At 38.4% G+C, this 226,443-nt stretch overlaps 14 protein-coding genes across 19 annotated transcripts; 9 read left to right on the top strand and 5 right to left on the bottom strand.

Moving 5' to 3' along the window:
- Nucleotides 1-16,395: 16,395 nt before the first annotated feature.
- Nucleotides 16,396-29,874, bottom strand: eftud2 (elongation factor Tu GTP binding domain containing 2). Its single transcript, XM_081371004.1, has 28 exons — nucleotides 29,686-29,874; nucleotides 28,434-28,546; nucleotides 28,157-28,322; nucleotides 27,995-28,073; nucleotides 27,839-27,914; nucleotides 27,671-27,736; nucleotides 27,205-27,240; nucleotides 27,015-27,105; nucleotides 25,917-25,999; nucleotides 25,535-25,701; nucleotides 25,205-25,329; nucleotides 25,051-25,114; nucleotides 24,873-24,963; nucleotides 24,612-24,747; nucleotides 24,388-24,515; nucleotides 23,274-23,467; nucleotides 22,438-22,549; nucleotides 22,206-22,346; nucleotides 21,885-21,986; nucleotides 21,706-21,788; nucleotides 21,472-21,558; nucleotides 20,491-20,617; nucleotides 20,015-20,102; nucleotides 19,418-19,536; nucleotides 19,099-19,193; nucleotides 18,774-18,927; nucleotides 17,465-17,572; nucleotides 16,396-17,363 (listed from the first exon to the last, which is right to left on the bottom strand). The coding sequence occupies exons 2-28, from the start codon at nucleotides 28,533-28,535 to the stop codon at nucleotides 17,268-17,270; spliced, it is 2,916 nt and encodes a 971-aa protein (XP_081227130.1). The 5' UTR covers nucleotides 28,536-28,546; nucleotides 29,686-29,874; the 3' UTR covers nucleotides 16,396-17,267.
- Nucleotides 29,875-38,364: 8,490 nt separating this feature from the next.
- kcnj12b (potassium inwardly rectifying channel subfamily J member 12b) lies at nucleotides 38,365-55,667 on the top strand. Of its 2 annotated transcripts, none has more exons than XM_081363402.1 (2): nucleotides 38,365-38,862; nucleotides 49,585-55,667. In XM_081363402.1, the coding sequence occupies exon 2, from the start codon at nucleotides 49,659-49,661 to the stop codon at nucleotides 50,925-50,927; it is 1,269 nt and encodes a 422-aa protein (XP_081219528.1). In that variant the 5' UTR covers nucleotides 38,365-38,862; nucleotides 49,585-49,658; the 3' UTR covers nucleotides 50,928-55,667. The 2 variants fall into 2 exon arrangements, with proteins under 2 accessions (XP_081219528.1, XP_081219529.1); XM_081363403.1 differs by lacking the exon at nucleotides 38,365-38,862 and adding an exon at nucleotides 40,562-41,188.
- A 1,795-nt stretch (nucleotides 55,668-57,462) lies between these two features.
- Nucleotides 57,463-74,270, bottom strand: LOC308686882 (uncharacterized protein). Its single transcript, XM_081358955.1, has 23 exons — nucleotides 73,744-74,270; nucleotides 73,500-73,574; nucleotides 73,321-73,386; nucleotides 70,387-70,544; nucleotides 69,696-69,780; nucleotides 67,936-68,353; nucleotides 67,300-67,393; nucleotides 66,323-66,443; nucleotides 65,755-65,859; nucleotides 65,537-65,593; nucleotides 65,360-65,428; nucleotides 65,179-65,268; nucleotides 64,989-65,098; nucleotides 64,168-64,675; nucleotides 61,023-63,449; nucleotides 60,793-60,940; nucleotides 59,523-59,628; nucleotides 59,198-59,357; nucleotides 59,009-59,116; nucleotides 58,647-58,733; nucleotides 58,271-58,376; nucleotides 58,101-58,174; nucleotides 57,463-58,019 (listed from the first exon to the last, which is right to left on the bottom strand). The coding sequence occupies exons 1-23, from the start codon at nucleotides 73,861-73,863 to the stop codon at nucleotides 57,948-57,950; spliced, it is 5,364 nt and encodes a 1,787-aa protein (XP_081215081.1). The 5' UTR covers nucleotides 73,864-74,270; the 3' UTR covers nucleotides 57,463-57,947.
- An 859-nt stretch (nucleotides 74,271-75,129) lies between these two features.
- eps8l1a (EPS8 signaling adaptor L1a) lies at nucleotides 75,130-86,337 on the bottom strand. Its single transcript, XM_081361639.1, has 16 exons — nucleotides 86,222-86,337; nucleotides 85,848-85,895; nucleotides 84,040-84,127; nucleotides 83,867-83,919; nucleotides 83,084-83,225; nucleotides 82,918-83,006; nucleotides 82,513-82,587; nucleotides 81,771-81,919; nucleotides 81,284-81,428; nucleotides 81,169-81,200; nucleotides 80,976-81,084; nucleotides 79,923-80,060; nucleotides 79,701-79,827; nucleotides 77,603-77,768; nucleotides 77,379-77,511; nucleotides 75,130-75,260 (listed from the first exon to the last, which is right to left on the bottom strand). Exons 3-16 carry the CDS (start codon nucleotides 84,125-84,127, stop codon nucleotides 75,174-75,176), a joined length of 1,533 nt encoding a protein of 510 aa, XP_081217765.1. The 5' UTR covers nucleotides 85,848-85,895; nucleotides 86,222-86,337; the 3' UTR covers nucleotides 75,130-75,173.
- A 3,098-nt stretch (nucleotides 86,338-89,435) lies between these two features.
- slc6a16a (solute carrier family 6 member 16a) lies at nucleotides 89,436-107,662 on the top strand. Of its 2 annotated transcripts, none has more exons than XM_081379267.1 (12): nucleotides 89,436-89,869; nucleotides 93,204-93,435; nucleotides 94,744-94,901; nucleotides 96,987-97,113; nucleotides 98,879-99,054; nucleotides 99,383-99,493; nucleotides 99,601-99,842; nucleotides 101,165-101,345; nucleotides 101,480-101,681; nucleotides 101,767-101,926; nucleotides 102,020-102,182; nucleotides 102,791-107,662. In XM_081379267.1, exons 2-12 carry the CDS (start codon nucleotides 93,204-93,206, stop codon nucleotides 103,118-103,120), a joined length of 2,082 nt encoding a protein of 693 aa, XP_081235393.1. In that variant the 5' UTR covers nucleotides 89,436-89,869; the 3' UTR covers nucleotides 103,121-107,662. The 2 variants fall into 2 exon arrangements, with proteins under 2 accessions (XP_081235393.1, XP_081235394.1); XM_081379268.1 differs by lacking the exon at nucleotides 89,436-89,869 and adding an exon at nucleotides 90,197-90,313.
- A 1,185-nt stretch (nucleotides 107,663-108,847) lies between these two features.
- On the top strand, nucleotides 108,848-128,810 carry slc17a7a (solute carrier family 17 member 7a; the record flags this gene model as incomplete). The annotated part of the gene is made up of 13 exons (XM_081381861.1): nucleotides 108,848-108,909; nucleotides 119,740-119,992; nucleotides 121,523-121,641; nucleotides 122,060-122,174; nucleotides 123,161-123,248; nucleotides 123,430-123,516; nucleotides 124,952-125,094; nucleotides 125,260-125,409; nucleotides 126,074-126,206; nucleotides 127,156-127,266; nucleotides 128,089-128,216; nucleotides 128,313-128,382; nucleotides 128,521-128,810. The coding sequence occupies 13 exons, from the start codon at nucleotides 108,848-108,850 to the stop codon at nucleotides 128,808-128,810; spliced, it is 1,749 nt and encodes a 582-aa protein (XP_081237987.1).
- Nucleotides 128,811-131,836: 3,026 nt separating this feature from the next.
- On the top strand, nucleotides 131,837-138,415 carry LOC308680995 (GTPase KRas). The gene is made up of 5 exons (XM_081349511.1): nucleotides 131,837-132,190; nucleotides 132,806-132,917; nucleotides 133,636-133,814; nucleotides 134,215-134,374; nucleotides 136,985-138,415. The coding sequence occupies exons 2-5, from the start codon at nucleotides 132,807-132,809 to the stop codon at nucleotides 137,096-137,098; spliced, it is 564 nt and encodes a 187-aa protein (XP_081205637.1). The 5' UTR covers nucleotides 131,837-132,190; nucleotide 132,806; the 3' UTR covers nucleotides 137,099-138,415.
- Nucleotides 138,416-138,630: 215 nt separating this feature from the next.
- pold1 (polymerase (DNA directed), delta 1, catalytic subunit) lies at nucleotides 138,631-152,524 on the bottom strand. 2 transcript variants are annotated; one of them, XM_081349306.1, is made up of 27 exons: nucleotides 152,427-152,524; nucleotides 151,295-151,492; nucleotides 150,284-150,397; nucleotides 150,051-150,191; nucleotides 149,833-149,958; nucleotides 149,127-149,295; nucleotides 148,276-148,390; nucleotides 148,077-148,206; nucleotides 147,502-147,668; nucleotides 146,662-146,766; nucleotides 146,354-146,494; nucleotides 146,161-146,271; nucleotides 145,859-146,050; nucleotides 145,680-145,768; nucleotides 144,739-144,855; nucleotides 144,492-144,605; nucleotides 143,131-143,278; nucleotides 142,955-143,050; nucleotides 142,731-142,868; nucleotides 140,984-141,159; nucleotides 140,631-140,783; nucleotides 140,164-140,266; nucleotides 139,953-140,085; nucleotides 139,653-139,766; nucleotides 139,508-139,560; nucleotides 139,302-139,399; nucleotides 138,631-139,188 (listed from the first exon to the last, which is right to left on the bottom strand). In XM_081349306.1, the coding sequence occupies exons 2-27, from the start codon at nucleotides 151,479-151,481 to the stop codon at nucleotides 139,101-139,103; spliced, it is 3,318 nt and encodes a 1,105-aa protein (XP_081205432.1). In that variant the 5' UTR covers nucleotides 151,482-151,492; nucleotides 152,427-152,524; the 3' UTR covers nucleotides 138,631-139,100. The 2 variants fall into 2 exon arrangements, with proteins under 2 accessions (XP_081205432.1, XP_081205433.1); XM_081349307.1 differs by lacking the exon at nucleotides 152,427-152,524 and adding an exon at nucleotides 151,632-151,828 and having other exon boundaries at nucleotides 138,635-139,188.
- Nucleotides 152,525-154,181: 1,657 nt separating this feature from the next.
- gys1 (glycogen synthase 1 (muscle)) lies at nucleotides 154,182-167,426 on the top strand. The gene is made up of 16 exons (XM_081387090.1): nucleotides 154,182-154,299; nucleotides 155,427-155,545; nucleotides 156,588-156,769; nucleotides 157,503-157,694; nucleotides 158,179-158,364; nucleotides 159,098-159,242; nucleotides 159,383-159,500; nucleotides 159,597-159,717; nucleotides 160,828-160,934; nucleotides 163,647-163,706; nucleotides 163,788-163,980; nucleotides 164,083-164,209; nucleotides 164,686-164,781; nucleotides 164,906-165,069; nucleotides 165,284-165,364; nucleotides 165,704-167,426. Exons 2-16 carry the CDS (start codon nucleotides 155,428-155,430, stop codon nucleotides 165,914-165,916), a joined length of 2,103 nt encoding a protein of 700 aa, XP_081243216.1. The 5' UTR covers nucleotides 154,182-154,299; nucleotide 155,427; the 3' UTR covers nucleotides 165,917-167,426.
- aspdh (aspartate dehydrogenase domain containing) lies at nucleotides 167,141-170,260 on the bottom strand. Of its 2 annotated transcripts, none has more exons than XM_081387097.1 (8): nucleotides 170,020-170,260; nucleotides 169,625-169,675; nucleotides 169,101-169,245; nucleotides 168,832-168,916; nucleotides 168,541-168,690; nucleotides 168,150-168,373; nucleotides 167,806-167,945; nucleotides 167,141-167,548 (listed from the first exon to the last, which is right to left on the bottom strand). In XM_081387097.1, the coding sequence occupies exons 2-8, from the start codon at nucleotides 169,671-169,673 to the stop codon at nucleotides 167,511-167,513; spliced, it is 831 nt and encodes a 276-aa protein (XP_081243223.1). In that variant the 5' UTR covers nucleotides 169,674-169,675; nucleotides 170,020-170,260; the 3' UTR covers nucleotides 167,141-167,510. The 2 variants fall into 2 exon arrangements, with proteins under 2 accessions (XP_081243223.1, XP_081243224.1); XM_081387098.1 differs by having other exon boundaries at nucleotides 167,146-167,548; nucleotides 170,005-170,144.
- A 1,099-nt stretch (nucleotides 170,261-171,359) lies between these two features.
- tmem86b (transmembrane protein 86B) lies at nucleotides 171,360-173,162 on the top strand (the record flags this gene model as incomplete). The annotated part of the gene is made up of 3 exons (XM_081367119.1): nucleotides 171,360-171,410; nucleotides 171,701-171,944; nucleotides 172,708-173,162. 3 exons carry the CDS (start codon nucleotides 171,360-171,362, stop codon nucleotides 173,160-173,162), a joined length of 750 nt encoding a protein of 249 aa, XP_081223245.1.
- Nucleotides 173,163-175,142: 1,980 nt separating this feature from the next.
- On the top strand, nucleotides 175,143-175,940 carry lrrc3cb (leucine rich repeat containing 3Cb; the record flags this gene model as incomplete). The annotated part of the gene is made up of 1 exon (XM_081374544.1): nucleotides 175,143-175,940. One exon carries the CDS (start codon nucleotides 175,143-175,145, stop codon nucleotides 175,938-175,940), a length of 798 nt encoding a protein of 265 aa, XP_081230670.1.
- Nucleotides 175,941-184,271: 8,331 nt separating this feature from the next.
- LOC308703715 (uncharacterized protein) lies at nucleotides 184,272-186,000 on the top strand. Its single transcript, XM_081387495.1, has 2 exons — nucleotides 184,272-184,336; nucleotides 184,876-186,000. The coding sequence occupies exon 2, from the start codon at nucleotides 184,923-184,925 to the stop codon at nucleotides 185,808-185,810; it is 888 nt and encodes a 295-aa protein (XP_081243621.1). The 5' UTR covers nucleotides 184,272-184,336; nucleotides 184,876-184,922; the 3' UTR covers nucleotides 185,811-186,000.
- Nucleotides 186,001-202,625: 16,625 nt separating this feature from the next.
- stk17al (serine/threonine kinase 17a like) lies at nucleotides 202,626-219,580 on the top strand. 2 transcript variants are annotated; one of them, XM_081387473.1, is made up of 8 exons: nucleotides 202,626-202,822; nucleotides 203,039-203,186; nucleotides 210,039-210,251; nucleotides 214,573-214,717; nucleotides 215,354-215,480; nucleotides 215,816-215,864; nucleotides 216,772-216,951; nucleotides 218,067-219,580. In XM_081387473.1, the coding sequence occupies exons 2-8, from the start codon at nucleotides 203,089-203,091 to the stop codon at nucleotides 218,317-218,319; spliced, it is 1,065 nt and encodes a 354-aa protein (XP_081243599.1). In that variant the 5' UTR covers nucleotides 202,626-202,822; nucleotides 203,039-203,088; the 3' UTR covers nucleotides 218,320-219,580. The 2 variants fall into 2 exon arrangements, with proteins under 2 accessions (XP_081243599.1, XP_081243600.1); XM_081387474.1 differs by having other exon boundaries at nucleotides 202,730-203,186.
- The last annotated feature ends 6,863 nt before the right edge of the window (nucleotides 219,581-226,443 follow it).

Below are 226,443 nucleotides of genomic sequence, written 5' to 3'. Positions count from 1 at the left end.
TGATTGAAATTCCATTTATCATCATGACATTACAGTCATCATAACTCATATTTCAACAGCATCACATTTTCTTATAATGCCTCAACATACAGTAGTGACACTATTACATATTTATTATATTTATACTTTATGAAATATTAAATAAATATTTTGTATGCATGTTGTACAGTTGTGCCTGGAGTGTAAAACTAATGTATGCATTCCAGGTTTCAATTTTATCATTTGTTATAATGCAATGAAACGTGCCAAATTACTAAACTTCTGGCGCTTTTAAAATGGACCAATACATGGGAATCCTGTTGAACACAATGTAACCAAGTGTGGAGGATCTGTTTTGAAATCAAATGTGTATTTTTCAACATAACGATCCAAAAAATACAGCGCATGCAACAAAGCTGTGCTCAATAAAAGTGTTCATGCTTTGCATTTTGAAGTCTTAAGTGGCCTCCTTAGTCCCCTGACCTTAGAGCCATTGAAAACCTTTGGGAAATTTTAAATAAGCCATGTGATAATCCATTTAGGTCTTTCAATGAAGTTTCAAATTTGAGAAGAGCTTAAGGAAGATTGGAAAGAAGTTAAGCATGAAACGTACTGTCACGGGATAGATGATCATGAGACGAGGATACAGATGCAGAGGAAATTTATTAGTAACATGCAGACAAGGTACAAAAACTCAAACTCAGGACTCCAGGAACGGAAAAACTCGGACAACGAACCAGCACAAGACTACAAACACAAGGAGGCTAAATAGGGGAACAAAAAAAGGAGGGTAACGAGATAGACAGGTGGGACAAATTAACCAATAATCAGATAACAAGATGGGAGGGGCTAGACAATAAACACGAGCACATGGCCCAAAATAACAAAACACCCATGTGCAGCACAAAACAGGCATGTGACATTACCCCCTCCCTACGGAGCGGCTACCAGACGCTCCATAAGACCAGGGCGGGACGGGAGGGACAGACCAGGGCGGGAAAAGGGGAATGGACAGTTCAGAAGGCCAGGGAGGCACACAAAGTTCGGGAGTCCAGGGCGGAGCAGACAGTCCATCGGGCGGCCAGGGCGGAGACGACAGTCCATCGGGCGGCCAGGGCGGAGACGACAGTCCATCGGGCGGCCAGGGTGGAGACGACAGTCCATCGGGCGGCCAGGGCGGAGACGACAGTCCATCGGGCGGCCAGGGCGGAGACGACAGTCCATCGGGCGGCCAGGGCGGAGACGACCCCTCGGGCGGCCACGGAACAGGCACCGGCTCAGGAACAGACGCCACCGGCTCAGGAAGAGACACCACCGGCTCAGGAACAGATATCAGCGACCCAGGAACAGACGCCACCGGCTCAGACACCACCGGTTCAGGAACAGATACCACCGGCTCAGGCACTGGCACCACCGGCTCGGGCACTGGAACTGGCACCACCGGCTCGGGCACTGGAACTGGCACCACCGGCTCGGGCACTGGAACCGGCACCACCGGCTCGGGCACTGGAACCGGCACCACCGGCTCGGGCACTGGAACTGGCACCACCGGCTCGGGCACTGGAACTGGCACCAACGGCTCGGGCACTGGAACTGGCACCAACGGCTCGGGCACTGGAACTGGCACCAACGGCTCGGGCACTGGAACTGGCACCACCGGCTCAGGCACTGGCACCACCGGCTCGGGCACTGGAACTGGCACCACCGGCTCGGGCACTGGAACTGGCACCACCGGCTCGGGCACTGGAACCGGCACCACCGGCTCGGGCACTGGAACTGGCACCACCGGCTCGGGCACTGGAACTGGCACCAACGGCTCGGGCACTGGAACTGGCACCAACGGCTCGGGCACTGGAACTGGCACCAACGGCTCGGGCACTGGAACTGGCACCACCGGCTCGGGCACTGGAACTGGCACCACCGGCTCGGGCACTGGAACTGGCACCAACGGCTCAGGCACTGGAACTGGCACCAACGGCTCAGGCACTGGAACTGGCACCACTGGCTCGGCAGACGTGACGTGAACAGGCTCGGCGGCAACCATCTTGTCCGCAGACACTGAATCCGGTTCGGCAGCGGCCATCTTGTCCGAAGACACAGGCTGAGTGGCGGCCATCCTGTCCGGAGACACAGGCCCGGCAGACGTGACGTGAACAGTTCTGGGAAACTCTAGGATCTTGTATAGTCTTTCAAAGTAATTCAACAGAGTCTCAGCTGCTCTGTCTACCTCAGACTGCACGGGGACCTCCGAGACTGGGACCACCGGAACTGGGACCACCGGACTCGGGATCACCGGAACTGGGACCACCGGACTCGGGACCACCGGAACTGGGACCACCGGAACAGGCATGGAGGAAGTCTTCCTTCTCCTCCTCCGTTTCGGGGTCACCGGAACTGGGACCACCAAACCTGGGTCCTCCGGAACTGGGTCCACCGGAATTGTCACGGAGGGGTTCTTCCCTCTCCTCCGTTTCGGAACCAGCGGTGAAGGCTTTCCTTTCCGCTGACTGCCATCTGCCGTGGTCCTCTCCTCCATAGTCCTTTGAGCGCACCTGGCGAAATACTCCAGCAAAGAAATAGAGGATCCTTTCTCCTCTCCTTGAGGAAAAAATCTCACTCCGCTGTATCCACATTTGGGCTGGTTCGTTCTGTCCCGGGATAGATGATCATGAGACGAGGATACAGATGCAGAGGAAATTTATTAGTAACATGCAGATAAGTTACAAAAACTCAAAAACTCAGGACTCCAGGAACAGGAAAACTCGGACAACGAACCAGCACAAGACTACAAACACAAGGAGGCTAAATAGGGGAACAAACAAAGGAGGGTAACGAGACAGACAGGTGGGACAAATTAACCAATAATCAGATAACAAGATGGGAGGGGCTAGACAATAGACACGAGCACATGGCCCAAAATAACAAAACACCCATGTGCAGCACAAGACAGGACAGGCATGTGACATGTACAAAGTTTAGTGATTCAATGTCCAGGAGAATGGCTGCTGTAATCAAAAACAAGGGAGAAACAACAAAATATTAATAACTGATTACATTGTAGTCAATGTATTCTTTATTTTGTAAGCTTTTTTTATGCTTTTTTTTTTTTGCATAATACAATAAAATCCAGATTTTTTGTCATTTTAAGGCGAGACACCCCAGGTAGGGGAAAAAAAAAACTAATAAATATCACCATACTTCACCAGTTGATTGATTACATTAATAATAGCAAAAAAAAAAAAAAAAAAAAGTGCAATTAAATATGCACTAATTTGCATACATTTCTAGAACAAAAATCAGAACATTGGACGAAGTCAGTTTAAAAATGATTGTTTCAGTTATTTGATATATTAGAGCCAAAGTTTTTACAGAGGAGATTTAGGATATCTCTATGTATCACTCCACAAATCAGAAAATACTGTCAACAGCCAAAAATAATAACATTTTCACCCTTTTTTAGGAATAAAATGTTGTACAGTATAAAATCAGGAAAATTATATATGAACAAACCCCTTTGTAAAAACCTTCATAATATTGATAAGAATAAAACAAAAGTTTGGTGTGTGTTAGCATTACTGAAGTGGAGATTTCTGGCTCAGTGTAGGAGGAAAAACTCATTTTGAGAAAACGGCATTTAAAGATATATACTGTAATTGAAATCTACAGATGCAAATGGATAAAGTGCTCTAAAAGATACAGTTAAAACTGTATTTTGGATGTTTTGTCCACTAGTCTGAAAAAAAAAAAAACTTTATGAGAAGCCAAAAAGCCCATAATCTCAAAATTGACATTTTGCCTGTAGTGTTTCCCCTTAATATCTTAACCAAGTTTAGTGTATTCTTCTTCTCAACATATTCCTCATATTCTGATTGTTTAATTGAACATGAAGTGTCCTTAATAGCAAGTATTGTGCAAATACCGGACATGACTTGTGTCCACTACTGTTCAACAGACCTGTTGCTAGCAATTCATAAATTTTAGCAATTTCTTTCCACTGTATTTAGGATTGACTTTTCCTTTCTTCATTATTTCTGTTAAACATTAATGTCACTAACATGGACTGTAACTATAAGATTTTATGCAAAATTTGACCAAAAATTGTATCCAAAGAAATATACCATTTTTATAAAAAACTGGATCAAAAATACAAAATTGTTATTCAGATGATGGGCACTACTTGCTGAATTAAACAATTAAACTAATGAGGTTTCATGAGTACTGTGAGCTACTATTTGAAGACTTTATTGTTGCACACTGGCTGCTGCATACCCCTTCAAGCTGTCTTGAAGGGGTGAGGTGTCTAAGTTGCAATATCTAGCTATTGGGGTGCCTCAGGACTCAGTGCTTGGACCACTTCTCTTCTCCATCTACATGTCATCATTAGGATCTGTAATTCAGAAACATGTTTTTTCGTATCACTGCTATGCTGATATCACACAACTCCACCTCTCATTCCAGCCAAATAATACGAAGGTAGCTCCTTGCATCTCAGCCTGACAGACATTTTCGGACTGGATGAAGGAACACCACCTTCAACTCAACCTTGCAAAGACAGAGCGGCTTGTGATCTCGGCCAACCCAACATTTAATCACAACTTCCATTCAGCTGATGGGTTTGTCAACCATAACTCCATCCAGGACAGCCAGGAACCTCAGAGTTGTGATTTATGATCAGTTGAACTTCACAGACCACATTGCTAGAACTGCCTGGTCCTGCAGATTTACCTTATACAACATTAGGAAGATCAGACCCTTCCCATCGGAGAATACACTACTTGTTGACAATCTCTTGTTCTATCCAGACTGTACTAGACTGTAATGCTCTCTTGGCAGGCCTTCCAGCATGTACTGTTAAACCTCTGCAACTGATTCAAAATGCAGCAGTAAGAGTGGTCTTAAATGAGTCGAAGAGAGCGCACGTCACACCTCTATTCATCAATTTACACTGGTAGCCAATAGCTGCTCGCATCAAATTCAAGGCACTGATGTCTGCCTACAGAACGACCACTGGCTCTGCATACCCATTCCTAGATTCACTACTTCAGACTTATGTGCCCTCCAGAAGCTTGCGTTCTGCAAGTGAACAACGCGTTGTGGTGCCATCTCAAAGAGGCACAAAATCACTTTCACAGACCTTCACCTGCACGGTTCCCTGCTGGTGGAATGACCTAATTAACTCAATCTGTGCTGCTGAGTCTGTAGCCATTTTCAAGAAATAGAATAGCATCTTTTTGTCAACACTTGACCCATTAATATTAACACTTTCTATACTATTTCTATTTGATCTATTTATGTATGCTGTTGATTTGATTGCTTCTGTTGTCCTTCTCAATTGGAAGTTGCTTTGGTTAAAAGCATCTGATAAATGATTAAATGTAAATGTTAAACCAGTAGGCATATGCATACAAATATGTTGCATTCCAAACAAAGCCCATGCGCTGTATATGTCTTTCATATTGCTGTAAGAAACGCTGCCCTCATGTGGTGTCATGACTGGGTTCTTTGCAGTTCTTATGACAGAGGGTCATGAAGAGGTTAAGGTGTGAGTGGAGAAGAGACATGAAAGAAATAGAGGAGAAAAAAGCAGTAGTAATTTAACTGGCCATGCAGGGAGGCATGACTTAAAAAGCCTAGTTCCCTCAAAAACAATAATTTACGTTGTTCCAAACCTGTATGATTTTCTTGACCATGAAAGGAGGAATTAGGCAGAAAGTTAATGTTTCTCTTTTCTAAATCATTCAAATTAAATGTTGACCAGTGTCTTTGAAGCTCCAAAAATGACAAAAAAATAAATAAATCACATAAAAAGTTCAATAACATTTAGGGGAGAGTGGGGTGAGATGTGCCAGTTTTTACTCAAAGTGACTTTAAAGGGTCATGAAACCCTAAACCAATTTTTCTGAGATTTTAACAGAGGTAGGTGTGTTGAACACCATAGAAGACAATGTTATAATCTGTCAAATTTAATAATAGGATATAAATGGTTAAATTTGAGTTTGTATCGGCTATTTTCGTCTTCCGGGTTTGAAATCTTCATCGAGTCCACGTCACAGGATGTGACGTTTTTCTGTACGGATCGTCCGGTGATGACTCATCGTTCTCTCATAATTATTAATGAGGCTGAGCCTTCATATCCAATGAGAAGACACTTCACTGAATTAATCATGATACCACGTGGATCTTTCCAAAGACAGACATGTCAAACTGTGATATCGCGTAGTAGATGAGAGAGGCAATGATGGGACGCGCGTTTGTTTTCATGGTGTAAAAGTTCCAGTGCATCTTTCCCCGCGATGCTGCCAGGGCTGGACTCTGACTGCGGGCGGTTGGTTGGCCATAAACCACGGACACATCTAAACTATGTGTGTGTAGCAACCATTCAACTGGAGAATGGTGGACTTCAGCCTTGTACACCAATGCAGGTTTCGTCTTGCTAGTGATGCGGTCCCGAGGACTTTTCTATCGCTTCAGAGGTGTGTGTGTGTGTGTGTGTGTTTGTGTCTAAATGTAACCCTGACCGTTTTTACTTGCCTTTTGTTAAATAATCACTCGTTATTAAAATGTAGATATTTCGAAAATACATCAACGCATGCTTAGTTTGTGCAAATTTATGTCACATTCATTGTCCATCTTTAGTGGGTTTAGGGGGCGCGTAGTCTAGGCTATTTACGGAACGTTTTTTTTTTTTTTTAAGCGGAAAATTTATTATTTTCAAATATATGCATTTATAGTGTTAGTGTATATAAACAAATATATATTTTATAATGGCCGATATGCATGTACATGTATATGTTTTAAATAGAATGATTACTGTAGTAGGCTAATATGTGTAGCAGGGCATTCAGTTACTTTTTAAGGACAAAAATAAGGTGTCAGTGTATTTCATTAGACTTTAACTTTGCCAGCTATAAAAAAATCTAGCATTTCCTCTCGTTTTACCACTGACAGTGACGGTCGATATGCATTGGCCACTGGCTTTGACCACACCAACTCCCCCTCCCTTCTTCTCACAGCCACCACGCCCATTTAAGTTGCATTTTTCAAAAAGATTATGAGCTAGACTTGAGCTGAAAGAGGGGGGTTTCATGACCCTTTAAAGTGAGGCCATGACAGTAATGCCTTCAACTTAAGGATGTACATGTATTTCAGGATGTGGTGCATCCCTGAGAACAATAACTTTGGATCTGAAATAAATTGTTTCAGAAATATAGCTCTTGGAAAAAAAGTGGTCTCATGGCACAACTTGCCCCTGGTGCGGGGGAAGTTGTGCCTTTGGGGGAATACATTGGGGGTAAATTGTGCCAGTGATTTCTGAAGTAAAACAGAACATTTCAATGTTATGAACCATACTGCGATATGAAAGCAAGATAAATTCAATACAAAATTACTAATTCAAGGTTTATTTAGATATTGTCACCCTGGAATACCATAGCATGTGTTTTTCCTATATGGTCAATTGCATAGGGATTTTGTATTGAACATAACTCTGGATCACAGTGTCATAGAGACAAGGGGGCGGGCTCATTTTACTCAGACGACCAATCAGTCTCTCAGGATCATTGTGAAGCTATCAAGCTACGCCCTAGCAACCATTTAGAGCACCATAGCAACACAATATATGATATTTGTGAATCATTTCAGGCAAAAAGGCTTTGGCAATAGATGCCTGTTGACATAGCGCTGTCTGTCAATTATGTAACATATAAGAATAAAGTGACTAGGCTAATTTCTAAACATCCTATTGTGACATAGGCCACTTAAAAACGGAATAAAACTTCTCTTTAATAGCATAGTGCAAACTCAAAACTGAAATCAGTGTTAGCTAAATTAAACAAATAACAGGCAGGCCCAAGTCAAACAATGATAAGGCATGCCCATCTCCTCACTTCTCAAGATTATCCCCTGTGAGAATGTAGGTCTAGGTGGTCTGGATCTGACACAACTTAACCCAGGCCCTTTGGCACAAATCACCCCAGACCCACAAGTTTGAAAAACTAGCATGATCCAGCAGTTAAGAGCTAACATCATGCTAACTGTATAGACTCATTGTGTAGCCTACTAAAGCACTAAAACGTGTGAAATGTTTTCAAACTTGTCTATAATTGTTCAGACACTACAATCAAAAAACCTTAATCATAGAAATTTTACTTTGAAAGGGAAAAAACAGTTTTTTGCACTAAAATATGCTTAACTCTCATGCCATGTGTCTCTCTTCTTTGGAGGATGAGTAAAACTGATTGCTTTTCAAAATTATGTGGTCACATGACCAATTTCTTCTATGGTTTTCCAGAAACAAGGGTGGAACTACTTCCCCCCCTGGCACAAATCACCCCACTCTCCCCTAGCCCATATAACTACTGCACTACAGGTCATACAGTATAATCATTCATGTTTTGATATTAAAGATATAAAAGTCTAATAAATAGAAACATTCATTCATGAACATTGAACCAAAGCCCTGTCAAAGCACTATGAAACGTTTCGGTTACTCACGTAACCTCTGTTCTCTCTAGAAGAGGGAACGAGTATTGCGTAGTTGCTTACGCTACGGGAAAGCCTTTCTTTCTCGAGATACTGAAGCCAAAAATTATCCTTAATTTTTATAATCTTGTCAACGCAGTGCGGCAGCCTGCAGACCTAGGGCAAGCTAACTAGCGTGCCCATTGGCTGCCCTGCGGCAACTGCAGCAGCCTACCGCTGAGCCCTTGGCGTGACGTCACGACCAATGAGCGCGCTTGGCGCGCTTAATGCGTCACAGCCCGCGAAAAAGGGGTGTGGCTTAGCGTATATAAACAGGGCTCGGAGGCTGCTTCTCTGGTTTCTGTCGCATGAAGCGAAATGAGCTCGTGGCGCGAGCACGGCGGGCTACGCAATACTCGTTCCCTCTTCTAGAGAGAACAGAGGTTACGTGAGTAACCGAAACGTTCTCTTACGAGAGGTTCTCTCGTATTGCGTAGTTGCTTACGCTACGGGAACGCCCTTGTCAACGCCGTGCGCGCCCAGCATCCACTGAATGAGTCCCAGGGAGAGCCCGGGGAACGTGATAGCGGAGAGCCGGGCAGCCCGAAGAGGGCTAGCGCCGTACATAGGCACACACTAGGGGGTTAGGAGCGGCACGGCCGGTCCTAACTGACAATTCCCTGCATAGTGCAGCTCAACCAGTAGAGCTAAATCACACAACGTAGCCCGCGCACAGATAGTGGGCTGGCATACGCGAGACTTAGACTGATAAGACTTTCGCCTGCAAGGCGGGAACATCCAGGTTGTAAAACCTAACAAACGTGGAGGGGGAGGCCCAGCCTGCCGCTGCACAAATGTCATGAATGGGAATCCCGCTGGACCATGCCCACGACGAGGCCATGCCTCTAGTGGAATGAGCTCGAACGCCCAATGGGCACTGCAGGTCTTTAGACGCATAAGCAGCAGCAATAGCGTCCACTATCCATCTGGACAGGCTGTGTTTCGAGGCGGCGAGACCCTTGGTGCGCCCACCAAACGAAACAAAGAGCTGATCCGAGCGCCTGAAAGCGGCGGACCGTGAAATGTAGTTTCTCAACGCCCTGACCGGGCAGAGGAGATTACTATCGGCCTCGCTGCCGTGCGTCGGCAGGGCTGAGAGGGAAATGACCTGTGCTCTGAAGGGAGTGCCCAAAATTTTTGGAACGTACCCATGCCTCGGTCTGAGAATGACTTTGGAGTCATTAGGTCCGAACTCGAGGCACGCGGCGTTAACAGATAACGCGTGAAGGTCTCCCACTCGTTTGACTGACGACAGAGCTATCAGAAAAACGGTTTTGAGCGTGAGGTATTTCATATCCACAGTTTCCAAGGGTTCGAAGGGATGCGCTCTCAGGGCCTCCAAGACCAGAGAGAGATCCCACATAGGAACCGAGGGGGGTCGCGGGGGGTTCATCCTCCTGGCTCCCCTAAGGAAGCGGATGACGAGCTCGTTCCTTCCTAATGCGCGGCCCTGCTCAGAAACCGAGAGCGCTGAAATGGCCGCAACATAGACTTTGAGCGTGGAGGGGGACCTGCCCGCGTCCAGTAGCTCTTGAAGGAAACACAGTACTCGCGATACCCCACATGTCTGTGGATCGAGCCCCTTAGCAGTGCACCATGTGTTAAACACTGACCATTTCGACATGTAGAGCCGCCTCGTAGAGGGGGCTCTAGATTGTATGATCGTGTTCATGACCCCGTCTGGCAGATTAGCGTGTAATCGTTGAGGCTCCACGCATGCAGAGACCAGCGCTCTGGATGGGGATGCCATATCGATCCGCGTGCTTGAGAGAGAAGGTCTCTCCTCACCGGTATCGGCCAGGGGGCTGAGTCTGCCAGCTGTATTAGATCCGGGAACCAAGCTTGGTTCTCCCAGCATGGGGCTATGAGGAGCACTGAGTGGCGCGCTTCCCTGATTCTCTCGATGACCTGAGGCAGCAGAGAGACCGGGGGAAAAGCGTACAACGGGCCGCTGGGCCAGATCTGGGCCAGCGCGTCCTCGTTCTTCGAGAAGAACTCTGGGCAGTGAGCGTTGTCTTTTGACGCAAAAAGGTCGACTTTCGCTTTGCCGAACCGTCGCCACAGTGACTGGACTGTTTGGGGGTGTAGAGACCACTCCCCAGGGGGAACGTTGTCCCTGGACAGTCTGTCGGGGCCCTCGTTCAGGTGGCCAGGCACATGCGCGGCTCTCAGCGAGCGCAGAGAGTGCTGAGCCCACACGAGGAGGCGTTCCGCCAGGGTGCAGAGCATCTTTGATCTGACACCGCCCTGGTGATTCACGTAGGCCACTACCGATGTATTGTCCGTGCGGACTAGAACATGGTGACCGTGGAGGAATGGGAGGAAGTGTTTGAGCGCTTTCTCGACCGCGAGCATCTCTAGACAGTTTATGTGTAGGAGATTCTCCTGGTCTGACCAGCGGCCATAGACCGGTCTGCCTTCGAAGAGCGCTCCCCAACCTAGGTTGGAAGCGTCTGTCGAGACAACTTTCCGGTGTGAAATCACTCCCATAGTCACTCCTGTGTGATACCATTCGGCTGCCAGCCAGGGCTGCAGGGCTGAAATGCATCCCTGATTCACTCTGACTCGCAAGCCGCCGGCCGCCCAGGCTCGGTGGGGCACGCGCATTTTCAGCCAGCGTTGGAGCGGGCGCATGCGCAGTAAACCCAGCTGGAGCACTGCTGCAGCTGAGGCCATATGCCCCAGGATACGCTGGAATGTCCTCAGCGGAACCCGGCTGCCTATTTGGAGGGATGCGGCGAGGAGGCGGATGCGGCGCGCGCGCTGCTCCGACAGTCTGGCCGTCATAGCCACCGAGTCCAGTTCTATTCCAAGAAAGGAAATTGACTGACGGGGTGATAGCGAGCTCTTGGTCCAGTTGACCGAGAGACCCAGCTCCTCCAGATGGCTGAGAAGCGCTGTTCTGTGAGACACAAGTTCCGTCTCTGACTGCGCTAGAATAAGCCAATCGTCCAGATAATTCAGTATTCGCATTCCCTGTTTCCTCAGGGGAGCGAGGGCCGTGTCCATGCATTTCGTAAATGTACGGGGTGCCAAAGACAGGCCGAACGGCAGGACTGTGTACTGATATACTCGACCCTCGAAGGCGAATCTCAAGAATGGCCTGTGACGGGGAGTTATCTGGATCTGAAAGTATGCGTCTTTTAGATCGAGAGAGATAAACCAGTCTCCTGGGCGAATCTGCGCGAGGATTTTTCTGGTTGTGATCATTTTGAACGGCCGTCTCATGAGGGCTTTGTTCAGATGTCTCAGATCTAAAATAGGTCTGAACGCTCCGTCCTTCTTGGGCACGAGGAAGTAGCGGCTGTAAAAGCCCGACTCGCTCAAAGAAGGATGAACCTGTTCTATAGCCCCTTTGCGCAGCAGCTTCGCTATTTCTGCTTGAAGCAAGTGCGCAGCTTCTGAACTCACTCTCGTCTCCGTCTGTGCTGTATAGCGCGGAGGGCGACGAGCGAATTGAAGCGAATAGCCGTGTTTTATAGTTTTCAGCACCCATTCTGACGCGCCCTGAATCGCTTCCCATGCTTCCGCATGCATAGCTAGGGGTCGAATGGTCTCTGGGCTCAGATCGCCGCGCTGCGCGGGATGGGGAGCCTGTATCAGAGAGAAAGGCGCGGCGCACGCGCCGCTGGTGCTCGAACACGGGGGCTGGTAAACAGTATTGGCCGACTGTACAGCGTTCAGTAGCTCGGTCCCATCGGATGGAGCGTGATTTGCTGTCAAACATCCCAGGCGCGAGAGTGGCGTGGGGATTATAATGTCTACAAGTGAGTGTGCGTGCTCGTGAGCGGGCGCAGGGTTTACACTTATGACACGGCCAGTGTTTGGGAGCTTTAGAGGGTCCGTGACCCAAGGTAACTGGCTGGCAGAGCGAGCAGCGGGTAGGTGTGAGCACAAGGTTGTGGGCACATTTCCTACATTTAATACTCGAGCGGCTTGCGACCGCTTCATGAGAGAGCGCTCTGTACGCGTTACCATGGGGACCCTGTTTGTGTGAAGCAGTGAGCACATGGGAGTGGGCACATTTTCTACACTTATAACACCCTCGGCTTGAGCCGCTGTTGCCCGGGGTAACCGAGTGGCAGAGCGAGTTACAGGTAGATGTGAGCACAGAGTTGTGGGCACATTTACTACACTTATTACTCGAGCGGCGTGTGACCGCTTTATGAGAGAGCGCTCTGAACGCGTTACCATGGGGACCGTGTTTGTGTGAAGCAGTGAGCACGTGGGAGTGGGCACATTTTCTACACTTACAACACCTTCGGCCGGAGCCGGAAAGCCCGAATTTACACTCTTTCTGAGATTTATTTGGGCCGCCGTAAAAACGGCGTTTGTGTGCAGGCGAGCGAGTGGTATTACTGGCTCGTTGGCTGCGGTGTAAGCTGCTGCAGTAGCCTGCACTGAGGGGACTGACAGAGCTGGGCGTTTTGATGGCGGTCCGGCCGCAGCGGGACTCAGCCATCTCTTCCTCCCTGCGGGTGCTTGGAGGACTTCGCGGGCTCAGACTTCAGCGTTATCTTGGGACGCGGACCCCGGGGGGGCGGCGGTCTGTGACGGCTGGTCGAGCGCGACCTAGGGCGGCCGCCCTGGCGTCGCTGCGAAGTGGTTGGTGGCCGAGACGAGCGCTGTGTGGAGCTGCGCGCAGGAGGCTGAGCTTGAGAGCGGCCTGCGGCTGGGCTCGAGCGGCGAGGCAGGAAGAGATTCATAGCCTGCGACGCCTTCTGCACTTCAGAGAAGCGGTCCACAATCCCGCTGACCGCAGGGCCGAAGAGGCCGGTGGGCGAGAGCGGGGCGTTGAGGAAAACAGCGCGTTCTGACTCACTCATATCCGCCAGCGTCAACCATAAGTGTCTGTCGATGACGGTGAGCGCGGCCATAGATCTGCCGATGGCTTGTGCAGCGGTCTTGGTAGCACGGAGCGAAAGGTCCATCGCGCTGCGCAGATCTGTTAAGGCTGTATGATCCGAGCCCTTCTCGTCCAATTCGCGGAGGAGGTCGGCTTGCAGGATCTGAAGAACAGCCATCGAGTGCAGGGCAGAAGCAGCTTGGCCGGAGGCGGCGAATGCGCGGCCGGCGAGAGCTGATGTGGTCCTGCAGGCTTTAGACGGCAGGGCAGACTTTGAGCGCCATCTAGCAGACGGCGGGCAAAGGTGCGTTGCCACCGCTTCCTCAACGGAAGGGATGCCGGTATAGCCTTTCTCGGCGGCCCCGTCAACCTGGGAGAGAGCCGAGGAGACAGACGAGCGGAGTCTAGCGGAGAAGGGCGCGTTCCACGACTTCGATAGCTCCTGGTGGAGCTCAGGCAGGAAGGGTGCTGACCTAGAGGCTGGCGCTTGGCGGCGGCTAGGCAGAAAACACCCGTCGAGTCGGTTAGGCGCGGGCTCCTTGGGTGGGGACCAGTCCAATCCCAGTCGGTCGACCGCTTTGGTGAGGAGGCGGATAAGCTCCGCGTCGACACTGGAGCGGGACCTGCCAGACTCAGGAGTCGAGGAGGCGGAGCGGTGAGAGCCCGACCACTCCTCGCTGTCCGAAGCAAGCAGAGAGCAGCTGTCAGCGGCGTCATCTGCTTCATCCCCTGAGGCGACGGCAGTGCGGGCAGTAGCCGGCCGCTGCGCGTCGGTGAAGGGCGGGGGAGAAGGAGAAAGCGAGGCTCGCGGGAGGGGCTCCGGCGAGCGCTCAGCTATAACCACCGGCTCGGGAGGCCTTTGAGAGCGGCGTTTCTTCTTACGCGGCCCTGAAGAGGCAGCCGGGGAAGGTGGAGGATCGTCAAACATGGCGAGTCGAGCCCGCAGGGTCGACATCGGCAAGTCCTCACACTGTTCGCAGCCGCCCGAGGAGAGGGCGCGGGCTGCGTGGTCGAAGCCCAGGCAGAGAGCGCAAACCACGTGGCGGTCTCCATCGCTGAGCGGGGCTCTGCACGAGCCACAGGATGAGCGAGGCATTTGCAACAACGCCTCGCGCTCTTTTAGATGCAAAAGTGTGTCGCGGGGCGAACACACAAACACATACAACACAGAGCAGTAAAGGATATGATCGCCGGATAGCGAAGCAGGCAGGGAAAGCTGAAGGCGGCGAAGGCGGCCGGCGTCCTCAGGCTGAGATCCTCGGCGTGCTGGTCGCTTGTTTCGACGGCGGCTTCCTCAGAGAGCAGCGATGCGAAGAGCTTCGCTGAAAAGACAGAAATCAGAGAAGCAGCCTCCGAGCCCTGTTTATATACGCTAAGCCACACCCCTTTTTCGCGGGCTGTGACGCATTAAGCGCGCCAAGCGCGCTCATTGGTTGTGACGTCACGCCAAGGGCTCAGCGGTAGGCTGCTGCAGTTGCCGCAGGGCAGCCAATGGGCACGCTAGTTAGCTTGCCCTAGGTCTGCAGGCTGCCGCACTGCGTTGACAAGATTATAAAAATTAAGGATAATTTTTGGCTTCAGTATCTCGAGAAAGAAAGGCTTTCCCGTAGCGTAAGCAACTACGCAATACGAGAGAACCTCTCGTAAGAGAACAATACCAGATTGACAACACCATCTTTTTTGATTGGCTGAGATAGAATGGAGGAAGTATGTCATTGGATGGAAGAAAACGTCTGGAGATACAAGGTAAGATGCCAGGGATAAAGGTAAACAAAAGCTTATAATGAAAGCAACGTGAATGTCTAAAGCAAATATTTTACTTAGAACTTAGAAATGAACCGTACATATTTCTGTGTTGTGTCAATCATTAAGTGTGTCTAACAAGTTTGTGAAAGTATTATGACAGTTTTCTGACTCGGGGTAGAATATGTGTGTGTACATGCAGTGTGACTGTGTGGAGCCCAGGGCATCTGCTCTGATGGCAGTGAATGTGAAACGTGCCAAAGCACACATTCACACAGAACCTTTGAGCACAATTTGAAAATCGCTTCTAAATATAGAAAAAGTACACCAGTAAGCCAAAACCTTAGGAGAAGACATTCAATCAGAATTTCATTTCACCATTCATCTTGTGAGAAAGTGATCCTGGTATTCAATCCTTCCTCCCTTTTCTCTCTTTATCTTTTCCCCTTGACATGCAAGTTAAATGTGTTAATGAAACCACCTCACTGCTGGCTGGAGTATCAAAACCTTAAACTTTCCACAGGAACATTGTGTATTTCTTTGTGGTGAGATCAAGAAACACTGTGTTCTCTGACATGTTTCTGGCAACTATAAGTGTTGACAGATATTTTATTATGCAAGTGGTATGTGCAGTGCATGAGAGAGCCTCTTATAAAGTCTGTCACTCATGCTGCCAGAACCATCTCACATATTTACATCACACACACAAACACACATCATTCATGAAGGCAGCAGCAACGTAGTCCGAACTGATTATTCATCACCATTTTACCCAATGACAGATGCATTGAAACTCGCCGTCTCTGAATTAAATCTATGATTCCCTCTGACATTCAGAAACTTCTCTTCAGCCAGACTGATTAGATGAATGTCCAAAAATATGGCAGTAAAGTTCAAAATATTAACATACTGTTTACTTACTTTTCATTAACTTTTCAATTGAACTCTATATACTTTTTATTTTTATAGGGATAACGATAACACTTTATAAGGTCCATTCATTATGGTTAATGCAATAACTAACAATGATTTGCAATACATTTGTTACAGTATTTATTAATCTTAGTTAATGTTAGTTTATAAAAATACAAATGTTAATTCATGTTGACTCAGGTCCATTAAATAATATTAATCGATACAAATTTTTATTTCAATAATGTACTAGCAAATATTGAAATTAACACTAAGATTAATAAATGAAAGTATTTTTTTCATTGTTAATGTAAACTAATGCTAACAAATGAGACATTATATTGTATACTAAAACATGTAAATTAAATCATTCACTCACTCTCATGCCATTCTTTATGATTTTCCTGTTTAAACTTTATTCATAGCTTTATTAGTTTCTGGTTTAGGTTAGTTTAAATGCAGAACTGAGCTGAGTTTCAATCAATATAAATGCAAATAACCAACTCTCGCAACTCAGAGTAATCAGGAAAAACAGAAAGACATCTGTGACATTCACTTAAATGCCAGACTTCTGTCTGTTGAATGGCCTTCACTCATGTCGACCTTCCTCAGTTCTGCTTCTGCATCTGGCAGACAGTGTGACAGACACAAACCAATCTGTTTTTACACGTATGTATGCAGATGTACATCTCCTGCCCTTTGTATGTACTTCACTTTTATTCTGTATTCACAGAATGATCCCCAAGTATCTCCAGTGTTGAATATTTTCCTGCAAAGTTTGAGCATGCTTTCATACTGCATATCAAAACCACCTTTCCTTCACATCAAAGTGTCTGCAAGCCTTGAGAAGTACAATGGCTATCACCTTCATGGATATCATACAGAATACATCCATAATGAACTCAAACACAGATCCACAGGCCAAATCCTTTTAATCACACTTACAAAAATGATGTAAGATTTTACAGAGATTTCAGACACATTCCAAAAAGACTTGCCTGTCCTCGCATCATCTTATACTACAAAAACACTTGTCAAATATAAAAATAAACAGGGCAAGACTGTAAGGATGCACATGGAGGTCACAGGTTAATTTAGGGGAGTCTGGGGTAACAGCAACAGAAATCAGTGTTGATGTTTCTAGCACTTTGCATATAAAAAAAACTGTTTTTATATTCCATCATACAGAACTGGTTTGATTCGTAATAGGGGCAAGTCCGGTGGAGCTGAAGGGGAATGATGGGATAAGTTAAGTTCATTTGTCTCATCACATCGGGTAGTTGAGCACCACATCCTGTTTGGCCAGCTCCAACAACATAGGGTCATCGAAGAACTTGCTGATACTAACGTCCTCACTCAAACCCTGGAGGAAGAAGAGAGATGATGTTGATATATGATGATATATGATGCATATTCAAACTAAACAAGTTGATTGAAACTTCAGAGACGTCAAACATTTCTTACTTTGCGCCTGCGGGTTTTGATCATAAACTCTCTGGCTAGATGAGGGGCCGGCTGAGGCTCTAGAGGACGAATCACAATGCTCTTATCCAGAGGATCACCGGGAACAATCTAGAGTGAGGGGCAGAGACAATAATTACTCAGGACAGTCGTGAAAATCTAATACCATGTGACAAACACACACACAGAAACAGTGTTAAAGGCAAAGGGAGTCTGAGATAAGCTGCTGCTGACTCGAACTTCTGCTACTCAACATCAAACACATCAGAGCACATCAACTCACACACACAGACCAGACCCACGCACACACAGGAGAATCCTATGCAAACATGTCCAAGTCACATTTTACCCCAAAATGAAAAGGAAAGAAATCGTATTTTGAATAAAGAAAATTAAGCCAATTTTTTAAATGACTACTTTTTGCATATTTTTCAAAAATTCTCAGTACTATATTTTTTGTCATTTCCAATATTATTAAAAGCGGTTCTAATTAAATTCTCTCGGTTCAAAGTACTGTGATACAATTTTTACATCAGCATACAAAAAAACAAACTACCGTTTCTTAAATATTTCAACATTTCCTTCCAAATTTTCATTACAGTAATGCATCAAAAAGTTTCTATTACTAATTTCAAATGGTAAATCTCATTAGGTTCTTGTAGTAAAAATACTGTAATACAATGTGTAATAAAAAAAATCAGCAGCTGTTAATTAATTTAATAACAGTACAATGAATCTATTAGCGCAAAAAAAAAATCAATTTATCAAAGATCAATTTAAATTTATTTCTCACATTACTGTGCTTAATTGCCATAAAAAAGGTAATACAATTTCTTTAACCAATTTATCTATTATTATTTTCCAATTGGTAAATCTCAGTTTCTCACCGTAAGAATACATTAATGTATTATTAATCAAAATAATTTAATAAAGGAATAATAATTTAGCAATTAATGAATGTATATTTTCCTATTACTGTGCTTGATTAATTGCCATAAAATTGTCATTATGGGAAAGAAAAATCAAAAGGATGCCCATGTCACATTTTTCCCTAATAAAAGTAATAATTGTAAATAAATAAATAAATAAAAATAAGAAATTAAAACTGAAAATCATATTTTGGTAAAGAAATGGAACACTTCAAAAAAAATAAAAAATTTAAACCAAAATTTAACCAGGATTTATTTTCATTGTTGGGTGAAATGGGTGTGTTTTTGACAGGATTTTTTTACATACACACAATCCCTCTTGTGCTCATTCAAACACACGCAAAAGAGAGAGAGAAGGAAAAAAAACGTTGGTGCGATTGTACCTGCCAGTGGTGGAACACACTGAGCGCAAATGCCTGGCCCTGCGTGTGCGTGCGGAGATCGGTTTCAAAACCAAACGAGTCAATAGCTGGTATGAAAGCCTTGATGGTGTAGAGAGGAGAGCCAGGGATTGGGGCATCCTGCGTCACATGACCTCTACGGGACACAGAGACAAGAGATCAGTCAGAGGCTCATTCTAAAAGGAGACCGTCTTTATTAGAGACTTGCTGACTTTTGCTGCCTTGAGCAACAATCTGCTTAATGCGAGTGTGTGTTTACTGACAAGTCAGCAATGTCCTCATTCTGTGTGTGTATTTGTGTGTATACCTCCTGCGTGCCAGCACCGTGTACACGGCAGAAACGCAGTCAGCAGGAGCCTGAACCTCCACAAAGTAATAAGGCTCCATCAGCCTGGGCGTGGCCTGCAGAAAACAACCAATCACAAAGTCAGGGAAAAAAAAGAGGGTGAGTGAGTGAGAAACCAATTACGATAATCAACTTAATCTACTGAACCGAGTTAATGGATCACGTAATTAAATGAAACATCCAATAAGACTAATGGAAACAATGATTAAGTAGAAAAGGAAACAGAGGAAGATGGGAAGAAAGAGAGGTTACTAAACAGACCTATTAAAGGATAGATTACCATGAGAAAGGCAGAGTAGACGACTCTGCGAGCTGTAGGGATGACCTGTCCTCCTCCTCTGTGCAGCGGTTCCTGTGCAATCACGGCATCTAGGATCTTAAACTTCACGTTGCGGATTGCTGAATGCAAGGATTGACAAAGAGACATATTTGTTATAGACTATTATATATATATAAACATTCTGATAAGTCTGAATAACATTTTTCCCCCTTCAAAAACACAATTTGACATGTGTAGCATTTTTTTTAAACATGCAGCAAACATTTTGAAAACACACTGAAAAAACACTTTAAATTTCCTTTTAAACCGTATTAATCAGACACAATTCTTACTATCAGTTAACAAGTTAATTATGAGCATCCCTAGTTTTTACATTGGTGTTTTTAAAGATTAAGTTTAATCTAAACGTTAAAGCAAGGAAAATGATCATGCGCAATGTCCAGTACTGACCGATATAAGTGAAAAATCAACCATTAATGAAATATAGTAGATATGCATTTAAATATTCATTTTATTGACAGCATGGTGTTTTTTTACACCTATTTTGCCTTCAAAATCACAGAGAACTCTCATATAAAGTGTTTTACAATGTCTTACGTTCATCACATAAAGGACCCTCACGTGTGCCCCACTGGAAGCCCTGTACAATGCTGTCCTTCACTGAGCCGAGGAGAGCTTTATCTACCTACAACACGCACAGAAAAAGAGAACAGATCATTTAGAGTCATTCAACGGTCAACAACTTGCATGACCTCTCATAAAAATAGATAGATGGTGTCACATGCAATCACACACGACAATATGTTTCACACCCTCTGCTTGCCTGACAAAACAAACACCAGATAATAACACCAACACATCCATGCCAAAAGACTTCAACAGATATACAAATTCAAATGGCCAAAGGCACTATTTCTAAGTATACATGTCAATACAGTCGTCGGCGATATGACGTTAAATCTATCCTAAATTTCATTCATCTGCAATCCAATTACAGTAGGATTGTATTAGATTCAATGAAAAATAAATGAACCTCGCCAAACACAATTAGTGTCAGCTGATGTGTAAATTACCTCAGAGGGCAAAGTATCGTCTACTAAGATGTTGGGCCCAGTCGTGTCAGGTCCAAAAGCCCAAATGGAACGAGCTGCTAGCAAATCCCAGTCATACTTGGTCTGGAAAAACTCTCCCAACTTTTTCCTATAGGGAGAAAGAGGGGTATGTTTTAAGTTGGTTAACAGATTGTAGGTGAAACAGCACCACATACACTACCATTCAAAAGTTTGGGATTGGTTATGTTTTTAACAAAATGTTTTTGAAAGAAGTCTCTTATGCTTACCAAGGCTGAATTTATTTGATCAAAAATACAGTATAAACAGTAATATTGTGAAACATTATTACAATTTAAAATACTTTAATATAATTTATGTTAAAAACAGTTGTGCTGCTCAATATTCTTGTGGAAACCGTGATTTTTCATGATTTTTTGATGAACAAAGTTCAGAAGAACAGCATTTGTCTGAAACCGAAATCTTACCGACCCCAACATTTTGAATGGCAGTTTATGTTGGAATTTTAAAGGGTTGGTTCACCCAAAAATTAACATTCTTTCATCATTTACTCAACATCATGTCATTTCAAACCTGTAAGCCTTTCGTTCATCTTCGAAACACAAATGAAGATCTTTTTGATGAAATCTGAGAGCTTTTTGTCCCTCCATTGATAGCTACACAACTGACACTTCAAAAAGGTTGATCGTAAAACTAATCCATATGATCCAGTTTAGTTCAAAATGTCTGAAGAGACACGACTGCTTTATACGATGAACAGACAGGAGGGTGAGTAATTAATGACAGAATTGTTTAATTTTTGGGTGAACTAACCCTTTAACCCTTAAGGGGTTCACACCAGAGCAATACAAAAATGACGTTTGTATGATAGGCAAATAAAAATTTTCAAATTAATTTCCAACTTTTTTTGTACTTGGCTAAGAGAGACACATTTGTGTTATATATAACCCATACGTTTTCTATAGTTCTGAGATGTTATTCTACCTGTTCCATGTGATCTGCACCACCTCGTTCTCAATGTCTTCGGCTAGACCCTTCTCCAACGGCTCGGCAATCATAGTGATCTTATTCCTGACAAACACACACACACAGAGAGAAACAAATGAGACAAACATATCTGAACTAATTTGTTATCCTGTCAAAACTTTTACAGGTCACATTTCAACAAAACTGGATTTCTAAAAGGTGGTGTTGAGATACAGAAAGTTTGTTCCTCACTTTTTATTGGGTGTTTCAGCAAAACACTTCAGGGAGGATGTCTCCACCACAGTCTCGCAGAAAGTCACCACAGGGTCAGCTACCTATTGAGAAGTCAAAGATAAATCACATGTAAATGAAGTGAAGAGGGCAAGAAGGGATGAGAGTAAAAGGAAAATTGTATGAGAGCAAAAAAGCACCTTGATATCAATCTCAGAGTACATCTTCCGCAGGTCGTGCATTACACAGTCCAGGTACAGCTCACCTGTGCCAAGAATCACGTGTTCACCTGACTCTTCCACCTGAACACACGAAGAAACCAGCACAGATTAATACGAAACAAGTCAGTAAAACGGTTGCACTACATCTCTGTACACTAAACAAAGAGCCGAAATGTTATCAAGTAACCCTGCTCATTGCCACTCAAGTATGCTATCTAGTTTGGTCTCAAGGTTTAACACATGAAAGAAATATGGCTTTAAAACAATATTGGTAGCGTGAGTTGTTCTAAAGTGTGTTACCTTTGTTGTAAGTGAAGGATAACTCTTGTTGACTTTTCTGAGTCCATCCAACATCTTGGGCAGTTCTGAGGGATTGACTGGTTCCACAGCTATTTTTATCACTGACGCAGTGTTAAACTTCAACGGCCTGAAGATCTGAGCCTATTCACAATGCAAAGCACATTCAACATCCAATCCCTCATAAATGATCACTGCTTAGTTTCAAATAGATATCCCTCTCTCTCTTTCCCACCTCTTCATTTCCACGGGGCTCTGTGATTGTGGCCGTTTTAACGATAGGCTGGTCGCAGCCCTCGATCAGCACCCAGTTACCAGCAGGAACACGATTCACTTCAATCTGGTACCTTGCATAAACACATTAAACATAACATTTACAAACATTACTTTTGGTGTAGGATTTACTTTGAGTCAAGTCAACAATATTCCCAAACTTTGAAACAACATTCACAAAGGAACGGCAGATAACACAATGAATTAAATGTGAAAGACTGATAGTATTTTCTTGTAAAACAAGAAACAGTTACAGTAATCTTTGTTTTAATCAGAACTTCGTAATTTTTTTTTTTTTTACAGTGTATATAACAGCGTTTCTCAACCGGGGGGCTCAGCAAATATCCAAGTGGGCCTCAAGATGACTTATTTATTTTAAATATTTAAAACAAGCCAAAACTAAAAATCAAGATATTTCCTAATTGAATTCACCTCTGTCAACAAAAAACTTGTCTTGAAAAACCTGAATATAAGGAGAAGCCTAATTTTTAAAGTGCGATTTCTAGACCTGGATATGTCATGTAAATTCATAAAATCATACAACCGCAAGGGCATTTTTTGAATGAATATACATTTTTAAACAATCTACATTTTTAAAATAATTTATGGGGTAGAAATTGAGTGCAAATATTTTTAAAAATCCTTATCCTTAATACTTATCCAGTAAATAATAAACAACTGGAAAGGTCATAGAGCCTTCAAATATTGTTGTGGAGATGGAGTCAAAAAGCATTGAGAATCACTGATTCTGAACAAAAAAAAACGCTTATTATCAGAATGTCCGAGTGTGACAGTCACCTAGCGACAGAAATCCAAAGGCGTCCAATAGTGCAGATCTGTGAGTCCTCCTCATCCTCCAGGCTGTAGTTTTCTCCCAGAACCTTCACCGGCTGGCCCGCCTGCAGGGTTCCACTCAGGACTCGACCAAACGCGTGGAACTGAACGCCGTCGTCTGTGCTGAACATCTTAGTGGTGTGGCACATCAGTGGACCCTTAGAAAAGAAAACAAGTTTGACTTAGTACTTAGTGATTTTTTTGTAGGCTTGCTTGAGGTGGATACATTTTAATTTTTTATTCAGTAAGATGATATGTGCGTTAAGTACATTTACTGGATAAAATTCAAGAAACGGCCATCAAATAAAGTCATGTGACTGAGTAATTGACTCAGAGAATACAACATTTTGGACTGGTCATTCTGAAATGCTGGAGCCTTAGCTTGTCATCAAAACGATTGGTTACTCCAGAACTGCCTGACAAGCTGTCGCTCCTAGACATAAAGCATCAGCCACAGCGTTTTGTCTGTGTGCTCTAAACCACAAGCTATTTATTATTTATCTAATAGAAGAGCTATAGTTGCTTCCCTAATAGCAATGACTTCCATTATATTTTGAGCTAATTCATATTCACATACACTACCAATCAAAAGTTAGGGGGCAGTATGAATGATTGTTACTTTTTTTAAAAGAAATGAGTACTTTTATTCAGCAAGGATGCAGTAAATTGTTAAAAATTAAAGTAAAGAAGTTTACAAAGTTACAAAAGATTTTCTATTTCTATTTCAAAATAAATTATGTTCTTTTGAACTTTCTATTAAAATAATCCTGAAAAAGGGGGGGGGGGGATTGACATCACAGGAATAAATTACACTTTAAAATATATTAAAACAGAAAACATTTAAAAGTTAATAATATTTTGCAATATTACTGTTCTTCCTGTATTTCTGATCAAATAAATGCAGCCTTGTTGAGCATAAGAGGCTTCTTTAAAAAACATTACAAAAATCTTACAACCCCAAACTTTTGAACAGTAGTGTATAACGTGATGATTTTGTTCTCTTAAACACAAGGGATGGAAACTCTTACAAGTTCAACATCAAAACACTGATAGCAACCTCTGTAGATCCCACACTCACATCAGGGTCACACTCAGACATTGTCTCTCCGAGGTCTGAATCCAGTCCCCCTGTGTAGCTGTGCTCTATCTTGGCTTTGGCTCCCCCCTGAGGAGAAGGTATGTGTTGCACACACATGTCCACAAAGCCTGTTGAATTTGCACACATTATTAGACCGAACACACCCCACATGGTCAAGAACTATAATTCAACGCAATAGCACAGCAGCACAAAATGACACTCACCTGTAAACTCTCCAAAGAAGCGGTTACAGACAAGACGTAGCAGAGGTCTAATGTTGAGCTTTAACTCCTCTTTGGTCAGATGAATGCCAAGCTCATCTAAGACACGAGGGAGAGACGTATCCACATCCCCCACCACCTACAGACACAACACAGTTGCAGAGCCTGGATATGTGTGCTTGTTTGACTGCCTACATCAGTCTGAATGTGTAGAAATATTGCCCAAGTTAAAGATGCATGAATAACTTTGAGTGTACATCTTACCTGAGAAAGAATCTTGTACAGCGGCTCCAGCACAAACTCAACAAAGCTGCGCTGAGAGTTGCTGTTGGGGGCTTTCTTTGTGAATTTCCTCCTGATAGGCACAGAACACAACCAGTTACAAAAAAAAAAAGAAACCAAAAAAAAGCTGCCATTACTCAAAATGTCTTTTTTGTCTCACGTTTTAGGGTTGAAGTAAATGTCTCCCCACAGCCTTTTAGAAAACTCCATGTAATTGATATCACCTGTAAAACAAAGAGTAAAAAATAAAAGCTTATGTTTTCAGACAAAATCATTAAGTATGCATTTGAACTATAGGTTTGTGTATGTCTCACCGTAGGTGTCTGAATAGATTTTGGCGAAGGAGCCAAGAGTGAAGCAGATGCTGTATTGTGAGGACGCGAAACACACGTTTCCCAACAGGGGAGACACAATCACAGATTCATCTGTGGAGTATGTGCTGCCAAAGAGAGAAACAGAGATTTAATCTCTAGTATTTCAGACAAAACTGCTCGCTAAAACAATTAAACTCATGAGGCTTAACAGCTATAAGCTAAAACATGAGCAGATGAAATACAAATAGTTCTAGGCTTCTAGCTCTAGGATTGGTCTCAAATAGCATGTTTCATCAACAAAAATGTTTTCTTTTAAGTATTGTAGAGTACCTCAGCAAGCCGTTGACCTCATCCACAATGTGGCGAAGTTTGTAGTAGGCATCAGTAGGGGGCAGCTTGAGCTCCACGATCAGACGATCTACTTTATTAATACAGATAGTGATGGCCAACCTCTCCTGCACTGCGTGCTTGATCAGTCGCTCAGTGTTCAGCATCACCTGAACACATGCAAACAGACTGTTAAAAACACACTAAAAAGTTTATATTTTTTATAACAGCTAGTTTCATTTGAAAAAACAATATAATATTAAGCCTAGAAAATGATTTATTTCTTGAATTTTAATAACAAAGACATACTAATGACAGTATTGAAGCGAAAATCTTGACATCAGCAGTAAACCAAATGTATGTGTGTATGTGAATGTGAACTCACCCCCTCGGCAGCATCGATAAAAAGCACAATGCCGTCGGACAGTCTGACTGCAGATGTCACTTCATCAGAGAAATTCACATGACCTGAAGAGGCGTATAAGATATAAGTCACTTGCTTTTGCACAGTAGTGTGCAAATATACTGTGTACTTAGTGTACTAAGTGTAATTTTAAACAGATAAGCAGTGGCGTAAAGAGATACATGTAATTAGTTACTGTCCTTTACGGTACATTGAGTATCAAAGACATTAACAACTTTTACTCCAATACATTTGTAATGAGTAATGCAACTATTCATTACATTTTGCAAGGCACCTAACTTTTTCTGCAGCACTTTGTTACAAAAGAAGCGATACCGTCTTCTACAGGGCAATGAAGGTACTATATCTTGTGCATTTCAAGGCTACTTTACACGAATGTGAGCACATTAGCAGGTAGTTGTGTATCACAGGCGTTTCATATATAAGATGAGGACGTGGCTGTAGCCAGTGATGAGGCTAAAACCAGCACTTCCAGCTATTTCTTGTTTTTCAATGGCATGTCTCTTAAGGTGGGCATACACGGTGTGATTTCTGTGCAATTTCAGCAAGGTTACCAACTCACAATGTACCAGTAGATCTCATGGGATGTAAAGCCAAAGCTCAAGATTTATGTGCTCACACTATACGGTCCGATCGTAGTTTTTAACGCGGCGCGTCAAACCAAAAAAACGAACCCGAGGCGTTTTTTTAAAAATGACGCTTTTACGCGTGGCGTTTTTCGCATCGGTGTGCACACTCACATTGGCGCCCTTTGTTTAGTCACGAGGCGTTAAACGTCGGCGAATATCGCGAGCGAAATTCGTCCCGGTGTGAACAGGCCTTTAGGTGTTGACTAGTGCATCTTTAAGCCTACATTCAGTACAAGTAAAATACTTAAGTATTGTAAAATCAGATACTCAAAAACTTTTATTAGTGGTATTGGTGATTTGTAGCTTGTAATGTAGTCATTTTCGCTGTGAGGTATCTCTACTTTTACTTAAGTATGGTTTTCGAGTACTCTTTACACCTCTGTGGATGTTAGCTACTTCACAGGGAAGAGGGAGAGAGGGCAGGAAGTACCTGGCGTGTCCATGATGTTGAAGAGGTAGGATTTGCCCCGTGAGTCAGGTAGCACCATGGTTACAGGAGCACTCTTGATGCCAACTCCCCTCTATGAGGAAACACAAAAAGATGATTGAATGAAACTATGAATACCATGAGAACGCAAGATAAATGCTTGCTTGTAATCTTATTACAAGTCATTTCTTACCTCTTGCTCTGTGAAGAGGATATCTGTGTATCGTAGCTGCAAAAAATAAAAGATAAATATTTCAGTATATCCTTTGCATGACTGTAGTGCTAAACAAATATGGCATGCCATCTTAAAAACAGTAGGCCTTGGTCTGCATGGGCAAAGAAACATTGGTAACACTTTACAATAAGGTTCATTAGTTAACTACATTAGTTAGCATGAACTAATAATGAAGTGCACTTATACAGCATTTAATAATCTTTGTTAATGTTAATTTCAACATTTACTAATACTTTATTAAAATCTTGTTAACATTAGTTTATGCACCGTGAACTAACATGAACAGCTGTATTTTTTTAACAACTAATGTTAACAAAGATTAACAAATGTATTGCTCATGGTTAGTTCATGTTAGTTAATACATTAACTAATGAACATTGTAAAGTGTTACCAAAACATTTATATTCATTATCTATATACTTACATCAGAGTCATCTCTCTTGCGGATTTCAGGATGAGTCTGTTCAATGAGGCAGTCCACAAAGCATGTCTGGGATGGGGAGATAAATGCATTTTGAAAAAATGAATAAAATCATCATAATGAATATTAGATTTGTCACTTTTGTCTAATAAGCATGATAATGTCTCTTACCTTGCCATGGTGTAAGTGTCCACACAAAGTGACATTTCGGATCAGTTCTGAGCTGTCCATTAAATCAGCAAGGAACCTGCGGACAGACATGCATGTAAGAATATGCAATTCAAACATATGGGGGGAGAGAGAGAATCAACACAATACTGAACTCACTCCATGTCATAGACTGTGGCTGGAAGCTCCTGCTCCATCAGAGTAAACTGCTTCAACTTTACAGGTTTTATGATGGGCTCTGAGGAGAAAATCAAATCAGAGAAATTGGATTTTGCACTGGGTGTGCATGTAGTGCATAAACTCCATCAGCATGTCTGTTACCTGTCAATGGTTGTGTATCTTCTTCTTGGACGATGGTCTCCACCTCAGGACCATAAACTTCCTCAGCTGTGGGATAATACTTTTTATCCTCATGCAAAACCACCTCCATACCACCACCCTCCTCATCAACCTCAGCCTGGTCTTCATCATCATCATCCTCATCTGCCTGTAATAAGAAAAACAATTCTTATATCCCACCATACTCTGTCTTGCAACTAACACATAAAACATAATTTTTGGAAGTTATTTTAGTGGATTTTTTGTAGTTTAGACACACCTCATCAGCCTCCCGGTCCTCTGCATCTAGTTCCTCATCTTCATCAGAGTCCAGCTCCGGTCCTATATAGTTTCCGAACTCATCATAAAGATCCGTCTCCATGCTGACGAGCGCTGATGGGACATAACAGATTGGAATGGCATTTTCCAACCACCCGTACTACAGTTGTGCAGAGAACTATTCGGCATGCATGGGAACTCAATGCTGCTCATGAAAAATGTACACAGATGTAATCTAGGAAACCTATGGCTACTTTCAAGATGCATAAATATAAAAGCAAAACAATTTTATTTCTATAATTCGATTTATGTTGTTTCATAGGCTTGAAGTTACTGTTACTCCTTTACTAATATTTTCCCCGTTTTTGGTCTTGTCCTTGACTAGACCTGACAAACTACATTCAAAGTAGTCTCATGCTAACTTATTCATGCTAAATTAAAGTAAAACTATTTTGTAGGCACTATATAACAGGATCTAAACAGTGTGCAGGATTGATTTACACACAATTGTAAACTTATCCGAAAGTTCCATAATCACAACACACTCTGCAGTAATTCCCACACACACATCTTAACCATACCACATGGGTGAAAGTATACCCCGATGTACAAATAATAAAACAATGATCAACTAAACAATTACACTTGCAACAATTATATTTGCAGAATTCACATACTTTCTGCTGAAAATGAGCCAAAAATTCAAAATGATAACCGTAATTAGGGATAGCAAAGATCAATTTCCTAAAGCACAAACATAAAATAACATTTGAATGGTTTATGAACTAACTAACGTAAACTTATGGTTTTTCATAATGTGATTTTTGGTGAATTGTATTAAAACCAGTTAGGGTTTTCTTACAGGTATCATAATAATAATTAATTAGAATAATAATTAGTAATAATTGTAAAAAAATGTATTGTCCCTGTTGTTAAATTCATAGATAATCACAAGTGAGATTTCAATGGGATTTTGAACACTGAACTAGGAAATGTCCCCTGTTTCCATTACAGAAATCTGGTCATATTAGTGTATATTAAACATGCATTATGCACGTGTAAGACAGTAAAACAATTTAGTAATTTACTGACAGTCACAATATATCAAAAAGTTGAGAAAAGACTTAAAAGAAGCTGTTAACGCAATTGAACGCGCAAAAAACCTAAGACAACAAATGAAGGGATTGCTCATTTAATTAATATTTCATTTCTGTCTATCGCATGTAAATGCACAATGTATAATAGTGTTTTACCTGTATACGAGTCTTTACGCCTGTGGTGATTTTATTGTTGTTTCAAAGAAATCCTCGTACTGTTTCCAAACCATGCACCGCGAGGTCCTCACACAGTCCAACGTACGTCGTACGTTGGTGACGTCATCATCAGTCGCCATACATATTGCCCGATTGAAAAACACGGCTTGCGTCGCACAAGTTAGTATTCTGAAACATTTATTTTATCATTAAATTCACTCTTTTTACATGTTGAAATCCTGGGTTGAAATACAGAAATTAATTAGAATAGTCAGCGTTCAATACCCACCTTAATTTTGTGCAAAAAGAATATACTTCGAAAAATTATCTTAAGGAATATGATTAACTAATTTAATTTACATCATAATTTGGATTAAATTTCGTTTGCATATTTGCAAATTAACTAATACAAATCCAAACTTAAGTTATTGTATTAGAGACGTTTTAAAATGTCAACAGTATTTTAACAGTAAAGACAACTAAATAGCCTATTTGTCTTAAAAAAAAAACAAAGAACAAAAACAGCAAAAACAAAAAACAAAAACCCTTCACAATTATCTTCGCAATTAAGACAATATCCCCTCAAGACTATCAAACATGTCAAATAATAAAATGTAGCCTACTGACAGAAGATGGCACCATATCACAGGTATGCATCTGTGAACAGAATTTCTTAGTTCTTTTATGGGTTTCACTCATGGGTATCTCTAATATTTTCAGTCCCACATACTTTACGATGTCAAGTATGACAAAGTATTAGCAAAGTTCTATTTGCTAATGCAGGGATCTCAAATGGCACTTCAACATTGGCAGGACTGCAGAGGTCTGTGACTTTCCAATTGTAAAAAAAACACCAGACCAGACACAGGTAAACATTAATGTCCAATTTAATACAACTGAAATACACAATAGTGTCATAATCACACTGCTAACACTTTATATTCAAAGGTCTGACAAGACGATGGGGAAGTGCGCACACACACACACACACACTTGCCTGTGCTTTTGGAATGGTTGCCTCAAAAGCCCTTTGAGGAGAATATAATTTTATTTATCTGTCCAATAATAAAAATAATAATATATATCAACAGTCTCTCATGATAATCTTTCCTTGGAAGAACATTTAATGTGATCTTTCATGTGTGCAAGGGAAAAAACCAAAGAGAACATGGCGGAAGAAAGAAAAACAAAAGGGAAGTCAAACATGATCCTGCAAAGCAAACAATTAAACACTTGCTGAGAAGAACTTTATATCAATAGAGTTTAATTTATTTAGTTAAAAAAAATGAAGAAGAGGAATGAGAGGAGGATAATCAGATAAAAAGACATTAACATAGAAACATATCAAAATTGAAAAAGGTTATTTAAGATTGTAGTAATTGTATTTTGCATCAAATAAATGAGAGAGGGAGAGAGAGAGAGAGAGAGAGAGAGAGAGAGAGAGAGAGAAGCCTACACAGAAATGAGTTCTGCTCGTGTTTCATGAATGAGGCCCAAAGTGTTTCTAATGATAGCGGTTGGTCTCGTCTCAGTGAGGCATAAAGCACCTCACGGTCCATGTTGTTGTTTTCTATGAGATCAAACTGAACATCATCTCATCCAACTTGTTGCCTCACTTATAAAAAGCCACGAAGAAAAAAGGAATTAACTGAACTGATACTTCTGTATAGTGTCTTTATGAATCAGCAACATGTGCAGCAACTAATGCATCTATCTATAGACCTTGTAATCATGTATTGTGTAGTCATCAACATTATGCGACACAACATGTTAAATATGCATAAATGTTTTTACACTAGTCATCGCTATTCTCAGAATGCATTAAAAAAACTGCACATCAAAAGTGTATTTTAATAAAGCTATTGTTATGTGATGACATCATATATGCAATATAATATTGTGTCTACATGATTGCATGTAAATCCTCATATTATCACAAATAGATCCCTAGATGTAATAAATCATTCTGAGGGCACGGGTGAAATAACAGATGATGTTTTCCACCATCCCGATCTGTTCGTGCAGAGGTTCTGGAACGGGACGGTACAGGAACGTGTGTAAGAAAGGGAGCTTCCCTGTTTGTTTGCTGCAGGGCTTATGTGTACCATCTAAAATCTATCTGAGGAAATGGCAAGGAGACCTCAAGACCTCTTGGGTGTGAGAGATCTGTTTTCCAGGGGCTTGATGCCAAATGTCACAAACTCAAACAGGACGCTGCCAAATGCACACACCATGTAACACACCATGAGTGTAAATACTCTGGCATAAAGAAGAAAATGTTTTACACTGTAGAAATACTGTAGCGGACAAACGGGGTTACCATAGATCAACTTGTAGAGCATGGTGCTGCAACAGCATGGTTCAAATTATCTTGCATGTACTCTTGAATGCTCTTTCCTTCTGAGTAGAATGCTTGTATTTAGTTCCATAATTCTCTTTTTGTGAGTTTTGTGTTTGCATGTGCATGGCGTGTGAGTGTATTCTCTGAGGTGCTGCTCCACTAACTCTCTCATTACTCATTTTGATCAGCACACCTGGGCAGCGGTGAAAATAAATGACACACTTTCCCCCATGTACAATCCCTCTCTTCTTTTCTGTATCAAATAATGTCTGTTCCATTACAGCTACATGTTCATTTTCTGTTGCTTCTGTCTGTGTTGTTGATACAGTCTCATCTCTGACATTATGCATATAGGCTATAATTAGGTCTCACTACATCTGCTGTATCCTGATTGATTACTTGTGTCTGTGCTGTATCTTGACTCTACTCCATTACTGGACACGCACACACCTGTTAATCAGCAGTTGGTCCTTGTGATGTAGTTGATGAGACTCTTGATTGTCTACGGGGAAAATAGCAGAAGAGCTCATCAACCCCATTTACATAATGGAAACACAACAAGAGGCTCAATTAATGCTCGTAATTAAAATCTTTTGTGAAACTGAGGTGTTACGTAAAGCTATTTTGTGTATCTTGATATTTTAGCTTTTCTTTTCTTTGTTACTAGCGCAAAAAAATATTAAATATTACTATACAGGCCTATATAGTACATAGGCTATTAGAATACATATTAATTCACATTTTAGAATTCAGCATATTATAATTATTTCTGAAGTGACACTGCAGACTGGAGTAATGATGCTGAAAATTCAGCTTTGCCATCACAGGAATAAAATTACATTTTAAAATATATTAAAATTATTAAACATCGCAATAATATTTCACAATAAAAAATAAATGTAGCCTTGGTGAGCCCAAACTTTTTTAACACCAGTGTATAGCCTACATGTATTAAAACAGTAGCAATAAAACAATGACCTTCACTTTTAGTAGAGAAAAAGAGACAGAAACAAATACAGTTAGATACTTTGTTGCACTTAGTGTTTTGTGTTTATGTTGCACATTTTTGGTTGTTATTCCTGCAGGTGAATTTTTTTTTACTTCTGATTAGGCAGGATGAATGCAGGTCTGTCAGAAAGATGGAGAGAAAGATGAATGGCAAACAAGGTGAGAAACTAGTTTATAAGAAGGTAGAGAAACAGCACAGCACATTTGGGGTCACACACTTCTCTACTCTAAGTAGATCATGCTCAGTGTGCCACTGTGTGTGTGAGCATGTGTGTGTGTGTGTGTGTGTGTGTGTGTGATATTTATCAAACTCACATTGTATAAATGGGTCTGTGTGCTCTTTAAATTTGGTATCATCCCCTGTGTGATGCATGCCTACTGTACACCATTTATCTTTAAAAAGAAAGTGTGAGAACTTTTCAAACAGGGCTGCAGTGATTAAACACACAGCAAACAAAATTAGCCTAAGTGGCAACACATAAGAGAGCCTGTGGCCTAAATACCAAAACATTTTTTGTCCTATGTGAATTTGTATTGATGCATGTGGGAATCAGATGGAAAAATCAACATGTCTGTATCACTCTTGAAAACTATAGGTTCCAAAATGTTGTTTTTGCAGTGATGCCATAGAATAACCATTTTTGGTTTACCAAAAGAATCTTTCAGTGAAAAGTTCTTAAAATAACCATTTTTTCTTGAAGAACCTTTTAATAACTTAAAGAACCCTTATCTACAATAAAGAACCTTCCCCATCTGTCAGTCACTACAACGTTATGTTGGTCAAATGTGGTCAAAATTGGAAGCCCCAATTACCTCTGAGTTTTAGAAAAATGGCTAATGGAATTGGTGAGTGGAATTTGCATGCTGAGCCACTCCCCCGTACATACAGGTATATAAGTTGGCAGCAGGCATCTACTCATTCAGATTTTTGCTTCAGAGCTGAGTGGTTGCACACAGCAATCACTCTTTCCAATCACCTACTAAAAGAGTTGAAGAATGGATCTCTCTTAGCTGGAAGATCTAAGGTGCATTCAGTGGTGTTTCGCCAGCGGATAAGTGCAGCGATTCCCACTGGGCGCTTCAGTATAAAAGAGAATTTCCCTAAAAGAGCAAAACGGACGTCGAGCATCTTTTTAAAGTGTGTTTCTGGATGCCTTCGTTTCCTGTCTTCATCTGACGACCGCCATTGCTGTCTCACATTTCTTGGAGGCCCAGGAACTCCATCTCTGTCTAAACCTTGCTGAGATGTGGAATGTCGACAAAGTACACTTTCTCGACACCCCCATCTTGCAAGGTGGCCTCTTCAGTTCTCTGAAGTCCAGAAGCAGACGGAGGCCATTAAGCACATCCTGGCCCGGCGAGATACCTCCACCACCAGGCAACAACTCGGCTGCAAAGTCGAGCCCCCCACAGGAAGGCGACGCAGCCCGTCCCTCAGGCTGCCACTAAACCCTCCAAATGCCCATCAGAGTGGCCCTGATATGGCCCAGAGATGAAGAGAGCAGCTCTGCATCAGGAGGGGTTTAACGCACCGCTCCTCTCCAGGTGGAGAATCCTTTGTTTCCTTTAAAAGAGTTTATTTTTGTTCCACTGCTGGCTCAATGGTGGTACCCACTTTTTCAATAAGAGAGCAGTTTCCTCAATCTCTGGGCCATAAAGGGCACAGTCTGGCAGTGAGCGATGCTTTTCTTCCTCATTTCCATCCCCCCTTTCCACATTTGCCACGAGGTCGTGCTTCAAGGACACGTTGACTCCTCACGCATCTCTGGCCACCCCCTTTGCAGGATCCTTGGAGACAGGTAAGTGTCACGCTACACTCACTGCCTATACTTTGGGATGCTACACTTCCCGGGTTGGGCTCCAGCCAGCGCTCTTCCTCACTGCCCCCTCTGTGGGTACATCGGTTGTCCCCTTGGTGCAACTTGTACGGAGCCTGGATAGCGCTTCCCAGCACATCCTGCTGGCTCTTGCGGACAATCAGACTTGGCTACGAGATCCCCCCAGGTTAAACTGAGTCCTTTTGACCTCAATGGCAGGCAAAGAAGCCCCTGTACTGCACGCAGAGATTGCGGTCCTACTGGTGAAGGATGCAATGGAGCCTGTCCCTCAAGCTGAGATGAGTTCAGGGGTTTTACAGCTTTTACTTCATCGCTTTTACTACCTAAGAAAGGCGGAGGGTTAAGGCAGATCCTGGATCTGCGAATCTTGAATTGGGCCCTGCACAAGCTCCCATTCAAGAAGCTGACGCAGAAACGCATTTAAAAATTCAACAAGATCCTCCCCTTTAGGCTGTCCCCGTCTCCCTGTATCTTTACTAAAGTCACAGAAGCTGCCCTTGCCCCGCTAAGGGAAGTGGGCATTCACATTCTATATCGAAGACTGGCTCATTCTAGCTCTCTCTCTCGAGATCTGTTGTGGAGCACAGGGACCTGGTGCTCAGGCACCTCACCCAGCTGGGGCTTCAGGTCAACTGAAAAAAAGCAAGCTCTTCCGCATGCAGATCATCTCTTTTCTTGGTATGGAATTGGACTCGGTCAACATGACGTCTCACGAACGAGTGCACACAGTCAGTGCTGAACTGCCTGAATATGTTCAGGGGGAAGACAGCGGTTCCACTGAAACAATTTCAGAGGCCCCAGGGGCATATTGTATCGGCAGCTGCTGTCATGCTGCTCAGATTGATGCATAGGAGACTGCTACAGCACTGGCCACACAGCCAAGTCCCGAGATGGGCACGATTATATGTGAAAGAAAGCCTAAATTAAATCTGTTCATCATATAAAGCAATCGAATCTCTTCAGAACATTTGGACTAAACTGCTCAATTTATATAGATCAGTTTTACGATCTCTTTATGAACTTTTTGAAACGTCAAAGCGTTGTATAGCTGTCAATGGAGGGACAGAAATCTCTCCTATTTAATAAAAAAATATCTTAATTTGTGGTCCGAAGATGAACAAAAGTCTTACGGGGTTTGGAACGACATGAGTGAAATAATTTTTCATTTTTGGATGAACTATGCCTTTAAATTTTGTTCAAACTATCCAAACACAAAGAACTTATAGATTTACATTATAAAAGAGGCAGGGCTTAGTGCAATATCATTTGTATAGTTTTACTGAATCCATAAATGTACTTTTGTACTTACTGTCACTTTAGCTCATATCGCTCTACTCTTTCAAACAGCCTATTTTCCACTCATGTTATTTTCATGCTCCATATGGCGTGAAGTTAGAAAAAGGGACACACGTGCACGCACGTTCACACACACACACACACACACACACACACACACACACACTCACTTCGATTAATAATCTGTCAGTGTTTCGTTGCACAGAGCTTAAGGAGGACAGCATATAAAAGTGGAACTTCCTCCATATCTGCAGAGAGCCAAGATTGTCTTCAGTGGAGAAAACATTCACACTGTTACTTCATTGATAAAAAGGGAACAATGACATAATTGAGTCTAAGTGTGTGTGTGTGTGTGTGTGTGAGAGAGAGAGAGAGTCTCTACAGTAATAATTTAACTCTAGTCCATATGGACTCTTGAATTTCCACAACAGTCATCTGTTCCTCTGCCTCAGGGCCAACACAGACATATTTCCTAATAAATATTAAAACAAAATCACATGCACACAAACACTTGACACCCTGGAATGACAAAAGTCTTCATAGCTTTGTGCAGAATAAATGAGCAATTATGTAATGGCTGAATTAGTCCTAATTCGGTGTGCTGTAATACATTTGCATTTATAATTCATTCTCTATGAGAGCTTTTTCTTTGACAGCCATTTAAAAGTATAGTTTATATTTATAGTTGTATTAATAGTTATACATTTTAATGACTTCGATTATAGTGCACAGGGTGTTTGAACAATTTTTATAATACTTTTATGATGCTATTTTGAAGTGTGATATCTTCAGTCGTCATTCCCTTTTATTGTTTAGAAAAAGAGCAGCCTGGATATTCCTCTATTTAACTTTTGTGTTCCACAGAAGAAAGACAGTTTCATGGGTTAAGAACGACACAAGGATGGGTAAACAATGACACTATTTCTCATTAATCACACATGCTCTGAGCCAAAGTCTGATAAAAGATAAAAACTCTATTGTGAAAAAAAAAAAAAAAATTCTAGTGTGTTAATTGGTGCTTGGGGAACGGGAGGACCATTAGTTATGATTAAGGATTCAATTAAATGTACAGAAGTAATTAAGAGGCAAATACTCTAAACAAATGGTACTTAGACTCAATTAGACAGCATGCAAATAATACGGTCACAGAATCTTAGACCTGATTGGCTGGTTAAATCACAGTCAGATACATTTTTGTCAGAACCTTTGTGTTTGCAAAACTCTTGTTATAATATCAAATAATGTTCCAATAATATGCAAATAATAAGTTGAATAATACTACACAATATATAATATTCCTTTGGTATTTATTTCTAAAACAAACCCTTGGTGAGCAAGAGACTTCTTTCAAAAACATGTTAAAAAAAATCTAACCGACCCCAAACATTTGAACAGTAGTGTATAAAGCATGGCTTAAAATAGTTTCTTTACATTCCATTGATAACTCAACATGGATTCACTTGAACCGTTTGTTGTTTACAGTAAACTTCTCAGCCCTTCGTTCAATAGCAGATCAATAGCAGTCCTTGTAGATCAGTTCCAAACATAGCAAGCAATGCACAACATGAAACAGTATCAGGTCTTGCCACTGCAACCCAATCACAGCGAGCGCCTTAGTGTGTTTACAATGAGAGGTCTATCGGTCTATCTGTCTGTCTATCTATCTATCTAGAGAAACAGTCAAACAGACACTTCTACCACCACACACACACACACACACACACACACACACACACACACGGGTAGGAGTTAGATTAATTAGTCAGCATGACCATGCATGACAGATGAGCATATATGTGTTCATTTGTGCTTATTTGTTGAGGCAAATGTCCTGGTTCTGTCATCATCCTTGTGTGTGCAACCCAAACCAAAGAGTCAGCCTCTTTAAAACAATTATTCATCTGAGAACATGTTCTCACACTCACACGCACACACACTAACCTTATGCAAACACTATGAAAAACAGTGTCCACAAATCCCAGTTCACAACTAAGAGAAAACAGCACAAAACCATTCAAACAAAAAGATCTTTAGGATTTGCTCATTTCACAGACTCACGGGAACACATTTGTCAGTCTGTAATCTATTCAGCCAACGTAGAGGGCAGTAAAATGTTCTTATTTTGGTTTTGTGCATGACCACCAGGCTGCTTTTCAAGAGCATCGGTGAAACTGTGGTCCCTGCAAATGCCAACTTCAGAGAGAGAGGGAGCAAATGAGAGAGAGAGAGGGTGTGAAAAAATGCAGCAAAGATCAGATAGCAGACAAGGGTGAGAGAGAGGGGAAAAAAAGGAGAGAGAAAGAGAGAGCAGTTTTTTAAATGTTCAAAGAGACGAGGTGGCGCACTGGAACATTAGGGAATCTCTGGACACGTGAGGATGACCGCGGCAGTGCTGAAGATTACTGAAACGTCAGAACAACACTCGTTGATGGAACATTCTGAGGTTGTTAGCATATAATCTGCAGGCTTCAGATAAGAACCTCCTTCGAATACATGCGTACATGTGTGCGAGTTTCCTTCTGTGTAGGTGACGCTAAAGATGAGGACCTCGTTGAACAATCAGGATCCCTTTTTTTCTTTAAAAGGGTGTTTTTTCCTGTAGGGGAACTGTAAGAAATTCAATGGAATCATGCTTTAGCTCAACTTCAGATCTCTCTCTTTCATATTTCCATGCACACAAAGGGAAGAAAAAAGGTAAGCAGAATATGTTTTGTTGATATTTTAAGTGCCTGTTGACTGCACATATTCCTTCAGCTTCTATCGGCTCTGTCTCACTCACATGGACAGTCTACAGGTATTTTCTGCAACCTGTAGGCGGTTTGCGTTTTTGATGTCTGCGAGTGTTTTGGTGCCTTTAATGTGCCGCACATGAATAGAGTCATATAGAGTAGGTGATGGTCATCAACACTGCATGTCCTGTACCTTCACTGTGTGTTATCAAATCAATGAGGGGGCTGTCACACCCAATACAGCATTCCCACAATGACAGATGTCCCCTGAATGCTGGAATATGATGAGAATATCTTTGTTTTTAAAAATCTATGAGCATCATCTAAAACATCTCAAATGTAAATTCAAATGGAGTCTAAATTTAGATTCGGTCAGATGTAATCCAAATCGGGATTGTGTAAACGCTGTACGTTCAACACTCAGACACCTGTTTGGATGAATAGCCTATATCATGAAAAAATCATAAAAATGTTATGGTTTTTGAAAACCAGGCTGAATGTCATTGGCAAAAAGAAAAGTCATCAGATATGCAACTCTGCGGATCCTTTTCGGCACTGCACAAATGGCGAGGGTGATACGAGTCTAAGTTCATAAAGTTTGTTAAAGGAGACCGATGCAGCTCTGGGCTGTATTGGAAATGTTTGTTGGGAGGAGCAGTGTGGAGTAATATCTGAAGTCTGTCAACAGTCCTCACAAACTGCCATCACGTTAATTTCTCATCATATTTGCCATTTTGGGACTGGAGGAGCTGTTGGATGGGTAGAATGTTAATTACGTCTGAGAATTTAAAATGACAGCTGTCTGGTTTGATTCTAAGTGTGCATGAAAAGCAAAAAAGGACACAGAATGTTTCCATCGACCAACCACCATAGGGTGCAGGTATTTACGTCAGACTCTCATAACCGAGATTATCTTCTCCCACAATTCTTTCTTAATGCTACTAAGAACTGCCTCAGTGCAAAACCTTTTCCCAATCATGTTTTTTGGTTTAAAGAAACCTAATTTATAGTTTTATTTAATCTTATTTTAGTGCAAAACATGCAGTGGATATTTGTGAGATCAAAGCAGAGATCATTTTTGTAAAAAAAAAAAAATTTTTACTGCAAAACACATATCTTTTATCTTATATCACTTTATGTTTTATATTATATGTTATATAAATTCAGCTACCACAGAACATTGATTAGTTTATCTTTACTCATCATAGCGCCACTATCGAACCACTACATGATCAGAGGATCTGCTGACATTTAGAAAGGAATTATCTGACATCACATCAGGACGCAGTGAAGATACTGACCCCACTGTCTCCCCTCAACTGGAAATCTACTTTGCATTCTCACGGCTATCATTGAAAAACTTATTAAGTGCTCAACTGTCTCTCTCGTTTCATGTCTCTTCTCTCAGTTTTGAGTGATTGGCCACCTGGATGATGACTAAAATAACACCGCATGAAGCCGACAGTCGCCCCTCAAACAAACACACACACCTACACACACACACGCAAAATTTCTACCAGACAGGTTTCCATGGAAACCTCTATATCCCTCTAGTTTTTTTTGTGATTCTTTTATTTTTGAGAATTGTAAGAACTATGCTGCATTTCTTTGCTTTCATGGGTACACATGAAGGAAATTATATGTTTTTCTCATTATCACTCTCGCCGAATCTGAGGCTTCTTAGCTATTCGCACTCACCAATATAGCACCTGACACTACCCAGCCCCCAGTGTGTGAGTGTGTGCGTGTGCACACATGTGGAGTCTGTGTGTTTTTATGTCTCTCTGTCAGTACAGTATGTCTTGGAGCGCAGATTCTTGCAAGTGTGTGCGTGCATGCAGTAGCCTGACTGAGACAGGCATCTATTATTAGAAAGACAGATCACTTGACTCAGGCACTGGCTAGACGCCTAAATCTGGACCCCACCGGCAGCTCCCGGCTCAGAGCTCTGTCAAAAAAAAACAGTAGTGAGAAAATCTGAATAATGATAATGATGATAACGATAAGAATAAGGACCGCACTCCACCTCCTCTCAGGCTCTGAGGTGTGCGCACTTCAGCACTTCACTGTACGAATGTGCGGAGTTTCACAGGAAAAGTGCGAAATTACTTTAATTAGCTACATCTGCTGTGAAACAACCAGACGACAGTTCTGCTCATCTGCTCTCTCCTTACTCACACTCACAGAACAGCACTTTCACACACACTCTCACAGAGGAGTAACACACTTTTTTAGCTGCAATGAAGACTCATAAGATTCATTTTGGGACTACTTTGGCCTGCATCACACAGGTTTACCTTTCATTGACATTTTCAGTATTCTAATACTATATACAGTATTATATAATAATTATAATATTATTATTTAATAAATCCAGATATTTGTTAACATTTTATTCTTTTTTTATCATACTGCTGTTACCATTTTCTAAAAGTATTAAGCCAATAGAGGCTGTGTGTTACTGTGATTTTACCATGTTTAAGTGGCTTTGCGTCTAACTGCCTGTCATATTGCTTTAGTTTATTACATAATTTATTAAATAATTGCATGGTTATGCTCATACATACTGCAGTATGTAATTTTTTTAAATGTTTTTGAAAGAAGTTTCTTATGCTCACCAAGGGTGCATTTAACAGTAATATTGTAAAATAGTATTACAGTTCACAAAGGAAATCAGGGCCAAGTGCAAAGACAAAAACAAACCATGCCAACATGTCTGGGAGTCAGGGCTGGGACAAAAAATCGGCCTGGGCATTTTTGGCCAGACCGGCCCACTATATGATCATAAACACCACCCATCTTTGCACGCCCTTATGCATACCAACTCCTATTCATTAAAAACACTAATGCCATGCAATTAGCGAGTATAGGAACGAGTGAGAGTTAACAGATGAAATAAGTAAAAATGTGACATTTATTAATACAGTTGAACTATACTACACAGTGATGAATCCTGAAACAAGCTATAAGCTGCACTGGCACAGCAATACCAGTATTTCTGACAGGATTTGTGTTAAAACTATGGTGGTGGGACCTCTGTCCTTCTAGGGGGGTTTGGGGGCATGCCCCCCCGTGAGAAAATGTTGTGCATTTTAATGTTAAATTCATCAATCTGGTGCACTTTGAGAGTTCAAAATTAAAAGCTCCAACCCATATTCAGCAAATTAAACAAAGAAAAATTCAAACCTCTTTTAGTTACAGTGTCTATTTACATTACACCTACTACATAATAATAGTTAGAATATTAATCCAATGACAGTAATAGCCATATTTTGTAAAACAAATGCACTAAAAAATAAAGGACACTTTCATAATTAGTTTTGTACCAATTTCTATACTTGAAAGAGATAAGCACATGATCTTTTATTTTGACGCAAACTGCATCAAGCTTTTATTTTGGCAGAAAACATGGTTTACAAACGCCTCTCATTAAACTTCTAGTGAATTGCGGTAATCGTCAACTATGCAGATGTGGAAATAATCTGTAACTGGGTTATGGGTTCCTACACTCATGACATAGCCTAAGTGTTTTGAAAGTAGTTCTGCTTACCGCAGGCTCTACACTTTCTCATCTCTCTCCTGATCCTCCTCACTATCATCATCTGCCGCTGGAGCTGATGAAGGGCAGAAAACATATATTTTGACACAGTTTACAGTGTCTGCTTTAAGGGCCTGGTTCTATTTTTTCACGCTATTTCTCTGCACATTCCTTGCGTTTCTTCTCCATCTCGCTGACTATTTTGACAGATACACACTGAACACTGCTGCACGCTCGCTCACTCGTTTAAAGTTGTGATTGGGCCAGCCCAGTCAGTGTCAATCAAGAAAAGAGCCAATGGGCTGCTGATCTACGTGTTTCATGGGCCGGTCTGTCAGAAAAAAAAAAACTAACGCTGACTTTTTTTGACCAATGTATTACACCGGCACAAACCCAGCGCCGCCAATGAAGCAAAACAAAACAAAACGAATGGGCCGCCGATGTTTTTATGGGCCGTTAAAAATAAATAAAAATAATAATAAAAAGTATGTATGAGTATGAGATGTATCGGCCCAAAAAGCACGTCGGCCCACCGGGAAAATGCCCGGTATGCCCAATGGCCAGTCCAGCCATGCTGGGAGTATCAGACCAACTGCAACAAAGAGCAATTAAAGATAATTTAAGATGATTTTACACAAAATGGGTGAAAAAAATCATATATACAGTCATTAATAATATGATTGAATGGTTTGTCACTTTTGACTTGGCGCAGTTACGAAATTTATGTGGTTTGGTCAGAGTGAGGTGACAATGAAACATACAAAGTTAGGTGTCAATATGTCAAGGCATTGCAGAGATAAAGCCTGAATGTCATTTTGGCATCATGCCTCAACTTTGCTGCTGCGGTATATGAAATTCCATAACATTTTGTTGGTACGGTCTGGGGATGATACGATTAAATTTTGGTGAAAATCGGACTAACGATCTAGGAGAAGTTTGGAAAAAGTAGGTTTTAAAAGAAAATAAAGATGGCGGACAGGAAGTTTGGCTGACTATGGCAAAACTGGTATCTACAGTGAGGAAAATAAGTATTTGAAAGTAAAGTATTTGCAAGTTCTCCCACTTAGAAATCATGGAGGGGTCTGAAATTGTCATCGTAGGTGCATGTCCACTGTGAGAGACATAATCTAAAAAAAAAAATCCAGAAATCACAATGTATGATTTTTTAACTATTTATTTGTACGATACAGCTGCAAATAAGTATTTGAACACCTGTCTATTAGCTAGAATTCTGACCCTCAAAGACCTGTTAGTCTGCCTTTAAAATGTCCACCTCCACTCCATTTATTTTTCTAAATTAGATGCACCTGTTTGAGGTCGTTAGCTGCATAAAGACACCTGTCCACCCCATACAATCAGTAAGAATCCAACTACTAACATGGCCAAGACCAAAGAGCTGTCCAAAGACACTAGAGACAAAATTGTACACCTCCACAAGGCTGGAAAGGGCTACGGGGAAATTGCCAAGCAGCTTGGTGAAAAAAGGTCTACTGTTGGAGCAATCATTAGAAAATGGAAGAAGCTAAACATGACTGTCAATCTCCCTCGGACTGGGGCTCCATGCAAGATCTCACCTCGTGGGGTCTCAATGATCCTAAGAAAGGTGAGAAATCAGCCCAGAACTACACGGGAGGAGCTGGTCAATGACCTGAAAAGAGCTGGGACCACCGTTTCCAAGGTTACTGTTGGTAATACACTAAGACGTCATGGTTTGAAATCATGCATGGCACGGAAGGTTCCCCTGCTTAAACCAGCACATGTCAAGGCCCGTCTTAAGTTTGCCAATGACCATTTGGATGATCCAAGGGAGTCATGGGAGAAAGTCATGTGGTCAGATGAGACCAAAATAGAACTTTTTGGTCATAATTCCACTAAACGTGTTTGAAGGAAAAAGAATGATGAGTACTATCCCAAGAACACCATCCCTACTGTGAAGCATGGGGGTGGTAGCATCATGCTTTGGGGGTGTTTTTCTGCACATGGGACAGGGCGACTGCACTGTATTAAGGAGAGGATGACCGGGGCCATGTATTGCGAGATTTTGGGGAACAACCTCCTTCCCTCAGTTAGAGCATTGAAGATGGGTCGAGGCTGGGTCTTCCAACATGACAATGACCCGAAGCACACAGCCAGGATAACTAAGGAGTGGCTTTGTAAGAAGCATATCAAGGTTCTGGCGTGGCCTAGCCAGTCTCCAGACCTAAACCCAATAGAGAATCTTTGGAGGGAGCTCAAACTCCGTGTTTCTCAGCGACAGCCCAGAAACCTGACTGATCTAGAGAAGATCTGTGTGGAGGAGTGGGCCAGAATCCCTCCTGCAGTGTGTGCAAACCTGGTGAAAAACTACAGGAAACGTTTGACCTCTGTAATTGCAAACAAAGGCTACTGTACAAAATATTAACATAGATTTTCTCAGGTGTTCAAATACTTATTTGCAGCTGTATCATACAAATAAATAGTTAAAAAAATCATACATTGTGATTTCTGGATTTTTTTAATTTTATTATGTCTCTCACAGTGGACATGCACCTACGATGACAATTTCAGACCCCTCCATGATTTCTAAGTGGGAGATCTTGCAAATAGCAGGGTGTTCAAATACTTATTTTCCTCACTGTATGTTTTCGGCATAACCAGAGCCCGTCTACGGAGAGCCTGCCCACTCCCTATTAAGTCCTACTGTACCGAATTTTGGTTGTAGTTCCACCAGAGTTCCACTGGGGGCGATCGCCCATGAGTGCAAAATGAATGGGAGTCTATGGGGCTAGACGGCTAAATTTGTCTCTTTCACCCGATTGCAGTTGAGAAATCTCAGATTTGATTGTAGGTTTTGCAAGTTCAACATGGGTTATAGGTCGAAAGTTGAATGAACGAGTACTTATGTCCTTTCGATTTCTTACAGGTTGAGTTGTTGTTGCCCATAACACGCTAGCATTCTGCTAATGAGCGCTGATTGGTCAGTGAAGGACTGATTACGACCAGATACCGCTTGATGGCATCGTGGCATCCGAAGCGGGACCAGAAACAAACAAAACAAAAACTCTTCTAGCACGTGTATTTACCTGTGTCAGCTGTGTTGTCGATGCCTCGAGAGAAAAGAAAGTGCAGAGCGCGAAAGCACCAAAGTGACTGAAGGATTGCCGTAAAGCAGTATCTCTGGTCGTACGATGTGTATGACGTCATTAGCCGCGTTTCCATTACAGATTTGCGCAAATGTTTTGCGCTATTATCTAAATATCGATAAAAAACTATTGCGAAATGACGGCGTTTCCATTAACCGATGTTATGCGACTAAAACGTCTTTTTTTCTCTCGCGATAAGTCATTCCAAAAATCACGGCAATGGACGTTGGTTATGATATCACAGCCACCGCATTAGACATTATTATTATTATTAATGGAAGGAGACGTGGCGTGTTATCCAAGCATTAATGGCAGGGAAAGACCCCCGAACGACACATATAAGGAGTTTCTTCTGGGTGTTTCGCCCTCATTTCTGCTCCGATTGTGGCATTTCTTTGAGATTTAGAATCCAGTATTCCTATAGGCAAATTATTGTTTCTTTTATGAATTTAATAAAGAATTCTGTCTCGTATTCTGTCCAAACGATCCATGTAGGCTACTTTTGTGTCTATTTGTTTTTCCTTTTTTAACCCCTAATTGAAAATGAAAAATGAACGGTTGTTGTCCTTTTAAAACGCAAAGTTGAACACCAAAATTTTAATTTGAACTGGCTACACACAACTGCTGTGCTTTGTTTATGACTTTTTGCCCCTTTATTAAACATTTAAAATATTCACAAATTAATATGGAAAACATGTCGATTTTACTGGTTTTCTAAGGCCAAATTAGAAACTGGAATTGATGTCTTTCCCGCAGTGCTGAATGAGAAGAGCCATTAATATTATTAATAAACTATTTCTAAGTGTCGGCTAAAATCACATCTCCATCTCCGCTGTTAAGCAGATGCGCTTTTAGAGAGAAATGCAACTTTCATACGGATTAGCCTACATAATCAGAAGGTATTAGCTTTCGATTCGAATTTGTTCGTTTTAAAGTGGACATTTCAAGCTTTAGCCTACATAGGCTATATTTTGTTTCAGTTCTCGCGCTCCAGTTTACGGAGATCATGAAAGTGCGTCTGATTGTTTCTTTTATTTTACAAAAGCACAGCGTTTTCTTGTTATTGTGAGTTTACACAAATAAAAGTGGTTGAGAATAATGTATTATTATTTTCTGTCTGACCAGAAATGATAGAGTATTTTAAGTTGTTTCCACTGTTGATAGGAAAATGCAAGTGTTCGCGGCCGCGCCTCCGTGCCATGCAGTGCGCGCTCCACACTCAGCTTTGTTCCTTTTTTGCATAAAAGCGTATTCTAAATGTAGCCTATTACATGTTATAATAAAATAATATGAAATTATTATTATTTGCGTAGCTATACATGGACTTCAAACACACTGCGTCTTCTAAGTCAGGTGACTGTAAATGCGCAAAAACTGTTTCCATTGCAGTTTTGCGAAATATTCCTTTTTCGAATTGCCTGAAAAACCACCACATGAGAGCGTAAAAACTTTTTTGCGATAAATGGGAGTTTTTGCGAAATTGACGTGTTTCCATTAAGCGTATTTTCAATTCGCAATTTCAATTTGCGCAATTTGAAGGGTAATGGAAACGCAGCTATTGACATTTTAAAAGACTTTTTAAAGCAAATAAGTGACTCTAAAATATCTAACACCCAGCAATGTGTAATTTCTTTGCATCTCCTTTCGAATACAACATTCAAATTACTAGACAAAAAATGATATCCTGAGAAAAGTGGATTTTGATGGGTATAGCGCCATAGACCTCCATTCATTCTGCACTCGTCCTGTGAGCGCCCTCATATGGAACCAGAGTGGAACTGCAACCAGTTCAGAAGCCGGAAGTTTACTGAGAGTGAAACTTCTCCCCTTATTAGACATTATCTGGCATAACCCAATGAATCTATTAAGACCAGTGTTATTACAATAGGCAAATTTATTCAAAAGTTATTAGCATTTTTGGAAATCTTCTTATAACTTTTTACCACAAGGTGGCGCTGCCCCAAAACTTTTTGAGTATCTTCAAGGCATTGTGCCGGTGACTCATACCGAGTTTCGTAACGATACGCTAATATTTTCATAAAGTATAGCATTTTATATCACAATACTATATTGAAGTCAATGGCAATTTCATGTTTTGTTCTGTTATAGCTCCAACACGAGGCACGATCCCACTTTTTTTTTAATATGTCCTCAGAGTGAGCCCATACATGTGTCTGTCAAATTTGGTGAAAATATCTCATTTTGTTTTGGAGTTATATACATTTATACGTATAAACACATTTAAATGACCCAGACCTAAATTTGTTGGCATTTTCTTGCCACTTTCTATTAATATTTTGACATTTGGGCATAAGCATTTAGCCAACAGCCTATGTTTCCGAACTTCCCACGGTGGTTTCATCTCGACCAGTTTCGAAGATATTGGCAAATATCTTTTAAGTACTAAATTACACTACTGCTGACCCATACAGAGTTTCGTAACGATACGTTCATAAAATACAGCATTTAGGCCAACGTCTAAAATGGTCGACATGGAACAATTGGATATCAGTCGACTTGGCATGACGCCCTGAATCTAATGAGACTTTTATGATTTTTGGACAAACCGTTCAGAAGTTATAAACAAAATTAGCCATTTTTCATATCTCCGGACCAGTAGGTGGCGTTGCGCCGAAATGCAGCATGTAGCCTTAGGTCATGCTTGTGATGACATCTACCAAGTTTGGTCTGAATACATTTATACGTAAAAGATACAGCTTTACGTCTGTTTTCACAAGCGCTATGTAAAACTAGTTTGCGCGGTACTCGTGAACGTTTGTCGGCATGGTCTGAAGATGGTCTGGTTAAATTTCCGTGAAAATCAGAGCAACCGTCTAGGATGAGTTCGAAAAAGTAGGTTTTTCAGAGAATTCAAAATGGCGTACAAATTTGAAAATGCAATCGAATCGGCTTGAGCTAAGGAATCAGAGGAAAAATAATTTTGTTTTTTTGGCCCTTATGGTTCCAAAGTTATTATAGCATAAACGTGAGTGAAACTTTGGACAGTTGGTGGCACTAGAGGGATTGAGTAAGAGACTCCAAATTTGCTATGGTGACAGTTCAGACTGTCCTCTATCAGTGTGCCAAATTTCACAATTTTCCCGCAAGTGGTTCTATGGGCTTAAATAGACTCCCAGAGCAGATGAAGAATAAGAATAAGAAATTATTCTTCGCACCTTCGGTGCTTGGCCCCTAATAACGGTTTTCTATTTTAGTATATTTTAGCAGTCTTCAGTGTCACATGATCTTCAGAAATCAAGAAACATTTCTTATTATCAATGTTGAAAAAAGTTGATTGGGTAACATGTATAATGCATTATAAAAGTATTAATAATGTACGTTATAATTCCTTATATCTTTTAATAAATTATTGTAAAATGCATTATAATATTCGCAGATTCCCAGTTACGTCTGAAATTGGTTGTCTGTCATGTGTTTTAATGCATTATAGATTATAAAGGTGTAACAGTGAATAGATACAAATTATAATGTATTATAACTGTACAGTACTACAACAATATAGGCCTATTTACAAAACAAAATAACTCAATTTACACAAGTTATACTGTTTAAAAGTTTACATACCTTTGGTTCAATATTGCGTGTTACCTCCCTGAGAATCATTGACTGTTCACCATTGTGACTGTTCTTGACAAATTTCCTCCAGGTAAGTTCTTCAGAATACCAGCATGCCCTGCACATCTGAATACTTCTTCACAGTGGCTTTATGTTGCTGAGATACAGGTTTGTCACTATTACAAACACAAAAGGTTACAATCACACACAATATTGAGGACAAATGGGGTGTAAACTTTTGAACAGGATAATTTGTGAAAATATATTTGTGTACATTTATTTTATCTTTTGGGATATACTTTATTGTGTGTTATGCAGCCTTTTCAGGGCAATCTTTTTAAAAATGCTAAACATTTTACAAGGAGTTTGTTAATGTATGAGCACAACTGTATGACAATGTACAATGAACAAAGACTACATAACTGATATCATTTTTTTGCTTCATCTTCAGGCAACACAAACTAATCGAGAGCTGCTTTGGTACTCTCTCCCACTTACGGATTAGTTCTGGCCAGGCAGAGTGGCATGAGTGTGGGCAAGCCCCACCGCTACAACATCGTGTCATCGGAGGAGGAGGACGTGTTCCGCCACGGCAACATGCCCGCCCTCGGCAATGGCTTTGGTAATGGCAAGATCCAGACGCGCCGGAAGGTGCGAAGTCGCTTTGTAAACAAGACAGGCCAGTGCAACGTCAGTTTCTCTCATATGGACGAGCAATCCCAGCGCTACCTCGCCGACATCTTTACCACCTGTGTGGACATTCGCTGGCGGTGGATGTTCGTCCTTTTCTCCCTTGCATTTGTCCTGTCCTGGCTCGCATTCGGGTTCGCCTTCTGGCTTATTGCTCTTGTCCATGGTGACTTAGACCGGCCCTCTCAAGACGACTTCACACCGTGCGTCATGCAGGTGAACAGCTTTGTCGCAGCATTCTTGTTCTCGGTTGAGACGCAAACGACGATTGGCTACGGATTCCGCTGCGTGACTGAGGAGTGTCCTTTAGCGGTGTTCATGGTCGTCTTCCAGTCCATTGTGGGCTGCATCATTGACTCTTTCATGATCGGTGCCATCATGGCCAAAATGGCACGGCCTAAGAAACGGGCAGAAACGATACTGTTCTCGCAAAACGCTGTCATCGCTATGCGTGACGGGAAGCTGTGCCTCATGTGGCGGGTCGGGAACTTGAGGAAAAGTCACATTGTTGAGGCTCACGTACGGGCACAGCTAATTAAGCCCCGAATCACAGAGGAGGGGGAGTACATACCTCTCGATCAGATCGACATCAATGTGGGTTACGACCAAGGTCTTGACCGCATCTTCCTGGTTGCTCCCCTCACCATCCTACATGAGATAAGCGAGGAGAGTCCATTGTTTGGAATCAGCAAGCAGGAGCTGGAAACATCAGATTTTGAGATAGTGGTCATACTGGAAGGGATGGTCGAGGCGACTGCAATGACGGCTCAAGTGCGCAGCTCATACCTGGCCAGCGAGATCTTATGGGGCCATCGCTTTGAGCCTGTGGTGTTTGAGGAACGCAACCAGTATAAGGTGGACTACTCGCACTTTCATAAGACCTACGAGGTTCCCTCAACGCCTCGTTGCAGCGCCAAAGACATGGAGGAGAACAAATCCTTGGAATCTGGCGCCAACTTCTGCTATGAAAATGAGTTAGCCTTTATTAGTAGGGATGAAGAGGAGCAGGAGGAGGACAGGGGTGAGAGGGGGACTGAGCTAGAGACCCTTTCAGTCAATCTAAACTTCGATCAGAGGTCGTATCACAAAGAATCTGAAATCTGACCACTGATTGTCACCTTCAAAGACTTTGCTTTATTGTAGAATCAGCCTATTCTTTTAGTGTCGGTTGTAACGAACAGATACAGAGCAATGCAAGTGCCATATGAAACCTTGACCCACTGTCCTAGAGCCATGCTGTAGTCGAGGGCAGGTCAGGAAAAGAAAGTGCTTTTTGTAGCTGTCGGAAATGCGAGGCCTTCCTGTAGGAAAACTTGAAATCTGATTATCTGTTTCTATACTGTAGTTTGAAGTGATAGCTTTAAGTAGTATCATTATGCAATACTAAGCTAGCCTGGGTGCCATTTTGACTAAATCTTTCTCTTGTACACACAATTTGCACAAAATAGGATGTTAACCACTAGTGTGTTTGCTTGGATACTGAGTAGAACCTGATAAACTCTTGTTTGGTGTGATTTACAGCAATAAAGTGACTTGAAGACTTTATCCATGCTCTCCATATTCTACTGATTTTTTTTCCCCACTACGTCAGAGCAAAGACTGTATTGTCAGATAGCTTTATTTTTACCATGTAATGAGGTACTACTATAGAGGTGTGTGGAAGATAATTAACACCTAAATAGACACTGCTAACTGACAATGACTATAATGGCTCCCAGGCTAGCAAACAGCAAAGACACAAAACTATTTATTCAGTATTAGAAAGTGAGTAGATAAATATACAAGTATGTGAGCGGATGAGTGAAAGATGGGATACAGTTAAACGCTTTTTTTCCCACAACATACCACCATTTACATTCATGCTCAGGACAAACACCCTTGTATAAAACCACTTACTCACAATGACAGCCAGAGGAACAACAGGTTTAATGTTTAGTGATATATTAAACCCACAAGTCCTGGTTTTGTGTTGTAGCTTTTCACAAATGTTGAAGCTATAAAACAGGATATTTACAACGTTACATGTTTTGCTATAGCAACAGCTACATTTAGCTAGTGTGTGTTTTATGAGCTATGACCTTCAATATGACCTTTCTTTATTGAGTTTTTGTCCTCAGTATCAAAACAGCTGCCCACTTGCAAATGTGAAAGGAAATGATCAATACTAAAAGCTACTTCTATGGTAGATGCTAAAGAATAAAAAGTCAGTATCGGATTAAAGGCACACAGCAAAAAAACTTGCTTTCCAGAAAAAAACTTGTTGATTACCCTTAAAACAATACCAGAGTGTAATTTGCTTACCCAATTGGTGAATTGCTTTCTGTTGATTTAAATATAAGATAAATCATTTTTATATCTAAAAGACCTTATATCTTGTACAATTTTGCTTAAAAATAAATATAAATAAACAAAAAAACTGATTAATAAAATGATTTTTTTGCAGTGCAATTTAGGTTGCAATGCCATGCAATATTTCAGGGTGAAACTAAATTGTCAACATTCAGCATAATACAAGAAGTCCATTTAATTACTCAAGTAGATTTCAGCTCACAAACTAATCTAAGAGGTCAAAATGAATTTCAACAAAAAACTGACAACAGACGAACACTAACCACCCACCTTGGGTATATCTTACATGATAATTAGAGACCACGACATTCTCTCTCCTTTTCAAAATCAGAGCAAAGAGAATTGGAGAGGTGAGAACGAGAGCCGGAGACAAAAAAGGAACAAAAGAGAGAGCGTTCACCCACTCACCTCATCCATCACTTTGCTCTGTGGGGGCAAATAAGAGTACCTGATTAAATAAAGAAGGCATAAAATAAGATGATTTAAATAAATTAAACGTTTCATCAAGTTAGATTATAGCCAAAGTCATCCACTCTCCCAGAGGAAGAGAGGAAAAAGAGATGATCCCCTCAACATTATTCACTCTCCAAAAATACAGTATTACAGTATACTACGTCATGAAACCATCATATAACCCAAACCCTCAAAGTTGATTGTTTTTAAAATGCTGTCTGGTCATGAAAAGAAAATGGAGTCATTATTCACACTATGTTATGCAGCAGCTTGGCTGATTTCAGGTCACGTCCTCATAACCTCTTCAGTTGGCTTTCTGAGAGTGAAAGTGAGACAGCTCATGCTGATATCAGCTCTTCAGAAATGAAGGCAAGATAGATATAAAATAGTGATGTACTTAGCAAGGAAAAAACAGGTCATACTAGCTCAAGCTGATTTTTTTTTTGTCTGGAACAAAAATGTATACCAGCTCTAACTTCCTGCTTAACCAATTTGGTCTACAGGTCAAAACCAAGTCTACCAGCAGGTCTTCCAGCTGATCAACCAACCAGCTTAAAGACCATTAATGATCACCTTGGACCCACAACCATGTAAAACCATCCATATACCTGACCATATATGGATTTTACAACAGAGAGAGAGAAAATAAGCAGGGATACAACTAAAGACAACACAGAAATACAAAACAGTATCAACCTTTTTCTGAAATGCAATACAAATGTCTTCCCAGCAATAAGATCCAGAAGTGTACCTTAAAGGAACACGCCGACTTTTTGGGACTTTAGCTTATTCACCGTATCCCCCAGAGTTAGATAAATCCATACCCTTTTCATCTCCGTGCGTGATGTAACTCTGTCTGACGCACCCACCGCTAGCCTAGCTTAGCACAAAGACTGGCGGTAAACAGCTCCAGCTAGCATACTGCTCCCAATAAGTGACCAAATAACATAAATATGGTCACATGAGAGACAGCCATCTTCTGATCGTATACATACTGGGAACTATATACTCAGAAGGCGAAGCACTGCTACTTCTGCGGAGTGATTTACTCCAATCTGTGTGAACTCTCTGCTCCTCGCCATGGGGCTTCTCAGGTGCTGCGAGCAAATCACTCCGCAGAAGTAGCAGTGCTTCGCCTTCTGAGAATATAGTTCCCAGTATGTATACGGTTAGAAGATTGTGTCTCATGTGACCTTGTTATTTGTACCCGCTATGATTATACAAATCACAACATGTAAATAGGAAAATGTTGGCATTATTTTGTCACGTATTGGGAGCAGTATGCTAGCTGGAGCCGTTTACCTCCAGTCTTTGTGCTATGCTAGGCTAGCGGTGGGTGCGTCAGACAGAGTTACGGCACGCACGGAGATGAAAAGGGTATGTATGGACTTATCCAACTCTGGGGGATAAAGTGAATAAGCTTAAGTCCCAAAAAGTCAGCGTGTTCCTTTAATGAATCAGAACTGTAACCTGCATAAAATACAGGATTTGCATTCTAATGTTAAACAGGAATAAGTATAGCCTGAGTGATGATGTGTAACTTTGGGCAGCTGGAGGTGACATGAGATTGAAAGAAAGCAGAGGATATTTACACCAGTGAGTTCCTAAAAAGATGCATTTTATTCCCATTAAATCTGCATCAAATGTCAAAAGTTATTAAATGACATCATTCAAACAGATTCAACACTGCCATGACATGAGGATATAACTGATTAAACTGATTAAGCACATAACATATAGGTGAATCACTTTCTGTCAGAAGCAGTGCAATCTAGCATGAAACAAAAGTCATTGCAATACGAAGGGAGTGAATTGTGGGTTCACTGATTATTATCTATCCACACTCGGCACTCTAATGTAACTTATTTAAGCACAAAATAAAGAAAGAAATAAGACTGAAACTTAATTTGCGTAATAGGAGAAGTTCATCTATCACTTTGCAACTATTGTAAATTATTCATATGCTGTTATATAACAAATCTAAGAGCTATATGAGCATCCCGCTGTCTGTCATCAGAAGAGAATCATAACACACACAGCCATGGTGACAAATGTAACCATGGTAACAGTCTATCTATAATTATTGGATGTATAGGCCTATCTATAGATTTGTTTCTTTCTTGTTCCACTGTTGCACCACCACGCACCTTTCAAATCCACCGTTATAATGCAACGTTCAGATTACAGATTAAAAAACTTCCATTGCCACTTGACAATCAAAGTTTTTCAAATCTGTAATTATTCTAATTCTAAGCATAACAAAATAAGAATGGATTGTAACTTTAAAATCGGAGAATTAATTAAGCCAACATATGGGCTACATACTCTGTCTCTAAAGTCTCTAATTGCCATCTCTCATTCAGTAGCCTACATAATAACTATGGGAACTAGAAGCATGTGTGCCCTGTAGGTTCAAGCCTAAAAGCTTTGAGAATACTTGTCACATACAAAGGTCAAAGAGATCATGTACATTTGCCTTCTGAGAAGGCGGGTAATTAACGCCAAATATAACACAAAACCAGGAGAGAAACCGCACGTCTACGCAAGCACTCCTTACATAATTCATAAAAATGCCAACGATGCTAGGACTTAAAATATAGATCAGAGTACTAAAGGCTCAACATTAACATTTTAAAACAATTTAATGTGAACATTACGTTTTGATATTGAGCTCAAGACTTTTGGAAAGACAAAACAATCAATCAATGCTTATTACAGCAAAACAGCACGCCATGACATTGACAAGATTTCATGTCAGCAATAGGATCCAGAAGTGTACCTTAATGAATCGGAACTGCACAATCAGGGAGTTTATATTCTACAATTAAAGAGGCAAAAGTATTAAACTTGAGTATGATGTCACTTTGTGTAGCTGGATGTAAGAGAGTGCAAAAGATGAGGATACTAGGAAAACGGGTCCATTAAATCTGTATCAAATCTCACCTTCAACTGCATGAAGTATTAAATTGTGATTCCAGTACTCTCTCTTTCTGTGTGTACACGTGTCATGTGACGTTTACTGCAGTGTTACTGATAGATAAACCAAATTCTCCATTGTACAATTCTCCCTCCTATTTTTACATTTACATTAAAGACATGATTTAGTGGTTCTCAACCTTTTTGACATGAAGGCCCCCTAATGTCCAACACAATATTCAAAGGGCCCTCATAGAAGCAATAATATAATTCCTCTGAAATGTTTGGTTTTAACTATGATAAAGCTGTTAAATATTTGCTAATATTAATACTTGATAAACTATATAAATATAAACTAATATAGTTTATATTGATAAACTAAAATCAAATAGTTTTAAATAAAAAAAGTACACCTTGATTTTGTTTTCTTTAGCATTAGATTATTTTTATATAATTTAAACCAATTTAAATTAATTTAAGAGATTGCTGAGGCCATCTAGAGGGCCATGGGCCCCTGATTGAGAAACACCTGCTTTAGTATGTATATTAAGTGGTGTTCCCTGGCCTGTACTGTAGGCTGGTGGATATATTCTGATACTGCATTGTGATATTACATGACCAGATACACTAGTATTTTACTGCATATATTCATTCTCTACAAAGTTGAATGCATGTTATGTTTGTAATGGCCAACCGTATATTTTCTAATAGCCAGACAATAAGAAGATAATAATTCCCCACTAACTAGTGCTGGCCTCTCTGTGCTGAGAAGCTGTCAGTCAGTTTTAAACCTGTTTTCTTTCTTTAACCCAATATCTGGTCTAGACAAAAACTGAAGTGGTTTCACAAACAAAATGCACAGAATACAGGCTAAGCCTCAAAGGTAGGCTATGAGCTTTGCGTCCATAACATGAGCTTAAGAGACGATTTTGTCAGAGAGAAGTAGACCGTGTTTAAAATTAAAATGTCAATTTACCGGTTACAAAAACTGAACTTTACTTACCATTCCTGTAAAACTATAAAAATATGTTTCAGGTGGAGGTGCTGAGACAGAGAAACTTGAAGAGGCAGTCAGTGAGTGACATGCATTACCCAGGAAACACGAACGCTAAACGAACTGAATAGGATCATGGACGTTTTGTACACACTTTTGGTTAGAGAGAAAAGATAGAGAGATTTAAGGGATTGCCATTTTAAAATTAATCAGTGTTGTGAAAATGTAACATAATGAAGAGATCATCGTTTCAAAGCAACATGCATTATTCATAAGTAATTACTGACAAAGAGGCAGTCAGAAATTTAATTAGAAAGCGCACACACCTGCCGCGCTCCTCTCTCTGTACAGCTTTACACGGATCCCAGACATGAAAACACAGCTTTGCTGAGACTTATAAGCAAGCAAAAAATGAAGACCCATAAGTGATGTGAAACGATATCAAGCGTATTCGTATTAAATGAGGGAAATAGAGCTGCCCGATGCCCCGACCGCATGTTCAGATACTATCGGTTAATTAATTGGTTTTTGGCTAAACGCTTTCACGCTCGCACTCAGTAGCCCATTATGAAAAGCATCAAATACCTGGGTCACATGTGACTTTTGACATCTCCGACAACACACGCTAAAATACAAATAAAGGGATTTGACTATTAACATTCAGTTAGCAAGTAAAGGATCTTTGCACTGACTTGTGCTAAAGTTTTCCAAAATCCAGGCAAAGCACGACATCTAGTGGTTAAAAAAGATACTACCGAGAATCGTGACTGAAATTAAAGCAATCGCAAAGTAATAGTAGCACTTTTAAGTCAGACTGAGAAAAAAAAAACATCTGTATGAACTTATTAAAACCATATGCCATGAATAGTTAACCTTCACTTTAGCTTAAAACATCAACGCTTGGTAAAGGAAGACACCGTGACATGTACAGTTTGAGGACTGTTTATCAGAAGGCTTAAAGATTAACAACAATAATCTGAAATAAAAATAATGATAAAATAGCTTATCCTTTGCAGTATTTTCTACACAATATCTGCACCTATGGGCCGAAAAGTTGACAATACTTAACAAACAAGAAGTTCAAGACATTTGAACTTTATTTATAATTAGAGATAAAGAAAATCAAACCGATGCTCAATCAGGCATAAACATGTAAATATAAACAGTTTAAGATTTAGAGAGACATCCTCAACCTCAAAAATGTGATATATTGTCTAAAGTAGTAACAAAACAAAAATTAAAATGACTGATCTACACACACACACACCTGTGACTAAAGGTATAGTTATAATTCATTGTGTAATAAAGATATACAATTAATTTAATAATTTAACCCACATAATACACTAAAATGCCTCTCTCTCTCTCACACACACACACTTTCTAACACACACATTCTCTTTCACTCTCTCTCAGATCTTTTGCGTGCTAGTTAATTCAAAGAGCTTCATCCTCTCCAGAACAGTGAGTCCATCCTTAACACTCTGAGAAGAAAATAAGAGAGAATGTTTCATTTTTAGGGAACATCAGTATTTTGTACCATGTAAGTGCACAGATAATCCCACCTTGGATCTGGCCGGCTGTGTTAGTGTTGAACAGTCCTTCACGAAGTCTGGGTTGCTTCTGGATTTCATCAGATCTGCAACAAACATTTACAAATTGTGAATAAGTGCATATTTATGCCCTTATCTGTATGCCTTCACAGTAACATGTCCGTTATTGTAGATTTGCTTACCATATTTTAAACACTGCTGTTGAGCTGGCACCATCCTCAATTCAGTGAAGTCACTTTGAGTTTTGTCTTCTAAAAGGCTCAACTCAGAGTCTAGCTCTTTAAAATGCTTAAAAACATAAAATAGAAACACAGAGTAAATAAAAACAGAGAAAACACTATTTAAAATGTGCTTACCTATTTAAAAGTTATTAGGAAACTGTTATGGGTAAAAACTGCGAATAAAACAAAATAACTTTCACAAATGTGTCATAATCATGTTTGTGTTGCTCGCCTAAAAACTTACTCAATATTCTCATGCCCAGTATAATGTCCTAGTATAGTATAATATAGTATAATAACCCAAAACTATTTATGTTTTAAATTAAACAGATGTTACCATATTTCCTGCCAGCAGTTCCAATTTAAGTGAGTTGATCTCCTGTTTCAGACACTTAATCTCTGATTCCTTCACTCTGAGATTTACCTACAGCATCAAAGAACGAGACAGAGCACATCTGTTTTTACACATATAGACTTTATAGCACCTTTGATGGAATATTCTCTAACATAATCTCATCTGAGTGGTAATATAACCCATGAAGGATTATTTTATGGAAGCCGATTAAATGTAGTGAACTCAGAGTGCAGATCATTTTAATCTGTGTTCAGTCAACCATCCCCTGCTAATTTTAGTAGTACAAGTCACTGCAAATCTGTGAAATTTGTGCACTTCGCCACGTGAAGGGTGTCAAGTTGTACCTCCAACTGATACATGTCTATCTCCTGAGAAGACTGGGAGTGCTTCACCTCCCCATTCATGCGTGAATGCATTAGGGATAATTCAGCAGCCAAACACTCATTTAATTCCTTAAAAAAAACATATGTGAGGCAAGCAGCAAAGTAATGACTGTATAAATATACATATTTTTTGTGTGCATGAGCATTTACCTGGTTGTGAGTGCGAAGCTCCTGGTTCTCTCTGTGTGTTGAACTCAATGCCTCTCTTTCTGTTTCAATAGTCCGGGTCAAATGAGTATTTTCCAGACATTTCTGAGAATACTGCTCTGACAACACCTCCAGCTCCCTGTGCAACGTTTCTAGCTCCTCACTGCAGAAAAAGACACATGCACTTCTCAGTGGACAGAAAAAAATGCAATTATCCCAATAATGAGTGGATAAGGCACACAGTTATTATATAGTTCTGCAACCCTAAATTAACGTTTGATGGTGTGGCTGACACAGTTGTCAGATTAATAATAGACATCACACGCACTTATATTGTGCACGAAGCTGGCGGATGTCCACATTGGCTCCATTTTGCAGGGCTTTCTGAGTCTTGTCCAATTCCTCTTTATGAGCTTTCCTCATGGCCTCAATGGCTGAACAATAACAAATATTATAAAAAAAAAAAAAAGTCAGACAGAACAGAACAGAACAGAGACAAAGCAGCATAGATGCTAGATCACGCTTTGTATTTCTAAGCATGCAGAGCACAAATGTACATTCATTCATTTAACAGATGCTTTTGTCCATAGGTAAAGCTGCAGTCCGTAACTTTTTTTTGTGTTCAAAATTTACATAAGCGAGTACATCACAAATCCATTTTCCAAACCGTGTTTTTGTCTTATCCTGAATCACTACGGTACACCTATAATAAGTGTTTATATTTTGACTATTTTAGACTGGTATGGGTCGTAGAGTAGCCCAGTACCAGCGTGACTTGTCATGGCCATAAACAGAGAACAGAGAAGTAGCTCTAGCTACAATGTTCTTCCGCAAGATGCATACAGTTCTGTTTATTAACCGCTAGAGCACCAAAAGTTACGGACTGCAGCTTTAAATACAAGAGAGTAGTACAAATATAGAACAAACCCCATGTATTTAGCTCTGTAGTTTCCTTATGCATGTTTCTGCTCTTTTTTTTTTTTTGTATTGTGCATGAGTGTTAAAAGTGACAATTCACCCAAAAATGAAAATGGTCATTAACTCAAACTTATGATGTTTAAAATTTGTTTTGACTTACTGTCTTACAAGAAACACAAAATGAGTTATTTAGCAGAATGTCCAAGTTGCTCTTTTTCTCACAATAAAAGTCGATGGTGACACCAGCTGTCCCTGTTTCCCATCCAATTTCACAGTATTGCAAAAGAGCAGAGTGAACATTATGAAGGTTTGCAATGAAATGAGGAATAGTAAATGACAGACATTCAATTTTTATGTAAACTATACCTTTAACTCTGTTCAGCTTAGTGCATAGTACTATGTACTGTATTGTAGTCTTTGCTGTAAGCCAAAAGTACTTGTCTGGTCTGTTGTTATGACAGGGGAGTCCAAACCTGCTACTGGAGGGCCACGGATCCTGCAGAGTTTGGCTCCAACTTGCTTTAACACATCTGCCTTGAAGTTTCCAGTATGCCTTGTAAGACCTTTATTAGCTGATTCAGGTGTTTAATTGGGGTGGGGAGCTAAAATCTGCAGGACTGGACACCCCTATGTTACGTTATGTGAGCTGAATGAATAGGAGCTAATGCTGAGAGGAGCACCTGCAATGGTGGCGTTCGTCTCTTCCTGCAGCACTCTTTCTCTTTCCTCTGTCAGCCTTTCCACCTCTCTCTGATGCTGCCTCTGCATCTCCTCAATCACTCGCTGATGGCTATCCTCCATAATGCTGAAACCATGCTCATATGTGGCCTAAGACAAAAAATATAGTGTACCTTAATTTTAGATATAATTACATGTTAATCTCATGCTGTAACAAGAAGGCTGTGGGCACCTTGATGGTTTCCAGGTCAAGCTGGAAGGCTTTGACATCCTTGTTGCTGAGGTCTGCCCTTAAACAAGTGACCTCAGTCTCAAGCTCTCTGATTCGGTCTTGCAGAGAAGTCACAGAAACCTGATCAGTCTTGTCACTCTCGTCTAATTCGGAAGGGGTTGCAGCTCTTGGCTTTGACACGTTCTGAATGTAGTATTCATGAAGTCGGCTCATCTCCTCCTCATGGATTTTCTGGAGCACCTGCAGCTTCTCATCAAACTCCACCTGCAATCTTTCTGCTTCTTCTGTCTTCAATTGAGCATTGGTCTCAGCTGAAACACGTTCCTGTTCTGCCTTTTTGACAACAATGCGCTCCTCACGCAGCCTCTCTTCATAACACTCCGTCTGTTCCTGGAAAAGAGTCTCCATACTACGACACATGGCACGACACTCACACTGAGTCTGCTCTCTCTGCTTGCGTAGGGCACTCATCTCTTGCTGCAGGGCCGAACGCAGACGACAAGCCATGTATGCCAAAGTGGCCTGACACATTGCAGCCCTCAGGATGGCTGTAGGAGTTTCACCAGGAAGGTCAGTCTCTCTATACTCAGACTGTAGCTGTGTTGAGAGGTTGTGCAGTGACTTGGCCTGAGCTCGGAGCTCTACTACCAGACTCTTTCTGCAAGCAAGCTGTACCTCAGAGTCCTCAAGGAGTAGATCGGTCGCCAGCTCGTCCTCCATCTGTTCACTGTAAGGTGCAAGTTCTGGTGGGCTAATGTCAGCAAGTTTGGACCCCTGCTTGGAACCGTTTTCCATTTTGGTTCCAGACGAGGAACTGTCAGATACTGGCCAAGGCAACACATAAAAGGGCTTCAATTCCTGTTGTTCCTTTGAAGGATGAGTAGACAGACTATGTAGGAGGTATGCCATCTCTGCTCTTACACACAGTCTATGGATCACATTTTCACTCAGCGTATTGTCTAGCAGATCTTGCTCGAGAGGGTCCAAGAAGATCTGAGAGTAACTAGGTTTCACAGCCCCATTATGACTGCCTCCTTTAGCCATCTTAAGCACTTGGATATGCACCTCTGACAATCTATTAAGCAACTTTGTACTGGGATTCTCAAGTGCAGAAGCAATCCTTTGGACAACCAGAGCCTCCAGCGACAACACTCTGCTAGCCATGTCCAGTGCTTGACTTCTCCCTGGACTTCCATCATCAAAAAGGGAGATATTAGCTTTGTCCGAAGTTCTGTCTAAAGTGGTTCCCTGCAGGCTATGCAAAGTTCCAGTAAAACTCGGCAGAGCATCCATGGAGAGTCGACCTTCTGTATTATGGAGGGATCTGTGGGAGCACCAAGAATCACTGAGTGCGTGTGGTCCAGTGTTGAGTTGTTGTTGTTGTTGTTGTTGTTGTTGAAGATGCATGGTAAGCTCCCGGAGTCGCTCTTCGGTGTCACACAACTTGCGCTCTAGTGCCTGGATCACAGAGATCACTCTGTGTGACTCATCTGCCTGAGTAGTAGGTTGTGTTTCCAAATATTTTTTCCCTTTCTGTCTGTTTTGTTGCGGCTCAATCAGCGTCTCACATAAAACATTAGTTTCATAAGGATGGGTTTGGGCTTCCTTGAGCCTTAATTCAGTCTCCTCTAGACTACTGCCCAAGACTGCCATCTTAACAAGCACTTCCTGGAGTTCACGTTCCTTCCTGTGCAGCTCTTGCTGTTGCTCCACCAGCTGGGATTGGAAGCGCTCCTCACTTACTCTCTCACAGTCCAGCAGAGCACCTCGCAAACTCTGTATTTCCTCACAAGCTCTTTCATAATCATGCTCCATGTCGTAATAAAGAGTCTCTTCATTTTGGAGGCGTGCCTGCAGACGACTGACTTCACTGTCGGACTCCTCCAGCTGGTTTTGTAGCTCCTGGCACCTTCGTACAAGGTCATCATTAACTTCACCTGTTGGCTTCTTCTGCAGCTCAGCCTCTTTCTGCCTTAAATGCTCTTCTAGTTCCTTCGATCGCTGTTCCGATTGATCGAGGCTGTCACTGAAGCTCCTCCTTTCTCGTTCCTGGCTCTCTTGCAGGAGGCGCAGGTGCCTCTGTAGCCGGACCTCCTTTAAGGCTTGCGCTTCTTCGGTTGCTTTTAGACGGCCCGTTACCTCCTCTAACCGTCCATGCAGACTCTCCATCACCTCCTCACGTTCCTTCAGAAAAGTTTCTGCCTCTTGAATCTTTAATTCTGCCCTCTGAAGACATCCCTGGCTATCGTTAAGCTCAGCTTGTAGTCGGGCCTCAGTATGTCGTAACTCCCTTTCTTGAGTCTGATTCTTCTCATGCTCAGCCTTCAACTCTCTGCGCAGGCTTTGAAGCTCCACATCCCACTGCCATTCTGTCTGGGCTGAGGATGAAGAAAAGGTGACTGGCAATGGAGAAGTGGAGCGATTAACCTGTAATGAATTGCAAGACTTTATTTCAACTATGACAAATGATATGTAATGATACAACCAGGGTTTGAAATTAACCTTTTCACTCATCAGCCAATTTGGCTACTAAAAAAGTTAAAAGTTAAGTTCAGCCAACACTAAAATATCAGAAATAAACCAGATTATCAAAGTCACATCTTAGATTTAAATATAATTATTATTAAATCTGATTCTGAATTACTGTATTGGTTTCAGCTTTACGACATTCATCCATCCACTGTTTGCAGAAAGGCCTACCATTAAATAGAGACGCTTGGGCACTTTTTGCCCAAAAGTCTTAGACATGCAGCATTTATGAGAAGGGGTTGGAAAGAGTGGCCTCTTAATTGTACGTACATATATTTGTCCTAAATCTATGTATTTTTAATCTGAGTGACACTGTGGTGCAGCATGATTTTGAACAGCCGAAGTCGTAGTTGGGCGTCGCAGATGTGCGTACGGTCATAGAAAACAATCTCTCTCTTTACGTGTTGTTTTGCTAATGTTTGAGGCTCCTTTTAGGGGAGGGGCTCTGATAGCGATGCCATGCAAAGTGATAGAACATAATTTGTGAATCATAAACAGCCAAATTGGCTAGTGTTGATAAGCGTTACCCGCCACAGTGGATTTTCACCTGAATTTGCCGGGTTGGTGGGTGTTAATTTCAAACCCTGGATACAGTCATATTTGCTTGTTATGTTACCTGCTTTTCTTCTTTGGGTTTATCTTTGAGTAGTTCACCAGGGCTGTCACAGTGGACACGTACAGTCCCTGCATCAACCTCTAAGCTGTCTGGGCTGATTGATTCTGGGGAGGTGCGACGTGACACTGTCATCAGTGATAAGTGTGATGGTATATCAGCGGACATGATGTTCAAGCTTCGCCCCTGAAAGAGTCTAGTCTTCTGAAGATATTCGCTCTCTGATGCCTCAGAGACAGAACGTATGATCGCCTCTTCAGGGGATGATGCAGGGGCAGGAGGCACCGTGCGCTCACTGTTATAATTACATTGCCTTCCTGACAGATCATTTGACGACAACTCCTTGTGCGATTTACAACTTAATTCTGCCCAATCAAAGGTTCTGTAACGTCCCTCTCTACGGCGCTCACGGATGCGACTCCTTTTCTCCTCCTCCTGGGGAACTGTATTGTATTGGGAGGAGCCTGTACGAGCCTGTGCACCAGTCAATGGCACCTTTTGAGGAATAGAACTGAGGAAAGAAAAGATGTAGCAAACTATGATTTAGTTATTTCAATTAAAATATATTTAAGCGTTTATCATATATACACTTTATTTAAATAAAAAAACACTTATGGTTACAGCAAAAACACATTCAAACCTGGATTTTATAGTATGACTTTTCCTTGTATAGCATTGGAGAAAAAGAAAAATGGCTGATTGTAAAGTCAATCCCCTAACATGGGATTGTTTTGTGAGCAAAATAGAGCAGGGTTTTGACAAAATATTTGTAACAACTGGATTAATGCACTCCTGAGAAATGCAGCTAGCTTTCAAGCTGTTACCATGTGACATCAGGGGCAGTGCTGGGATGAACATTTTTCATTACTGCCTGGACCCAGTTCCGTCGTATCCCATAAGTCATTGCACAGAGGGTGAAGACCCCTTCCTTAGTCTGTATGAAAAGAGGGATGAAAAAAATTCAATGAAATAGACACAAACACATAAGCTTAAATATAGCTAATATACACTCACGTGAATCTGAAAGCCATAGTTTCTTTGTACAGGGAAATCTGTCACATCGTAACAAGTAGACAAATTGATCTCACCATCCACATCAGCTGCCTAGGTGACAAAACAGAGAAAGACCAGTTCATTTCTCTTAACTGCAAAAGGTAAATCAGTTATTATGATGACTCTTTATAAATCAATTTACCTCTTCTGCTACAGAGTCACGGTAGAATCTCAGAGTCTGGTTAGTAAGAACAAACCAATGTTTCTTCCACTAGAGAAAAGAGAACATCAGACCACTTTACATAGCAAAAAACATTAACAAATAGATTGACATCATTCAAATATATGTGCCCTGAGACACTAAAAACTTCAAAATCACCTTTCCGTCTTCTCCCAATCTAGACATCCATCCCTTTTTGAAATTAAGGAGGTCAGGCTAAGAGGAAAAGAGCATTAGCAATGTCATATGTGATAATGCATGGTTAATTATGATTAACTAGATAAATTAGTCGCTACATCCCGCAAGTCATTTGCTTAAATTTATTTACTGGCATAATAAAAATACACATTAGGGTCATTCTGATTGGTTGTACTTACTGTGGGCGTGGGATCAAGATGTCTGCTTTCCAGCGATTTGGAACGGAAGCCGCATGATGTGAAGGGTCGCGAGTGATCAGGAATATCATCATTAGGGGAAGAATCCTACTTAGAGCCAAAACAGAATGAGAAAAAAATTCACATTAAAGAGTATTACTATTCAATGTAATTTTACCTTATTTCAATAATGATCTATTTACACTACCATTCAAACGTTTGGGGACAGTAATTTTACTTTTATTCAACAAGGATGCATTAAATTGGTTGTCACAGTAAAGGCATGATGTTACAACATATTTCTATTTAATTATTATTTCTATTTAGGTATTTCTACTTAATTATTTTCAGGGTTCTTTGATGAATATAATCAAGGTTTTTCACAAAAATCTTAAGCAGCACAACTGTTTTCAACATTGATAACAATAAGAAATGTTTCTTGAGCTCCAAATCAGCATATTAAAAACCCACTAACTGCATTGAATGCAACAAGTGACTTAAAAATTCCTACAAACCTCAAACTTTTGATCTTTAGTGTACTTGGTTCAATTAATCCAGAATGAGTTTTCACCTGAGATGTACTGACAGTTGTCTTATGGTCATTTTGTGCAGAAGATGAGGAAGTGAAGGTTGATGGGGGAAGCTCGTTATCTAGAAATGAACCCTCCTGTTGATCAGCATCCTGATATCTCCTAGAAGCAAACATGCAAACATATAAAAGATATTCTAAAACAGTGGATATCAATTTCATATTCGACTTTAAACTATACAAATTCTCAAAAAAATCTAAAGTTCTGAGCCTAATATATAAAAAAAGAGACTGAGAAGACAAAACAGAGATGGATTGTAATTTGTAGTATAGACCAACTGGAATTCAATATGTACATATTATAATGGTAACATTAAAGTTAAGATATACATAGAAAATACAATGAACACCTAAAACTGAAATGACAACAATTTGAACAAACTGCAGACATTTGTTGAGGAAATTAAAAAGCAAAAGCAGAAAGTTTGAGGAACAACAATGCAGTGCTGCAAAGCGATTTAACATTTAAAACACACTGAGAATTGTGGCTTGTAGAATATGTTTATAGTAAAATGGCAAATGGGAAAGCAAGCAGGTCTGGTTTGGTTTGACTGATGGAGATGGGATGAGGTCTCCTGAAAGATAAACAGAAAAATGCTTTTGAAGGAATTGCAATAAAATGATGAACACTAGAGGGAGCCACAAACATTATACATGAAAACCAACTCAAGTCTTACCTCCTCCGATTTCCAAACAGCCGGTGAACTTTTCTTCTTGGTCTGGGTGCTTGATGTGCTTCATGTCTGAGTGTGTGTGTCGTGGATGTGTGTGATTGTCTCTTCCCATTGGACTCCAAACTTTTCTCCCAAGAGCTATCAACCACATCTTCAGGATCACCCTCACATGCCCCCTGTGAACTGTGATTGGTTGGTGGAGGAAAGGGGCAGGGGCTAAGGGGCTTTAAGGTAGGAAACATACAAGGATGTGAGGCAGGTGAACAAACAGGATCACAGTCACACCTGGAGTCAGTGTGTGCTTGTTCATCTGCAACACGAGGACTTGTCTTCTCCAGAGAGGAATAGCCGCTTTCAGTGCCCAATCGACTCTTAGTACCTGAGAGAGCAAATGAAAGCAAAGCAAACTCAGTCCAGAACTAATCTGTATTTCCGATTCTTACTTAGCCAGTGCACTGACATGAGTTTACAAGGAATAAAAACTTGAAGAGTAACATATTTGTATCATGGCAGATAAAAGTGCCATTAGTTTCATAGTTCACCCAAAAATTTTAATCTGGCATAAATCATTCACCCTCATGTCTTTCCAAACCTGTATGGCTTTCTTTCTTCCATGGAACACAAAAGGAGAGTTTCTAAAGAATATTCGATTCGGATAAGATGCAATTACAATGAATAATAAATACTGGAGCCTTCAAGTTTAAAAAAGGACAGAAAAGTACCACAAAATTATCATAAAAGTGGTCCAAACCAAAGTAACATTTTTGTGCAAACTATTCTAATTCTTTACTAGAAAAATTAACAATGGTTTTAGCTACTACCCACCTTTATTTCTTAAGCTGACAAATCAGTAAGCACTAAAACCATAAACAAGTACATCCAGTTAATGTCATAAGCCCACACACAAAAGACAGGTCATACCGTCTGCGCCGGAGCAGCTCGAGAGCTGATCGAGTGACGAGGTGAGACAGGAGCCAAGACTGGTATGGAGTGAAGAAGCATTGCCACTGCTGGAAGGAACCCCAACTCTACCATTGAGTGACTCCTCCTCCAGCTCTTTCTCCGATGAAAGCGACGAGACCTCCTCCACGGTGCTCAACATGCTAGTTGTTCTGTCTTTTTTGGTGGCCCCTTTAGTACTGCCATTTCTGCTGCTGCCATTAGTGGCACTGCTCGTACTCGTGCCAGCATTGTCACTGATGGACACTTTACCACCACTATTTTTACTAGAAGTGATGCTGCCTTGCCTATTAATGCTGCTGGTGAAACTACTTCCAGAAGTGCAAGTTTTTTTAGCACCACCACTGCAACTGCTAGAGGTTTGGTTTTCTGCTGTCTGCTGAGAGAGAAAGACAGAGACAAAGAATATAGTGGAGTAAATCAGAGACTGACGGGTTGCACACAAGCGCTCGGACAGCAAAATCCAATTGGCATGGATGGTGAAGGAAAAGCCTCTCTTTCTATATACAACCTACTTGATAAACAAGCACACACGTCTTTTGCTCTCTGCTCCCACTTTGCAAACTCTTTACCCTCCCCGGGCTGATGCTCAATAATCCTGTCCAGATCACTTAAGTTAATTCTATTAAACTTCCATCTGACTAGCGCTTCAAATTACACAAAAACAAAAAGCACACACACACACACACACACACACACAAAATACAGGAACACAGCATTTCAACTACATGCTGTTAATTGTTGCAGCACAGTGGAATGGCACTTTCACACACTAGATCAATTTGGTCTGCTGTCAGCAGAAAGAATATGCAGAAGGTAGAGAGGGATTAGTAAATCAACTGGACAGAAAGACGGGCACAGCACTTAGAAATGTAATTAAAGTAAAGAACAGAGGAGGAGGGCATTTAAAGGAGCAGTACTCCAAAACAGCATTATTCTATCAACATTACTGTGATCATCTAAAAACAAACCTGTTCCAGGAGCACTTGAATATCCCTTTTACATTTATTGAAGTGTACTTATCTGGTGTAACAAATAATGGTGCAAGTATCCATACACACTTATAATTTATATGAAATAGAGTGGACTTTACTGTACTGTAACAGAAAAACATTTACTCAAGATACCATTTTCCCACACAGAGCTTGGCACATCTGCCTTTTCCAATCATGCTCCGCATGCATGGAATGAGCTTCAAGGTATACAAAACATGGAATCTGTGTCATCTCTTGATCTGTTAAAAATATTTTAAAGTCCATTTTTATAGAACAATGTCAATTACAATGATTTAAAATGACTTTAAGTGTGATTTCAGATATTATAATCATCTGGATATCTAATCCACCTCTCGTTTAAGAAGAGTTTGGTTTGTAATTACTTTCTGAATATTTATAAAAACGCTGAACAATAGTACTAAATCCTGCTACATGTTTAGTGCAGCTACACCTTGTAGATCTCAAATGAAATGCTGACAAGGTATAGAAAACAACAACAACAACAAAATAACTGGAAATTTGTTGACAAAACTAAAACGTCTAAAAACAGTCAAATAAATTTCAGTGCAAATTTTTATTTTTTTAAATACCCGCCATTGAATGTTTCTAGTCATTTTCATATTTTACCAAAGCAAATAACTAGATGGTATATTGAAAAGATATTAGAGATGAAACATGCATTGCATTTCACATAACATGTTTTTATGAAATATGAACAAGACTCACTTGTGGTGGGTGGACTTTATCCTTCCCCTTCTTCCTCTGATTTGATTTAGCAGCTTTGGGGTAAACAAACAGATTCTCCTGCCACCTAAATAAAACAAATACTGTCAAATTCATATATAGGACAGACCCCAAAAAAGGACCCAGGCTGGAAATCACACTAATATGCAAACTCAAACAAGCATTCTTATTTCTCTTACTTCTGCTTTTTGGACATCACTCTTCTAGACTAAAAACCTTTGGTTGCAAAGAAGTAGAGAATTACGAGCAATAAAAGAACAAGCCTGAACAACCCCAAAAGAAACAGTTCTAAAGCTGGTGTTCTCAACACAGAAACACATGCACACACTCTAATCCGAGACTCCTTGACACCTTCTTTTACACTCTTAAGGGATTAGGTCAGCCTGGCTGAGATTTACTGACTTACAGCACTTAAGCAGAAACAGAGGGATCAGACAGAAAGAGAGAGATGCTTTCAATTGAACTAGTGAACAGAGCTGAGATTATGACACAAAAACAGGATATTTAACAGCCTGACTTCTTTAGCCTCTTTTGTTCCATTACATCACAACATATATGATTGCATACCATAAATGTTAATGGATGTATATATCAAGTGGGATCAAAATTAACTAATGACAAAGTAACTGTTATGTGCGGCTTAGTTCCCACTACAGGCCAGTGAGTGTATTACCTACTAATGCCCAAGCTGTCTGTGTTCTCTGTTCGGATGTAGTAGTCTGTGTCAGTGAAGCACAACCTCAGACAGTTCTGGAAGCCAGTTTGAGATGAAGCGTCAAGAATCTCACAACACTGGATCATATTCACACTTCCTTGAGGCAATGTACCTGGCTAGATAAAGCATTGCAGGAAACATTTTAAAGTCACCATGAAATTGGACAATTTGGGAAAAATGTGGACAATTCTTGCTTTTTATGGAATTTTACTTTATTTATTATAAATGATTTATCTGTGCACATCATTCTTTTTTTTTATTCATGCACCCTTTTTAATATTTACTCAAAATAACTTTCACTCCCTCTTGCAGAGACATCCCTTCTCTTCTCTTCTCTGATGACATGTTTACTGGCACGAGGGCGGGACAACCTGTCACTCACATGAGATCACAGCAATAGCAAACCACAACTATCCAATCAATTCCCAATGGGCAAAATCAAGTCCCACCCTGCCTTTTTTTCTTGTTCGAGAAACCGTTAGGGAAGAAAAGACTAGCGCTTCATCAGTTTCATACTAACTTTATTTTTTTATTTTTTTGGGACAATTGTAAGCCTTATCTTCTTGTTAAAGGACAAGTTCGGTATTTTACACTTAAAGCCCTGTTTACAGATCGTTTCTGATGAAATAGAACGGTTAAGATTAAATTTTGGACAAATGCTGCTGTCCCGAGAATTTTAGGTTTATTTCGCTTTCCCCAAAACCTCTAGAATGGGTGTATAGGTGCACTGGAACAATCTTTCATAAAACGCATTAAACTTTCGTTTACAAAGACGTGAAACTCACCGAGTGGTCAGGGGTGTTCACTGATATGCTCATACAAAAATCGCTACAAAATATGCTTTCCAACAGGTTTTATCGTAGTTTTTGTCCAACTCCATTGACTTGTATTGAATGTGCTGTGTGAGGTACGGTATTACTCCGCCGCTTCTTCTTCTGCTTCTTCTGTGTATTCAATGAAATGCCAGCGGTTTGCTTGCAATTGGCAAAGGTGCATTATCGCCACCAACTGGGCTGGAGTGTCTATTATTCAAGCGCTCAACGGAAGAATCTACGGGTGTGAGACGTTTGGAAAAATAGGTCCACAGTTTTAAAACGAATGGTAAAACACCTGTTGGAAAGCATCTTTTGCAGCGATTTTTGTATGAGCATATCAGTGAACACCCCTGACCACTCGGTGAGTTTCACGTCTTTGTAAACGAAAGTTTAATGCGTTTTATGAAGGATTGTTCCAGTGCACCTATTCACCCATTCTAGAGGTTTTGGGGAAAGCGAAAGAAACCTAAAATTCTCGGGACAGCAGCATGTGTCCAAATTTTAATCTTAACCGTTCTATTTCATCAGAAACGATCTGTAAACAGGGCTTTAAGTGTAAAATACCGAACTTGTCCTTTAAAGACAATGACTGTGTTATTTGCTAGAAGGTGATTTTCATAAATGTTGAGCTTTTATTTATAGAGCTGGTAAGTCCCGCCCCTTCCGCTAATCCCCCTGGACCTCTAGGTTGAAAAATCGTCAATGCAAGTGAATGGGAGAAAATAATTATTTTCTGGTCCCGTTTGAATTTTGCCATGAATGTGAACATATGTTGTCTGTGAATTTTTTATATAACTTTTCGTGTAAAGAATGCTACAATTTAGCGGGTAGAAGTTTGATACGGTTAGACTTTGTGTGAGAGCACTTTGTGGACTACAACTCTTCGCTGCTTTCGACGCCTTTGAAACGTCACCACCACTCGCACACGGACACTAGCTCACGGATCCCGCTAAACATGTCTGTGTCTTTGGTGCACTTCACCGCCTTCTTTCAGGGAGAGGGCAAAATCGTTGAGGTTGGCGAAAACCACGGGTAAGTCAACTTTATGGGGTGACGTCACATAGGCGACATGTAGTCTTTCTCATTATGTCTTTTCCACAACTGCTAGCCGAAGAATCATACCATATACTGTCAAACTCGTAACATGAAAAGTTATATAAAAAATTCACAGACAACATATGTTCACATTCATGGCACAATTAATAATTATTTTCTCCCATTCACTTGCATTGACGATTTTTCAACCTAGAGGTCCACTTGGGGTTTTACGGCTGGGCGGGACTTACCAGCTCTATACTAATGTGATAAATAGCTTTTTACTTTTGGTGATTGCATTTAGGCTTCGAAATTCATGAAAGTTAGGGGTGTAACGTTACCCTAAAGTCATGATTCGAGATATATATATATATATATATATATATAACGATACTGAACTCACAATATGATATTATTGCAATACTCCATCCAAGACATGGTAAAAGGTTAACAAAAAATTTATTTAAAATAATGTAGGCCACTTTTTACTTGTAACCTAAGACATTTGGCATTATCAGGACCCACAAACATTCCCCTATTGCATTATTATCCGTTATATTCAACATTATATATAGTAGTTTAATGTAGGCAACTGACACTAAAACTTTTTCTCACAGTTATTTTCATTTTGGGTGACCTATACACAATATATATTGTCACTATCCACGATACATATTGTTGCATTTTTATATTGCGATATATTGTGACACGATATATTGTTACACCACACCATTTGTTGGGGGCACAGAACCTATTCTCTGCAATAAGCCAAAAGCCAGTGGAAAAATGCCTATTGGGTTTTTGTCGAGGGAACCAGGGTGATGCTAACTTCCAGGTTGGCCTACAAAAATACATCATCACCACAGCTCTCTATTAAAGATAATGCTGGCATTCAGTAGGCTATGTATAACATCAGTATGTATAACATCAAAATGAACATTACTGGTCTGGTATCAGTGATGGGGTTTCATAAGCTTGATATAGTGGGGAAAATAAGATAAACAGTTTGAAAACACTGGATGAAAAACAAGTTAAACCTCACCATCTCATCCAGAGAGTAGCGTAGAAGCCCATGCTCGTAAAGCACAAAATATCTCCTCTGCCATTTCTATAACAGAAACGGGCAAGAAAGAGCAATGCTACACTTACAACATAACGATATATAAATATAAAGGGCCTGTATCTGATGGAAATAATCTCTAGAACTGCCAGTGCCATCACCTGATGTTTCCTGTGGCCAAAACTACTGAAGTCAGTGTCCTCTGGGGCCATGAGGAGCCACCCCACATGAACAGGCTTAGTATGAGAGAGAGAGAGAGAGAGAGAGAGAGAGAGAGAGAGAGAGAGAGAGAGAGAGAGAGAGAGAGAGAGAAATTGACTCTATCATTTATTCTTTTAATAAAATAACATAAAAAAGATAGTTTAATTTCTCCAGCATTTAAAAAAAAGTAAAGTATATCCTCACCTGATACAGATCTGCTTCGCTGAGTTTGTGCGAATCCACGGTTTTAAAGCAGTTTTGACATTTACTTTTATTAAAGATGTTGGCCTGAAAGCGATGACACCGATTCTCGCGTGAAAACATCGCGTTTCGCAGGTGACAACAAAATGTACTTTTTATAAAAGTAAAATCACAGGGGAAAAAACTAATGAGGCTACTAAACTAAAGTGACGACGGTGGATTTTATTTTATTTAAAGCAAGTAGCACTAAGGGGTTCACGCTGTGTTCATTAATGGTGTCGATCATGTTTTGTCTTCCTGCCCCGCGAGCAAAAGGCCTTTCAGTCACTTAACTTAACTGATAATTTAGTGATACACCGATGTAAACCCAATATAAACAATGGGTGGAGAGTTCAACTCTTCTAGAAACGTTTTTATCCACAGAACTTACATTAGAAACTCAAACAAACCACAACACAAGCGTGGTTGCTGATAATGTCGCTCGCGACCTAGATTCAGCTTTCACCGCCAAGCCACTGCCGACATGCAGCGATAAAGTCACAGCTGTTTTTCTTCAGATTCAGAGGCGGGGATATTGATTCATCCCAATGATTCGAATCTTTTGACTTCGTTCACCAGAAAGATTAATTTACATTCATTCACGGACCTATGGAAGCCCCATACTGACAATTTCTGCAGATTGTAAAAACTGTAGGTTAATTCAAAATTTTGTGTAGCCTATAAGTTTAAGAAACACATACTTTTATGTCAAAATAATATGTAGGTATATGCCTACTTATAGCCTAAGTGTACTTTTTTTCAGCTTGGACGTCCTATGGGGGTTCAAGCCAGATTTAGGGGAAGGTTTTTAATGGTTTAAATTTTTACAGTGTAGAATAGCCTACTGCTACATGTACATATGACGTCACTACATGCAATATTTAATACAACAAGTGACATCCAACTATCGGTTTCAAATTAAAACTTTAATTTTTTTTTTGAACTTTCAATTCATTAAACTAGCGATGGAAAGGTCAAGTTGGGTACGTTGCATTCTGGAATACAATACCCAGTGCAGTGTGCTCTGGTTGTATACTGCACATTGTTGTCAAAAATGAATATGATTTTAAAAAAAAAAGAAAAAAAAGAAAAGAAGAATACTTTCTTTTTTCATTCATTTTATTTATCATTAATATACAATATTTAAAGGAATATACAGGGTTGAATTTATATATGTTGAGTTAAGCAGTAATGGTGATATATATATATATATATATATATATATATATATATATATATATATATATATATATATATATATATATATATATATATATATATAAAACATAAAAATAACAGAGATCATTAGGGTTAAATAGCCTAGATCTTGATTCATGCCGCACTTGTCTGTGGCATAAATGCTTGTCTGAATGTGTGAGTGAAAGTGATATCCATTAAAATTCTCCATCCTCTGCTTTCAGATCAACTTTCATCTTCTGTTTCTTCATTATGGCCTCCAACTCAGTAGCCTTCCGCACATCCTGCAAACGAGTGATACAGATATGAAGATAATCATCTTTCAATTCTTATCATTTCTCTCTCTTTTTTGGTTTGTTCTGTTAATTTCCAGACACTTTAAACATTCACCGAGAGAAATCAAGATTGAGAATTTCTGACAAATGACTTTATAACTTTTATACTGTTAGTGAAAATGCTATTTCACTACATTTTGCTTTTGGTCGAATTACCTAGTTAAATATTTAATTTAAATTGAATATTTATTGACGTTGTTTAATGTTTCTTTGTTTAAAGTCAGCATGAAATGAAAGCTGTGATAGTCTATCTCCCCTACTGTGACATATATCCGAGTGAAACAGCTTCTCGAATGAGAGGAAATGTACACTCCTGTGCAAAAAAAATGGGCCAAGCCAAAAATGGCACAATATTTAGTGGTCTTTTAATGATCTTAACCATTTTAATCACAAATCACTGGTCAGGAAGTGACTGTAGATAAAGTAACTCAGCACGGAATAGCCTTCCCCTGCAGTCATCTTTTTACAGGAAGAAGAGTCAGTGTTGTTCCACTCAATGTTGATGGCTTCAAACAGTTCATAAGTAGTTGAAAAATGTCTCCCAGTTCGTTCGAGCATTGTCTTGTTGAAAAGTAACATCTGATCATTCCACTTTAGATAACAAGTCAAACTTTTTATTTGTGGGAAGCAAGCCAATATTCTCCTGTACTCCAAAGCATTAAAGGGTTAGTTCACCCAAAAATGAAAATTATGTCATATAATGACTCACCCTCATGTCGTTCCAAGCCCGTAAGACCTCCGTTCATCTTCGGAACACAGTTTAAGATATTTTAGATTTTGTTCGAGAGCTTTCTGTTCCTCCATTGAAAGTCAATGGACGGTATACTGTTCACGTCCAGAAAGGCAATACAGACATCATCAAAGTAGTCCATGTGACATCAGTGGCTCAATCTTAAGTTTATCAAGCGACGAGAATACTTTTTGTGCGCAAAAAGTAAACAAAAATAACGACTTTATGCCACTATTCATTTCCTTCTCTCTGTGCCTCGAGTGAGTTCGCGTAGTGTTTCAGCGTAGCGCGTCTGTGTTGTACGTCACACGTAGGCTCACTATTGGCCGACGCTGGTCATGTTGAAACACTACGCTGAAACACTACGCGAACTCACTCGAGGCACAGAGAGAAGGAAATGAATAGTGGCATAAAGTCGTTATTTTTGTTTACTTTTTGCGCACAAAAAGTATTCTCGTCGCTTGATAAATTTAAGATTGAGCCCCTGATGTCACATGGACTACTTTGATGATGTCTGTATTGCCTTTCTGGACGTGAACAGTATGCCGTCCATTGACTTTCAATGGAGGAACAGAAAGCTCTCGAACAAAATCTAAAATATCTTAAACTGTGATCCGAAGATGAACGGAGGTCTTACGGGCTTGGAACGACATGAGGGTGAGTCATTAATGACATAATTTTCATTTTTGGGTGAACTAACCCTTTAAATGACTTTTCACAGTGAAGTAGCTCACCAATACTAGCAGCTAAAAAGGCTCCCCACACAATGACATAGTCTCTTCCTCTATACTTCACCGAGGTCGAGATACATTTTTCATTATATTTCTCAGCAGATTTGTGAAGACACCGCTCTGGAACATCACCGTGCAACTGGTGTTTCATAGTGATTCATCACTCCCCACACAACTTCCCATATTCTGCCAAAAACTTCATTCTGTCTCTGATGTTTTTCTGAGACAGCAATGGCTTTTTAAGTAGTGCATTTGCTTAAATTTGGCTAATTTCCTGACCATTCATTTGTGGTTAAGTCAATTAAAAGCTTATAGTGTTAGGCCCCTTTTGGGCTTGGCCCATTTTATTTTGCCCAGGACTGTAGAGTGGGACTTGATTTTGTCCATCTGGAAATAATTGAATGGTTGTGATTTGCTATTGCTGTGATCTCATGTAGGTGACAAGTTGTCTTGATCTCGCACCAGTGAACAACACATCTTCAGAAAAGAGAAGTTGTTGCTAGAGGGAGGGGAAGTGTTTTTTTTTTTTTCTGAAACTGCCAAAGGGAAACATTACAAGGTATGAGAGGTATTCTGTGAGAATGCTTCTGGGAGTGAGCGATGTACCTCCAGCAGTGCTTTCTGCATCATGATCTGGCTGTAGACTCTGATGCCCTCATCTGGACAAACGTGACGCAGCTCCTCCTTATTCAGAGAGAAGAGCTGAGCTCCCGTTAGGACACCCAGACTCCGTACAGTGCTGAGATAGAGATCACAACATGAGAATTTCAGAGGTTTTAGACCAGTTTTAGCTCTAGATCATCATGTCCAGATGTGTGTGTTTTACTCACTAATCTTTGAAGCCTTTGGCCTTGAGCCACTCCTGAACCTCAGCTGTGGGAGAGTGATAGTCCAGCGGTGCCGTTGTGTCATTCGCTTTATTGATTACCACTGGCCGTACTGATGCTGCTCTACCATTGGCCAGTCGCTGCAAGAGCTCATCATTCATCAACATTGCTGTTAACACATATAAATATTACAGTAAGAAATAAAATTAAATAAAATATACATTTGTGATATTTGGAGATTTATGAAATTCTCTGATGAATATAACATAGGAGGCAATGTAAAGTCATCGGTCAATATAAAGAAATCGCAGAGAGTGTCATCAGGAGAAATCTTGTATCATTCAGTGTGCTGTTATTGTTAATTAAAACTAAAGCTATTAAAAATAAATTAATTGAGATAAAGCTGAAATAAAATAAACCATATATTAGATGAAACTTAAACTTGATTTTAAAAAGTTACCTAACTGAAATAAATAAGTTTATGGTGAAGTACTAAAATGACTCAAACTGGAATAAAAAATAATTAAAGATAGAAATAATATAAATAAAAAACTAATATAAATAACAGAAGCACATACAATTAAATATCAAATTAAATTCAACTAAAATTTAATAATATTATTAATTCTAACAATATTCAAATATAATATAAAACTAACAATTAATAATACAAAAAACCAAACAAACACTGTATTATTCTGAAAGGGGTTTATTACTGACCATTACGCTACTTATCTAGCTTGTTAAACAACTAACCAAATAAATGATTATAATACAATAATTAATATAATCAACATTGATTTGAATTGAATTATTATTTAATTATGTGAGGAAAAAAGAAACCCCAGAATGCTTCATGAAACACTGACCAATCATACAGTTTAGCGGCCATTATACAAACATTTTTGATTTGACTTATCGGATGTATTCCTGAGAGTTGTGTACTATTTTATGAATAAAATGAGTTTTGAATGACACAAAGCAGGTTTGTTCATTTTCTTGTATGCAATACTGAGAAATAATGACTTGACCATCCTCTATAACCTCAAAGTATTTCACTTTTTAATTATACTTTGAGAAAAAGGCATTCGTGAGACTGTAGTGACTGGTTAGAAGTGACTAATAATTTCCAAGTATAGCCTAGGGGAGCGCGGGGCACAACGTAACACGGGGCTAGTTGTAACACGCTTGTTTTAAATACTTTCGCACATGCTTGGATGACGAAACTTTGTGTATTTACTAGTTGCCATATCAACACTATATAGAGAAAAAATTGAGCCAAAATATTTTTTTTTTTTTGAAGATATCCATAGACATTTATTAAACCATAGCAAAAGTAAATTTCTTACTTAAGTTCATTTTTCATCTCTATTTTTTGTGTTTATTTAAAATAAGACAAATCTGATATTATTTTAATCTCTAAGATGTTATTTAACAGTTGAGATAGTTCTTTAATGCTTCGCTAACTAGCAGAAGACACTAGCAGGGTTTAAATCCCAGTTGTGCAGGCGGGGGCATGTTGTAACACTGCGTTACAATGTGCCCCTATTAGAAATATGCTATTATATTCTATACTTTTATTAATTTTATTGAGAAAACGTGAGAAAAAGGTGAATAAAGACTGAGAGTCAATGTTCAGAAATTACTAATTATTTATTTGTTTTGAACTATGTTGTATATCTGTGTTTTCCTGTGTTCGTAGTCAAAACTCAAAAATGAGTTTATATTTAATTATTAAAAATTGCCATTATTTATATGAAAAAGTTTTTTAATTAGTTGTTATTTTAGTTGGTTTTGTTATATCAGATAACATTTTAAGCTGTCATATGTTATGTTACAATGTGCCCCTCACATGTTACAATGTACCCCACCTATGGGGCATGTTGTCACATTTCACTTCCATTCTTTCGGGGTATATCAAGAAAAAAGTATATAGGCTACTGTATTAATAAAACAAAAACACATAATTGTAGTAGACATGTGGGAAATTAATGTGGGAAAAAATAAATACTCTGAACCATAAGTAGATTTACACAAACTGAGAAAGTCAAAAAGCGTTACTTTGTGCCCCGCTCTCCCCTACTGCGGTAAGAGACATTACCTTTCTCTCCGTCGCCTCCAATTGGTGGCATACTTTGGGGGCGTGGATCAGGGCGGACTGCTTTTTCGCCTGAGTAATTGGGTGCAGCATAAAAAGAGGGTGCTCTCGGTGGAGAGATAGGAGCTTTCTATAAAAATATGATAGGAATTAGTTTGTGACTGAGCATGTGAGTGTGTTATGTGTTGCTGATTGCATGTGTGCGTGTGTGCATGATTCCTTTACCATGGACTGGCTGCGCATTACTACGTTTGAAGTGTCAACTTCTGCATGATTGATCGGCTCAAGGATATTGTGTGGAACAAAGCCAATCTGACCGTAATCATTCTTACATTTCCACCATCGCTTTGATGACTCTAACACCTGAGACAGAGAAGAGAAGAGAGACAGAGAGACAAAGTGATTGGAAATGAGGGTAAACGGAGTGAACTGGGAGCATGTGTCAGTGGTGATTTTCAAGAGGAAGCACAGATTGCTATACAAGATCATCTAGGCTACAGTAAAATGTGTGCTAAGAACTCTTTTAAAATAATAATAATACAAATAATTTTGGTCCGCAATTACGGAAATAATTATCCAAACTCAGGACTATTTTAAATGCTAGTAGGCAAAAGATATGCAAGAGATAAATTTATATTTTATATAATTGATATTTTACATAATAGCCTAATACATAATTGTATATAATAAAATACATAAAAATGTAAGGTGGATAAAAACCCACCATCATGTTGTTTGAAACTTTTATTTTTAAATACGATATACTTTAGCTGTTATATTTTATATAATATATAATAAGAATTGTATATTATAAAATGTAATAAAAAAATACAGTTTTTACCCAAAGTTTGGGTAAGATTATTGAACATTATAATATTTACAATTATTATTATTAAAAAAAAAACATTACTCCAGTCTTCAGTGTCACATGATCCTTCAGAAATCATTCTAATATGATGATTTGCTGCTCAAAAAAACATTCCTTATCATTACCAATGTTGAAAATAGTTGTGCTGCTTAATATTTTTGTGGAAACCGTTACATGTTTTTTTTTACATTTACATGAATAGAAAGTTCGAAAGAACAGCTTTATTTGAAATAGACATTTTTACTTTTTGTAAAAATTTAAAAGTATTAATTTCTTTAAAACAAAATTGTACTGACCCCAAACTTTTGAACGCTAGTGCACTATAGTGTAGGAATATAAATTGTCAAAAAATATAAATGGAAATAGAAGTTGTAGGAAGCATTGCTGTTGTGTATGTCTATGCAAGGTACCTCCAGAGTATCTCCCTGTAAGACTGAGAGCTCACTACTGTTTCGTGCCACAAAGTCATAACTGCAGCGATACATCCTTTCTTCATTAGGAGGCAGAGAGTCTTCCATCCTAGACCATAATCACACACACAATAAGACAAAGTGCCACTACAAAGACACCACACACACACACAGCTGACTGGTCCATACTAACCCATCATGTTCCTGGTGTGCAGGTAGACGTGCCTGATTAAGTAAAGAGAAGGGAAGGTGATGAATGTGGTTCATATTGTGGTTGTGCTTATATCAGGGAGTGTAAGGTCTCGTACCTGCTGAGTCTGCATAAGAGCTTCATGTTTGTGCTGGGACTCTATGGGGTCCTCAATTGGTTGTCCATGCGCGTCTATGACCATAGGCTGCCAACCATCCAGAAAGACAGGTTTGTATGGAGACACAGTCTCACTGAGTTGAGAGCTGAGAAACACACATTGGAGATGGTCAACCAATCTTAACTAAGGGAGAATTTACCCTATTTTGTGCTTTTGTGCCTTTTTTGAAGCTCAAACACTACCATCCGCATTCATTAAATGCAAAATCATACATTCAATGTTGCAACTAGCACCTATTTGTTGTTCTTTTATGTTCCACAGAAGAAAGAAAGATATACAGGTAGTGGAACAACATGAGGGTGAGTAAATAATGAAAGAATGAACATTTTTGGGTGAACTATCCATTTAAGCGGGGTTCAAACTCAAAGCAGAAATTCTAGTAGTATTATTCCCATTCAAGTTTAAATTCTACAGTTTTGTTACAGACATTGGCAGGGTCCAGTTTGGCCCGAGTGACATCCACAGTTGTTTCTCTTGCTCATTTAGATTCTGCTGTAGGAGAGAGATCGCTCCACTGGTCAGAGCGGGGCTGGAGACCGTTGCTGCCACCTTAGGACCACCTGTGGTCTTCACCATCTGGTGAACATATAAAAACAAACCATATACTATATAATATATACCATATAATATGGTGATTACAAATCCTTTCCTTATTTTGTGGAAAAACTTCATATGTGACCCTGGACCACAAAACCAGTCACATGGGTAATTTAAAAAAAATTAAGATATGACTAAATAAGCTTTCCATCGATGTATGGTTTGTTAGGATAGGACAATATTTGTCCGAGATACAAGTATTTGAAAATCTGAAAACTGAGGGTGCAAAAAATCGAAACATTGAGAAAATCGCCTTTAAAGTTGTCCATTTATGTTCGCGATTGTGCTGCATTCACTCACAAAAATAAATGTGTTATATATTTATGGTAGGAAATTTACAAAATATCTTCATGGAACATGATCTTTACTTAATATCCTAATGATTTTGGGCATGAAAGAAAATAATTTTGACCCTGTATTGTTGGCTATTGCCACAAATATACCCGTGAGACTTGTGACTGGTTTTGTGATCCAGGGTCACATATGTTAGCTGTAGTTTTTGAATTAAGCATGTGAATTTTAGTGTTTGTGTGTCTCTGTATGTCTGCTGTGTGTGACCAAAATTCTATTACCAAGTGCAAAGGGATGAAGACGTGGTGCAAGAGTTCTTCTGAGGTTGGCTCTGAGATTTTTGTCTTTAGGCGGTCCTACAACAAACACACAGATATACACATTAGGCAAGCATAGCAGTTTTATGAAGTTCTTAAAGCTGTGATTTCTGCACAACTATAGCCAAACCACCCCACATTGCACGCACACACACACACACACACACACACACACACACACACACACACACACACACACACACACACACACACACACACACACACACACACACACACACACACACACACACACACACACACACACACACACACACAAACACACAAACACACAAACACACACACAAACACACAAACACAAACACACACACAAAGCAGGATTTAAAACGATTTATCAATATGTTATCTTACCAATAGACAGAAAGAATATTTAATCTTCTGAAAAATATCCACAAACTCCTGTTCTGATGGCGGGGTCGCTGTTTGCGTGAGAAGGACATCTAAAAACATAGATATTTATGATTTATGATGTTTCTGAAGGTCTTGGACAGGTTTGTGAATTATGGAGCTCTCTCACCATCCTGCTTTTTATTCTTCTTGCTGTTCTTTTTGCGACTCTTTTTCATGCTCTGTTGCTCCAGATCATTCTTAGCCACTGCTATCACCTGCAGACGGGCCATGAAACGCTCCACATCAGCAAAACAGTGATTCACCAACTCCTAACAGAAGGGAGATAAAAAGGAGTAAGCTGTAAGGTTTTAAGCGATAAATGCACTTACACAAATACAGTGGCTTTTCATGTTTTCCACTTTCATTACTCTTCCTTCTAAAACTAAAATCCAAGTAACATCATATTTTTCAGGTTGGGGCAACTTGTCACAATTTTTATTGAGGTAAGTTGTCATGTGTTTTACAGATTGTGATTTCATACAGTTTATTAACCATAATTTTGCTGTTCAAAATAGTATCACATTTTTGTATGATATCTTTTACATATTTTCCTGAATTGTCTTATCTTTTTATATGTGTTGTTTTGCTAAAAAAAAGACCTATAATAGGATGTTTAATGGTAGCATCCATAGTGACAGCTTATACCCCATAAATACCCCCAAAATAACAGGGTTTGCAACGTGCGTTAAATGAACTGTACTTTTTCTGGGCAGTGGTGAAAATAAGTTTATACAGAAACTCTTTTTTAAATAAATGACTGAATGAATAAATAAATAATCCTTAGAAATATTCAGTAAAAAGTCTGACAACTATGGTAAGGGTCTCTGCTAAACAAAACTAAAATACTGATGGATTTTTGGGGTCTACATTCTATCAAACAGGCAATGATTTATGCAACAGTCAAACTTACAACTTCTCTCTGTGCGTGGATCAGATGTATATCCGTTTTCACTCCTCCATTTACTAAAATGAGCAATGAAATATATATAAAATGTACATATATTGTCAAAAGTATTGCTGTATATTTTTTATCAAACAGAAATACATATATAAATGCATAAACATATACACTTGCATATATACCTGTGGGACCGGGGTTAGAAGCTGTGTCGTTTGGAGGTACTTTGATTGACTTTGACAATCTCCTGGGAATAATTTGAGGAGCAGCCATCTTAGAGATTGAAAGAATGGGAAACGTAAAAAAAAATCGAATAAAAAAGATAAACGAAGGTTATATAGAAAGTATTTAAAGTACTGTATCTGTCATCCAATTCAAAGCTTTGCCTAGTCACCTGCTAACACAAAGAGAACAAATCATTTTTTAAACTAATTAAATGATATCTCCAGTTCCTCATGGTCACCACTTTATGTGAGACAAAACATCAACCTTTTAGTTAATCAGCATTACACGGCCCATATCAAAGAGGATTATTAGGCAATGGACTATTGGAAAGAAAACATTCAGTTGAGCTGGCAAGTAGACACAAAGTGAGGAGAAGTGCCAAGAAGCTTGAGAGAATCTCTTTATATGGTTTAATAAAATAATCCTTAAGACTTGGACTCCCAACTCTTGAAGATACCGCAACTCCCTATAATTAAAACACGTCTGTTCAGATTTTTTTCTTTTTTTTGCTAAACAAACAGAATGAATGGCTTTTCTGTAAATCTGGTCTTGGCAAGATTGCTTGAGAGTTTCACTCATTCATTGTTTAATACTCTGGGATAAAGAGGGTTGACATTCCACACATAATCAACACATTAGTCCACATTAACTTCTCATTCAGTCACATCTGTGGCATCTGACTAACAGGAAGCCATAAAAGATTCTCAGATCTTTGTGATCAATGAGCTTTTTGGTCGTGGGCTTTTACAGAGTCACTGGACATTTCTTTTTAGGATACAATATCATGTTTAGTCCTGTAAGTAATGTAATAAAGTAAAGAAAACTGTTAAAAAATACATTATCACAGTTTACAAGGAACGATTTCCAAAACGTTTTTCATTATAACTTTTATAGCTGGATTCGAATGTCTGAGGGGACTCGTAAAAATGTTGTTGTCTTGTGTATTTTTCTGTTTCCTTCAGCATCCCTGCAGCCCCAGGACAAGCAAACAAAAATGTATGGATGATTGGGAAAAAATCGAATTAAATGATATAGCCACTAGACCACATAACAATTTGAGTCTTCACCAGTTTGTGCAAAAATAAATGATCCTGTTCTCCAGCATGATTTGAAATGATCTAATGAGCATCTTGTGCTTCAGTGGAAGCAAGAACATCTTACTGTCTGTACAAAAGAGTTCACTTGACCAATGTTACAAATGTACTTATTTGATTAGTGACCTAGAAATAGTGCTGAATCTAAAACAGTTGTTCTCCCTTTTAATGTTATAATTCTTTGTTTAAAACATCTCAAAATCATACACCTTCTTTTTTATTTCAAGGCTTAGTTTATATTTAAAATTTGAACCTCCACTGTATTCCTGAAACCTTCAAGAACTCTATTAAAAGCCTAACACAATCACTGTCAAAATCACTGCATTGACTGAGCACTCTTCTGCTGTTTAGGAGGTGTGGCAGCATCTATGCTCAGGATTTCTAACACAGCTGCTATTATTAGCAGAGATCTATTCAACAATTTGTTTGCATTCACACTTTCATGTCATTGTATCGCCAAATATTAGGAACCAGACACAAAATACGACAAGATAGGAGATTACAGCACACTGAACATTGCTGTAGTTCAGTGAATCGCTTTTTAGTGAAAGCATTGAATTATGACCAATGTGCATCACAACTAGCTAATATAATATAGTTAATATAGTTGCCTAATTGCTAATATTAATGTAAAATCTCAATTTCTTTAAATGTTTGGTTTAAAACAGTCTTACCGTGTGTTGGATGTGTACACCTCCTTCTGTCACATATTCTGTTTACACCTAATTGAGAAATGCAAGAACAAGAAAAACTAGTTGATCTGTTTAACTTGAAAAAAACCTGGACTTCGTCTCTCTCGCTTTCGCTCTTCCTCTCGCCTGAGTTTCAGGATATGAAGAACATAGAAATCTAGGTGGAAGTGTGTTAATACATTCCGGTGACTGCATTCCTCTGAGAGGCAGTAAACGCAATATCTTTAGATAGATTTTTATGAGAGTTTAATAAGAAACTTTGATGGGCCCAAAATAGATTATAAAATAGGAAAATATTAAAAGTAGCACATGTATTCACACATAAAGACAAGTGAAAAATATTAGTTAATACTCACAGTGCCACAAACTGTCTTTGGTGAAGAACTACGTTGTTGCTGCTTCAGTTCAGAGTGTTCAGGCTAGGCTTGTTTGTCTAGATCTGTCATTCTCCTCTCACCCTCCCTATCTCTTTATTTTTTTTCCTAGTCCACTGTTCCTCTGTCACATACAGCTGTTAAGAAATGAAAGCTTTAGTGTAAAGCTCTGCCAGGAAGACTCAATGTTACGTCACTCATTACTTTCTGGCCTATCCAATCACTATGTAACTTGGGATTATAAAAGATTGTTACTTACACATGTTTGAGTTCACAGATGATGTCGCAAACATTCACCTCCATCCTCCCCACCACCACCAGGATGGTCCCTGTCCATACCTCCCAGGGGGTCGGCTGCGCTGCCTTCATCTTCAGGATATGCAGAGTCCGTACCCTCCGAATGTAAACTTCGAACGGGGCCTGCGCCAAAGAACTTTACCATCCAATATTTTGGATTAATAAATGTCATTGTTATATCATCTCGCATTCCGAGTCTTTTTGGTAGAAATGCTGTTACCTCAGTGTTTGCCTTTTGTCTGTCTTTATCAGTTTATGCAGTGTGTGCTGTCATCACCCAATACAATTACCGATAATATCTTACAACAAAGTACTTGCTGCACAGTTTGTATTACTGATGTAATGGTGTTGTTGTTTTGCTTTTCAAAAAAAGAAACTTTCTTTGTTATGAAATATTTGTTATGCTTCTGAAATTCTGTAAATGTAGCTTGTTCAATTGTTGTAAATTGTACAAAACTAGCAATTTATTATTTCAGTTAAACATAATCAGCAAACAGCTATCATTAGTTGGGAAGAATTTCATACACTTCCCACACTTACGTAACCTCTCACTTGCAGTGATTGTGTTATTTTGATAAGGAGTCTATTGCCTTGTACACCTTGCCAAGAAGAGCACAAATGCTGTTCATCCTTCCAGGAACTGTGAATCAAATTTCACATGACACCTACAGTAATTGCATTTCTTTTTCCTCTCATTCACAAAGGTACACTATCTTAATATTTTAAGCGAAAGAATGATTAAAAAAACACATTTTTTTATTTAGACACGCAACCTTTAATAAAGTAAAATAAGATGTTTCGTTCGTGAACGACTTGTGTGTTTAGCAAACAGGTTAAGTAGATGATTCAATGATTCACTCTAAAAGACTCGCTTATCACCACCTACCACAGTCATATGCAAAATTCATGAGGCTGCTGACTGCCAAGCCAATGGGTGGAGTTTGACGTCTAGCTTTACTCATTACATCCAGCGAGAGGTCCAACCACACCCTGACCCTACCCATAACTCCACCCATTACGCCTAGAGAGCTGGACGCCATTTGGCTCTGAAGTGAGGATATAATGTTAAGCTCTATGCCTTTTGTTTTAATAATAAATAGATAGCAAATTGTAAAATAAATCCAGATTGTGGAAATATATTTAGTCTTCCATCTACCATTTTCAACAACACTGCAAACCTGCATCTTTGTTTGTGTTCTATAAATTCAGCTTTAAAGGTTGTATCAGTGATTTCAGGCCCAAAAATATTTTTATCACATTCATCTAATCTTTCCTAACGATCCGCTAGCTGCCCGCCCCATAAGCATGCCGTCAAAAAAACGCATCTCTGTAGGCAGCCTAGGCTCTGAGATCTGCACACAAAAACAAATGGTTTAGCCAAACACTCAAAACCAAAACAAATAGTGTTCCAACCAATCACCGACAGGGGGAGGGTGTTGTGAGGTTTTGTGCTCGTGCACGGCTGCATGCGAAGTCAAAGCTGAAGAAAAAGCTGGCTCAAAACCTCACAACACCCTCCCCCTGTCGGTGATTGGTTGGAACACTATTTGTTTTGGTTTTGAGTGTTTGGCTAAACCATTTGTTTTTGTGTGCAGATCTCAGAGCCTAGGCTGCCTACAGAGACGCGTTTTTTTGACGGCATGCTTATGGGGCGGGCAGCTAGTGGATCGTTAGGAAAGATTAGATGAATGTGATAAAAATATTTTTGGGCCTGAAATCACTGATACCACCTTTAAGTCAGTCAATCTGTGACATCGACGTCTTCTTTTCATATAAATTTGCAGGTCAGGATTCACCAAACGTTTTATTAACAAAAAAGTATAGAGTGACTAATTGTAATGACACTGCATAAACTAACCAAACGAGCTTGCATTTTTTGTCTCCCGGATCCTGTCGCACACTATTGCAAATGAATGGAAGTCAGTGCAAATGCAATGCCTGCAGAAAATGTTACTGAATGATTCAGTGAAGGGTTCAAAAGATTTGACTCTCTGGATTCAGTTAAAATCACCCTTCTCAATTGAATCCCATGTCTACATTTAAACCACTCTCTCCCATCTCCCATTTGTTTCATCAGTCTATAACAATGTCTTAGCAAGTGGCACACTAATGCTGTGTTCAAAATATGAAAATATGGGTTTCCCCCACCAGTTCTAGAGCAGCCTAGTTGTTTAATATTACTGAAGGTTGGCCAGTACGAAACATAAGTTGATATTTTCTGATCAATGTGTACATTGAGGTTAGTTTCAGCAAACTGCAAGACACATTCAAAAAGTACTTTAGTAAAGGACATTTTATTGTTTAGTGGAAGAAATACAGTGGAGAAGTGCACATTTATTATTCTTAAAAATATCACATTCAATTCCCTTAGACCTGAATAGGAACCCAAATGGATCCCATTCAAGTCCTGCAGAAGTGGTCCTACAGGATATGTCTTGTCATATAAGACAGTTTCGATAGGAATCCCATTGGCTCCAAAAAGTTTCTTATGGAAATGTTTCTTCTTATTTTCTGACAAAGGAATTTCTTCAGCACCAAATAACAATGCCTTTAGCAATATTATATGCTATTACTCTGATGGTCAAAATTACATTAGAGGTCCTCAGGCGATGGCGCCCTCGTGTGTTAAGAGAGTGCAATGGGTCTTCTTGGCAGAAATGAGTCATGTTATATAACTGTCTAAATGTCTAGAACCATTTGCCATTGCTCTTCTACTATTGTAGCAAATGCACTATCTTTACTTACCCACAGCCTTTTCTATAGGCCAGTGAGCTCTCAACGCACGTGAAGAGCAGTGCGCTTTCGCAAAATATAAACAGGAGGCGGGGCGCGAGGAGGTGCCTAGCAGAGTCATGCATTACCATAACTATAACTCTCGTTTTGCTGCCCAGATAAGCCCCCTACGTGATATAATAATAGTTTAGGAGGCTTTATACACATCAATAATTATTTTATAGACCAGATATTAAAGGGACGAGAGCAGAGACCCCAAAAGGAGAGCACCGCGTGTTCTGTAATGTGACAAAGAGCTGTCAAGAAGGGGGAGGGGCCTCGTTCACGCTTTGGTAAAACAGCTCGCGCGAGTTGGTCTCCAATGACAGCGCGCTTAACTGCAGGGTCTGGCGTTACATTTGCCTTTTTACCAAAGTTGTGCACTCGGAGCCCTCCAACGTGACGATCTTCTAACCACCCGAAGAGTGCGATACATATTGCAGTGGGTCTGAATGACTGGAATACTAGCAGAACCGATAACGCAGAGCCTGCCAGTTTAAGATTAACGGTTTAAACACAAAACTACAACAGGGCAACTCCCCCCTGAAACGGGCTGCCAAGGTAAGACTCGAAGAATTTGTTGCTGGCTGAAAGTTTTCTTCTCTCTTGAGCTGCAACCGAAAACTTTTCAACTGAGTTTCAGGAGTTACTTTTACATAATGCACGTGCTTTAGAGGTTCTGGTTTGTTTCTATCAGAAAACAACAACAATAAACTAGCAAATTGTGTCCTGTTGCAGTTTATACTTGCCTTGGCATAAAAGTTTTAAATTGGTCAATGCATTTTGTCCTTAATACAATAATACATTCAATTGGCCATATGTTTGTTTATCTGATCAATTTCCTTTAGTTTAATCAGGTTTTACTGTTTATTTACAGTTGGATCAATGAATGTAAATACATGTGGGGTGTGAAATATATTGGCATGGCATGTTCCTAAAATACCGTCAGCTGCCAAATTTACACCAAGCGGGTGATGTTGCATAAATTTCTGCCAAAAATATACGGTGGGTATTAGTTTACAATTAAAGCTTGTTACATTGTCAAACAATCAAGTGTCAAAACGTATTAAACGTAATCAAGTGTCAAAACCTATTTATATAGCACTATATATATATATATATATATATATATATATATATATATATATATATATATATATAATGAGCAACAGACATAATGCATTATATCTCAACATTTTGTTTTATCATAACATTGTAATTGTGTAGTTTGGGAATATGTAGTAAAGTGTTTCAGGGTAAGTTAGAGATATGAAACACAAGTAAACCTCTGCTTCTTTCAAGGTGACATGAATAGGCTATAGCTTAAGGGCCGGAGTGGGACCCATCTTCAGCCCGGGATTTTAATGGCCAAAACCAACTCCGGCACAATTTGCAGATTTTCAAGACAGACGTCATGTGATTATTCTGCAAATAATCTATCTCTATTATGCAAATATCAAGCGAATAACACGGTCGGCAGCCAATTGCTGTGAGCTACGGTATGTGACATCTGTCTTGAGAGTATGAAAATATGCCATTTGTGCCGGTTTATGCTGGATTTAATGCGTAAATCATTTTGTTTACAAATTAGATGCTTCGCAGTTGAAACTACCTTTATGTTGAGGTGGTAGGACTACTACCGGCCCAATTTATGAGCGGCTGGGCCAAGGAGAGTGAGAGCGATATTTCAATGAAACAATCAGTGGCTTTGACACTAGATTCTGTCTGCATGTAGGCCTATAGTCATGTGTTCTCATGCTTAGTGTGGCATAAGTGAAATCAAATGGGACTGGTATAGAGAAATAGCACAGCCAATCAAATAACGGGTTGAGTGGGAAGGTCACTGGTACTCGTAGAAAAGGCATTTGTAGAATAACAGAGGCAAAGAAAATCTGTTCACTCCTCCCACTACTTTCAGTTGGCTTTTTGTCTTTGTGTAATTTGACAGTACATTGCCGTTATAAACAACTTCCTAGACATGAGAGGGCACAGAGATGAGAGAGATAAGAAACATGTTTATTTTTCACTTGTCACAAGATCGTCATAAAGGCATCGGATACCTTGGAAACTTTCCACCTGACAATGTCCGCCTGTCAGGCAACTAAGAATGACTAGCCGCTCCAGCTCTGACGCAGTAACACACCTCTTTCTCCTTCTCTCACATGCTCTCTCACTCTCTTTTTTTGCTAGAGAGGGCTCCGGACTTCTGTACTTTTCCACTCTTACAGTGGAGAGCACATAGACCCCTGAGCTGGGCCCTTCCTCAGATGGTGGGCAAATACTGCTGGACCCAAATGTTTCAAGTCTGCATTTACCCACACGGCCTCTTTAGTAGTCCAGTCATTTTATGAAATTGACCCCCATTTTGGCTTAAAATGACTGAAACTAAATGCAGACGCATGACTTTATTTCATGCCACAATTCAGGGGTTTTCAACCTTTTAGCCTTTTAATACTTGCAAATAAGATTATCCCCTTTCATGAAATAAAGGCACCTATATATTTTCATGTATACAGACCCATTATACTTTTTGTGTAAAGCATTGAATTATAAAGACATGTCTGTTAATTTCCAGCAATGGCCTAAAGATTGTACAGGCCTGGTTGTGTTTCACAATCATAAGGAGCTCCTCTGTATGTTGAAAAAATGGAAATGACATTTTTTTTTTGGTCAAAATTAGTTTTGAACCAATGGGACTCTGGTGCTGTAGTTGTGGTTGCCCTCTGTTTGCTGTTAAATATTTGTCTTGAACTGTATGCAAATTTGCAAACATTTATTATTTGCTAAATTAACAAGACCGATTTTGAAATGCACACTTCCATGTTTGTCTTTTGTCTGTGTTCAGCTGAGCTTTTTATCTCCACTGGTGAATGTCTGGATTATTTCTAAGATAAAGAGATTTAGATTTACTGTACAGTTCAGTGACAAATAAGGAGTGAAAGTTTGCACAAAAAATTAAATAAAACACAAATTCTAAAATAACTTGTTTTATACTAATAAACGACAATAAGTTATTTAAAAAGTTTTTAAAAATGCAAAGAAAAATAAGTAAAACAGATTTAGATTTGTATTTTTACCTACTGTAACATCTTGATGTTGGATAAAACAAGTATGTGGACTTATACATGGTAATAATGTATGACAACTCATTTATTTATCTACATTCTCTTCACTTTTCTGCTCTGCGTGTTGTACATTCTACACCACAATCTTCTGTTTACATTGAAGTGAGAAGAAAGGTGATAGCTGGAATGAAGGAGGGAGATGGCAAGGTGGACTTGACTTATTGACTTTACTAGCTCCAACTTACATAAAGAACACAATGAAACTATTCACTTCTCTCCAGGGAAGACGGAGAGAGTTAGAGCGAAACGAGAGAAGTAAATACAGGGAAGCGAAGAGCTAGATAAGGGGTTAGTGGATCCCCGTGGTTTTCTGTGAAATGGGTGTACTTGTCCAAGAAAGTGTCTTCACACACTGTGCACGTCATGTTAACTCCGAAACATGTTGAACACAGGTACTTTTCTATTGTATGTCACTGTTTTAGATCTTATGTTGACATAATAATCGCTGAGAACCTGTAAAGAAAAGTTCTAAAAATGAATCGATTCACCATTTACCCATGATGGATAAAACAAGGCGCTATACTGGAAGCAGTGTTGTTAAATCTGAAATAAAATATAAATATCAGATTTAAACTTAAAAAAAAATTAAATGAGAAATGTTGCCTTGAAACCGAACTGAAATAAAATACATTTAAGTACTAAAATACTAAAACTGGAATAAAAATAAATAGAAAAATTAAAAAACAAAAAGAACAAAATCACAGTGCAAAATTACTATAACTTAAGCTAAAATTAAAATGAAAACTGGACAAATATTGTGCCCTTTCTAGATGGAGAAGCTACCATTGACCAATGAGAATGGGAGTGTGTTGGCCGAGAGCCGATCAGACATGGCTTTGGTGTCGGCAGATGATGAAGTCGGGTCTGCAGGTGCTGCTGGGCAGGAGGACGACAGGCCAGCGTGGGACAGTAAACTGCAGTATGTGCTCGCCCAGGTGGGCTTTAGCGTTGGCCTAGGAAATGTCTGGAGGTTTCCCTACCTCTGTCACCAAAATGGAGGAGGTGGGTACTTTTATTATTCATTTACAGTTTTTAAAAACTTTTTAAATGTAGACTCTTGCCTTCCACTCAATACCGTACATTTGAGTTGCAATTATTGACAATTCAACTATCCAGCCCAGTGACTTGTGCCCTTATTTGTAGACCACCAAAATATAATAAGAACTTTATTCATGAATTCGGGACTCTTCTGTCTAATATAGTCCCTACTGTGGATAAATTACTAATCCAGGGTGATTTTAATATCTATGTCTGTTGCCCTTCCCATCACTTGGTGAAGGAACTTGTACAACTCATTGACTCATTTGACCTCCTTCAACATATTAATGGTCCTATTAATCAGCAGAACACTGACACTGATCTTGTTCTATCTTCTGGCCTTTCAGTATGTAACATTGATATTAAAGGGGTGGTATAATGCCCCTTTTTACAAGATGTAAAATAAGTCTCTGATGTCCCCAGAGTGTGTATATGAAGATTTAGCTCAAAATACCACACACATAATTTTTTTTATATAGCATGATAAAATTGTTTGAGGGTGAGCATAAACGCATTTTGTGTGTGTCCCTTTAAATGCAAATGAGCTGCTGCTCCCGGCACAGAGGGCGGAGCTTCAAAAGCTTGTGTGTGTGTGTATATTAGCAGCTCAGATTACCTCACACAGACACACACTAAAATGCCTTTTATGTTTAAACCGGAGTCGGACAATGATGGAGAGACTCAAGAAGAAGTGACATGCAACAGGACGTTTCTGAATAGTTGATGAATTTATGTAGCTGACGTGGAGTTATCTATCTTCAAGTCATTGATTAGCATATTCTGTCATGATAACCAATAAAATCCCTTGTGTGGGAACTGTTGTAAGATGCCTACAGAGTGACATGCTATTGCCTTTTTGTTACGTAACCAACTGTATTGCAATAAATGTGAAAAGATGGATATGAGAGCTTGAGTAGACTCACATATGTGCTCTACTACAACAACCGTGCCATAGCCGGTCCTAGGTTATGGATTAATTTACCGCTTGCCATCCGCTCTGTCCCCATTTTGAGTGCTTTTAAAACGGCTTTGAAGAAGCACTTTTATATCTTGACATTTGACTCTGACCTAGGAGAGAACTAAATATTAATTTTATGTTGTTGTGTTTGTATTCTCTTTGTTTGGTTTCCTTGATTGCTTTGTACAGCACTTTAAGCTGCCCTTGAGGCAGTAGAAATGTGCTTTATAAAAAAAACTAAACTAAACATTGTATGTGTGTGTGTTTGTGAAACTAAATGATTTGTAATGTAATCACACACTCTCTTTCTTCAGGTGCCTTTATGTTATTGTACGTGATGCTGTTGCTCATTATCGGGGTTCCTCTGTTCTTTATGGAGCTGGCCGCTGGCCAGAGCATCCGTCAGGGCAGCATCGGGGTCTGGAAACACATCTCACCTCGCCTCGCAGGCATCGGCTACTCCAGCTGCATGGTACAACACATACACTCTCTATTTTTTATGTTTTTGAAAGTCTCTTATTATGCTCCCCAAGCCTGCATTTATTTGATAAAAAATACAGAAAAAAACAGTAACATTGTGGTAAAATATTATTACAATTAAAATGAATGATTTTCTATTTTAATATACTTTCAAATATCATTTATTTCTGTGATGCAAAGCTTATTTTCCAGCATCATTACTCCAGTCTTCAGTGTCACATGATCCTTCAGAAATCAGTCTAATATGCTGATTTATTATCAATGTTGGAAACAGCATATTTTTGCTGGAGCCTGTGATACTTTCTTTAGGATTCATTGATGAATAAAAACTTAATTGTTAAAAAACTTAAAGGATTAGTTCACTTTTAAAAGAACTTTTGCTGATAATTTACTCACCCCCATGTCATCCAAGATGTCCATGTCTTTCTTTCTTCAGTCGAAAAGAAATTAAGGTTTTTGATGAAAACATTCCAGGATTTTTCCCCATATTATGGACTTCAATGGGACCCAAACGGTTCAAGGTCCAAATGACAGTTTCAGTGCAGCTTCAAATGGCTTTAAACGATACCAGACGATGAATAAGGGTCTTATCTAGCGAAACGATCGGTCATTTCCAAAATAAATAAAAAAGTTTAAGTTTTATAAGGACAAATGCTCGCCTTGCTCTGTTCTGTGATGCGCGTTCGTGACGTCACGTAATACGCAATTACGTTGAAAAGGTCACGCTTGAAAAATTTCTGTCCTGAAGAAAATGTTCTTTTAGGCTTTTTAATATTAAAGCACCCAGGATACGCACACGAAATGGGCATTTAAAACGATAAACTGACACAAATACATTTGAATATGTGTATATGGTCCTCCACCCGCACATTTGTAAACACGTCAAACGTGACCTTTTCAACGTAATTACTAACTAATACTTTAACTGTTCTTGGAATAAGAACATCATTAATTCAAAATAGAAATATTTTCTAACAATATAAATCTTTACTATCACTTTTTATCAATTTAATACATTCTTGCTGAATAAAAGTATTAATTTCTTTCAAATAAATAAATAAAATTACTGACCCCAATCTTTTGAACGGTAGTGTATATTGTTTCAAAAGATTTTTATTTTAAATAAATGCTGCTCTTTTTTAAAAACTTTTTATTCATCATATTTCTAAAAAATATTAATGTTTCGAGTTTGTTAGTGAATAAAGTATATGTCAGTCTTCAAGGTAATTTAACTGAATTTATATAGTAAAAAAGAATAATTGATGACAGTTCAGTATATTTGTTTTACAATGAATAATTATTCAGCATATCAATTTAACATTATGAAGTAGCATTATGAGGTGTAAACCTGGCTCACATCGTTATTTTTATTGCCCGTTTGTTTTTTTCTCTGGTGCATACTAGACATTATAACAAAGATGGACAAAAATAGTGTGTTGACATTTTTTCAGAGATATTATTGGTGAGTTTATATTTAAAATGAGCTGAAAGGTATCATGTTTCGTCTGGTGGTTACATGGCACGGGATTTATGAGCTTCAGCTTCTGTAATGCCACAGGCAAAAAAGCCACAAATATTTTATGGCTGACTCGTAATAAAATTAGAAATTTTTGAGAAAATATTTGTATCATGCTGGTTAGAGTTGTCAAAACAGAAGCGTCAGTTTTATTCTGAGACTGCCTTAAAGAACACAGCCAGCTTTAACTCACTGTTGTGAGAAATGTTTGAAAAATGGCTACAATCCATACATACATGTTGACGTATATACTGTGTTTGTATGTAAGGAGGAGTAGTTCCTCTCTATATGAGTATAAGAGGATTTCCTGTGAGCATTCATATGTGTGTGCTTGTATGATAACATTATCAGCTCGTCAGTAAGATCAGATAGCAGAAGTTCTATAATGTTGGCATCTTACACAATATGAGAGGATTTATTTATATATTTATTGCTTTACACAGTAATGGAAAAATCAAAGATCTTAACAGTGTATTTTTAGGCTTTCCCTCTTTTTGTTTTTTAATCTTACACCTATAGTATACAGACATGAGATGTCATTGTACTCTTTTTCTCTCTCAGGTTTGTTTCTTTGTGGCCCTGTACTATAATGTGATCATCGCCTGGGCTCTGTTCTATATGGGGAATTCATTCCAGTATCCATTGCCATGGGAACATTGTCCTGTAGATATGATCTCAAACCGGACAGGTATGTTGTTTACATACACAAAATCACTTGGAATCAATTTGGTAAAGAAATTAATACTTTCATTCACCAAAGATCCTGAAAAAAAAGATGATTTGCACAAAAATATGAAGTAGCACAACTATCATCAACATTTATAATAATAAGAAATGTTTCTTGAGCAGCAAATCATCATATCAGAATGATTTCTGAAGGATCATGTGACACTGAAGATTAGAGTAATGATGCTGAAAATTCAGCTTTAATATCACAGGACTATATTACTTAAAAATATATTCAAATAAAAAACAATTATTTTAAATTGTAATAATATTTCACAGTATTACTGTTTTTACTTTGATCAAATAAATGTAGCCTTGGTAATGGTTATTTTAAAAACATAAAAAAAATCTTACCGACCCCAAACTTTTGAACGGTAGTGTAAGTAAAAAAAAAAAAAAAAAAAAGATTAAAGGAACAAAATACATTAATGAAAACATCAAGCTTTAAAATCCCAGTAAAAGGGATTCAATGGAAGAGAACATTTAGTTGTTGCTTAAAAGGGTCATATAATGCCATTTTTGTACAAGGTAATATTATTCTTTAGGGTCTAAATTAAAAGTTTGTACTATACTTTAATTAAAAATTCTCATTAGTATTGTAAGAAAACACTCATTTTACCAGGTCAAAAACAGCTCTGTTTTCAGCACGCTGTTTAAGTGCATACATCTTTAAATGATAATGAGCTGTGCTCACCCCGCCCCTCTGTTCTGTGCGTACACCGTTTGTAATAATAACACAATAACCATAATGCGTTGTTCATTATAAACGTGGGATTATGATTCATGAATTATATTGAGAACGTCGTACATAGAAAACATGCCGTAATGTACCCTGAATGTAAAAATAGCCGCATTCATCGTGAAGCGTGCAGCAAGCGATTTGCAAAGATTAATATAAATATTAATATAAAGGTTAATAAAGGTTACACTCACTTCAGTTCTTCTGGAGGTGCAGCAGGAACACGAGTAGTTGGTACCGATCCTTTTTTCAGGAGCAGCTTCTTAGCAAAACCAGCTTTATACTGACCCTTGTTTGTAAAGCAGTCTGGTGAGAAATGAGCATTGACGTTGATCGTGGGGAATATTCCCTTCGAAAACAAAACTCAGCCACTGAGTCTTCAGTGGTTCGGATTTAGGAACATCAAAATGACTGCTGTGTTCGTTATTACCATTACACCCAAGAACACCACAATCGCTTAGACGCCATTCTGCTCATAGACAGTGCTCCAGCGTATCATCAACAATGACCGCGCCGGTCCGCGCGGACTATGATTGACAGCTCGCTCACGAGCGAGGGCGGGTCTGTGTTGAAACGCTGCTGTCAATCAACCATCGTGGGAGGGGCGTCGATTTAGTGACATCACAAAATCGAACAGCTTGATTTGAGATGGGAGGAAACATATAAGAAGATAAAAAAAAAACACTGGATGGATTTTTATAATTTTATGATGGTTGTGTACAGGCACTGCCAACACACATTTCAGTACAATCAACTTGTAAAAGTGCATGTACCATTTTATGACCCCTTTAAGTCAGACAGATGCAGAAAGGAAAATTATCCTTCTTTTCAAATTGTTTTTTACTAGTGTCATATAATTAGTTCAGAATGAGCAGTCCACTAGTCAGCTACTCACGCACATCCCTAATTATTACACACTTTGCATATTTTGTGTCTTTGAGATTTACAGTATGTGTACAGTTGTTTTGATCTCATCTTCCTGTCTTAGTGAAGGAATGTGCCGCAAGCTCTCCTACCTCCTATTTCTGGTTCAGAAAGGCTCTGGATATCTCAGACTCCATAGATGAGTCAGGAGAGTTTAACCCTATCATGACCGGTTGCCTCCTTGCCGCCTGGGCTATAGTGTGTCTCGCAATGATCAAGGGCATCAAGTCTTCTGCCAAGGTACAAAATACAAACACGTTTGTTTTTCAATCATGGTAGAGATGTTTCTGGTACATCTATGTTTGTTACTAAGCTAATGATATTTTCCATCCCCTAACACTCACAAAACTTTTAGCATTTCTACATAGTCAAAAATAAATATTTTTATCGTTTATTAAGCCATTTTCCTCTAGTTTCACTATCCTTGTGAGGTTTTACAATTCTTGAAGGGACATAAAATTGTTTCCAAAATGTTATATAAAAAATGAATCAACAGATGTTCTTAGTGAAATCAATAAATTAAAAAAAAGTTCTTCCAATTTATGATTTGTCTATTCCTTTTCTCCAGGTGATGTATTTCTCCTCCGTGTTCCCTTACGTTGTGCTGATCTGTTTTCTCATCAGAGGGCTCATGTTGGACGGGGCTTTAGATGGCATCAAATATATGTTTTATCCTAAGGTGACAACAAGAGCTCACACGACTCCCATAAAGTGCAATTTAAAGGCATGTCAAATCATGCTATATTAAAATTTTGTAATCATACAGTATTTCTCTGTTTGGATTAGCTGGAGATTTGGGGGGAAGTGCAGGTGTGGCGTCAGGCTGCCACACAGGTGTTTTTTGCACTGGGTCTGGGTTACGGCTCTGTGATCGCTTATTCATCCTACAACCCTGTGCATAACAACTGCCACCGGGACGCCATCATGGTCTCTGCCATCAACTTCATGACCTCAGTATTGGCCTCTCTGGTTGTCTTTGTGGTCCTTGGTTTCAGAGCCAAGAACATTGCTCTGGAATGTGTTGCATCGTAAGTAAGAATCTGTGTTCGCTTTCTTTTGTTTCTGCTTGAAATACAATTGTATTGTATTTTCTCTTATGCTCACCAAGGCTGCCTTTATTTGATCAAAAATACAGTAAAAATGTGAAATATTACAATTTAAAATAATTTTCTAATTATGTTTGTATATGTTTTGAAATGTAACTTATTCCTATGATGTCAAAGCTGAATTTTCAGCATCATTACTCCAGTCTTCAGTTCTAAAATGATGATTAGTGCTCAAGAAACATTTATTATTATAATCAATGTTGAAAACAATTGTCCTCTCAAACTAAACTGCAGGGCTGCCAACTTTTGAGTTTAGCTTGGGGTGAGATTTTTTTTTTTTTTTTTTTATCACAATAAGTGTAAATGTCATTGTCAAGACATTTGGTAACTAAATAGAATTGTATGAAGTTTAGTGACAACATGTTACCATTTTTACATTGTACAATGACTGGTAGGATACAGTTTTTATTATTGCTTGACAAAAATTTCAAGATTTCAATTTAATTCTTGTGATTTGATTCCGATTTTGATTCAATATTGACTAATTTGGATACATGTTTATTTTAAATTTTATTTAAAAAAATAATCTCACCTAATGTTGTAAACATAGAGGGCCCAATCTGCTGGTATTTTTAAAGGTTAAAAATAACAAATTAAATGAAATATAATGCAGTTTTTGTTATAATAACAGTTATTTAATGACATAAGTAAAAATATAATAAATATGTAATATAGTGCTCAGCAAAATCTCCTCTCTAGCTATTTTTTCTATTCAGTTAACATGCTATGGTCATTAAATGGCTTTCCTGAGGTAAATGTAACGTTATGTGACATAATTGTTCTCCTGCTGTTATATATTGACCTCTTTCCGTGGTTGAAAAACACTAATTGGTCGATATTATGTATACGTTCGGTAAGTACTGCATCTTTAAATAAAAAAGTAACAGATGATCGGTTCACGTGCACTTGAACTGAGGCACTCAGCGATCTGTCGCGTCACATTTACAAGCGCCAAACTTATTTTTTGTCTGAATTTCGTAATAAAATTGACGGAATAAGAGCTGAGAATTAGTTTAATATTAAAAGTACCTCTTTGCTCCGCAATTTTTCTGTGCGTTAGAAAATGGATGTGTGGCGTGAGAGCGTGTGAAAAGTGTCAATTGCGTGAGTCTCACGCTCAATGCGTGAGAGTTGGCGGCCCTGAAACTGCATATAATAAATCCATCTAAATGTTACTATGAATTATTCTGTATCAAAATAACATATTTCTTTATATTTGTATTTCAATTAATGTCACTTTGCAGTAATGTGGCCAGGATGGCAGAAATGGCAACAACAGGATCATCGCAGCATTGGTGGCCATGGTTCAACATTTCTGACCCCAAATCAGTGTCTCTTCATGACTACAGAGAATGGTACAGCCACTATGGAAGCCTGCTAGGGTCAAATATCACTGACTGTGACCTGGAAAGAGAAATGAGCAAGGTAGGGTTAACATATATGTGTGCGCTTCAGTGTATATTCTATTACATTAGTTAAATGTATCTCACTGTCATAGTGAAATTATTTCTGGTTTTGACAGTCCATCCATCCATCTATGCTGTTTCTCTTTCTCTCAGGGAGTGGAGGGCACAGGTTTGGCATTTATAGCATTTACAGAAGCGATGTCGTTGTTTCCTGCAAGTCCATTTTGGTCAGCTTTGTTCTTTCTCATGCTGCTGAATTTGGGCCTCTCCACCATGTTTGGCACCATGCAGGGGATTCTTACCCCACTCATGGACAACTTCAAAGTGCTGGGGCGCCACAAGACCATATTGACGGGTACACTCAAATAGACGTGCTAATACTTAAGGATATTGTGCCCTAGCTGTCACGTAACTTGGCTGTATCATTGTATAACATGCAGTGTGTTGCTGTATCCTGGGCTTCCTCTTTGGCCTGCTCTTCACTCAAAGAAGTGGCAACTATTTTGTGACCATGTTTGACGATTATTCTGCAACATTGCCATTGATTGTCGTGGTCATCTTTGAAACTTTCAGCGTGGCATGGGTTTACGGTGCTGATCGGTGAGATGACGTGTGAAATCATTTATTTATATGCTGATTAAGTTGTGGGATCAGCTGTGTGTAGTTATCCTCATTGTATTTGCCGTTCTGCAGTTTCTTGGATGATGTGGAGGTGATGCTACACTGGCGCCCTCCGGTGGTTTATCGCTATTTGTGGAAGTACGTATGCCTGCTCGGCATGGTGGGACTGCTGGCTGCTAGTCTTCTCCGCATGGTCTTCAAACGGCCCACTTACACAGCCTGGAACCACACCACGGTATTATACAAACTGAGTGCAAAATAAGTTTGGATGCTATGAACTAACTTGTGTGTAAAAAAAAGAATGATGACTGTAGATAACTTAAAGGGATAGTAGGCACAAACATGCAACAAACGTTCTGTCATCATTTACTCACCCTCTTGTCGTTAAAAACCTGTATGACTATGACTACATATTTTTAAAAATGTCTTGGTGTTTTTTTCATGCTTTTTAAAGAAGTCTTGTCTCACATGCTCATCAATGCTGCATTTATTTAATCAATTATACAGCAGAAACAGTAATATTGTGAAATATTATTAAAATGTTTTTATTTTAATATATTCTAAAATGAATTTTCAGCATCATTACTCCAGTCTTCAGTGTCACATGATCCTTCAGAAATCATTCTAATATACTGATTTGCTGCTCAAGAAACATTTCTTATTAATGTTGAAAACCGTAACTACTGATCTTTTTTTTCAGGATTCTTTGATGAATAGAAAGTTCAAAAGAACAGCATTTTATTTAAAGAATTTTTTGGTAGCATTATAAATGTCTTTACTGCCACTTTTGATCAATGTAATGTGTCTTTACTGAAAAAAAAAAAAAGTATTTCTCTCTGTCAGGGTTCTGAAGCTAGCCTCGAGTATCCTGGATGGGCTCTGATCATGCTGTCCATGCTGATCATCACAGCATCTCTCCCGGTGCCCATTGGCTATCTGCTCTCCTTCCTCAGAGGGGGGCGGAGCCTACCAGTGGAGGAGGGTGAAGTTGAGCCTCCGAGAGAGCGATACTCCAAATGCAATTCTGATGAGCCAGAGCCAAATAACCATCACTCCTCAGTGGACGAAGACAGGAATCGGCCCCGGTCCACCTTCCTTCCACTGGGTGCTGAACACTACAGGCTACTCTCGCAACAGGAAGATGGAGAGGAAGAAGAAGACACTGAGGTGTAAGGGAAAAAATGGAGATAAACGGGTGTTTGAGCAGAAAACGACAAGACTATTTATTCATCAGTGTTGGAGTTCTTTAATGGAGTAGAGGGAGACCGACTCCATTTATTCTCATTATGGTAATGAACATTCAATGAAAAATATTTGTCAACTGCGGCACTATTTAAGAGGGATACTTTTTGCGAGTGTACCAATCATTGAATTACTTTGTTCTTGAATCCCTACATGTACTTAGCCTAAGTGAAGTGGCCTGTACCATAAGTGCCTGAATATAATGAATATCCACACTTAATTATATTAATTAATTATACTTAATTATAAGATCACAGCTTCTCCAAAGCACAGCAGTTACACTCGTCATCTAGAATAAAACATTTGTTTTTACTACAGTTTCTTAAGTAAAATAGGTTAGCACTTTACAATAAGGTCCGATTTGTTAACATTAGTGCCTCAGGTAACAATTAAAATGAGCAATATATTTTTACAGCATTTATTATCCTTTGTTAATGTTAGTTAATAAAACGTTTTAGGTTACGACTGTAACAATGGTTCTCTGAGAAGGGGAACGAGGCACTGTATCTTGGATTGACGCTATGGGGACACCGTCAGCATAACTGGTGAACACACATTAAATTTCTTTGGCCAACCAAAGTCCATTACATCATTAGTGGAGAGCCCGTGAATATAAGAAGGTGCCCTAATACAAGTCATCAACTTTTTTGTCTGAAGAAGAGATGTAGGCAAGCCCAAGGCATGACTATAGCCGCTTTCCGACCAAGTAGTTACAGCAACTTAGTTCTAGGAACTGTCCACTTCTAAACAGTTCTATAACCTACTCTCCCCCAAACTCGGTTTTGCTGTTTGCGTTCGCACTGGCCAAGTGGCCATAGGAACTGGTAGGAGGGGTAAGGGAGTGACGCAAGCACGGTGACTTTTATTTTGACGGCGCGACGGACCTTTATTTTGACGGCGCTGAGAACGCCAGAGCAAACAATGCTCGCATTCTCTGTGTTCATTAGTTAGCGATCTGTCTAACAGTGCTGTTTAATATGTTATTAGATAGAATTGTTATAGAAAGTACACAGTATATGAAAAAAAGGTTATTAGCCTATGCCGTGTGGTTGATGTCCAGTGTTGCTAGCTTGGCAGATAAACATAATCATGTTTGACTTGGTCCCCTCAAAGTTGCGTTGGATTTTCTCTTCAGCATAAAGGTTTAGAGGCCCATCTATCACTGTTTTCCATGTTTGTATCTAGTTTCTGGAGTAAATATATAGGCTATAATCTGTGTGTTTACATATAGCTGTTTTAAAAATGGCAGGTGCTGGTGTTTTGCGTGCGTTCGGTCATCAGCGTACACTAACGTAACGGGTAGTTCCTATAGTACTGGTTTAGACCCTACTCTGAAGTAGGAGCTAAATTAGTTCCTCCAAATGGAGTTCCTAGAACTAAATTCGTTCCTAGTCGGCGTGTTCGCACCGCAGGAACATACGGGTACTTTAGCCAATAGTTCTAGGAACTGTGAAAAGGTTCCTCCGGTCGGAAAGCGGCTAATGAGGCGCAGTGTCTCATTCCCTTTCTCAGGGAACCATGGTTACAGTTGTAACCTGAGACATTCGGTGCATCCCAATTCGCATACTATCTGTCCTAAATAGTATTCGAAAATATAATAAGTACACCGCAAATCGTAGTATGTTGAAATGAGTGTTCCAAAGATACCCGGATGGTCTACTATTTCCGGTCAGAATCCGAAGTGGAGATCGATGCACACTCTAACGGCTAATATTGCCCACAACCCATCGCGCGTTGGACGAGGATTCGGTTAGAACTACAAACACGAGTGAAAGTATTAAAAAACTACAGACATGGAGGACCCGCGAGTCCGGCGGTTATGTAGAGAGGTTTAGATAAAGGGGTTTGAGTCATTAATTATCAGTATCTGACCTGACGAAAATGTTTACATTATATGGCATCTGCAGCAGCATTGTGAACTTTTGTAAAGATACGTTTAGCCATTAACTTTTAAATGCATCATCATATTCAAATTGCAAACACATGAGTAGAGTCTCCGCATGAAAGACCCACGACTGGCAGATGAGCGTGCAACTACATTTCTTTCCGAAACGGTTGGAAATTAAATTAGATTGAATGGAGGATTTTAACTGTGACAAGATGATTGACAGGGCAGTTTACGTGACAGGATGCATGCGACAGATCTGTCCGTTAAGATGACGAAGTGATATGTCCCAAAGCTTGCCTACTCTTTTGCTACACACTCAAAAGTATGTACTTTTTCTTCACAAAAAGAGTACATAATTTTAGGGCGTAGTATAAGTTGGCGAATTGGGACGCAGCTATTCCCTTTCGAAATGGAACTTCAACACTGTGTCTTGGATGATGCTATGGGGAACAAATACCCACTCTGCCATTTTGAGGGAATGGGATGAGCCAGTTATAGCATCAATCAAGGGCGTGCTCACCAAAGACTCACATAGACTGTCTAGTGGTACCACTCCCTAACCCACTATCTTCTGCTTCTGTGCTTTTATAACAAGGGAAGTCCCGGCCTTTACAACCTTCCTCCCTCCCTCGCAGGCCAATTCAGCCCCAAAAATGTCTCAGCTATGACAGCCTCTATTTGCTTGCCACAGCCCATAGGGAGTATTCGCCAAGGGAGAATATTTTCCCAAATACTACCTTGGGTATTACCACGACTTCTGGGGGGAGAATGCAACCCTTATGTGGGACTGGCAGCGTAAGAGGGCTCAATACAAAAAACTTTCCTCACCCTCCTCAACCACATCTGTCTCTTTCTGGCTGGATGGTGCCAGCAACATGCTATCTGCTGGATCAGATGATGTTATAGATAGCACATCTTGATCTAACAGATTGCTCGAGCCCGTGACTGAAGAATGCGAAAGAGCCATACCTCAACCAGCTCGGCCTGCGATCCCCACGACTTAAGCTGAAAGCCAAGTATTACAGTCAGCCTCTTATATACTCACGGGCGCTCCGCTAATGACGTCATGGACGTGCTTCAGACGCAGGTTACGCTGATGCCGTCCCGATAGCGCCAATCCAAGATGCAGTGTTGAAGTTCCACTTCAAAAGTGAACTGTTTATATTTATGCTACCTCACAGTGCATTAACTAATGTTAACAGATACAACATTTGATCTTAGTAAATGTTGAGATTAACGTTAACTAAGATTAGTAAATGCTGTAGATGTATTGTTCATTGGTAGTTCATGTTAACTAAGGTAGTTACCTAATGTTAACAAATGAAACCTTATTGTAAAGTGTTACTAAAAATAAATGGTGGAAGACTGTTAGATGTTTAAAAAAATATCAGTATTATCCCTTTTACTAGAATACTAATATTTTTAAATAATTTTCTCCAAAGAAATGGTACATAGAGGTTAAAAATGTTTCTTTGAGTATGAAACTGTTAGCCATTAACCTTATTAATAAGTTACTTTTAGCCGGAAATTGGTTGTAATATCAAAAGAAAATCGTATTGTATATTGTTAATAGAGTTATGGTAAATGTCAAGTTATTTCTGACATGAATTAGGTAAATGAATGATTCTTGTAGTATTCAGTGACAGTAAAATGTCATATATATATATTTTTTTTTAGTAAATCCACGTCATAGCATAAACAAACTGACTATCAAATGCCGCAGATTGCACAAATATAGGTTAAAGCTACTTTGTCAAGGAGGAAGCACAATTCAGCATCACCCAACCATTGGCTCCAAATCTACGGTTTCATTTTTTTTAGGTTTTTACCCAGCAGGTAAACTAGTCCAACATCACAGAAATATTTAAAAAAGATTGTGTCATTGTGTCTTTAAGCTAAGGAATGAGACATTTGCTAAATTACTGCCACACATGCTGCAATTTAAAACATAACACTCAATATATGCAATTTTAGCCATGACTCTACAATGCCAAACTATGACTGCACAGGGGTTTGCATTCATATTCAATAACACTGAATTGTACTGTGATTATTAGAAGATCAATGTAGAACAGATAAAAATAAATGACTGTTATATGTAGCCTCAGGTTAAATCAGTAGTGTGAACACAAATATAGAAGGCAGCTTCATTTCATGTTCCTTTGAAATGTTTTTTTTTTTTTTTTTTTTTTTTTTGGTGGGAAAGCTCAGAATACATTTGGTCTGTTTCATGCTGACCAGAAAGATTTTAGTCTATATTTTAGACTGATCCACAAGAGAGGTTTTACTCATTAGACTACAGCTTTTTTTTTTTTAAATAAAAACAAACTGTTATGCTGTTGATGCTTCGATTTGTATATACAGCAAGGGATGTTTGCATGTTCACTTCCTTTGTGAGTATTCTCTGTGTTCACTTCTGTTGTGATAAGACAGTATATACAGTACAGTTTGGATTATGTGTGTGTGTGTGAGAGAGAGAGAGAGAGAGAAAGAGAGAGAACAAAGATTTTGTAATTACCATTGCAATTGTGCCATGCTGAAGAATCACTGTATATCTATTCTATGCCAAATAAAAAGTTCTTTGGTCATAGATGTGAAAGCACATTATTATATTGATTTAGTTTGACAGCATAATAATATGCTGTATAAAGAGTATAAAATTGAAGATAAAGTTTTAAGTTCAATTCAAATACTTTTCAACAGTTTTCACAGTAAACGTTGATCCAAAGGAACAATATACAGAGGACTGGTCTCAGATCAATGTTTATAAGAACAACCATAAACAATGTTAAGGGGAAAATGTATAAACTTCGACAGCTCTAACATTTTCCTTGGACTCAATAGCCAATGTGAAATATGTAATATATATATATATATATATATATATATATATATATATATATATATATATATATATATATATATATATATCACCTGTACAAAGTGAAACCATGCAGCTGAGCTATTTTTACCAGATATAATCCTTAATCTTATCCAAAAAATTACGTTTGTTGGTGTAACCTTACAGACCACATAGAAAGGCTGATTCAGTGTGTTAGTATGTTGTTATTATGAAAATAAGAATTCGACTTGAATAAAACTGGTTGATTTGGCTGGTAGGCTATATGAAGCTATCTGGTAAAACATTTACACTACTCTAACATCACGTAGTAAACGCAAGGTGGCGATAGACTGCTCATAAACTTTCATGCTGAGAAACTACTTTGATTTACAGGTGTAAAACATTAGTTACATGATCAATGCTATACTATAGGCTAAGCTATGAATATATTTTATTGATTATGTACAAATATGCCAATAGACCAGACTCATAGGCTATAGTTTGATTTATTTTACTTATTTTATGTAATGTGTAGTTGTGTGAAATTAATTGTGTAATGGTCTATTCACAATAAATTGTATTACAAAAACCATCAAAGTTATTAAATTTGAATGATTATATCCTATATATTCATCAGGACCACGGACAGAGAGAAAGAGAAAAGAGCAGGGAGGGGGGATGCTAGAGGGATAACCAGAGAGAGAGAGAGAGAGAGAGAGAGAGAGAGAGAGAGAGAGAGAGAGAGAGAGAGAGAGAGAGAGAGAGAGAGAGAGAGAGAGAGAGAGAGAGAGAGAGAGAGAGAGAGAGAGAGAGAGAGAGAGAGAGAGAGAGAGAGAGAGAGAGAGAGAGAGAGAGAGAGAGAGAGAGAGAGAGAGTCAGGCAGGCACACGGGACAGGAGCACACCGGTCGGACTCGGAAGTCGCGAGGATGGAGATCCGTCCGGACCGCTTTAAGGCTCAGGCAGGAAAAACTTTGGGGAAAATACACAGGTGAGGTACCATCTTATTATCCTCAAAGTAGCGTTTGTAAAAAGAACTTTTCCGTTACTTGTTTTACATTTCTCTCTTGGTTAATAAAGAATAAATATTGCCCAGAGGTGATTTTTGTAGAAGCTGAGGTGTTGAAAAACATGGGAATTAAAGTGCGTAAAGTTTATGTCTGTGATTGCATCTGACAGTACGTTTAGTGAGAAAAAAAATGCTAGTGGAAAGTATAGCCAAGAAGTGATTGTGTTCCCCTTCTCTGTGCGTGTGTAGCCTATCCTTCTTCAAGATGTCAGGTGCAAACCCTTGTCGTGACTGAATCTGAGTCAAATGTGTTCTTATGTAATCGGTTTGCACGTAATGCATCCACTCTGTACGATTGAGAAGATTGTCCAGATGGATCAGATTAGTTCGCGGCTAACCCGGTGCCACAGACGTCCGACGCGTGGCGTTGGTCGCTTTCTCTCTCACTTTAGTGTCTGTGCGCGTGAGCGAGTTCAGTCATTCTTCCACCTGAGCGTCAGGTAGTCGCGCGCATCACTGCACAGCTCGCGCGTCCCGGGACACACACAAGTTCTGATTCCACGCCCTAGTTGATAAAGCGGACCACGCTCAGAGAACAAGAAGTCGTTGACCAAATTTGGTCTTCATACGCCATGAGTACTACTTCTAAGCGTATTCGATACAAAAGTTCCATACAAAAAAAGAACAATATGCTATAGGCTATGGCAAGTCGGGATAAGATGACTTTTCAGATGTAGGATATAGGCTACATTTCAGACATCTTCGCTTTCATTAAAACCATGTTTGTTGAGTGAAATCATTTAATTTGCATTCATATCGTTTTCTAATATATTATGACATATCTTCAATTAACATATGGTCAATTATTCAACATGTAGCCTAAATATTCATATGCCAAGTCATAGAATAATTTTACCTTTCGGATAAATCTATTTTCTCTTTTACTGGATTCTGCTTTGTCTGTCATCGGTTATTGAATTATTCAACTAAATTGTCAAAATTAAATTTTAAATTGAATAGCCTACACTGTAAAAAAAATAAATTTAATTTAAACATAAAGTTGAATTTATTTAATAATAAAGTTGAATTTATTTTATTAACTGAAATATTTTAAACCTCATTAAGACCAGGAAGTATTTTGTCATGATTTGGTGTTGAACACATTTTGCTGGGGTGGAGCATTTTAAATACCTTGTTAAATCTTGTTAATTCGATATCTGTCTTAGGCCCAAATTCAGACAGGATGGACTCTCCCAAAGGTCAAAGTACATCCCTTTCAAACAAGTTTGTCTTCTTGGAAAAAATGTTTGGTAACCACTAACATCAGCGTTTACTAATAGCCTTCTGAGAATTTGGATTGGATGTATTTTTTAAAGGTTTTATATTCTATAAAATAAATAGCATATTTTGTAGCCTAGATCCTTTGCGATGTAAACACTGGTGAAATAAGTTGTAGTGTTAAAGTGTAATGTTTAGTTTAGTGTTAAAACGCATAGGCCTATTCTTTCATGAGATTTTAGGTTGCAACTAAACATTAAAACCCAGCTCCGAAATAGCCCATCAGAAACACACATATACACACACCCACACACAGCTGTCGGCCCAACAAATCCCTGACCGCCCCCTCCCATCACTTGCTCGTCTCTCGCGCTCACCAGTCAGCTCTGTCCGTCCTCAACGCGCGAGATCGCGGGATTAAATAAGTGCAGCACGCGACTCCCGACTTTTTTCGCGATGCTGCATGTGCGAGGTAATTTCCCTCTGGAGGTGAATTTATTGAAACTTTTTGAATACAACATGCTTTTTTATCTTAAAATAATCCATTCCTTTAAGTGTAGTGTGAGACTAAAGGTATGTTTTTTTGTGCAAAAGTTTGTGTTAAAAGTAAACTGCTGATTTGGATTTCTGACTCTCTGCTTTAGTTGTGAGACTCTGTGTCCCTGATAATATTTTAGAGAGAGCATCAGCAGCTGATTAATCATTTAAAGCTCAGCAATGCATCTACTTCTACTGTTTCAGCCTCACAGGCCAGCAAGCAATACACCTCACACCTGCAGTTTTCCCTCTGTCATCCCTACTCCATCTCTCCACCTCAACTATTCTCATTCTCCCATTCCTCACGGAAGAAAAGATGCTATTTCAGGCCTGTGGAATTTTTATTTTTTATAAAGTAAATTCTATTAAAACACACTTCTCACTGTTTATTTGCCCATGAACAATGTTCAACAGCCGGTAGGCTATATATATTCACTGTTGGACATTGTTAATATTTCGATTGGGATTTCTGGCTCATTCTGATTCCAAGAGAAACATTTAGGTAAAACTTAACAAAAATATGAAGTGTTCAGCTAATGGTGGTTAGGTCATTTCTCCTGTACCGTTTTTTCACTCACAGATTTTTATTCTTGTTTGTCGTTTGTATTTTGCATGTTCACTAGGCTGCTTATCTGAAATCATGTGAAGGTCAGGCTGCTAGGATGTATAAGTATATGTGTGTGTGTGTGTGTGTGTGTGTGTCAGGAGGGGGGAAGTATCTCCCCAGGTGACACGGTCCCACTGAGACCCAATCTGTTCAATAGACGCAGGGGAGGGTCAGAGGAATTTGGCATAAAAATCATAGAACAACACACTGATGGTAGAACAGAAACAAATGTGAAGAGGGGGAGGGGGGGAGATTTGTGGATCAGTTTTAATCTGTTACCTTTTGTACAATGTCATCAGAATTTTTCATAAAATTAACCAAAATCAGAGAGGCAACTAGATTCAGAACACCTCTCCACACATGAAACGACAGTAGAATAGTGAGCCAAGATGTTAAAAGGATGAACAGAACATAGTGATTGTCAAAGAGAGAGAAAGAGAGAGAGGGAGGTTGCTAGAGAGAACTGGGTAGGATTATGTAATTTTTTTTAACTGTTGTGCCTTTATCCTCTTACAGCAAGATTAAATGGGAAAAGTGCATGTATGTCAATGTATGTTTGATGTGTTTGTGTGCGTTTAGTGTCAGCAGAAATCCACACATCTCACCTCTGAACTTAAATACAAATTTGCAACTGTAATGAACATTTGGAATGTAAACTTGCATCATGGTACAAGATGCAGAAGTGCATGATTTTTTTTTATTTTTTTTTTGTCTGTGATTTATTGCTGTCCTGCGACATTGTTGAAAGGTGTACATTCTGCAAAAAAGTTAAATATGAAAGTCTGTTTTAAGTTAAAATAAAACTTTAATTTGATTTCTATTTTTTAAATAATTTTTAGTTTAATATTTTTTAAATATATAAAAAAATCATTAAAATATTTATTTAAATAATTATAATGATAGGTAACCCATTAAGATTATTACATGTGATATAATTTAGAATATTTAACAAAGAAATGTTTAAATCAGTATTCAGTGGCTAGTCTGAAATCGTTACTCATTTTGAATAAGCACTTTGTGGCCATTAAAACAGTATGCTCTATGTATGCGTGTAGTATGAATGTACTGTATAGTCTAGATGTTCTACATTCATCATGAATGTTGTCAAAACTCAAAACTTCTCTCCTGTGGCCTCATGGGATAGCAAAGTGTCCATCAGGACTTCAGAATCTCGTCGGAAGTAATAACTTTTCTTATCCGGGGACTTTTCGCCTACTGATTTATATGAATACATACTCTTTTCATATAGCCTACTGTTTTTCAACTACTTTCGCCAAGATTCTGAAGGTCATTTTAAGGAGGCCACAGGTGAGGAGTTGTTCTATTCAGCTTTTTTAAAAAATATTTTTTATTAGATTTTATCTTTATATTTTATATTTTCACTTTAATTTTAGTTAGATTAATTCTGTTAGTTTTTAGTTTTAGGAATTTTAGTACTTTAAGTTGAATGAGAAATGCTGACTTAATTGGCAACAAGCTGAAATAAAATAAGTTTAAGTTTTTTCATATTTAATTTGATTTTGGTTAAGGTTTATTTCAAGTGACAAAAATGCTAAATCAAAAATTTTAATTAATTATAAAATTATAAAAAAATTATAAAACCTCTGGATAGAATATACTTTATAAACGGTCAAAAAGTAAAATCAAATAAAAAAACGGGTAAGCGGCAGTGCTGAAAGTGAACGTGATGTGTGTATACTCAGAGAATCAGAGCATGATGACCTTGATAAAGTCATTTATGTGGAGAGGTTAGGTGTATAATATGCATATGAGATCAATAAAAACTATTAAACATTTGCTGAGATTGTGCTGTTATGATGGGTATGCAAATGTGTATGTTTTAGAGGTTATGATAAAACTTGGTAGTTGGCACCCATGTAAGATATTTATGCTGACATAGAAGTAAATTCTATTGGACAGGATTCTGTGTGTGTGTTTGTGTTTTACCCATATAAAGTGTTTAGCAAAGTCCTTGTACACCCCCTTCTGCGGTACACCTGTCTCTTAGATGGCCTAAACACACGCGCACACACACACACGCACGCACGCATGCACACACACACACACACACACACATACAGGTCAGCTGGTGTGTCATGAACCGTGGAACGAGATGCAGAAGAGTGCATGATCTGTAATCCTGTTTTTTTATGTGCAATGGTCACATGGTAAGATGCAGATAAAGAGAAAGAGCTCAAATACACCGTGAAATAAATATTAATTACAGCCAACAGTCATTCTCATTAGTAGGTAGCATATGTGCCGCTGTTGGCAGCAATCTGTTTTTAACTAGGTTTAACCTTAATTACACATCTTCCTGAGTGAATGTGTGTGCATTAAATGTGGACAAACACACTCCTCCCCTCTCTTTCTCTTTTTCCAACTCTCTTTCTCGTTCCACTCAGTCACTCTTTTTTTTCTTGCTCATATTTATCTCCGGAAGTCTATAATTTCTGTTATCCTAATCTGAGGGTGGGGCTACAGATTATCAGTGGCTAAGAGATGGAAGGGGGCAATTGAAGGGGAGGGACGTCCGTGAGTCACGGGTGTGAGAGGTTTTAGTTATAATTGAAACACATTGCTATTTTCCACGAGACACCCTTTTTAGTTTCACATTAAAAAACATTATATGGCTGCAGAATGAATCTGCTCCCTAACATGTAAACAGACATATGCAGTCATCTCCCACTCATTTCACTTCTTATTGTATGTTGTTTGAGGTTGAAGGGATTATAAGGGATCTGCTTTTGTAGGAACAGTGACAGAATGAGAGAAATAGAGAGAAAGACGTACAGAGGGAGAGAGACAGAGATTAATATTGTGATACGTGTATGAGATTTGTGGAGCTCAGAAATAGTTCTCTGTGCTATTTAATTTTATACAACTGTTGTGGGTTTAAAAAAAAAAATATATATACATAGATAGATAGATAGATAGATAGATAGATAGATAGATAGATAGATAGATAGATAGATAGATAGATAGATAGATAGATAGATAGATAGATAGATAGATAGATAGATAGATAGATAGATAGATAGATAGATAGATAGATAGATAGATAGATAGATAGATAGATAGATAGATATATCTCCCTCTTTATAGGTACATCTGTTCAACTGCTCGTTAACACAAATATCTAATCAACTAATCACATGGTAGCAACTTAATGCGTTTAGGCACCATTGGTCAAGACGATCTGCTGAAGTTCAAACTTTGAACATTGCGTAGTTGTTGGTGCCAGATGGGCTGGCCTGAGTGTTTCAGAAACTGCTGATCTGCTGGGATTTTCACGCACAACCATCAGGATTCACAGAGAACGGTCTGAAAAAGAGAGAATATCCTGTGAGCGGCAGATCTGTGAGTGCAAATGCCTTGTTGATGGCAGAGGTCAGAGGAGAATGGCCAGACTGATTCCAGTTGATTGAAAGGCAACAGTAACTCAAATAACCACTCATTACAACCGAGATCTGCAGAAGAGCGTCTGTGAACGCATACACAGCGAACCTCGAAGCAGAAGGACTACAGCAGCAGAAGACGCACTCCTGTGTCAGCTAAGAATAGGAAACTGAGGCTAAAATTTGTCTCACCAAAATTAGACAATAGAGGATTGGAAAAACATTGACTGGTCTGAAGAGTCTTGATTTCTGCTGCAACATTCAGATGGTAGTGTCAGAATTTGGCGTAAACAACATGACAGCATGGATCCATCCTGCCTTGTATCAACGGTTCAGACTGGTGCTGGTGTAATGTGGGAGGGATATTTCTTGGCACACTTTGGGTCCCTAATACCAATTGAGCATCGTTTAAACACCTACATGAGTATTGTTGCTGATCATGTCCATCCCTTTGACCACAGTGTACACATCATCTGATGGCTACTTGCAGGATAACACGCTATGTTCCAAAGCTCAAGTCATCTCAAACTGGTTTCTTGAACATGCCAATGAGATCACTATACTCAAATAGCCTCCACAGTCACCAGATCTCAATCCAATAGACCACCTTTGGGGATGTGGTGGAATGGAGATTCGCATCATGGATGTGCAGCCGACAAACCTGCAGCAACTGTCTGATGCGATCATGTCAATATGGACCAAAATATCTGAGGAATGTTTCTAGCACCTTGTTGAATCTGTGAAAGGTAAAAGTTTCAGAACTGCCTTAATTCTTCGTGGCATGCTCAAGAAATGTCCAGCCCAGTACTAGCAAGGTGTACGTGTACCTAATAAAGTGGCCGGTGAGTGTAGTGTGGGGTGGGTCGGAACATTTAAAAACATCTTTTTTAAAAAGAAATATCTTTTGCTTACCAAGGCTGCATTTATTTAAACAAAAAAAAAACAAAAAAACTGTAAAAATAGTACAATGTAGCCTACTGATAAAGCAGAACGATGTAATTATTTCCTGTGATGATGGCAAAGCTGAATCTTCAGCTTCATTACTCCAGTCTACAGTCACATGAACCTTTAGAAATAACTGATTTGTGACTCAAGAAACATCTACTTATTATGTTGGAAACTCTGATACATTTTATAGTAAATAGTAATTTTTATACATACACATATCCTACAAATGTTTATACATTGTGTGCTTGTATGTATGTGTGTTTTACTGGCTGTAGACGTTGCAGACAGGTTGCATACGCAGATGGTCTCTGCTGGACTCCCATGTACTGCTATCCAGTGAGATACTTCATTCTTGTTCCATGTCCTCTCTCCCTCTGTGTCTTCCCTCTGCATCCCACCTGGTTTTAGGTGTGTATGTGATGTAGTTTTGTGACCTATGAGGGTTCCCTAGTGTATGTGACTTCATATCCTAGCTCATGCCTTTTCACGAGTTCACACTTACAAATAAGTCAGATAGAATAAAAGCGTATTTGGCGTGCTGTCCGAGGAGAGGGCTCCGGGCTCGGTATTCGGCCCGAACCCAGAGTACTCCCCCCGTATTCCTGGCTGTAAAAGAATGAGCCAAGAGTGAGGAGTCGGGGTGGTGGAGGGATGCTGAAAAACTGTCAAGGAATGTTAGGTGAGTTGACAGAGTGAATAATATATATATGCTTCCTCTCATGCTGATAGGGTAGACATAGTAATTGTTTGATGACAAGTAGATTGGATTGATTATTTGAACGTGCTCCTCCCGAACTTTGTTTATAAATCATCATTTAAAGTTGGCATGAAACGGAAGTTACGATAGTCTTTTCTTCCCTATTCCCTATTATACGGGTGAAACAACTTCACAAAGAAGAAAAATGCAGGGCATTTGAGAAATGATTGGATGGTTGTTGTTTGCTATAGTTGTAAGTAACAGGTTGTCTCGCCCCCGTGCCAGTAAACACTTCATCAGAGAAGAGAAGAGGTGTCGCTGAAGTGATTTTGATTAAAGATTATGAGGGCACATGAATTAAAAAATAAAAATACAAATTTAGAATAAATGCAAACAAATGCAAAGAATCGTCGATTTTGATTTTATGGTGACTTCGAGTGTAATAAAACATACAGTTCTGATCTGGCTTATAAAATATTTTAATATTCAAAAGTTGAAAGTCAATAATATGGTGTCTAAACGCTTAAAGGGGTCATCGAATGCAAAATTCACTTTTATATGGTGTTTGCATATAAATTTGTCTTTGCAGTGTGTGGACACAACCACCATACAATGAAAAAAATCCATTTACTCCAAATCCATTTTTTTTTTAATCCTCAAAAGCCTAAACACTCTCAATAATCAAGCCGTTGGGAATTTTCTGAGCAATATGATGTCATATTGCTCATGCTCCGCCCACGACCGCTGACGGACTGTCCCGTATTCGCATATTTCTGCCCTCAGCCATTTGTATTCTGTCTGCCAAGGCAGCACTTTACGTGTCTTGTGTCGACATGCCCCACGGAAGAGAGGTGTTGGGGTGAGCAGTTATCATTTAAAGAGACATGCACCGAAACGGGTTGCTGTGAACAGAGCTGTTTTTGAGGAGGTAAAAAGGGTGTTGTTTTACACAACCATTGAGGAATTTTAACCAAAGTATGTTACACACTTTACATGAAGACCCTAAAGAATCATACCATCTTGTGGAAAATGGGCATCCGATGACCCAGCTTTAAACAGCTGCAGTAGATGACATTTTCCCTATCAGTATCTTTTGGCTTGAGCTGTAGTGGGTAGAGCTCAGGACCTGGTTTGACCCTTTAAAGAGACATGAACTATTATCATTGTGTCCTTGAGTAAGACACTTAACCTCAGATTAATCCAAGACTCCTCGTAATATGTGGCCTGAAAGTTGCTTTGGATAAAAGCATTTTTGACCTTTTGGCCTTCTAAGGCCCGGTTTCACAGGGTTTAGATTAAGTAGCTTTTATAAACATGCCTTACAAAAACACATTACTGGTGTGCATCTTGAGACAAAACAATGGTAATGGCATTTTATATATGATATAAATATATAGATATATGTCAGTGCAAGTTTCTTTCAGTTAAAACAGATCAAATATGCATTTAAGTCTGATACTAGCTGAAAGGGGTACTATTATGCCCTTTTACGAAGTCTTGATTTTGTTTTTGGTCTGTACTAGAATATGTTTTCATGCTTGATTGTTCAAAAAACACAATATTTTTCACATATTTTACATCCTCCCCAGTATGTTTAAATACATCGGTTTCAATGAAGCCCCTCTTTCCGAAATATGAAATGTGCTGTGCTTGGTTAGCTGGGCCAGTGTCTTGTGATTGGAAACGCCTAGCGCGTGTTTGGGAAATGTCACACCCCTTCATAATCACAAGCTCTACTCAGATGTAAATATGAACAATGGCGTCAATTTCAAACCAATTTGAGCCTGATTCAGACCCTGACAATGTTAATGAACAAGAGGAATGTGCTGAACGGATTTCAAGCATGGACTTTACAAGCACGGATTTCACAGGACAGTGGTGTTTTCTTATAGATACGATGTTATCAACCATTTAATCATATTTGTTAGAAAACTATGGTAATACTAACAGTAATCGATCACAAAATCATGGATAATTTTCCTAAGGGGCGGTGAACAGGCTTACAAAAGCAAGAGCTTACAAAAGCTAAAGTAAACACTACATCAATACTGTAATGTAAGTTAGCAGGCTAGCGGAGGCAAAGCTTTGCCCTTCGTTTACATCATAGCTATCATATAAAGCTTATAATTGGAACTGTTAATAGAAAACACAAATATAAATAATAAGACATATTTACAAGTTGGGATCCATAAACAACAGATTGTCCCGATAAAATGGGAATGGCTACGTCTTTCAGGAGAAGCTTTTGTGCGTATAGCCTGCATTGTACTATCTTCTGGAAGCTATTATCTGTAAAATGTGCAGCGCACAGACATACGTTGAAGTTATAATGTTCAGGAACAGTGTTAAAAACATTTGTCAGCCTTAGGACAAACTTTTTCCGGGGTGTAAAAAACAGACAACAACTCTTCCTCTTCTCTAAAGCAGCCCATCATGGCCTCACCCCCTTTGTTGTGTGTTCCCTGGAACGGGGTTAATGTAAATTTTTAGGGTTTGTGATGTCACCAACCCAGGACGAAGCTCGCTGTAGTCCCTACCAACCGTTTGTTGTAGTCCTTAAAAAGCGATTTCTGTAAAAGAAAATATCTCCCTCTGCATTGAATTTTGAGCATTGTAACTTTTCAGATGTTGTTTATGCTCAAACAGCAACATAGCACACTAGCTAAAAAGTAAAAAAAAGTTAAATCATTATCAAGGACCCCTTTAAAGGGATCGTTCACCCAAAAATGTAAATTCTGTCATCATTTACTCACCCTCATGTCGTTCCAAACCTGTAAGACCTTCGTTCACCTTCGGAACATAAATTAAACACAAATTAAGAAATTTTTGATGAAATCCGAGAGCTTTCTGACCCTCCATAGACTCCATAGTGCATTTTAATAGTCCATAAAGTTTTTTCATGGCACCAAGTAACATAATTTTGTAAATTTAGGGCTCTTAAAGTTTAATATGTCAAAAAAATATGCTTACCTTGCAAAATTTCACCAAAAACAGTTCACATGGCAGGAGTGATTTTTTTGTTCAGTGCTGTTGATTGACACTGTGACATCTAGAGGATTTCTTTTGGCATAACATACCTCAACCAGATGGTAGAGATGGCTCAATCAGCTTGAGTTAAATTAGGTACTCCTCTCATTAAAATATAGTGACTCAAAATGTGCTCAACCATTTGGTCGAGCAAACAGATAAAGGGTTAAAGCCTTGTCTGTGAAATCAGGGGTATAAGTATTATCACTTAACAGAGACAGTTAATTTGAATATGTTTTTTAATAAATTGAGAAAATCTTTGCACACTGTTACTTTTACTCAACTTATGTTGGCCTTATACTTTCTGTGTCCACATCCAGACTCCTCGAGAAACGTCAGCAGAATGGCGAGACGATCGAGCTGTCAGCAGAAGGTCGCCCGGAGCTGGTGGAGGAGAAGGAGCTTCCCGTCGTGGACTGCACGTGTTTTGGGTTACCTCGCCGTTACATCATCGCCATCCTGTCAGGCCTTGGCTTCTGCATCTCATTCGGCATCCGCTGTAACCTGGGTGTAGCCATCGTCAGCATGGTCAACGACCACACGATTTACTCCGGAAAGAAACCTGTCATAGTGGTCCGTATCAGTGCTGGAATTCAACTTAACAAATAAAGAGCATCCACTTGAGTATAAGAAAATTAACACGAAGAGTGGACAGGAGTTAGACATTATTTGAAATCCGAATGACGAAATCTTGGGCATTTTTGTTTTTTTAGGTATTTTATGTTGTTGTTTTATTTAGCATACAAATAAGATTCATTTAGCATGGATAAATACAACACAGATTTATAAGAAATTATAAGAAAAACAAATGTGACCCTGGACCACAAAACCAGCCACAAGTAGCACGGGTGTATTTGTGGCAATAGCCAACAATACATTGGGTCAAAATTATAAATTTGTCTTTTATGCCAAAACTCATTAGGATATTAAGTAAAGATCATGTTCCATGAAGATATTTTTGTACATTTCCTACCGTAAATATATATAAAAATATTTTTGTGAGTGAATGCAGCAAAATCGCGAACATGAATGTAGAACTTTAAAGGCGATTTTCTCAATGTTTCGATGTTTTTGCATCCTCAGTTTCCAGATTTCTAAATGGTTGTATCTCGGCCAAACATTGTCCTAACAAACCATACATCAATGGAAAGTTGATTTATCAATGGAAAGCTTATCAATTTAAAAAATTTACCCTTGTGACTGGTTTTGTGGTCCAGGGTCACAAATAGCCTACAGCTAGTTTGATAATGCGATGAAAGATTTCTAGCTTTTAGAATAGAAAGTATAATGTCAATATCTAAATACATTCATACATAAATAAATTCATATCAGTTGGGCTCCCTCAAATCCCAGTTTACCATCATTAGCCAGTTAGTTTTGTATCTTAACCCAGTTTCCATTGTGAGAGGGGATCGACTTTGCTTAATTCCCTGTAGTATTTCATCAGATAGTGCAGGGATTCACCCAGCAAAGCAATTCAAGCAATTTACCCCCACAAAGGGATTTGTTTCAGAAACTGCACAGAGATTTCCGGTTTCACAGACAAGGCTTAGATTAAGCCAGGATTAGGCCTTAGTTCAATTAGGGCATTTAAGTAGCTTTTATAAACTTCCCTTAGAAAAAAAAAAACATTATTGGTGTGAAACAATGATACTGACATATTTTAAGATATGCCAGTGCAAGTTGCTTTCAGTTAAAACATCTCAAACTTGTATTTAATCTGGGACTAGGTTTAAGCCTTGTCTGTGAAATAATAATTATTAATTATTTTATGATAATTTTTTTTTTTACTATTATTATTGCTATAATATATATATATTTTTTATTATATTAGGCTACTTTATCTTTTACTTTTAGTGATTGATTTTACTACTTTATTACTTATTTCTCTCCTTTCTCACATTCCCTACATACTTTTGTTTTTGCAAATGTAACACAGAAAAAGAGATGGTTCAGGTTATGCGATGCCTTAAACAATGGTGTGTAATCATTTTCTAATATACAAGCAGTGCACTTTGACTGCAATATTCTCAGCTTTTTGCACAGAATGCTGTCGAATGAACGTTGGATGAGAGGAGTTTGACTTTCTCTTTTTCCTCCCAGGCTGCTCAGTTCACATGGGACCCAGAGACAGTTGGGATGATTCACGGCTCGTTCTTCTGGGGTTACATTGTCACGCAAATCCCCGGAGGATTCATCTGTCAAAAGTTTGCTGCTAACCGGTAATGTGATTAGTTGTGTTTTTCTCAAGCGTTCTGGAGTTTTATGAATGAAAATTGTGCTATTTTGGTGGGAGGAGTCAGATTATCACAATTGGCTTTGAGGGGTTTGAGTCAAAAGTCCAGTCACACAATTGTGAGTTGCCTCTTACATTGACTGTTGTGACAACTTTTCCCATATATATTGGCAAAAGACCAGTTTGTGTTAATTGAAATTCGAAAATGAATTTTGTTTTGACCCTGGTGTAAATTACAAAACTATTATGGTGTAAATCTACAAAAGCTATTTTGTAGTAAAGATTTTAACTTATGGTATATACAGAGATTGACCTCTGAGAAATATTCAGTGGAATGACAAATGACTGGTCCACTGAGATTTTAGCATGATATTTTATTGTGTTGCATGTGTGTTTGGTCTCAGGGTGTTTGGCTTCGCCATTGTGGCCACGTCGACACTGAATATGCTGATCCCATCAGCAGCTAGAGTTCACTACGGGTGTGTTATCATGGTCAGGATCTGCCAGGGCCTTGTGGAGGTATGCCATCTGTGTGCATGCATGGATTTGTGTGAATCTGATGTAGTCTGTAATATTAGTGTATTATTTATCTAAAAGCATTGCATCATGCTAAGGAAGGTTTTGTTACCATTATGGTTTCATACATATTGGCTGCATCCGAAAACTAAATAAGCTGCCATCGGAGGACGCATTTTTAAGGTATGAAGGCATCAAGGCACGTCCGAATCCAATGTTAGCATCACTTCCTGTCTCTTGAGATACCTTCATCTGAATGATTTTTTAAGGCAGCATAGATGGATCCTTCATTGCCTTTGATAACCCACAATCTTGTGCATTACATTCGGTGTCAGTTGAGCTAGAAAAAGAAAGATGGCATCTGAAAGTTGCGGTTGGTGGTCAGTTTGTATGTAAATGTACGTTTTTGAAGAGTGTTTTCAACTTCTGATGTCACCTCTAGCGAGAAATTACTATTGTAGTAATTAAATATTTGTTTGGTTCTCACCAATGTACTCTCTATTTTGCTGTAGATCATTAAACTGTTACACTACCTCAGAAGTCAATCCGAAATCAGGTTCATGAGTTCACACTTACATAGCCTATAATTAGAGGGAGTAAAGTTTAATGCGTAGGCCTATTTGGCGTGCTGTCCGGGGGGAGGGCTCCGAGCTCAGAGTACTCCCCCCGTATGTAAGTGTTTAGGACTAGAAGTGTGGAGAAGGGGGGTGGAGGGATGCTGCTAAATTGTCAACGAACTGAGGTGAGACTGCTGAATATATATACACCTCTTATCGTTGACTGCTGAGTGCTCTCCACTCGTGTTAATTATCTGAACGTGCTCCTCCCGAACTTTGTTAATAAAAACATAATTTTGTGAGGTGCCTTCATGCGCAAAGCTCCCTGCAGAGTCATTGACTATAAGGCAGCGAGGCAAAAAGTCAGCCGCCTAACGCCTGTTTCAAGTTTTCGGATGCAGCCATTAATTCATCTTATTTCTCTACTGAAAGGGCGTGTCATATCCCGCATGTCACGGGATCTGGGCCAAATGGGCTCCGCCCCTTGAAAGAAGTCGATTGGCAACAACAGCATTCTGTGGTGAGATGTCAGTCATTTGAATCCATGAAATATATCTTCTGATATTATCAGTAGAATTTAGTTTGTGATTATTTGAACCTTGAACTGAGGACAGTGAAAAGCTGAGATTAATGATAATGTTAATGAATAGTGCTAATAAGAAGACGCATAAGAACTGTATGTTGATGTCTGTATGTTCTAGGTTCATATGCTGGTGCTGTTGTTGCAATGCCTTTGGCTGGAGTCTTGGTCCAGTACACCGGGTGGTCCTCAGTGTTTTATGTGTACGGTAAGTAGCATACACATGTGATTTAATTATAAAAATATAATACTATTTAATATACAATTTTTGTTTATTTAATAAACCAAGTGTAAAATAAGTCTTTCTTAACGTGTAGCGGTGATAGCATCATTAAAGGGACTTTGTCTGCAAACAGAGAATCAAAACTCAATGAATGTGCACAAAAGTTTTATTTAACTAAATCACTCACAAACACATGACTAGTCCAAGCAAACACATACACACAAATCATGCATTCATGGGAAATTGAAAAGTGAAAATGACTGAATGAAACCAAAGGGAAACGGGAAGAAATGTCAGTTTAACCATCCTAAAATAACCATCAGTTTTCTTAGTTCTGCACTTTGGTTACACAAGAGTGGTCTACAGCTCATACTAAACCTCTGTTTAGTTAGTTAAATGTACAATACTTGCACTGCCTTAGCTGTTGAACAAGCTTCCACATAATCTCAGGAGAAAGTCTTGATAGCTTTTAATGGTTCCATGGTGAAGAAGTTGCAATTCTTCCCGAGTTGAGAGAAGTATGTCGAAACTTCAGGGATGTTAGTCTGTCTGTTACTGTTGGGAGAGTCCTCTCTCCAGGCCGGGGAGGTTACACATGGCTTGAGCCGGGACAGTGGCCTTTAACTTCTGTGGAGGTCACTGAGCCAATAGTAACTTAAACTTTTGGAGGGAAAGTTTACGACCCTTTGTCTTCGAGCATGGTATTTTGCATATGTAACTGATTGGTGTTGATGCAGAAACTATTAAAGATTCTTGTAAAACTAATATGTTGCATAGGTATCAACATGATCATTTAGATTATCAAATACAAATAGACACCAAAAATGGTATAGGTGAGGTTAAATTAACTAGTGGTTCTATCATAAAGCATGCATAAAACAGTATACAATACAAAAGACACTACAGTAATAATCATACACTCAATGTCCTGGAGATATGCATGTTCATACATAGAAGATTTTCTATGAATGAATGGGGAAGAGTCCTTCTTTGTGGGCATTATGGAGTTTTAATAAGGAAATGGAGTGAGGGTTAACTTTCCACATTTCTTTTGGTCGTAAACCAGTCTTATCTCGCTGGCGTGCCTTTGCTGCCATGGTAACCAGGGGCCTGTTCTATCCTTTTGGCTGGTTTTCACAGACACCTTGGCACCTTGTTTTGTGGTTAGGTGAGGGGGCTTGCTGGATTATTCATTAAATATAATGAATAATTGTGTCTGATTGGTCCAGATGCTACATATATCACTATATTACTGTTTGTACTTTATTTTCGATTAAACAAATACAGCCTTGGTGAGCATAATGACTTTCAGAAACTTTTTTCAAAAACACACTGACCCCGAACCTTTGAACAGTAGTAGTGTGTATATATCATTTTCATTGTACTATATTCTTATTGCTCGTTTCTCTTCGTCTCACAGGAAGTGTTGGGATATTCTGGTATCTCTTCTGGATTTTAGTGTCCTATGAGAGTCCAGCTGCTCACCCAACCATCACACCAGAGGAGAGGAAGTACATTGAGGATGCCATCGGGGAAAGCGCCGGCCTGGTCAACCCCCTGCAGGTACAAACACGGACATTATTTTTCTCTCTTAATCACTCGTCCACCCCTCCCCTTCCCTTCTTTTATACACAGACACTCTAAATCCGCTCTCATTTCTCATCTCTGACTGCTGCGTGCTGCTCTTTTCTGGATATGTTCGACCTCTGGTTTTTCACAACCCTGCAGAAATTTAAGACTCCCTGGCGGCACTTCTTTACCTCCATGCCAGTGTATGCCATCATCGTGGCTAACTTCTGCAGAAGCTGGACCTTCTACCTGCTCCTCATCAGCCAGCCTGCTTACTTCGAGGAGGTGTTCGGCTTTGAAATCAGCAAGGTGAAACACACACACTCAAATTAATGAATCAACTGACAGGTTGCAACCAATAAATCAGATCTGTTCAGAAGGCTTGTGGAAAACAGGAAAGAATAATGCCAAATATAATCAATAAATATATAAGAAAACAACCTAGACTACACTAAATAAAGGTTGAAATGGTTTTTGCCAACCATGCGTTTGTGCTGTTGAGAAATTTAGAAGCCAAAACTGTAGAATGGTTGAATTGCCATGTTGATAATTTAGCGTATTGTTGGATCCATGCAGGTAATATTAATGGATTTCAATGTTTGATTCAATCTTTGCAACTACAGAACATGTCAGCTAGCAGTCATTAGAGTATTAGTAGACTGCCTGCTTAATATCTGCTAACACTTCACTTTGATAGTCCCTCAACAACTTTGCAAGTAAATGTCAACTTATTCTACTAACCCTAAACTAACAGTCTACTAATACTCTAAGTTGACATTAAGTTGCAAAGTTACTTATATTTAGTAGAATATCTAAAGTGGACTATTGAAACAGAGTAACTGTTTGGTTTTGATAGACAGTAAACAGTTCATAATAAAAACACTGCTCAAGAACAGGGGAAATTGAAGTACACACAGATACAATGCAGTGTGACGCATCTGGATTAAAATGTTTTGTTCCTTCTGTGGCTCAGGTGGGGATGGTGTCGGCACTTCCTCATTTAGTGATGACCATTATTGTACCAATCGGAGGACAGCTGGCCGACTACCTGAGAACACATAATTTAATGACCACAACAAATGTCCGTAAACTCATGAACTGTGGAGGTAAGATATAGATGAAATTATAAAGACAATAATAACAACCAATTAAATTTCACTCAAACATTAAACTGTTTACTCAACTTCATGTTGTCCCAAACCTGCATTTTTTTATTTTATTTTTAGCAGTATTATAGGGCCGCATAACAGCACGAAACTTCCCCTTTTAAAAGGACAAAAATATATAAAAAGTAGGTTTGCTACACAAAGTAGAATCTATTTGTGTGTGAGTTGCCTATTTTGCTCTGTCTGGTCCAGCAATGGCAGCTGGGCCAATAATCACTGAGGCATCAATGCATGACACACTCACTCTCACAATCAACTGTACACACAACTGTCACGAACTGCTCCGAGACAAGAAGGTTTAGGATCCAAATGCAGTATTTATTGAACAGGGTAATCCAAAGACGTAATCCAAAGCACAGGCAAGGTCAAACACAGGCAGGCAGTCCATACAAACACAACAAAGCAGGGAACACGGGCAAAAGAGTAATCCACAGAACAGGCAAGAAATCCCAAACCAAGAGCCATGAAACCAGGGAGAACGCTCAGAATTGCATTGCAACACTAAACAAGACTTCACAGATAATGAATGAGAAAACCAGGCTTATATGGGGTGAGCTAAACAAGATAATGAGAGACAGGTGAATGTGATAATGGATGAAGAGTCCGGGCAGTGAGTTATGGGAAATGTAGTTTGTGAGGGAATGACAATAGTCTGATGTGGAGTGCCCTCTGGTGGCTCTCAATGGACACTCCAGCCGGTGACCGTTACAACAACATACAAACACACAGGGACAGATGCACTACAGCATCCAATACATGGACGGCACAGAGCTCAGGTATACACAGGTAGACCATGAGCCACAGTAGACCGCGCATGTTCTCTTTAAATGACAGAGAGACGCTTCCTTATTCAATAGACAATACTGTTGTGTGTGTCTGTGTGTTTTAGGGTTTGGCATGGAAGCCACTCTACTCTTGGTTGTTGGTTTCTCACATACCAAAGTGATTGCCATTACTTTCCTTGTACTGGCTGTTGGCTTCAGTGGATTTGCAATTTCAGGTTAGTAACAAAAAAGAACAAAGACAAACCAAACAAAATTATTCATTTAGCAGTACCGTTCAGAAGTTTGGGCTCAGTACGATTTTTAAATGTTTTTTGAAAGAAGTCTCTTATGCTCACCAAGGCTGCATTTATTCGATTATATGTATAGTAAAAACAGTCATATTGTGCAATAATATTACAGTTTAAAATAACTGTTTTCTATTGTAGTACATTTTAAATGTATCTTATTCCTGTGATGACAGAGCTGAATTTTCAGCATCATTACTCCAGTCTTCAGTGATCCTTCAGAAATCGAAATATGCTGATTTGCTGCTCAAGAAACATTTCTTGTTATCTGTGTTGAAAACATTTGTGCTGCTTAATATTTTTGTAGGATTCTTGATATATATTTTTTCAGGATTCTTTTATTACAGTAATATAAATATTTAATATTTATTTAAATAGAATTATTTTGTAACATTATAGATGTCTTTACTTTCCATTTTGATCAATTTAATACATCCTTGTTGAATAAAAGTATTAATTTCTTTTTCCTTTTGTATTTTTGTGCCACATCCATTGAGGCCAAACATTAACCCTAGGTGTCAGGGATCTTCTGTGGTAGCCTTTTTCTGCCTGACTGACTGAAAAAGGCAATTTTAAGAAGTTACCAAAAATAAAAGTCACATTATGAGATATAAAGTCACATTTACAAAATGTAAAGTTACATTACAAGAAAGAAAATTACATTGAAATATACAAAGTCTCAATTATGAGAAATCAAGTTGCAATTGTAAGATATAAATTCACAATTTCAAAAACTTGTTCTTTCCCTCTCAGGGTTTAATGTGAATCATCTTGACATTGCTCCACGTTACGCCAGTATCCTGATGGGAATCTCCAATGGAGTGGGAACTTTGTCAGGAATGGTGTGTCCTCTCATAGTTGGAGCAATGACCAAACATAAGGTACATACAAATAATATCACACAACCTTCACATGCCAAAAAATGATTTGTACTGTTGAATTTATTCATTTTTTATTCATTGTTTATTTGCCTGTAGACACGCGATGAGTGGCAATATGTCTTCCTCATTGCATCACTGGTGCATTATGGGGGTGTGATATTTTATGGTATGTTGTGTTCAATTAAAGTAACATAATGCAAACAAGCCTATATCTCTTTTTCAGTTCACAAATAATGGATATTCTAAATGACTTTTGTCATATCTTTCATAAAATGACGCATAGTTCATTTGAACATGTTCCCAGGGATCTTTGCATCAGGTGAGAAGCAGCCATGGGCGGATGCTGAGAATACTAGTGAGGAGAAGTGTGGCATTCTGGGAGAGGACGAGCTGGCCAATGAAACGGAAGAGCTGTACAGGACTGGCGGGCAGTACGGAGCGATAAACAATCCGCATGCTGGTGGTCCGAATGGGGGAGGAGCTGGCGCTGGGGCAGGATGGGTATCGGATTGGGATAAAACAGAAGAATATGTTCAACCGGTTGGGACAAATAGTTATTTATATGGTGGAGAGGGAGAGAGAGAGCTTACATAGTGGGAAGACACATATAAGAATTGATGGAATAAATATCAATACAGAATAAATAAAGCGAGTGTGTGTGTGTGAGTGTGTGTGTGTGAGAGAGTGAGTGTGAGTGTGAGTGAGTGTGTGTGTGTGTGTGTGTGTGTGTGTGTGTGTGTGTGTGTGTGTGTGTGTGTGCGAGTGAGTGAGTGTGTGTTGAGTGAGTGAATGAGTAAATGTGTGTGTGTGTGTGTGTGTGTGTGTGTGTGTGTGTGTGTGTGTGTGTGTGTGTGTGTGTGTGTGTGTGTGAGAGAGAGAGAGTGAGTGTGTGTGAGTGAGTGAGTGAGTGAGTGAGTGAGTGAGTAAATGTGTGTGTGAGTGTGTGTGAGCGTGTGTGTGAGCGTGTGTGTGAGTGTGTGTGTGAGTGAGTGAGTATGTGTGAGTAAATGAGTAAATGTGTGTGTGTGTGTGTGTGTGTGTGTGTGAGATAGAGAGAGAGTGTGTGTGTGTGTGTGTGTGTGTGTGTGTGTGTGTGTGTGAGTGAGTGAGTGTGTGTGTGAGTGAATGAGTAAATGTGTGTGTGTGTGTGTGTGTGTGTGTGTGTGTGTGTGTGTGTGTGTGTGTGTGTGTGTGTGTGTGTAAGCGTGTAAGTGAGTGAGTGAGTGAATAAGTGAGTAAAAGAACAAATGCGTTTCCAAACTGATAATAAGATTATGTGATGATTGTTCTATAAACATACACACTAAAGTGTGTATGTAGATGTAAGTTTTTTGTGAGTCAGATTGAGAATACAGTGGTGCTCTGTTAATTATATGTTCAGTATTTTAGGCTTCCTGCCAAAATCACTGTAATGCACTTAAAATGACACAGCGATATTAGACATGTTCATGGTTGTCGTGTAAGAGTAAATCAGCTTCTGTGTGTGTGCTCATGGTGAGTGTGTATGTGTGTTTCCTTACTGTGCTCACTTCCTTTTGTTTTAACCAGTGCTTTAAATATGGTAAAAGGGTTCAAGCAAATCTATGGATGTGTAGACATTTATTTGATCTTTGGTTTGTGCACAAATACACAATATTCTTAAAGGGACAGTCACCCAAAAATGTGAATTCTGTCATTAATTACTCTTTCACATGTCATGTGTTTTATATGTTGTTTCTATATAGGCCTATATATACAATTTCAGGGTGAGCTGTTCCTTTAAACCCTGACTGAATGTGTGTGCGAGTTTAAACGACCCAGATCCTCATCAATGGGTCAGTGCACAAGTGATTTTGTCCTCTTGCGTACTATATTACTCACATACACACATTTTCACAAGCTTACATGCACACACACTTTCAATAAATCTGTGGGTGAGTCTGTTTTTTTGCACGTTGAAGGTTTACTTGTATTACTGCCAGGATATCATTTATACATTACATTTACATTTATGCATTTGGCAGACGCTTTTATCCAAGATGTACACATGGGAACCCATGATTTTGGCATTGCTGTTGTCATGTTCTGCTGTTTCAGCTACAGGAATGCCAAGAGTCCAAATATATACACACGCACAAACCCAGAAATACACAAAATGTCAGGTGAATTTCAAGGTGAGAGTGCCGAATTTCTGAGATTCTAGATCTGTGTGAGAAATGAATGGAGATGTAATCTCAGCATGTGCAGATTTTTCCTCATCATGTATATCCATTTAGAGGCTATTCAATCAGAGTGCAGTATGAGCTTAGGGAACCAATCAGAGAACAGCATTAAGGAATGGAGAGAGGATGATGGTAAATTAGTGACTCTCTGAATCTGACACATAATCGGATGTCATTTTACTTCCTGTGTTTGTATTTTGTTTTTGCGCTTCTTTCCTTAACATTTGTTTCTTTCTTATTTTGTCTGCCTAAATGTTACTTGACTTGTCATCAAACAACAAAAAGAAAAAATGTTAGAAAAATATATATAATTGTAAAAAAATGTGTACAAATTGTATATGTGAAAATCCCTGTGTACAATAAAACGAATTAAATGTATAAACTGTACTATTTTTTTTTTCATTGCACTAATAACTGATCCAAAAAGATACAACACACTGCTCTAGACAGCAGACTGGGCAATTTGTATAAAACTGATTTGTAAAATATGAAAATTCCTTTTTTTTTTTTTTCATCAACACCACTCTGATTACTTGCCCACAAACACACTCATCAGGTTTTCTGCTTATACCTTTATTCATCTCTCCTTTCTCCCCTCATGCTCTTCTCCATCCACAGAGGGCATCTGCTGTCCTCTAATCTTTGTCTAAAATCACCAAGATAATCCCTCTATCCATCTGTCATTCAGATAGGAAGCACAAGAGGGATTTGTGTCGTGTTGACAGTGACATCTAGCGGTTAGAATGAGTCAACTCTAGATAAATAAGAGAGCTTTAGATTTGATCAGATTCAGATTCAAGTAGCTTAATTTATGGCAAAAGGCTTTACATCGCCAAAGCATAGTTACAGACATACACACATTTACACACATTAAAAAAAAAATTCGATGATATAACAATAAAAGGGAAAAGGCAAAAACAGTACACAATGGTTTGTTTTATTACTGTACACAATGATTTTTTTATTTAGATTATTTTTTTTATTATTATTTATTAGATTTTACAAATTGATTACGTTAACCCTTGGTGGGTAATACCTTAATCATTGAGGAAGGCATTGAGTAACAACTAAATGATAATACAATTTTTATTATTTGTGAAATGCATTATTTATAAATGCATTTACAGTCAAAAATAGCACTACCTATACATTGTATGTTCTTTTAAGAGCTAAGTGAAACGTTCAGCGATAACATTGTGACGGACGTATTAACGGATCCACATAGATTACTGAGGCCTTTGATGGTTTGACGTTCATCTCTGGCCTTTTAATATATTAAACGAACCTGATTGGCCCATGCTTAGGGGGCGGGACATGATGGAGAAATTGGAAAGAGGCATTGCACTGACATTGGTCAATTCTTACTTCCGTTTATTTCTCGCCCAATAGGATTTAAAAACCCAACGGGCCGGGTAAATCTCATTGGCCATCTCCTCCGCTGATCCCACCTCGCTCCTCGCCCTCAATGAATCTGGGAGAGTCTTAGCCGAGAGGAGCTAATGACTCTACGGGCGGATTTATTTGGGTTATCGTAAAATTTGTTTAGAGTGGAGAAACATAGTTAAAATACGAAGCTTCATAGGGGTTTTTTTTCACGGTTGAAGTTCCATCAGCCCGAATAATTCCGTCCTGTCTTCGACTCTCGGGAGAGTTTAGTTTGTCTGGTCGATCGTAATGAGGCTCAGGGGCTAATCCTTGGACTTCATTCAATACTAATTCATCTCGAAGCGCTTCGTTTGGGCGAGCCGAACTGATCTAACAACCACACGCGAGGTAAAATACACAAATAAGCCGATAAATAACTTCTTACCTGTTGATAGCACTTGAGATAAAGGTTAAAAACTGCTGTTGTTTCAGTCTGCTACTTGCCGGCTAAGTAAATTAACGTAGATAAGAACTGAGTAAACGTTATCTTCAACCTCAGTCTTAAATGTATTTGAATGTGATTTGTTGACATAATGCACCGACTTTAAAATCTCAGTTAACCATCTTATGTAATGTGTATGTATGTTCTTTTCCGCTTTTTAAAGGGACAGCTCACCCAAAATTGAAAATTGTGTCATCATTTACCCACCCTCATGTTGATCTAAACCAGTATGACTTTTCTTTCTTCCGTGGAACACAAAAGGAAGAATGACAGCCTAAGTCCCCATTCACTTTCACTGCAGTTGTTTTCCATACAATGAAAGTGAATAGTGGCAGATCTTCTTTTGTGTTCATCCCTTTAACTCTGCCATGATGTATATAAGTGTACCAGTCAGAGTAGTTAGCTTGTATCACTAAAGGTTATGCTTTTCACAAGCTGTTGCTGAATAAATCCAGTCAGAATATTTTTGTACCCCCAGTTTCTAACCCCCTTCCCATTCACCTTCTCTCTCTTCCATCCAGAATGACAGAATACAAGCTGGTAGTTGTCGGTGCTGGTGGCGTTGGGAAAAGTGCACTGACCATCCAGCTCATACAAAATCACTTTGTAGACGAGTATGACCCCACTATTGAGGTAAGAGTTCACCTTCTTTAAGATTATCTCTGTTTTTGGGCAAAAAGAAATTGACACATATTGATACTATTGTACAGTAAAATGTACCTATGTAATAATATAGTCATGACAATACAATTATGAAACCTTTAAGAAATAATCACGCAATATTTGTTCTAATTTTAACAGTAAACCTCTATTGTTGTGCAGCACTTTGTTTGCCAAAAAAGTAAAGGAATTGCTTAATTTTCAGTTTATTGCATAAATTGGTAATATTTTATGCCTTCATTTGATTACCAAATGTTTTTAATAATAAATGATATAATAAAACAACACACAACACAGAATTTCTGAAATAAAATAAAGCATTTCATATGGTCCTATTTTTGTAAAAAAATTATAATAATAACAATAATATAAATTTGTATAAAGTTTTTTTAATTAAATTGATTAGACATCCTTTTTTGACTATTAAAAAAAATATTTAAACCATTACAATGGAATCCAGAAAATTTAAAACAGATAACATTGAATTGGGGAAAAAATAAAACGTATTTCATAGAGCCCTAAAATATTTTTTTTTTATAAACCTTTAAAAAATGGTTAAATTGTATACGTTTCATGAATTTTTCTATTACTAACGTTTAATTTGACCACTGAATCAGAGTGCAGAAAAATTCAAATGGAATTTGGGATAAAATAAAACGGATTTCATTGGGCCCTAATCTATTCCATGCAGGATTCATACAGAAAGCAGGTTGTGATTGACGGGGAGACGTGTTTGCTGGACATCCTGGACACTGCAGGTCAGGAGGAGTACAGTGCCATGAGAGACCAGTATATGAGGACAGGAGAGGGCTTTCTCTGTGTTTTTGCCATCAACAACGCCAAGTCCTTTGAGGACGTACACCTTTACAGGTACATAGTCAAACACATATGGACAAACCAATTAACATCAAGTATATCGGTTACCATCAAATAGTCTTTCAGACTTAATACTCTCATATTATATTTGAGATTTGTGGACCGCATGCTCAAGAGGAATTGGTTGGGTCTGTGTCATCTAACTACCAATAAAGCTTCTTGCTTCCTGAAAACTTAAAATATGATCAAATGGAAAAGTTTTGAGCTTAAAATTCCAGGTCAGAGATGTCGATTCAGCAGGAAGTCACTACACTGCATTAATGTACTGACTTCCTTTTTTGTCCCTTGAAGTTGAGTAAGGAAACCAGTGTGGCATTAGAGAAGCGCCTAGTTTCAAAAATCAGGCTGTGTGAAAAAAAAAAAAAATTAACCTTGTTTTGTGTTGTCTGTGCAGGGAGCAAATAAACCGTGTCAAAGACAGCGACAATGTCCCAATGGTGCTGGTGGGGAACAAAAGTGACCTGGCTTCACGTACTGTAGAGTCACGTCAAGCTCAAGAGCTCGCCAGAAGTTACGGGGTCCCGTTTGTTGAAACGTCTGCAAAGACGCGACAGGTGGGTGAAGCCAATTTTAAAGTTCAAGGGACGTTTAAATGCATTCCACTGCGCTGCTTTTCCACTGTTCTTATATGCAATCATGTGCAAGACAGACATTTTTGATGGATGTGTGCTTTTGTCTTTGGAGCTAAAATGAGATCACTGCCAATAGTGTGCCTTTATAAGTTACTCAGTATTAACTTTTGTTTATTGAACTGGTGTATAAAATCAATATCACACTCACGGAACGTGCTGTCGATCTGAACACCATCATATCATTCAGAACGACAGCAATATTATGAGGAATTCACACCGAACGCAAAAACCTAGAGACGCTTTGTTTTTGTTTTTTTTAAGTTGAACTACCATGTTTTACCAAATTTTTTATAACACTTTATTATGCGCGAGACACTGCAAAAGATGTGAGCACAACATACAGTAACAGTCAAAAGTTTGGAAACATTACTATTTTTAATGTTTTTGAAAGAAGTCTCTTATGCTCATCAAGCCTGCAGTAAAAAAAACAACAACAACAAAAAAAAACAGTAATATTATGAAATATTATTACAATTTAAAATAATGGTTCTCTTTTTTAATATATTTTAAAATGTAATTTATTTTTGTGATGCAAAGCTGAATTTTCATCAGCAAGTACTCCAGTCTTTGGTGTCTTATGATCCTTCAGAAATCATTCTAATATGCTGATTTATGATCAATGTTGGAAACAGTTGTGCTGCTTAATATTTTTTTTATAACCTGAGATACTTTTTTCAGGATTATTTGATGAATCCTTCAGAAATCATTCTAATATGCTGATTTGATGCTCAGTTATTATCAATGATGGAAACAGTTGTGCTGTTTAATATATTTTTTTGGAATACTTTTTTCAGGATTCATTGATGAGTAAAACATTAACAGCATTTATTCATAAAAACAGCATTTATTCAAAATAAAAACATTTCTAACAATATAAATCGTTACCATCACCTTTTATCAATTTAACGCATCCTTGTTGAATTAAAGTACTAATTTCTTAAAAAAAAAATAGTTATTGTTCCCAAACTTTTGAACGGTAGTGTATATTGTTACAAAAGATTTCTATTCTAAATAAATACAGTTCTTTTTAACTTTTTATTCATCAAATAATCCTGAAAAAAGTATCTCAGGTTATAAAAAAAATATTAAGCAGCACAACTGTTTCCAACATTGATCATAAATCAGCATATTAGAATGATTTCTGAAGGATCATAAGACACCAAAGACTGGAGTACTTGCTGATGAAAATTCAGCTTTGCATCACAAAAATAAATTACATTTTAAAGTATATTAAAAAAGAGAACCATTATTTTAAATTGTAATAATATTTCAGAATATTACTGTTTTTTTAACTGCAGGCTTGATGAGCATAAGAGACTTCTTTCAAAAACATTAAAAATAGTAATGTTTCCAAACTTTTGACTGGTACTGTACAAACACATCTGTGTAGTGCATTTTATTTAGAAAAATAATGGAAAAGCAGCACGGTTGAAAGAATGAATGAATGAATGAATGAATGTTGCTGCATTAGTTATTAGTGGTGGAGAAATATGGAACACTAATCAAGCACAATAATTCACAGCAGTTTGTTAAATTTAGAGGTTTTAAAAGGCTCACCATAACCCAACCCACCAGAAATATGTCAGTAAACCTGAAGTCACACAATGATAGTGATGACAGGACTAGTGTTACTAATACTAATGGGTTTTTTAAATTTAACGAGTACTTGGGGGGGGCGGGCCGTGTCCGTCATGGTGGTGATGAAATATTTTAGTTAAAACACTGTTGCGAAAATTAATGTTGACAAATAAAAAAATGTCTATCAAAACATGAAAACATGACTAGAAAAATAACACTGCTAGATTATCAATAATGCATCAGTGTTTTTGAAAAAGAAACATCAATATAACTGGAATGGCTGCATGAGGTGAAGCTAAATGGACACCAGTAAACTGAAGCCTGTTCTGTATGACACATCCAATGTATACAAGATACAGCTTGCAAGCATTACAGCTTGTATCTGCACAAAAGGACGCAAATGCAAGTGAACTTGAAATAAGTGACATACTAGCCAGAACTACTCCCGTTGGGGATGCGCTCTTTCCATAACAACCCATGACTTTAAAAAAATCTATCTTTTTTTCTGGTTGGTTATTGCGGCATTTTGGGCGGTTCCTGAGGTCTGATTGGTTAACGTTAGACAGCATGCCGTCCAGACCGGCAGAATAAAGTGAAACTATGGATTTGAAAGCACACAGTAATGCCTGGAATCACTCTGATCATGAAAATAGTTAAGTGCAAGATGTGCAGTGCCAATCTGCCATATACGTAACATTATAATGTGAATTGTGAACACTATAGAATGTTGTGAATTCCTTGTGCTTTAGTTGCCCGTGTTTCAGCGGTGATCATCGTTTTCATTATCTATCATCGCTGTCACATCCAAGTACTTGAGTACCTGAGTACTCGTGCAACAAACTTTTTGACATAAAAGCAACACTTTTGTGATTTCTTCTCAGACTGATCGACATGAATCAGCTTGTTGCTATAAAGCACCATTAATTCGAAATCGATCTTGTTTTCTTTTTACAGGGAGTCGAGGAGGCATTTTACTCTCTTGTGCGGGAGATCCGAAGATACAAGGAGACGAACCGCAGCAATAAGAAGAGCAAAAAGCACACACAGAGACGTTGCACTCTTTTATAGCGATACACGCGTACAGCCTCGCACTGCACCCCCCTGTGATAGCAATGCACTCAAGGTCACACATACTCACATACACGCATACACTACTGTAGCATCACACATACACACACACACATCCTATTTCCTTTTCTTACCGCTCCCTGTGTCTTACACCAACCAGCCTTTGAGGAATAGGAACCTGATTGGCTGCTGTATGTGTTTGTATGTATGTATGTATGTATGTATGTATGTATGTATGTATGTATGTGTGCATGAGACCTCAGTGAGAACCATGCAACTGTGGAATTGTTTTGGAAAAGACATATATTGACCTCGCATTATCATATTCGGCTGGATAATTCAGTCTTAAGTGGACTCGACAACCTTGCGCTGCTGCTTCCTCTTCTGTGCTAAAAAGATCTGACGTATGTCGTAGTTTTACAGTCGTACTTAAGAACCACGACAGCAAGGAACTTTGACCCTTATAATAAATGAATAAGGTGGTGAAGGGATATACTTTAAGTCGGTAATGGGTAACTATTTTTAAGTAAGCCTTATGTCTCATCTCCAACTGTGTAAGCCGCGTGCTTTTGTTAGCGGTGGTCGGGAATGAGGAAGCTAAGAAGTCCCCTAAAGTTTCAGTGGCCTGTGGGAAAGCACATTAGAGCAAGTGGTCGCCACGTTCAAAACCACTAGCATAATGTATTGCACACCTTAAAAAGTGTTTCCACCTCACGCATTGTGGGGTTTATCCAGCAAAAATTTTCAGTACTTGCTTAAAACGCTGTAATTTCATCATCAAAAGGGGATTTCCATAGTTTTTGCTTTGTCCTTTTGGGGAGTTTACATTTCATACATTCATCACCTTCCCAGAATCCATTTCCCCCCAGTTTTCTGTTGTTGTCATGGCTTGGACTAAAACTTAGCTGTCCTTCACTTAATGTAGCCCTACTATAATTATGAAATTCAAATAAATCAAGCTCTCTTCTTTCATTTTTTTTTTTTTTTTTTTTTTTTACCAGCAGTATTTCATGGTAAAGTTCTGTATTTTTGTAAAAGTTTTGATTTTGTTTTTCATTACACATACTGGCATTATATTGGACATTACCATTTCATGTATTATGATGAAGTGTGTAAAATGCCAGAGATGTTCCCACCAGTGAAGAGGCTTGGTTGAGGAAGGTGAGAAAGGTTTCTCACATTTCTTTAGTTTGACAGGAGACAGTAATAGTTTTGGTTCAGATTAAACATGCGACCAAAACTTGTGATTGATGCATTCCCTTTGCCACATTGACATCTGTAGTTATATGTTTTGTGAATAAAGAGACTTTTGGCTAGATGACAGTGTGATTTCCTTAATATTCAAACATCCAATTGTAGTTGAAACTATAACTTCTCAGTTATTATATTTGCTTTATAAAGTGTTACAACAGGTATGTCGTGTTACAACTATTGTGGTCATACAAGGGCAGTTGCATCAGTGTTTCTGAGAATATTCAGAAAAGCTGATGCAACTGCCCTGCTATGACGTGAAATTAAAACAACAAGGAACTGTGAGCAAGAAATATCCTTTTATTTATTTTTTTGTCTTTTAATTCCCAATTTAATTTATCCATATGATCTAGGTTGCCTGAGAAAGATTTTTATTCTGGTATGATCGGTGTGATATTTCAAATACTTGTATGTTACCCTTAATATATCTTGGATTTATAACTAAAACCCAAACATGTAGTTTGTAGTTGTTTTCTTTACAAAAGTAGCTTCATGGTAAAGGATCACTCTTACTAAATAACTATGACATTTAAAATCTGAATTTGATTTAAAAAAGAGGTCAAATTACATCTAAGTATAATGTTGAATCAGACAAAAGAAAACAATTTTACAAAAATGCATTTTATTTATTCAACCACTAAAAAAAAAGAAGATTCTTTACAATCTGGAGTGTGACAGACTCCTTCACTGAGGTAAGAGGATGAATGAATGTTGAGAAAGCTGAAGGCAAATAGAAAAAAATCCCCGTCCATCACCAGCCAAAACGGGAAACGAGCTTCTCCTGATCGTCTAAATCTTTCTGCACTTTCTTTCTCATGTAAAAGATGGGGCAATCTCGACTGAAAAAGAGAATTTATTATTTAGAACCACTGGTATATCAACTGTACCTACAAAATATATATAGTGAACATTCAATATATTGTATAGGCCTAACGTGCATATGTGTAAACACCTGGTACAAAGCACGTCTTCATGGAGTGAACCCTGACAGCGTTGACACTGAGTCCACAGGCGAGAGAATTTCTCCTCTAGTGTTGACAGATGAGCAATCTAAAAGACACACATGGACAATCTTCAGCAACAGTAAGAACATCTTTTGCCCCACGTACAAAGATAATTTTGCCAGGATTTGTATATATATATAAAGCCAAAACACACCTCTTTCTGATAAAGCTCAGACTCTCTCTTTTTGCAGAAGTCGCATACGGCCGCTGAAGAGGAAAACCATCAGATGTAGAGTTTTGTGATTTGTGGTAATATTGAAGCTCCAGTTCTGCCTAACACACACACACTTGATACATACCATCAGTTTTGAGCACAGCTCTGCAGCCAATGCAAGTGCTTCTTTTCTGAGCGAAAGCCATGAGACCGCCGACCCTGGATGTCAAGACCGTCTTACAGCGCGTGTGATCTCCCTCTGAAACAACACAGCAAAATTTTACCAGGTTGCAGTTTTATTTGAACGTGATGAGATAAAAAAGCTATATACCACAAAACCATAGAAATGACTGACTGCACTAAAAACAGTAGTTTCGCAAATCATTTTCATCTCGAGCCGACTTTAAACATCCTGGGTTTTGCAGGCTTTATAGATGACACTCACTCAGTAACACACTCTCAGCTTTGCTCTCTCCCAGTATGGGCTCAAAGATGCGCAGTAAAGGCTTGGAAAGCTGCTGCTCCAGGTAGTACTGCGTGTCTATAGGGATGTTGTTCTCCAGCACATAGATGGGGTCCTGAGATACAGAACTCAGCAGTTATAACTACAGTACAGAAAATCAGCCACATCAAAACCGACAATACACAATACTGACCTCTGATTTCATATATGCCGCCACTCCCTTTGCTGCTTTGGTGATGACGTACGGAACTCGATCTCCGAGGTTTGGAGCGCTACCGGCATCACGCTTCCGCATCCTAAAACCCACGTTGGTGGAAATTGGTTAAATGCGCATTAATTCTGGTTATCTGAAGGCGCCCCTGTATGTTATGTATAATTGGTTTGAACAAAAACAGAAAAAGCAGAAATACAGTGGCTACACAAAACAGTGCTTCACTTATAAACACTACTTTATAAAGCATCATACAGAGGCACGATGAAAAAAAAAGCCATCAAAAATATTCTGAAGACAGTCCCGTTCAGATATACATTCATATTACCCTCCCCCACACCAAATACAAACATGTATCATGAGAATAGCAGTCAGTGCTATTGTCAGAATGGCTAATTTTGTATGAATTGCAGGTATGAATTAACAGTCAAGATATTAAGAACACACACCTCTCAGCTAGTTCGACGTGGGCCTGTCTGCCGGCATACTCCTGTGCAGTGCGTGTCAGCTCTTTAGTTATGACCAGCTGACTGATGTCAATGCGGTTACACAGAAGGTCAGAGATCACCTCTTTAGCATGGGCTACTGCTCCATTGGGGTCTCTGAAACACAACACACATTATTATTCCTGTGAATTAATGTGCATGTTGGTATATGAATGGCATTGCCCATTGAACATTAACAAAAAAGGCTTGTAGTAAGGCTTGTAGAGTCATGTCTTCACTATTACGCATGCTAGTATGTGCGTCACTGTTGCGTATACGAGCGCATGGTGGTTTTCTGAGTGTGGCAATGTTTGTACCTGTCAATGAGGATGTTTTGGAGGCATGTGTTGATAAGGTTGGCCACTAGGGGGCAGTTGTCTCGTCTGACAGTCTCTATTCCTTTGCAATCCATCTTATCATGATGTTCAGCATCCGAAGAGAAATACAGCCCGGCATACCTCTTTTTATTGATCAACAGATATGGGTAATAAACCTGAAAAATGTGAATGAGACAGAAGTTATTAAGAATAATTAACTTTACAATAAGGTCCCATTAGTTAATGCATTAACTAGCATTGATTAACAACGAGCAATGCATGTTACAGTATTTAATCGTTGATAAAAATACAACTGTTCATTGTTAGTTCATGTTAGCTCATGTACATAAAATAATATTAACAGATACAACTTCAGATTTTAATACTGTTTTAGTAAATACTGAAATTAACATTAACTAAGATTAATAATTGCATTTTTCATAGTTAGCTCATGTTAAAGGTGGGGTTAGCGATATATGAAAAACACTGTTTGGTAATTAGTCAGACCGACACACAAACAAACGACAACAAATGTGTAGCCAATCAGCATTAGGGGGCGTATGACGGTGGAGGAGAGAGAACGGGCAAGAGGGAGACGTGAAGAAAGACTGCAGAAAGAGAGATGAGACACAAAACAAAAGAGAAAAGCTCAGAAGAAATCACTGGAAAATAAAGGGTCATGTCTGGGCAAGAGCTTTAGGACCCGCGTTAATATTAGAAACGCTGTCCAGAGAGCTAAGTGGACTGAAAACAGACGCGGATGTTGCTTTGATTCGGCTCCACACGTGGGTAACACTGGGTTTAAGTGTCTTTGCCTGGAGCTGCTGTGCTGTTGGCAACTAACAACCAAGTCTTGTTTGTAATTACTATTGTGTACTGTACGTACTTTTTTTTGTGCTAGTCTCGCGTAGCCAGACCTTCAGACTGACGGCAGAAGGTCTGGACTCTATCGCAGCTTTTCTTGGCCAAGAGGACGTTTGACTGACATATAACGCAACCAATCACAGTTCGTTTTGTTCCGCGTCATGTTTAGGGGCTTGCCAATATAATGTCGATGTCCCTACAATAACAGACCGGCGTGCATTTAATAAATTATTCATTCAAGAACGTTGTGCAAGTTCACTGCAACCATGGAGCCGCAAACTTCGCATACTTTTGTAAATCCAGCGTTTAGTTGATCCTGGTAAGCGCTCATTTGTCTCAGTTGTAAACACAACGGCTTTCTTCTTCCACGAGGGGTTTTGGCGTCACGGCATTTGTTTCCAAACGGACCGTTAAAGAACGCGACACACACGTCTTGCGGACATCCTGTAGAATTCAACCAATCAGGTCGCGACTTTGAAACTCCTGAAGTGTTTGACAGAAAAGTGTGCCATATGCATCAGACGTTCAGCCAACGGTCCGTGGGCGTGATGTCCGAGGCTGAGACTAGAGTCACACTGACGACTGCTCGAGAATGCTTTGTTTAGCGTTATTGTTAGTGCACTCGCCTGGCATCCCGGGGGATCGGGATTCGAGACTGACTCGAAGCAGGGCGGTTAGGATTGGAGTGTGAGTTTTGGAGGCGGAGCAATGAAGAGAGGGGTGTGTTTGTTTAGGTTGATTTCAAATATCAACAATGTCCAGCAGCGTTTTTCGCTTACCCCACCTTTAATAGATGTAGTTAACTAATGGAACCTTATTATAAAGTGTTACCATAATAACATTAGATGGCATCTGTTACGAAATCTTGGCCTGCTTCCTGTACCTTTTCAAACTCTAATTTGATTGGTGGAACGAAGTGGGAGGAGACCCATTCAGCTGCTTCCTTTCCCAGATTCATTGCTTCCTGCACAGTGGCCACACCTAGTTTCACCATCACAGAGTCTGTGTCTCCGTAGATAACCTGAAACACATTAGATTTGCATCACTACATATTTTCAGTGCATTGAAACGAAGTAAAAAAAAACAAACATTTATGTCATTAAATACCTTTGCATCTGCCTGGTAACCGTTGGAGACTGTGTATTTTGATTCCACAAGCTGTTTGGTCTGTTCAATCATCTGCCTACCAAAGCCTGTGACGCTCTACAGATGAAAGAGAGGAACTTAAAGCATCTCTGTCTACAGCTGACAGTATTTACCCATGTGTGAGTGCTGAAACTGACCTGTGAGATTTCCAAACAGGGCAGTTTGCCCACCTGAGCCCCAGTGAACCCGTATACTGAGTTCGCACTGATCTTCAAAGCCAACTGCCTTCCGTCCAGCACCTGCTTTTTAAAGGGGTCAGTCTCTTTCTTCAGCTCTGCCTTCGCTCTAGAGGCACAACAAATAATGGGTACAAAAATACCTTTTAATAGGGCTGTCATGTTTTCCAAGTTTAACGCAATTAACGCAGCATATGTTTTTTTCCCCCATCATCCTTTGGCTAGCATTACAATATATGATCACGCTCTTATTTCTGGAAATGCTTTTAAACCATTCCAGTGTATATAAGACGCAAAAGAAGAACGAGGTGCAGTAACGGTGCGCATCTATGAATCTCCTGTCTGCGTGACACACACGACTCGTGCGCACAGAAAGCCGCTTCAGACAGCACTTGAATGGACAAAAACATACAACTGTGCAAAAATGCATTAAATGAAAGTAAAATGTTGTGAGAAAATGGGATGCACGTCAGATCTTTGTGCGGCAGGTCTTAAAGTGACGGCAGCCTAATAAACCTGCTGTAGTGTGTGTTATTAATGTTAATCAAAAAACTAAAGAAAAAAGAAAATCACTCACTCACTACTATTGACTGAATAACTTTTGTAGCTTTAATAAGGATTAATCTATATTTAATTTATAATTTATGCAGTGAAGATTGAAGTGTTTGATAACTTTATTAAATTTCTGTATATATCCTATACCTGTTAGACCTACCTGAAAATCTTAAAGCACTGTTTACAAGGCTACATGGCTCAGAAACAATGAAAACAATAGGTTTTTGTGCATTTTGACAGGCAAAGTAAAATTCTGAACTGGTCTGACTGGGCCAATAGGAAAAATTGAGCCCTGATATACTGAAGGGTATTGGTAAATGTGACATTTTATTACAATGGGTTTATGTGAAGGTTGTTTTAAGTTCACTTAAATTAAATGTTATATTTTTTTAAATGTTAAAATTTATGGCTTTTAATTTTACTGTAATGCTGAATGGCTATTACGGCTAAAATTGAGTAAAAAAAAAATAATTTCATAGAGACATCAGAAGCAGTATTGGTATCAGTGATACTGGCCTTCTTTCATAAAAAGATGCCATTAAACAAATATTTAAAATATAAGCATTTGAAATTATTACAATATAAAAATATATATATAAAAACTAATGTTAGATGCGATTAATCACGCTTAATTACTAAAGAATTTGCAATTAAGTAGTTCATTTTTTTAATCGACTGACAGCACTAATTTTTAATTACACTGAACTATTTGGTATTGAATATAAGACGTTTATTTAATCTTCATTTTTTGTTGTTGAAATGATCACCTTTTCCTGGCGCCCAGCAGGTTTTCCAGGATCTCAGGGAGAAGGCCCTTCCTAACAGAGCTCTTCACGAACAGATCACCAGTGGGGGTCTTGATGAAATCCTCTGGAGCCAGACTAAAAACGTATGCACACAAAATAGTAGTACAGCTTCAGTTAGTCACAAAATGGAGAACAACACAATTAAAATTCATGCAAATCAAAGAAAAAACTGAACATCACATGATACACACAAACACACTCCTCTCACCCCAGTTTGTCCACCTGGCCCTTCTGCAGGAGAGTAGTGTAACATAAATTGTGAGCCATCATGATGGAGGGATACAGTGAGGAGAAATCCAGAGTTGCGATAGGAACGCTGTAATACCTGTAAACACATACAGCTTTTGCATTTGTGAATCATCTACAAAACCTAAATGTTGCTTCAATTTAACAACATTACATAGTACTAACATCCGAGTTAATGTCAAATTTGTTTTTAACTATCAGAAGAAGAAAAAACGGCAAGAATCTGTTGTTATTCAATAGAAAGTTTTTGTAATAAATAATGCTCTTAAGTACTTTTATTTATTTATTTACACTACTGTTAAAAAGTCTACTGTTAAAAGTAAGATTTTTAAACTGATTTTGAAAGTAGTCTCTTATGTTCACCAAGGCTGATACAAATTACAGTAAAAAGGTCATAATTTGAAGTATTGTGTACAATTTAATATAACTGTTTTAATATTTTTTATGTAATTTATTCCTGTGATGTTTTTCAGCATCATTACTCCAGTCTTCAGTGTCACATGATCCTTCAGAAATCATTCTAATATGCTGATTTGATGCTCCAGAAACATTTCTTACCATTATCAATGTTGAAAACAGCAGTGCTGCTCAATGTTTGTGGAAACATAATAAAAATATTCAGGATTCTTTGATGAATAGAAAGTTCAAAACAGCAGCATTTATTTCAAATAGAAATCTTTTGTAACAGTATACATTTATTTTTTCGTCTGTAACGTTTGATCTATTTAATACATCCTCGCTGAATGAAAGTTTCTCAACAAAACTCTTGCTGACCCCAAACTTGTGAACAGAAGCGTGTTTAAGTACTTTTTGATGATTGCTTTTTTTATAGAACTCAAGATATGCAATTTACTTATACTCTGATTTGAGAATGAGAATTTGGTCTCAAAAGTGGGTACAAACCCTTTCTCTGGTTCTATGACAGTGGCTCCAGTGTAGTCCTCCCCTCCCTCTGCCCTCACCACTGGCATCACCAGATCCTGCTTCATAGCCTACACAATAAAACATTCATAAAGACATACACATTAAATGTTGGCTAGGTTTGTTACATTAATATATTTTACAGATAGACATGCGCGGACCTGTCTCAGGAGCTGTGAAACCACTTTAATCTGCTGTCCGCGAGAGAGCAGGTAAGTCAGGGGCACCCCAGTTACTCTGGCCATTTCCATGTAATTAATGACGCACATCAACTTCTGCAGCAAACGCAGGGGCAGATACGCATCCTTCAGACAGTATACAGCCAAACGCCTGCGGGTCTGCTCATTCCCATTCTAATCAAAAATAAGGAGAGAGGAAAGACAAGTTTTCTGAGGGTTGTCCTAGATGGTGTTGAGGGATCTGATTGGCTATAAGAGTATAACAGAGATCTGATTGGCTGCACCTGTAGATCTGTGATGATAGAATGCTGCACATCCTCCTTCTGCTCCTGCAGAAAATGGAAACTGACGGCGTTTAGTGTGTAAGAGCGCAGTTTATAATCTCTCAGCAACACCTACAACAGAGGAAAAAACTTGGTGAGTCACAGCATGAGCGGTCATGAATCAATCTGAGAGTCTGAGTTTAAGTGTGCATACCTGTAATAAGTCAAGCTGCACACGCCCTTCCATATTCACAGTTTTGTTCTCTCTGCGACCCATCTGTTTGCTCTGGAAGCTGGAGTCTTTCAGAACTGATTTGATGCCCCACACACGACCCAGATATGGGAACATATTCACCTACGGAGACAGAAAGACAAGTGACTCAAATCATCATCCCCTGCCTGAATTACAATAAAAAGCCTTTCTGACATGTGCCATTACTGGGTTTGTTCACTTTCCACCAAAAAGAAAAAAATTTGTATTTTAATTTTTTTTTTGTTTTAAAGCATATAAAAACACTGTACCTTTAAGGTGGCAGCTCTGTTCAGGAGGTACGGAAGGTCAAAGTTCTGGATATTGTAGCCAGTGATGATGTCAGGATCCACTGTCCTCATAAACTCACCCCAGCTCTGATATAATCACACATATACATTTATTTACATCTATATATATATATTTTTTTTTTTTTACAAAATGTAAGACATAATTATAATTCTAACCAAGTAAATAAATATACAGAAAACCAAAACACTTAAGAGTCCAAACAAAATCAGGCCGAAGCACAAGCAGCTTTAACATTGAATTAAAAGGTCCGAACACAAACAAAATAAATAGGCATTACATAAAAACACGTAACTGAAACGCTACAACAATGTGGCCAATTAGGCTATACAGTACCTGACATATAGGCTATACCCTATACCTCACAGTTGCAATTTCTTAGCATTTTAAGAAAAAGGTCAAATACAAGTTTGACAATGATGTAGGGGAAAATAAAGTGAGCTCCGTTTGCTCCGTTTTTTGTGCCAGAAATTAGAGCATAATTGTAGGTTAACAATAACGTTAACAACAGAGTGAGCGGCCAAGTGGCTAACGCTAGGTTACTATGTAAGTTTTGTCATGTTTAAGGTCGCATGTCACCTTTTTGTGGTCCATCTCAAAATGTCCCCACACTTTGGATTTTCTGCCCGACATATTACCGCAAGGACCATTTTTTTTCTTTCTGTGACTAAACGACTGATTCAAATTTAGTCGACTTTTCGGGGGCAGCCCTGAAGTGGCACCATGTACATTTAAATTTTTTGAGAAAATACACATGTAAACATTTCCATTTAAGTATAGCTGGAGAATCTGTGATTATGTACCTGCAGTAGCTGCTTCTCCTGAGTAAAGCACAGAATCTGGGAGCCCACTATACTGGCACAGCTCTGTAAGGTGAAGACCGTCCGGATGAACGGTTCCTTCTCTCCCTGGCGCTGCACCATAGAGGCGATCTGAATCACAGGGTCGATCTCCGGCTCTGGAAACACACCTGTAACACACACACACAAACAGTTCAGTTATTTACGCAGCAAGATATAATACTTTCAAGGCCAAGAACAAGCACACCAATGCACATGGTGGCAATGACACCATGAACCAAAAGCTGTTTGTTAATGTTAGTTTGGTAATGCATTACATAGACAAATGGTTTGGTATATCAAAAAATCTCTAAAAAGATGCAGGACAAATATGCAGGAATTATTTTTTTTTTTTGATCATTTGATAAAAAAAAAACAATTGCAATATGTATATATATATATAAGAATAGTAATAACATTTGATTAAAACTTGTGGGGGTGCTAAAAAGTTTGATTGATCCCAAAATGATTTCCAAATGAAATATTAATATAAGTGTAGCATAAAGCTTAAAGAGAAGGTATAATGCCTAAACAAACACCTTTTCTGCCAGCACACTCAATATCAAAGCTCAGGACTCTGAGTGGAGCGATCCTCTGCCATTCTCCTTCAGCTGGATGACTGACCAGATCATTCCATGCCACATCCACCTCATACTGACACAGGGAAACCTGAGAGAGAAATCAGTTAAAGACAATTCAATGGATCACTCTAATACCGTTGTTTTTTTTTTTTTTTACCTTTCCTGGATATTGTGAATCGGTTTGTCCTTGACTTCTCTCTTCTCTTATCCTGTACTTCCCTTTTGGAAGCTCAATCCAGCAGCAACCGACAACATCACTGTCCACCATGAACCTGCCGTCACATGCACATACATCAGACCTTACGTGCTTTATCAGGTCAAGCAATCAATGTCCACCACACATTCACCAGTAGAGCCACACAATTCTGGATAAATTGAGAATCACGATTTTTTCGTTTAAAATAGAGATCACGATTCTCCTATGATTTTGAACAGACAATAACATTTTTTTTTTTTTACTTGAGGTTCTGACAAAGCATTAATTGCTGCAGTCTATTAAAGTATTATTTACTAATTTGAATTAAACCAAATTTTTTTTTTATTCGATGACAAAGTGGCTCTCTCGCACTGTATGACGTGGCAGACTATTAGTCCAGTCCTGCTCCGTTCAAACAGCGCATGTTTTCTGAGAATGTGGTTGTGAGTCCTGAAAATTTACGTTTGCGAGTTTGGTTCTAGAATGCGGTGGTCACACTGAACTGTGTGTGAACGTAACTGTATTAAGGACTCGAATACAGGACTGACAACCGTATTCTGCTGCTGTGTGAACACGGCCTTGTGAAGCTGTTTAATACCTATAGCCTACAATACAACTGTTCTCTCTGGGTCAACGGCTGCGCCAACGCAGATTTCAATGTTTGCTGTGATCGTACTTGTCAAAGGCGGAATTGTTGTCAGTAAGGAATAAGATTGCATGGGTGTTTGAATCGAGACTGGGATCTTTTGACGATTAATCGTGCAGCTCTAATCACCAGTTTCATTAATTTTCAAGTACACACGAACACACACCTGATCTCAAAGTCAATGTTGGCTTCAAAAGCCTGGTAGCTCTGGGTGGCAAAACTGGCAAGTTTAAAGCCCTGCTCCAGGATACGCTTCGCTGGGGCAACCAGACGTGGCATCGCCATGGTAATGCGCAGAAAGTCATGAGGTCGGTTTCCATGGTAATGATACATACCTTAGTGCAAATATGGAAAAGTCAGTCAGCTACAAACAAGTCAAACAAACACTTCCATTTTCCATTTACACTACCTTTAAATGTTTGGGGAAAAAAAAAAAAAAAAAAAACAATACTTTTATTAAGCAAGGACACGTTGAATTGATCAAAAGTGACAGTAAAAAAATGACAAAATGTACCATGGTTTGCACATAAATATTACTGTTACAACATATAATGATAATTTTCTAAGCAGCAAATCATCATATTAGAATGATTTCTGAAGGATCATGTGACACTGAAGACTGGAGTAATGATGCTAAAAATTCAGCTTTACCATCACAGGAATATATTACACTTTGAAAATATCTAAAAAATAGAAAACAGTTACTTTAAATTGTCATAATATTTCACAATATTACTGTTCCTGTATTTTGAACAAATAAATGCAACATTGGTGAGCAGAAAAGACTTCTCTGAAAAACATTTCAAAAATCTTTTAAAAAACATTTGAATTGTAGCATATATACACACACATTTTACACTAAAATTACTTACTTTCTTTTGTGGTGATGTCCACTGCCAGCACAGTGACAGCTATGTTGTCTTTATTGGAGCGCATGTCCTTCAATACAGCAGAATTCAGCTCTCTCTGAAACTCAGCCAAGTGTGCATTTGTAAAACCTGAGAGAGACACAGACACAGTGAGAAATCATGAACGATGTGCTTACAACATCGCAATGACACTGAGCAGCATCCTGTAATTGGCGGCTCACCGTTGGGGGCAGGAACATAGAAATACGGGGCGAATCCGTGAATGTGGCAGCACACGCTATTTCCACTGTCCGTCACACCAAACATGCGTACGATGGGCACTTTGCCCTGTACCTGCCCAGGCATACCTGCTACCGCAGATCCTAAACACCAGACGACAGCACATTGAGGGAGAGGTCTGGATGAAATCATGAATTTGTATGTGCGCATCTGTGAGAGAGCATGTGTGTCTCACCCAGGTAGTAATCCAGGTCTATCTGCTGAAAAATGAGTGTGTCTGAGTTTGGTTGAAGAGGCAGTGCATGAGGTCGTTTCCAACGAGGATTAAGATCAGCAGAGAATAACTCACCTGAGTAAAAGAGGGTAGATCATGTCAAGGGTCACCAAGTTATCGAGTAATGTTTGTCCTTGCATATAAAAAAGTAAATTTAATAAAAAAAGACAAAAACAGTCTGTGAAAAGAATTATTCTCCAAAACTGGAAATATAAGGAAATTAACCATATAATCTAACCATTTGATCCAAGGTGCAATACTATGAGTAGAAGCTTTTAACGAGATGTGGGAACATTTGTGAAAATTAATAAAATATATATTTTTTTTTGTCAATTAGTTTATGATTATATATATATATATATATATATAGGGGTGTCATAATATATCGCAATACAATAGTGCAACAATATGTATTGTGGATACAGACAATCTGAATTGCATATAGTTCACAAGTTTAGAGTTTTAGCGTCAGTACTACTGTACATTAAACTATGTATAATGTTGAATATAATGTATAATAATGCAATGGGGGAATATTTGTGGGTCCTGATAATGCCAAATGTCTTCTGTTACCAGTAAAAAGTGGCCTACATTATTTTAAATATATCTAGTCAGTGACAGAGTGCAAGCATATTCGTCTAAAATAATTCTGTATTTTTTTTATTCTGTATTTGTTAACCTGGCTTTTACCATATGTCTTGGAGTATCGTATCGCAATAATACCGTATCGTGAATTCAGTATCGTGATATGTATCAAATCGTGACATGAGGGAATCATTACACCTCAAATATACATATATATATATTCTGTTCTACGATTAGAATTATGGAATTGGCTTCTTTCTTTCTTTTTGCGTGTACTGTAATTGTATGCATCGGTTGGTATGTTGTTTTGAATATTTTGTAGATATTTTTGTGTATAATAATAATTAAATTTAATTCATTAAAAAAAAACAGACAAAACATACTTACCCACTGGAATGACATCATGGCCAGCTTGACCCTCCCCTGACTCCACCTCCATTTCCATTTCATCAAATAGAGCCAGTTCCTCTTCAAACTGGGAGGGACTATCCTCCCATTCAGTGCTAATTTTCCCCTTCTTGGCCTGTGAAGCCCCGCCCAGTCCAGGACCTCCATTGCGCCTTTTAAAGTCCATTCTGAAGCAACCTTGCAAAAACAATTTCAACTCTTGATGAGCAAATTAAACACTAAAAAACACTTATGAACGTCCTGAGATGAATATTTAAAATGTTTTCAACTAACAGTTAGTTGAAACCAAAAAAAGCAACAACAACAAAACACTTACAAACGATCTCTTCTATCTTGTCAACTGAATATGTGAAATTCAGAATATGTAGGCTATAACAAATTAGTTAGAGTATAAAGGAATATAATAAAGATAAAGTACACGCTACATAATTAAACGTCTTAGCTCAACTTCTCAAAGCTAAAGAATAACATCAAAACGTAGAACAATAACATTAAAATGGAGTGCCTGACTACATCATTTACATAAAAGGGGCGGGGCTAATGAAACCGACGCACAAACTTGTGAAGATGACAGTATTTCAACAACCTGCTTACTATTTGTTTGTTCATGCGGTTCGAGAGTTAGACAGACATGTTATCGTTACTTATAAAACATTTAGAACCAATTTCTGATGATCTGAGGGTCTTTGATTGAGGTTGAGTCAACATAGTTACTGAAAATCAATGCGCATAAATATATTTTCACAGGGGTTTACCAAGCATTGTACGCAAGTTATAGGCCCATTGTATTACTTTTTCACACGCTTATTATTTTACCTATAATTAATCGTAACTGGTAATTCAGCAATCAAAAGAAACATACTTATACAGCAACAATAAGATCGTATAAACATGATTCAGGCTCATGCTGTTTATTTTCACATGGCGTATTATATTGCGTTTTAAATGATATAACGTTACTAGGCGAACTGGACAAACAAGAAACATAGCAAAACATGTTAGCAATATACAAACAATAAAGAGAGTCAGCTAATTCAAGCAACATCGCAAAATGAGCTACATCAGACATAGAGGTGAACTCTAGCCACGGAACAAATACATAATCTTTCACCTTTTATTCCAGCTCGAGCTTTATTACTCCATACATGCACTAGATAAATCTCCCGCCACTTCACAGTGTTGAATGTCAGTTTCCACCGGACATGAGCAACATCCGTTTTCCCGGTAAAATTGCGCAGGGTCCACGGAGGACTGCAATTGGTCAAAGAGAAGGAAGTGATTCGCCTTCATGGACGACGATAACTGCCATGTTGAGAGGGTCGTGATTAAGAAAAGTGATTAAAAACAGTTTAGATAGATAGATAGATAGATAGATAGATAGATAGATAGATAGATAGATAGATAGATAGATAGATAGATAGATAGATAGATAGATAGATAGATAGATAGATAGATAGATAGATAGATAGATAGATAGATAGATAGATAGATAGATAGATAGATAGATAGATAGATAGATAGATAGATAGATAGATAGATAGATAGATAGACAGACAGACCTTACAGGTTAAATGCAGTCAAATACTATTTTGTACTTATGGGTATTTTTTTCTTTACATTCGAAGGATGCGGCTGCACGAATAATAAACAAACAATAATCCTTACATAATAACGAACACAAATATTTACCTTATTATATACTATGCAAGTCCTATTTTCCGGAGCCAAAGGGCTTAATTTGGCACGATTGTTTTAAGTACAATTTTGCCAAAGCATCAATATACGAATTAAGAGCAGTCACAACAAAAAATTAAATGAGGTATCAGTCATGTTAATAAAAATAATAACAACAAAAACATAAAATATAATAGTAATACAAATATTTATTTTATGAACAGTTATATTTGTGACAGGTCCTCTTCAAAAACAGGGCTGCCAGTGTTGTGTATTTGTGATCTAGTGTTGCATGCATTATCTGCAACATCCTTGCTGTTAAGAACTACACTGCCCTTTCAGTTTCAGCTTTTATTCAGCACTTTATTGGTATGATTGTGTTTACATACTGCCAAAGCATTATACACAAAACAAGTAATGACAAGTAAAGGAAATATACAATATTACAATAACATGTATACATGTATGTATATATATATATATATATATATATATATATATATATATATATATATATATATATATATATATATATATATATATATATATATCCGTATACATATTTATTACACATTTTTTTAATATTATTTTTTGTTATTTATGTACATGGGTCTTTGATTATATTGATCAAGGCAGTAGTTGGTTTCTGAGGATGTGCAGCTGAAAATGCGCATAAAAAAACATAAAAAGCCAACAGCTTAACTTCCTTATGAGTTGTCTAAGGAAATTGTTTAACCAATCAAAATGATCATTCGGGTAAACGCCTAGTTCTTCTCTGTGGAAATGTGTGTAGCGACCAGCGACTATGGCAAGCCATTTTAACATTTAAAAGCAAATTTTGACTATCCGGAATTAACATTGTAGATATCAACAATGTCTTTCTGACTAGTCGTAATTACATTTTGGATAGTTGGAATTGTCATTCAAGATATCTGTTACGTAATTGTGACTAGTCGAAACGACAGATAGAGATATCTGTAATTCAGTTTTGACTAGGCAAAACTGAATTACAGATATCTGCAACACACATCCAGTCTAGCTTTTAAATGTTAAAATGGCTTGCCATAGTCGCTGCTCTTCATTTACCCAGACATCAAGGAGGCGGAGACGGCGTCAGATAAGACACGCCCACATTTCTATGACGTGACTGGTTGCGTGCGAGCTGGCACGCTGACGGACAGCCAAATTGTCCAACAGACAAGGTGAATTTGCGCAGGAGACTCCGCCCACTGTCAAATCATCCTCCTGGTGATTGATTTCAGCAGATGCGAAGCTTGCGCCGCTGAGTGAGGAAAAGACGCTCCCGCAGGGTGAGTGCATAACAGCTTTTTGTGTGTTGTCAGTTTGAAATTAAATGTCCGTGCGTTTTAAAACCCAGAGAGGGAAATTATCTTCTATCTGCAAAGCTCGTGATTACTGTCACGCGCAGTGCTCTTCGTTTACCCGTGTCTAACCCACTTTTGCAGCCTGCTCTCGCCTGGCCAGTCTGTCCTTCCTCAAACGTGCAAGACGAAATGCCGCAACTTGCGACTTTTTTGATCGTGTTTATTCTATGCACTCTCACTTTTATGCACACGAAACACTTTATACGTTGTTTCAAATGGTGACAATGACGTTCTGCGTTTGACTGTTCCTGTGTGGTCAAAGCGCACGTACTCTGTCAGGGCGCGCGCGCACGCACTCAAACCATATGCATCCGAAAGAGACTCGGTGGTAAAATGCCAGTCATTAATGACACTTCACCAACACTTCAATATACTATATTGGGGTTTCATAATCCAAGTAGCCATTGCGTGAAGGTGTGTTTATGATGTATGGAGGACCTTTAAGTACCGTTATTTAATTAATGAATCCTGGCTGGGTTTATAGGGACTTCTCTCAATTACTTTCTGTCCTTCTCGTAAAACAGGCCTCATATTGCTTAATGTATGTTGTAATTAGAGGGTGTGTAAGTTGGTGTGATGGTGTGATTGACTGTCCCGGTATCACAGTGTTGTGATGTATGAAAGATCATGCCTAGACTTGAGATGAAGGCATAATGTCTCAGTGTATTTGTTAACCTCTCTCCTGATCTGAACATGCACTTGCTCATAGTTCTTGCTCATAAGAGGCTTTTTCAAATGTGTTTCCGTGTGCAAATCAGAGAGAGGAAGAGCCAATGAGCCATGCTGGAAGATGAGTCATTAATATAATGAAATGCTGTGGATATAAATTGTTGTAATTTGGTGGAAAGTGAGGAAGTGTGTGTGTGTGTGTGTGGTGCATGCTTGAAGGTCATATACTGATGTAGACAGCTCTTGTGTGTCACCTAAGGCTATTTGTGTCATTGTATGATGGATATAAGTGATGCATTAGTTTAAATGTCAGGAGTTCAATGCAGATGAGACTAAAAACATGGATAAATGGATTGATATTATCATTGTTTTCCATTTCCCAGCATGCCACTGTCGCGCAGTTTGTCGGTCACCTCCCTGTCTGGCCTGGAGGACTGGGACGAAGAGTTTGATCGGGAGGATGCAGTTCTGTTCGAGATTGCATGGGAGGTCTCTAATAAAGGTGTGCATGTTTCTTTTCTTGGATATGATGTTTCGTTGCTAATGTATCATCATAGACATTTCAAATCATATCCTCAAAAATCTACACTTCCTTTTTAATCAAAAATACAGTAAAACAGTAATATTGTGAAATATTGCAGCATCGTTACTCCAAACTTCTGTGTCACATGATCCTTTAGAAATCATTCTAATATGATGATTTGGTGCTCAAGAAACAAACTCTTCTGATTATTATTACCAATGTTGAAAACAGTTGTGCTGCTTTTTGTGGAAACTGATTTATTTTTCAGGTTTCTTTGAAAATATTTTTTTAATATTATAATATATGTCTTTACTGTCACTTTTGAACAATTTAATGCATCCTTCTGAATACAATTATACATTACTTTAAAAAACAGAAGTACCCCAAACTTCTGAACTGTAGTAAAGTTAGTTAAGATATTTGTATTGTTTTTACACTGACATGTCATGAATGGATTAACAAAAATAAAGAGTTTTAGGGTTGTAATATTTGATTGTAACCTAAAAGATACACTGAATAAAGGTTTTTAATCTCCAATAACCAGAGCTGGACTGGTAAACAAACCATACTGTACTTTACATAGCCTATTGCATTTTCCATAGAAAGTGTCAATATATTTGGTTAACACAAAGAGGATTTTGATGCCATACAATACAATGAATTAACCAATAACCAATTGTTTTGAAGAGAGTTATTAGGTAGTCTACAATAATCTACAGTTTTGAAAAGGAGAAACCAGATACTGTTGTTGTTGTCACACCACAAAAACCTATATGCCACATGACTCAAGCGCCAAGCGTTCACAGACACTGTATCCATCCACATACCATCATGTGACTCTAGTGTTGGTATTTTCTGCACTCTGTGAATATCATATACTATCGACAGCTAGATTAGATAAAGGTCAAGGAGACATTGCGATAGCCGCCGACAACGCCAAGTTTAAAGGGTTGGGTGGCCTTCTCTTTGCTGGACCTAAACATCTATTGAAGGTTATCTAACCACTCTCGTTTTGTGGCAGTTGGTGGCATTTACACGGTGATCCAGACCAAGGCGCGTCTGACCTGCGAGGAATGGGGTGAGAACTACTTTCTAGTTGGCCCGTATATGGAGTCGAATGTCAGGACGCAAGTGGAGCTGATCGAACCCTGTAATGCAGCACTCAGAAGAACCATTGATAAAATGAACAGCAGTGGGTGCAAGGTATACAAATGCACACACATCCTTGCTGGCTAGTTAACGTAATACATTATGAAAAAAAAAAAAGACAATTTCTAGCTCTGGGTTTGTTCACCTCCTGTTTATCCACACTAATATGTGCGCACACATCACACAGCCCGTTTTAATCTGCTCTTATCCTCAGTGAAACCCTAAACCTTCATTCTGGTGTGTGTGTGTGTGTGTGTGTGTGTGTGTGTGTGTGTGTGTGTGTGTGTGTGTGTGTGTGTGTGTGTGTGTGTGTGTGTGTGTGTGTGTGTGTGTGTGTGTGTGTGTGTGTGTGTGTGTGTGTGTGTGTGTGTGTGTGTGTGTGTGTGTGTGTGTGTGTGTGTGTGTGTGTGTGTGTGTGTGTGTGTGTGTGTGTGTGTGTGTTTTAAAGGTTAAAAGGCTATATCTGTGTCCTACAGCCAGACTAAGGTCTATTTCAGTTCTTTGAGAAAATTTCCCCCTGAGAGAGACTTGGTTACTTGGTTGTGAATTGGTTACTAGTATTATTGCTAGGTCACTTTATTCTCATCCAGGTTTCTCATAGAAAGTATTAACTAAAGATTGTGATCTTTGAATAAATTTGGCAAAACTGTATGAAGACAATATCAGCAAGTGCGGTAATCTTGGTTATCAAAATACTGTTTCCATGAATGTTTTAATGAATCATTTCAAATCTTTAGCAAAGTGACAAAGTTTTTGACTTTATTCCTTCCTCTGCCGCTTTCTCTAGGTATATTTTGGTCGATGGCTGATTGAAGGCTCTCCATATGTGATTCTGCTAGACGTGGGCTTCACGGCCTGGTCTCTGGACCGCTGGAAGAGTGAATTGTGGGAGAAATGTGGTATTGGTGTGCCCTGGTTCGACAGAGAGGCTAATGATGCTGTTCTCTTTGGCTTCCTCACTGCATGGCTGCTGGGAGAGGTGGGCAGTGTTGTTTTTGTGTATTTATTAATATTTTTAATTACTGGTAGCTTTTATTTTGTATTTTCAATTTAAGTTTTAGAAATTTTGCTTTTGTCATTAAGTTTCTATTTTTAATTCAGTTTTAGGAAATTGTTTAACTTTCATTTAAGTTTTTAATTTTAGCATTTAATAATTTATATTGTATTATTGTATTTTAATAGTTTTAGTTAACTAACTACACTGGTGTGTGTCATTCCTTTTTTATAATATCTATATGAATATTAATTTTGTTAGTGTAAAGTACTTTTCTTTTTTTTTTTTTTGGTCAGGAAATTCAACAAAATATTATTTAAGATATTAAATAACCTATTGTTTTTGGTAACCTAGTGAATTAAAAATATATTTGTAAAAGAAACATCCTCTTATCTTTTTATTTGGAACATGTACATAAAAAAAGATGTTTAATTCTCATTTATTATGATTATGGTTATGTGTGTTTCAGTATGCAGCTCAGTGTGACGACCCTCCTCACATCGTGGCACATTTTCACGAGTGGCTGGCAGGTTTGGGGCTTGTCTTATGCAGGCAGCGCCAGTTACCCATAGCAACAATCTTCACCACACACGCCACTCTGCTCGGCCGATACCTGTGTGCTGGGAGCGTCGACTTCTACAACAAACTCACAGAGGTTCGTTTGTGCAAGAGATTGTGTATTTGTGAATATGTGATACTTCCCCATTACTGTTAATAATTAATAATAATGTTCATAATTATTAATCTAACTCCAGATAGATTCGGTTTTCTTAAGAAAACATTCCCTGTTTCAAGCAAATAACAGTTTGACACCAAGAATATTTTCTGGAATCAAAAACAGCAACTGTAATTCAGCTGGTATCCCTAATTTAATAAAGGTGAAATGCATAGTTTCTGTGAGACTAGTGGCACCTAGGGGAATTACAAAAGTTAAGCATATTTTCAAACAACCTTGCAAACGTCCCTTTGTGTGCTGTGTCATGCCTCCCCAAACCCAAACAGCTGTTACGGCTGCTTGTAGGCATGTCTCAAAAGGTCAAATTAAAAGTAGCGTACTTTCAATAAAAGGTCAAACATATTAGGAATACTTTTAGCTGTGTTGCAATGTGTCATGAGTAAGCAATTGAGTAGATTAACACTTTGCCTAGAGCAAACGTGAGCATCTTTAATATACTTTTTAATATACCCATCCAATGTATCTGTATTTTGATGGTGCCTGGGAGGCTCAGTGTTGACACTTTGTGGAGGGATAAACCCATGAATAGCATACTAATACTAGTAGTCAGTAAACAAAAAACTGGGTTAAGAGAAAGTATTTTAACATAAAAAAATTCTTTACCTTTTAAGAAAGTGTTCTGAAGTGTGTCTCGTTATTTCTCCATGTGTAGTTTAATGTGGATAAAGAGGCAGGTGACAGGCAGATCTATCACCGGTACTGTCTGGAGCGTGCAGCAGCCCGCTGTACTCACGTTTTCACCACCGTCTCTCAGATCACCGCCATTGAGGCCGAGCACTTACTAAAGCGGAAACCAGGTGACTTTAGTTTTTTAGACTGTTACACATTTCTAATGGTGTAATGGCGCTGTCATGGAATTGTGTCCAGGAAGCTGCTGTTTTGTTAACCTATTTTTAACCATTTGCTTACGATATCAACTTTCACTTTACTCTGTCAGATATTGTGACTCCTAACGGTTTGAATGTGAAGAAGTTCTCAGCCATGCATGAGTTCCAGAACCTCCACGCTCAGAGTAAAGCGCGCATCCAGGAGTTTGTCAGAGGCCATTTCTATGGGTCAGGGTTCATAATGCACACAATCATATTCACATGTCCATATACGATAACACTCTGTCATACATATGTTTTCTTGTTGTTTTGTGTTCCCTGCAGGCATTTAGATTTTAACCTTGACAAGACTGTGTTTCTTTTTATTGCTGGACGCTATGAATTCTCAAATAAAGGAGCTGATATCTTTCTTGAAGCATTGGCCAGACTTAATTACCTTCTGAGGGCAAGTATTTGTGTTTTAGGGTGTACACTAGAGATGCGCGGATCAGCTCTAACGTCACCTGAATCCGCTGTTAAAAATAAATAATTCACCCGCCACCCACCCAAACCTATGATTTTTCTCTGATTCAGATATCATCACCTGACCAGCACCCGATCGTCACATTACAGTGAAGTAGGCTGCTTTTAAATTAACATTCATTTTAAAATAAAAGTTGTTCTTTGTCAAAATTACATTTCCTTTATAGCCTAAAAAGTGTCACTGTTTCTGTCACTGCACTGTGTGAATCAACTAACCATTCAGAAACGTCCTGTTGCATTCTACATGTTGTCACTTCTTCTCGAGTCTCCATCATTGTCCAATTCCAGTTTAAATATAAAAGGCAGAACAGTTTCTGACATTTTAGTGTGTGTCTGTGTGAGGTAATCTGAGCTGCTAACACACAAGCTCTTGAAGCTCTGCCCTCTGTGCTGGGAGCAGCAGCTCATTTGCATTTAAAGGGACGCACACGAAATTACGTGTTTTTACTGACCCTCAAAAAGGGACAATTTTAACATGCTGTAAAAAATTATCTGTGGGGTATTTTGAGATAAAACTTCACAAACACACTTTGGGGACATCAGTGACTTATTTTACAGATTGTAAAAAGGGGCATTATACCACTAAAACTGTCAAGTTAAGCGATATCTCATGTAAGGTTTTTTTTTTTCTTTCCTTTGTGTTTTATATAATGACCACTAAGAAGGTGCTCTAGGCATATTTTTTTCCTTGATTGGTTTTCCCTGAAGAAATGCACGTTGTTGTTGAAAACAAAAGTAAAAGAGTGGTGCGCGTTCATTGCGTTTTACCTGAAATGAGAGTTCTGTGTCTTTAATAAAATAAACACAATATAATGATTTATCTCATTCACCCACAATTAATTAGGAATGTTATTTTGTATTACTTGGCCCGCCCAACCTGCGGATATAAGCGCGATCCGCGTATCATTAGTGTACACTATGTGCATTTGATATGTCACAGTACAAACACATAAAATGTTATAAAAATGAAGAATCTTTGTTTGGAAAGTTTTAAATGTGACCTTGATTTTAAACATTATTCTTGTGGTTCTAGGTGAATCACAGTGAGGTGACTGTAATAGCATTCTTCATCATGCCTGCTCGTACCAACAACTTCAACGTGGAGACCCTGAAGGGCCAAGCCGTACGGAAACAGCTCTGGTAACCATGACCGTTGCACTGTGAGGATTACTATTGTGAATGACACTGTGTAGCTCAACCTACCTACTTCATATAAACTCCCAAGATCGCCTAGAATGCCGCCACATGTCCTGAAAGCAGTGCTAATTTAATATTATTTATACTGTATTTTGAATTCGCTTTTGTTTTTATATTTTCAATTTTCATTTTAGTTTTAGTAATTTTATGTGCTTTTGTTTTTTTTATAAGTTTATTTCTATTTATCTATAGTTTATTTTTATTTCAGTTTTATTTTAGCAGTTTTAATCCTTTAACTTAAACTTTTACACCAGTAAGTTGCTAATGCAACATTTAAATTTTCCTTGGTTTAAATTTTTCATCTAATATTTATTTTTAATTTTATTTCAGCTTAATTTCAATTTTTTTTTAAATAGTTTTAGTTAACAATCGCAATACTGGTCTAGAGCGTCCCAACACAGCTGCCATTCTGCAGTGAAGGATGTATGATGATGTAGAAAGAATTACTGTTTATTTTAAGAATAACTAAATGCAGTCATAATGTCACCTAATTGAAAGGAATAGTTAAAATTATAATTTTTATTAATTATTTTACATACATATAATTATTTACTCGTTATCATTTTGCTCAAAAACACATATACAGTTTTTTTTTTCTCTCTCGACGTTTAAGGGTGCTTTCACGCTTGGTTCGATTGCCTGGTCCTCTCCCCCTTCCCCTGCTTATATAAATAATTATATTATTTGTGTCTGAACCGTGATGCGTTCGCGACATCAAAGCAGCTGCTGTTTACTATGGAAGCTTGTTTCCACCACAAAATAAAAAAATAAAAAGATAATTGCGACTTTTTATCTCACAATTGCGAGTTTACATCCCGCAATTCTGACTTTATTTCTCAGAATTGCGAGATATAAAGTCAGAATTGCGTGAAATACAGTCAGAATTCTGAGATATAAAGTCAGAATTCTGAGATATAAAGTCAGAATTGCGAGATATAAAGTCGCAATTGCGTGTTATAAAGTCAGAATTCTGAGATATAAAGTCAGAATTCTGAGATATAAAGTCAGAATTCCGTGTTATAAAGTCAGAATTCTGAGATATAAAGTCAGAATTCTGAGATATAAAGTCAGAATTCTGAGATATAAAGTCAGAATTCTGAGATATAAAGTCAGAATTCCGTGTTATAAAGTCAGAATTCTGAGATATAAAGTCAGAATTCTGAGATATAAAGTCAGAATTCTGAGATATAAAGTCAGAATTGCGAGATATAAAGTCGCAATTGCGTGTTATAAAGTCAGAATTCTGAGATATAAAGTCAGAATTCTGAGATATAAAGTCAGAATTCCGTGTTATAAAGTCAGAATTCTGAGATATAAAGTCAGAATTCTGAGATATAAAGTCAGAATTCTGAGATATAAAGTCAGAATTCTGAGATATAAAGTCAGAATTCCGTGTTATAAAGTCAGAATTCTGAGATATAAAGTCAGAATTCTGAGATATAAAGTCAGAATTCCGTGTTATAAAGTCAGAATTCTGAGATATAAAGTCAGAATTGCGTGTTATAAAGTCAGAATTCTGACTTTTTTTCTCGCAATTGCAACTTTATATCACGCAATTCTGACTTTATATCTCAGAATTCTGACTTTATATCTCAGAATTCTGACTTTATATCCCGCAATTGCGAGATATAAAGTCAGAATTGCATGATATAAAGTCGCAAATGCGTGTTATAAAGTCAGAATTGTGAGATATAAACTATTCTAAGGTAAAAAAAAAAAAAAAAAGTCGTCTTTTTTTTCCCCCTTAGAATTGGACTTTATATCTCACAATTCTGAGAAAAGATGTCAGAATTGCGAGATATAAACTCGCAATTATGTGTTATAAAGTCAGAATTGCGTGATACAAAGTCAGAATTCTGAGATATAAAGTCAGAATTGCGTGAAATAAAGTCAGAATTCTGAGATATAAAGTCAGAATTGCGTGATATAAAGTCGCAATTGCGAGAAAAAAAGTCAGAAAAGTCAGAAAAAGTCATGACTTTATATCTCAGAATTCTGACTTTATTTCACGCAATTCTGACTTTATATCTCGCAATTCTGAGAAATAAAGTCAGAATTGCGAGATGTAAACTCGCAATTGTGAGATAAAAAGTCGCAATTATCTTTTATTTTTTTTTATTTTGTGGCGGAAACAAGCTTCCATAGTTTACCCCTATTGCTTGATAACGACGACACAGGAGATAGCGGCAAAATGCATAGCGTTGCTCACCTCACTTTTATATTTGTTTTTTTGTACCTTTGGTTACATTTTCAAAGCATCAGCACATAACACTTGCCGCAAATGTTCTAAAGAAGGCGGGAGTCCTTTACTGCAGAAGGCGAACAGAAATTAAATGTACATTTTCTCTGCTTGCAGTGCATCAGCTTGTCAGGAAGGTGAGTGAAACCCACACAAACACAGATTTATCGGGTCATTTGTCATCAACAGCGGTTCACTTCCGCAATTTAGTACAATTGTGTACCACCGACCAACCTTTTTAATGCGGATTCAGGTACAGTTTGCGGAAAACAGTGTTCGCATCATCCAAACGAACTGAACTCTGACGTCAATCGAACACGGGTGCGCACCAAAAGTGCTAGTGTGAAAGCACCCTTAATTTCAGGGACTCGATTCTTGGATTTTGTTGTGATATTGCATCTTTGTTGTATTGTTAGGGACACTGCACAGACTGTGAAGGAGCGCTTTGGGAAGAAACTCTACGAATCACTTTTAATGTGAGTTGCCTCTTCGACTGCATCAAAAAAGTGTGTGAATTTCTTCTTCGGAGTGACATTGCTCTCTTTTTTTGTCCTCAGAGGGCAGTTGCCTGATGTGTCTAAGATGTTAGATAAAGAGGACTTCACCTTAATGAAGCGTGCCATCTTCGCCACCCAACGACAGTGTCTGCCCCCCGTCTGCACTCACAACATGCTGGAGGACAGCAGTGACCCCATCCTCAACTGCATCCGCCGCATTGGCCTCTTCAACACCTCTCAGGACCGAGTCAAGGTACACAGACACACTGTATATAATTGAAGGCTCACTAATTGATTTGTTTTTCTGTGGGAAAAATACTGAATACACTTTTAAAGACTCCTATTCTTCTGCTAGGTGATTTTCCATCCAGAGTTTCTCTCCTCAACTTCTCCTCTCCTGCCGATGGACTACGAGGAGTTTGTGAGAGGCTGCCACCTTGGAGTATTTCCATCTTACTATGAGCCCTGGGGATACACACCAGGTATAACTACACACACATATGTACACTAATGGTCAAAGGTTTGGGGTCAACATTTTATTTTTTGAAAGAAATGAATACTTTAATATGATCTTAAGTGATACTGAAGACATTTTTAGAATTTTACAAAATACTTTTTTTCAAATAAATGCTGTTCTTTTGATAATTCTATTCATCAAAGAATCCTGAAAAAGTGTTACTTTACAAAAGAAAAATGGTAAAGAAATGTTTCTTGAACAGCCGATCAGCATATTAGGATGAATTTTAAAAATCAACATTTTAAATAAAATAATATTTCACTGTATTATTGTTTTTACTCTATTTTTGATCAAATAAATGCAGCCTTGGTAAGGAAAAGAGACTTCTTTCAAAAGCATGAAAAAAATCTCACTGACCCCAATCATTTTAACGGTAGTGTATGAACTAATTAAATGTGTATTAATAACTGCCACTCAACACTGAACACATCTCTGTCCCAGCTGAGTGTACAGTGATGGGTATCCCATCGATCTCCACTAACCTGTCTGGGTTTGGCTGTTTCATGGAAGAGCACATTGCTGACCCATCAGCTTACGGTGAGAGATGTACATTTATGGTGGAAAAGATAAACAGCAGCTTCAAGATTAAAATTTTTTTTTTTTTTAAGTCTCATTTTTGTTTGAATCAGTTTTATTTGGTTCTTAATTCCCTCTCTCTCAGGTATCTATATTCTGGATCGGCGGTATCGTGGGGTGGATGAGTCCTGTAATCAGCTGACGTCTTTCCTGTTTCAGTTCTGTCAGCAGAGCCGCAGGCAGAGGATCATTCAAAGGAACCGAACCGAGCGCCTCAGTGACCTGCTAGACTGGAGATATCTGGGCAGGGTAAGACACCACACACACACACACACACACACACACACACACACACACACACACACACACACACACACGTGCACTCAGTGAATTGCTTTTCCCAAGTTCATACCACCCAGGACTGTCGGCCACAAGATGTGTCCAAATAACTGTATATGCATCTAAACAATAAAGCTAACAGGTTATTGTTCTTGAACTAATATAATATGTTTTTACTTCTTAGTATTACATTTCTGCCCGTCATATGGCTTTAGCGAAAGCTTTCCCGGACACATACATGTATGAGCCTCAAGAACCCACTTCAGTAAGTTAAAAAAATGATTTAAGTTTATAAGTCTTAAATTGAATTATCTAGACTAGTGGTTCTCAACCTGAACTCTCAACCCGGACGTCTCAACCTCAGCAGATGTCCAAGGGGGACTTTGGCAGAAATTGAGTGTAAAAAATATTTTTTATAATGCTTTTCAAGCTAGTTACAAACAACTAGACAAGTCATGGGCCTTTTGAATACTGTTGTGGACAATGAGGGCCTTGGAGTCAAAAAGGTTGAAAACCACTGACTGCTCTAGACAGATCTGGTTAATGTCTATGAGCTAAGACGTAAATATTTGTTGACATTTATTCTTTTATTCACGTAATCCAGGCCACAGGCTTCCGTTACCCGCGACCTGCCTCTGTGCCCCCTTCTCCTGCCCACTCGCTTCACTCGTCTCCTCATCACAGTGAGGGTGAGGATGAGGAGGAACCGTATGACGAAGATCTAGAAGCAGAGAAAGACCGGGTCAACATCCGCCAACCGCTTAACGTACCGAACCGAAACAAGAATCATACAGTCGGTCTCCCTGAGAAAAACTAAAACACAGCCCTACATGCATACATACACAAACTGTAGCTTATACTGTGAGGCACTTATATATATTTATACACACACACACACACACACTTTAAACACAATAACACTCCCCTAAAAGTGAACGTAATGCCTGCAAACAGTGTTTTTGCATGTTGGTTTTCTGAAGATAAATAAATATGATATTTAAGTATATGGTGAGCCATAGTTTGTGAAGATTTCACTGGTGTCTTTTATACAAGGCCTATTACAAAAACAACTGAGAGCAAAGATTTAGTAGTAGCTAGAGTTATTCAGATGACAATTCCTATAGATTCATACCAAACTGACCTCCAGCTGTGTGGCTGTGATGCCGGTCTTAAAGGGATAGTTCACCCAAAAAAACTACGCAAGTCGGTTAGTCTTCCACCGTAAATCGATGCGTACGGCTGTCTGCCGGAAGCTAGTTATTTTAGCTGATAAAGTTTTAAATATGGATATTTTTCTTACGCGAACACATTGCTTCACCTCAGCAATTTGGAGCACTTTTATGATGGATAGATGGACTTTTATGGACTTCAAAACATAAACGGCCATTCACTGCCATTATAAAGCTGGGAAGAGCCAGTACATTTTTTTTTTGTATAACTCCGATTGTGTTCGTCTGAAAGAAGAATGTCATATACACCAAGATGACTCGAGGGTGAGTAAATCATGGGGTAATTTTAATTTTTGTGTGAACTAACCCTTTAAGCGGACATTCATTTGAATGAATGGCCACTGTGAAAAGTTAAGAAAATAAGAAGTCTTCCCATGATAAACTAATTGAGATGAAGAACATATTTGTTACAAGCATTTATTTTAAAGAGACCTTTATAAGTAATGAGAGCCTCATCAATTCTTTAAAGGAAAGGTTAAAAAAATGCATTATGTGGACCACAAATGAAGAATGTTAACGCTGCTCTTTTATATAGAAAATGAACGAGTTAAGGTTCAATGTATAAAAATAAAAATAGTCCATATGGCTCACTGTCTTCTAAAGTCATACAAGATCTTTGTATTAAAAACAGACCCAAATTGAATCTGTTATTTACTGGCAATCATGCTTTGACAGTCATTATTACTATTCACTTTCATTGTGATAATTTCAAAGAGCTGCTAAACTTCTCCATTTGTGTTTCTTGAAAGTAAGAAATTCATACATGTTTCAAAAGACTTGAGTTTGAGTAAATTATGACAATGTACCGTTATCCGAAAACATTCTTGCAATTCTTTATTCACGGCCAGATTTCCCTTTGCAGTATTATGTACTCTCAAAAACATAGCGAGTATCCAGCTATTATCATTATTATTATTAAAGAACATATTGAAGAATCACAAGCAAGTAATCTAACCTGTAGAAAAAGCTAACCTGCCAAATGTATGCACTGGAAGATCATTGATACTGTAATACAAATACACACGAGCACTGTTTAAATTTGTCATGTCTGTCACGGCTGTACAACTGAGATTAAAGTCTACAACATTATTGACATGACGACAGTTTTTTATTTATTATTTCATCATGTGCAACTGTTATTCTTCGGTAAACTTGTACACTTTCTGCAGTAATCCACTGTTGTCAACACAGATATACCCTCCCTCCATGACCCTTGCAGACTGGGAAAAAAGACAACATAATAAGATATGAGATAAGAGATATTATGTAATCGCATATATTAATGTATATTTTCATTCGTTTTCAAACTTAAGCTGGACAGAAAGAAAAGATGGTTACAAAAGAATGCAAAAGTTTATGATGGAATTGTTTTTTATGGCTATATTATCTGTGTAAACCAGATTTGGCTCAGGATGTTCAGCACATACTGTGGTTTTTGGCTATATACACTCCATCTGTCTTTCTTATGCAAACATACCCAGTAAGCTGCTCCAGAAGGAATTGTATGTGGCATTTCCTGTTACAGCTCCCAGTTTGGCGGGGTTCTGTCTTACCGTTTTCACTGAGAACCCATCTGGACCTGTTACCTCAACCTCCACAATATGATAGTCTGCTAATCTGGAGAGAAGGGCAAGAAGAGAAGCTCATACTCAAGGTTAGGGATTTGAACAAAACCCAAACCTGAAGTATAGTGTTTTTTTTTTTTTTTACTTTTGCCAGTGGACAAACTTCTTAGCAACATGCTGAAAAGTCTAGGTATGGAGGCAGTTTTATTGTGTTTTATGAGGAATGAAACATTTTGAGGACCAGTTGGCAACTCACGCGGTGTCTGAAACAATTTCTCCAGTAACCCCACGGAAGCCCAACTTTGATGCGGCTATGGCCGCAGCTGCCATCGTGTTCACATTGTTGGGGGCTATGGGGCAGATCTCTGCTACTGAGCCATGGTACAAGACCCGCCTCCCCTCTCCCTCCGTCCAATCAGAGAGCAGCCCACCAGTCAGTCGAAAGCAAGAGGGATGTTTAGACATTCGGATGGAAAGAGCCTACGAGAGAGACATTTGAAAACTACTTAATATATTTTTTTATGTGAGAGGGACAATAAAACTTAAGTAGCTGTTAACTTTGCTGACCACCTGTTAAATATAACTATTTTTTATGAGCAATCATATTCAAATTTGTACAGTAAATAATTATAATAAAATGGTCTCACCCGCAATGTTCCGTTGTCGTTCATTTTTTGAATATCTTGGCCACCCCATAATGCACCACTGGGCACATAAAGTGTTTTCCCATGTTGTTTTGCAGCAGTGCGGAGCTCGTGCTCAAGCTGGGTGTCGGAGAGGGCCGAAGGGCTGCCCACCTGAGGGAGGGAAAAACTTGATCAGGGATGGTTCTATAACAGTTACATAACCAACACAGCTTGTAATCATTATGAAATAAATGTAAATAATATGGAAAGCAAGATTTCAGGCGATAATATAGAGGTAAACAGTAAAGTTACCAGGAAATGAGCGTGTGACAGAAATCTGACCCCAAACTCTTTAACTATCTGTGGATGACACACCTCCACTATTACATCAGTTACTCTGAAACAAACCAAACACACACAAAAACACTTATAAGTGCTATGTTTTGCCCTCCCGTTTACATTTAAACAAATAAGGTGAATTCAGGTCGATTGGGACACTTTTTGCCATTGATATGACTGGGGCATAGAAATGTGCCCCTATGCAACATGCACGTGCATACAAACATATTTGCAATGTTTACCTGCGTGTGAAATCTGAGAGGTCATGTAGAATGAGCTCTTTGGGCAATGAATCTTTAAGTTTGTCTGGATTTCGGTTCCAAACGAATGCTAATTGCAGCCCCACTTTAGGCCCTTCCCTTTGGATCTTCTCAACAAGAAACTGTCCTGAATGTAGAGAGAAAGATGAAATACAAGCTTTATGGTTTGACAGAACATCAATTGACGCTGAACACGAGTAATCGCAGCTCTTCCACACTTCTCGACCAATACATTTTCATGATATTTTAGTGGTTTGTGGTATGGACAGATTCACAAATGAATCAAAAGTCCGATATACTTTTCAATGACAAAATATATGGTTATATGCTGATTAACTGAGAAAATGGCCTTAAGATGTTATATTTAAAAATATAAAAGGAAGTATAGACTATAAAAATGGTTATTTTGTCAGGTAATATGCAATATTTTAAGTGCAAATGAAATAAATCAATGTGTAATACAATGTAGGGAAAGTTGAAACAGAAGTTTTCACTGGAGAGCTCACCTAAATGTCCATATCCCACAATTCCAACCTTTAAGGGTCTATCAGCCATATCTACAAAGTGAGAAAAGAGATTCAGAAGAACCATAATAGCATTTCTATATGTTTAATCTCCAGGGTTTGTCTGCTAAACGTAGTTTAAGGGAGCTAATTATTACCCACAACTGTATAACAACAGTGTAGTCTATTTAGTAACTTCTGAAACATGGAAACAGAATGTAGGCCAAGAAGATTTGCTTATATTGCATGTATATTCCCCACACATGCTCTTGATTAAAACTTTGGCCCCTCCCCTTTTCATTTTCTCCAATGTCACCGTCCAACTATATTCTCCTTTATCTCTAACACTCTGATCTCAATCGCTCCTCTCAACCTTCACTTACCTGCTTAATCCTTACCTTTTCTCTATTTTCACTCTCTCTTTCTTCTTGATGTTCGTCGATCTCTTGTTTCGCTGTTTAAACTTGAGAGATTGTTGGATAGAGCTGGTTAAAGTTCATGTTAATGATTAGACTTAGTGTGTGAATCCATTGGCGTTTGGATATTTTAAAGGAGCACTGTAATATTATTTATGGTAGAAACGGGGATCCTGAACCCAAACCGAAGAAACTTCATTAAGTTGCCATGCCATCTGTCTATAGGATACCTACAGGTCTTAAAACACCTTATTAACAAGTGTAAGACAAAAATATTCTTTAGACTCCCAAAATATAAAACATTTAATGTATTTAGAATATATATATATATATATATATATATATATATATATATATATATATATATATATATGTATATATATATATATATATATATATATATATATATATATATATATATATATATATATATATATATATATATATATATGTATATGTACAGTACAGTAACGTAGAACCAAACAAAACAAACAGTGAAACAAGGATATTAAGTATCAAAACGCCAGAGAGTAGGTATGTTTTCAATTTTGATTTAAAAATGTTAATGGAAGGTGCAAGGCAGAGGCAATTGATTCCATAGACGGGGTATATATATATATAATTTTCCCTTTTTCTTTTTTGCATCATAACTCTGCGGCTCCGTGGCGCCCTCATATGGGTGACCATGTGGAAAAATTGAAATATCTCTAGCAGTTTTGATTATGCAGTTAAAACCATACCACTACCATCAGAGAAGCTAATAATCAATAATAACGAAAAAGAATTAGAATTACAATGATTATTTAAAATAATTACAATACTTTGGATAATTGTCTATACCAACCTAAATATATAAAAATGTAAATAAAAAGTTTCTTGTGTTTCTCCTCAATCTGACATCTACAAACACAACAGAAAAGCTGATAAAATGAATAAAATAAGCTGAAAATACAGAAATCAAAGTCAGAATGATAATTTTCTATAATTAATAATAATAATAAAAAATGATCTTCCTGAACTTGTGTCTCAATCATCAAACCTTTGCTCTTACTGATGATGTCACTACAGGGTAATAGGCCATCATGCAGAGAGAAGAGGGAGAGACAGGCACAGAAAGAAGGAGAGAGAGTGAGGGGTGTACTTTGTTTATGACAGAACAATCTGACAGATAACACATCCCTCATAATGGTCCAAAGTCCAGACCTACCCCAGCCAATGAAACACACTGGTATACATAGTTCACAGAGACATCCAGATCTCCCAGTTGTGGAATACACATCTGAGAACGGTGTGTGTGTGACTGTTTAGGCCAGAAGAGAGAGATGGACATCCTGGAGACAAATGCCTTTGACCGCAGACAACGCAGAAACACGGTAATCACAAAACACACACACACACCTGCACACAAATACAGACACCTGCGTTGTGCTTTTGTGATTCACAAACATCCAGTATAAATATTTAGATTCCCATTTAGTCACAATTATTGTTCTAGTATTATGGCTTCACACTCATATCATGTTTTCATTTCCTCATAACAAAGATATTTGCATTTAATGTTTAATAAAAAAAAAAGTGAGACTGTTAGAATTCTTTTTAGAGCAGAATGTGCAGACTGTGTGTTTTTATAACTGATGCCTGTACTGTTTTCATTCTTTCCCAGTGCTGTGTACTGTTTCTCTACCTCCTGCCTTTTTTTGCATCCTGCACAATATACTTCTATTTGTGGATCCCAGACTCCGCCCCCTCTCTTCTGGCTGCTGGAATTAAGGCTGCTCCCATCCTCTCGTTGGTCCTCCTGGTGTTCAGCTATAATGGGGGGCGGAGTCTGATGGGTGTGGCCGGAGGCTTGCTGCTCTCAGCGGGCGGAGACTGTTGCCTTATTTGGCCAGAACTTTTTATTCATGGTAAAAGTTATTTCTTTCTGTCCCATATCTTAACTTAAGGCTATCAGGGTTAATGACACAAAATTTACCAAGAACATGCCCAGGCCATATTTCACCCTAATATATATATATATATACATTGGGATATTATGGATATTATTTTCATGGCAGTTAGGCACAATTTCTTCATAAAAACTGTCATCACCACAATGCAAAATAGTACTAAAATATTACATTTTTTTTTAAATTGTAAACTATTAATACAACATGATACTAATTTGTTCAGTCTCTATTTTAACGTGAAATATACACCGTACTTGTAAGTACTGTAATCACAGTAATGAGAATCAAATGAAAATTACCATTCAAAATTATGGAACTTGCAATTTTTTTTTAATACAAATGTTTTTAATTACTTTAAATTTATTTCCATTTAAATATAAAATTAATCACAATTCTCCACAGCAGTGTTATTTTAACATCAGTTTTTATTAATGGTTTGAATTTGTGTTTTTGTAGTTTTTGTAATTTTGTTCTGTGATTTTGTCTTTTTTATTATTATTATTAAAAAAATAAGTCTATATACTTTATTCATTTTTATTTCAGTTTTAATTATTTAAGTAGCCTATATCAGGTAAAGGAAAATTTGAAATCTTTCCCTGGCAACAAATATTTAATTTGATTTTGATTGATATTTATTTTACTTCAAGTAACAGAATTGTTTTAGTTAATTATTATAATAACCCTGCTTCACAGTCCAATCTCTTTCTGTTTTCTTTTTCAGGAATGAGCTGTTTTGCTCTGGCCCACTTGCTTTACTCTTTCTCCTTCCTGTCATCACGATATTCTACAATATCTTCATCTTTCTCATTCTATATCTTCTACCTCCCACTGTGGTTGATCGGCGGTGGCCTTTATGTTTACCTGGTGCCCTTCCTGCGGCTTGATCCAGAAGCTGACGTCCTCGTCCCAGCCATAGGGGGTTACGTGCTGCTCATTGTCATCATGGCTACACTGGCTGTTCGTACGCGGCGGCCGCTCGTCCTGCTGGGGAGCCTGGTCTTCATGGCTTCTGACCTCACAATTGCACTGACAAAGTTCAATGTCTTTGATATAGAATATGAAAGGCACATTATTATGACAACATACTACCTGGCACAGCTGATGATTGCGCTGGGTGACGTGAAGGCAATGCTGGAGGAGGATGCTGATGATATCCACAAGTGGAAGAGATCATAAAACTGCTGTGGACTCAGGGTATTGGTTCAGTGATGCCACACAAACACTACTTTGTGTATCATCATCACTGAATAGGGTTGATTACGGTTTAAAATGGGACCTATTTGAATAAACCTGTGTCTGTTTCGCAGTAAATCCACAACTATTGTGTGTAGACATGACTTGCCCTAAATATCTGAGATATTACACAGTCTACCTAACAGCTGAGACTTACTTCTAGTTTAACTGCAGCAGATGTAAACTCCTCACAACAGACTCTGCACTGATATGAACTGTTTTGATTAAATTTAAATGTATTAAATCAAGTTTTATTTTGTCCAACAACACAAATATTTATGCTCAGATGCTCCACATTGAAATGATGCTATTTCTAGAGCAGAGATGAGTTTGTGATAGCCCACTTAAACAGAAAATAAAGGAGGTAATGTCACAGTGTGTCACAGATATGTATTTATTGACTGATTCATGAAACTTTTGATGTCTAGTTGCTGGCAAAAGACAAATGTAAAATTTTTTTTTTTTTTTTTATGTGATGAAAATATCAGTAGGCATATAGATTAAAATCTCATGGAATACTTTTGTGTTTTATACCTTACTTTTGTGGCATACAATGGGACCTGAGACCACTTTTAAAATAAAATGAAAGCAATAGTGAGACATACTAGATTTTCTTTTTAAATTCAGCTATTATTAGGCGAATTGTTAATAGTTTATATAAGAGATTATTATTATTATTTTAAATTGAGCCGAAGCTTTCCTCACACATGATAACCGACAGATGGCGCTATAAGTGAACGGGGAACATCTGTCGATGATGTTTGACCTTACTTGACGCAGCACACAATACATTAGAGTCAAATCACTGCAGTTCACTTTACAAGTCATTTATTAATACTTGTATTAAATAAATTTTACTTGTTATATCATATAAACAGTAAACTGAACATTTAGGATCTTATTAGGCTAAAATGTATTTCAGTAAACTGAACATTTAGGATCTTATTAGGCTAAAATTTATTTCATAATAGTATTAATAAATAACTTGTAAAGTGAACTGCAGTGATTTGACACTAATGTATTGTGTGCTGCGTCAAGTAAGGTCAAACATCATCGACAGATGTTCCCCCATTCACTTATAGCGCCATCTGTCGGTTATCTTCAGTTATGTGTGAGGAAAGCTGTATTCCAAAACCACACACACACACACACACACACACACACACCCCAGAACTGAGGAGAGAGATGGGAACAGAAAGGCTTTTCTACGATCAAGTTCCTCTTCAAGACAGGAATGAACTCGTATCCGCTTTTCATTTGTGAATAATGCCGATGGAATCATCACATGCGTTGTTTTGGTGATGAAGACACGTTCACATTCCGAGGGAAAGAGGATATCAGTCGAAATTAGTCAGATAGGCAAATTATGAATGGAAAGTTTGAAGAAATAAGCCCAAAACGGGAAACACACCGTGTTTATGCGCTAAAGACAACAACATTCGTAACGCGAGTTACGAATTCTCATCTATTCTCTCAGGTAAATAGCCTATTTTACATGTTTTTCCCATTAAGTTCCCAAGCTTATCCAAACCATTTTTATTGAATTTCTGGATTGTTATAGGTATACATTAACGGAGCGATTAGTGAACATTCATGAGCTGTATTTAAAAAAATATATATATTAACTGAAACCCCCCAAAATAGGGAAAGCATAAATTATATCTATATCAGCCGTTTTCTGTTATTATATCCAACTCGTTCCTCTACATCTGAAGAACACAGCTAAGTTTATGCCCTAACAAACTAGCTGTTTCTTGGTGGTAATTAACCTAACAAGTGCCCATTTATCCTCAAAATAACTCCACAATCAGCAAGCATAATGATAGCAGGGTGTCAGTTGTAATGACTTGTTATTTTCTTCCTGTTTCCTGTTTGTTTTGAGCTGATGTGCTCTTCCTCCTCCTGATGTTCGGGACTGTCAGTATGCCTATGGGCTGTCAAGCTGTGGCCAGCTGCCTTTCTCTCACTTTCACCCTCCTCCTCCTCCACATCTTGGATGTGTGTCTGTGCCACCAAGCAGAAAACGGATGCCCAGAGGGCTGTGTCTGCTCGGAGAGTGTCGACGGCGGGCTGGTGGTCCGTTGTAGTGACATGCACCTGATTGCAGTGCCACGTGACCTTCCGAACACCACACAGCATCTATACCTAGACAACAACCTGCTGCTTACCATACAATCTGATGCCTTTATAGGGCTCCCACTACTGTTCAGATTAGATCTTTCCCACAACAGGTTGGCCTACCTGGAGCCTGGAGCCTTTCAAGACCTTGCAGACTCGTTGAGCAGCCTGGATCTTTCTTCTAACCAGCTGGAGACCCTGGACCCCAAGGCGTTCGGCGACCTCAGAGCCCAGACTAACCTCTCTCATAACCCCTGGCTGTGTGACTGTCGTCTGCAGCTGGCTATGCCACAGCTGCTCTTGGATCCATCCTCCTTCACTGAGGTGGTGTGCAACACTTCTGAACCTGAAGCGCTGGAGGCTCAAGGTATGCCCTTCATTCTGGTGGCGACTGATTTTGACTTCTGCACAGCAATCCAGAGGACCACTGATGTGGCTATGCTGATAACAATGTTTGGCTGGTTTACAATGGTTATATCCTATTTAGTTTGCTATGTAAGGCACAACCAAGAAGATGCAATTCGCCACCTCGAGTATCTCAAGTCTCTGCCCAACAGGCAGAGCAGATATGAGGAGTCACTGACACTTAACACCAGGCTGTAACACAATTATAAATAACAGGGTTAAAATTACATACCTAGTTATCACACCGGTTTTTCTTTTTTTTGTCGTTTTTATTGATGTTTCTGTATCAAAAAATCTAATAAAAAACAACCAAATATAGAGAGAACGTGACATTAAAGACTTATATGATGTTACAAAAGATTTCTATTTCAAATAAATGGTGTTCTTTTGAACTTAATAATATTCATCAAAAAATCTATTCAGAAAGAAGTCTCACGGTTTCCCCCCAAAAAGCAGAACAACTGCTTCAACGCTGATGAAAAAGAAAAAAAGAAGAACGTCAGGGGGAAAAAATCAGCATATTAGACTGATTTCTGAAGGATCATGTGACACTGAAGACTGGAGTAATGATGCTGAAAATACAGCATTGACATTACAGGAATAATGTGGGTGTGTGCTTTTTTTAAATATAGTAAAGTGTTTATAATTTAAAGTGTTATAATAATTCACAATATTGCTGTTTTTACAGTGTTTTTGATCAAATAAATGCAGGATTGGTGAGCAGAAGAGAATTAATACAAAATCTTAGTGACCCCAAACTTTTGAACGATAGTGTAAATCACTCTTTTAAATGTCATCACATTTGAAAGATGTTAATAATCCAGTGTAATAAAAATTGAAAATTAAAAAGTGATTGTCATTATTTATAGAAATATGCATTAAAAACAACTGAGAACGTGATATATTGAGACTTGGTAACCATTTCTTTAGGACACAAGACCAATTGAAAATATGTTACTGCCCGGATCAAAAGCTTTTTATTTTATTTATTAAAATAGGGTTCCTGAGGTTAAAGAATGTGTCTTTCAAAATGGGACACACATGTTGTACATACAGTATATTAGATTTGAGACCATAGTGGGTTTTTGTGAGACTCCAATAACAATGAGATTATGTGCAGTATACCTTTATATCATACTGTATCTATTGAAATAGAAATACTGATACTGTATTGATATAGAAATACTGATCTGGGCTTAGGTTGCAAAATTATGCAGACAATAGGCCCATATGCCATATGACTTGAATTACTCATAAGATGTCTACTTTTAACAAGTAGCGAGAGTTGGATTCAGATTACACCTAATAACTACACTATTTTATACAGACGGAAGAGCTTGAACCCTTCAGTCTTCAGATGTACAGCACTGTCATCTTTTATTATTGTTGTTCGGGCCTGGTAGGCATGATGGACCAGCACCTGCTCCCCATCAGTGGCATCTGCTTCTAATATTAATGTTTGAATATGTTTATCAAGGTCTTCATGATTTTTTAGACCCAGTAGCTGAGTCTTTCTGAATGGTTTCATACGTCTCTGCTTTACTAATCAGCTGCTTTAGTGATTCACAATTTTATTGTCAATTATTGACAGCAAGTGCTCAGGTCAGGTGCCTAGTGTTATGAATTTCCATTCATATATGAGTCAACTGCTGTATTAATGTGCTTTAAAGGGGTCATGTACTGCATTTTTTGAAAAAAAATTGTATAATGTTCTTTGAGGTCCACTTATAATATTAGCAAGATGTTTACACAAAAAAACATCCTAATTTAGAAGTAATTTAGCTATTTTCTATCCTATTTTTGACCTCCTCCTTTGAAACACTCAGTTTTGATAGGCGTGCTGCAACGCTCACTGCTATGATTGGGTAAGGTAGTATTGTATTTTATTAAATTATATTAGTGTGGAAACAAAGACACTACAGAAAGGTGTTTATCTCGTTATATAGTTGAAACATTTGCACACTGATACATTAATGCACATTACATAAGCTTTTGCGGCAAATAACTTGTAGTTAATGCGTTTATAGTTGACGGGATAACTTACAGTGTTTCATGTAAACTAAATTATGAATGAATGACAATTGTTTGCCGCCCTGTCGTTCTTATATTCATCTATCATCATCATTTTCAGTAAATTAAAAGTAAAGTGAGCACATATCAAATGATCTGTATCAGACAAAGCAATAGTGACATTTATTGTGATTATATAGTTTATACTCTTTATTATATACAGAAATGGACCATGGTGAACATATTTAGACAGTTGAAGCCTGTTTTGTTTTCAGACCGTTTAATACAACTTTCAAAAAAGTCTCTCTTTTTTTGGCTCTATGCACGAACGCTGCTGACGTATTTCCGGTAGAATCTCAGCCAGCGTCTTTACTTCCGCATAGCATGTTCTAGCGAAGTGTACTAGCGGCAAAACTTTCATACAATTTATTTTCTCAGAAACGGACACAATGATTTTAGAAACCGATTCGCTAGTCGGATTTCGCTAGCCTAGAAATCTAGACGCACCCATAGCGGCAGCAAAATTTATTTTAGCCAGGGTAGTCTAGCAACTCTCCGTCTCCGTTGACTTTCGAGCTGGAAAAACCAAACTTTAGTCAGGCCAATCAAATCGTGTATAGAGTTGGTGGGCGGGCTTAACATAATGACGGCAGAGTTGTGGCACTTCTGCGTGAATTCCCTGCTACTACTTCAAAACAAAGAATGGCGGCTGCTGCGGGCGAACAGCGGTCTTTTGAATCGGCTTTGGCCACGACTCTGGAGGACTTGGAGTTAAGCTTTTCTTTGAGAAAAGAACAAAGAACGGCACTTAAGTCATTCTTAAAAAAGATGTGTTCGTTTAATCTACTAGCTCCGCTGGTGGGAAAGCGCTCTGGTTGGTTGTAGCGCTATCCTATTGCGTGCAGAGGGAATTTGAAAGACAACCGTTTATCCCGCCCTTCAGATTGAGCCGTGTCTATGGTGAGTTGCCAGACCTAACATCTTGATGTAGGGCTAGGATTTCGCATGATATGAGAGAATACTCACCCTCAAAGTTGTACCTTCCATGGGGGCAGCCATTGGCTAGCAAGTCATCACCTGCTGTTAGCATTCCATTGACTCCCATTCATTTTGGCGTCATTTGACAGCGTATAACTTCATATCTGAGGCGTTTAAAGGCTCCATTTGTCCAGTATTTATTTCTAAAGAAACACGGCAATGTATAAAAGGCTCCATTACCTTGTATCTTCCGTTATGGCCCCGTAGAAGAAGCCATTTTTGTAAAAATAGGCTAACAATTGCGTCATAACCACGCGACTCTCTGTCGCACAGTAGAGAAATTACCGTGTAGGGGGAACGTGGAGGCAAAATGACAAAATAATTAATCAGAATACTTAGCAAAAGTTGCTACTGCTCCAAGCTCATGGACACCTCCTACTCACACTCTCCGTCTCTGCAAGTTTCAGAAGGGAATGATTCATATTTCTCTTGGCACAGCTACTAGAAGACAGACGGGTTGCTCACGTCACATCTACGTCGTCAAGCTCAGTTTGAGTCTGCGCAGTACGGTCAGCCATCAGGAAGTGAGTGCTTCTAATTGACTTCACTTTTCTCTGTTGAAGTCTATGGGGTCGCTGTGTCCATTTCTTATACTGTCTATGGTATAGAGCCTGTTGCGACAAGAAAAGTCCTCCATATAGCCCGTCCCATTTAACAACGCTCGGTCCGACCAGGATGCAGCCCCTGAATTGGGACACAGCTATGGCAGAAGTTACTCCAACAGTACTTCAACGGTTAATGGTTACAACAGTTCTCGAGTCACACCACTACACTGAATATAGTTTATTCACTATAAATGCTTTAGACATGTAAAACATCCGTGTTTCACATCATTATTGGGTGCTTTCATAATAGAATTGCATATATGTGACATCATTGTGTGATTATGTAAATTAATTGGTTGGAATGGTTTTTTTAACCGGTTCATTGAAACAAACTGTCCGAAAGACCCAGTTTGTGGAAAAGATTTGGACTTCCCATCACTAACTGTGACATGATGTGCATACCCAACATGCGAATCAGTGGGAGGGGCTAAAGAGGCAATGATGTAGAAGTAGGCGTTGATCTTCTTCTGCAGAGGGGGTCTTTCATCACACTATGACATCATACTGAGACAAAATCCAAAACAAGTTGGTTTGAGAGCTTGGTTTTTAAATAAATGCTGTTTTTTGGAGTAATGAGGAAGTTTTGAGTTCTGAAACTTATAGGATATTTTTATTGTACAATAACCTCTTAAAGGTAGGGTAGGCAATTTCAGAGTGACTATCAATATCAAGTTAGCTTGGAAAACATGAGAACATGCTCTTCCTTTCAGAGCGCTCTCCAGAGCCACGCCTTCTTTAAAACACATGAATGCACACAGCAGAGTCTGGAAAACGTCAAGAGAGAAACGCATAAATGCGAGTCTGAGGACTTGAACAGCTCCTCCTGGTAGAGGGTTGCTTTCTCGTAATTACGGTTACGACATGGCGTGAACACAGCATAAGCTTGTTGTTTTGGTTCAGGAGAAACTGTAAAAGGCTGTTGTTGTTTGTTTGTGGCTCTCGGTGACTGACATCTGTCTACAACTCTGCAAAGCCTTATTCGGACCGAATGCAATGATTGGATGCACCATTTTTACCATTTAACAGAAAATACATATTTTAATATTTAGCTCACTCCTATTATTGATTTCTACCAGGATGTGAAGAGTGTTTTATCCAATATAACAAAAAGTGTTTATAAAACAAATTGCCTATCCTTCCTTTAAATGTCAAAAGGTCCAGGAAAATGTGATTTCTCTGTTAATGATTAACCACAAATTCCTAATTATTTTGTAACATCTGAAACAAGCTGCGCTCAGCATAGATTTTGGTCGTTTGTGGCAGATCAGATGCTCTTTTTGACCATTTATTGTTCATGACTTTGTGAAAATGTGGCTATAGTGGCTTGTTTTTAAATGTGTTATCTGACAATGTTTCTACAGTGGCAAAAGATGTCCTGCAACGCAGACTGACTAAATGCACCGCAAAAAATGTGCACAGTCTCAAGCTTTTGAGTAATTAAAAGTCTATTTTACACTAATACATGATCATTAAAAGAATCAGGCACTGATAAGAAATTTACAACTACAATAGAATAAAATAGGTTGCTTACAACAAATTAATCAAAATAGAAAATAATAGATATAAACGAAAAGGCAAATGTTTTGCATAGGCAAAATAGGCCTTATTGTTGAACAACATGGCAACAAAAATATATAATTACAATATGACAGTAGGATCAGGTGCAAAAGTGCATTACAGACAAGAAGAAGAAGGAGAGAGAGAGAGAGAGAGAGAGAGAGAGAGAGAGAGAGAGAGAGAGAGAGAGAGAGAGAGAGAGAGAGAGAGAGTTGAGAGAGTTGAGAGAGAGTTGAATGGAATTTTAAGTAATTTGTTCATAAATAATTTTTTTGAGAAGAACTGTGAAATCAAGTTTCTAGGATCCCATCGGCCGGGAATACAATGTTATCAAACATATTTCTGATACTTTGGTTTGGAAGTTTAGTTTCTTTGAAATTTCAACCTTCAACTAAAAGTAATTATGAATTGAAAGATTATGAATTGAAAGATATCCTTTGATTAAACATATGATAGTGTTGGGGATAGCTTTAATCATAGAACTGAATGTGTTCTGACTACAAGTTATATCATACTTGAGACAGAAACTCTCATGTGATATAAACCATCCTCTGCTATTGACTAAATGAAGCATCGAGCAGATACCATTCCCCATCCAGTCCTTTTTATACAGTGATTTGTTTCTTATTGTGATATATCTATTATTCCATATTGGGGTTTTGTGTGGTGTAAAATTATGGTTGTAAGAACTTCCAGTACAACAAGACTTGCTGATGAAACTAGTTTGTTAGGGAGATGCTATCCCTCCCACTTTAAAAAAAAAATTCTCTGGGGATATGAAACAAAAGATTATTGTTATTAAGAAAAGATTTTTATTAACCAGTTAATTTTAAGGGTTCCATTTATGAAATCAAAGCCAATGGCTTGTAGACCTCCATCTTTGAAATCTTTAGTCAACTCTGCTCTTTTAATGTAATTAACTTGCTTTCTTCAGATATAATCAAAATGAACCTTTAATTTTTTGGTATCGCTAATGAGTATCCATGCAGGGTAGATACAGCTTGATAAACTCTCCATTTTGGTTTAAAAAAAAAAAATCCCAATAAACTTATACTGTATATCTCAATAATCATAAGTTTGGATTGGCATTTATTAATTACTTTCCAAAGATTCACATTTTCACATTCAATGAAATCTTTGTAAAGATGTATTCCTAAATATTTCACTGTGGATTTTATAGGGATGTTATAGGCCTCGGTTAACTGACATTGATGAATTGGCATTAACTCACACTATGAAGTGACTATTTCAAAACTGTGACTAATGGCTTGTTTTGTGTCGTCTGACAATACAGATTCAAAACAAAAGTTGTAAAACAAAAGATCGCCTATTTCCCACTGAAAACAAAACCTGAATATGAAACGAGATAAATTAGTTCTTCAGTTTTGTTTAATTTGTTCATCTGTTCTTAAGCATGCAAATACAGTTATTGCTATCTGTTCAAACTTGATATACTGAGACTTGGTCACCATTTCTTTAGGACACACAATTGAAAATATATTTGAAAGCTTTTTTTAGGGCTCCTATCGTTAAGGAATGTCTCTTTCAAAATTCACATGTTCTACATACAGTAGATTAGATTTTTATTATTAGAGACTAATAACCCTGAGATTATTTACTCTTAATGGAATTCAGGGAAATTCCATGTTCCTCTGACTTTTTAAAATGGTTTTATTATATGTCTCTGCTTTACTGATCAGATGCTTAAGTGATTCACACAATTGTTTTATAAATTTGTTATAGGATTATGCATTTGCATTCATATGTATACTGTATATGATTGAACTGCTATTAATTTGTATTAAATTGTCTTTTAGGAAGTGAAATTATTTGAGTCGATAAACTGAACAACAAACCGATCATGGTTTTTTTTTTTATAATTTTTTTTTTTTTTTTATATCTAAAACCTGCTGTGCTTAATACAAATTTCTGTGGTGTGTGGTAGATCAGATGACAATTTACTGTATTGTTCAGGACTTTCCATAAAAATTATAATGCTGTGTCATCTGTCTACTAAAAAAAAATTATATGATCAATAAGTTAGGACAACACGTTTTTACATTGCTTTAACTCACCAAAAAACTTTTTTTTTATACGTTATACAAGATTCAACTCATTCTTTAAGTCAGTTTAATGTAATTTAAGTTGAAATGACTTAATCATCCAAGTTGATTGTACTTAAAAATGTATTTTACAGGTTTTTTTTTACAGTTTTGCAGACATAAAAACCGAAAAAAAATTAAGAATGTAAATGAGACTTTAATTTTATGATGATTTTAATTTCTCTTTTATGTAAAGCACTTTGAATTGTGCATTAAATGTGCTATATAAATAAACTTGCCTTGCTTATGTATGTTATTTTACTGTAAAATATTTATACTGTAAATGTTTGCTCTATTTTTCTGGACTTTAGCCTACTCTTCCCCACTTTCTCTTTATTATCCTAAAAGTAAGAAAAGTGATAGATTTTTAACAGAATTCAAAAAGTGCTTTACCGCTAATCTATTACTCTTGAATGTGTTAATGTGTTAATTAGGCCTAGTAAAGCATTAGTTATAATCATTTCCTAGAATTCATAAAAATACACCTTAATTTTATGCAGAATTCTTGTTAACGGGCAGAACAAAGAGTACAATAAATAGGAAAAAATTACTAAATGCACATCAAAACCATGGTATAGAGAAGATTGTTTACTTTCATATCACTTTCGGCCTTGGAAAACGTACCTGGCTTGGTTTCAGTCAAATGGATTTGCATTGACAATGAGTGAAGTCAGCGTACTTCTTGTGTACTTATAGGGATAGGTAAGAACACAGATGCGAAAAAAATGAAGTAAAAAAAAAAATGCACAAAAAAAGGACAACACATTTTAAGGGTAAATGAAACAAAAAACATCAAATGTGAGATAAAACCACAGCTTTACTGAAAAATGACACACAAAAAAGGCCTTATGACAAAAAATACTGTGGTCACAGTGAGTTTTTGGTGATTTTCCCCCCAGCCCATTCTTTTATTGGAAAAAGATAGCATCACATGCAAATTTATGACCAAGGTTGAATCACTGTTGAATTTTGTTCTGATTTTGCACATTGAATTACCATTGATATTGTGTCCTTGTTTCTTACTTTTCAACATGAGTTGTAGAAATGTATTTTGTTAACCTTTTTACAATTTAGCATTTGATTATTGAACCATTAAAACAGCAACTGACATTACTTCAACCGCATTTCACTGTTGATGGTCAGTCATGTGCCGGCTAGGTTGAGAAATAAGTCGGTTAATGACGATATAAAAAGGGGGTGGGGGAGAAGCTGGTTATAGGATATATAAATAAGAGATCCTTCATCTGTCTTCTACAACACACAAGATCCAGGTCCTTTACTGGTAGGGTGGTAATGTATTGATCTGAATTGAATCAACACTGACTTGAGCTGAATAATGGCACTATTGCCTTCTGTAGAGCTGCTTTATAACTGAATTGATTTTTTTAAAAAACATTTCTTTGACATTGACATAACATTGATACTGTTATAGAACTGAATTGAACTAAACTGAACTGAATAATGACACTGTTGTCTTCTATATAGCAAATTGAAGTAATTTCATAATTGATAATTTTTTCAACATTAACACTGATTTGCTGTTTATTAATCTGAAGCTGAGGTGCTTTATACTGTAAATAAGTGTGACTTGACTTGATCGGAACATTTTTATTACAACAAAAATGTAACATTTAGTATTTTCCTACCTTGAGTTACTTTGAAGCAAATATATTAATATATCTAAATTGTAAATATTGTCATTGCATTAAAACTTCTGAAGTTCTTGTATAAGAAATATTATGCATGTATACAGAATTTATATAGTTTTCTTATTGCTGCATAAAGCAATACATAATTAAAGTTCCCTTTCTTTTTTTGCAGAAAGTTAACCTACTTCCTAAGTGCCGAAAAATTCGGAAGAAACTAAAATGGCAAATGAACATCTAATAACAAAGCTCGGTGTTTCCACCTCTAAGGATGATGAGGAAATACTTGGAGCTCAAGGTTATCAGCTCATCAATGTTGACCTCAATGGAGGTACTGGTAAAAACCGGGTCTTTCTTTGGTACAAGAAAGAGTGTGGCATGAGACCTGTGACCAGGATACAGTTTTCATTCTTAAATGAAATGAGCAAAGGTCTTGATAGCGCTGGGTATGAGAAGATCGACAAGAATCTGAATACAGTACCTGGTGGAAAGGTCATCAATCTGTGGTACTTCTACGGCAACACTGAATTTGACATTCCTATCGAGAACCTCGAGGTGAGCAAAGATGCCAACGAAGAGCCTGCTCTTCTGCAAGACGGCTGGGAGAGACTGGGCTGTGAACTGAACCGTGGTGCGGCGAATAAGCTCATGTACCTGTGGGTGAAGAGAGAGAAGCCGAGCTACATCAGTGAGATCGCAGCAACTTCTGACTTCACTTCTGACAAGCAAAAGTTTGATCTGGGCTTCACTCGTGTGGATGAAGACACCAATCGTGGTGCTGGTGGAAACTATGTCTACCTCTGGTATCGGCGCACAACCGATAAGAGCAAAGCTCTCACTGCTCTTAATGTATCCACTGACTTCCAGGAGAATGTAAGGATTCAGAATGAAGGCTTCAAAAAGGTCAGTGTTAATCTCAATGCCGGAACCACTGGAAACGATGTCTACGCATGGCACCTGAACGAAGGATGTGAATCGCAGATCAAAGCCATGGTTCTACTGATCAACTCCGACGCCTGTCAGGTGTATCAGAAAGCCGGTGTCAACTTTGTTAACAAAAATCTCAACGAGGGCAACAAAGGCCAGAAAATGTACATAGCATACCAATAGCGCTCTAGCTTAAATAATCAAATTTGTGCCACTATATGGCAACTATATAAGCACAATCATTGAAAATCGTAATATGCTATTTAAAAGCATATTGTCCTTAGGGTTTTGTAATACACCCAACCACACACAATTCAAGTGGCTTTTGTGATTTTGTTATAATTCATTATGAAATAAAGCATTTTTAACCACAACAAATGTTTGGTGAGGTTTTTACATTTGTGCGCCTGTCTTTGGAACATACAATGTCAATATGCACTGTTCACTCATAATATACCCATATTTCAGGGTCATAATGCTCAAGGACAAAACAAAAAAGGTGAATCTTCTCTTTGTTTGGTGCTGTTGTTTGCTATAAGACCAAGTGCTTAGATACTTATACTATTCCACATTCATAATTGATGGTTACAGGTGAAGTGCAAATGTAAAAGGTAAAAAAAAATGTATGCCCATTAGGAACTTGACCCCACCTTGCACTATATTGACTGTAAGTGTACTGTGAGCAACTTTGGATATAAAAATATCTACAGAATTACAAATATCCTCCTATAACTCTTAGAATTTCTCAGGTCACTGCCCATTATGTCCACTAAGTGGAGTAATCACTTTACTTTTGATGTCTCTGTGATGAGAACAAAACATGGCAATCCAAAAAGAGTCACAAAGTTACAAAGAGCTGCACAGGTATATAAAAAAGTATGCCATGGCATTATAAAGTATTTATTTTTTTCTTTTAGCCATTATTCATCTTTGTCACACACACACGCACACTTTCTGCATTTGTACATTTTCAAAAAACATCACTTAGTATGATTTGTGAGCTGTTTTCCTCATTGGGGACCAAAGAATGTCCCCACAAGAACACATTGACACATTGACATTTTGTCCCTATAATGTAGGGTTTACCTGAACCACACATGTATATGAATAAAGTGAAATTCAGTCCTGGTCAGACATATTCTGCTGCTGGCATATTCTATTTAAATCGCAACTTGCTCTCCTTTTCTTGTCCCCGAGAGAAATATAGACCTTTTGTTGAAGTCTCTGTACTGTTATGTAACAGGCTCATGGCCTGGTTTTAATAGCATCTTCTGTGCTGCTGCTGCTGGGAGTTGTTCAAAGTGGAATTTCCTGCCATTTTGTAGTGTTCTCTCAGTATGTCTGAGATCAGATTGGCAGCTGTCCCGCTGTGCTCGGGACAGATAAGAAAAGTTTTCAGACAGCAATCAGCTGCAGGTTACAGCACAAAACAATGGCAAAATCACCACAGTGATGTGAAGCAGTGATATTGTCTATAGTGCATTTATGTGGGGCTGCTGAGGCAAATAAGGGCATGCACTATGTATTTTGTTTTTTCATAGAATTTTATCAAGCAGACTAAAATTCAAATTTGATCAAGTTTGTGCTTATGTGACAACCACTCGTCCAGAAAAGCATGATGGTATAGTTCACATACTGGCATCTTGTCTGATTAAAACAGAAATTCTAAGAAATGATAAGATAGAGTGGCACAAAAGACAACAGTTTACTTTGATAATGCTCTTGCAACTTCAGATCGTCAGATGCTTTCCAACAGAAAAGATTTGCTTCATAAACCATAGAGTGAAACAAAACATACGGTTTTGATTCCAGTTTACAATTGTCAGGTGTAGGCCCTGAATAATGTGTTTTTCTATCTGAGTAGCCTATATGTGTACCTGCAGACTACTGTATATGAGGGATGCCGCAGTGATGAGGTTATGCAGATACCTCTGGGTTGTGTGCCACTTGTTAGATAACATCTCACACTTGTTTTTACACCTGGAACTGTGAGAGATCAGATTAACACACAGAGCAATACCGGTTCTGTACTGCATTTGACAGTGTGTTGATGTGATATAGTGCTGATTTCCTGAGTTTAGGGATGATGGGAAGGACGGAAAGTAAAAAGCAAGGGGATGAAAAATTCATCAGCAATACACTGAAGCAGGGGCCTCAGTTTAGCAAACCCAACTAACAGGAGTGTACACTTGCTGACAAAGCAGAGGAGGTGAGTGTGTGTGTGTGTGTGTGTGTGTGTGTGTGTGTGTGTGTGTGTGTGTGTGTGTGTGTGTGTGTGTGTGTGCTTGGAAATCCTCCAGTGTTGCATTTTTCCAGCATTTGTCAGCACAGGGCAAGTGTGGGTTTCTCTGGTAAAGTCATCAGGGTGAGACCACATGAGATACAAGAATTTTGTCCTGACCAGGTAATGTTTTTGTGTGTGCGAGACAAGTACATGTCGGCATAAAAACTGAAAGTACAACAGAGAAAAAAGGTGTAAAAATTTTACCTTTAGGGGAACAACAGCTTGTCACTGGGGCAGGACCCTTAAAAGGACATATTTGTACCTTTTTACTTCTAAAAGGTGCATATTATACGTACCTTAATGAACCTTTTTGTGGTAAAAAATAGGTACAAAGATGTCCTTTTAAGGGTACTGCCCCAGTTACAAGCTGTTGTGTCCCTAAAGGCACAATTTTTTTAATAAAAAATTCTGTACAACAGAAGAAAACTTGCTTTCATTTATAATATTGTTTTGTTTAAGCTATTAAGTACACTTTTCTCTATTATATCAAAATCACAATATCAACTAACATACAGTTTCTATTTTATATTTTGTTTCCCTATTACAAATTATTTTCAGGATGCAGTTTAAAGGGTTAGTTCACCCAAAAATGAAAATTCTGTCATTACTTACTCATGTCGTTCCAAACCCGCAAGACATTAGTCCATCTTCGAAACACAAATAAAGATAGGCTTTTAATCACATATATAAACATCATACAAACATCACATTCAAACCTCATTGATTCCAGCCTGTTGATTCTCGCACGTCAAGCAAGCCTGCTTGAGCTTCCGTTTACCAGATGTGTGTGTCGATGAATGTTTATGTGAATTTGAAAAACTCAATTCATACGGATTAGTTCATGAACTAACCCTTTAAGTGAAAAGTTAAGTAAAAAAACAACAACTGGTTTGTCTCCCTTTTACTTTAATGACAGCATGCTCTTTTGTAAATGATGAATCTTACATTTTTCTTCCTGTTTTTTTGTTACTTTCATAGGGGGTTTTGTTGTTTTTGTTTTTTTTTATCATAAAACTGTCTGTCTCAGACTTTTGGAGTCCCCTGTGTGTATTAAAGCAAATGTATAAAAATATACAGAATGTTTGTAGAAGAGAGGTGGTGCTTAAAGATTTAGCCTGATAATACAAAGGTCGCAGGTTCAATCTTTGGTAAGGACATTCATGAACTGTGAATTATGCCTTGTTTTATCTCTGTACCCTTGAGCAAAGCAATTAGAAATGTTATAAAATCCATCTGCTCAATGCCAAGTAGGTTTTCAGCCCTTCTGACAGTTTTACCATCCCGCAATAATGGAAAACACCAAGACTTTGAGAATAGAATGACAGAGTCACATCACTTTCCCTCCTCCATTTCACCTCAGTGATTAGAGTAAAAAAAAAAAACAACAACAAAAAACTGTTCCCCAGAAATCCTAGACAATGCTCTCTTTTGTGGTTTGGTCAGGCTAGCCCTAAACAATCAACTCAAGTTTTGTTATTTGTTCCTTACTTGTGTTTACACAATCTGACCAGGAATTTACGACCCACTGTACAAGGTCAAAGGTTTTCTCATTGGTTAACCACTTGACCCGGCGGTCACCATCACATTGACATACTTCATACTTTGTGTATATTTGCGAGTGTTTGTGCGTTCTTTCAGTGAGTTTGGTCTGTGGGAAGGAGTGTCCACGTCATCCATTACCATTAAAGTCATGACCTCGTACCCCTGAGACGTTTCGGAATTCGGCACATCCACTCCGCGCATGTGTGTGTGGAAAGAGCTTGAGAAGTGTGCTGTGGGAACTGTCCTCCGCTAAGCAGCCAAAAAGAACTTCTTATTTTCCTTCCTTGCCTCAGCACAAGGAACATCCACTTCCTGCCTCTCTCCTAGTGCAAACTGCTGTAGTTACTGATGCATGTTTGTGTGTCTGTGTCTCTAGGACAATACACTTCCGCTGTTTACACTGTAAACATTTTTTTTATTGTTGTTTTAACTTAAAAAATAAAGTGTTTGTTAAAATTGTAAAATTTTAAGTTTAGTCAACTCAAATATCCACTTAGTATAATTTCACATTTCAAGTTGACTAAACTTAAACATTTTAAGGCAGCACGAGTACTTTGATAAGTTGAACAATATTTTTTTACAGTGATGCATCACCATTCATGAAGAAGCATCAAGTATACACCAGATCAAAAATTCACAAACAGTGAAAACATTTTTGTGTCTTTAAAAACATGATCATTATTGTATCAGTCAAAAATTACAATCAGTAACCACTTGAAAAGATGTGAAACAGAAATGTTGATGATAATGACCCTCTAATCACTCTCTTATAGCCTACTATATATTTTAGCGAATAAAAATATTGTTCTGTCCTTCTTCTGTTATGTTTGGGTTTCCTAATGGCAATGTTAATTCATAATGGATATTCATGCCCCTAAAATAGCCCACAGTAACGCCATGCGAGATATTACATTTGCAAGTGAAATACTACTTGTAGTTTTATACACATTTTATACACACACATTTTTGCAGTGGTACTGCTTTTTATACACTAAAAAGTGGGCCAATTTAGTCCCAAGTAGTATTGTACACTTAAACAAGTACTACTATTGCATTGATATTAGTACACTTACTACATAAAGTATTCTTGGAAATATACTTGAGCTTATATAAATTTAGAGGATTTATACTTAATAAAGGGAACTTGACGTATAGCCTACTTATTTTTTGAAAGGGTCTCTATGAATCCCAAACAGGGAGCTCAGAGAGTACTACAACTTATTTAACTAAAGGGAAGAAGCTATAAATCCAGAGCAAAAGAAAGAGAGACAAGACAACTTTATGCTAAGAATAAAAGCTGAGACAGTCCCAGACACCTTGATGATGATACATGAGCGATGGCATGTGACCCTTCAGGTTTGGGACAAGATTTCATGCCATTCTTGGTATCTCAGTCATGTGATTTCTCTCTGATTTCTCACAGTGGAGATATGTCAACTTTTCTCTCTTTCTTATTTTTGACAGAAAGTTATTTCACCATTTTCATGGGTTTATCTAGGAGTTGCTTTATTATTACTTCACCCAAATTAACAACCAACATGAAGTCCAAAATTCTGAAACCACTAATGAAAATGTTTTTTTTTTTTTTGCATTATTCATATTAATATCCTTTTACATACATATTATCATCATAACAATTTGAATGAAAGCTCAATTAATAGGCTTCCACACATAGATCTGGGATTTGAAATACACACCAGTTAAATGTGTCACTCACCGAATCTAGACCAGATGGTCTTGAAAATGGTCTCACTTTCAACTTTTTTTTTTTTTTTAGTTCTCAACTACTCTAAATCTATACTGAAACTGTTCATTTGTTAGCTCACTGAACCGTGTTACCTTCCTTTCTCACACATCTAATTTTTGTTCCGAATTCATTCTAATATTTACTTTTACAAGAAAGCAATTATTTTTGACTGGGTGACAAAATTGAAAATACTAAAAGTAGTTACTTGCGCCATCTGAAATATTTCAACAATCTGACATAAAATTTCCTTTGACAACATGACATCATTTTTCTCACACCCGTTCTGGGAAACCTGTGTGTTTATGATATGTTTCTCAAGTTTTTATGCAACAACAGGTATGGCATGTATGGCTACTGCTTTCTCAACGTCTTTTGTTTCCATAGCAGACCTGCTTTACAAAGGAACAGTCGTGAAATACTTCATTCCAGCTACTACATTCTTATACTGGTTTTGTTGTCTAAATGTTTCTAGACAGCTATTTTAAAAATACATTCATTGTTGTGTAATGTCACTTGACTACATCCTCAACATACTGTACCACAAAGGTTTCATTCTTTCAGTGCAATGAAGTGAAATAATTTTTATCCTCTTATAATGTACATTTTCATTCTCTTCTCTACAAACTCTACAAACACTATGTACTTTTTGTATATAGCCTAGTACTGGGTCATGCTAACCAGCTAAACCTTGACCTACATTTCTACATTTAACTTCTGAATCAAATCTGAATCAAATTCCTCTTTAATGTGCTTACAGAAATATATACCTTGTAGATCATTGTGTTTTAATGTGGCAGTGTGATGTTGTGCATGTCAGAGAAACCCAAAAGGTTAAATTATTAAAAGACAATAGCATAACCTCAGGCTGCCTTGTCCCGGTTGCAAAGACTTCAATCTTTTTGTTTTCCATTGTGTGTTACAAGAATAATTAAGAGAAATCCCAGTGCTACATACTCAAATGTCTACATTAAGGAATTCATGCTCCCCTTGAGCCATGAACTCAGCTAAAAACTGTGGTTGTTGTATGAATAGGGAACAGGAGATTGAAACTACTTGAGTCTAATTTCAGATGAAATGGGAGACTGTGAGAATGACTGTTATTATAAATTCTCTAGATCCATCATGTCGTAAATGCAAATGTGCTCTGCAGGGTGAGTGATTTTCCATTCCTCTCTTTCCTTTAAACGATTCATTCCTGCCGAGGAGCAGATCGGTGGAAAGAGACTCAACACAGTCGCTACCCTGTTTCAGGTTTTACTTACTTTGCTTTTTTGTCTTTGTTTCTACTGGCATTAATGCAGTATGGATGATAGCAGCTATGTGATTGAGTATTTGGTTTCCCTAAATATTAATGTTGCCTCCAAAGCTGAACTTGCGTTTTTTTCTTATGCGTCAACATTGAGGGAGTTGACTAGTATTTCTAGCCCCCTGGTGACAAACACAGAGGCTAGCACAACTTTCACACAAAGACAAATTCTTGCCTTTTTGGAATATTAAGGTCTAACTTCTGTGGCATTGCGTCCAATGTCTGAAAAAAAAAAAAAGTATCCTGTACAAACTATATCTTTTCTGAGGTAAATGTGAGTGGTGCTTCCCTGCAAACCTTATCACCATATGTTTGGGTGGTTGTTAGGGCGTTGCTATGGTGGCCTAACCCTCAATAAGCTTCATGAACATGTCTCATTGATGTCCGTAGCACAAATGGTTGGATAATAAGATAAATATGATGGCATGTGCTTGCGTTAAGGAGGACTGAGATCACAAGATGTAAGAGAACCAATAAAACACCATTAAAATCATCACCTTGTTTTAATGCACCATGATTCAAATGTATACAGAGAAGGGCTGGTGAGCGATAATGTTCTGTTAAAGGGATAGTTCACTTTGAAATAAAATTTTGGTATGTTTTAGCTTACCTCAAGGGCATCCAAGATGTAGGTGTCTTTTTTTCCTGTAGTTTCAATTTTGATATTTTTAGGTCAAACCATTCTTGTCTTTCAGTCATATAATGCAGGTCTATGGTCACTGTCTCAAAGAGCATGCACAGAGTCCAAATTAAAACAATTCCCCATGTTACAAGAGGTATAAACGATATAAATACTGTTCGTTTTCTCACACAAACCGCTCGTTTCGTGTCTTAGGCCATCAATGTGTACTTACGATGGGGAATTGTTTTAATTTGGACTCTGTGCATGCTCTTTGAGACAGTGACCATAGACCTGCATTATATGACTGAAAGACAAGAACGGTTTGACCTAAAAATATCAAAATTGAAACTACTGCGGAAAAAAAGACACCTACATCTTGGATGCCCTTGAGGTAAGCTAAAACATACCAAAATTTTATTTCAAAGTGAACTATCCCTTTAAGTTATCACTTATCAGGTCTGTGAGATAAGTTCCATATTTATGGATATATTGTTTTTGACTGTTTGAACTGTTTTTGACATGCTTTAGTTTCTATTTCAATCCCTTTCAGTTAGAAAATACCTTCCAAGAGCCCAGTGGTGAAATATTTTCCCAAAATGAAAATGGAAGAGCAAAGAGAACACCACATAGGGAATTAATTAAGGGGAAAATAATGACATTGGACTTTTTTTCTGAACGGATGTACGTGCCTCCTGAGCATCAGATCACATATGTTCGCTGATAGCAGTTTATAGCATCTTTTTGCTGAAGTAGGACGTGCTGTGTCGCATGGCCCCTGAGCACTGGACAAATTCCTGACTAAAGAATTTAGAGGATATGACCTCTTCTCCCTCATTGACAATAATTGCATAATAACATCTGCTTTATCTGTGCCATGTTCAGATGCGTTCCCTTCCCACAACAGCAAGGAGCACGCCGTGGCTTATGTAAGCTAGATACAGAGTGAGTAATTGCCTCAATTGGGAATGTCCCAGCAAGGTGAATTCCCTCTTTGGTTGCAATTCCTTGCATGCCAGGCCCAAGGAATGGGCACCACCTTCGGACTTTCTTTAAATGTGGCACTTTTTGTCTTTGAGGGTTTCTGCAAAAGGAAATTGCTCTTTATGAGTAAAATAAGTATTTGTTGATGTCATGCTGCCTTAAAACGGGTGTGTCGTTACTCTAAACAGCCTCTCCAACAATTGTGAGATTACAACTCACATTTCAGGGAAAAGCAATGGCCTGAGCAATGAGACTACATACAGACGTGATTGTGTGTGTTAGACAGACACACCTCTCCTGTGAGCGTCTTAACACCTCAGGAGAAAGGATGGTTTTTCAGAAAAGGGTACAGTTTCTGTGCTTCAAATGAATCCCCCAAAATAGTCTCTGACCCAAAATATCAGTGGCCTGAATTCATACCAAATCACTGACCCGAATTTGCTTCATTGAAGGATGCTTGATTGTTTAAAGAGATGAACTCTTAGTTTGCAGGCATGAAAATGCCCTGTCAGTACAGATGCATAAAGTTTATTTAGCCTAACTGTTAATTTCGCACAAAAGCTGTTGTTTATCTTTTGTTTTGTTTCTTTTAATCTATAATTTTTGCTTAATATTAACGTATAGGAAAATTATGATTTGTAGATTAAATCCAACATATTAAATTAAATGGCATTAAATTAATACAAATTTAATTAGTAAGAATTAAATAAAACACTACTTGTATCAAACAGTTTTTTTTTCAGTTGCAGCTCAGATTGTTTCATATGTATTTTTTTATTAGCAAAACATTACTAAGTGCATCTTTAAAGTACTGTGATCTTCCAGCTATAAAAGTGTTCAAATATTGGTGAACGTGAGTTGTGACTGTGATGTGGTCTGCCAGTTGTGTCCTCTGAGAACCCCAGATAAATGCATGTCTCTGTGTCTTTATCATGCTGTGAGACATTTCTTGTCGTGTGGTTTTCCTGTCATGCAAATCACCCAGCCATGCAGAGTGACATCTGAGGGGACAGATGGTCTGGCTATTTAGACAATAGCATATGAGAAAGAGTGTTATTGAACATCTGTGAAAATTTTCTTATATTAATCCAGTACATTGGCCCATATATCTGTACAAACTTGTCTGTGGCTAATGATGCTTTCTCTTCTTTCCCTGTCTTATTCACTCTTTTCAGGTTTGCAAAATGTCACACTTGATATCTTTATTTGATCTATCAACTCTCTAAGGCAAGAGCCAACATCTCTCCTTCTTTCTCATTCAGAGTAAAACTGCCAATGAATGAGTCAGTTGTGTGGTTTGACAGTTAGCTCTCAGCAAAATTCATATCTTGGTTTTTTCCACACACACACTCAAAAAAATGCTGCAGCCACTGTGTGAGCATATCAGCGTGCTGCGAATGACTGGAAATCATTACATCATTATAAGGCCACACGCCACTAACATCAGCATTAAAAATTATTACTGAGATGAAAAGACAATAGTTTGCATAGGGAGAAACACAGTGTTTGAAACACAAATAAGGCATATGGGCCTCTCTTATCTTTTGATGAGGATATGTGTATAATTAAGCTTTAAATTAAGCTTCTGACATTTTAAATGCATGGGAGGAGAAAATGTTTGGCATATTGACATCAATGGCTGTGATTAAAAATGCAAAATAATTAAGCATACTTTGGCTTATGTATAAATTGAATTAATATAATATAAAATTGTATAATGAATATATTTCAGTGTTTATTTTTAAGGACATTATATTTGCTTTTTTTTAAAGATAAGTTTAAAGTAAGTTTTCTACTGTGTTGTTTCATCACTTACCCCTGGTTTCACAGACAAGGCTTAGGCCTAGTCCCACATTAAAGTGCATGTTTGAGCTGTTTTAACTGAAAGCAGATTAAAATCTGTCAGTGCCATCGTTTTGTCTCAAGATGCACACCAGTAATGTTTGCAAAAGCTACTGAAATGACCTAATTGAACTACAGTAAGGCCTAATCTTGGCCTAATCTAAACCCTGTCAGTGAAAACAGGCCTTGAAGTCACAGTTGTTCATCACTATGTAAAATGTGCACCCTGAAGTAAAACCAGTTGCGAACCATGGCTTTAGTCTCTTTTATAATTTGATTTTGTGTTTGTGAGCAGCATGAAAACTGTGGGAGAGATGGAGAGAAATAAAAAAGGAGGGAAAAAAAAGAAAAAAAAAATATGATCCGAGTCTTTAAAAAGCTACCAAAAAGCCCAGATGTCTGTGAGGCAAAAACACACGCTCAAAGTCACATTCAGAGTGTTTTACGACTCAATTTAAATGCAGACAACAGTTATATTCTTGAAGTGTATTTCTCATTGGGGAAACCCCTGATGATTTTTTTCGTATGTGGACCAGTTTATGTGGAGCCATTACTTTTGAACCCTGCCGTCTGGTTGGATGCCTTCACAAATGAGGTTTTAAGATGAAGGAACATTATACTTGAAGGTTTTCCCTCTCTCGATTTCAGACGAGACCCTTAGGAGAAGGCGCAGAGCATGGGAGCACTGTTTAGCTCCCTGTCAGAGTCTGCACAGGAAATCTAGGAAATTCCTGACAGAGATGCGGAAATCCGTCCGCTGTGCGGGGAGTTGTGTTATGCACACAGCACACACACACTTACACACACTCAAATACAAATACTTCTGTGTGAGGTTGGTTGGACACAGATCCAGTAGGATTTTAAAGGATTTTGTGTGTACCATACTGAATGTAGAGATCATTCAGCTAAACGAAGGTTCATCACATCAAGTCATTCTGAAAAACTTGGTGATGCCTGTGACTGCCTATATTTCATCTAAACAGTTTTCCAGATTTTCCATATGTGCCCATGCCTCACAAAATTGTGTTTAATCTAATCACATTTTTTGCAGCTTAAATAATTCAGAAATCTAAACTCCAAACGCTGAAAGTACTGCTGGGTCCAAACCACAAAACCCTCACTGGCAAGTTCACTGGAAGCCTCTTTAACCCCAGAAATCGTGAGCCCCTCTAATTCTTTTTCGCCTGAGCTTTAAAAGTCTAACGTCACTTTTAATATTGTGGGAACAAAAGTTTTTTTAGCTAAATCATTGCTGAAAAGCCTCTGTTCAAAGGATTGAAGTTGGTGAGAATTTGTCATGCTTTTGAAAGAATTATCTTATGCTCACCAAGGCTGTTTTTCTTTATAAAACAGAAATATTCAGGGATAATATTTCATTTTTTTTGTACTTTTTATTCCTGTGATGTCAAAGCTGAATTTTCAGCATCATTACTCACTGCAGTGTCACATGATCCTTCAGAAATGAATCTGATGCTGCTCAAGAAACATTCTTTATTATTATCAATGTTGAAAACAGTTGTGCTGCTTAATGTTTTTGTAGAAACCGTGATCATTTTTTTCAGGATTCCTTGATGAATATAAAGTTCAAAGTTCAGCATTTATTTGAAATGTAGGCTACTTAAAGGGATAGCTCACCCAAAAATGAAAATTAGCCCATGGTTTACTCACCCTCAAGTCATGTGTATATGACATTCTTCTTTCAGACAAACACAATCGGAATTATATAAAAAAACGTCCTGGCTCTTCCAAGCTTTATAATGGCAGTGAATGGCCTTTTAAGTCCATAAAAGTGCATCCATCCATCATAAAAGTGCTTGACATGGATTTGTGGGGGTTAATAAAGGCCTTCTGAAGAGAAGCGATGTGTTCATGTAAGAAAAATATCCATATTTAAAACTTTATCGACTAAAATATATATATATATTTTAAATAAATCCAAATGTATTCGTCTGAAAGAAGAATGTCATACACCTATGACTTAAAGGAGAACTCCGGTCAATTTTAACATTGAGCTCATTTTTTTGTAAATTTGGAGTGCTGTCAATACAGAGAACAACGACAAAAATCGGTGTTGCCTACACCGTGTTATCCTCTTTTTAAAATTTGCACCCTGTTGACTTCAATGGGGCAAGTACTAAACCTGCTTTTAGCCTCTTAACATCCTTGATGTGTCATTACAAGTGCACAGGTCATGTGAGTGATTCCTTCTGAGTGAACACGAGTGAATCTGACTGCAGTAGATGTGAAAGATATGTATAAAAATGATGTTATTTCAGCCAGCGCACATACCTGTATTTACATCCTGTTTTCGGTCGAAGGCCACAGTAGTCGATTGTCGAGTTCATGCGCGTGATCATAGGTACTAAACCAATGCGCGTGAACTCGACAATCGATTACTATGGCCTTCGACCGAAAACAGGATGTAAATACAGGTATGTGCGCTGGCTGAATAAACATCATTTTTATTTATATCTTTCACATCTACTGCAGTCAGATTCACCCGTGTTCACTCTGAAGGAATCACTCACATGACCTGTGCACTTGTAATGACACATCAAGGATGTTAAGAGGCTAAAAGCAGGTTTAAAACTTGCCCCATTGAAGTCAACAGGGTGCAAATTTTAAAAAGAGGATAACACGGTGTAGGCAACACCGATTTTTGTCGTTGTTCTCTGTATTGACAGCACTCCAAATGTACAAAAAAATTAGCTCAATGTTAAAATTGACCGGAGTTCTCCTTTAAAGGTGAGTAAACCATGGGCTAATTTTCCTTTTTGGGTGAACTATCCCTTTAATGTGTCCATGACTAAAACAAAGATGAATATGATATAAGATTGTGCAATACATAAAGATAAATATGATTTAAAGTTTCAATTATGAGAAATAGTCACAACATTGAGAAATAAAGTCATAACTTTGTCACAATTCCGAGAAATTGTCAAAATTGTGAGAAATAAAGACACAAATAGCATTTTATTTTTTGTTTTAGTGGTGTAAATGGGCTTCCAGAGTCAACACCAAGTATAGTAAAGCATTACAAAACAGGATTACCATCTTCAATATAATACTGTACATGTTTTGGCTTTAAATGGAACTGATGTTGAATGACATCCACTGGAATCTTTTTTAAAACATGTACGCATGTGTTTCAAAACATTGTTCCTCCTTTATTGTATGAATCTTTTTGTAATCACATTCTTAACTTTGCTACTTATACAATGATGATTGTGCAACAATAGACACACAAGATTTTTTTCGTTTGACCTAGAGTGACATTAATACCTTCCGTGTATCTAGAGTGTTTTGAACAAATAGTTCTACCTCAGCTGCATGTAAGCGTGCATGTGCGTGCGTTCATCTCTGTGAATGTTGCACACAACAGCAGGATGTGGACAAATCTGTCTCATGCTGCTACCTGTCGAACTGTTTCATCTTTTTTTCTTTACACGATGCTTCGTCCCACACAGCGGTGAGCTTCTGGTTGATTGCTCTCAGTACGAAACAGGAAGTTGAGCGCTCTGTTGTCACTAACCTTTATCATTATGACAGATAACTAGGATTTTATGATTCTGAAATGATGTCATTTGTCTTACACCTCCAAACTTGATTAAAAAAGTCCCATGATTTGTCACGAGTTGTTACTGGAGCTTTATATTAAAACAGAAATGTTACTTACATGTGCATTATGAGATTTTAAGTCCCATTCAAACTCTACAGAATACACCAAATGTAAATGTCTAATAAAAACACAGGTTTGGCATTTCATCAAGATTATATAGACCATTAAAAAAGTTTCTGTTCAGAGAACTACTTATACTAGCAGCATTGTATTTTAACAACTGGCATTGATGTTGGGTTTGCACGCTTATTCAATAACTAAAGCAAAAGGTTTAGTGTCAACCTCGAGAAACAGCTCCAGTGAAAGCTTGTGTGTGAATGTATAACGGGGTTGTAGGTTGGCTTTAAACAGAAGGCTTTTGTGCTCTTTTAGTGCAGGGACACCACACTGCAAAAGTAGTCTACAAGAAGGTGTAGCTGTAAAAAAAAGAAGAAAAAAAGAAATAATACACAAAAAATTCCTCACTATAGAAAATGGAATTCTCCAGATTCAGACTGACACCGAAATGAATGAACAACAGAGTGTAAATTGCTTCTGTATGTGCACCTGAAGTGTCCTTTATATTATATACCAAGGTCCAAATGCTTTGAGAATCAATGATTAGATTCACAGTTGAATTTAAACCTGAAAATAAACCTTAATGTATATTACATTAATTATATATATATAAATAATATTAATGTTAATATACTGTTCTTAAAATTAAAGTTACACTATGATACTTTTGGCCCATAGCGGTTAAAAAACTACATTAATTTTGCAGAAGAACATTGTTTTGGTTGTGCTTTGGATCTGCGTGACTGAACAAAAAACTAAAAAAAGTTACATGGTGTACCTTTAACATTAATGTTAATGGTTATTTTAATAATTTTTATATTAGTGTTACTATTAATATTGATGGTAATATTTAAGATTAATCAAATAAGTTAATTTAGAAGTCAATTTTTGACATTGATCATGTGAACTCGTCGTTTGGAGGGTCAAATGTTCTTGCTTCTGAGCACGAGATGGATCATTCTCAAATCTGGAGAACATGATCATCATTAAATCAAAATGACTTTTCCCCAAGAATCTTTCAAGCTTTCTAACGTGCTTAACCTAATGACCGAGCAATGACGATTAAACCTCAGTTCTCTCTCTCATTCTGATTTCTTTTGTTTTTGGTTCCTTTGTTTTCATGCCAATGGATTAACTGAAAAATGATAGGCCTGTAGTGAACATCTAGTGCCCGTCTGCTTCAATGCACTATGTCAGACCTCCTTGTCATATAGCAACAGTCTGGAATCCCCACAAACAGACACACGCATGCATGACAAAAGGTGTTTGCTCAGCTCAGGCGTCACAATTTTGTGTCCCCTTGTGACCTTTCTAACTAATGTGCACACACACATGAATGGATAGCAAGGCCAAAAATGCAGCCAGAAGCTCCCTGTTTTGCCAAAGCAGCCAGTGAAGAGAAAGAGAAAGAGTGAATGCTCAGTCAAGGTACATTGGTCCTGTAGAGCAAAACAAAGCAGAGATTCCATCAGGCATTTCCCGGAGTATAATTTAAGCAGTCAGATGTCCCAGCAGAGCAGTCAGAGGTGTGTGCTCTGCTGGCACAGGACCCCCATCTTTACTTCTACAGCCAAACAGTTTCTGAATTGGGTAAGAAAAACAAGCTGAATTCAATTTGTATACTCCCTGAAACCGACCTTATTATCTTACACAATTTTGCTTCTCAAGGAAGTTTATCTTGTTTTAAGGATGTTTAAACATTTTTTTAAAAAAAAGAAGACTTGAACTAAAACTTGAAGTAACAGGTCAAGCAAAACAGCCTTACATAAGCTATTCCCTGAGAGGCATGCAGACAAACAAATGCAGGAATGCCCTTTTCTCATTAAACTCAATCTTCTTCCCATTCCATTCTCTCTTGCTCTCTTACTTCTATTTATGCTGTCACACGGCCACATGGCTCTTTGGTTTTAAACTGATCACACATTTGTGGTTTGAAGAAACACAATCTGGACTGCAGCACATGAACACACTGAAAACAGAAATGAAATCCATCCATCCATCCATCATAGTCTGCTCTGTATTACCTGGATACCAAAACTGTTTATGAAAGTTATTTCACACACACACACACACACACACACACACACACACACACACACACACACACACACACACACACACACACACACACACACACACACACACACACTCACACACACACACACACACACACACACACACACACACACACACACACACACACACACACACACACACACACACACACACACACACACACACACAGTTTTTTGGTATCTGGCAAAACCAATTACCTAATGAGTGTCAGGATTCTTGTCATACCAGCTGGCTTCAAACCTCACCCTCTCTCACTCCCTGCTGCCACTAATCTCTGTTTTTAGTTTCATACTTTCTCTAGGTGACTTGCTTTTGTGTGTGTGTGTGTGTGTGTGTGTGTGTGTGTGTGTGTGTGTGTGTGTGTGTGTGTGTGTGTGTGTGTGTGTGTGTGTGTGTGTGTGTGTGTGTGTGTGTGTGTGTGTGTGTGTGTGTGTGTGTGTGTGTGTGTGTGTGTGTGTGTGTGTGTGTGTCAAAGTATGAGGCAAGTCAAGGTAGGGCACTGAGTGTTTAGTTGCCATGTGACAACAAGGGAATCAACAGACTTTGAGATGAGTGAACAAATTTAAAAAGAAAGAGTGTGCAATGAGAGAGGAGGGGAGAAAAAGATGTTTTAGTGCTAATTTTCTCACAAAGCAATAGATAAATAAATATGGGGCCAAAATATATTTGAATCATATTACTATTTGTTGTATAGGCTATATAACTATATAATTTAAAAAAATGTCATATAAAAGAAATATGTTTTAAAATTTTAAAATAAAATTTATTTGACATATTTTCATGTATATTTGTACTATATTTTTATGGGTGTATCAGTACATCCACATTTATTGTGTAGGTATTTTCCAGATTTGTGCTTTGAATTATTATTATTATTATTTCATGGATCTGCTCATTTCACAGGGCTACTTTTAGCCTACTTGACTTCACTTTCTGAACGGCAGCCTATCCCATAACCTCGCCCATTTCACAAATGCTACGCTCCCATTGGCCGCCTCTTAAAGGGCGGGGTTTGTGATGAGCCTTGTGCTTGGGAATGTTTGTCCGCATTCTCAAACTGAGTTACCGCTGCTTGGACGTTGGCATACGGGCGATCTGTCGCGGTTCTTAGCAAGTTCTGTGAGTTTTTTTGGAAACTGTACAGTAGCTTTAGAACATTTGCACCACATCGAACGCTGTGATAAACCTGTAGTGGCAAGGGAATATTTCTTGTGAAATTTTGCCTCTGCAACAGTTAATTTCTCTAAGCATCATCATTTTTTCCCACCGCAATTGGCTTGAATAGCGCTCTATGATAGTGACCTGATGGACTAAAGCTTTATATTTCTACTCCAGAGAACTCAAGGTATTATCCCGCAGCAGGACTGTAACGGAAAAAAAGCACAATGATGAACAGGAACGGAATGGTCACAAAGATTCGCACGCGGATAAGGACCGACCCCTTCAAGAACACCTATGATCTGGTCGGCAGAGAGCTCGGCAGGTAAAAACAAAAAAACATTGTGGATTATCTACTGTATAAACGAGCTATCGTGTTTAAAAGATCAAAATGTGTAGGCTAAGGCATGTAGTCATATCCCCGCAGGCAGTTTCACAAACTTGGGAACCGGTGTTAGAATTAATTGGGGGAGTGAATCACCGCCAGCTGGAAGCCAAACTAGGTTTGTTTGGCTCCCGCACGTGTAATCTGAGGATCAACTGGATGGATGTTTAGCTTGTCAATACTGTAAACGAACGACGTGCATTTATGAAAAAAAATGAAAATGTTTATCACGCACTTCTACACCTTTGCGTTTATTATAACGGGACCGTTCTAGTTCGCCTCGTTTACCTGCAGCGTAGACCAGCAGGTGGAGCAGTCAGGTGAATTAGTAGTGTTTCCTTCAAAAACCAATCGTATGCATGCATGTTTTTGTTCACCAAGTTTTGTGTAGCGCATAATTGCTTTAGTGAATTTTTCCAGTCTGCAAAAATAACGCAAATCAAAGAGAGAATCACTGAGCAAGTCAGTGTTTTAAATCAATTATTATTGAAGAGCTGTATTAACCTGAAGGTGTTATTTAGAATAAAAAAAAAATCTTAATTTGCATATCTTTGTGGTTACTTGTGTGGGAAAAGCTTATGATGTTTGTTTTAGTCAATCTGTAGACACAAATTTTGCTATTCGGTCGTGAACGAATAGGTTGAATAAAAGATTCAACGACTCGATCATTACACACAAATTGGCTTGTCGCCACCTACTGGTAACTATATAATGCGTAGAAAAGGGACACTGAACGAATCATACTGAATTGCTTAGTGAATGGATTCAAAATATTCTATTCATCATGATAAATCAATCAAAAGTGAACTCTGAACCACTTAACATTCTTATTGGCATTTTCCAGGGGTGCCCCTCGTGCCTGAGAATAAGACTTGGATCCTTTCAGTGTGTTTTCTCAAGTAAACAAAGAATTTAGAACATGTTAATTCAGAGCCGCACGGGGCCCATGTGTGATGGATATAGCGCTGCTTGCCGTGACATTGTTCTTTAACGCTCCACTGACTAATTATAGACAAGATGGTATCGTTTGACCACTCAGATTTGTTTTCTCTTGGACAGATGTGTTCATTTAGAGTTAAACGCATGCTGTGCTTGTTGGCAATTGCATGGTCTGTATCTGCTGCCTTTAGGTGAACTTTTTCCAAGTTGCTGGATTTTAATTCTCACTGCCATTCCGCATCATTTAACCCAATTTGATGGGTAATTTGTGGATTGGGTTGTAAAATGTCTGGATTTGGACTGGATTTAGTTGGCGTTTGGTTCTCTCTGAAACGTTTTATGTTTGGCTCCACACTACAAGAGATGTGAGGATCCTAAGGCATGAGTAAATCCCAAGTTTTTCCTGTAATTAAAGTGCACAAAACACTATGCATGAGTCACAAGGCAAGCTGCTTACCATAGTGGTGAATTGAATGAGCATTGGAGGAATGCAGATGTTGGTGGATATTGATGTTGAGATTAGGTAGGCAGAAGGCGGCGGTCACACAAATATCTTGCATTCCTTCAGCGTAACCTAATCTGATTTCATCCCGATTCCCTTCCCTTCTTTTTCTTTATCATATATTGACATACATGGGTTTTAGGTCAACATGTGACAGTTGCTTTGCAGCAAAGGTATTTACACTGAGCTCAGCGGGTCAGCTTGTCTTGTGATTTTTACGGTGGCCTATAGAGCTCAACGCGCTGCAACTGAAGTAAACAAATGCAAACTAAGAAAACATCTTCATCAGTTTCATGCGTGTCCCAGCCGGGTTCGTCACTTATTGGGGTCCTCTGGAAACGTTTCCGTTGTGGTCTGTGCTATTTGCAGCGCGTTTCTGTATTTGGTTGTGTTGTGAGTATTTGGAGCACACATGTTGTGAAACTGAGTTTTCTGAAAAGATGTTTTCTTAATTTGCGGGTGTTTTTCTATTTGCAGTTGCAGCACGTTGAACTCTCTCGGCCACTTTTTTTAGTGACAGGCCAGCTTTTAAATTCATTCTTTAGCACTCCCGATGACCATAACATATATGTTGGCCTAGATTTTACTTTGTGCGCACACTTCCACACATCCCACTGGAGTCAGTGGAGTACAACGTAGACTGTAAAATGTTCCTTCTGTGTTGCTGAATGTACTCGTCTTACTGAATGGCCAAAACATCTGGCCCTGTTGTCAGCACTCCATTGATTTGATACAAAACTCCAACAGCAATTTCTGTGTTATTCAGCTAGATAAAATCCAAAGTTTGTTCCCAGACAACTTGTTTGTTTATTTGGAGGATCAGTTTAGTTATGTCGGGTTTAGGTCAGTTTCCATTTCCAGTCATTTTCTTCCACAATATTTTGGAATCCTTCTGATTTATAACAGTAGTGCTTGTTCTCATTTAATGTCATCACTGGTGTGGAAATGGACAGTGTGAGAGAACAAAATGCGGGATGCTGAAATCCACCTAATAAACTTGTCCGTTCCACTTGAATATCTGCCAGTTACCTATCATATAGTGTAGTGGATGTCCCAGTTCATTAAAGTTCTTGTGTCCCAATTCGGTGAGATTAGAGGGTATTTTTAAGCATATCATCTTTGGAGCTCCTCCAGAGTATCCAAAAATGACTAACCCCAACCTTCAAAATCCCATCTCAAATCATGCACCAAAATATAATCTATTTGAGGAACATCATCCACACATACCTTCATAAATGCATCATCAGTCCTAGCACCCCTTTTTCAGAAGCTTTCCATTGACTTCATTCATGTTTTCGCAGCTATTTTTTTTTTCATGAAACTTGACACCTTTTTCTTTTCTTTTCTTTTTTTTTTTCCTCTCGCTGTGCGGCTGTTTTGTTAATCTGCACTTTTTATCCTCAGGAAACCAATAAAGTTCATGAGTTCAGCTAAGAATCAGTGATCCTCTATCCGAGGTGGTCTGAGTGAGGAATGTTCTACTGCAGAATTCTGGGATGCTGACTGAGCCTTCTGCCATACCAGTAGCAGACAGGCCAGCTGTGCATGTGTTGCAGTCTTTCACTTAATAATGGGGTTGTATGATTTCCCTTTAATAACGGATTGAGATTGTATATATCTTTAGCCCTATTCGGACGGGACTAGTTTTCCAAACGACGTTTGAGTTACAATTCTTATCAACCTACGTCTGTGATTTCATGTATGGATTCGGACGGGACTAACATCTCCGTGTTTATTACCGAGGTAGGAGTGTCTGTTTTACATGTGGGCATTGCAGAAGATCACGTGTTCAGAATGCGTGGATTGCGTATGGTCATTTGAAATTAAGTACTTTTAAAATTAAGCACTTTGAAATATAAAGTAAAACGTCCTAACGTATTTAGTGTTTTGTAAACCTTTTATAAAAATTGTAGTATAAAAAAAAAACTAAACATAGATTTATCATCATGATTTTATAGAACTGGGTTCTTATAATAAACCCACTGGAATAAAAAGTTTTAACTTACACGTTAAATATAATTTACACGTTATGTAATTAAGTGCAGAAATGAAAGTAATCTTACCTGAAACTGATATTACAGTAGCCAGTCTTAACAGTTTACGTGATTTGGCTCTTCTTGTTGATTTCATTTTTTATTTAATTTTTTCTTCGCAGTGTAGGCTACCAAACACATTTACATCCATTATCGGTGCGCAAAAAGCAGAAACTTGAATACCGGCGCGATAGTGAGAGATTGTATGGCAGTTCACGTTGACCAAAACACATAAGAAAAAGCGTTTTGGAAAAAAAATGTCCGGTAATCACAGACATTCGCATTCGGACGGGATTAGATTTCTCTGAGGACCGCCGAGTTTGACGAAAAACAGTAGGTAATTTGCTCTGGAATTTTTACAGAGGTCGTGTGAGAAAAAGACAGACATGGCAGATTCGGACAGGATTAAAATCTCAAAGTACGTCTGTGAAACAGATATTTCTCTAACGTCCCCCTGTGAAACTAGTCCCGTCCGAATAGGGCTTTAGTGTCTAAATGGTCTTGTGTTTGTGTCTTCATGCACACGTGCATGATTGTGGTCTTTAAATGTTTATCCATTCTTTGACTCTCAAAAGTAGACATGTTTGTACCATCTGGGCATGAGAATGAAACCGAGAAATGGAGACAGACAGACGGTGAAAGAGAAGATGGTGTGATTTTACACAGGAAGTTTAACCTCCAGTATATGGGTCATCTTTAAAAATGAATGTACATTTCCTACCCTTTGAGAGTCATTGTTTTAGATTGAGTCTGACCATATTTATAAGTAGAGAAAATGGATGTTTCAAAGTATTATGGGATTTTGATTTCTTATTCATCTTTGGTGCTTTGTGGAGTGATGAACAAAGTTGAATTTTATTGTGAGGGAGGGTGTAAAACCGCAAACTTTTCTTTATTCAAATAATTTAATCACTTTTACTGTTTTTTTTAATGTATTTTTATGAATTTATAAATATATATATATATATATATATATATATATATATATATATATATATATATATATATATATATATATATATATATATATATATATATATAGTTTGATGGCTCCTGACCCTTCAGACCTGCTCTGAGAAAGAGGGCAAAAGAAATGTGAGCTTGGCAGAATTATGGCAGCTAAGTGATGCCCTTTGACCTTGTTACCTCTCAGTCTAATGCTTTATGGTTGTGTTTGCAATTCAGAAATTGTACACTTCATTATTTAATGTCTGGACAGTTAAAAAAAAAATTAGTTCACAACAATTTCCTCACATGCTGAACTAATGAACAACAGGGTTGTTCTGGGAGTTGGCATCATCACATGCGGTTCTTGGGCTCCATTTGAACTCTGTATTGTGACTGTTCTGAGCTCAGACGCTGGAACGTGCTCGCTTCACCTCGACCCTGCCAACCACACTCACGTTTAGCAGGAAAACCACTACAACGCTGGCAATGGATGGATTTTGGCTTGTACCCTTGGGAATTTTCAGAGGATTTTAAGTGTTCTGCAATCATGGGAATTGTTAACAGCAAGACCAAACAACAAAAGCTTTTTAAACACCCCATGAAATTAAAGTCAATTTTCTGTGGCCAGAAAAATATAATTTATATTTAGTAGATATTAAAATAGTCTTTTTCTTGTAGGAAAGCTGGCCAATATATTGCAATTTACGAATCATTCATGTTCTCTACAATGTGTTCCCTCCCCTGCCTATTTGTTTTTGTTGTTATAGTTTATGCATGCATTTTTTTTTTTCAATAAATTATTTTAGTGTATATATTTGTTTTATTCAGATTTTTTGGAAGGGCTAACTCCTTCATAAGTACTTCCCTGACTTTGTTCAGCAGCAAATGTCAACACAGGAAGGACTGCTTCGCTTGGGCATTTCATTAGGTCTTTGACATGACAACTGGAAGCTCCATCCTGAATGTTTTATTGTCCACCTGCGTTTTTGCGTGTTCGTGTCAAACTTTTAAGTAGGCTGTTAATGGAGACGTAGATGGGAAGAGACAAGCAGTGGATAGAGGAGAGGTCACTGGGGGGCTTTGTTAGTGCCGTGTTTGGTCATTGGCTGAACTAGACGGTGGCAGGAGTGGACACCATTGACTCTCAATAGAGGAGTGTTGGAAGAGTGGGTGGTCTGTCTGTTAGGGTCCCTACCACACACACAAACTGGTGTCTCTTAATGATATGGCCTGGAGAGGAGGTGTGGTTAAGAGCCATTTGTCCTTCTCGCAGTCAAACAAGAGAATGCCTACGCTGACAGGCCTGTTCTTTCTGTGTGTGCAGCACCCTGTGTGTCTTTTGACTGATAGATGAGGCGTCGGGAGGTCAGATGATAGAGGCAGCAGGAAATCAGTGTGAATGAGCCTGTGTGTGTGTAAGAGGCCTTGGACAGCTCCAACTGTCAGTCTTATCATTTAGGTGTCAGGCTCTCGTTAAAAACGAAGAAGGGAGGAGGGAGGGTAGTGAGTGATCATGAAAATTGTGAAATTGACGGGTTAAGAAAGAATACAAGGATGTTCTACTTTGCATGCAGTAAACATCACACGTTTTTTGCTTCCTTATGTTGGCCAAACCTGTAGGCTGTTATTTATCAGTAGAAAAGGATTTAAGAATCTTCTTGCAGCTTTTTGACATTGCATCAGATCATGACCAACAGCTGTTAAGCTCCAAAAAAAAACTGAAAAATGTGATGAAAGTAGTCCGTATGACTTGCACATTAACGTCATGCATTTGAAAATAAAGACAATATTTATTTTTAAACATATCCTCGTAAAAGTGCATTGACTTGCTCATTCTGTGTGTCAAAGATTCACCGTTTTTAAAAAATGACAGATCAGTGACTTATCAGTCTGCAACACTCTGCAAGACTGCAACCACGTCTTATCGCCATGCTAACTAACTTTATGAACCAGTTTTATAAATTATAACTTATTATACATGTATATTTCATATTTTTAAATTTATTAAGCAAAACATTTCATTGCTTTTTTCTAAAATCAATTATTTAAATAAAAAATAAAAACGTAATAAATTATGGGAACTATACGGTTATCCGGACCACACAGTGACGGGTAGGTTTAGGGGCGGGGTTAGGGGTAGGTCATCTATCAGGTGTGGTCCGGATAACCGTATAGTACCAAATTATGCAATTAAATGTAATATAAATATTAAATATACAGATGTGCAATTGTTCTGGAGCTCATGTTTAATAGAACAACGTGAAAGTCATCATTCAAAGTGTTTATATTTTGATTTCCTCTTCTCATTCCCTAAACATACCCCAAGCTGTTTATTTAATCACTCTTGTGTGTATGTTTGTGTGCACGCAGGGGCAAGTTTGCAGTAGTGAAGAAGTGTGTGGAGAAGACTACTGGCAAGGAGCATGCTGCAAAGTTCCTGAGGAAAAGGCGTAAGGGTCAGGACTGCCGCAGCGACATTCTGAACGAGATCGCGGTGCTGGAGTCAGCGGAGACGAGTCCCTACGTGGTGGCACTGCACGAGGTCTATGAGACCACCACAGAGATCATCCTCGTATTAGAGTGGTAAGACACATAATCGCAGTTATGTAGTGACATTCCCTGACCGTGAAAGCTAAGCGTAATGCGGAGTGTTTTATGATGGCTTGGACGTTGTGCACTGTAATTTTGTTATTCCAAGTCACCAGGGCTTTTGAAGATTAGAATTAGAGGCATAAAGTAATGGCCCAACGGGCAAATCAAAAAAAGGATTTTTTTTTTCATAACTCTGTTGTTTGGAAGCGTTTATATTTGGAGCTTGTGTTTGTCTGTACCTTTCTGTTACCACAGACCACATTGAGCTAGTTCTTTCTTAGCTGAGTGAGCTGAAAGTTCCATTACAATAAAAAAAAAAAAAAAAAAGAATAAATGTATAATTTCCCAAGTGAGAATGTGGTGTTCTTGTGCTTGCCCCTTGTGAAACGTCAAATCCGAACGCTTCTCAGCCCAAGGAGAGGGCAGTTTTTCTGACCAATCTGCAACTGCCAATCTGTTTCCTTTGCCTTGTCATTTTCTGCTTAAGTTCAGCAGGCCTGACCAAAAAATGACAAGCTCTGTGAGTTTCACAGCTTTTAATATAAAGCATTGATAACCTAAATTCACCTCATTACTCCCCTACCCCTATTTCTTTAGCCAAAAATAAAAATAGCTATGATTTACACACCCTTACATTGCTCCAAACCCATATGGCTTTCATTGTGGAACACTAAATGAGAAGGTTTTTAAAGCTTCAAAACTCCAGCCCCGATTCATTGTGATTAAATGGAAAAGAGCAACCAGCACGTTCTTCTAAATTTCTGCTTTTGTGTAAAATAAAAACTTAATATGGGTTTGGAACAACATTTCTTCCCAAAACAACATTTGGGAAGAAATGTCAACAAATTGGGGGGGGAGGGAGTGAATTATTCATTTAACACTTGGGCTTACTGTGTATTGTCAGCTGAAGTGTAATCACGCTATTTTAGCTTTTCCTGTATCACAGTAGCTGATAAAGTTCATTAATGAGGAGGAAATGACAGGTCATTAAGTTTGAAATGCTTTTCGTAAGCTCTATCATTTGAATCTCCCTTATTTTTTTCCTCTTAATTTTTTGAAGGCATTTCATGGTTTTTCCCCCGACTGTCTTATTGCAAATTCTGCATAAAATCAACAGCCTGTTTTTTGCGCATTGTGTGCATTGATCTGTATAGCGAGGCAGGATGCTGACGTGTCGAATGACGGAGGTTTTGAGAATTGGTAGATTACATCTGCTCTCTCTCAAAGGTAACTTGCCACAAAAAAAAAAAATCAGCCCACTTGCTCCACACTGCTAAGCAACTTCCTCTGTAGAGACAGCTGTATATCAATCTATCACATGCAAGCACGTTGTGTGTGTAGACAACCAGTGGAGTAAGTTTACCTTATAAGGAAGGTAACGCTTCTTGTGTTTTAATTGTTGTGAAGTCATGGTCTAGTTTGTCTGTTTACACATTATATATAGGCCCAATTATAGTATTTATATATAAATAAATAAACATAAAAATCCCGTTTATGTTTCTATATAAATTAATTATTACATATTTATCATAAAGTATTGTAATATAAAAAAAATGGCCTGACTTTTCTCTTGTTTTGCATGCATGCATGTCAGTGCTTTTGTGTTAGAACAGTATGTCTGGTTCGGTAGGGTAATTGTTTTTGCCCTGGTTTTCTGTTGGTAGTTAAATCCTTAAACTTGATGTGGGAAGGTTTAGCAGTAGACACCAGTTAAATCGAAGAGAGACAGACAGAAAGAGACACTTCAATTTCCATTTCCTGTGGCTTTTCTTCTAAAAGCAGAGCTGCGACGTACTCGCACTTGCATGTGCAATGCATCACCACATCCTCTGTTGTCAGAAACAAACCGAATTCTCGCCATTCTCTGCCATTTAAAGTTAAAACCATTGCTATTGTAAGACTGACAATAAAAAAGGTCATAATTACATTTACCAAACATTCAGACACCCCACACAAATTTTGCGGTTAAATGCCAGCACCGACTCTTACATGAACACACTAGCCACTGCTTTTTCTAAGGCCACTCATCAAGTAACAGGCCTAACTAGAAGTCACGCAGCCAAGAAGAGGATAATCTTGTTTTGACTATTGTTTGTACTTTTAAGCAGTCTACATTTACATTGAAGGATCTAGTGACCAGAATAGAGACTTTAGGTCTTGTTTTGGGCCATAAAAACACGCTAGCACCCACCTACAACACCGTAGCAGAGATTCACTCGGAAGTGATGGTCCTTGGAAAATGTGAAACATTAGTTGAGTTACTCTACCTGTGGTAATGTTTTTCATTCTTTAAACGAAACGAAATGAGGTCCTCCCTTCAGTGTTTGACATATTTCTAGGAAAGCTCTTATGTAAGTCTATTTGTTGCAAGTGTTTATCTTCATCACCTGCTTCTTGGTTTTCCTCATCTGCTTGATCAAAAGCCCTCAGAAGTCTGAAATGGACCGTTCAGTGGTGGCTTAAGTCCTTTTGACAGATGCAGGTTTACAGTGTCCCACTGCCTCTGTTAATCCCCCCCTCAATAAAGCCAGAGAGACAAGACATCTGGCATTTATGGAGATTTGACAGCTTTTGCTTTTTGAGATAGTTTGAGCAACATGGAAAGTTTTCATTTTTTATTTTTTTAAGACATTGAGCATATGCTTCATTTGCTGTGGGGATTTTCTGATCTTCCCAAACAAAATAATTATTAGTACCAATACCAGATTATCCATAAATTAAGGGATTATCAAGGGATATCATCCTTAAAACCCTTTAATTTATGGTGTATCTGGTATTGGTAGTAATAATTGTTTATATCTTCGTTACACAACTAATGGAGCTTTTTCACTAGAGCTTTTGTTTTGGACCGTTTGTCGAATTTGTTTCCAGTTGGTTGGTGCGAAAGCAGTTTTCTAAGCTTAGCTGCAGTCCACAGTAGGTATGTATCCAAGCCATCCTAAATCATAAAAGTGAATCACGGTTTTCTACAAATGAGTTACTTGTATTTAGATAAATTTCCGTTGGAGCGCATTCTTCGCATATTTTGCAAGACGCTTCAAGTCAGAGTACTAGTTCTCATCCTCTTATGAGAGGGGAACGGTGCTCTTGGGTTGCAGATGAGCATATTTTTGTCCTCCTTTCTGTTCCAGAAAAGGAAGTTTATTTGAGCAGCGACTCTTTGCCTTTGCTCCACATTCTCATGGCTTAAAACCTTAGTCTCAGTTTTCATCATCTCATTTACAAGAGCAGCAGCCGTTTGATCAGGTGAAGTGAATGAAAATGGGACGTCAACATCCACCAGCCTGTAAGCGTGCGATTTACTCAACCACTGCTCTTCTTGGGTCAATCATGAATCTGCGTCAGTCCACAGAGCCACTTCATAGATGCTTAAAATGTTCGGTCTCACACGCACTACGAAACCAAAACATGTTTTTTTCCATCCATGAAAGGCAGTGAGGATTTGATCCCTTCACATGTGAGCATTAACAGACCTCTTTGGGTTGTTTTTCTGATGTTACTTTAGAAGACGCTGACTTCGGGGGAATTTAGAGTGGAGGGTTTATTCTATTAGAGTGAAGAGCGTAGTGATGTTTGATTTAAAGGGGGCTGAAAGGTTCCCAATATCCCAGTGTCCTCACTTTATAAGCCTCTAGTGGCTCTTCTGATAAGCGATACCCAGAATCCCTTATTTATACAGCTGGATTCTTCTGTTATGTAACAGACACCACACAAACGAATACATCCAGACTCTACACTGTAGATGAAAAGCATCTACATGAGTGTCTATGGGAGAGAGCGTTTGTGTGCGGCCTGAAATTCACTACACATGGTCCTGATTTTCTTTCATCGCCCAAAGGAGTATCCGCCTGCAAATCCTCATGGTCATGGTAACCCTCGCCACGGTTACGCAAGGATGAAGTTCCACCCCCTTTGCTGTTACCCTGAAGTCTCCTCTAACTTTATAATTGGGCCTCTCCAAGAAGATGGCTAATTATTATGTATAGAAATGAGCGCAAACACCTGGCATTGGTACACCACCCACATAGAGTTGTTTGAACCATGTAACCTGTGTACTATTGATTTCAGGGTGATTTCTATGAGTTGTTGTTTTATTGAGCTCAGTTAGATGCTTGATCTGTCAATTGCTGATATCAGATGGGACAATGACACATCTAGCCATCATGTTTGAGACCGTTTTTAGGATGTTTGCATGAGGGTGTGAGGTTGCAAAATGCTACTTTTTGAATTGGAATCAATTAGGGCATGTAATATGTGAGAGTGTAAAATTTGAGATCTAAATTTTAACACACTCGCAATCTTTGTCTTTCAGTGCTGCAGGAGGTGAAATTTTTAACCAGTGTGTTGCCGATAATGATGAGGCCTTCACAGAGAAAGATGTCATCCGATTGGCCAGGCAGATTCTGATGGGCGTGGCCTGTCTCCATCAAAACAACGTAGTTCATTTGGACCTTAAGGTGAGTGTTGGGCATTGTACTATGTGCATGTTTGTGTTTTGCACGTAACTTAGACTCCCTTACATGGTCTAAAACGTGACTGCTTCCCCTTTATTGTCATTTGAAGGTGGTGCGTGTGTGAACTAAAATGAGGTTGGCGAAAATGTTAGATAACATTTGCAGAAGTAATGCGACTAAATTACTTATGATAGAGTTCTTATTTAAGATAATTAACCAGACCTGTTTGAACACGGTTTACTGATGGCACCCACTGGTTCAAACTAATTGTAATGTTACTAATTTCATCAAGTATGCCTATCCTGCTGTCTAAAAGTTTTAAACTGCTCTAATCTGGCATCACACCTGCTAGTTTTGTGCAGTATAAAAGTTTGTTTGATGTCAGTGAACTCATTATGTGTGTACTTGAGGTTGAAACTGCTTGATAAATGGTGCTAATGGGGCGTTAAAGAATGGTGCTAATGGGGCGTTAAAGAATGGTACTGTTCACATGCAACTTGGATCCATTTAAAAAGTAATTAAATAAAAGATTAGTTCTAGTATGTTTTCTTAAAGTGCATATTTTTTTTGTTTTGTTTTTTCCTGTCTGAAGTGTTATTCAGTGTTTCCTTTCACTCACACTCGTAATGTCTTCTCCAGCCTCAGAACATCCTGTTGACGAGTGCTCAGCCTCTGGGTGACATCCGCATCGTGGATTTTGGCTTGTCTCGGCGGGTGGACAGCGTGACGGAGGTACGGGAGATCCTAGGCACTCCCGAGTATGTGGGTGAGTCGGACATCCCTCGTTTGCAAACCTCAAACCCTCCCATGCACGGCATAACTGCTGCAAAACCAGATACAGAGTAAAGGTGAAGACTTGTCAGCTCAGTATAGTGAAGAAGAGGGGTAGAATGAAAGCTTGTGTAGGACTAGTGAAACTTCACGTGATCGAAACCTCAGTTATTGAAAATCTGTAGAAAGATCAAACATGAAACAGCGTGTCAGCAGGATGTTTTTGACACTTGTATGGGAGTGCTTGGATCCGGAGTTTTTTTGTTTTGTTTTTGGTGTGTGTAGCTGTGATGTGAAGGGTTATGAGACGTTTGTTTCTCTTTCCTTCAGCTCCTGAGATCCTGGACTATGAGCCCATCAGCACAGCTACTGACATGTGGTAAGTTGAGCTTATTGAGTGTCCAGAGTCCAGGTGTGTGTGTGAGAGAGTATCTGTTCATGGTATTTGACACACATATGAATGTTATATAAAGGCAATTTAACTTTGTGACGACATCTAGATAAATGAACCTGTAAAAGCAGATATAAGTTCCTTGAAGCATTTCTGTAATCCAGTAGTACGATAAGTGTCAGTGTTATCAGCATGGTAACAATGTGTCAATGTGTGCAATCCGTTTACAATCCACTGATAATCTAGAACAGTCTCTAGAACGTTTATACTCATTTACTGGATGGAAAAGGTGGTCGTCTCACACAGTCTCCATTTCCTGCATCATTCTGCTGTGTTTAAACAACAGCAATATTACTTTTGGTCATTTAAGTATTTAGAACAAACCTCTAAACCTCAAGTATGAGCAAAAATGTAAACAAATAAAAATGATTCTTGCCTTAGTTTAAGGTCATGAGGTAAATTTAAGTAGTGAACCATCTTCCATATTGACATACATCTGTGTGACACTGATTATTGAAAAAGAAAAAGGGCGGGACTTGGTTCTATCTGTTGGTTGTTGATTGGATCGAGGCAGATGTGAATGCAAGTTCGCAGTCGATTATAAGATCTAAGCAAACATGCTTGAACCAGCCCAAGCTGGTTTGCTGGTCTTAGCTGTTTTAAGTTTGTCTCCCAGCCTGACCAGCTGAGAAATGGGCAAAATCCATCTAAAACCAGCCGAACCAGGCTAGGAGACCAACTAAAACCAGAAAAACCAGCTTGGGCTGGTTAATTTGTATGTCATTTTTAGGTTTACGATTACTCTCAGGTGATGAAATGGGTCAAATGAAATGGTCAAGTCAAATTTGATGGTGTTTTTCCTCCATACTGATGTGTTGCTGCTTTACCCCTACAGGAGCATTGGGGTACTGACTTACGTGATGCTGACAGGCGAGTCACCTTTTTTGGGAGAAGAAAAGCAGGAGACCTTCCTGAACATCTCCCAGGTCAACGTGGACTACTCTCAGGACGTCTTTCAGGGCATCTCTGACCTCGCCGTGGATTTCATCCAGTCACTGCTCCTCAAAAACCCCAGGTAGGGGAAGTTGGCTGCTATTCATCAGTGTGGAGGTTGAATGACAGTGTCCCGCTCGTCTTGTTTAGGCAAACTTGCATAACCTGATTGATATAGTGGCTTTAGTTGGCTCTGCCCCAGACATGTAATCTCATGCTTCAATCTCTCATTAAAGCGTAATGGCCTCTTGGTTTAGAATATACAGTGAAATGATCCTTGCAGTCTTACTGGTTTCCCACATCCCTGGGCTCTTTTGCTGCAACTGCTGAATGGTGGAAGCTTTTTTTGGGGTCCGTTGGTGTAACTAATTGCAGTCCAGAACTTCCGCTATCATGGCTCTATGGGAACTGATAGTAGCACAGTCTCTGATCCAGGACCATAATCTGCACCCCATAAAATTTAATGCTTGTAGATCATCGGCACTGAGAAAGCAGGAGAGGAAAATGGAGAGCTTAAAGCTATGTGGAAAAATTCCTTGGTGTGTGAGTAATTGGGAAAGGAAAAATCCTGGGAACCTAAACGATAGTCCTTCATATTTGCAGAACTGATGGAGAAACCAAATGAGAACTTTAATGTGCTTTAATCATTGTACAAATAAGCACATTCTTTTATGTGTTTTCACCACAGGGCTAAATCTGCAGTTTTTGCTCAGTGAGCAAAGTGCATGTATATTTGATTTTAATTTAATTTCAAATTTATTATTTAGTTTATTTCTGGAAAATAAAATAAATATTCCTGTCTAATATTTGGTTTTATTTTCGTTATTTTTTTTCCCCTATACTTATTTATTCATAAATAAATATTTATTTATTTTTGTACATTTTATGCTTATTCTATTTGATTCATTCATAGGCTTATTCTATTTAATTTATACTTACATATACTTGTTTTTCTTTTCCTGGCAAAACATTTCTCCCAATATTAGCACAGTGTCATTTCAGATTTGTGTGCCAGAATGTGACTTGACACGTCAACACTGTCTATCACTAGTCCTGAGATGCATGTTGCACACACACACACACACACACACACACACACACACACACACACACACACACACACACACACACACACACACACACACACACACACACACACACTCTGTCTGAGTGTTTAAGTCTTTTTTTTTTCTCTAGAAAACGAGCAACTGTGGAACAGTGTTTAAATCATCCCTGGTTAAGGGTCGACCCTCATCACCACGCTGTTGACGAGCAAGAAGCCAGCCAATCCGAATCAGAGCCTGAGAGTCCCGTCCCTTCCCCAGAACTTGTCATCCCTTCATATCCCACCTGCCCAGGCCAGGGGGAGCTGAAGACCGGACGGGACACTTTCATTTTCACAGAGGCGTTTCCATCCCGTCCAGAGATACAACAAGAGCTCATGTGTTAAGTGACAGACACGATTGCCCAATCCGAGGGCCTCTGTGTTAACGACCGAAAGACTTATCTGAACTGGAACCGGTGCGGCCTAGTTTGGACTGGACAGCGGCGGTCTACTCAAGTGTTTGCAGCACCTTTGTATGTGCGTGTGAAGTCTTTGTGTCGTCTTGTGTAGGATGCGTGAATGCGAGCCAACCTCCCTTATGACCACAGAGGTGTGCGCGTGTGTCTACAACAGATCTGAATGAGATTTTATAACCCCTTAATAAAGCATACTTAAGCTCTTGGTCAAGGTTCTTAACTCATCAGTGCACAGCAACAAACTGTTTATACGTTTAGAGTGGACTGAACCTTTTCTGCTGTCTGTACTTGGTCCAAAACTCAAGTCGGAGTCTCCCCAGGAAGCGCTTGCTGCCTTGTAGGAAGGAAATGGAAAGCTCTGATGAATCAACTGATGTTTTATTTATCGCCGCTGTTCATTGGATCAACGTTTTATGAAATGAAAAACTGACGCTACTGCTTTCTTCAGAACAGTAGATTTGACATCATTCTGCTTCTTTAGAAGTGGCATCTGCATTTTAAAGAACTGATTCAGAGACTACTTTTGTTCTAGCACTTTTGGTGGGGAAAAAAAAATGTATACTCAAGTTTCTCAACCACATTTAAGTAGTTCAAGATGGCATGGTCATACATATCCACAACCACTGTTTGTTTGGTTTCTCACACCATTTCTGTGCCACTTTTTCTGTTATTCATAAGTTTGCTATAATTGCACAAATGTACCATTGTATCTTGTATCGTTGTTTTGTTTTCGAGGGGCATTTTTGCCTTGTTAATATATTCTGTATGTTGTTGTGTCTGGTAGGGTATCGTGAGGTAAATTTTCCAAGTCGTCAGTGATGGAGTGGGGCTTATAACTGAGGGCCACTCAGAAGGTTTTCTGGATTTGTGCGTTTCAGACAGTTGTGGGAGATGTTTGCATTTTGAAAAGAGCAGAGCACAACATAACAAAAGGCTTTGATAATTGTATATTTTTTATTTTAAAAAAAGAATGTAAAAAAAAAACTATTTTTCTACAGTTGTGGTATTTTATGATTAATGAGAAAATAAATTGTAATATTAATTTAGTTTTTTTTTTTTTTTTTTTTAACCAGTTGTGCTTAAACTTTGCACTTGTGTCCAGTCGGACTACTTATATGTATTATTGGCATGCCTGGCAAGATATTGAAGAAAATAAATGATCATTTTGTATTAAACTTATGAAGAATCTTGTTTGCTTACCTTTAATATGTTCTAAAATACACCGTTCAAAAGTTGGTAAGATTTTGTTTTTGTAAGAAGTCTCTTATGCTCCTCAAGGCTGCATATGATTGATCAAATTCAGTAAAAACGGTAAAATTGTGAAATATAAAATTTTTAAAATGTAATTTAATCCTGTGATGGTAAAGCTGAATTTTCAACATTACTCCAGTCTTCAGTGTCACATGATCCTTCAGAAAATAGTCTAATATGCTGATTTGCTGCTCAAGAAATTCAAAATTATTAGTTGTGCTGCTTCATTTAAGCTGTGAACAGCATTTATTTGAAAAAGAACAGTGTAAAAGTCTTGTCCTTCATAATCTATTTAATGTGTTCTTGTCGATTTTGTTTACATTTTTCAAAAAAAACAAAAAACTTTTAGTGCTTTCAGTAATTTTTAGAGAGATATACAGTATATAGAAGTGTATATTCAAAAAACCTTGCAGCCATATCAAAAGTTTAATAGATTTACTTTTGTATTGGAAGTTTTCAATATCTCTCTATTATTTGTTTTAGAAATATTCATGATACATCTTGATAGATTAACAAAAGTGTACAAAATGTTCCTTTTATTGGACTAAGGCATCAAGTTTCCACATACCAACCAGCAAGGTTGCAGGAAAATATGAAATATTTTTCCTCCATGCGGTCTTCCTAACCTTGTGAGGCTGAGGTAACCGAAATGACTTTGTGAGAAAAATCCATCATTTTCTTTGAAAGGTGGGATTCTCTTTGCCAGTGTTCCCTCAGAATGAGGCAGTAGTTTCTGCATTTGGATGCCAAGCTTACTATCACTATTAGTTGAGACATGAACTCGGCTTACCCTGAAGCATCTGGCATGCTTTAAACAATTGTTGGAAAGCGAAAATGTATATTAATAACTGGAAAATATAACTTTTTTTTCTGTAAATTTGCCTTGACGTACTCATTCTGCTTGTCATATTGAATGAACTCACTCTTATGCGCATCTCTCAGTCACAGGTTGTATACAATGGGTACTTTGGAAGTACATAGAAAAAATAGTGCTGTTTACTCTGACGTTCTATCGGACTCTCAAGAAAGTTGTTTTTGAAAGCTAACTTTTCTTTACAGTAACATGTGCCTTTTACTCTGAATATTCAAATACGCAAACAGGAAATGCCAGTCTGTGTTTAAGAAGGGAGCATGTTCCTGCATTCCTCAAACACACACACACACACACACAGGTTAGACAACATTGACATCTGCCAATAATTCTTGTTTTAATGTGTTCTTCCTCGGCATGTTAGCATTCTTCCTGCACACGCACATACACACTCCCACCCTGATCTCTTGAGTTCCCGTTTCCCAGGGGAATTAGAGGAACGCATTGCTGTTTTTCAGATGAACTGATTCTCTTTCCTATCCTTTCTTTTCATTCCTTCTGTTTCTGTCTTCACCTTCTAACAATGCTGCATTACTTCTACTCACTCCCAATATAATGGTGGCCGATATTATATTGATGACAGTATGCATTATACAGATATATACATAAAAGTGTTGAAATGACATGCTGAAATTGTGCTGCTTTTTCATTATAAAAACACTTAGTTATTAAAAAAAGCGCTTAGAATGGGGTTCAATCTTGACTCGTGACTCATGTTTAAAGGGTTATTTCTTTTTTTCTCCCCTACTGATCAATTGTTTACAAGCTGTTTAATTAATCAAATTGAATTAAAATGGATAGCTAATTAAAATTAATTACAAAAATAAATCCATAAAATTATCCCATAATGGGAGATGGTTCTATGATGGGATCATCATAATGGGTTAATTTTTTCTATGAAGTGCTGCAGAACACTTAGAGTGTATTTTCCTTAAAGTTAAAGGAACTGCCTATCTTTGATACCGATGAAACGAGCCGCACTGTAACGATTGGCCGCCCTGAGTTTGTTTAATCTCGGAAACTTTCCTCAGTTTCCCTGCCCTCCATCATACTGTGACATGATTATGGTGCAACTGAAACTCATTCTGAAATGTCATCTCTAATCTCATCCTCCAATTCCCCACAGCAGAGGGCCGCAGTAACAAGGAAAATTCCGGAAAGGGATCAGGAATTCAAAACATATGGGAACAAAGAGGAATCTCATAATATCCATCAGATCAATGGCCTGAGTCACTCACCTTTGGAGTTACATAACCTGTGGATGCCAGAAGGGCATTATGAAGCTGATGAAGCATAACCTTTTTTACAAGTTCTGAAACATAGACAAAATAGTCTGTCGGTTTGGCAGGTAATGTTCTCAATCGCAAGTTTAAATACTTTGGTACAAACAAAGCAAGCTAGATCAGTGCTTTAGCTTTTTATTTTATTTGATTATATCATATAATAATAATGTGTCAAACCTCTCAGGAATAATTCAGCCAAAAATACATATTCTCTCATCATTTTCTCACTATAAGTGTGGAACTCAAAATAATTTGTATCACTCTTTTCCATGCATTAACAATGTTCGAAGTCATATGATAATTTTGGATGAGAAACAAACTGAAATTTCATTATTCTCTGATAATCTGCCATAAACTGTTAATGCACAAGTGTATCCTATGTGGAAGTCTTTCTTGTAGAAAAACCTGAAGCATGTATAAATTCTCCTCCCCCTTCACAATAATTTGAATTTATGTTTTACGTTGCAGTTTAAATAATACATACATCTAACATATTTTAACAGGGCATCTTGCTTTATTAATATTGATTATGATAACCAAACTTTAACATTATGAGGGCAGATCCCTTGAGTGCAGCTGATGACGCTTTGAAATGATGCTTGAGTGATCAAGAATATTCCAATATACAAATATAGTCTAAGCTTTCCTTTGATTCCTATGTCTTCACAGGGGCGGACTTTACCATTAGGCAAAGGTCGGCAATTGCCTTGGGCCCCGAGCTACCTAGGGGCCCCCAAAATGCCCTATTAACTTATGTCTAAGGTTTTTTTTTTAATTATATATTTCTAAAACTCCATTTGCGAAAAATGGCATCAAATCATTAGTGTCGCAGACAGGAGGGGGCCCCCCCGCCTCACTACATTGGATTATTCCATTATCTCACTTACTGCGCATCTGCGAAAGTGACAAGGCTGTGCCAAAAAACTGACGGAGAAAAGAAGTGATTGACAGACAGAGTGTACAGAGTGACAGAGACAGAGTAAAAATGAAGCGAAGCTAGCTACCCAAGCGGTGCTGAAAAAAGGAGGAAGCGGGAGGAAAGCAAAAAGTCTGTAAAGGTGCGCGGCGCGAAAGATAAACAACACGCAGTAACAGGAGGACTGGGAAATACACAAACAGAGCAAGACGAGTCTAAACGCGAAAATTTAAAGTTTCGAGGTTACCCAAGCGGCTCAAATAAAAGAAATAAGTGAAAAGACGCTGATAAGTATTATTACGGCTACTGTTGGGGATACAGATCAGGAACAACAACGTCCAAGTCCAACGCACAGAAAAATCGTGAAGCAAAGAGGACACGGAGATCGACAGACAAAACTGAGCAGTTTATGAATCATGATATTTAAAAAAATCTCAGCTCTCAGATTCTGTCAATTCTATAACGAAATACAAACAATAGGTGAATTCAGGTAGAGTGGGACATCAGGTTGAGTGGGACACTTAAGCTTTTGAGTACTGTACTGGGTTAATTTTGTAAGCCAATCACAACAATTGTTACTGTGTTGTTGCTGAATGTCTATTGGATATGAAATAAAGGTTGTGATTGGTGTGACATCACAGATGTGGTCCAGTTGTTATTTTTCAAATTGCTTGACTCCTGGGACCTCATGGTAAGCCACCCGGCAAGTGTAAATCTATTTAGAATAATAAGGTTGATAATTCTGTCACTTATTATGTAACAATAAAACTTTTGCTTTTGCATACATTTACACTGTCTGTGTATTAGAGATTAATAACAATGAGCATCTAACTGTTTAAAATATTTGTGAAAATTAGATTCACAGCACTGTCCCACTCAACCTGACAGTGTTAGGTTGAGTGGGACAGTGCATTTCAGGTTGAGTGGGACAGTGCTGTGAATCTAATTTTCACAAATATTTTAAACAGTTAGATGCTCATTGTTATTAATCTCTAATACACAGACAGTGTAAATGTATGTAAAAGCAAAAGTTTTATTGTTACATCATAAGTGACAGAATTATCAACCTTATTATCCTGAATTCAGCCCCCCATGCCTCCACACTCACAACTGCGCCACCCTCACCTCCAGATGACTTCATCTTTCTCGGATGTGTTCACTGAAGTTGTTAAAAGGTGGTAAAAAGATGTAGGCTTAATGACAGTTCCATTCATTGAATGTAGAGTGAAGTTTACAATGTTACGATTTTTGCATTAGTTCCACAAATGCATTTAAAAAAAAATCCTTCCAAGTATTAATTCATTTGAAGGTCTCCGTTGTTGTATTTTGCGCTTCATAATGCGCCACACATTTATGTATTCTGGTTTTATTTACGTTTTACACAACGTCCCAACTTCATTGGAATTGGGGTTGTATTTCTCATGTTCATTTTAACCATAAAATAGTGTCCCACTTTCCCTAACAAAGTGTCCCACTCAACCTGATTGCTTCCAGTTTGCTGAAGAGGGTGTCAGATGGTGTTTAAAGATGAACAGTTTGTTAATAAATACATAAATTGGAAAAATTTCACCATAGTGGCCTTCATTACAATCTATTTAAACAAAACACATACAATTTTAATACATTCTAACTGATTTAGGTTGTTTAAAATGCAATTTACCAAAAAGTGTCCCACTTTACCTGACTTCACCCTAAATACCGTTTTGCCGTTTTAATGTTACGTGACAGATTCCTATAGCGGCATGTGAACTCATCATCTCTTGCTAATAGTAAATAAACACGAATTAACAATGTTGAAAGATACAGTATAACTTACCGAAATGTATAATCCTCTTTCATAATATCGATCAATAAGTGTTTTTCAACCGTGGAAAGCTGTAAAACAGCTGGAGAACAATCGTCACATAACTTTACCTCAGGAAAGCCATTTAATTGGCTAGAAAAATAAGAGCTATTAGAGAGTATTTGGCTAAATATGTGTAGGCTACTATATTACTCATTTTAACCTTAAATTATACCAGCTGATAGGGCTTTTTTTTCTTGAGAAAAAGTAACGCCTATCTTGTGAAACGTTACCTAATATTTATCCAAATAAGTCAATATTGAATCAAATCACAAGAATTGAATCGAAATGGTGAAATTTGTCAAGCAAAAAAAAAAAAAAAAAAAACATAGCTTACCAGAAATTGTACCATGTAGGCTAAACATTGTAACATGTTTCTGTTTAGGAGTAAAGAAGTGTATGCAGGGTTTAAAGGGGACGTTTTTTCTCCTCTCTAACCTTTACATCCCCGTAGATTAGCTTTACCTGCCTATCCACCATTCAGTTGGTACATATTTTTTTCGCTCTCTTTTAAAGATTGGATGGGGAGGGGGCCCATAGCTCTACCTCGCCTTGGGCCCCCGATTTGCTAAATCCGCCACTGTGTCTTCATTTTCCTTCCTTGCAAGAAATGAGAAGCACCAGCTCTTACTTCAGCAATAAAAGCAAAAACTAAATAAATTTAAACACAAATGTGATGTTTATCTAAAGTTATTTTTGCTTATTAGAAGGGGTGTAACGATACCTTCATGTAACAATTCGATACATATCACGATACTGAACTCACAATACGATATTATTGCGATACTCCAAGATATATGATAAAAGGTTAACAAAAAATGTACTGTTGATTAAAATATTAAATTTGATATTATATTGTGGGTGTAAATGAATAGGCTTGAACTTGGTGCTAGAAACCCAATGCACAGGACAATGGTGACACCAGAATAAAAATATTCATGATTCTCAAGCTGAAAACAGAATAATTTTAGACGAATATGCTTGCACTCTTTCACTTATATATTTAAAATAATGTAGGCCACTTTTTACTTGTAGCATAAGACATTTGGCATTATCAGGACCCACAAATATTCTCCCATTGCATTATTATATTCAACATTATAGCAGTTTAATGTCTTACTGACACTAAAACTCTGAACTCTGAAAAGTAATTTTCATTTTGGGTGAACTATACACAATACATATTGTCACTATCCACGATACATATTGTTGCATTTTTGTATTGCGATATATTGTGACACAATATATTGTTTCACCCCTAATTATGGTTGCATTGGATCATCGAAGGTCAGCAACAAAGACATTGGTTAATACATTTATTTGTGTTATTTAACATAATTCATTATTGCAGGTTTGCGTAATATTCTTAGTTTGGATTTCACTGTTTTTATTCATTTTGAGGAATACTGAATCTGTTTTTGTGCAAGTGGGATGAGTAAATGCAAACTCACTTTTAATCTAGAACTACATTAAGCATCATGGCTACACAGCGCACACATCGCGCACATTGTGATTTGAAAAGTAATACGTTACTTTACTAGTTACTTAAAAAGTAATCTGATTACATAACTCATGTTACTTGTAATGTGTTAACTTGAAAACTGACTATAACAATAAATATAACTATATTTTAGTGTCCACAACAACGAACAGTATAGTGCCATGTTCATTATAAGCACTGTTTATTGTCATCTGCTGCTTGAAATGTTCGAGTTCTTTAAAGTTGTGTGCATTCTGATTGGCTGTCAATGTTTTTATCATTCATCAGCAAGAAAAAGTAATTCTGAAAATGATTCCAATGAAATTGTTCCACTATGTCGTCATTGTTACAGCTGTGTGGTGTGGACTTCCCTATTCTCATATTAGAACGATTATTAAAATGTTACAGT

The sequence above is a fragment of the Scardinius erythrophthalmus genome (assembly GCF_964197995.2).
Source record: "Scardinius erythrophthalmus genome assembly, chromosome: 1".
Classification (NCBI taxonomy): Eukaryota; Metazoa; Chordata; class Actinopteri; order Cypriniformes; family Leuciscidae; genus Scardinius; species Scardinius erythrophthalmus.
This window is presented reverse-complemented; position numbering and strand designations above follow the sequence as displayed.

What these genes read in the sequence shown, in the direction of transcription:
- pold1 (XM_081349306.1), bottom strand. Translation starts at nt 151,481, where the DNA reads ATGGACTTTAAAAGGCGCAATGGAGGTCCTGGACTGGGCGGGGCTTCA. An exon ending in GGACATCACCACAAAAGAAA is followed by an intron (nt 149,296 to 149,832) that starts GTAAGTAATTTT and finishes ATTTGCACTAAG; the next exon opens with GTATGTATCATTACCATGGA. An exon ending in CGGCATATATGAAATCAGAG is followed by an intron (nt 140,086 to 140,163) that starts GTCAGTATTGTG and finishes TCTGTATCTCAG; the next exon opens with GACCCCATCTATGTGCTGGA.
- stk17al (XM_081387473.1), top strand. Translation starts at nt 203,089, where the DNA reads ATGATGAACAGGAACGGAATGGTCACAAAGATTCGCACGCGGATAAGG. An exon ending in AGGCACTCCCGAGTATGTGG is followed by an intron (nt 215,481 to 215,815) that starts GTGAGTCGGACA and finishes TCTTTCCTTCAG; the next exon opens with CTCCTGAGATCCTGGACTAT. An exon ending in AGCACAGCTACTGACATGTG is followed by an intron (nt 215,865 to 216,771) that starts GTAAGTTGAGCT and finishes TTACCCCTACAG; the next exon opens with GAGCATTGGGGTACTGACTT.
- aspdh (XM_081387097.1), bottom strand. Translation starts at nt 169,673, where the DNA reads ATGGCTGATAGACCCTTAAAGGTTGGAATTGTGGGATATGGACATTTA. An exon ending in CTCTCAGATTTCACACGCAG is followed by an intron (nt 168,917 to 169,100) that starts GTAAACATTGCA and finishes GGTTTGTTTCAG; the next exon opens with AGTAACTGATGTAATAGTGG. An exon ending in GAAATTGTTTCAGACACCGC is followed by an intron (nt 167,946 to 168,149) that starts GTGAGTTGCCAA and finishes CCTTCTCTCCAG; the next exon opens with ATTAGCAGACTATCATATTG.
- eps8l1a (XM_081361639.1), bottom strand. Translation starts at nt 84,127, where the DNA reads ATGGCTGCTCCTCAAATTATTCCCAGGAGATTGTCAAAGTCAATCAAA. An exon ending in TTCTAACCCCGGTCCCACAG is followed by an intron (nt 83,920 to 84,039) that starts GTATATATGCAA and finishes TGCTCATTTTAG; the next exon opens with TAAATGGAGGAGTGAAAACG. An exon ending in TCCACGCACAGAGAGAAGTT is followed by an intron (nt 83,226 to 83,866) that starts GTAAGTTTGACT and finishes CCCTTCTGTTAG; the next exon opens with GAGTTGGTGAATCACTGTTT.
- LOC308703715 (XM_081387495.1), top strand. Translation starts at nt 184,923, where the DNA reads ATGGCAAATGAACATCTAATAACAAAGCTCGGTGTTTCCACCTCTAAG.
- LOC308686882 (XM_081358955.1), bottom strand. Translation starts at nt 73,863, where the DNA reads ATGTTTTCACGCGAGAATCGGTGTCATCGCTTTCAGGCCAACATCTTT. An exon ending in ACTATGGCTTTCAGATTCAC is followed by an intron (nt 65,099 to 65,178) that starts GTGAGTGTATAT and finishes CTTTTCATACAG; the next exon opens with ACTAAGGAAGGGGTCTTCAC. An exon ending in ACTGCCCCTGATGTCACATG is followed by an intron (nt 64,676 to 64,988) that starts GTAACAGCTTGA and finishes TTCTTTCCTCAG; the next exon opens with TTCTATTCCTCAAAAGGTGC.
- gys1 (XM_081387090.1), top strand. Translation starts at nt 155,428, where the DNA reads ATGCCACTGTCGCGCAGTTTGTCGGTCACCTCCCTGTCTGGCCTGGAG. An exon ending in TGAACAGCAGTGGGTGCAAG is followed by an intron (nt 156,770 to 157,502) that starts GTATACAAATGC and finishes CGCTTTCTCTAG; the next exon opens with GTATATTTTGGTCGATGGCT. An exon ending in CCTCTCAGGACCGAGTCAAG is followed by an intron (nt 163,981 to 164,082) that starts GTACACAGACAC and finishes TTCTTCTGCTAG; the next exon opens with GTGATTTTCCATCCAGAGTT.
- eftud2 (XM_081371004.1), bottom strand. Translation starts at nt 28,535, where the DNA reads ATGGAGACGGATCTTTATGATGAGTTCGGAAACTATATAGGACCGGAG. An exon ending in AATCTATTCAGACACCTACG is followed by an intron (nt 25,115 to 25,204) that starts GTGAGACATACA and finishes TTTGTTTTACAG; the next exon opens with GTGATATCAATTACATGGAG. An exon ending in GTGCAGATCACATGGAACAG is followed by an intron (nt 20,618 to 21,471) that starts GTAGAATAACAT and finishes TTCTCCCTATAG; the next exon opens with GAAAAAGTTGGGAGAGTTTT.
- kcnj12b (XM_081363402.1), top strand. Translation starts at nt 49,659, where the DNA reads ATGAGTGTGGGCAAGCCCCACCGCTACAACATCGTGTCATCGGAGGAG.
- slc6a16a (XM_081379267.1), top strand. Translation starts at nt 93,204, where the DNA reads ATGGAGAAGCTACCATTGACCAATGAGAATGGGAGTGTGTTGGCCGAG. An exon ending in AATATATGTTTTATCCTAAG is followed by an intron (nt 99,494 to 99,600) that starts GTGACAACAAGA and finishes TGTTTGGATTAG; the next exon opens with CTGGAGATTTGGGGGGAAGT. An exon ending in CCACAAGACCATATTGACGG is followed by an intron (nt 101,682 to 101,766) that starts GTACACTCAAAT and finishes TATAACATGCAG; the next exon opens with TGTGTTGCTGTATCCTGGGC.
- LOC308680995 (XM_081349511.1), top strand. Translation starts at nt 132,807, where the DNA reads ATGACAGAATACAAGCTGGTAGTTGTCGGTGCTGGTGGCGTTGGGAAA. An exon ending in GAGGACGTACACCTTTACAG is followed by an intron (nt 133,815 to 134,214) that starts GTACATAGTCAA and finishes TTGTCTGTGCAG; the next exon opens with GGAGCAAATAAACCGTGTCA. An exon ending in CGTCTGCAAAGACGCGACAG is followed by an intron (nt 134,375 to 136,984) that starts GTGGGTGAAGCC and finishes TTCTTTTTACAG; the next exon opens with GGAGTCGAGGAGGCATTTTA.